The sequence below is a fragment of the Dendropsophus ebraccatus genome, chromosome 2, assembly GCF_027789765.1.
Source record: "Dendropsophus ebraccatus isolate aDenEbr1 chromosome 2, aDenEbr1.pat, whole genome shotgun sequence".
NCBI lineage: Eukaryota > Metazoa > Chordata > Amphibia > Anura > Hylidae > Dendropsophus > Dendropsophus ebraccatus.
The window spans coordinates 131,916,528-132,160,320 of NC_091455.1; the positions used below are offsets into that span (position 1 = coordinate 131,916,528).

Here is a 243,793-nt window from a genome sequence, read left to right on the forward strand (position 1 = left end):
TTTTATGATCTATATTTCAGAAAAAATTTTCTGATGATGTTAATACATGCATACATACAATGAATGGTGATCTTACATAATTCTAAGATACTTATGCTATCTACTAGCAATCATTAGAACAGGGTAGCCATAGGCAATGCATATTCCTCATTGATTCCCAGTACGCCTATCAGCATATACTGCTTTTTGGAGAATAGGATATACCTAACTATAAGATACAAAAATGAGAAGGGAGAATTTAGGGAGAAGGGAAATTTAAAGCGACTCTGTACCCACAACCCCCCCCCCCCCCCCCCCCCCAAACCGCTTGTACCTTCGGATAGCTGCTTTTAATCCAAGATCTGGAGATCTTTCGTCAGGTGATGCAGTTATTGTCCTAAAAAAAAACTTTTAAATTGGCAGCCTCATGCCTAACGGCTGGGGCTTAGATTGTGTATGCATTAGGCTTACACATCCTCTCTGTTCGCCCTCCCCGCCCTCCTCATCATTAGGAATGCTCCAGGCAGATTGTCTCCTATTCCTCAGCTGTGTGAATACTGAACATGGGCTGGATCGTTAAGGCACCTGTGCAATGTTCAGACAGGAGAAAATGTTCCAGTGGCATTCCTAATGGTGAAGAGGGTGGGCGGGAGGGACAGAGAGGGTGTGCCAGCCTAATGCATACACGATCTAGGCCACGGCCCTAGGGCAAAGGGCTGCAAGTTTAAAAGTTGTTTTTCATCAGAAGGTACAAGTGGTTTTGGCGGGGTGTCAGATTGTGGGTACAGAGAGTCTTTAAATTAGTTTCATGAAAACAATACTTTCCATGGTCCCTGATTATGCAGCAGATAAATAGCATGCAGCTTGTGTGAAATACATTTGGCTACACTCAATAAATACTATACAATTAAGACACTATTTAAAATTATGGGTGATTATACTGTTATTTGTGGAACTGCTATATTGGGATGTGTGGCCATGTCTTTTGTTTTTTGTATGACCTGTTATCTGTATGGTGCTGGAATTCCAGCACATGTTTGATAAATTGCAAGTAAAGAAAACAAGAAGTTGGTATATGTTTGCTTTATATTACTCCAGTGACCTGTGGGGAATGAAAGAATCACTGTCATGAAAAAAAAAAACTTTTGACCTATGATTATTGATCATCAGGTTTGAGACCCGCTGTAATCGGGAAATGTAGCCAAGAGAGACAGCAGCAATGCAATCCACTCCCCAACTGTATCTCTGTAATAGACAGTTCCGACAATGCAGATCTTTGAGTCTACATTGTCGAAATTAGTGTCCTCCTGAGATATGAAGTGTGCTGCTGCCATGCTCTTTCCCCGGCTATATCTCCTGAACACAGCAGGTCTTGTCATGAATGTGCCTGGGATGAACTCTGTGCGCCTCTCAGCTCGTGCTTCGCGGCTGAGATGGCACTGATATTCAGTGTTTTTGTATGTCTTGTGCAGTAACCTGAACCCTGTCTGAACACTGGTCTATTTCTAGCATGATGTTCAGCCCCACCCGTCTGCTGTGTGCTCTGGCTATTTAGGAGTTACATTGCTGCCAGTTCTGATCCACAGGTGATTTTGTTTGGAACCAGAAGCCTTGTCCAATAGGGGGCTGAAACTGTCTCCTGGTTCCCTATAAGTTTTTAGCTGAGGCTCATTCTAGTGCCGGATATTGAGCTTGTCTCTGCCTGCTTGTGGTTCTGCCATTATCTGTATTTTCTCTGATCCTTTTGCCATGCTTTCTGACCATCCTTGCTAGCTGCCTGCCCCTGACCATATTGCCTGACTTTGACCTTGCCTATTGGATTGTGATTTGTACTGTGCTGCCCGATTGTTGTGACCCGGACTGTCGACTCTTCTTTATTGTGTTGTTTGTCTTGTCTTGTCTTTGTGTCCCACCTAGCCAGTGCAGGGACCGCCTCCCAGTTGTTCGCTGCCATCTTAGGGCAGATTGCGGCAAGTAGGCAGGGACAGTGGGCTGGGTTCAGCTTACGGTCCAATGTCTGTGTCCGCCATCTTGTCTGTCTGAGCGAACAGTCCTAACAGGTCTCCGCAGTGAGGCCCGCTGTGATCAGGAAATGTAGTCAAGAGAGACAGCAGCAATGCAATCCACTCCCCAGCTGTATCTCTGTAATGGCCAGTTCCGACAATGCAAATCTTTGAGATTACATTGTCGAAATTAGTGTCCTCCTGAGATATGAAGTGTGCTGCTTCCATGCTCTTTCTCCGGCCATATCTCCTGAACACAGCAGGTCTCAACAATGAGGCCCGCTGTGATCGATAACTGTTGACTTTTGACAAAAGTTATTTTTCATAACAGGTACTCTTTAAGAGACCCCTGTAATGCATGGTGCAGAGCCATATTGGTAGGGAAGTGTTTGGTCAACTACTTTAGAGTTGGACATGGTTGGTACACCCCCATATATTTAAGTGATGTGCGACTGAATGCTGATTGATTCTAGGGCTGCACGAGCAAACTAATAGGCTCTATAAGCAAGCGCTGATCTAGCAGTTCAGCTCATGTTTACGCTGTAGGTCGGCTGGGATCATGTAATACATCTATTAGTTATGCAGCCATGGCACTAAAATTTAATTCAATACTTGAAATAGAAATATATACTTAGAACCCATTAATGACATGCTATTTTACACACTTCCAGCGATTAGTTTTTGTCATGTTTTACTACTATTACAAAAAAAAAAATTACTTTGTTTTCTGTAGTAGGACTTTTTGTTTTGCTGGGTACAGCAATTTTTCTTGGTGCCCTTGCAGGGTGCATAGTGTAATTTAAAGGGGTTGTCCAGCGAAAATCTTTTTCTTTCAAATCAACTGGTGTCAGAAAGTTATATAGATTTATAATTTACTTCAATAAAAAATCTCAAGTCTTCCCATACTTATTAGCTGCTGCATGTCATGCAGAAAATGTTGTTTTATTTTCAGTCTGACACAGTGCTCTTTGCTAACATCTCTGGCCGAAACAGGAACTGTCCAGAAAAGGAGAGGTTTTCTATAGAAGTAGAAGTAAATTACAAATCTATATAACCTTCTGATACCAGCTGATTTGAAAGAAAAAGATTTTCACTGGATAACCCCTTTAATCACTTTTTACATTAATTCAACATTATTTCAGGTGCAAAGTAACCAAAAACAGCAGAATGTTTGTTATTTTATGGTATTCATCATGTAGGATAAATAATATGATATTTTGATGGGCAAGACCTTTATGGAATGTTGATACCAATTATGTTTGTATTTTTTTTTTAACTTTTAGATGCTCAGTGTGTTTTATATTTTCAAATAAATTTAATACCCATTTTGCATTAGTTAATTGACTTCATACAGACCTGAGGATTCCTGTAGGATTTTGTAGATTGCAGATTTTGTTAATCAGAACACAATGACCCACTTGTCGGCATAGAGGGAATTAAATCAACAAATCAAGTGCGCAGGAGCTTCCTGAGGGTTACTTTAGTATAACTCCTGCAGTGAAGACTATTGCAAAGTACATGTGGAAGATGTGAATTACAAACAGATTGTGCTATAGCCAGTAAGAAGTTTAACTGGCTTGTTCATTTTGCTTATTCTCTCCTCTTTTTCTTGCTGGCTTGCTCTAACGTTTAGTTCATTATATATTCATATTAACCATTGTAAAAATATCCATAGATAAGTAACAAAGCAAAAGTGTTCTCATTCTATGATGAGGTTTACAAGGAGTGATATATTGTCCGAAAGCCATTGAAGAGATGTAGCCTATTTTAATATTTTGTATGATCTTTACAGTTTAGCTGACAAGAGGCATGTAGCATTCAGAAAATATCTTAATTAATATCATTACAGATAGTTTAAGGTTTACAAGGAAAATCTATAAAAGCATCACATGGACTCACCTCTACTCCAGAACGCCCTGGTTTTCTGTAGTGTGTGCACTGGTATGAGAAGGTCTGTCAATTTAAAAAAAAAAAAAAATGTTTACAAGCCTCTTTTGTCATCCTGCCAGCTCCCCTCCCATTTCTGGAAAGCGAGATAAAGTTCTCCCTCCCTGTTTTCTTTTCCTGCAGTTTCAGGAAATATATGAGAGAATGAGGTTGTTTTATTTCAGCTCTTCTCTATATAGACAAATACACTCGGAAAGCAAACAGTAATTACATTTAGAGTGTATTGTTTATGGTAATAGCTTAACGCTGTACATTTTTTAAGAGCACTTGTTATCCGTTTCTGATTTAAACTCTTAAGTTATTGGAAAGGCTCTCTTTCACCTCCCTGCACTCATCCAATATGCCAAAGATAAAGTTCAGTTCTGCAGTTGAACAGTCTTGTAAAAGCACACTTCCCAATCTTTTGCTGATTTACTCCATTTTCGGCTGGGGAATCTTGCTGCAGCTGCAGGAAAATTTGCTTTTTTTCCTTTTAAATTCAAGTTTTAAATATTTTTAAATATTTATGAAGATATTTATGGTCTTAAATTAGGCCCCCCCCCCACTTTTCTCCGGCAGGATTCACTAAGAGGCGCATGCCTCTTAGTGAATCCGGCCAGCCAGGCGCCTAAACCTGCGCCCGGTGTACCAAATCTACACCTGCTTCCAGCGAACAGGTGTAAATCATGATAAATGAAGTGCGGGAAGAGGTCACACCTCCTCCCCGCCTTGTCACGCCCCCACCCAAGCTCCCCCAGCCGCCCATCGGACGAGTGTGGCATACGCCAGGTGTACGCCAGGGAGAAGGGGAAAATCTGCACCTTCTCCCTGGCATGCGCCTCATGCGGACCATCATAAATGCCCCCCTAAGTCAACGTTTTTGTTTGTGTATAGTTATTTAGGCCTTGTGTGGTGAGAGATCTTTTTGGGCGTTTAATTTATATTATTTTTTTAATAATGGCAGAGTGCAAAAGAAAACAATATGACCATACATTTTATTGTTTACCCTAAAGAATATGTCATTAGAAAGTAACCCTTCAATCACCTACACCTTTTTTTTATTTGGATAAATTGGCTTTGAAGAAAATTTATAGGAAATATCTTTATTGACCAACTAGAAATTTCTAAGAAACCAGGATCAAGTAGTACTGAGATATTCACATGTAAAACACAGTTTTACGCTATCTTGTTCTACAACTTATACAGAAATTTTTTTCTACCCTGCCCTACTGTGAAGGTTGACCCGAGCAGAACACATTCTAATTCTATTGCTTGAATAAATTCAGTTTACCAGATTGGCCAGGAGTAGAGATGAGTAAATTTACAGTAATAACAATGCAAAGTGCCTCGTTATCCCTGCAATCTGCTCATCAGTCTGCTGTTGTCTATCTAGGAAAAGCTGGATCCAGTCCTGGGAAATACTTCTCCCAGCACCTGAGGAAGAGCACACGGAGCAGCAGTGCGAGAGATTTATCTGACAGATTTTTTAAGCCAAAGTCAGAAACAGGCTATAAACAGAGAACAGGTCATAAAGGAAAGACTGAGATTTCTCCTCTTCTCAAATCCATTCCTGGCTTTAGCTTTAAAAATATGTCAGATAAATCTCTCTGTGTAAAGGCAGCCTTAGGGCCCTATTCCACGGAGCGATAATCGGCCTGATTCGGACGATTATCGCTCCGTGGACTAGAGACAACGATCAGCCGATGATTGTTGTTATCGGCTGATCGTTGATATAGGTCCGAACCTATTTGTCGGGCGCCGACCGCGTACCGCTACGTGGAATAGCAGTGCGCGGCCGGCAACTGACAATATACATTACCTATTCATGGTGCAGGGCCCCTCTTCTCCTGCTTCTTCCCATGTCCCGCGCGCTCTTCCGGCGTCAGGGCGACCTGTGTCAGCTGTGAGGCCACTCAGCCAATCACAGGCCGCGGCGGTCCCGGTCAGTGATTGGCTGAGCAGCTTGTCAGATGACACAGGCCGCCCTGAAGCTGGAGGAGCGTGCGTGACTCGGGAGAAGCAGGAGAAGAGGAGCCCTGCACCATGAATAGGTATGTATACTAGTTAAGCAAGAGCTGCAAGGACATCGGTAACGATGTCCTTGCAGCCCTTGTTTAACGATAATCGGGGCCGTGGAATAGGCTCAGTAAATGAGCGCCGATCTAGCAGATCGGCGCTCGTTTATTGGGCCCCATCGGCCCGTGGAATACCACCCTTAGAAGGCAGCAGGCTGATGAGCAGATTGCAGAGATAATGAAGCACTTTGCATTGTTATTACTGTAAATTCGCTCATCTCTAGCCTGGAGCATAAAATAAATAACACTAGAATAGAATAAAATAACATACAACAGACAAGATTTTTAAAATTAAAACTAGATGTAAACTAGAAGACGACTAGATAAAACTAAATGTAGATAAAATTAGTAGAATTACCAGCAAAACATATGATACTGGTGGCCAATCCTACTCTAATAATATTGCATTTTAGGATGGAAGCGTTATAATGATCAAGAAGGCAAAGTTTTAGAATTTTTAGACATTTATATTACCTATATTAATTGAAATGTATACTTTTCCTTTTTTCTGTAGGTGCTGGAAATGCCAAGTGCAAAGTTGCAATTGTAATGGGTCAAACGAAAAATGGCTCCTCCTCCAGGTACTTATTAAAAGAAACCTGTTATTGAAGGAGTAGTCCAGGCACAGACTTTTTTCATTTTTTCAAAACAACTGGGGAGGAGGTGGGTGAGCATAACATGTATTAACAACCCCCTCCGGTTCCAGCGCTGGGATCCGCTGTCCGCCGCTCCTGTTCCCGGTCTCTTGATGCTCTTAGGTCTCAGAGGGGACCTGGGACGTGACATGTCAGGACAGTCAGCTGCCGTAGCAGGGTCCTGTCTCAGCCGCTGACTGGCTGAGCGGACCTGACACGTCACAACCCAGGTCCCCACTCAGACCTAGGAGCAAGCAAGGAGAGCAGAGGACAGCGGATCCCAGTGAGTGAGGTAAGTGCACGTTGTTATGTTCACCCACCTTCTCCCCAACTGTAAAAAAAAAAAAAAAAAAGTCTGTGCCCTAACTTCTCCCTTAGAGATGTTTTGCACAAGAAAAAGATTTTAATAGCATTCCAGAATTTCTCTTAAACTGCTACTTCATAAGATATGTTAGAAATGTCTAAGATCACCACCTGTTGGTAGAGTGGGATTTGTGTCTGTGCATTAAAGGGGTTATCCAGTATAAGAAAACTGTATTTTAACAAAACTATAACCCCAAGACACATAACCTGCTAATATAGTGTTACCTTTTAAGACCCAACCCTGCTGATTTTTTTTTTTTTGCTTGAAAAACTGGTGGATTGGTTTCACAGAGCATCTGACAAGCAATGGGTTGTGGTTGAAGGGGCTTTTTCCCCAATCCCCCTCAGGTCACTGCCCTTGGTTTTCCCTGTGAATCGTCCCCAGATGGCCTCTCCCCCCTACCCCCCCTCCCAACCCCACCAGATGTTTCCTACAAGTCTGGGGCAGGCTTCTCCTGCTTTACAGTCTCTCACACCGCCCAGGCTTTATTAGCCCCTTATTTGGGGATCCTGCCTTTCCACCAGCCTGTGAGCGGGCTACTTTTTTGGTCTGTTCGGCATCGAAGGGTGCCAAGATAGGCCAGGTTTTGGGGTCCACAGCTATGATCCAGCCAATGCAGGCGCTTCAAGATCTCTGCCCGGAGAGAAGATTGTCCTGGCTGGAACATGAACAATTGAAAACATATCTGGCCCACCATTTCCCGGGGGGTATTCGTATCTCTGAGCAGACTGATTTGTAATCTCTGCTCTTGCAATCATCGCCCCCGGAACGAGCCATCTCCCAGCTATATCGCCTCCTACTAGCTAAGGATGCGTACCAGACCTTGTCCTATGTTTCGGCCTGGGAAAGGGAACTCTGTGTCAGACTTGGTGAAAATATTTACTCTTACGCATAAATGGCCTCTGGCTTGCCATGCACAAGAGAAGAATTCAAATTTCAAACTTATATGTAAAAGACAATAAGTCATTAAAAGTTAAGAAAATTTGCAATTGGGTCTATTTACCTGTTTAGCTGTGCCTCTGTGCTAGGCAGGAGCAAGAAAGGGGTACGTATGGGGTAAGTTTGGCAGCTGAGAATACTCCTTTAAGGTATCTATACAACTTTATTTAATATTACTGAAGCATACTATATTTTTGATAGTCAACCAAGTACTTTAATGCAGGCTTCTGAGACATTACAAAACGTGGTGAATTACCTGTCATAAAAACATGACTATAATAAAATGATGCTATTAGTTTAAGGAGGCGATTTCCTAAAAAAGCCAGACAGTGTGGACTATGTTCATCATCTAGAATGTGTTATTGTACATGATACTGTAGCTTACATAATATTATTTTCTAGATACAAGCAGCACAGCATGATCCTTGTTCCCATGGACACAAAAGGTGTAGAGATTGTGAGAGCGCTGAAAGTATTTGGATATGAAGGTAACCTTTACCATGCAGCTGACACACACAACTTTTTGTTGCTATGCAGTTAGATGTGTCTGGCTTCTGCAGATTTCACTATGGAGCTTGTTTGACGTGCTCATACAAGAAGTGACTGCATGCAGCCAGGATTTCATCATTTACTTCTGTTACTATGCAGGGGTTTGGGAGGTCTGTAAATCTAAAATATTATTACTATGTTATATTGTTATACTAAATATATTATTGTAACAATATATTATTAAACTAATCGATAAAGAAGAAAATGGTGGTAAAAGGTGGTCATTGACATTGGTGGTCATGGCATCTCAGCAGCCTCTCTGAGCAGATAATTTACACAATTCAGGCTGCAGTTAATAGTTCCCATATTTTGTAGATGGAGCCTATAAGGCACTGGCAAGGATTTAAACTCCACACGTATCTTTGGGGTTATTAACAAACTATCAGAGTTACATTGTGTTTCTCAGAAGTGATCACTAGTTGCTGCTGTATTACTGTACAAAATATGTGCTGCTAAGACCCCCACCAATCAAAAAAACTGAGATCCCATGTCCCCCGAGTGAATGAAACAGCAGTACCCTCACTGTCAGTGCAACTTCTGCTCAACTATGTTTGGAAGTCCCATTGAGAGTGAATGGTCCCTTTGAGTGGTGGTCAAGCATGTATGCTCCTATTTCATTCAATGGGGAGAGACTTTCATTCCCACAATCCAAAACAGGAATCAAGTTGGCCTCTACTACCAACAACTGTGGCAGTCTTAGTTAATAACAGGTAGCTGATTGTGGACTGTGTGGAGCCCCTCAGAGCAGCTAGTTATCGCCTATCCAATGGAGTTGTCTCAGGAGATTACAAAGAAAATGACAGACAAATGTAGAAAGTAAAGGCTTTACGACCATCTAAAAACAACTTGATGATCCTGTTAGTACAGTTTGACATATTACTCAACAATTTAAAGGGAAATTAAGTTGATTCTGTAGCGACCAGACACCATCCCCAAACCCCCAGTATGAGTCGTCAGCTCTTCTAAATCTATGCTTGGTCCAGAGGTCTATTTGTTTCCTGGGGCAAATGTTTAGGTAAAAACTTCTCTTGTTAAGGCAGAGTGGCGCAGTACCCTGTCAAAGTGGCGGGACCTAGAGCATCTGCCTAGGGACTGAGAGAGGCACTGCAGGCCTAGGGCACAGATGCTGTAGGCCCCACCCCTTTGACACGCAACCAAACCACCTAAATAAAAGAAATTTTTACCAAACCCTGGACCAGGCATGGATTGAGAAGAGCTCACAAACTAAACCCTGGGTTTGGGGCGGTGTTCGGGCAATACAAATTTCCTTTTAATACTAGGGTCTTACATACTAACCTGCTGGTGTGGTCTTGTGGTGTCTGGTTCTCTGCTGGAGTTGCAAAAACAGTAACACTGTTACACATTAACCCTGGCCCGGCGCAAGATCTTCGTTCAGAAGAGCAAAAGTCCCTGCGTTATGAAGTAATGCATATGTATAAGGTGTGGGGCTGAGACAAGCAAAGGAATGGTATACTGAGATGCTGGGGAATACCCCAGTGCACCAAACTACCTAATTTATACATTTTTACTTTACAAACTTGCACTAAAACGATGCAACCGATATGAAAAGCTAACAAAGCCTTGGAATCAGGATCAAGAGCACTACAAGACCACACCAGCAGGTTGGTATGTTAGACCCTGGTGTTAGTGTCCCTTTAAGGTTTATGGGACTTTATCCATCTTCCCTTGATGTGGCCATGAGAGAAAAATTTATGAAAAAATTGAAGAGACAGATAATACAAATGGCAACCAAAAAAAAAAACAGAACAACTTCTATAAAGATTGGAGCTCAATTCCAAAGTCAAGGTACATCAGTGTTATATCATATATAATGGAAGGCGGCTGTGGAGGAAACCACTGTTGAGAGCAAATTATAAAGTAGCGAGACTGGAATTTGCATCTCACAAAGCATCTGGGAGAATTTCCTGTGGACAATACTGGTGTTTTTTTGGCTCATCACATCAGTTTTATGTTCACAAACACAAAAATGAAGCATAAAAAGAAAAGAACGCTGTCCCTACTGTGACACATGGAGGAAGCTCCAGTATGTTTTTTGGCTGCTTTGCTGCATCTGTGCAGGGTACAATAAAATCTCAAGACTGCCAAGGCATTCTGGAATGAAACGGGCTACCCAGTGTCAGAAAGCTTAGTCTTAGGGCCCTATTACACACACAAATATCTGACAGATTATTGAAGCCAAAGCCAGTATTGGATTTGAAAAGAGGAAAAATCTCAGTCTTTCCTTTATGACCTGTTTTCTGTTTATAGTCTCTTCCTGGCTTTGACTTCAGTGATCTGTCCGATAATCTGTCAGATATGTGTTTGTATAATAGGGACCTTTGTCTCAGGTCATTGGCCCTCCAACAGGATAATTACCCAAACCACACCGCTAAAACATTCAAGAATGGCTAAGAGCAAAGAATAAGAATATTGTGAAGTGGACTTCTCTGAGAAGAAATCTCTTTGACAGTTACAGAAATCATTTGCAGTGATTTCCTCAAAAACTTGTGCTACAAAATATTAAGTTAAGGGTACCATCATTTTTGTCCACACCAGTTTCATTTGTTATTATTATTATTTATTATTTATTATTATTATTATTATTATTATTATTATTATTATTATTATTATTATTATGATGATGATGTTGAACCACAATTCAAAAGCAATGTCTGAAATAAAACATACTATCCCTTTTGGCAGTTTAAGTTATTTCAGTGACCTTTTGTGTTTTTTTCTTTAACCCTTTTACGACCATGGGTCATTGATTAATCAATGCCCAGGTCGTTTTTTGACTTCAGCTTATAGGATCATAATGATCCGATAAGTTGAAGTCCCTATCTCTTTCCCCTCCCCTCTGTCCCCTGTCGCTGCTAGAAGCCTGTAACAGCACCAGGGGAGAGAGGGGAGGGAGTAGAGCTCTCGTCCACGTGCTCAAGCCAGTCTTACCTCCCCGCCGACCTCCGTAGTCGTGTCTGTGGCTTCCATCGGGACTCTGCAAGGAAGACTTTTCTGTCTGGAGTCCTATAGATGTTGCGGTCATGCTGACCACAGTATCTATACGGTTAACTGTCAGCACCGAAACATGGCTTGGGTGGTGACAGTTGCAGCGGGTCCCCAGCTATCACCGACAACCAGGACCCGCCATGGATGACACAGGCACAGCTTCTGTGTCTGTGTCATCCAGGGAACGATAATGCAGCCTCGGGCATAGGCTGTGAAATGGCAGGAGGGGGCTAATAAAAGGGTACCAACAATTTTGTCCACACATGTTTATATATTTGCGGTAATTTGTCACTGTAAACTCTTTATTTAGTTTGCATCATAAGTCCATGTCTACAGTTCCAGTCACTCTGATTCTCAGTTGCTGGAAATATAACATAAATTACTCTACATCCTTCATCATTTACACAATGAATTAAATGAACACTGTGACTTTACCACTTTATAATTCTGTTTTACAATGTATAAACAATTTATATTTGCAGATACCCCCCATGGAGGACACTTTGAAGTCCACTTAACAAATGTGAGAGTTCCTGTAACTAATCTGATTCTGGGTAAGTTGTTATTATACAGAATAGACTCCTTTTTTTGAAAATGCAGCCTCTTATTTCCACTTGTTGGTTGTTATTCTGGCATAGAACAGCATAGATGTCTTTATAGGAATTCAGTCTGAGAAGTCAGCCAAATCCTGGAGTCATTCTGGAAATTCCCTTTTATGAAAAAGAGAGGAAACTACAATCAGACGTTTAAGTAATTGGGCTAAAAACACCTGTTCTCGGCTTAGACTATCATGTAGCTGGTGGTGTAAGTTTAACTTCTGCCAAAATACACAGAGAACAGAAATGCTAGTGTATTTTCACATAAGCAATGTTCCATATGCCACATGTGTACATCACAATAGAAAGGTATTTAAATATACACTACAATAGTGCAATGTGCCTGTTGGGCTCAGTAGGCCAACACATCTTGCCTATACAAGTCTAGATCGGCTATTTTTTAACAGCCAAATCACAATTATAATTTCATCCAACAGAAAAAGTTATATTTGCCTAACATGGTCCAGACATTCTTGTGGCTTCATACCCTTATTTCCCATTCTCACCTATTGTCTCCACTAAATAACAATGCAATGCACTGAGGCGTGCCTGCAGTGTAGCAGTGTGTGCTGTGTTTGTGCATGTGGTGTGTATTGTAAGTAATGTATTGCTTTGTCTTGGTGAGAACTTTATACGGTTTTCATTAAGTCTTTCTTGTAAACAGGGTCACATATGCTTTTGTTTGCTGTTCCTTTCACTTTTATATTGGATGACACACAATAAAACCTTTCATAAGCTTTCAATGTGATTTCTTTAGAACCGATGATGACATTTAGAGGAATTACACTTTGTTTGAAGTAAACGTTCAGGCTTGCACGTAATTAAATGTTTGCATATATGAAGGGATCTTCACGACTGGGGACCGCCCTAAAGACTCAGAGCCCCATTCCTGGCTGAGGAGTGAATCATAGATCACTGTGATACGGCAGCATGTCAGTGTTTCCCATAGGTCAGACGCCATGAAAATAGTGACAGGTCATAAAACAAATTCTTTGGGTCTCATTTATATGTATTACAATTAATAGTTATTTAAGTAGAACATATAAATAAAAGAATAAGATTATCTAAAATTCAGGGTGAAATACATTTGGAAAGAGTAACATATTTGTATCCTTTTATGTTTTTTGTTTTTTTTAATGCTCGCTCAAGTCATCATATTTTATTTAGCTTTTTAAGATATGTTGATATGAAGATATGTTGTGGGAGGCTTGCAGTACCTAGTATATATATATATATATTTGATACTGCTGTAAATGTACCAACTGATAATAACCGCGTGCATTGTATTAAAACAAAATGTAATATAAGTAACAGAAATATTGCCAATAGACACTACAACTATAAAAAAAAATACCAAGCCACTATACAGCTTTGTTTATAAAAAATGAAAACCTATGACTCAAAATTAAAGGACAACTCAGGCCAAAAGTATTTTTTAATATGTTATTACTTATGGAAAGTTAGACAAATTCCTAATGTACATTAATTATGGGAAATGCAATTTCCCTTGATTTAGTAGATCATGGAGTGTTGAAATTCTCTCAAAATTCGTGACGTCACGAATCAAGTGTAATTCCTATGGAGTGTCCATCAGGGGGCACAGCATATGTAGAAGCCTATGGACTGTATTGAAGTCTATGGGAGATGTAATGTGCAATGTAATGTAAATTACACTTTATTGATAGACTATGTGTAGAGAATAAATGGAGGGCACCAAGCAGGGAGGGAGAGAGGTAGGTGCACCTATATACCTCCTCCCTCCCTCCCTGCTTGGTGCAGTGGGACAGATAGACACTGCTACTCCCCCCATCATCTGCTCTTAGTATGACTCAAAATCTCCAACTGCAAGGAGAAAAAAATGAAAACGCAAAAACGAAAATTAGCCCGGTGCAGAAAGGGTATAAGGGTTTTTCTCCATTTAAGGAAGTTATCCCCTATTCACAGCAGTTGAACATTGCCGAGTTCAGTGCTTTGGCAGTGTTTAGCAGTCTCATAGAGAGTGAACAAAGTAATGACTGCACGATTATTCTGTATGCAATATTGTCCCAGTTCTTGTGATAAGTGATATCTCTGCAATTAGACCCCTATGATCAGGCTGTTATTCATTATCCTGTGGATAGGGGATAACTTCCTTAGACGGGATTACCCCTATAATGGGTTTTATAGGTTTATGACATTTTTAATATTATAGTGCTCTGTTCTGTGTGATCTTTCTAAAGTACCTAATGTACAGGCAGCATAAAAATGTATACCATTATTTGTTTATTTTTTATTTGTATTTATTTATTTATATTGTATTTTTTTTTCCTTTTCAGGAGAGGGCAGAGGTTTTGAGATTGCCCAGGGTCGCCTTGGCCCTGGCCGTATACATCACTGCATGAGGACTATAGGGGCAGCTGAGAGTGCTCTTCAGCTTATGTGTGCCAGAGCTGCACAGAGAACGACATTTGGAAAAAAACTGTACCATCATGTAAGGAGAATGTCATTGTTGTAATTTTATCCAAAAGGTAGGGACAGCGCTCATCTAGATAAATGTATACATAAAACAACTCACCCGGTGTATGTGGGTATGGGAATTTATCCCTTCCCCCCTACACCAAAATCCAAGCAGACATAGATATACACAAAGGCCTCAAACTCTGTTCCCCCGGAACATCCACATGGAGAGCGCTCAGCAAAGCCCGAGAGGGAGGATCCACACCGGTATTAAATATATATAATGTACCAAAGAAAAAAGATGCAGCGCTCAGAGTAGACACCAAGACACAATGAAGTATCAATCAATCACCAAATTGGTGTAGGCAAACTCACTTCACCATGGGGGAGAGGCCAGCCGTCCGAGCCAAACCCCCTCCAGGACGCTTATCAGTATTGTGGATCAGAAGAATTGCATGGGCTCCCGATTCCAAAGATATAATTTATTCAGCAGAAATATGGGCAACGCGTTTCGGTGGATAGATTGCCACCTTTATCAAGCCAAAAGAACATAGCAGAACATACAACATTTATACAGTACATACACTTACATTCCCGATTGGTGTCCATGCGGATCTCGCGCCGGACCGGAAGTGACGAATCGCCAGCGCCTCCAGCCGGTGAGACCGGAAGTCGCCTTCGTTCCACCATTGCGTTCCACCGCCTCCGGAAGCATCTCCGGCTGCTGCCGAAGATGCAGGGTAAGTTGCGTTCCATTCATGCGTTCCACCGCCTCCGGGAATATCCCCGGCCGCGGCGAACGCAATATAAACATATTTTATAAAATAAAATTAAACAATATTGTACTATTATACATATGGTCTGTATTCCAATTTGATGGACTCTATATGTGTAAATTCACTTCACACTAGTGGAACGCAGGCGACTTCCGGTCTCACCGGCCGGAGGCGCTGGTGATTCGTCACTTCCGGTCCGGCGCGAGATCCGCATGGACACCAATCGGGAATGTAAGTGTATGTACTGTATAAATGTTGTATCTTCTGCTATGTTCTTTTGGCTTGATAAAGGTGGCAATCTATCCACCGAAACGCGTTGCCCATATTTCTGCTGAATAAATTATATCTTTGGAATCGGAAGCCCATGCAATTCTTCTGATCCACAATACTGATAAGCGTCCTGGAGGAGGTTTGGCTCGGACGGTTGGCCTCTCCCCCATGGTAAAGTGAGTTTGCCTACAACAATTTGGTGATTGATTGATACTTCATTGTGTCTTGGTGTCTACTCTGAGCGCTGCATCTTTTTTCTTTGGTACATTATATATTGTTGTAATTTTGTAAGTACACAGTCAAGTCTTCCATATCTGGGTCAGAAGTGTAGGACTCCAAAATGTCCTTTGTTTGTTAGAACTAACATAACTACTGTATGTCGTGGGGTAAATTCTATGCAATATGCAATACACCTATAGAAAACTCTTTCAGAGAGAAATGGCATTTTTAAATAACAGATAATGGTAAACAGATGGCATGACATGATAAACCATGTGGAGTTAGACGTCTTAAGCTTTAATTTCCTGTAAAAAGAATCATGTTTTCCTTCCAGTCATTTCCAGTCATATACTCATGTTGATCTTTGCAAAGTGGTTTACAGGATGGCCATTCACGTATATAAAGATTTGTGGTGTTTTTCTTTATTCAGGAAGTGGTTGCACACTGGATAGCAGAGAGTCGCATTGCAATTGAACAAGCCAGATTGCTCACTCTGAGAGCAGCGAAAGCCATAGACACAGTTGGAAGTGCAAGAGCTCGGAAGGAGGTACAGGATATATTTAACTCTGTAACCATGTGTCCCAGATATTGGTATTGTTACCATTCCATTGGACAAATTATGGCTGTTAATCTTTAGACCTCAAAAATTCTCATATCTTGAAACTTAAGGCAGTTAACTGTTTAATATATACACAAAAAACATCCTTACTTACAAATAAAAAATATACACTACCGTTCAAAAGTTTGGGGTCACCCAAACAATTTTGTGTTTACCATGAAAAGTCACACTTCTTCACCACCATACATTGTGAAATGAATAGAAAATAGAGTCAAGACATTGACAAGGTTAGAAATAATGATTTGTATTCGAAATAACATTGTTTTTACATCAAACTTTGCTTTCGTCAAAGAATCCTCCTTTTGCAGCAATTACAGCATTGCACACCTTTGGCATTCTAGCTATTAATCTGTTGAGGTAAGCTGGAGAAATTGCACCCCACGCTTCTAGAAGCAGCTCCCACAAGTTGGATTGGTTGGATGGGCACTTCTGGTGTACCATACGGTCAAGCTGCTCCCACAACAGCTCAATGGGGTTCAGATCTGGTGACTGCGCTGGCCACTCCATTACCGATAGAATACCAGCTGCCTGTTTCTGCTGTAAATAGTTATTGCACAATTTGGAGATGTGTTTAGGGTCATTGTCCTGTTGTAGGATGAAATTTACTCCAATCAAGTGCTGTCCACTGGGTATGGCGTGGCATTGCAAAATTGAGTGATAGCCTTCCTTATTTAGAATCCTTTTTACCCTGTACAAATTTCCCACCTTACCAGCACCAAAGCAACCCCAGACCATCACATTACCTCCACCATGCTTAACAGATGGCATCAGGCATTCTTCCAGCATCTTTTCATTTGTTCTGCGTCTCACAAACGTTCTTCTTTGTGATCCAAACACCTCAAACTTGGATTCATCCGTCCACAACACTTTTTTCCAGTCTTCCTCTGTCCAATGTCTGTGTTCTTTTGACCATCTTAATCTTTTTCTTTTATTTGCCAGTCTCAGATATGGCTTTTTCTTTGCCACTCTGCCCTGAAGCCCAAAATCCCGCAGCTGCCTCTTCACTGTAGATGTTGACACTGGTGTTTTGCGGGTACTATTTAATGAAGATGCCAGTTGGGGATCTGTGAGGCGTCTGTTTCTCAAACTAGAGACTCTAATGTGCTTATCTTCTTGCTTAGTTGTGCAACGCGGCCTCCCACTTCTTTTTCTACTCTGGTTAGAGCCTGTTTGTGCTGTCCTCTGAAGAGAGTAGTACACACCGTTGTAGGAAATCTTCAATTTCTTAGCAATTTCTCGCATGGAATAGCCGTCATTTCTAATACCAAGAATAGACTGTCGAGTTTCAGATGAAAGTTCTCTTTTTTCTGGCCATTTTGAGCGTTTAATTGACCCCACAATTATGCTCCAGAAACACAGTCTGCTCAAAGGAAGGTCAGTTTTGTAGCTTCTGTAATGAGCTAGACGGTTTTCAGATGTGTGAACATGATTGCACAAGGGTTTTCTAATCATCAATTAGCCTTCTGAGCCAATGAGCAAACACATGGTACCATTAGAACACTGGAGTGATAGTTGCTGGAAATGGGCCTCTATACACCTATGTAGATATTGCACCAAAAAACAGACATTTGCAGCCAGAATAGTCATTTACCACATTAGCAATGTATAGAGTGTATTTGTTTAAAGTTAGGACTAGTTTAAAGCTATCTTCATTGAAAAGTACAGTGCTTTTCCTTCAAAAATAAGGACATTTCAATGTGACCCCAAACCTTTGAATGGTTGTGTACATATACAGTATATATGTCATAACAGACCATGGAAACACCAAGGCATGCTAAACATCTTATTGTGTCTTTATATATTATAGTTTGTGGTGCATATAAAGTTGGTCTTTTGCCCCTTGTAGATTGCAATGATTAAAGTTGTGGCACCTAGAATGGCATGCCAAGTAGCTGATCGGGCGATTCAAGTATTTGGTGGCGCTGGGGTGTCTCAGGATTTTCCACTGGCTTTCATGTAAGTGCTTGTCTATCTTAAGGCTGGATTCACACGCTGTAACTGTGCGGCTGTATTTTTTATGCGGCTGTAAATGTGCGGGTGAAACTCCGGCCGTGGGAAAAAATAGACATGCGGCTCAAAACATACGGTCATTTACTTGGAAATCTGGTTCAACTAAAAATAACAAATAAAATGTTAAGAAAGTGATGGAAACACCTCTGGATGCATCTGGGAAAGCAGGGAACACAGTTTACATGAATCGCTATTACCGGGGTTTGCGATCCTCTGCACTATAGCCGATGTCTCTCATGGTTAATATATAGAATTAATAAAACACATTTTCTGTCTAATAAAGTCCCTTTTATTGTTCAATAATTAAATGTAAACGATTCCATCATTTTGCAATTAAATATACTGTTAAAATAAATATATATATAAATAAATGTATATTTATATATATATTTATTTTTTGACAGTATATTTAATTGCACAATGATGGATTCGTTAGAATTAAATTATTGACCAACGAAACTGAATTTATTTAAACGAAAATGTGTTTTCTTAATTAAATATTAATTAGTACAGGAAACTCCATAAGCCGGTAATTCATATGCCGGCAATAGAGCATTCTGTACTAATCATCACTTAACTTTAATGAAAACATCAAATGTTTCTTCTAATTATGTTATGACAATAGCATTATTAGAAGAAACATTTAGAATTATATGTGCGCTCAGCTGATTGGCTGATCGGCTGAGCGCACATATAATAAGCCGGTCCGCAGTACAGTGACTTCATTGTGCTGCGGACCAGCGAAGAGACAACATCGGGGAGAGTATAGAGCTCTCCCCACCCCCTCCCCAGCACTGCACCCCTCCCAGCAAGGAAGGGGGGTCACTTAACCCCTTCCTTGCTGGGATGGGTGCAGTCTGACATCAGTCTGGCCCCCAGGGGGTTAAGGGGGATGCAATACATCCTCCCTTAACCCCTTGGGGGCCAGACTGTAAGCAGCGATCTGTAAAGATGCTGCATACTGTAAGGAGCACAACACCGCTCACAATGATGGGTGTTGTGCTCCTGTTTGTGTGTTTTTTGTGTGTTTCTCCCTTTTTGTTTTTCAGATATCGGTATCCTGGGGATTACGTCGGATTCCATGGACTACGTCGATGACCAGCGTTTTTTTAATGTTTTTTTTTAATAAAATGGTCAATGAGGGGTGTGGGGGTGTTTTTATTTGAATAAAAAAATTTGTAAACTTGTGTCTTGTCTTTATTTCTTTACTTTATAGACTTAGTAGTGGAAGCCGTCTAATAGACGGAATCCATTACTAAGTCGGGGCCTAGTGTTAGCCGGTATAAAATGGCTAACACTAACCCCCTATTATTACCCCAGTACCCAATGCCACCAGGGGTACTGGGAAGAGCCGGGTGCCAGTGGTCCTGGAGCGTCAAAATTGGCGCTCCTGGACCGGGCGGCAGCAGGCTGGTAAGATTTAGGCTGGGGAGGGCCTAAACCAATGGCTCTTCCTACCCTGGTGTTACCAGGCTGCTGTCGTTTGGTTTTTAACCCGGCTGGTTATAAAAATAGGGGGGACCCTTTGGTTTTTTTTTTTAAATAAATAAATAATAAAAAAAAAACGCATAGGGTCCCCCCTATTTTTATAACCAGCCGGGTTAAAAACCAAACGACAGCAGCCTGGTAACACCAGGGTGGGAAGAGCCATTGGTTTAGGCCCTCCCCAGCCTAAATATTACCAGCCTGCTGCCGCCCGGTCCAGGAGCGCCAATTTTGACGCTCCAGGACCACTGGCACTTGGCTCTTCCCAGTACCCCTGGTGGCATTGGGTACTGGGGTAATAATAGGGGGTTAGTGTTAGCCATTTTATACCGGCTAACACTAGGCCCCGACTTAGTAATGGATTCCGTCTATTAGACGGCTTCCACTACTAAGTCTATAAAGTAAAGAAATAAAGACAAGACACAAGTTTACAAATTTTTTTATTCAAATAAAAACACCCCCACACCCCTCATTGACCATTTTATTAAAAAAAACATTAAAAAAACGCTGGTCATCGACGTAGTCCATGGAATCCGACGTAATCCCCAGGATACCGATATCTGAAAAACAAAAAGGGAGAAACACACAAAAACACACAAACAGGAGCACAACACCCATCATTGTGAGCGGTGTTGTGCACCTTACAGTATGCAGCATCTTTACAGATCGCTGCTTACAGTCTGGCCCCCAAGGGGTTAAGGGAGGATGTATTGCATCCCCCTTAACCCCCTGGGGGCCAGACTGATGTCAGACTGCACCCATCCCAGCAAGGAAGGGGTTAAGTGACCCCCCTTCCTTGCTGGGAGGGGTGCAGTGCTGGGGAGGGGGTGGGGAGAGCTCTATACTCACCCCGATGTTGTCTCTTCGCTGGTCCGCAGCACAATGAAGTCACTGTGCTGCGGACCCGCTAATTATATGTGCGCTCAGCCGATCAGCCAATCAGCTGAGCGCACATATAATTCTAAATGTTTCTTCTAATAATGCTATTGTCATAACATAATTAGAAGAAACATTTGATGTTTTCATTAAAGTTAAGTGATGATTAGTACAGAATGCTCTATTGCCGGCATATGAATTACCGGCTTATAGAGCTTCCTGTACTAATTAATATTTAATTAAAAAAACACATTTTCGTTGAAATAAATACAGTTTCGTTGGTCAATAATTTATTTCTAACGAATCCATCATTGTGCAATTCAATATACTGTCAAAAAATAAATATATAGATAAATATACATTTATTTATATATCTATTTTTTTTAACAGTATATTTAATTGCAAAATGATGGATTCGTTAGAAATAAATTATTGATCAACGAAAGTGTCTTGATTACAAAGAAAATGTGTTTTATTAATTTAATATATTAACTATTAGAGGCATCGGCATTCGGCATCATTGCCGGCTATTTTTGAAGTACTCCGTACGGACCGCATATTCAGCCGCAAACAATGGTCTTGTTCATTTTTTACGGGTCCGTTTACGATAGGGCCGTAGATTCATACATAGTGTGCACTGTGCAGCCGCATATCCTATACTTCCAAGCATACACACGAACCACCAAAAATACCGCCGCACAATTACAGCCGCAAATACAGCCGCACTCTTACAACGTGTGAATCGAGCCTAAAGGTGGAAATACTGCATACTTTGGTACATGTGTACTCAAAATATGAATGACATGTCTGTTTTATAAAGGAGCCTACCTGTAGAAAACTGTAACAGAAAGCGCTGCAGTTTATAAGCTAAGATATAACTATTGTTACAGTCCACAAGCCAGAGCTCATGCCAGTAATAACCTAAATATCTTCATCTAAAAGCAATAAATGCTTGTAATGTAATTAATTGTTTTGAAGCACTATGAATGACTGTATATTTTATAATTATTATTAATTATAAATATTTATAATATTTTTTGTAGTCAAATCACCGCCTACAACAATACTGTATTGTACCTGGCTGGAATCGTAGCCGTTATGTGTGCATAGTGTGAAGACTTCTGTACATTGTTTATTGAAATGTATACTCATGTAATGTTAAGCCATGGCCAGCTTCAGGTATCAGTGTGTCCTTAGGCAGCAGAGCCTTAGTTGGCACTTTTTCCCAAGCAACCCACGCAGCTGCGGTAAAACAGCAACTAACAAGTACCTGAAAAGTACCTACTGTTTTCGTACCAGGTCTACTGTTTATCCATGGTGCTGATGTATACCAAGATCAGTATTTCCAATATTATCAGCTTATATACGGGCATTGGCTGATCACTGGTCCATTTACATGGGCCAATTGTCCACAATCAGCCTTTCTAGGAACCATTTGCCCAATGGTCAACTCGTGTGAAAGGTCCCATATTATCTATGTACACTTTTGCAACCTTTTGCTTTGATGCAACTTAAGAAAATAATAAGTTTTGCAAATTGATTAAAACATATCCTACCTTTTTGTGACTATAGCTTTGGGTGCCTTCACACATACCGTATCGCAGCAGAAAATCCACTGCGGATCTGCAGCAGATTTAACAAAATGAATGAACACAGCATCAAATCCGCACTTACAAATCCACAGCGGATTTGACAGTGCGTATTTAATGCTGTGTTCATTCATTTAGTTAAATCTGCTGCGGATCCGCAGCGGATTTTTCTGCTGCGATACTGTAGGTGTGAAGGCACCCTTGATGTATGTGTTGGTTTCAGATTTTAATCAAGCTCTGTAGTCTAGTCCTGCAGTCTGTTCCCTACTTTTAATTAATTCAAGTAAACAGAGGCTACACAGGGTTTCTCTGTAGTCTTAAACCATGGAGGTACATAGGTGCACATAAGGCTTCGAATAATATTATAATTTTTTATTATATATATATATATATATATATATATATATATTATAATTATAATAATAATTATATATATATATATATATATATATATATATATAATATTATATATATTATAATAATAAAAGTATTATTATTATATAAGAGAAACAGATCGCTGCTGATTATTATTATTATTATTATTATTATTATTATTATTATTAAATAAGAGAAACAGATCGCTGATCTCAGGGAGACCAGCCAAATGCTAACACTGCCAGCTGCCGGTCAAAGAGCTTAATGCAGTGAAATTCTAGGTGCATTACTCCCTGGGAAACATGAATATGCAAAAGAAGAGCCCGTGGGGCCTTATTTAAGAGTTTCAAAACACAGGACTAGTCAGTTATCCCTCCGGGAAGGACCCAGCCAAGGGGTGACTACTGTATGGAAACCACCAAAACCACCATATTAAGTGGCCCTATAAGTCAATGTAATGACAAGGGAAAAAAACAAGACCAAGTATCATCCACTGACAGCTGCTTCAGGGTGTTGCCCCTCATCAGTGTGGAGCAGGATTCTGGTTAGGTGGACCTTGTAGGGAACAAAAGTACTGTAATTCTTCACACAGGATTTATGTTGTTCCTTTGTGAACAAAATAGATGAATTTGGAGAACTCTGTGTATTATCTACTCACTGTAATATATACTGTTATATTTCCTTTGCAGGTACTCAGCTGTCCGGACTCTCCGTATTGCTGATGGTCCTGATGAAGTTCATCTCTCAGCCATAGCAAGAATGGAATTGATGGAACAAGCAAAGTTGTTGTCAAAAATGTAAAATCATACCTATTGTTTCCAAGCATTAGTTAAAGAGAGTCTGTCACCAGTTCTGAGACATCAAAACTTCTGACAACTCTACTAAGAGTCGGGGAGGGAAGTGCAATGATACCTGTTTTTTCAGTCATGCAACTTGCATGACCAAGAAAACATGATTTAGTCTCCTGGCAGTGTCCACAGCAAGTGAAAAACAGACTTTTCTACTTATGTACCCTTATGTGCCTTGTCATTGGACACTAGTGTTGTGGATCATAAGAGAGAAGCAGGGCCAGGGAACTTAAAATAGAGAGCTCAGAGCACCTAACCCGGGCCAGGTGGTGGACAGAATATTAAACAGCATTTTATTTTTAAGAAGGCATTATTCCACTCCCCTCCCTGACCTCTGTATAAGACACCCATAGACATGTGTATGTCATGTCTATGAATGTGCAATCTATTTTACACTTTGGTTCAGAAACACCTTAAAATTAATTTGTTAGTTTTATACCATGCTCAAAGTTCAGGTGTCAAATAAGTGATAAGCCAAGCCACACCTTGGAAGCCTCCTCCCTCCCTTACCCCTCCCTGGCATGATAGATTGACATGCATAACCCAGTTCGGGAAGATGAGCCCTGTACATCAATGAGTCAAGGCAGGGAGGGGCTGACAGATTTTTTTTATGAGTGGATTCACATGTACAGGATCTGCAGCAGATTTGCTTTGAATCTGCAACTTCAAATCTGTGCCATCAAATCTGTTGCAGATACTGTACGTGTGAACACACCCTAAAAAGGATAGTCCAGCATAATGCATTCAACCGGATAGGCGATAAATGCTAGTTAAGTTGAAACTCAACTGCTGATGCCTTTACTGGTCACTACAACAGCCTGTTCTTCACATTCTCCAGTGGCAAGATGTCTAGAGATGTAGTCAAACAGGCATGTTGCTGTTTTTTAGGGTCTATAACTGTAATGGAAACAGGTGAACACAACAGAATACCCCTTACATAGAAAACCATAAACCAGAAATTAAATCCTATAATAATTTTGAGAATAACAAGAAGAAAAAAAAATCAGGATAATCCCAATAAGGATTTCAGAATAATCTCAACTTAATCTAGTTGTTTACAGTAAATATAATTGACTTTTGGAAGTTAGCTTGTATTGATCATTTTTTGATCACTAATCAGATTTATTTACTCTGATCTCAATATAAACGCTAAATAGAGATAAGGGAACCGGGTTTGAGTCGATCCAAACCCGAATGTTCGTTATTTGATTAGCTGGGGCTGCTGAACTTGGATAAAGCTCTAAGGTGGTCTGGAAAACATGGATACAGCCAATGACTATATCCATAATCTCCACTCAGCAGCCACCGCTAATCAAATGCCGAAATTCTGGGTTCGGATGGACTCGAGCATGCTCGAGGTTCGCTTATCTCTAACGCTAAACTAAAACAGATTGAAGATTAGAATTGCTACTGTTATAGTGTATTCCCAATCCACTACCATCATTCATGAAACAATTTCTATTCAATTGTTTTGGTCTAATTTAATGCTGAAATAAATACATGTTATTATGAACATTGTATTGAAATGTGCCTTTCTTTGTACTGTAATTGTGACGTTTTAGTTAATGAACTTTATTTTCTGTACCGCCCAAATTAAAAATTAATAAATGAGATTTGTAGAATGTAAAGAATTCTTTGAAGTGAAATGTGTTAATTGTTTTGTCCAAAAGTTTGTGACTTTTGCATTTGAACAGTACTGATAAATGCACAGGGCAAATCTGTACCTGTTTTTAAGATTTTGAGATTTAATTCAAAGGTGTGTGGTAAAAAAAAACCTGTGCCTAACGGCCGGGGCTTGGAGTGTGTATGCACTAGGCTGACACACCCTCTCTGTCCCTCCTCTCCGCCCTTCTCATCATTAGGAATGCTCCAGGCACATTGTCCCCTATTCATCAGCTGTGTGAGGACGGCACATGGGCTGGATCGTTAAGGTACCTGTGCAATGTTCACAAGGAGAAAATGTTCCAGTGGCATTCCTCATGATGAAGAGGGTGAGGAGGAGGGACGGAGGGGTGGTGCAAAGTTAGGGCACAGATACTCCCGTTGGGCACAGGGCTGCAAGTTTAAAAGTTGTTTTTTAGGACGATAACTGCATCACCTGCCGAACGGACTCCAGGACAGATCTTTGATTAAAAGCAGCTATCCGAAGGTACAAGTGGTTTGGTGGGGATAGATTTTGGGTACAGAGTCGCTTTAAAGGGTTTATCTCACAATGAAGTTATTCACTGTCCATAGGGTAGTGTATAACTAGCTGATCATTGTAAGTTTGACCTAATCAGATAGTTATCACCTACCTTATGGGGGTAGATGTGGCATGACATAATTTGGAAAACAAAATAGACAAATTCATTCATTCAAATATCAAATTCCCAGAATGGTCAGGTTTTTATTCACTAATATTTCTGATCAACAGACATAAATCATTAACCTGAAGAAATGTAATTTGTTAACCCAGTACTGGAGGCTCAAAATGGAAAAATCTCTACCAAAATCATCTTGTGAAATACACTATATCAGGAAATCTCTAGATCTTCACGATGCCTGTTATATATCTATCCACGTAGACTCTCAAAGATTTGTTAGGTTTGCAACCTTTCAAAGTGAGAACTTTGACATCTTTAAGTCCAAGCTAGAATTTTATTGGTCTAAGAATTTTTGCAAAAATTATGGCTGACATAAGCACATTTTTTTTCACAGTATGGGGATCCTAAATATGCCTTATTTAGAAATATTTCTAATGGTCAAAAATATAGAAGACGTTGTTAAGCTGTATCTGCAGATGTGATAGAACACCTTTTTCTTTCCTAGCTAGCATGGATGGTAAATATGGGCAAATCAGACCTAAGGTACCAAAGAACTCCCTGAGGACCGTGTTATATTTCTTTTTCCAGGGAAATACAAAGTATCACAATCCAAATATATGTCCAAATCTCAGTCACTGTCTTCTCTCTGTAGCAGTCATGGTAGTCAATAGAGCCCAGGCTTACTCCTGGACTATGCATTTTTCCCTCTCCTGCTAGGGCAGATAACAATGTTCCTCAAAACAGAGAATCCAGATCTTTTTTTTTTTTTTTTTTTTTTTTTTATTAACCTTTATTTGTAATTTTTTTAAATAGAAAAAAAAAAAATTCATGTTTAAAATCATGTAGGATCAAGAACAGTACTCTTGAATTATTCCAAACAGAGGGGTGTATCCAGGAAGATTACATTTATACCAAATTTCAAGAGGGGGTATCCCCGAGAATGCTTCTAGGTCATCTAATGATGCTTACACTGGACCCGCTAAAATTTAGCCCCTTGCAAAAGATACTGCTTCTCCCTTGTCCATGATTATTTTTCGCGTCTTATGCATCCAAAGCCTACCACTACAAAATGAATTAGTTCTTAACAATCTTTGATATTACCTACTAGCACTTCTCAAGAGGAGTGACTCAGGCCATTTATCTATTGTGCTAGCTGGAGCAGTGCACCCAGTGGCCCCCAACACCTTACAATCCCTAACCACATTCATCCAACAAATTAAGCGGTCAAGGTCTTATTTTTGTGGGTGCCCCTTCCACACTTCCACTGAAGTCCGACTTGGTACAGCGAATGTCCCTATATTAGGGACCTTATCCACTCCACCTGCCGAATCTTCAAACTGCCGAGCATTCCAACTCCCATACCCTCATGAACCACAAGGGCTGAGAGTCAGATGCCCCGAATCTTACACCCTTCTTTGGCAGCTGAGGACCCCTGCCAAGAGTTCCCACCATCAGCCAGATTATACCATTCATTCTGTGGGGCGCCCACCTCTATTTTCATTTTATTTCAATTGACCTGCTTAACCACAATTGCTCAACCCATTCACCCTAAGAGGCCACTGACCACAATGCCCCAACCAGCACCCTGCTTTCCATTATCTATTACTATATCTCCACCTAACCTACTTTTACTACTTAACCTTCATTTCACCATAAAACCCTAATTAATATTCATTACTTCTATGCATGGACAGGGATTGGCAGTCTCTCCGCCCCAATTTTACAATCTTGGGCACCCTCCAGCAATCCCGGAGTATACCCCCCCATTCACATCTCAATCTTTGTACAATTTGACCCTCTTCATCCCCCATATCCTCCTTTTCCACCTTCCCTTATCCTATCATAATAACCAATTCTAACCTTATTACCCACCCATCCCCTCCAACCCTAGACCTCCCCCCCCCCAGTTGCCCCTGGCGAGAAGAGAGAACTGACAAAGAAAAAAAAAAAGCGCACTTACACTGCCTATGTTGCTCCAATATTGTACCCACTTATTATTATACTCCTTCAACCTGGCGTAGTCTCTTTTATTCTTGTTTTTCCTTTCCTCACATCTCATTATATTTCTGACCACTTCTTTCCACTCTGCTATAGACTGAGCTTTTGGGGATATCCAATTCCTAATGACCACCAATCGTGCAGCAAAAAATATTTTATATATCACCCCCCTTTGCAATCTTGTTAAATGCAACCCTTTCATTTCCCCTAATAGTGCACACGTGTACTTATTTACTACTATTACTCCATATATTATATCCATGATGGCAAAAACCCTAATCCAAAACTCCTGAAGTACCTTACAGTCCCACCAATAATGCTCCAAATCTGCTCCTTGTGCTAAACACCTACCACATTTCCCTTTCTCTTTATTGCCCCATTTCAAAAAGTCTTTTGGACAATAATATAACCTGTGAAAAATAAAAAACTGTACCATTTTATGTTTTTTATCTGTGAGACACTCATTACTAAATTTGTATAACTCCTCCCAATATATGTGGTCCTTTGCTCTTATCACCTGTCCCCACTTAACTTGTGACCTAATTACTAGATTTTCCTGTTTCATCTGTCCTAAAATTCTATAAAGTTTCCCTATTTTACCTTTTACGTGTCCTTTTAATCTCCAATAACTGCGTGATCCAACAAGAATTTTCAACCACCAATCTCTCCTTATTTTCAATCCCCTGTATGGCCATTTTGATCTGTTGGTATCTCAGTCGACAAATGTCACTATCTACTAACTCCTTTATTTCCCCATACTCTTTTATCCTACCTTCCCTACAAAACTGGGACACTTTCACCAGGCGCCTTGAAGTCCAGTACCCCAAATCCTGAAGTTTTCCTACTTCTGGGAAATCACTATTCCGCAGCAGTGGAGTGTGTTCCATTGCCCCTGTAATCTTTGCTAAGTTTCTCACCTCCTTCCACACTCTCACTACTAACCCTCTCAAGCTGTTTTTTGAGTATGCAGTCTTTAATTCCCCCTCTAATACCTCAAAAATATCCTCTGTTACTCCCCTCTTTTCTGTGACCCACTTTTGCAGGGAATCCACCATCTTCCACTTTTTTAACCACGCCAAGTATGAAGCTAAGTAGTACCCAAACAAATAAGGTACATCCAACCCACCACCCTTCTCAGGAAGGGTCAGTATATCCAACTTTAACCTTACTCTTTTCCGATTCCAGATAAGCTCATTTAATACTCGTTCCACTTTTTTAAATATGTTTTTGTTAATCCAAACTGGAGAGTTGGAGAGGACATATAACAATTGGGGAAGCCAAATCATTTTAATTAACCCTATTTTATCTGACCTAGATAGCGGCATCCTATTCCATACCCGCGCTTGATCTTTCATTTTATTTAACTTAGGAATTATATTTAATTCGGCATATTTTGGGGGTTTAGAAGATATCTGTATACCTAAATACCTGAATGCTGTTCCTTCCTTTATCACCTGTACCTCTGTGCTGATCTCCAGACAAGGATCTAACTTCATCAAAGCCGACTTCTGCCAATTAATACACAGTCCAGAGAAAGCTCCAAATCGCTGTATCTCCCCCATTACCTCATTCAATCCAGTCTCTGTATGTGCCAAAAACAACAACAAGTCGTCAGCATACAGAGCAATTTTGTCACCTCTCCCCCGCTCCCCGAACCCCACAATTCTATCATTTGCTCTGATTTTCCTAGCCAAGGGTTTGATTGCCAAAGCAAAAAGAAGGGGGGAGAGGGGACAACCCTGTCTAGAGCCTCGTTCCAGTCTAAAATACTCTGAATAGTCTCCATTCACACTAATACGTGCCCTCGGTTTCAAATAAATTATTCTCAACCACTTCAAAAAACTTCCCCAAAACCACATTTTTCTAAGAGGGCCCACAAGTACCGCCACTCCACACTGTCGAACGCTTTCACCGCATCCAATGACAGTATGGAGTGGCGGGACTCCCCCCGGGCAGCCTGGATATTAGCATGAAGTCTCAAAATATTGTCCTGCGTTGTCCTTCCGGGAATAAACCCACTCTGATCTCTATCAATTAGGGAATCTATTACCTTACTTAACCTATTTGCAAGGACCCTTGACAAGATCTTTATGTCAGTGTTGATCAGAGAAATCGGCCTATACGAATCCGGGGACAACAGATCTTTCCCCTCTTTTGGAATCAATATAATGTTAGCATCATACATAGAGTCGGGGAGTTGGGCCCTCCCTTATGAATCTGTCAACACCAGTGACAGCTGATCTACCATTACATGCTCATACTGTCTATAGATTTCTATGGGAAGTCTATCAGGACCCGGAGCCTTCTCCGCCGCCATTGTTTTTATTACTTGTACTAATTCTTCCATGCTTATTGGGCTATCTAACTTCTCTGATCAGGCAGAAGCACAGGTAATTTCAAACAGTCCAGGTATTCCTCTAATTCCCTAAGTTCAAAATGCACTCTTGAGCTATACAAATCTTTATAGTATTCTTTAAATATATTAAGGATCTCATCAGACCCTCTAACAATCTCGCCATATGCATTCCTTAATTCAAAGACAGTTTTTTGAGAGTTGTTTCGTTTGATCATAGAGGCCAAAAATTTCCCAGGTTTCCCACCCTGCGTATAAGATTTTAATCCCCAAAATTGTATTTGATTTTGCGACTTCTCAAATAAATAGCTCTTTAGGTCCTCTAATTTTCTGCTCCAGAAAGTCCGGATCTTTAGCTGAGTAAAAAACTGTTATGGTAGAAGCAAAAAACTTTTTGAGTATCCTTGACATTGAGCAACCCCTAAGTGATTACCCCAGATGCCATTTGGGACTGGGGTTTGCACACCAACACATCTCGGACAGATTTTGACATTCCAGACAAAAGTCCTGTTTGCCTCCAGTGATCAGGTACAAACATTTTTCACTCTCACCCACCCCATCTTGTCTGCCACTTTTTCATCTCTTATTTCTGGAAATGAGTAGCGATACCAAATAGCTATACTTCAATTCAATAAGAGAGCTGCATAATGTCAGTTATACTTAACCTATCCAACATATATTTTTTTATTATACATGGGGATTTCCACAAGAATTCCAAGGGAGTGAAGGCATTAGTTAAATATTTTGGCTGAAACTGTACACCAGATAAGACAGATAGGAAATATATGGTGATGTTTTTTTCTTGTAGGCTTTGGTGTGAGATGTTACAGTATTCCAGAGCTTTGTTTATATAGTGAGGTTACATTTATTCTGTAATATCATTAACCCTTAGAGCACCGGGCCAATTAAAATTTTTGCATTTTCGTTTTTTCCTCCTTGTGCTTAAAAGGCCATAGCACTTGCATTTTTTCATCTAGAAACCCACACGAGCCCTTGTTTTTTGCGCCACTAATTGTACTTTGCAATGACAGGCTGAATTTTTTCATAAAGTACACTGCGAAACCAGAAAAAAATTCAATGTGTGGTGAAATTGAAAAAAAAAAACGCATTTCTTTCATTTTGGGGACTTTCGTTTTTACTCCGCTCGCCCTGGTGTAAAACTTACTTGTTATATATGTTTCTCAAGTTGTTACGATTACAACGATATGTAACATATATAACTTTTATTGTACAGTATCTGATGGCCTGTAAAAAATTCAAACCATTGTTAACAAATATATCTTCCTTAAAATCTCTCTATTCCCATGCTTATAGCGCTTTTATCCTTTTGGTCTATGGGGCTGTGTGCGTGTAATTTTTTGCACCATGATGGGTTCTTTCTATCGGTACCTTTATTACGCATATGCAAGTTTTTGATCACTTTTTATTACAATTTTTCTGGATTTGATGCAACCAAAAATGCACAAATTTGCACTTTGGGATTTTTTTGGCGCTTGCGCCATTTACCGTGTGAGATCAGGAATATGATAAATTAATAGTTTGGGCGAATACGCACGCGACGATCACAAACATGTTTATTTATTATTATTTATAACATGGGAAAAGGGGGGTGATTCAAACTTTTATTAGGGGCCATTTTTTTTATTAATGGAAACACTTTTCTTTTTTACTTTTACACTTATACTAGAAGCCCCCCTGGGGGACTTCTAGTATAAGCACTCTGATCTCTCATTGAGATCTATCCTGTATACTAATATAGGATAGATCAATGAGATAGGCACTTTGATTGCTTCCGGCTGCTGCAGCGGGAAGCAATCGGGTGCCGGGCCGGGATCAGCGCCATTACGGCGCTGAGCCCGGCAGGAGTAGGATGTGTGGATCGCTCGTCCTGGAGGAGCGATCCACCCCACTAGACACTAGGGATTGCTGCATTCAAGTAATCGGATGCAGCTGTCAACTTTGACAGCTGCATCCGATTACTTTATTAGCGGGCACGGCGATCGGACCGTGCCCGCTAACAGCTGCGGTCCCGGGCCACATGCCGCACCCGGGACCGCGTCGGTACAGGTATGGCCAGGGTTCCCTAAGGGTTAATGGCATATTCACTGAAAGTGTGATTCCTTTACAACCCTAACCAATCAGGATAAAAGGTATATTAGCCCCACTTCCTCTTTTTTTCATTGAAATCAATGGAAAGGTGGTCACACTTTTGCCCACCTGTTCCCAAGTATATTGGAGTTAAAGGGGTAGTGCGGCGCTAAGAAATTATTTACAAAATAACACACATTACAAAGTTATACAACTTTGTAATGTATGTTATGTATGTGAGTGGCCCCCTTCCCCGTGTTCCCCGAGCACAGTTATGATGCGGCAGAGGGGGGGCCGGCATGAGGGACAGCAGGAACGGGTTGGCTGGCCTCCCGAAAATTACATCACTGTCAGAAGACGGCGGACAGGGACGACACGAATCAGGTATGTATAATGCACTACACTTCCGGGTCCACGGGCGGGGAACACGGTAAGGGGGCCATTCACATACATAACATACATTACAAAGTTGTATAACTTTGTAATGTGTGTTATTTTGTGAATAATTTCTTAGCGCCGCACTACCCCTTTAACAAAAGAGGCGAGCAATCCCCAGCTAAGCATAGAGTTGTGATATAATGCTCATGTCAGCTTCGTGCCATATAGCTGTAATATCAGTCATATCTGTATGAAGATGAGATTATTGACAGTATTACTTTAAAGCACAGTCTCTCCTACCTGTAAAATGACATCTGCAAAGGTCACAGAGAATGTCTCCCATACAAATAAATAGGGTCAGCACCAGACTATTGTACCTACAGACAAATAGCTGTGAAGCATATCTCTAATTGCCGTTAAAGTGGTACTCCAGCATTTTATTTCTTTCAAATCAATTGGAGTTAGAAATCTATATAGATTTGTAATTTACTTCCAGTACTTAGCTGCTGTATGCTCTGCAGGAAGTGGTCTATTCTTTCCAGTCTGACACAGTGCTATCTGTTGCCACTTCTGTCCATGACAGGAACTGGTCAAAGCAGCAGAGGTTTTCTATAGGAATTTGCTACTGATCTGGACAGTTCCTGTCACAGACAGGTGGCAGCAGACAGCACTGTGTCAGACTGATAAGAAAACGCCACTTCCTGCAGGGCATACAGCATATAATACTGTATACTGGAAGACTTAAGTTTTTAAAAAGAAATAAATTAACAATCTGTATGACTTTCTGAAACTAGTTGATTTGAAAGTTAAAAAAAAATCACCCAAGCACCCCTGAAAATAGCTCAGGTAAGATAGCTGCCCTAATAATAATGTGCTAAAATAAAAATAATGTAAAATAAAGTGATATTTTCACTTTAAAAGGAGCCCCGCCCCGCCCTCTACAATATATGTATATACAGTGAGTCCAAGAAGTATTTGATCCCTTGCTGATTTTCTTTGTTTGCCCACTAATAAAGACATGATCATTCTATACTTTTAATGGTAGATGTATTCTTACATGGAGAGACAGAATATTAAAAAGAAAATCCAGAAAATACATCTAAGGAATATATATTAATTGATTTGTATTTCATGGAGTGAAATAAGTATTTGATCCCTTAGTATTCATTAGCAGTTCTGGCTTTTACAGACCAGTTAGACACTCCCAATCAACTTGTTACCTGACCTGAAGCCGCCTGTTCTCACTAATCACTTGTGTGAAAAACAACTGTCCACAGAATCAGACAGTTCACACAGATTTCAAGTCTCCAACATGGGTAAAACCAAAGAGCTGTCACAGGACCTCAGAGTCAGAATTGTTGACCTTCACAAAGCTGGAATGGGCTACAAAAAGATTAGTAAGGTGTTGGATGTGAAAGTAACAACTATTGGTGCAATTATCAGAAAGTTTAAAGAGTATAACATGACAATCAACAGACCTCGGCCCGGTGCTCCAAAGAAGATTTCGCCTGGTGGGGTGGCAATGATGCTGAGAACAGTCAGAAATCGTCCTGCAACCACTCGGCAGGAGTTAGCAAATGACCTGAAGGCAGCTCGGACCACAGTTTGCAAGGAAACAATTGGCAACACTTTGCGCAACAATGGATTCACATCCTGCAGTGCCCGAAAGGTGTCCCTGCTGAAGAGAGCACATGTGGCGGCGCGCCTCAAGTATGCCAATCATCATGTGAAAGATGAACCAAGTTATTGGGAGAAGGTTTTGTGGTCAGATGAGACCAAAATTGAACTTTTTGGCCTCAACTCCACCCGCCATGTGTGGAGGAAGAAAAATGCTGCCTATGACCCCAAGAACACTGTGCCCACCGTCAAGCATGGAGGTGGAAGCATAATGTTTTGGGGGTGTTTCTCTGCCAAGGGTACAGGGCTACCTCACAGCATCACTGGGAAGATGGATTGAGCCATGTACCGCACAATCCTGAGGGACAACCTCCTCCCCTCTGCCAGGGTTCTGAAAATGGGCCGTGGTTGGGTCTTCCAACATGATAACGACCCTAAACATACAGCAAAGGCAACAAAGGATTGGCTCAAGAAAAATCACATTAAGGTCATGGAGTGGCCCAGCCAGTCGCCAGACCTCAATCCGATCGAAAATCTATGGAGGGAGCAGAAGGTCAGAGTTGCCAAGCGACAGCCCACCAACCTTCAGGATTTAGAGAGAATCTGCAAAGAAGAGTGGGCCAAGATTCCCCCTGGTGTGTGTGCTAAACTTGTGGTGAACTACAACAAACGTCTCACCGCTGTGCTTGCAAACAAAGGCTTTGCCACTAAGTATTGAGTGTGTTTGGCAAGAGGGATCAAATACTTATTTTCCTCATTGAAATACAAATTAATTAAAATATATTCTTTAAAATTATATTCTGGATTTTTTTCTTGATATTCTGTCTCTCCATGTTAGAATATATCTACCATTAAAAGTGCTGAAGGATAGTGTCTTTATTAGTGGGCAAACAAAGAAAATCAGCAAGGGATCAAATACTTCTTGGACTCACTGTATATATATATATATATATATATATATATATATATATATATATATATATATATATATATATATATATATATATAGTGGTGCCTTGGACTACAAGCATAATTAGTTCCGGGAACGTGCTTGTAATCGAAATCCACTCTTAAACCAAAGGTGATTTTTCCTATAAGAAGTCATTGATATACAGATAATTGGTTCCACACCCCAAAAATAATGATATATTGTTCTGAATAATATGTAAAACAAATGAAAAACAATGAGAAACAGCAGAATATGTGATATTATAAGTTACTGTACAGTAATGGAGAGGATGGGAAACACAAGGGCAGACAGAGACTTCAGGCAGTATGAAGGAATGAGCAGGGCAGATGTAAGCACATACATGCAGCACTCTCTATCCAGGGAGAGAGGGGTTACAGATATGGAGAGATTACCTCCACAGTCCTGTCCCCTGATGTAAGCCCCAGCCTGAAGTGGATCTGCTATGATTTGGAAGGTGGGGGGGACTTCCTGGGTCAAAGTACAGTGCTGTAGACCAGTGCTTCTCAAACTATTTCTACTGGAGCCTCACCCAACAGACCAAGGCAATGCCTGGGCCTCACCAGACTGACCAAGAGGGTGCCTGGGCCTAACTATCTGTGGTAAAAGTCCATTCAAAAGCTGAAAATAATGCTAGGGCTAGCTTTCACCTGTCTCCCAAGCTCTAGATACTAATAAAGCAAGTACAAAATAAATTAATAATGTTGCTAAAATGGAGATTTTTGTTAACAGCAAAAGGACTAAGCAGATCATAGTTACTATTGTGAAAACTGGCTCCCCAGCTGGGCCTCACCAACAACTAGGGGGTGCCTCACTGGAGAGGACCGCCTCACAGTTTGAGAAGCACTGCTGTAGACCATGCTTTGCAGACCATGCCCCTCCTCCACTCGTGCTCCCACCCAGTACAGGGAGCTCTTAAACCAAAGCAATGCTCTTAAACCAAGTCACAATTTTGAAAACTGTGAGCTCTTAAACCAAAATGCTCTTAAACCAAGTTAAACGTAAACCAAGGTACCACTGTATGTGTATATATATATATATATATATATATATATATATATATATATATATACACTCACCGGCCACTTTATTAGGTACACCTGTCCAACTGCACGTTACCACTTAATTTCTAATCAGCCAATCACATGGCGGCAACTCAGTGCATTTAGGCATGTAGACATGGTCAAGACAATCTCCTGCAGTTCAAACCGAGCATGAGTATGGGGAAGAAAGGTAATTTGAGTGCCTTTGAACGTGGCATGGTTGTTGGTGCCAGAAGGGCTGGTCTGAGTATTTCAGAAACTGCTGATCTACTGGGATTTTCACGCACAACCATCTCTAGGGTTTACAGAGAATGGTCCGAAAAAGAAAAAACATCCAGTGAGCAGCAGTTCTGTGGGCGGAAATGCCTTGTTGATGCCAGAGGTCAGAGGAGAATGGGCAGACTGGTTCGAGCTGATAGAAAGGCAACAGTGACTCAAATAGCCAACCGTTACAACCAAGGTAGGCAGAAGAGCATCTCTGAACGCACAGTACGTCGAACTTTGAGGCAGATGGGCTACAGCAGCAGAAGACCACACCGGATGCCACTCCTTTCAGCTAAGAACAGGAAACTGAGGCTACAATTTGCACAAGCTCATCGAAATTGGACAGTAGAAGATTGGAAAAACGTTGCCTGGTCTGATGAGTCTCGATTTCTGCTGCGACATTCGGATGGTAGGGTCAGAATTTGGCATCAACAACATGAAAGCATGGATCCATCCTGCTTTGTATCAACGGTTCAGGCTGGTGGTGGTGGTGTCATGGTGTGCAAGGCCGTATTTACCACTAGGCACCAGTGGTCCGGTGCCGGGGGCAGCACCAGGGAGCAGGGGGACAGAAAAAACTATTTTTTTTTGTTTTTATTATTTGAGTGTTCATCCTCCCATTCAGACTTGCCAGTAAATCTGGTGTCTTTTCCAGTGGGGTGGGGGGTATGGTGGTATTGGTCAGGTCTGGTATCGTCAATAGGTGTGTGAAGATGGGGCGTTTTCAGGTTTAGTGCCTAGGGCAGCAGCAGCTGTTAATACAGCCCTGATGGTGTGGGGAATATTTTCTTGGCACTCTTTGGGCCCCTTGGTACCAATTGAGCATTGTTGCAACGCTACAGCGTACCTGAGTATTGTTGCTGACCATATCCATCCCTTTATGACCACAATGTACCCAACATCTGATGGCTACTTTCAGCAGGATAATGCGCCATGTCATAAAGCTAGAATCTTCTCAGACTGGTTTCTTGAATATGACAATGAGTTCACTGTACTTAAATGGCCTCCACAGTCACCAGATCTCACTCCAATAGAGCATCTTTGGGATGTGGTGGAACGGGAGATTCGCATCATGGATGTGCAGCCGACAAATCTGCGGCAACTGTGTGATGCCATCATGTCAATATGGACCAAAATCTCTGAGGAATGCTTCCAGCACCTTGTTGTATCTATGCCACGAAGAATTGAGGCAGTTCTGAAGGCAAAAGGGGGTCCAACCCGTTACTAGCATGGTGTACCTAATAAAGTGGCCGGTGAGTGTATATATATATATGTATAAATTAAAACATAAAAATAGAAAAATACATATCTGAATCCCTTTTCTAAATATTATAAAACAGACAATACATTGCCGTGAAGAATTGTTCATCTTATTCTTCCTTTAATTCTTATGTAAACACATTTAATTCTATGTAGAGTTCTTGGATAGCGAACCATATTTTTATATTTTAAATATCTCTGAATACTATTTATTGTTCAGTCTTCACATCTGCACATTAGTTGCAGTCTGTACCAGTTAAAAGGTACAATGGTTTCTTGAGGTGGTTACTGATAATAAACCCTCTGTGTAACCAGTGTCGGACTGGGGGGTACCTTGGACCCACCAGGGAATTTAATTCTAGGGGCCCACTCTACATATACCAGATATAACTAAACCTTTCACATTAGCAGCTACCTAGTCCACACACCTGCATGTATGGGTGTGGGGGTGCAATACTTTGCCTTGCCCTTGATGCTGCCCACACACACACAAGCATCACTGGGTTATATATATATATGATGTATATTTATGGTGGTGTCCATGTTGCTATAATATGCTATTATTGCTGTGGCCCTGTCACTTGATAAAACCTTTTGCCAAGCCTTGTAGATGTAGGTATAAACCTTGTGATGCATGTTTTTTCTTCAAGATTTAAGTACCCCTGTAATCCAGGGTTATGCACAAACATGCAGGAGTTCCACCAGCCACCGCTCCACCCTACTTGTGCTCATTGTGCAGGTGATAGATCTGTGTAGCAGGCAGATGTCCAGCTTTATGACTCTGCAATATGTGATGGACCCCCAACTCCCCCAAGTTGAACCAAAGAACGCAAAATAAAGGCACAACACATTGTAATCAGGTGTCAAAGGGGCCCAATTTTATTTAAAATCACATGACACTGAAAATGGCAGACCCCCGACTCACGAAGAGTCACCCTCCAGCACTCAGGCGAGGAAAAACCCTGTGTGGGGGAAACCTCGAGGGAGCCATGGCTGGAGAGTTGCCCCTCCTTTGGGCTTAGAGCGTAATACCATACTATAAATATAATAAACTGAATGAGAGAGAGATCTGGCTGCAATATCTGTCACCTTATCATTGGCTAGGTGGCTGTATCTCTTCTCCTTTACAGATCCAGGTCCCCTGCCAGAACCTCCAAATTTCATCAAGGGTGGGGGGCAGTAAAGTAGTCAAGCTCAAGGTCCTCTGGCGCATCCAAGATGGCACTGATCAGGGAGCGGTGCATTGTTTTATGGAACCTTCTTTATGACATAAGTGCTTGTCATCATAGTGCACGGTTGCCATGGTTACTGCAGGTAAACACATCTGAAGCATTACCCCATTAATGACCGGTTGTGCGCTTTACTGCAGAGGTCACTAAACACACTGACCAAACAAACAGCTTATGGTAAGGCCACATTAAGAACACTAAATATAAGGTTTGATGTGGCCCATAGCAACCAATCACAGCTCAGCTTTCATTTCTCAAATTACTCTGGTAAAATAAAAGCTAAACTGTGATTGGTTGCCATGCGTTATTTAGACAGTATAACTCTCCCATAGCAACCAATCAAAGCTCAGCTTTAATTTTATAAGAGCTTGTTAATATATGAAAGATGAGCTGTGATTGGTTGCTAGAGGCAAATCAGACTGTGTTTTGTGTCTGGCAGATTGATAAAGCTGCTCCATTGCTGTAAAATCTTATAATGATGATGATGACTGACAACACATGACATCAAGCTTCCCCATAATGCTTTGCAGTTAGCCATTCCTCTGTACCTCCCAACTTTTTGGAGGGACACTTGTGGTTCACAGACATTTCTGTATACAGTTTAGAAAACTACTGGTATACGGTTATATACGGTTGATTTGTTAACATAAAGGAGACTGCTGACAATCTGATTTCGATAAATAAAACTGTTGAAAATAATATAGAAGGAGGGGATCCCTACCTGAAAATCCTCCAGAGTAAAGACAGGCAGTATGGGTGGCATGTAAAACTAGTTTTCCCAGGCTGTCATAGGAAATTGGTGATCACCCGATTAGTTGATCAATGAAGAAACTGCATTGACTGTACAAAAGGGATTGTCAAGTTGTTTAAAAGTAAAATAGTCCACAGTATTAAAGGGGTACTCCAGCAAAAAAAAATATTTCAAATAAACTTCTATAAAAAAAAAATCTCCAGTCTTCCAGTACTTATTAGCTGCTGTATGTTCAGCAGGAAGTGGTCTATTTTTTCCAGTCTGACACAATAATATCTTCTGCCACCTCTATCAATGTCAGAAAATGTGCAAAGTAAGTTTCTGGCATGGACAGAGGTGGCAGCAGAGAGCTGGAAGTACTGGAATGCTTGAGGGTTTTCAATAGAAGTAAATTAAAAATCTATATAACTTTCTGACGCCAGTTGATTTGAAAGATTTTCTTTCAGCTTGATATCCCTTAACATGCTTAACATGCCACTTAAGTTTCTTGAAAGGAAAAGTTTCATGAAACTAACAAATCTCAGGTAGGCAGGGGGGTGCAGGAACATAATAAAGAAAGTATATTTACCCATCCCTGTGCCCCCGAAGCTCTTCCTTAATGTGCCCTCTCAGCCAATCACTGACTAGGGATGGACACCGCTGCAGTTATTGACTGGCTGAGCAGGCAATCCATCAGGCGAGTATGTGACATTGAGCTGGGGCCATGACATACACAAAATCTGTTAGAAAATGATTGAAAAACTTCCAGCAGCTGTGGGAGAGAGCACGGTCCCAGGGCACGGGGACTGGTGAGTATAGTTTTTTATTATCTTCCCACACTCCACCAAGCCAAGAGATAGGGCCCACCGGGGGATTCCCCTGTTCCCCTGTGGGCCAGTCCGAACCTGTGTGTAACACAAATCACATTCAGGCTCTGTCTCGCAGGCAATATTCTTCAGATTTACTTGGATTTACAAATCAACATAACACAACGGCTATTATTCCTAAAGCACAGGCAAAAACAGCCAGCCAAAATTAAATCAAGCTTATTTCTACAGAAACAGCACTTGTTTTTATACACAAGGCCCAGTACACAATTTCATTCCATTGATTCTCTTCCCACAGTTTTTTTTTTATCACATCGCTAGTGGTGAATAAAGATGACATCTTCAAATACAGTGTTGCCTTGGATTTTCCCCATAAGAAATCATTGAAAATGCAGACAAATGGTTCCACAGCCCCAAAATGATTTTTTTTTTTTAAATTCTGAATAACAGGTAAAACATGGATGAAAGCTGGATGTGTCATATTATAAGTTACTGTAGAGTACAGCCAATCAACATGTGGTGTATAATGTATAGTAACTGCATAAGAATGAAAAAACAGCAGCAGCTTGTAGATACAAAATGGAGGTGCAGATCCTCATTATACAGAATATATTCTTACCTAATGACTGTTGACCCCAGGCTTCTCTGTGGCAGCCATTTTGTGACAATGACATCATCAAGAGAGAGGCTGGTTTAAGCCCTGTTAGGCCAGCCTCTCTTTGTCAGATGACTCAGGTTGCTCAGATCTGATTGGCTGAACAAGATGTAAGTCATCTAACAGTTTTACAGAGTCAGTTAGACATCACAGGAGACAAAGTGAATCATGGTAAAGCTCAAACCAGGAAGTGAAAAAAAATGAATTTTTTTTTACCAGCACCAGGTCCTTTAAAGGGAACCTGTCACCCCCCGTGCGGGAGTGACAGGCTCCCGACCCCCCTGCAGCCCGGCGTGCGCGCTGAGAGATGAGTCCAACACTCATAGAGAATGACAGGAGAGTCCAGCGCTCCGTCATTCTCTATGAGCATTGGACTAATCTCTCAGCGCGTGCGCCGGGCTGCAGCGGCTGATATTTCCGTGACCCGACTGGATCCAGAAGCGGGACCCCGCGGGATCAGGTGAGTATAGGGGGCTGTAGCGGGGGGTCGGGAGCCTGTCACCCCGGCACGGGGGGTGACAGGTTCTCTTTAAGTGGAGTGGCAGTGCATGTACATGACCACATTATACAAAGGATCTCAGGACCCCTATACTTCAGCAGTCGGACCCCCTTTGATCACGTATTCTCTGGATGGGTGGTAAGTTGTAGTCTTGGGATAACCCATTTAAGTTTTTTTTATTTTGCAATGGCTCTGTCATTACAGTGCTGCAGAGATTCAAACTGTTTCCCTGCTCCTGGCATGATATTAATACATCATGCTGGGCGGAAAAACAGTTTGAATCAGGCATTCAACGTCTGTGTCGTCTGTGTTTCACGGACAGAACACAGGGTGTGCAAATGCAGCCTAAGTATATTTTTTTTGTCAAACCTTTGTAGGCATATAACCCAAATGAATGCTATAACGGGAGAATAGCATGCAAAGCTGCCCAATTAACTAACACACAGTTGGCTGCAACCTATCTCTAAAAACTTAATCTGAATTTTTGTAAAATATTGTTAGTAGAAATAATGAGTGAAATGACTCCTGTGGCCACATGGTGGGGCTGTTACAAAAAATTTAAATAAAGCATTCTTGCAGTATGACAATGCATTCACAACCTGTTATGGTTCACACCGTCACAGTATATATTAGTAATATGCAATTTATTAAAAGCACTTTCACAAAATTGAGTAATCCTTATTAAGGAAAATTATTTTTTATTATTACTAGGAAAACTACTCTTACCTGCTGTATACATCATAACAGATCTATTTACAAAGACAATCTGCTATTTAATTGGTTGTTTGTAGGGCCCAGAATTACTGTCTATTGACTATAACTAAGCATTGAGTAGAGAAAAGAAACAATCTTAGATGTGAAGATGATTGGGTAATGAAAAGTTTTTTTCTATGGACTAGCATATGAATATAGATGAGCGAACTGGGTTCGGGTTCGAATCGATCCGAACCCGAACATTCGGCATTTGATTAGCGGTGGCTGTTGAACTTGGATAAAGCTCTAAGGTTGTCTGGAAAACATGGATATAGTCATTGGCTGTATCCATGTTTTCCACATAGCCTGAGGGCTTTATCCAACTTCAGCAGCCACCGCTAATCAAATGCCGAGCGTTCGGGTTCGGATCGACTCAAGCATGCTCGAGGTTCGCTCATCTCTACATATGAACTATAATCTACGATATAACTAAAACAGTTCTATGTAAGTGAGTTTTAAAGACTACTACAGCATGATAATTAGAGTTAGGGACTTAAGGGGGTACTTTGAAGTCAGGTAAAAAAAAATAAACTTGCTGCAGAAGCATATAGCATTGCTTACCTGCCCCAGTTCTAAAACTACCAAAAATGCATTTGTTTTGGGGGTCTTAGGGCCCTATTACACAGGACGATTATTGTAGGGAAAATCGGTATATCATTCAAATTTAGATGATAATTGTTTTGTGTGAATGCAGGCAACAATCGAAAAATCGTATATGTCTCTTTGACTGCATCTTTGTTATAATTATTAATTGTGTGCTGTAATTCCATATTCATTCACCAATCGTTCGCTAATTGTTCTTTGTAATTCCCCATTGTACATTCATTTGCTGGAATCAGATTGCGTAAACCATCGTAGTACCTATTGTAACTAATAACTATCATTTTGTGTAATATGGTGAACAACTTCAGGTAGCTCTCATTTGCTATTGTTTATTGTTAATCATTAAAAATTGCTTTGTCTAATAGGACCCTAAGTTTTGTATTTTGTGGTTTTTAGTTCCTGGTTGAGCAGTTGCTCAGTACTACAGTTCCCAGAATACATTGCTTTCCCTCAGTCCTTCATCACAGTTTTTTTCACCCAGTGTACTCCTCTCCTCCAGAACTCCTACCTTTCCTGCTGTTGCAGAACATCTAATTTCATTAAAGACTATTGCACATTTGTGAGACTACAGCACCTGCTGCATCATGTATCATTTAGCATCAGACAGCATCTGCATTTTGTAGTTTTTCTTCTAGTTCTTCTATTTTCCATTTCCTGTCAATAAAGCATGCAAAACCACACTGACGCCAGTACTATTGTGGTGTCCTACCATGGGTGTTACTGTTATATACACTCTTCGTAAAAGTCTGTACTTATTGTACTTGTGTGGTGATGAAAGTAGTATTAGATTTTCACCACTAGATGTCGCTGTATTGTATTTGTGTATTTGGAAGCTGCACAGCTGAAGTGTATAAAAGGTTATAGTGTCTTTGTATGTCACATGTATCTGCAGACCAATGGGAATCTCTTCTTCTTCTCTCCTATCAGCTCTCTCCTTGCTTCTTCTATTGCACTCTTCACTCACTCACAGCAAATATTGATGCCCTGGAGGAAGAAAGTCACACAACTTTGGGACACTTTCCCTTTCTGTGGGTTGCGGTTCTGAGTCTGGGAGGGTCATTGCACTACTCTGGCCATTCGTGATCACACTAACCAAAGGGACCCCGGCAGGACACTGACCACAGGGGAAGGTACAAGCGGCCTTGTAAAATAAAAGCAGGCATGCCATCACACCTGTGTGCCTAACCGGCACTGGCGTCACAAAGTAACACCCCAAGGTCCGGCTGTATCTCGGCCAACCACCACTGGAGTGGTGTCACACTACACCACCTAGCAAGTGACCGACCAATCCCCCGACACAACATCTACCGGGGGCTTCACCACAATATATTGTATAGTAAGTAGAAATGAGCGAGTAGTGACATATTTGAAATTTCGAAGTTCGAAATCAATTAAACACTCAAAACACAATATAACCTCTATGTAAAGTGGGAAAAATACATGGCGGCGTTGAACTGGTTTATGTTACGCACAGAACGCCAAACAATAGTACCAAACTTTTTTTGGTGTTATACTTTCAGTATACAGCCATATACTCTATTTATGAAGTTTTCAGCAAGTAGATACACTGCAGCCTATTTCAACCTTGTCGAACCTTCCGCTTTTGATTCCTGATGCCTTCCTGGTTTGTGGGGAAGGAGGAGACAGCGCCAGGGAAGGTGGGAGGGGAATAAAATTTTTACTGTGTTTTTGGTCGAATACTCAATCAAAAACGAGTATTTCGAATAGTGTACTATTCGATCGAATACCTACTCGATTGAGCAGTACCTGCTCATCACTAATAATAAGTTCTGTATCTTGGGGTTATAGTTTTATTCAAATGCAATTTTCTGATACAGAATAACCTCTTTAGGCACTGTGGGGCCTGAGTGCAGAATAAAGAATGTCCCCAGCAACCGGGGTTAAGTATACATATGCTGTCAACTGCAGTATAACTGCAGTCTTAAATAAAATAGTGCTGTACATAGTGCATATGGCAGGGGTACTCAACAACTTTTAGTGAAGGTCCACTTACCGGGGTGAAGGTGAAGGTCCAAGCTGAACATCGGTAGTAAACATGTTTTGTTACTTTTCACAAACGTTCAACTATTTACGTACTGAATTGCTGCTTATTAGCGGGAAAACTGGCATTTTTTCTCTCTCACCAGCCCTTTTCTTATTAGGTACAAAGGGGGTGACTGCCCTGGTAGTATATAGCTCCCCTGTTGCTCCCCCAGTAGTGTATAGCCCCCCTGTTGCTCCCCCAGTAGTGTATAGCCCCCCTGTGCGCTCTCCCACAGTAGTATATAGCCCCCTGTTGCTCCCCCAGTAGTATATAGCCCCCCTGTGTGCTCACCCCCTGTAGTATATAGCCCCCTGTGCGCTGTCCCCTGTAATATGTAGCCAACCGTGAGCTCCCCCCAGTAGTATATAGCCCCCTGTGCGCTCTCCCCCAGTAGTATATAGCCCCCCTGTGTGCTCCCCCTCAGTAGTATATAGCCCCCCTGTGCTCTCCCCCTGTAGTATATAGCCCCCTGTGTGCTCTCCCCCTGTAGTATATAGCCCCCCTGTGCTCTCCCCCTGTAGTATATAGCCCCCTGTGTGCTCTCTTCCTGTAGTATATAGCCCCCTGTGAGCTCCCCCCTGTAGTATATAGCCCCCCTGTGCTCTCCCCCTGTAGTATATAGCCCCCTGTGAGGTCCCCGCAGTAGTATATAGCCCCCCTGTGCTCTCCCCCTGTAGTATATAGCCCCCTGGGAGCTCCCCCCAGTAGTATATAGCTCCCCTGTGAGCTCTTCATGTAGTATATAGCCCCCTGTGCTCTTCCCCTGTAGTATATAGCCCCCTGTGCTCTCCCCCAGTAGTATATAGCCCCCTGTGAGCTCCCCCCAGTAGTATATAGCCCCCTGTGAGCTTCCCCCAGGAGTATATAGCCCCTCCTGTGCGCTCTCCCCTTATAGATGGCCCCCAGACAAAAACAAACAAACAAACCACAACTGACCTAGCACCTCGTTCCCCGCTGTCTTCTTCTCTTCCTGTCGGTCCGGCCCCCGGCTGATACACGCTCTCTGGGGACGTCCCGGGGATTCCCCAGCAGAGTGCGCACCAGTGACCTCAGTGTACGCTGCCGGCCTGTACTTCCGGGAAGTTTAGGCCGGCGGCGTACACTGAGGTCTGTGGTGCGCGCTCTGCTGGGGAATCCCCGGGACGTCCCCAGAGAGCGCGTATCAGCTGGGGGCCGGACCGATACTGCCCCCAGCCCCACAGGCGTACTGCAACCAAAGGACAGTACGCCTATGGGGCGGGAGGCAGTGCGGAGGGGACCTTCTAACCGCCCTGGGACGGACCGGATCCAGGGCGGTTTGGAGGTCTGACCAGGGGTCCGGACAGCTGGCCTCCGCGGTCCGCCAGTTGAGGACCCCTGGCATATGGTATACTATTATTACCCTGCATTATATTTGCCATGTACTAGTTATAAAGCAGATATAAACAAAGCTTTACATTTAATCCATTATGTATATGTAAATGACACAGAGTAAGCCATATAATGGCAACCATATAGCTTTTATAATATCTACATCAAGACCAGACTGTAACAGATACATAGTGGGGCTGGGTATATTTCAGTCACTATTTGGTCAGTATTTTGCAACCTCAACCAGGAGTGGATTGCAAAAACAGAAAGGATCTGTTCATACAATGTTGAAATTGAGTGGATGGTAGCTATATCACGGTAAAGAACTGCCATTATTTCAATACAACAGCCATTGGTTTTTTTTTAAAAAAAGCAAATATTTGCCATTAAATGACGGCCATCCACTGAATTTCACCATTGTATGAACATAGCCTTTCTGTGTTTTCAATCCACTCCTGATTTTGGTTGCAATATGAGGACCACAATACTGACTGAAATATACTGTGTGTGAACCCAGCCTAAGGGAACAAATGCCATGTTTTTATGTTTCTTTTCCTTTCACACCAGTCATGTCAAACTCTGGCCTGTGGTGCCATTATTTTTGGCCCGCCAGGCAATTTAGAGTTTGACTGACATCTGGCTTTCCATGGCTACTATGTAAGAGACTATGGGGGAGGGCTGGCTACTATATGAGACTATGGGGGAGGCCTAGTTACTATATGAGACTACTGGGGAGGGCTGGCTACTATATAAGACTACTGGTGAGTGCTGGCTGCAATAAAAAAGAGACTATGGGGGAGGGCTAACAACTATATGAGACTACTGAGGAGGGCTGGCTACTATATAAGAGACTATGGGGGAGGCCTAGCTACTATATAAGAGACTATGGGGGAGGGATGGCTAGTATATAAGAGACTATGGGGGAGGACTGGCTACTATCTTAGACTATGGGGAGGACTGGCTACTTTATAAAGAGACTATGGGGAGGGCTGGCTACTATATAAGACTATGGGGAGGGCTGGCTACTATATAAGAGACTATGGGGGAGGACTGGCTACTATATTAGACTATGGGGAGGACTGGCTACTTTATAAAGAGACTATAGGGAGGGCAGGCTACTATATAAGACTATGGGGAGGGCTGGCTACTATATAAAAGGACTATGGGGGAGGGCTGGCTACTATAAAAGAGATTATGGGGGAGGACTGGCTACTATATAAGATTATGGGGAGGGCTGGCTACTATATTAGGAGACTATGGTGGAGAGCTGAGTTCTATATGAGGCTACTGGGGAGGTAGCTGTCTGCTATATAAGAGACTATGGTGAAGGGTTGGCTACTATATGAGACTACTGGGGAGGTCTGGCTACTATATAAGAGACTATGGAGGAGGGCTGGCTACTATATAAGAGACTATGGGGGAGGGCTGGCTACTATATAAAAGACTATGGGAGAGGGCTGGCTACTATATAAGAGACTATGGAGGAGGGCTGGCGACTATAAAAGAGACTATGGGGGAGGGCTGGCTACTATATAAAGAGACTATTGGGGAGGTCTTGCTACTATATAAGAGACTATGGGAGAGGGCTGGCTACTATATAAGAGACTATGGAGGAGGGCTGGCGACTATAAAAGAGACTATGGGGGAGGGCTGGCTACTATATAAAGAGACTATTGGGGAGGTCTTGCTACTATATAAGAGACTATGGGGGAGGGCTGGCTTCTATATGGGACCCTTGGGGGGCTAATAAATCACATAATACTAGAAGTTCCATGAATTGCTGCTTTACTTTTCCAATATAAATGATACAAAAAATCTTTTCATGTATTCCCCACAAGTGCATTGTTCAGACAATACGTTTTAGTCATGAGGCGGCACAGTCTCTCTTTATCGCTTAGCCGAGCTTCTCATGGGACATCCAGCCGACGGTAGCCACTGCCCCAATATCCTGCTGAGATGTCGCCGCTACTTCCAAGGTGAGACTTGGGTGAGTCTTGGGAGTGACAGTTCACTTACCAAATCACTGGCCGCGGGGCTGACCTGGATAGGAAAGGTATAGAAAGCATAGAAGAGTGTCAGCAGAAAAGAACACTTGGTTTATCTACCCTTTTAGGATTTCCTTTCTTAGATATGTTTATCCCAGGCATGTTTAGATTCAGTTATTGTTGCTCTACCAACCAAAAGTTGCTGGAAGCTTGTTGCAAGCATCTACTACTCTTTCAGTAAAGTAATCCAGTAAATTTAAAAAATATAAGTTATCAAAACTGCTGACATTCCCATAAACACATTGGGTAGGGGAGTGGAATGAACCCTCGGGTCTCAGTCGAACAGCTTGCATGACCAAGAAAAACTCTGTTCTATGCCCCAGCTTTCCCATTTGTAAGTTTCAAACCTGGTGTGTAGGTGCGAGTGCAGGAAGAATAGGCCAGAGTCCAATAGCTTAAACAGGATAACTGCTTACTTAAAGCGTAACTGTCATGTTTTTTTTATTGCAGAAATCAGTAGTATAAGCGATTTTAAGAAACTCTGTAATAGGTTTTATCAGCCAAAAAAGCCTCCTTCTGTACTCAAGAAGCAATCTCCCAGCCTCCCCCCTGACTTCTTATCTGTGCATTATCAGGCAAACACGTCTTCATTACAGAGAAGCCAGTGAAGACGGGTTCTGCTCTCTCCATTCTATCCTTATGGAGGGGGGAGGGGCTGAGAGAGATGAGGGAGCAGGAAGAGGTGACATGAAGGTCAGCTGTTTGTAGACTCTCTGGGCACCTAAACCGCAGGATTCTGGGATCAAAAAGGTCAGTGCTTATCTATGAACTTACTGAGAGAAGATTGCAGGGTGTTGTGCTTTGCAAGACTGCTCCGTGCTCAGTCACTCCTAACAGCCCCTCCCCTCTCCATAGCCACATAATGGAGACAGAAATCCTGCGAGGGGGGAGGCTGGGAGATTGCTTTTTCACTACAGAAGGAAACTCTTTTGGTTTATAAAACCTATTACAAAGTTTCTTAAAATATTTCTTTAAATCGCTTGTACTGTTGATATTTAATGTTTTCAGAAAAATGACCCTGAAATGACAGTTACGCTTTAACATCTTCAGTGCAATACAATAACATTGCTTTGGTGCCGGTGCAGGCAAGAGTAAGAAGTAGTTGACTTTGGAAGGAAGAGTAGAGTGGAGGAGAGGAGCATCTTAAAGGCCCTGTCCAATGTAGCTGTGTATTCTACTGGCATAGCGTAATAGAGAAAAGAAGAAGAGAAGATACTTGTACTCACATATAGATCCCTTGTTGAACTGACCGCCTTATGCCCTATATTTTCCAAAGATCCATCCTGCTAGGGTAGTACGAGGTCCCTGGTCCCCGTGCTGGGTTGAGCAGACTTTCCAGGGTTTTCCACAATAGCCGTGCATTGCAGTATGATACGTAGGCTTTAACTGCATCTTTGTCCTACTGGGGTCAGTATCTAGCCTCAAGTATACTGCCCTGTGTAGTGTAGATTGTATCCCTGGTGTGGATAAGGTTTGCCTTAGAGGACGTCCTTTCTCCTGAGGGGTCTAGCACTGTATGCTAGCAGTGGTTAACAGCATAAAATACCTAGAGTCCCTGTGTCTTGCTCTCTTCAACACTCCTGACTAGAGAACTCCCCCACTAGGAAATAACCTCCCTTTTTATAGGGGCAAATTAAACCTACTGGTGATTGGTGGGGCTTTGTAGTATAAGAGAGAAGAGGGAAAGCACCTGCACCTATGATAGGAGAAAATATAACATGTGATACAGTGTAACCCAATGCTTTCTTCCTACACCTAGTGGGAAAAACAAAAAATGGATTGTTTGTACAGCCCGACCACCTGATTTCTCGTGCACTGAAAAGGCACTGCAAACAAGTGGCAATCTCGCTAATAGGCGCTCGTCTGGTGCATGTGTAAAAGGACCCTTAGTGTAGTGTAGTATAAATGTGGCTGTGACATGTCACTAGCTCATACAACTGTACTGTACATTATAATTAACAGTAAAATACATTTAGTTTAATGGAGTAAAGCTGGTTGGGATTTATTATTCTCTTCCCGCTGCTGTCTTTACATTATATATGCTAAACTGATGCAGCTTGTCACAAAAATCAATCTTAGGCATTCTCCTGGGCTTGCGTGACAGACGATGCACTTGATTTATATTATTTCCTTTGGAAGCAAAAAGTTTATAATTCAATCTAATAGAAAAATGCCAAAAATGCCACTTATTTTGAAAATTAAGGTATAAATGCATAGCTTCCAACACTGAAAATGGGGAAATCAATAATTATCGAATATGTTATGATCCCAACATGTTAATGTGAATGAAGGTGATACCAAATAGAAAAGGGTAATAGTATGTTATGGGTGTCATTATATAAATACACACACAGAAAATATGTATTTGATACACTTCCGATTTTGCAAGTTTTCCCACCTACAAAGAATATGCAAAAAAGAGCCCGTGGAGCCTCATATAGGTGTTTTGAAACACAGGACTAGCAAGATATCCCTCCGGGAAGGGCTCAGACAGGAGGTTGGCTGCTTTAGGAAAACCACCATATTAAAGTCCGGCAAACATTTTTATTAAAGTATTGCATTGCCCCCAAAAGTTATACAAATCACCATTATACACTTATTACGGGAAATGCTTATAAAGTGCTTTTTTTCCCTGCACTTAATACTGCATCAAGGCTTCACTTCCTGGATAACATGGTGATGTCACGACCCGACTCCCAGAGCTGTGCGGGCTGTGGCTGCTGGAGAGGATGATAGCAGGAGGACACTGAGGGACACAGGACACTGGAGGGACACTGAGCATCCCTCTGCCATCTTCCTCTCCAGCAGCCGCAGCCCCCACAGTGTTGGCACTACTCTACATAATGGCCAACACACCAGAGCTTAGCGTGATGTTCCCACGTGTGGTTATACTCCTATATGGTGGTAATCAGCTGTCTTAATAAGCACTTGACAGTTCCCACAGTAGAAGAGCAAGGTAATAGCAGCACTCACCGATGTCTATTAAAATGATGCTTTATTTGGACAAACAGGCATAAACAGCAGGTGATTTCCAATAATCAATGAGCAATGGCCATTTCACGTCTAGAATGCTGAGCCTGAGAAGCGTTATATACATGAAACAGCCATTGCTCATAGATTATTGGAAATCACGTGCTGTGTATGCCTGTTTGCCCAAATAAAGCCTCATTTTATTCGACATCGGTAAGTACCACCATTATCTTGCTCTTCTAATGTGGGAACCATTTCTACTACCCTCTGCTCTGCCACCTGCATCCTTTCTCTTATATTCTTCATGTCATCTTTTAATTAACTTCACTTCAGCCATTTGTGACTGCATCACTTTCACCACTAAATCGGCTTTGGGTACCCCTGCTAGGATTTTCTGTAGTACTTTTGGACTGGTCAATTGGTGTTCTCCTTAATCTCTTCCTTGCACCCACCTTTACTTAACTCCTCCACAGCCCCCAACTGTTCCCTCCTCCTCTTCAATCGCTTCTTCGTCTCCACCTGCTGGATTCCCTAATCTCTCCGCTCTCTGCTCCTCCCTTCTCTCCTCCCCCAGGGCCAAGCTTCTTAAATGTTTATCCATCCTGCCACTGAGTACTCTCTTTTACCCTAGGGGGCTGTATGCTCCATCCTATACCCAATTTTCTCCTAACTGGGGGGGTCTTCCTTCCCTTCTTTCCCTTCATCTTGGCTCCGACATCTGACAACCCTGTCTCTCTACTGTTTGCTCTTCCGCAGTAGTATATTTTTATTAATTGATCACGGACGGCCTCCCCTCCAGGAGGTTTAATCAAGACAGTCTTATTAGTAACCAATGGTTTGAGCTAATTCCATCAGTTCTTATATTGCTTGCATAACAGATAATAAGTACAGATTCCAGCAGTTCTTAGGTTTTCCTTTACAATGAAGCGCTGCCAATACCTCATTATTAGCTGGAAATTTCTATGTAATTTGCCTTTACAATGGTAGGCTACAGAAAATTCAGTTACCAATTAGATGGTGCTAAAGCCCACTGTTATAGGGGGTTGGATTTAAGGCCCTATTACACAAAACAATTATCGGCCTTACTTGGCCAATTACTGACCGCTCAGACCGATAATCGTTTGATGTAATAGGACATGTTAGCAAGCCACGATTAGTCTACGATGTTGGCTGATCGTGGTCTTTCAATATGTTGAATGAGCACAATCATGTCAGCAAAAGTCTTGTCCTCTTCGCCCCGTGTAATAGGAGCAGTGGCAGCAGACTTCAAATGGCAGCCCGAACGATCTAAAGGTCATTCAGGCAGTCAATCCCGCTGCTCCGTGCGCCTTCCTGCATGCTGTATGTGCGTGTAATAGCACAGACAGTCATCGCTGAACTGACAGGTTGGCGCTTGCTCCCCCCTCATTATCATGCTGTGCAATGCAGCTTTAATTTAACACCATCTTATCAGTGACAAATATATTACGCTGATTCCAACAGTTCTTATATCATTAACTTTTGCAGAGGTAAGAAATAACCTCACGTATTCTTATTAACAACAAATAGTACTAATTCCAACCATTGATATAATGTATGCATTTACAGGAATAAACACTGCAATCTTAGTAACAAATGATTAGTACTGATTCCGACAGCTCTTGAACTGTTTGCTCATGCTGGAATAACAATAGCCACTATAGTCTTATTAGTAACAAATAGTTAGTACTGGTTGCGACAGTCCTTATACTGTTATGCTGTAGTAAGTAAAGTTAACAAACACCACTGTCTCATGAATGAAAGACGATTAGTCCTGATTCCAAGAGTTGGTATGCAATTGCTTTAGCAAAAATGGGCCATGAACAATGCAATATTATTAGTAACAACTGTATAGTTCTGGTAGCCCCAGTTCCTATAGAATTTTAGTCCTACTAGAGATGGAATGGACAACACTCTTTTCCAGGGCCTGAGTGTATTATTCCCACAAGATTTCCACTACTTTCCTTGGCTTCTGCGTGGTAATTGTGTCCTCCACAGTGTCTAGCTGAAAGTCTTTTATGCCTGTGTAAACACAGACTCCTCTTGTTGCCACACATATCTTTTCCTCCCCCTCAGACCAATACTGCAGTCACCAACACTGTCTGATTCCTTAACCCCAGTCTCTAGTGCTGTCTCACAATGAACTTCCAAATTTCCCTGGCATATCAGTTAGATAACCTCATAACCTCCATCACTCCTTGTACACAGCAGCCTCCAGCTCTCCTTCCCACTGCTCTGATTCCTCTCAGCACTGAGTCTCTCCTCTTGAATTCTCAGCGAAGCTGTCTCCTAGGGTCCACTCTCAGCATCTACCTCCTCCTCCACATCTTCAGGGCCCTGCACAGCATCGTACTACACATTCTCCACTGGGACCCGCTTGCCTGGGGACCTGAGCCAGTAGCCCATCCCAGTCTTGTGCAGGTTTTTTTTCCCCTTGTGTCCTTAGAGAGCTCATTGGTCATGGCGGAGAGGTTAGAGTGTAATTGATTGGGTGTGTGGACAGGTGTTTTTTTTATACAGGTAACAAGTAAGATCAAACAGGAGCAATTAATATGGCTAATAAGTTTAGAGTAGGAGAAGCTTCTTAAAAAAACACGTCTGTGAGAGCCAAGAATTCTTGCTGGTTGGTAGGTGATGAAATACGATACTTATTTCATGCAACAAAATGTGTGTGTGTACACAGTGTGTATGTGTGTAGACAGTGTGTATGTGTGTTCTGTTTAGGCATCAAGTAACAAATTACCTATTTTGTACAATGAACTAGTTACAAGTGGAGCAGAACCAAATTTATTATTAATGAGCAACAGTATAAATTTAGGTTCTTTTAAACTTAAGTTTTCTGCCGCATCAAAAAATGTATAAAGATGTGTACTGTAACCCATACATGTCAATTGTGAAGATGTACTGCAAAAGTGGCTGATTTTTGTCTCAGACAGATAAATAAATTTGGGTCAGTGGGTATAATCTTGTTGCATACTTTCTCAGTATATGTTTGAATATGTCCAAAAACTTCACCTTGTAGACATTAGTTTACATAAAGGAATTGTGGTAAGGAAGAAAGTTTGACTTGCCAAGGTGACTTGGATAAATAGAGACAGTAAAAATCTAAAATGGATAGTAGGAATATTTATTTTACAATAGTCAAAGCAGCATATTAAGAAAGTTGGAAATCCTCAAAGGAACACCTAGTTTATTTCCTTAGAGTATGACAAAAGCATTTAGTTGGAGCTCATGTAACGCACGGGAGCGTGAGGAAAGTCCAAAAGAAAAGAAGTTAACAACTTGGGGTGCGTTTACACAAAGAGATTTACCTGAGAGATTATTGAAGCCAAAGCCAGGAATGGATTTGAAAAGAGAAGAAATCTCAGTCTTTCTCTTATGACCTGTTCTCAGTTTATAGTCTGTTCCAGACTTTGGCTTCAAAAATCTGTCAGATAATCTGTCTGTGTAAACAAACCATTAGTCCATGAGTAAAATTTCCTTCTGGTGTGGAAATGTGCAAATGACATTTTACCTTTACCACATTGAAGAACTATTATAACCCTTCCTTCATGCTGCGTTTTTCCCACTGGCATACCCTATCCTATACTCATGATCCTCATCATATTATAATCATGCACTGCTATTCTAATACACATAATTTCTGATCACATGCTAACTATTAAAGGAGAAGTCCCACCAACTATGAAATCTGCAGGCAGGCGGGGGTGGGGGTGAAAATAACAAGTTAACTCACCTGTCCCCCATGCCTTGTAGCATTGCCGCCAGGTCCCATTCACCGCAGTTGGGGTCCTGCAGCTCTGCTAGCTGCAATGTCATGACCCCAGCTGAGTGATTGCTCGCTCACCCAATCAGTGACTGTGACGGGATACGGCCCTCAGTCACTGACTGGCTGTGAGGGCAATCGCTCAGTTGATGTATCTGGTTTCCTGCGGAATGCAGCACTACTAGGCAACGAGGAGACAGGTGAGTTAAAGGGGAACTCCAGGTACAGGTTAAAAAAATTAAACTTCTGCAGAAGCATAAAGCATTACTTACCTATCTACCTATCCAGTTTTGAAACTACCAAAAATCCATTTGATTGGGGGATGGGCGGGGAGGGGTGTTGTTCTGTATTGTGTTTCTGTACTTCCTGGTTGGGCAGTTCCCAGAATGCAGTTCTGGTTTCAAAGTGCACTGCTTTCCCTCAGCTGTTCATCAAAGTCCCAGAGAAGTTGCTGCACCTGCTTCTGGCTAGTAAGAGATGGTGAATCAGTCAGGGGATTGGGGGATCCAGCCACGCCTCCTGTGACATCACGCCCTGCCCCCTGTCTGCATCATCAGCCTGATCTCATGGAAGATTTGTCTCCTGAGGGGGGAGAGCAGTGGGAGCAGGAGACAATGTGAATTGGTACAGAGGCCATTTTTCTTCACTGCCTGGATTTTTATGAGCTATTGGTGTTGAAGAACCACACAGATATGGTAATATATTATATAGATAGATCTATATAACTTTTAATGTATTTTTAATAGAAAACAAATTTTCCTTATGTGGAGTTTCCCTTTAACCTGTTAGTTGTTTTCACACCCATCCCTGCCTGACTGCACATTTCAAAGTTGGTGAGACTTCTCCTTTAAAGATGTGGTAATAATAAAATTTAAGGGAGAATGTGCCACTTTTACCCTAAATCCTGTCCGCAGGATTTTTTGAAAGGTACATGCCGCTCAATAAATCCTGCAAGGTAAGAGTCTGGGGTACTCACCATACTATTCAAGTCTCTATATTAAAATCCATTATAATACATAAAATATGGAGGGCATGCTACCTTCCCCTAGACTTTTTCCCTTTTATATATACTCTCTTATTTGTTTGGAAGCAGAGTACCACCATTTGTCCTGTGTGTTACCTGGTGGATTGTGTGCACTAATGAAGAGCAACAAGGAAGTGGTGGTAATATTGTCTCTGTTGCAGCTGAACAAATCAGAAATCTACACCAGCTTGGAGATGACATATATTTTTTACTACAATTTAAGCCTGTGTGCAGACATACATTGTAATAAATCAGGTGTATAGAGAAATGCCATGCCCCCCTTGGTAAGTGAAGCACAGACCAGTGAAAAGGCGCAAAGGTTTTGGGCAACCTCCCTTTGTTTTGTTTATATTTTTAGGTAATAAAACACAATAAATATGAACACATTGGGGGACATTTCTTAAAGGTCGGCCCGAGGTGTACGCCAGAGAGAAGGAGCAGATTCGTTCCTTCTTCCTGGCTTACCCCTGCCGTATCTCCTGCTCAGGGGGGATTGGGGGGGGTGTTACGCGGCAAGGCAGGGAGGAGGCGTAAATTATTATACAAATATACACCTGCTGAAGGCAGGTGTAGATTTGGTATGCTGCACGCAGGATTGGGTGACCGGCCGGCCAGATTCACTAAGAGGTGTGCGCCTCTTAATGAATTCGGATAGGAAAAAGGGGGCAGGGGCCTAATTTAAGACCGCTTACTTGATAAATTTCCCTATAGGGAAGATATGAACATCGTTAGATCAGTAACAATGCCTGTTGATCCATTAAAACAGGGGTGGGGAACCTCCGGCCCGCGGGCCGCATCCGGCCCCTGACACCTCCAGATGCGGCCCGCGGCACCCCTGTGACATGCGCCGCTCTGGAGGAGAAGGAGCCGGCATTCACAGCTTCCTCCTGTGTCTGTGACAGTTACCAGACACAGGAGGACGCTGTGTATGCCGCCTCCTTCTCCTCCAGAGCGGCACACGTCTTCTGCGGTTTGCGGCTCTCCTATGATGTGCGCCGCGGTGGTGAGGCAGGAGCCGGCATACACAGCATCTTCCTGTGTCTGTGCCGTCTCCTTCCCCAACAGAGCGGCGCACGTCTTGTGACTCCTGCGGGCCGCGCGCGATGACGTCATTTCACCGCGCGCCGCCTGCAGGAGAAGACCGGCACAGAAGAGAGGAGGGAGAAGAGGACCTGGATAGCGTGGGAGCGGAGGAAAGGTGAGTGGGATGTTTATTTTTTTTTTATTTGGGGCAGGCACTGGGGATTAACTAGGCCACCAGGGACATGACTGGGGGGATGGGGGGTTAAGAAGGCCACCAGGGACCTGACTGGGGGGTTAAGAAGGCCACCAGGGACATGACTGAGGGGGTTAAGAAGGCCACCAGGGACATGACTGAGGGGGTTAAGAAGGCCACCAGGGACATGACTGGGGGGTTAACTAGGCCACCAGGGACATGACTGGGGGGTTAACTAGGCCACCAGGGACATGACTGGGGGGTTAACTAGGCCACCAGGGACATGACTGAGGGGTTAACTAGGCCACCAGGGACATGACTGAGGGGGTTAAGAAGGCCACCAGGGACATGACTGAGGGGCTTAACTAGGCTACCAGGGACATGACTGGGGGGTTAACTATGCTACCAGGGACATGACTGGGGGGTTAACTAGGCTACCAGGGACATGACGGGGGGCTGACTAGGCTACCAGGGACATGACTGGGGGGGTTATCTAGGCTACCAGGGACATGACTGAGGGGCTAAACTAGGCTACCACGGACATCACAGAGGGGCTTAACTAGGCTACCAGGGACATGACTGGGGGTATTAACTAGGCTAGCAGGGACATGACTGGGGGGATTAACTAGGCCTACCAGAGGCATCATTGGGTGTGGGGGGGGGGGGGTTAATTAGGCTACCAGGGACATGACTGGGGGGTTAACTCAGGCTACAGGGTATCACTAAGGATTCACATCAGGTACAAGGGGCATCACAGAGGGTTAACTACAATAGCAGGGGCATTAGGGGAACAATACTTTGCCTTGCCCCGGGTGCTGCAAACCCACGCTACCCTGCTGCGCACAGTATGCGGCCCTCGAATGATTTTATAAATGCCCGACCGGCCCTCGACATGGAAAAGGTTCCCCACCCCTGCATTAAAAAGACCCATGCCGACTGTATGTGCCGCTGTATAGGATTAAATACGAGATATCAGTACTGTCAAACATCTGCAATTAACTGACAACATGTAATTAATCTGTGAAGTCAATTTGATAAAAAAAAAAAAAAAACAGCATGTGACGCATTGCATCATTAAATGTAATAAATTCACCTGTGGACTTGGCAGCAATTAAGCTAATGGGGATTTGAGAAATAGGACATTCAGCAGATTGAATAGAATATTGATTGTTGTGGACAAGCGGATATTGCAATGATATTTGTTCTGCATATGTGTGTAAATAACAAGTCTACTATATCTACACATACTAAATAAAGCATGCGGTGGTTGTCCATAAAAGGTGACTAACAAGTTTAGTCCCTGCTAATTTCTCTTATGAACAACCTGAGGCTATGTTCACACTACGTAAGTTTCCGGCTGTAGCGCGTTTCGTGAATAAGCGGCCGGAGACTTACGTAGTTTGCGTATAATGGAAAGTATACGAAGTACGGCTGCACAGTTCACACTACGTACGGCTGCGAAAATATGCGTCCGGACATATACGCAGTGTGAATATAGCCACGTAGGTGCAAATTTGGTGCAGTGTTCAGTTATTTAGATCAAATCTGCTGCAGAACAACACCATCAAGTCCGCTGGAATGCAGTACGTGTCAACCTACCCTTATTTAATGTGTATTCTTAACGCATTTGAATACTAGCCACATATTGCTCAAAAGGGTATTTAAGGGTATTTAAATATTGACAATATAAATATAAAGTTACTGAATTTAATAGAATATGATTTTTTAACTGTAGAACAATGCATTTTCCTTTCTGTACAACATGAACAGATTCTAACACACTAGCTGAATGTAACCCTAGGCAACTAAGGATGAAAATCTTTGCTATTGATTGGAAAGGAAAATGCAACACTGAGGCCTGGAGGGTGAAGTAAAGTGTTTTCTTAGAAATATGGAGACTGAGGTAATGAAGGTCATTGAATCAGAACAGTTTGTTAACGGTCTACCGTGCAGATGGCTATAATCATGTAACTGCTATAGTATAAAGCTACTGTATAGTACATTTGGTAAATCCACTGATTTGAAACATATTTGAAGTGAACTTGTCACTAGTCCTGACCTCTACAAATGAGAGTATCAGTGTGGTACCATAATAGAGTTATTGTTGTCGATGTAATTAAAGTGATACTGTCATCCCCTTACTCTATGTGCTGTTTTCAGCACCATCCACAACCTCAGATGCTGCACATTCAGTATATACAGTATACCTGTATAACACTTGTCTGTGTCTTCTTTCTGCTCTAATATTGCTTTATTTTATCAGTGGACAGTGGTACCTAGGCGGGCTTCATGGTAGTTAGGCTACCTCCCACCCAGGAGCCTAACTATCACTATTCATGTAGGAGAGATGGAGCCCAACTGCTGTAAAGCCCGCCTAGGTGACACTGTCCACTGATAAAATTTTAGAGCAGAAAGAAGACACAGGTAATTGTTATATAGGTATATATTGACTGTGCAGTAACTAAGATTGTGGATGGCGTGGAGAACCTTACATAGAGTAAGGGGGTGACAGTATCATTTTAAGTTCACAAAGTGACAGACAAAGGAGCAGAAAAAAGAGATTATGTGGCTTCACATGATGTATCCTATGATCCTTTCCAACAATTTAGAATCATGTGACATTCCCAACACAGAGCCTTGGAGGACTAACCCTTCCAGACGTGACTACAAAGCCTTGGGTTTGACTACATGACTTAACTTAGCACTTCTCATAAGTCCCCAAACTTGATTGTAGAACTGCTGAAAAATGCCATTCACTATGGATACCTTCTAAATACAACTAGTAGCATCACCATCACTGCATATCACATCCCTATTTAATGAATTAGATCTATTCTCCCTGCCATCTTCTTTAGCCCAAGCCCAATATTATATCTAACTTCAAAAATCTATTTAAAAGGATTGAGCAGGGAGCAGAATATGGCTCCAGCCTTCTACTCTCTGGTGCTGACTTCTTGTCTTTCCACTACTCGGAAGTATACCTTGTGTGTTGCCCCACTATTAAGTGCCTTGGGCACCTGTCGTAAAGTTCTTTCTCCAGGTTAAGTACTGATGGAGGTAGTATTCTGTTTCAACACTAGATGTCAGTGTCCCTTATACATCTCTGTTCTTGTTTGCACAGTTGAAGTTAGCAATGGGTTAATGTTACTGTTGTACCATGTGTTCAGTGCTGACCTATAGAAGGTGCTTTCTCTTCTTCTGCCCATCCCTACTCTACACACACGCGACCCAGTGGAAGGAGTTAGCGCCGTGTGGAAGGAGGTCAGTTCAGTCTAGTCTGGTCTAGTTTAAGACACAAGTGTATACAGATGCAGCTAGAGACCACCAGTTTGTTTGCTACTTATACTCCATCTACTATGCAGTGCTAAACATTACAAAGGGAGGAGAATCTAGGAACCTCCTAGCCCACGCCGTGAACCAGTCTAAAAAATGCAGGGCTGTATCCTGAGACACAAGAGGAACTAGCCTGGATAGGACAAAGCTACCAAGGAAGGTCTACGTATCCTATCTCGCAGTGCAGGTAACTGGGGCACCCCTGGGGCCTTAGCTTCACTCAGATAACCACGGCTAAGGCTTGTATCAGCCTATTAGTACAGGTCACTCGACACTGTAGGGCACAAGGTGGTAAGACCAAACTCTATACACGTGTACAAGTAACTTCTCACTGTACAAGTAACTTCTCACTGTACAAGTATTCTCTCAAGTTCCGGCAGAGTACATTGCTACATTGGGTTAGGACTCCTTCGACAAACTCTTCTCCTCTTTTCTACTTTAAACTCTTCAAGCACTGCTGCAACTACCTCTCTACTCTACTTCTTTAAGCACCTCCTCAAGTACAGCCAAATGAAGTATTAAAAGTTTATAGAAAGATTTATCTATTCTGCCAAAGTGTATTGTATTACTAAGAGACTGCACAGTAAAGCTGTTATATTTTTAAAACTCAGTCATCCTTTCCCATGTACCAGCACCCATACACACTAACCGCACACCTTGGGTTATATTTCCCCTTTCTGTGGGTGGTAGTACCGATAGTCTGGGTGTTTCAACGACCACTTTTGGGAGTACAGCCAGCCACAACAATACCATCATACTTGTGTGCTGGACTAGCACTGGCGTCACGACAATACCATCTTTGGCTGAGCTGTAGAGCAAAACTGATAACATCCATCCATCAGTAGTGAACCACCACACTTGCAAGATGGAAGGAGGCGGAGTAAGGCAGATTATTGGCTGATTCGGCAGATTATCGTTTTGTGTAATTAAGACAGTGATCAACCGGTGACAACGACATCAGCTGATCATGTCTGTTGGTCCGGACCTAAAATCATCAGCCACCAACCAAGCATTGACATCTAGGGGGCCCCCACGACCTGCTCCGGTACCAAAGACCGCTGGACAGGGCTGCTTCCCCGCTCGCTGCTGCGATCTGAGCTGTAACTATGAGCGCTCATAGTTACTTGCAGCAGCAGCAGCACTGACAGGGCGGGAGCACACAGGGGTCTGTTTAAGTGGGGGAGCACACAGCGGGGGTCTATATAAACGGGGGAGCACACAGGGGGAGCACACAGGGAGTTTATATAAATGGGGGTAGGACACAGGGGCTCTATATAAATGGGTGAGCACACAGAGGGTCTATATAATGGGGGAGCACACGGAAGGGTTATATATATTTAGCTGAAGGAGTGCACGGGGGCAAAGACTACTGGGGCTTCTCAGAGGGGTCTAAATACAACTGGGGGATCACACAGGAGGTCTATATCCAAGTGGGGGAGCACACAGGGGGGTATATACTACAGGGGGAGCACACAGGGGGGCTATATACCACTGGGGGAGCACACTGGGGGCTATTAACAAGTGGGGGAGCACACAGGGCGTCTATGTAATAGTGGGAGGCACACAGGAGGTATATACAACTGGGGCAGCACACAGGGGGTCTATATACAACTGGGCACAGCACACAGCGGGTATGTACGACTGGGGGAAGCACATAGGGGGCCTATATACAACTGGGGGCAGCACAGAGGGGGCCTATATACAACTGGGGGCAGCACAGAGGGGGTCAATATACATCTGAGGCAGCACACAGGGGATATGTACGACTAGGGGCAGCACACAGGGGGTCTAAATACAACTGGGGCAGCACACAGGGGGTCTAAATACAGCTGGGGCAGCACACAGAGGTCTATATACAACTGGGGCAGCACACAGGGGACCTATATAGCATATTGGGGGAGCACACAGGGGTCTATATACTTCTGGGGGAGCACACAGGGGGTCTGTATATAACTGGGGCAGCACACAGGGGTCTATATACTGCTGGGGGCAGCACACAAGGGGTATATACTACTGGGGGCAGCACACAAGCGATATATACTACTGGCGGCAGTGCAAAAGGGGTATATACTACTGAGGACAGCACACAGTGTTCTATATTACATTGGGGCTGCACAGAGGTGCCTATGTACCTTACTACTATACTGGGGCACAGAGCATACCTAATTAAGTGGGGGCACAGGGACACCTTAAAACTGTGGGAGCACAGAGGGCCGTAACTACGATATAGGGGTACAGGGGAGCTAACTATTCTGTATGTTGGAACCTAAAATGTTTCTCTGGCAGATTCTGGAGATAAGATTCACAGCCGGGAGAAGACTTTAAAGTGGCGCAGGCTGGATGGAGAGAGAGAGAAAAAATAAAAGACGCTGATCAGAGAAGATGCCACCTGTGAGGCACTGGATGTAACTGCACTCTGTTATAGCTGTTATAGGGTTGTTGTGATAGGGGTCATGGTGTGGTGGTATTAGGTAATTAGGTATCATTAGTGATATCTTTCTGTTTTGTTCAGAGCAGTGTAATCACTGTATGGTGATAGGAGGGTTATAAGAGAACTACTGGGGGGGGGGGGCGTGTAGAGGAAGGGGGGCAGACATAACTTTGCTTGGGGCCCTCTGGTTGCTGGTACAACTTCACAGCCGGTGTCTGAAGTGACAGGCTGCTCAGCTAATCATTGGCTGGGATGGGACCACCCCGGCCAGTGGTTGGCTGAGCAACCTGTACTGGCAGCTGCGGGGAGCGGGGAGAAGCCAGGAAGACACCGGGGAGCATGGAGAGTAGGGAAGGTCCGAAACTGCCGAGGTTCGGGTTCGTATGAACTCGAACGCTCATCATCAGATTCCCGCTGTCTGCCCGCTCCGTGGAGCGGGTGGATACAGCGGGAGGACCGCCTGGAAAACTGGGATACAGCCTATGGCTATGGCTGTATCCCAGTTTTCTAGGCGGTCCTCCCGCTGTATCCACCCGCTCCATGGAGCGGGCAGACAGTGGGAATCATTACCGAGAGTTCGGGTTCGTACGAACCCGAACCGAACTCGATTCGGACCATCCCTAATGGAGAGGTACCATTTACAGTTTATTATTTACTAAATGCAGCAAGGGATGAACTTGCCGTGCCGTGTAATAGGCTCAGTAAACGAGTATCATTGTAATCATAATGACCTGCAAATTAAAGATAACATCTCAATTTTACTGAAAGGTGTACTGCATAAAAACATATTCCACCATAGTTATCTGCAGCTGCAAAACTACCATAATTCTCCAATTTGCTTAAATCTGTGGGGATTCTGTGGCAATGCAATAAGGGAAAATGTTTTTGGAGAACTGCACAGTCCTTATTCATAGAACTACAGAAGTGTAAAATTGCTTCCAGCATTTGAACCACCTATAAGAAAGGACAATTTTTTACTCACCGTAAATTTTCTTTCCTGTAGTCCGAAGCAGCAGCACGAATGGGGGGGGGGGAAGATTCTATCTTCCTGCAATGGTAGGACAGATGGTTCCAATAAAATTGATTAACAGACCTATAAGTAGCAGTCCTGACTCCCCCTCCTTGTGTAATTCTAACGACATATAAAAAAACCCCAATCCGTCTCGAGGAAATAAATTCGATAACGAAGATATGCTGCACAACTTATTTATTTATCATATCACACAGGGTGGGTAGTCCGTGCTGCTGCTTCGGACTACAGGAAAGAAAATTTACGGTGAGTAAAAAATTGTCCTTTCCCTTACGTCCTCAGCAGCAGCACAAATGGGGATATAGCAAGCTATACACAACATAGGGAGGGAGATCAAACAGAGGACATAAGCACTGCGGTACCAAAGGAAGGTTGGTCTGAGTCTCTGATGTCCAACCTGTAATGCTTTACAAAGGTATTAGATGAGGCCCAAGAGGCCGTTCTGCATATGTGATCTATAGGTACACAGTTCTTTTCAGCCCAAGTAGTTGACATGGCGCGAGTTGAATGTGCTTTTATGGCTTCAGGGACTTCCAGCCCCGCCTGTTGGTAGCATAGTGAGATAGTCTCTTTTATCCATCTGGATAAGGAGGCTCTGGATGACTTGCATCCCCTGTTTTTTCCTGCGAAAGATAAAAATAAGTGGTTAGATTTTCTAAACGGCTTGGTGCGTTCCACATAAATACTCAGTGCTCTTCCTACGTCTAGAGTATGAAGTCTAAGTTCTTCCCCAGAGGAAGGCTCAGGTAGAAAAACAGGTAGCTCAATCTGCTGATTGATGTTAGAGAATGAAGGGACCTTAGGAGTAAATGATGGTAATGTTCTCAGAACCACTTTATCCTGCAAGAACATTAAATAGGGTTCTGATACCGCCAATGCCTGAATCTCACTTATGCGCTTAGCTGATGTAATAGCCACCAAAAAGCATACCTTCAAAGAGATGAATTTTATTTCCGCTGAGGCTAAAGGTTCAAAAGGTGGGTTACATAGTTGCTCCAGCACAATACCCAAATCCCATCTGGGAAAGGGCTCAACTCTAGTTGGGCGTAACCTCTGAATGGCTCTGACGAACCTCTGGATGAGAGGGTCTTGGAAAAGTTTCCTTTCCAACAGTGCTGATAAGGCAGAGACGTGTACCTTCAGAGTCGCAGGTTTGAGACCCTTCTGGAACCCATCCTGTAGGAATTGGAGAATAACACCAATGGATGGATTAACAGCACTTTGTTTGTTTCTAATACACCACTCATCAAAGACTTTCTTTACCCTCAGGTAAGTCTTGTTGGTAGATGAGGCTCTGGAATGCAAAAGCGTCTGGATTACTGACTCAGAGAGTCCCCTCCCTGTCAGTAAGGGCCTGTCAAAATCCATGCCGTGAGCTGAAGACGTTCCAGGTCTAGGCACTGATTGCGTCCCTGAGTTAGGAGTTGAGGAATTTGAGGAAGCTTCCAGAATGTCCCTCTGGACATTATCCTCAAAAGAGAGAACCAAGTTCTCCTGGGCCAATATGGTGCGATCAGTATGACTGTCGCTTGATCCTGCCGTATCTTTTGTAAGACCTTTGGGATCATAGGCAGTGGAGGGAAGATGTATCCCAGACTGAAGTCCCACTTGAAGGATAGAGCATCTATCTTCCATGGCCTGTCTGTTGCAAACAGAGAACAGAAACGGGGAACCTTGGCGTTCTGTTTCGTGGCCATAAGATCCACTACTGGATGACCCCATGTTTGTGTGATCTGTTGAAAGATGGAGGGATGTAGAGACCATTCCCCTGGGAGAGGAAGGTCCCTGCTCAGTCTGTCTGCCAGGACATTGTGCACTCCCTTCAGATGGACTGCCGATAATTGGCATAGGGACTTCTCTGCCCATGCAAAGATCCTTTCCGCCTCTAGTAGGAGTGGAATGGATCTCGTGCCTCCTTGTCGATTTATATATGAGACTGAGGTGGTGTTGTCTGACAAAATCTTCACAGATTTCTTCTGAATCTGATGACTGAAGTGTGTCAGTGCTAGCCTGATGGCCCTCAGCTCTCTCAGATTGGAGGACATTAGCCTCTCCTCTGGAGACCAAACTCCCTTGGCCCATTGACCGATCATGTGGGCTCCCCAGCCTGAGCTCGAGGCATCGGTCGTTATCTGGACCCATTGAACTGGTCCGAAGGATTTCCCGTTCTTGGGTGAGATCCACCATAACAGGGATTCTCTGGTTTCCATGGATACTATCTTCTTTGAATCCAGAGATTCTATCCTTCTGTCCCAAGAGGAAAGGACCTCTTGCTGAAGGTGTCTTATGTGCCACTTTGCCCAGTCGATTGCATCTGCGGCTGCTGTCATGAGACCCAACACTCTCATCATCTGACGGAGTGACACTGGGAAGGGTTGTCTTAGGGATAATATCCCCTGTCTGAGCGAGTGAAGCCTTTCGGGAGGCAGAGATATTATCAAGGACCGTGTGTCCAATATGAACCCCAGAAATGACTTTGTCTGGGCTGGCCATAAATGGGATTTTTCCCAGTTCACTAGCCAACCTAATTCCTGAATATGATCTAGTGTTCTGTCGATGTCTACCTGCAGCTGATGTGCTGAAGGTGCCATTATTAACCAGTCGTCTAGATAGGGTATCAGGGTAACCCCTGATTCCCGAAGGCTGGCAACTGCAGCCGCGATGACTTTGGTGAAGACATATGGAGCGCATGTGATTCCAAAAGGTAACGCAGCAAATTGGAGATGCCGCCAATTCCCTCGGACAAATACCTGTATGCGCAGGTATTTCCTGTGTCCTGGGTAGATGGGCACATGGAGATAGGCATCCTTGAGATCTATTGTAGCTAGATAGTCTCCTTCCGCTATTAGAGGAAAGGCAGAACGGATGGTTTCCATCCTGAATTTTCTCTTTGTCAAAAACCTGTTCAGAAAACGTAGGTCGATGATCATTCTCCAACCTCCAGAACTCTTGGGCACAAGAAAGACTTGGGAATATATTCCCGATTTCTTCTCCAGCACAGGAACCTCTTCCAAGACCTTCTTTTGTAAAAAATCTAGAACCACGTTTTCTAGAGGAGTCTGCTTCTCTTGAGACATGATTGGAGAACTTAGAAACCTGTCTCTGGGTGCATTGTGCCATTCTAGACGATAACCGTCTCTTACAATAGAAACAACCCATGGGTCTCTTACGTACCTTTCCCAGGCTGAGAGAAATAGGGTCAGTCTGCCTCCGACTGGGGCTCTTCTGGCGTCAGAAGGTATTCTTTTTGTTCCCAGAGGATGAGCCTCTTCCTCTACCTCTCCTCTGATTGAAACCTCTCTGATTGGAGCGACCTCTTTTGGAGAAAGTATCCTCTTTCCTCTCCGAATTGGTCTTCCTGAAAAACGAGGAACGAAAGGACGAAACTTTCTTATTCGGATAAGACTGAGGCAAATATTTTCCTTTTCTGTCTGAGAGGCCCTCCATAAGAATGTCCAATTCAGGACCAAATAATCTGTTTGGTTTAAATTCCATGGCACATAAACTGTTTTTTGAATGGACGTCGGCAGTCCATGGCTTAATCCATAGGGCACGTCTTCCCGCTGTTGATAAGGACATGGCTCTGGCTGCCAATCTGAGTTGCTGGATGGCTGCATCACAAATAAATTCTGAGGCTAAGGCAACTGCCTTGAATGATTGCAGGATATCATCTCTAGATGTACCATGATCTATATCTTCCTCCATCTTGAGAAGCCAAGATCTCAGATTCTTCGCCACCGTATAAGCTGCAATGGAAGTTTTTGCTTGAGATGATGCCGATAAATACCCTCGTCTGAAGGCACTCTCTATTTTTCGATCCATGGGATCAGCAAAATTAGAGCCATCTGAACTGGGCACAACAGTTCTTTTAAACAGTCTGGACACTGCCATGTCTACTTTGGGGGGTTCACCCCACAACTTCTTCTGCTCACTTTCAATAGAGAACATGGTCTTAAATCTCTTATTTAAAAACGGCCCTTTTTCTGGAGTCTTCCACTCATGTGCCATTAGTCTTTTAATTACTTCAGATAACTTAAATGCTCTCACCTTCTTAAGCCCTCCATCATCGCCTGTGGATTCATCCTGTATATAATTCTCTGGATCCAGAGACTTGAATAATTTGTGCATTTTTTCCATAGGAAATAGATTAATATCCTGACCCACTTCACTGTCTGATGAAGACGAATGGACCTCATCCAGGACTTGCAACTCATCCATACAGATGGATTCCTGAGAGGGCGATGCTTCCGCTCTAGCGCTTCTCTGAGACTGAGGTTCTCTCTGTGCACTTGTTTCCTTGGGAAAGGAATCCTTAAATTCTGCCAGAGCTTAATGGAAGGAAACAGAATAAATTAGTATAACAGTTCTCCTACAGTGTGTAGAAGAACCTTAACTTCGCATGATAATTACCATCCTGCACAAATTGTTTCATCCAAGATATCATTTGTCTGCTGGAAAGAATTTCCTCCTCAGGACACTCATGAGCTTTGCAACTAGAGCAAATGGACAGTTCATATCCATCAGGCAGCGGAGTGTTACAGGTTCCACAAGTGAGATGTTTTCTCTTGGATGTAGCCTTACGTGGCACAGACACCCTGTCTCCTGATCCCTGAGACATCTGTGCAATGAAAAAATAAACACAGGCACTATATTTCTCTAATACATATAGGTAACACACCGCTGAGCCTACTACTGGTGGTAGGAAGCATCCTAAACTTACCCTGAAAAACCAGGAAGAAGCTTGCCAGCCCAAACCGAAGCCCACGGTGCCATGCTGCTGCTATCTCCAGTTAAATGGGACGGAAAGCAGCGTCCCGCGGCACGCTGTGATGACGTCATCGCACGTTCAGCGCGATGACGCATGCTTCGTACTGCCGTGAGCGGCGTGTATCACGTGCAGCGTGCGTCATCACGCGGCGACGCACGCATGCATCCATGACGGCGTCTAGCGAGGCGCGCGAGACCTCGCATCTCCCGGAAGTGACGTTCATACTGTCTCCTGATCTGAGACCCGGAAGTGCCACAAGAATAGACATTCGCAGCTCCAGGCATCTTACAGGAGTTCCGCAAAAGAACGCCGATAATAGAAGAAATATATAAAAAGGTATACAATCCTTACCATAATCTCAGTAACAAATATAATCAAATAAAAAACTTCCCCAATCCCTACGCGACCACGTAGGGGAGAAAGTTTAGAAAAGAAAAAATAGAGAATACATCACCGCATCCTCCACCTCTCTCTTCAACCACCTGTCCCACAGGAGGACAGAAAAAAACACAAGGAGGGGGAGTCAGGACTGCTACTTATAGGTCTGTTAATCAATTTTATTGGAACCATCTGTCCTACCATTGCAGGAAGATAGAATCTTCCCCCCCCCATTCGTGCTGCTGCTGAGGACGTAAGGGAAATATAATTTATGGTTTCAAGCATCCATGGTAAATTAAACTTCTTGAACCATGATTATAGTATACGGATTAATTGTCACAACAGGATGTTGGCTTATAGCTATTGATTTATAGAACAGTTGCTTGTTAAAGCACACAAATAACTGATGATATGTGGTCAGGGCTGGATTATAGCAAGTAGGGCAACTGCTCGGGGGTCTCAGTCGACCAGATTTAAAAAAATGATTTGAAGGACTATTATCATTTAAACACTTTACTAACTAGAATATTATGCATTAGCTTGACTGTAGTCATATCTTTCAACAGTCTACAGTACCGGGGTTCGGGTGACATCTAATATATTTCCAAAGGCACTTATCAACCATGATGAAAAAAAACAGACAAGACATTTGAAATATATTTAACAGTTACTTTGGTAACAGAAACAAACACAATAAACTAATAAGTCCAACACATGCTGAGAACCTTTCATAAATCTACTATTATATATCTTGATCTACTGGTTGACTACCTAGGCTATAAACATTGGGCACTGTTCACATGCTTTGTGTACAATAAACTACAGGCTGACTGACCACAACATTTAAGCTGACTTTATCTACACTAGACTAGGGTTTGACTACAGTCTTATGACAGAGAGATTATTTGCCAAATCAGGGTTGAGTTTTGCTAGGGTTTATAAAACTCCTTGAACTTGTACTGTGTGCCCTGACTTTGTAGTTAGCCCCTCTTTATGCCCACACAGTAGATAGCCAACCTCACAATCTAGTTTGGCCCCTTCACGCATTCACATTGTAGTTTGTCCATTCTGTATGCCCACACTATAGTTTGCAAAAAAGTCAGCGGAGCCACAGTTATGAGTGTCAAAAGATGGAACTAGCCAGATATCCCTCCAGGAAAGGATCTAGCATCTTCATCATCAAAACCACCATATTAAGTGACCCCTTTAGCAACTCAATTATGAGTCTGATGATATGACCAGGAAAATACCAAAGCCATCTATCCACAGACAGCTGTTTTGGAGGTGTTCCCCCTCATCAGTGAGTAGGATTCTGGCTTGTTGGGAGAAATGCCTGGTAGACCCATAAGCTAAGAAAGACCAGCCAAAGAAAATGTTGTGGATGGTACTCAATCCATACCAGACTGTTGTCTATCTGCTTCAAATTAGATATGCTTATATATATATATATATGCATATGCGTATGAAGAACCACTATGACGCCATGTCAAGGTAGAACTCGTTTATTATAAGCGTTACAGAATGTTATATAGCAGCAAGAAGTCAGAACAAAGAGGGCAGTTATATAGATAAGATGCCAGGCTATTATTTGCCATGGACAGGTTCCTTATTGGCATAGTGGGTTGTATTACATAGCTCATGGATTACCTAGTCATACACAGACCTTCTCCTTTAGGCGTTGTCCAGAATATGGTGGCCATCTTTAACAATAGAATGAACAGAATTGTCTTTATTTCCACAAAAAAAAACACTGTTAGCTGCTGGTTAAAGCACTCAGTACAGTGAAATTCCAGGTGCATTGCTCCCTGGGAAATATCAATATGCGGAAAAATCCACGGAGACACAGTTACAGTCTGAAAACACAGGACTAGCCAGATATCCCTCATGGGAAGGAACTAACAAAGAGATGGCTCCTGTACGGAGACCATCATAATCACTAACATAAGTGACCCCTTCAGTGATGAAGAGAGATGATCGAACATCGGAAAATCTTAGGTTTTATAGATTTCGAACCTTGTAGAACCTTCTGCATTTGATTCCGGATGCCTTCCCGGTCCGTGGGGAAGGAGGAGACAGCCTGCATACCGCCTGGAATTCCGGGATTCAGCCTATTACCTAGGCTGAATCACGGAATTCTAGGCAAGACCCGGGCTGTCTCCTCCTTCCCCAAGGCATTGGGAATCAAATGTGGAAGGTTCGACAAGGTTTAAGATCTATAGAAGATAAAAGATTTTCCGATGTTCAATCATCTCTACAGTCTATATCCAACTCGATTACAAGTCTGATGATATGACCAGGGAAATACCAAAGCTGTTTCGGCGTCTTGTCCCTCATCAGTGTGGAGCAGAGTTCTGGCTAGGTGACAGCAATGCCTAGTGGACCAATACAGCATCCTAGTGAAAACCTAGGATTTCACTGTATTGAGCGCTTTAATCAGCAGCCAACAGTGTTTTCTTTGGCTGGTCTCCCTGAGATCAGTGATCTGTTTGCCACACTGTAGTTTGTCCTCCTATGTGACCCCAAAATGTAGTTAGGCCCTTTTGGATTCCCTGCACTGTAGTTAGGCCACTTTTTGTCCCCACACTTTAATCATGGCCCTTCTGTGCCTTACAGTGTAGTAAGCCCTCTTTTGTGTCTTTACACTGTAGTTAGCTGCATTTGTGACCCCACATTGTAGTTGGATCCTTTATGTGCTGTCACAATGTAGCTTGCCCCCACACTATAGGTAGGTCCCTTTCCTGTGCTCCCACAGTGTAGTTAGTCCTCATTTATACTCCTTACAATAGTTAGAATTCTTTTAAAATGTAATTTATGTACAATCTTCTGATAGTATGTTTTTCACGAACTACTAACGTTTTAAATAATTTTTACTTTCTTGTAACATATTATATTGCACATTTGCCCCTCCCCATTTAATATGTAACAGCTGAGGATATGCAAGCGACCATTTTTCTCTTCATTTTGTTTGCTGTTGATGTCTTTTTATACCCGTTCTGTCTTTCTTTACCTTAAGCCCTGACTAACATCACAGAAGCCTAAAGCACCTTGGTATTGTGTGATCTGTGTTTAGTGTTTGCTAAAGATGAGTGAACCTCGAGCATGCTCAAGTCCATCCGAACAGGAACTTTCGGCATTTGATTAGCGGTGGCTGCTGAAGTTGGATAAAGCCCTAAGGCTATGTGGAAATCATGGATATAGTCATTGGCTGTATCCATGTTTTCCAGACAACCTTAGAGCTTTATCCAAGTTCAGCAGCCACTCCTAATCAAATGCCGAACGCTCGGGTTCTGATGGACTCGAGCCCGAACCCGGTTCGCTCATCTCTAGTGTTTGCCATTCCCACTAATAAAATAGCCTTAGGCGTTTTATCTAGAGCGCTGGAGGTAACTTACCACAAACTGACCTGCACCACCGTCTGCTTCCCAGCTCCACATATGCAAACTTCGAGATTCAATGGTCATGTTTTTATATGTTTATTTATATGATACTTGTTTATCTATGATCTGTTGGCTACTTCCATTGTGCTTGCTTTGCAGCATTAAATTTCAAACAAAAAATATGGTTTAAAAAAGATTAGAAATATCCTCTTAGCCTTACAAACATAATAATAGGATTAACCTATTATCTTACCTATACAGTAGATAAAAAAAAATATTTTGTATACATGAAAACAGCACAATTGTCATTTGGAGCCAACACTATGGGGGAGATTTATCAGAGAGTGTAAAATATACACTGGAGTAAATTGCTTACAGCAACCAATCACAGCTCCTATTTCATGTTACCAGAGCTAAAAGCTGAGCTGGGGTTGGTTGTTGTGGGCAGTTTACACCAGTGTCTATTTTACACCCTTTAATAAATCTCCCCTTTCCCGTTTTTAGTTTTTTTTACTGTGCACTTCAGAATATACAGTCAGTAATATCTTAAAGTAAGACTCCGAGGCTTCATGCCATGTAACAAGCAACTAATTTGCTTGTTCTGACCTGGAAAGATCTATTACAGCATATGACATCTAGTTCATTTAATACTTTCTTGTACTACTTGCACATTCGTATAACCCTGAGCTTCTGAGACAGGCTAATGTAATTGAAAGTACAGTAAATGTGAAGTATTACATCATTTCACTGTCTAAGTAATTTATTTTTATGTAGAAAAATACCTTAAATATGTGTGGAAGACTTAATAAGAAAATATTTGTTATTTTTTCTAGTGGACAAACCGCAGTCCATAAATGTAAAATAATGTGTAAAAATCCCATTTTTATATTCTGAATGATTTAACTATGAATGGCTGAGAAGGTATTGCCTTGTGTGAAGATGGAGACCAGGAAGTTATGGACTGAGAACTGCAGGAGTGGCAGTGAAGTGGGAGTGTGTCAGGCAAGTGACTACAGCTGTTTGTTATCCCAGCCTGAGCACTTTTGAAAAGAAAAATAATTATATATATATATATATATATATATATATATATATATATATATATATATACCAGACAAACCATTTAATGTGGTAGTAAAACTGGACTATAACTATACCTGAAAGTGATTTTTGGGTGGCAATTCTAAATAATAATGTTAAAGGTGAAAATTTTTTTTTTAAAAAATGTAAAAATGGGTATTGTGCAACGTGGTGAAACAATTTTCAATATAAGCAGTTCACAAACATTTCCTATAGGTGCTTCAGTACCAAAAACCACAGCTGTTGGTTGTGTTGGGGCAAACCTTTATTGCTCATAGTTTTACCATGTCTTGTTGCAATATCTTTGGTGCATTTGTGATGCAGCTTTGTGCCACAACATGTAAACCTTTAATGTCTAGGATGTGGCGCCTGTGGATGAGGAAAACGAGGAGATCCTCCCAGATGTGGTCCCATGGGTCTTGGCACAGGTGGACTTGTAACAGCAATACGTGGTGTTGGCATCATTGAACCATCTCTTCTTGGTGCTGTGTGGCTCGGTGAGGTTGCTCCGTTACCAGGATGTATACCTGTATGTCCTGCATTGGCCTGGCTCTCTAAGGAGAGAAAAGACACAATTATTAGTTTTTTAAAATCAATATTTTATTTAATATTTTTAATAAAATACATGACAAACTGGACATAAGCAGGGTAAGTATACAATCATAGTTAAATTTCCAAGAAAGTAAAAGACAGTCAGTGAGTAGAGGATGCAGAGCCAATTTGAAGTCTTTTAGACTCTAGGTGCCACAATACAATTGGCAAGATATCCAGTCTAAGAGTCCGACATGGTTGTAGTTGGAGTGGCAACTCAAGTTATCGCTATAACCAACATGTGATCATAGCCTATTTTTTAGCCACATTGTATTGATTGAAAGGGAAGGAGCTCCATGTGGCTTTTTTGGTGCAGTTTCTGCTGGAATGGTTTGGGATGCCCAGTTGCAGAACCCTTGAAATGCAAGTACAGTGGTAACTTCCAGGTTATGAAGGATATAGATTTTTCATACACTGTATATGGATGTAAACTGCTTTGTGCTCACACTGCAAGGCTCAGTGGTTTTTGGAGCACAGCATGTTTTTTGGCACTAAGCCTCTTTTGCAGAGCTTCTGAGGTACCAATACAGTGGAAATCCCAGAGAAGTGAGTACATTTTGGAAACTAAAACCCTTAGGGTGGCTTGGCTAAAATGATCACAGACTTGCTTTATTTGTTGTGTCATTACAAGGCTGCATCAATATTATTATGTATGACAAGGCCATGACCAGGACATGGACAAACAGTAAATGTGATTGCACTAAATATCCATGTTCTACTTTTCCCTCATTTTTGGCAGCACAAGGAGAAAATGTCATCATTAGCCATCCTGCATTGGAATTATGTATTTCTATCATAGCTGCCACATTGTTAGAATGGACCTCCACTGATTGAACATCAATGACATAGTCAGCCAACATGCTATTGTCTTTAGGTATTTCATTCAATACTTATATTCCCTTGGAATACTGAATCCAAATCTAAAGCCCCTATTACACGGGCGACGAAGAGGAGCAAATGAGTGCTGTCATCACTTGCTTGCTCCTCGTTCCTCGCTTGCTGCTGGCGCTATTACCTGCATCGGCAGCAAGCGGGTGAGTACAGGGGGGGCCACAGGGAGCCTTGGGGGGGCTGCCCGCTGATTGCTTGATTGTCTGGGCAACCCATGGAAGATAGCAGCGGTCTGCTGCCACCACTCCTATTCCACGGAGCAATGGCAGCATATTGCTGCTATATTAGTCGCTTGTCTTTCAACATGTTGAAAGACAAACACTGCAAAAATCAGCTGACATCGTTCATGTCGGCTGATCATTGTCTTCTATTAAAAAAGACGATTATCGGCCGTAAAACTGATATCGGCCGATAATCGTTTAGTGTAATAGGGCCTTAAATGTTGTGTTGTATAGTAGGCCAATCTAACACTTGGTGCCAACACCCCAACAATAAATAAACATTGCTTAATTTCTCTTTCATACCTGTTGTAGCATTTTGTAGCCTGAGCGCGTTTCTTGCACTTGGAGGAAGTAATTCCTCTAGATCTCTCATAACAGAATTAGCTTGTGTATTATTATTCCGCTTATTTTTTTCCTCTTCCCTTTGCTGGGAAAGAAATCAGGGTTAGATCTACATACAATTAGTAGATAACAGGACTACAGCTCAACTCCAGGACAATAGAAGATAAGATCTTTTCTTATTAACTCTATGGGAAAATCTATTTTATCTGAATTAGATACATGATTAGATACAGACCTTGTGTAATGGGCCGTAAAATAGAAACTACTTGATTAATTTCTCAATTGGAGTGAAGAAAAAAAAAATCTTTTTGCAGCTTTTTTTCCCTTTCCAAATTGTCTTCATTCTTTTTTTTTTTTGTTTAAATTAAATAAAGCTATTATATTTTGGTGATTTGTCATTCAATAAAATAAGACTTACCATCTGCATTTTCTTCTTCAAATCTATGTTTGCTTGCTGATAGGCTTTTGATACAGCATTGAGGTAATAAATTGCTAATCTGGAAAAAATATTATGTGCATAAATTAGGCGTATAGGGTGCCTACTGATTCTTTAACCTTGTATTTAATGCAGGAGTTATTTAAAAAGGATAAACAGAAATGGTTCTGTATTTTTGTAGTAGGTTAGTATAATAAAATTGCATAATAGTTTTACTCACAGCCCCCTAGGACCTTTGTTATTTAGGATAACAGTATGGTTGGAGTTATTTCTAAACAATTTACCCATTAGTCTGGAGGTTGTGGTTGAGCAAAAGGCCATCTTATTAACGGCTGCGGGTAAACAAACAAAGCAATAGGCAAATTCCTAATTGTACCCCCAATATCATAGTAGAATTAATAAGTATAACCCTATCAGTACAAAAATGTTTGATCTTTGTTAAGGTTATAAACAAGTAAGTACTTACATCATAAGAAGAATTGCTGGTATGATTAATCCAGGATTTGCTATAGAACTGAGAATTTTGGCAACAAAAGGTGGGAAGTCATTTTCCATTGTTTCTTGAATAACGTCAAACATTCTCTTCTTCCCACTAGGAGTAAGTAGTGTTATAGTATTATTTTGCATATACTCCATATTCAACGACCTTAAAGTGTCACCGTAAATATAACTTTCAAAAACTAAATCAGTAGATGTAACATAAAGCAAGTTTTTAATATATATTCATTATTATTATTATTTTTTTTATCATAGAAAACACAGCACTTCCTGTTTTCTGACAATTTTTTTTTTCCAAAAAAAACTGAAAACAGCCAGAAAACAGTAAGTCCTGTGTATCCCAGGCCATCTCACAGAGAGAAGGCAGTCATGTGATTGATGGACACACTGAGCCGTGACTCTCTGCACTGGCTGGAATTTCTGTGTTTAGTCTGTTTTTTTTTAACCAACAAAAGTCAGAAAATCTGCCTTCAGGAGACTTAAAGGGGAACTCTGGATAAGAAAAACTTGTTCGCTATTAAAAGTACAGTGTGTGTGTTTGCTGAGGCCAGGCTGATGATGCAGACAGGGGGCAGGGCGTGATGTCAAAGGAAGCTTGGCTGGATAACCCAATCTCCTGAGTGATTCACCATCTCTGACCGGCCAGAAGCAGGTGCAGTACTAATTTTACTGATTGTGATGCGTGGGGACTGTGATGATCAGCTGAGGGAAAGCATTGCATTCTGGGAAATGCTAAACCAGGAAGGACAGAAACACAATACAGAGCAGCCCCCCCCCAACAAATGGAGATAGACAGGTAAGTAATGCTATATGCTTCTGTAGAAGTTTCATTTTTTTAACCTCTACCTGGAGTTCCCCTTTAAGCTGCATTTCTGGTAAGTTCAGCTTTGCTTTACAGCATGATAACAACAAAAATAATGAATGTATATAGCAAACTTGCTTTATTTTACATCCACTGGAACAAGAATCTGAAAATGTGAACAAAATACAGTAAATGGATGTGTGAAAGTTGCCTAAGTGACCAGCAGTATGGTACACAAGTAACTGACTTGCTACTTTTGTAGGAGAAATAAGCTCTTAAAGTGTTACATTTGACATTTAGCACAGACATAAACATAAACCATTAAACAAAAAATGGTCAGCACATCCAATACCTCTATAAACACTATGTAGGTGATTGCTGCCATGGCTGAAATACAGACACAAAAACAGAAAAGTGCAACAAATGCTGCAAATGCCAAGACATATGGTAACACAGAGTTTTAGAATAGCACAACTACTATAGAAAATTTTAAAAAAGAATTAGGTAGCATACCATTTGATTAAACGGTGTGTACCATTCCACCACGTTAAGGTGAACCTCAGAAGGATGGACCTACACTATGGCTGCCTCCATTTGGCACTGCACCTATCTACTCCAAGGGTGATTTATTTATTAGCCCAAGAGAGGCCAAAATATAGTGTAGGTCCATCCCTCTGAGGTTCCCCTTAATTTGTTAGGATGGTACACACTGTGGGGGAGATTTATCAAACATGGTATAAAGTGAAACTGGCTCAGTTGCCCCTAGTTCGTGAGGAATGAAAGGTGGAACTTGATTGGTTGCTAGGGGCAACTGAGCCAGTTTCATTTTACACCATGTTTGATAAATCTCCCCCACAGTGTGTACCATCACCATCAGAACCATTGGCAATTTTACATATCTTTATTAGGCTATGTTCGCACTAAATAAAAAAAAAAAGTATCTGCTGATGTCCTTTATTACTGCATTTTAATTGACCTCAATATGCAAGTATTGTATTGTGCCCCAAAAGTTATACAAATCACCAATATACACTTATATAGTCCTTTTTTCCCTGCACTTACTACTGCATCAAGACTTCACTTCCTGGATAAAATGGTGATGTCACTTCCTGGATAAAATGGTGATGTCACGACCTGACTCCCAGAGCTGTGCGGGCTGTGGCTGCTGGAAAGGATGATGGCAGAGGGATGCTTAGTGTTCCTCCAGTGCCCTGTGTCCCTTAGTGTCCCCCTGCCATCATCCTCTCTAGGAGCCACAGCCCGCACAGCTGTGGTAGTCGGGTCGTGACATCACCATTTTATCCAGGAAGTGAAGCCTTGATGCAGTAGTAAGTGCAGGGAAAAAAACACTTCATGTGCATTTCCCGTAATAAGTGTATTTAGTGATTTGTATAACTTTTGAGGGGAAATACAATACTTTAATAAGAATTTTCACTGGATATTTACTTTAAATAATGGACGTTGTTTGAATGGACATTAAATTCATGCAGTCAATTATGCAATCAACAGATGTTATTTTTTAGTTGTTTACACACATTTTTTCCTTTCAAAGTCTTTAACATTAAATTAAATGGATTTTTCAATTAAAGACACACCTAAAGGGCAATCAGTCTACTTGAACTAAAATAATGTACCAACAGCCGTCATTGTATGATGAGCATCCAATATGTAAAATGACTGGCGTAATTTTGAACTCAAAGTGATAGACGTAATTTTAAAAACGATAAATAGAAAGGTAAAAACAGCATGTACCCCCAACTGAGCCCGGTTGGGAGTACTGAAGAAGCAAGCCAGCCATTATTAAATTGAGAAACAGATCGCTGATTTTAGGGAGACCAGCCAAACGACAACACTGCCGGCTGCTAGTGAAAGAGCTCAATGCAGTGAAGCCCTAGGTGCACTGCCCCCTGGGAAACATGAATATGCAAAAGAACAGACCGTGGAGCCTTAAATTGAAATAAAAACACATACCAAAGAAAAATATTAAATATGACACTGTCTTATAGTTGCCTATATTTCCCCCAAACTGTATTATTTTGTATTTGTATGTATCCACCAATTCACAAAGGTTGGCAAAAGGCTGACCCAGTGAATGTTTCTGGCTTCCCTATTGGCGCTGTGTGCTCACCCACAATACAGTCCCCTAGCAGACCTTCATCCCTCAGCTTATGCCCTCTGGAATGATAGGATGGTGCATATACAGTACCATGATATGTTGCGCATGTGCCGTGCTGCACAGCACTGAAAAAATAAATGGTAAAGTGTTTGAACACAAAGTAAGGATGGCTGCACTCGTATTAGTGATGTAGATAATGGAAGAGACACAGACTGTGAAGGCAGAGTTTATAGTGCGCAAAAAACTCACATGGGAGCTTATCAATAAAAAAAATATATATTTTAAATTCCACCTTGCTTTAATTCCTGTTACCCTCCTACTGTCTTAAGCAAAATGCCATTTTGAGTATTTTGAAGGGTGAAGGTGACTTATAGGAAAGGAGGTAACAGTTTTAAAGGCAGGGGGTTGTAACGCCTGGTGTCGTGGATCCACTGAACCACCACTAGCGATGGTAGTAACCGCACCAGGGAGCAGAGTCTAAGGGGCCGCTGGTTTTCACCAGAGCCCGCCGCAAGGCGGGACGGACTTGCTGCGGCGGGCGACCCCCAGGTTGCTACCCCTGGCTTGGTTGCTGGTGACAGCAGGCAAGGCGTGGCAGGAGCAGTAGGCAGATGATAGTGCAGGCAGAGGTCTGTAGGCGTAACCGCAGGTGGCAGGCAGTGCTCAGGAACAATGGGTAAGCAGCGGACAGGGACTAGGGAGCGGGACAGCGGACAGGGACTAGGAACAAGGACTGAGGTCAGGAACAACAGGGAGCTGGGCCAAACGGTATGGGAAGCATGTAGAGGCTCCAACATGAGGGACAGGGCATGCTGGGATTTATAGGGAGTGATTGGTGCAACTTCCAATTAGGGGCGGACTGGCCCTTCAAATCTGAGACAGCCGGCGCGCGCGCGACCTAGGTGGCGGGGACGCGCGCGCCAGCACAGATGGAGACAGGAGCGGGGTGAGGTAAGGCGCCCCCCGGGGCCGATCAGGTAGCAGCGCCGGGTCCCTGCACATGGACCCCGGCGGCTGCATGGGGCGGAGAGAGGTCGCGGCGGCGGCCCGGAGCATGGGCCGCCGCCGCGGCCGTGACAGTAGCCCCCCTTGGCCTCCCCCTCTTTCTTGCCTGCAGGAATCTCTTGATGAGATCTTGGTCCAGGATGTTAGTCTCGGGTTCCCAGGACCTCTCCTCAGGACCAAATCCTCTCCAGTCCACTAGGAAGAACCGTCTTCCTCTGACAGTTTTCATGGCCAGAATGTCTTTAACAATGTAGACGTCGTCTGAAACGGCTTGTGGTGCAGTGAACGAAGACTTATTGGAGAATTGGTTGAGGACCACTGGCTTTAAGAGGGAAACATGGAAGGCGTTCGGAATCCGCATAGTAAAGAGGTAGACAGAGTTTGTAGGTGACTGGGTTGATGCGTTTTAGCACAGAGAAAGGACCGAGGAATCGAGGACCCAACTTGTAGCTGGGAATCTTGAGTAGGACATATTTGGCCGAGAGCCAGACTTTGTCACCTGGGAGAAAATTTGTGGCAGGTCTTCTTCTCTTATCTGCCTGGTCCTTCATGCGGTCAGATGCCTTGAGCAAAGATTGTCGAGTCTGTTCCCAGATCGACTGCAGGTCAGACAACAATTCTTCCATGGCTGGGACCTCGGAGGATGAAGAGAGAGGCAGAGGAGGACGAGGGTGATGCCCATAGACCACATAGAAGGGTGACTTGCCTGTGGAACTCGAGTCCAAATGGTTGTAGGAGAACTCTGCCCATGGAAGCAGACTGGACCAGTTGTCCTGGCGAGCAGAGACGAAGTGTCGTAGATAATTGCCAAGGACTTGATTGACCCTTTCCACTTGCCCGTTGGTCTGGGGATGATAGGCTGATGAGAAGTCCAGCTTCACTTGGAGTTGAGAACAGAGAGCACGCCAGAATCTGGAGACGAATTGTGAGCCTCTGTCAGACACTATATGAAGAGGAAGACCATGTAGGCGGAAGATATGCTGAAAGAACAACTGGGCCAGGCGAGGAGCGGATGGTAGTCCACAAAGAGCCACGAAGTGGGACATTTTGGAGAATCGGTCTGTAACAACCCAAATGACAGTGTTACCCGCAGATGGAGGCAAGTCTGTGACAAAGTCCATGCCTATATGGCACCAGGGACGGTCTGGAACTGGCAAGGGCTGAAGTAGGCTGGCAGTTTTTATACGGGAGGACTTGTTCCTGGCACAGATGGTACAGGAAGCCAAAAAGGGAGTGATTGGTGCAACTTCCAATTAGGGGCGGACTGGCCCTTTAAATCTGAGACAGCCGACACGCGCGACCTAGGAGGCGGGGACGCGCGTGCCGGCAGGTACAGACGGAGACAGGAGCGGGGCGAGGTAAGGCGCCCCCCGGGGCCAAACAGGTAGCAGCGCCGGGTCCCTGCACATGGACCCCGGCGGCTGCATGGGGCTGAGAGAGGTCGCGGCGGCGACCCGGAGAACGGGACGCCGCCGCGCCCGTGACAGGGGTTAAAAACTTTCAAAGCTGCACTTTTCTGCAAATGCAAAAAGTTCTTGTTTGTTTGTTTGTTTTTATAAATACAAAACATATCGACCAAAGTAACATTTTCAGAAAAAGAAAACCTGTCTTCAAATTGGAAAAATAAATTTGTTCCAAATGAGGCTGCCAGTTAGGCAGTGTCATTATGGGGTTAATCTCATTAAAATGTTATTCTATTTTTTTTTTAAATATAAAACATGAACATCTTTGAATAACATAAGAAAAGCATTATTGTTTCTTTATACCATCATACCTGAAAGGTCCACAGTCAAATGAAGGTGGGAGAGACATGATTGTGTAGGCCACTGGCAGGAGACTCAAGAAAAGGATGAGCAGAAGAAGTCCCATGTAAAAGTTATTTGATTTAGATGCTTTAAATACACGTTCATGAGGAACATTACTACTCATAACTGCCCAACACTGGAAGTACATGGAAGTCAGCAACCTGAGGACATTAATTCCTATCAATCCAGGAGCGTAAAAAGAACCCATCCTGTAATAAACAAACAAAAAACATTGGTGTTAAAGTAACTAACAGGAAACGTACAGAATGCTACACAAATTACTGGTTTCATTTTGAGCCAAAGTAGAGGATCAGTTAAAGTTTGGTAAGGTACCACAGTACTTGGAACTTTTTGTTGATACATCTCGCACTATCCTTTACAAAATGTTTGAGAATGGCTTCAAGACACAGTTGTGAAGCTCAGGATTTACTTATAGACAAACCAAGCTTCTGGTGTCTCCACAACTAGTGGCAAGGCCAGTTCAGAACACAATAAACAAAAATTACACTGAATTAAACTGATTCGTGGATACTTGTTCAGCCAACAGTCTTCCCTGAACATTCCTTGTTTATTGGAGGAGATTGAGAAATCTCTTTAAGACACTTCAAGCAGAGGTTCATCCTTCAGATGGAGTTGTTGGATTTCTCCTTTACTCTTATTGTGAGACCCCAAAACCTTTATGGGCAGACTAAGGCCAATGTCACATAAACATCTACTATATCAGAGACACATTTACATAGTAATATTTGCATATACTATATCTCATTTTGTATTCAGAAACATCTGCAGAAATCTTCAGAAAGTGTTCCTTTTGTCAATGCAAATGTATCAAGGCACTTTTACATTGGTCGATTATTGCAAATAAGCAATAGAAATTATAGAAATTATTGGTCAATCTCTCTGTTATCAGCTAATCCTGTCATGTTGTCATGTGTAGCTAATGATTAATTGCAGCAAAGAGCAGCATTAATAGTCCAATGATCTAGCAACCCTCCCTGTTCAATACATGAACTATGTATGTTAGCACCAGGTATGGCAAGGGCCGTCAGACAGATATAGACAGACAGTGAGCCCTGGCTGTTCCCACCCTCTGTTGCTGCCTACTTGCCTCGGTCAGCCCTAGGTGGCTGAGGACAACCACGAAGGCGGTCCCTGCACTGATGTAAGTGAAACACAGAACACAGACAGACAAACAAACACAATAAAGCGTCGTGGATAGTCCGGGTCGGTAAAAGAGGGCAACAAAGGTGCAAATAACGGAGGCAGTAAGATGGTGAAGGGTCAGGCAATACAATCAAGGCAGGCAGTGAAACTGGGAAGTCAGGAAACAAGCAAAGGGTCTGAAAACAAGCAAAAGGTTAGAGTACTACAAGTCACAGCAAGCTAGCCTAGCAAAGAACGCTAATAGCCAGCACTGTCTGCTGGGCTTACACACTATTTACAGAGGATCAGGAACTCAGTCCAGCAGCTGATTGGACCGGCCCCTGATCCTCCACACAGCTCACCCGCACAGCAGCAAGTTAACCCTCAAGCTGCCAAGGCATAACAAGCAAGATGGGTGGAGCTGAACAAACCTGAAATAAACCTGTGTTCAAACAAGGTTCTAGAACTGCACCAACTCAGTGCCTTCTTGGCCGCACAGCCCGAACCGAGGAGCTCCAGCACACAGTCCTGACAATGTATCTACAAAGCTGGTACTGGTTTATAATGTGGAGTTGCAGAGAATTATAGTGGAAATGGGAAGGGATGATGCTGGAGTTAACCTAAAGGTGGGAAAGAATAATATTGAAGAATATTTTCTTCAACCCCAGGCCAAGTCAGGATACACAATGACTACAATACATTAGGCCCCGTTCCCACTGAGAAAAGGTAGCAGAATTCCGCGACGGAATTGTCCGCCGCGGAATGCCGTTAGCCTCTCGCTCATAATGGAAGTCTATGGGAGGCGCGCGCTCCTGCTCTGTATGCGCTGAAGAATGAACATGTTCATTCTTCAGCACGTACAGAGCAAAAGCGCGCGCCTCCCATAGACTCCCATTATGAGCGGAAAGCTAACGGCATTCCGCGGCGGACAATTCTGTTGCGGAATTCCGCTACCTTTGCTCAGTGGGAACGGGGCCTTAGGGAGAGACTAACAAATCTCTAAATCTCTTGAGGTCTGGAGAAAAATAACAAACAACTTGTGAAACTTAAACATTATACTTGAAGGATGACAACTAGAATTTCCCTCCCTCTCAGGAAGTTCTCAGTCACATATCAGTCGTCATTCAGTTTCCTCCAGATCATACTAAAAATAATGTAAAAAAAAAGAAAACAGCTTGTATGTTTCTAAAATTCCAGAAAACTAAAAACAATGGTGGCGACATTACTCCTGACTCTTTTTGGTGAAATCCACCATAGTGCATTTAAGGAACCAGGGTAGTTCAAAGTAGGAGGCGAACCTGTCCATTTTTTGGACAAACGGTGGAATCCGTCCATGCATAGATTGGAGTCTTGACACCAATCTTGACGCCATAGGACAGCGCCAGGTGCGCATTTCTCCACACCACACCTCAGCGACGTTGAAAAAGACCCTGGATAGGGTCAAAACGTCCACAGTCGCCATAACCCAAACATTGTTTCTCTAAAAAAAGTATTGTAATTTACCTGCCATTGCCTTTTTCACTCTGTAAGTAAACTTTTGAACACTTTTGCATATGAAAATGAGTGCTACTGATTCTTTGTATTATATTGGAGTCTATGGCACGGGCAGAAATGCGCGTGGCCGCCAGAGTCCGCGAGCAGTTTTGAGCTGCGGAATCCGTAATGCATTTTCCATTGGGACCTCGTAGTGTGCACGTACCCTTACTCAGCAGCCCATCTCTAAGAAGTGAAAAAAACTCAAGCAGATTTTCTAATCTGCAATTCTAATTTTTTAGGAGAATGGTGTTTTTAAGTTTTCAAGCATATAACACATGGACCTATTTGCTACAAGTTAAAATCAAAAGACAACTGTTTTTTATTCTCTGAACTGAAAGGGATCTGTGACCATCCAGTTAAAAGTTTGGAAGTTTTTTCCCTACTGGTTCTCCCCTATTGCATGAGCATCACATTGTTACCTTTAGTGCTGCTGTCAGGACAGGGAGGTACAGACAGGACAAGACAGTGGGCCCTAGGTCTTAACCCACCCACTGTCCCTATCTACTTGCCTCAGTCAGCCCTAGGCGGCCGCAGAAAAGTACAAAGGCGTTCCCTATGCTGTATATGTGGAACACAAAACAAGACAGGCAGACAAACACAATGTAGAATAGTGAACAAGCCAAGTCGGAACCAAACGGGCAACACAGTAAAAAATCAGCAAACAATTGGATAGTCTAAGGTCAGGCGGGAGGTCAGATAACAAGTCGAGCAGTAGAGGGAATTAGGAAGGGAATAGCAGGTATAGACACGGGGGAGCTGGGATCAAGGTATGAACCAAAATAGCCAGCAGAGAAGTGAGCAGCTAGCTGTTATTTAACCAGGATCAGAGGCTAGGTCCAGAAGCTGATTGGACCAGCGCTGATCCCAGTACCAAGTACAGCTGACATATTCAAATCCTGCAGAGCTCTGATTAACTCCTGCATTTCTGGATGTAAAAGCAATCGGATGTGTCAAAAAAAAACAGGCCCAGTTCACACCAGGCTACCACACATCATTAACAGCTGCTCTGTGATCTAGCATCTTTGTAAAAATGAAAAATATTTCACTCTCAGTGTCATAAGGGCGGGTCTGTGACACTGTCTGCACCTGCCCCACTCTTTGGCCACCGCTCTGTATTCAGGCCACCCCTGCCTCCTTCAGAATAATAGACGGGTGGCTCACATTAAAATCCAAAACAGCTGATCAACTGCAACTCTCATTCCAGCGCCTTCTGGTCCCTGCTCTTCACTGCTTGTTCCTGTTTCCAGGACAAGACATCCCTCCTCAGCCAGTGATTAGCTTATCTCATCAGAGAAGCAGGAACATGCATTGAAGAGCAGGGGACCAGACAGTGCCAAAATGGGAGCTGCAGGATACTGGGGTAGGTGAGTATCACTTTTTTTTTTATTTTACTACATATTATTAAAGAATAATTATGATACAGGAATGCTTCTTTAAAAAAAAAAATCTAAAATTATACAGTAAAATCAAAGGACTAGCAGTTCAGTGTTTCTGCATTTGAAATAACACATGAAAATGCACAAACAGGACATTTATAAAGGGTTCAGCTGAGGTTACCGCTTGAATTGAATAATTGAATGTGAGCATTAACAAGCACAAACATGATTTTAATGAGAATATTTTGTGTTTCTATTGTTTGAGCGAATAAGCAACGGTTCAGAAGTTCAGCTGAAGGAAATAAACTACTGTTTTTGTATACTGTACATAATAAGCAGTCATTAATACAGTATTTTTCAGCTTATTTTGTATATAAAATGATATGAGAAGAAGTATATGGTTTAGACTTGTCACTTTGTATCCTCAGGATTATTCTTTGGTTGCATCTTTCACATTGAGGCTACTTGTCTCAGCGACATAAAAAGGTTTGCAAAGCACATCTCTTTACACCAATTCCTCCTCAAGATTGTATAATTACATATAATGTACATAGTATGGTTGAAAAAAGATACAAGTCCATCAAGTTCAACCAAGGAGGGGATGGATGAAGTAAGGGGGAGAAATAATGTTTTTGCTGTGACCAGATCCTGGGGTAGACTGTTCCACAGATTCACTGTTCGGAGATTGAACCTTTTTTTCTCCAGGCAGTGCCTCTTTTGAGAGGTTTTACCTGGAACATCTTTTCCCCATATTTCTTGTAGGGGCCATTTATATATTTAAATTAATTAATCAATCAATCAATCAATCAATCAATCAATCATATCTCCCCTTAAACATTTCTCTTCAAATGCTCCATTCCCCTTATTAGTTTAGTTGCCCGTCTTTGTACCCTCTCCAGCTCTAAAACATCCTTTTTATGAATCGGTGCCCAGAGCTGAACCGCATACTCCAGATGAGGCGGCACCAAAGCTTTATAAAGCGGTAATATTATATCCCTGTCCCGAGAGTCCATGCCTGTTTTAATGCATGACAATATCCTGCTGGCCCTAGAAGCAGCTGACTGACATTGTGTGCTGTTCTGTAGTCTATTATCTACAAGTACACCCAGATCCTTCTGTACCAGTATCATTCCCCCAATACTTTATCATTTTAACATAATTAAATAACTGGGGCACCACAGGCCTCTGATTCTTCTGATCACAGACTTCCATGTAGGTGGACCTCCCATGATCAAGCACTGATTGCCTATCCTATGGTCTATGAATGGTGTCTATGGAGCCGGCGGAAAAGCGCGTGCCCGTGCGGGCGGACAGCTGACGGAATTCCGCGGACATTGTCCGCGATAATTCCGTAGTGTGAACCCGCCCTAATTCGCCCACAGTAACCAATGACAGCTCACCTTTCATTCTGCCAGAGCTCATTAACATATGGAAGCTAAACTGTAAAGTGTTGCCATATTTATACAGATGAATCAGGGCTTTTGCATTATAATTTGTAGACATGTTACAGGAGAAGTGGTCGAGGGGAGGTACATCTCACCTAGGTTACAGCTTAGTGTGAGATGGTAAATCTGGGAGAGATCGGTTGCTCAGCAGTGATATGCTGCTGAGTTGTTGTTTAATTTTCCGGTCCGGATTTACTGGAATGGCGGATAGGTTGGTAGTGGGATCTGCCATTCACTCCCCCTCGATCCAGTGTGGGTTTTGGGATCAGGTGAGCTCTGATCCTAATCAGCCTGAGAAGGCAAAAAGCTCTCACAGTGTACAGGTCCTTGCTCTCAGCCAGGAGTGAACAGCCTACATGCTGTGTTTGCTGGGAGCAAGGGATACCACTGCTGCTGGGGATTGTCCATACCCTGCGATACTGTTATCGAAGTGCCAGAGAGGTGATCTGTTATGTTAGTTAGCGCCCAGACGGGCAAGACCTTTTGTTTTGTTCTTAAAAAGCACGGTGTTGCTATATTTCTGTTGTGGACTGTTTATGCTACAAATAAACACCAAGCTGTTTTATAAGTCCAAGTGTGCTGCTGAACTGTGTCCAAACACACCATCCCCCGGGAAGATCCTTACAAATTTTATTGATCTATTTCTTCAAAACTAAAAGAAATGATGGATGCAATTAAAGATGTCATACAGATTTTAAATATATATCATTATTACATTACCAAATCATTCCTTGATTGAAGACCAGACCCAGCACATTACCACTGATATCAAATTCTGCATAGGAAGGCTGCAAGGGAAATGAGTGTAGGAGAAATTAATACCCTTAAAAACAGTCATTTCACATATTATGTTTTCTGATGGCAAACATGGAATTCAGTGCCATACGATCCTCTGCAGTTATTAACCTTTTCATGACCAAAGGTAACTGAGGCATAGATGTCCAGGTCACACTTAAGCAGCGTTCTTCCTTACCTTCTAAGAACCATAATGCTTTTATTTTTTCACCTACAGGGCTTGTTGGGGGCTACTTTTTTGCAGCATGATCTATAGTTTTTATTGGTATTATAGTGGTGTAAATAGAATTTTTTTATTTTCTGATATAATGCTTGGAGTGCCAATGCCAAGGTGTCAGGAATTAGACTCTAGCTCATTTGGTACAGCATTAATTTCTGATATATAATAAAAAATCAGCAATCCTGTTTTTTTTTTCTTTTTTTGTTTACACCGTTCAAATAACAATATTGTTATAGTTTAATAGATTGGACTATCCCACACACTATGATACTAAATATGTTTTTTTTCTCACATATTTGTATTTGTAAAATGGAAAAGGTGGTGATTTAAACTTTTATTGGGAGGAGGGTTTTTTTAACATTTTTAAAAACTTTTTTAAGTGCCCCTAGTTGACTTATATAGGCAATCATTAGATTGCTTATATTGATCAATCCTATGACATTGCATAGCATAGTATTATCATCACTCCTCTCATAGGGCGGGTTCACACTACGGAATTCCGTCAGCTGTCCGCCCGCACAACCGGGCGCCTTTCAGCCGGCCCCATAGACACCATTCTATGGGCCGGCGTATTCCGCTATACGCTGAAAGAAGTGTCATGTCACTTCTTTTAGCGGATCGCGGAATACGGCGGCCCATAGAATGGTGTATGGAGCCGGCGGAAAAGCGCGTGCCCGTGCGGGCGGACAGCTGACGGAGTTCCACGGACATTGTCCGCGAGAATTCCGTAGTGTGAACCCGCCCATAGGGTCTGCCTGAAGCAGATTATATTAAAAAATAACTAGTACAACAGGGCGGAGTTGAATTTAATCTACAATAAAATAAATATGATTTATTTAAACATGTGAAATAACTTACAAACCCAGCTTCCAGGTCCCAGCACCAACAGTAGTTCATGAATCTCACAAAACAGGCACGGAGGAAATCCCCTACTAGGATAGTGACATACGTCACCAAAATGTCAGATACTGTCAGTCTTACAAATTCCTAATTGGGATGCAAGCATTAAAAACAAATTTAAATAGTCATCATCTGATATGTTGACTGTTAGTTACAATAGTATAAAAACATAACAAGTGCTTAGTATCATAAAACTCTTATTTGGTACAAATGTAAATACAGTTCTTTCCTGCCTATAAGGCTACTTTTTAATCCAGGAAAATGTTCTCAAAGTCAGTGGTCATCTTATACACAGAGTGCTGAAAACCTCTGGAACCGGACTAGAGAATCTGCAGTCGCTGCATACAGTGTGTGTGTGTGTGTGTGTGGGGGGGGGCTCTAAGACAGGCTCATCCCCACCATGCAGTGACCACGTGAAGGGCAGAGCAAGCTGCAGGTGACTAGGGTAAGGAAAAAAGATATATGGTAGAGTGGCGCTGTGACCAGAAAAACACACCTCTTTCGCCTATTTCCTGCTGGTATTACTGTACCAACTTTTTTGCCCCTCAGTTCTTTCTGCTGTCTGATGTTTTTTATTATTTTTTTATTTGGTGTGTGTTGGAAATCTTATATGGCAAGTATATCCCAAACTCTATATTTTAACTGGAAAAGTTGGGGGTCGTCTTATAGGAAGGAAAGTAGGGTAATTCCCCTTTTGGTGTGATTCAGACAAAAATACAAATGCCAAATAATGATCAATTACTGTTTATATAGTTTGGTGTTGAATAAAGAGGAACTATTCTTTAAAGTCTGGCAACCATAGCTGGACTAAACAACTCTTGGTTATTTTTATGCCCTGACAATTACTTTTGACGGGAACTTGACACTAACTTTCTATTCCTCTTCTCCTCCAACCTTTCTTTCTCCTTCTTCTTTCTTAACTTTTTTCACTTGTTTTTTTTAATCTCTTACCCTGCTCTGAAAGTAAATGTTTCTGCTTGTCTGATAATATTACATGTGAACAACATGATACAGAAGACTTGTTAGTTTTCCTTATCAAACAAAACAAAAAAATGCAAACTATTATTTCTTAGAAAACCTAATTGGGTTTTGACTTCTAGTGACAAAGCAGATTAGCTGACTGTATGAGACATTATAGTCCATCAAGCACTGCAGACTCTTTATTGTTTACCAGAAACAGCATCATTTTGGTAGTGGCCGTGTCCCATAGTATAGCTCAATACTGCTCAGCCCCATCCAAGTAAATACTTGGAGTGCCAATGCCTAGGTGTCAGGAATCAGACTCTAGCTCATATGGTACAGTATTAATGGCCTGTCCTAAGCACATGCCATCAATATTGTCGTCTCAGATACCCCTTTAACTATATCAACAATGTTATTACTATAAATAGTGATGATGATAATAATAATAATAATAATAATAATAATAATAATAATAATAATGATGATTTTCTCACCCCAAAGGCTTGTCTCTATATACCAGAATGACAATTGCTGCCACCTAGTTTGTAAGTCTGAAAACATATTGTATAAAATCAGTAAGATGTAGGGATACTAAATCATTTAGTGTCATTATGTCTAATTTAAAATCTATTCAACTAAACATAATCCCCCTTAAACATAGACATAGGCTATGATTAAGAGCTTAGTACTTGAAATGTGTAAGCACACTTGTCTGTTATTATCTCTTTATGGCAGACAGTATTTCTAGTAGCAAGCTCTTAATCATAGGAATAAGCCTGATTAGGAGCCTATTCAAGACCTGTCTGCATAAGGAAATATGGATTTTTGGTTCCCCTATGCTAATATGCTGTGATGTACAGCTCAGTAATATCAGCTACAGGGTGCATAAAGTTTAAATGTCTGTCCTTTTACACTGTATGTTCTCATGCCTTATTAATAATAATAATAATAATAATAATAATAATAATAATAATAATAATGTTATTGTATATAACCTCAGGGCCTATTCCTGTGTATTAAGCTGCTCAATGTTTGGAAGATTTTGTTTTTTTAATTCTAGTCAGTCTAGTCTAGTCAGTCTCTGGTGTATTTATCAGTGTGATAAAAGATCCAGAGATTAGAAATGGTTAACATGAACAGCATATTATATCAGGATAAGATAGTATCTGTTCTTACAACTCCAACATTAGTTTCCCAGCAGGGACCCCGAGGGATGTCAGCGGGATGTAGTGGCGGTGGTGTCGTGTCAGTTCCATTTATGTTTGCACTTGAATTGTAGTAGTTATGTAAAGTCCATTTAGTAATATTCTTTATTGATTCCTCTTGAGCTAGCTGCCATAAAATGAAACAAAGGAGTTGTTTTAGACCCAGTCTGGTGCATGAATGCATATTAACAGCAGTTTTAGTAGTTGGGTATTTGGTTCTTACTTTCTCATTAACATCATCCATCAAAGCCAGCAAGAATGTGTATAGATTGCCAAGGAACAAAGCAAAAATTCTTCCTAGCTGCCACTTTAATGCCACTCGAGGATGGTAGTCTTCTAAGTTTGCAATTGTTTCAAAAAGTGGGGGGCAGAACATTCCGAGCAAAGACATCACTATCTCAACCTGCAGAATAATCATAGGAAACAAGCACATTTAAATACCAAGGTGACAAATCTTAAAGGAGAAACACCAGAGGACCTTTATAAAAAGGAAGTAATATTTCTGTATTTATCAATGTTCTAATATATACAGAATCGAAATTCATGTCTTGAATGGTATGAAAATTAAACAACTACCCAGATTGCTGAATGTTGTACCAACCTATTGTCCAAAACATTTTATTACCTCATTTCTTTCATACCAGCCAACATTCTGCATCTTGGAAAATGTCTGTGAGCGTTTAACAACAAAGTAGATAAGATAACCACTCCCGCACAAGCAGCATATTATCATTACATTGGCCAAGACCCGGAGGAATCTAGTAAGATGAATGTTTTCATCCTTATTGCTTTCCTCTTCATCTACAATAGATTCCTGAAAAAAGAAACCAGTACAGAAATCATTAGCTCTTGGAAAGAACTTCAACAATCATATACTGTGTGAACAAAGTGCATATATTACTATATGACTTTATAACCTTGTATCAAATGAAATTTGAAAGACAATGAGAGTTGTTGGGTCATACAGTTCAGACACGCTGTATACTATTAGTGTGCTGCGAGTCCAAGCCCTAGCTCTGTACAAAAGGGTTTTTGGAAGCATTTATGGGACTAGCTAGGATGCCATCTTCAGCAGCCCATGAGTGCACAACATCTACTCGCTCCCTTTTGAGAGTGTTGAAACACGTGTAAATGTGCTGCAGGATGTCATGCAGAATATGCCCAACCATATCTCTTATATGCAGGCTTAAGACGGCCCAACAGGATACTAGAGCGTACTTTTAATTGTAAAGTTTCCTCCAAAAACATATTCTTTCCTCTAATAATCACTGTAGGGTCCCTGTTTGTTCAGACATCAGCACTCAGCAGAACTCCAGGCAGAGACTACACTGATATGGTAGTCTTCGGCACTTACAGGAGGTTAAGGACCTGTAAAGATGTCCTGATATCTCCCAGGTCCTTAAAGCAAATGTACCATCAGGGCTGAAGGGCTGAAGCACTGGGGGTAGGCTGGCGGGCCTCCAGTGCTTCAGCCCTCTCTAATAGATTGGCGCCGTGCGCAGGAACCGGGCAGAAGTTCAAGGAGGGGACAGGCTTACCCACGACTGCGCCGTTCTGTTCATGTGCAACACTTAAAGCGAATGTACTTGATGGTACATTCACTTTAACCTTGGGGGCAGTGTATAAGAAAAAAGAGCATGAGGAGATGATGAAGAACAGAAGAGACTCCCTCTTTCAGGGTAATGTATTACAAGGGAGACAACTCTGTCTTGGGGCTGTGAATAGGGAAAGTGGTGTGCTAATGAGGTAAGGAACAGGGGGAGCTGCAACAGGAAGAGAAGGTGGAAAAAGGGAATCAGTGCTGCTATATGTGTGTGGGTGTGTGTTCGTATGTGTGAAAACTGGCAGGAAGATAGAGGACTGGCTTTTGGGGACAGGAGTGCTGCACTGTGATACTCGTTTACAGGTGGAGCAGTATCTATTGGTGCAGTGCGATATTTGGTTATACAGGTGGAGCAGTATGTCTTGGTTCAGTGTTGTATAGGGTTAGTACAAGTGGAGCAGTGTGTATTTATGCAGTGCTATTTTAGGTTACATAGGCAAAACAGTATTTATTGGCGTAGTGTAATGTTGGGTTATACAGGTGGAGTAGAGTGTGTTTGTTCAGTGTGGTGTTGGGTTTTACAGGTGGAACAGTATGTATTTGTGCAGTGTAAAGTTGGGTTTTACTGGTGGAGCAGTATGTATTAGTGTCATGTGATGTTGGGTTATACAGGTGGAGCAGTATGTATTTGTGCAGCGTGATTCTGGGTACACAGGCGAAGCAGTATATTTTGGTGTATTGTGCTTTAAAGATATACAGGTGAAGCAGTATGTATTTGTGCAGTGTTATGTTGGGTTATATAGCTTGATCAGTATGTGTTCATGCAATTTAATGTTGGGTATTGCAGGTAGAGCAGTATGTATTTTTACATTGTGATGTTGGATTGTACAGGTAGAGAAGATTTTTTTGCTTGCTGCACTGTGGTTTTGGTTTGTGACTGGTAGAAAAGTAGTTATTTCTGCCCTGCAGTGCGGTTTTATTACAGGAGGAGCAGGAGTGCTTATTACAGGAGTTCTTAAAGCGTAACTGTCATGTTTTTTTTTTTATTATTGCAGAAATCAGTAGTATAAGCGCTTTTAAGAAACTCTGTAATAGGTTTCATCAGCCAGAAAAGCCTCCTTCTGTACTCAAGAAGCAATCTCCCAGCCTCCCCCCCTGACTTCTTATCTGTGCATTATCAGGCAAACACGTCTTCATTACAGAGAAGCCAGTGAAGACGGGCTCTGCTCTCTCCATTGTAAGCCTATGAAGGGGGGAGGGGCTGAGGGAGATGAGGGAGCAGGAAGAGGTGACATGAAGGTCAGCTGTTTGTAGACTCTCTGGGCACCTAAAACACTAAATTCAGGTGTCAGAAAGGTCAGTGCTTATCTATGAACTTACTGAGAGAAGATTGCAGGGTGTTGTGCTGTGCAGGACTGCTCCGTGCTCAGTCACTCCTAACAGCCCCTCCCCTCTCCATAGCCACATAATGGACACAGAAATCCTGCTTCATTTGATGTGAGGGGGGAGGCTGGGAGATTGCTTTTTCAGTCTAGAAGAAAACTCTTTTAGTACATAAAACCTATTACAGAGTTTCTTAAAATCGCTTGTACTATAGATATTTATTGTTTTCAGAAAAATGACCCTGAAATGACAGTTACACTTTAAATAATTATCCAATTTTTATTTTATAACAGGGTAGTTTTAACACACCAGGTGGTCCTAGTGCAAAGGCATCATAAGTGAACTCTATTCCTGAACTCAGTTCATTGCTCTACGGTTAAAGTGGACCTGTCAGCAGGAAAACCAGGGTGTAAATAAGCACATGGCTAGATAATAAAGGGCTTCTCATCATGAATACGTAATGAGGTTAAACTGAAATGAGCTAGGTTCCAGTTTTTTAATGGATAACAGCAATCGTGGGGGTTGTGCGATGCAGGCAACACTTTTTTTTTTTTTCAAATATATATTTCTATGTCAATCTTTTCCAGCTGTTCATGAAACATATACTTAATGTAAAAAAATGTTCCAACATGTAAGTTTCTACCGTATAGTATTCTAAATCTCTCGTCCCTAATGCCTTTATTGCTTTCCTGTTCAAAGGTCTTTCAACTGAAAATGTGGAAACTGGCAATACAAATTGATTGTAACATTGAATTGTTGGTTTCATTTACATTAATGAAAAAAAGTGAATTATGTTCTGTATTGATGTCAAGTAATACTGCCCTTAAGCACCAAGATTAATAGACTTTAGATTTTACCTTGAAGCTGGTAGTTATGGAGGCAAATTTGTTATCTGCTGTCTCTGGGTTTCCTATTAAGTAATCCCAGCTAGTAAACATTTTGAAACTGAAATTGTAATTCCCATCGTCTCCATCACTTGTGCTTTCATTAGCGTTACTTGCCATCCTAGAAGAAAAAATAGCAAAGTATGACATGTAAAGGCCCTATTACACAGGCCGATATTGAGGAGGAAACAAGCGCAGACCTGACAGATTAGTGCTCGCTTCCTCCTTGTTCCCTGCTAAAGGTCTGTGCTAATACATGCATATACATCAAAAGGGGAAGAGCGGGGGGATGGGGGGGGGGGCATGGGGAGTTGTGGGGGGTTCATATTTTAAAATTATTTGGGTTTTTCCCTGGAATATTTCTGTTTAGTGCCTTGTGTTATTCTATTAACTTATTCATTATATTAATTCATTTATTAAATACATTTTTATTAAATGAAATAAGTAAGGACTGTGCATAACAAAAAACAACTTGTTCGGTAAAAGGCTTAGCGTATGAATATTAATAAATCCTTTCCATTATGCTGTTATTACTGGCTACACTTGCTACAATTAGACTGACAGTGATAAGAGTTACCTCATACTATTATTTGTAAACTAATATCTCAGATCCTGCAGCAGACTACTCTCCGAGTCTGTTAAAATATTCATAGACAAACAGAACAATTGGGTTTGTCAAAGAAAATGAATTTGCCACAGTTACAGGTTTAGGTTTGGCTTTAGTTCTGCAAAGGAATTTTCAAAATTTAATGAAAGCTGCAGGAGAAAGACACTGTGTGCTACAATAAGTCAACAGGCAACAAGTTATTGAGAGAGCAACAAAGCTTAGCTTTCAGCAAAATCAACTGTTGGTACACAGCTTCAATAACTAGCACTTGCATGGATTTCCTGTCTATTTACCACCCGCGCTCCAAACAATATACCCATTATTTAATTGGAGACTGGGTGCTAGAAAAAACTTACAGTATTCAGATTCTGAGGCCATTCTATGTAGAATATGTTGGGATCAATCAAATGACAGAAAATAATTATCATAACTGATTAATAAAAATGCTTTTTCAACATAGGCTCTGAAAAAGCAAAAGTACTCATACTTCTAGAAATGTGTGCCAACATTATATCTCCTGATATATTATTTCCATAATGAAAAAGCTTTTCCTTAAAGTGGTATTCCCATCTCAACTTATCTCAAGTTAAACTATAGGGCTTATTAAATTAAATGTATTTGCAAATGCATTCATTTAGCAAACTTGTTTTCTCCCCCGTTGTTAACAGCTTGTTGTCTAGGTTTTCAAACATCAGTGCGCGCCCGCATCAGAGCTTACCATAGTCCACAGTGAAGCAAGCGGCCGAAGCCGCTCGCTTCACTGTGTGAACTGACAGGTCTTTCTGCGTCCGGAATTCACTGAATTCCGTACTTTTACGTAGTGTGAACATAGCCCAAATATATATATATATACTATAGCGATATATATGCCAAGAAGGAAAAGAGCAGCATATTAGGAGGGGGCAAGTTTGTTAAAGCAATGTACAGTGGTGCCTTGGATTACGAGCATAATTTGTTCCAGGACTGCGCTTGTAATCCAAATCAATCTTAAAGGGACTCCGTACCCACAATCTGCCCTTCCGAAACTGCTTGTACCGTTAGATAGCTGCTTTTAATTCAAGATCTGTTCCGAGGTCCGTTCGGCAGGTAATGCAATAATTGTCCTAAAAAACAACTTTTAAACTTGCAGCCCTGTGTCAAATTGGCGTGGTCTAGAGTATCTGTGCATTAGGCTGGGGCAACCTCTCTGTCCTTCTTGCCCACCCTCTTCACCATTAGGACTGTTCGAGGCAGGTCTTCTCCTATTTATCAGCTTTCTGAACACTGCACATGTGCTGGATCGTTAAGGCATCTGTGCAATGTTCACACAAGTAAGGAATAGGAGAAGTTCTGCCCAGGGGCATTCCTAATGGTGAAAAGGGAGGGGGGGGGGATGGAGGGGTGGTGCAAGCCTAGGGCGCAGATGCTCAAGGCTGCAAGATTAAAAGTTGTTTTTTAGAACAATACCTGAATCACCTGCCGAACGGACCCCAGGACAGATCTTGGATTAAAAGCAGCTATCCGAAAGTACAAGTGGTTTGGGAAGGCAGATTATGATGTGCATGATGGTCATTTCTGTAACACACATCTATTTTAAATTTGGTTACGGAACACCATTCTTCCAAGCAGAATTTTTCCATCTCCGGGCTGCATACACTAGAACTTTGAAAGACAGAGCATTCCGCTTTGTCACCATAGCTCCCATCTAGAGACCCCAGCGCCATCTAAGCCTATGTAGAAAGATTGGGTTGCTCTGAAGCATCTCCAAATTGGCAGCTTAAATTAATATAAATTTGCATTACAGTGATGCATCATAGTTTCTCCGAATGAAAGCACTGGAGGTACACTTTAAGTATTTTCTTAAAGAAATGCCTTCTGCTCTAAACAGAATCATTTTATTCAGATACATATACACAATTTAAATTAAATTAAAACCCCTGGTGCACATTAGCCATTACTAATATTGCCTAAGAGAACACATTTGCCCTTTTACTTAAAATAACAGCTTATGAGTTGGGATAACAGAAAACAATTAAATGGCAGTCAAAAAAGAGCATTATAAATGGTTATAAATCATTCATATCTGAATGCCATTTACTTTGGCTATGGTGTTACTGTAAATAAAGTCTTTGGGGAATGATGTGAATATTAGAGGAGAAAATGCTGATTTATAATCATAGTTTATTGGTTCATAGCCTGATAATTGGTAGATGGCACTTAACATAAATGTAAAACACAATAAGTTTAGTAATTCATGTAACAATTAATCCCCAATAAGGCTCTGTTCAGACCTGCATTGGAGGTTCAGATTGCAACTTATTCAGTTAATGGGAGCCATGGGAGCGGTGTGTATGAAAAAGATGGTTTTCATTTTGGTCTGATCTGACTTCTGAATTACTTTTGTGGTCTAGTGTCTGAGTTTAGAGGTCTTGTTTTAGGTTTGGTATGGGTCTCATTATGGTGACCTCCACAGTATATGTACAGCGGATATGGGCTGAGGAGGTATGGAGCAGATGACACTTGCAATCAGTGACCAGAATTAAAGCTAGTTTAATTTTCTGTCATTTAAGCGTTAAATAGTTAGAAGTTGCATGCTGGTCGCTTCAAACCACAATTCCCGTCCCCATATTCCAACATAATTGTTTTCTGAAGACCTCCATGGCTGCCAAGATTGTACTTTTAACAGCCTAACATAGCTATAAGCAGGGTATATAAGGTGAACAGCAAAAGACCCTACACTATTAGGCTATGTTCACACTACGTAAATCTACGGCCGTAAATATCGCGGCAGAACTACAGCCGTAGATTTGCGGGGTGGAACATAGCATTATTTGCTATGGGATCCCGGCCGGAGTGTACACACATCGTATACGCTCCGGCCGGTTCCCATACGGCGCCGCAAACAACTGACAGGTCCATTATTTGCGGACGGAATTCAATGAATCCGGCCGCTTGCTTCACTTTGTGCTATGGGAATCTCTGATGCGGGCGCACGCTGATGCCACGGAGGAAAGATCATCCGGCCAGTACTTAAGTACCGGCCGTGATGATCCGGGCTGAGATCGGCCGTTCTGTGCCCCGGCCGGAGTCACAGAACGGCCGGTCTCATACGTAGTGTGAACATAGCCTTAACTATTATTAATTACTATTAACAAATGCCCCCTCATCTCAGTTGGTGAAGAAAATAAAAACTAAACTACAAAAAAAAAACACAAATGGAAATTGTCACCTAGAAACCCTCTTGAAATTGCTGACACAGTTATATTGCAATGTCCACAATAATTAAAAAAAAATGCCTTTCAATGCCAGCAAAAGGAGCATGTCTGGGGCATTAAAGTTACCATTGACTGCAATGCCTCTCATTGCTCCCTTTCCCTGCATGCAGTCACTGACAGTACAGCGGGAAAAGTCAGAGCTTTGGTGCTCACCGTCAATGACTGCACCTGTGTGCTAAGACACTGAAGCAGCTGCTGGAGCTGGCAGGCTCAGTGAAGGGAAAGAACTAGACCTTGGGCTTCCTTCACTGTCAGTGGCTGCTTAAAAAATGATCTAAATACATTATTGATTCAGTATGGTGATCTCCACTTTAGCACTCCTGTAGTAACTATGGGGAGAGAAGGGATTATGGTACACTTAGTCCACCACTGGCCATAGTGTGCACATGCGAAAAAAGCGAGAAAAGTCAGTAATATTGCTATTTTATTAATATATTAGGACCAGTAGCAATAATTAAACCTCTCACAATCATTATTAGGCCAGATAATAAGAGGGCAGAAGATGTACTGGATCAATGGCTTTTACTATCCACTCCTCTCCAAGACTTCTCATATATTCCCAAGGGCCAGACAGACAAATGGTATCAAGGCCAGAGGAACATAATGGCTGCAATATTGCCCATGATTCAGCCGCTGACAAATGATAAATTCAAGACCATACATACCAACAATAGCCATTCATATTTAATATGTTTATATAGAAAAAAATGAGTTAGCTAGAACTGGTATTAATTAGAGATGAGCAAGTAGTGAAATATTCGACTTTCGAGAATTCGAATAGGCAATGAGATTCGCCTATTTGAACGAATATTAGATCCCATTATAGTCTATGGAAAAAATTTTGGGGCACTTGGAAATCCAAATTCGAGCACTTGTAGGTCACCAAGTCTCCCATGAAACCTCCCTAAACGATTCGAACACCTCCGGAATGACACTGGGACATTAGGGGGAGCATGCCTGGGTGCACCCACCACCCCAAAATCACAGTATAATGCCAAAATATTTGCGAACGCTTTACGGCAATGTTTAGTTCGTATTTCTTGCGCAGCATTACATACATGATTCCAATGTGCGTCTGTAGAGCGTCATGTTATTTGCGCGTATCACGCAACATGCTGTACGAACGTTACTGGAACAGTATATATGACGTACCTTTTTGTGGGCTACTGGAACAATATGTATCACGTCCCTTTTACTGGGCTACTGGCACAATAGGTATCACTTGCCTTTTACTGGGCAACTGGCACAATAGGTATCACGTGCCTTTTACTGGGCTACTGGCACAATAGGTATAAGGTTAACGTGCCCTTAGTGGGCTAAACCAGAGACACTAAGTCATTTGTACACGCAGGGTACTGGAATGAATACAGCTGCTCATGCTGCTGCTGATGCTGCTGCTGTTATATCATCCATTTCTTAGCACTGAGAAGTGCTTTGGATGCAGACTTCAGAGATGACTTTTTTCTGGATATTAGCCCTGAAAAGGACTTTTGGGTTCAGTAGTAATCCTGTCTAACCAAAATGCTATTAAAACCTATCTCTCCCTGCTCAAACAACTCTCCCTGACTAGGTTGAAAGCGTATCTGCAGTCGAGAAGCGGAAGTCAAGTCTTAAATCTTCGAGGTCATGTGGTTCAGTCATCCAATTAGGGTAGGCGCCGTTTTCGCGCTGCGTGCGTACTCCCAGGGACCCTCACCACCTCCCTGCATGGTGATTGGATTAAAAAAGCGCCAAGTGTGATGGGAGGGCTTTCGAATGTTTCCCACGTATTCGACACACTACTCAATTGTATTCAAATCTTTCGTATACCGCAATTTTCGATCGAATACCTACTCGATCAAATCATATTTGCTCATCTCTAGTATTAATATGTTGTGATTGCTACTGTATGACAATAGGAGATGAAGAAAAATTTCATCAAATTCTATACCTCAGGGGCCTTCTCTAACCTTCCCTATTTTCATCATATTATTTTAGTAAAAGCGGTAAAAGGGGCATCTATTAATGCATTTCTTGCATAATTACATTGAAAAGAATAATGTATAGTTTGAACACCATATTTGCCAAATATCCCTTCTAGTGAAAAAAAAAGCTTGTCATGTTTGGTGGCATCTTGTTGCTTTGCAGTATTTTACATATTAGAAATGTGTTATGGCAATTGTTAGGTACTTTGGTCTTCTTTCTTTATTAGCAAAGTACTTATTAAAAAAATCTGTGGCAGGGTCATTCACTGATCATCTGCCAAAAACCTCCTTGCTAAACTAAACGTAGGAAAATTCCACAGCTCCTTGTAGTGGTAAGGAAAAACTTTATTGGTACATACAAAAAATAAAAACTGGTTAAAACCGCGCCGACGCGTTGCGGAGGCAACCCTCCTTAATCATGGCAATAAGTATACTACATAGTGAACCTTTATATAGTTTGTAGGATGTACCTGTTCCCACTAGCCCCTCCCCCTAAGGGGTAGGGGAGAAGAGAGAAACGCCCCCCTCGAAACATGGCCGAGGAGCTACATAGAATGCATGGCAAAAACATGTAATGTGAATAACAAATGAATAATAACTGTATAATAACAAAACATGTAAGTAACAACCAGGCAAATGAGGCAAAATAGCAGGACACAGTGGATACAGATGGATACATTTATGAACCTCAAAAGATGTAGAATAAATCCGTCTTGAGATTCATGCCCTGTGGGAAACGTGTGGCCAGATTAAGTATCCAATATGCTTCCCTTTTTCTGAGAAGCTTTACCCAATCCCCTCCCCTTGAAGGTTTATTCACTTTTTCTATAGCTATTATTTTAAGGGTACTTATATGCCACCCTACAAGACGTTAACAAATTTATGCATCTTATAACGGTCAAGAGACATTTTCTAACAGCTAATGAGGACATTGCACCTAACTCCCCTGGCTCCCCTCCCCCCCATGATCTGAATATGGTGGGCCGTAATGTTGTACCACTAAATCTATTATTTCATGAACAAATGTCTATTCAATCTTTATTAGACTTAGAAGGGGAAAAGTATTGTTCGTATCGATATGGTTACTAACACTGACAAGATACCAGTTCCGAACCCGGACTTTTATCCAGTCGACTCCAGAGCACCTTGCATGGATGCTTTTCAAACCAAGGTTGAGGAGGAGTTGACTGCACTTGCACATAGGTCCCGTTTCGAAACTGGTAAAGATAATCTGTCTAAGGGGGAGAGACGAGCTCTCAAGGATTTGATGTCTAACCCTTACCTTACCATACGCCAGTTGGACAAAGGAGGGTCGGTGGTTGTCCTGGACAGGGATCTATATGTCCGGGAGGTCTTCACAATTTTAGGTGACACCTCCACATATAGGTCACTCTTATCGGACCCCACATGTATAGTGAGAAAGAAACTACAGGACATCCTGGACACAGGGCAAAAGGGAGGTTTCCTGACACCCAAACAACTCAAACACATGATGCCCGTTTTACCTAGAGTCCCCATTTTCCATGCCCTACCTAAAACTCACAAAGGGGTCTTTCCCCCACCCCTTCGCCCGATTGTCTCGGGCATAGGCTCTTTATTAGAGCCTTTATGCACATGTTTAGACAGTCTGCTACAGCCCTTGGCTACACGTAGCATAGGGTTCATCCGTGATAGCAAAAGTCTTCTTGCCACGTTGGATAGACTGCCACCCATACAGGATGCCACATGGCTATCGTGTGATGTGGTGGCACTCTATCCATCACTGCCACATGACCTTTCCATCACTGCTTTATCATACCATCTGCATAAATACAGCAACTACAGTAATGATCTCTGTACATACATTCTTGAAGTCACACATTTTCTACTGTCTAATAACTTTTTTCAGTTCACAGATAAATTTTTCCTTCAGGTCAGGGGCTGCCCCATGGGGGCTGCTTTCTCCCCGTCGCTCGCAAACATTTACATGTCATATTGGGAGGAGGTCGTCCTGCACAATGTACATAATCTATACCGCGGATTCATCCTCTGGTACGGTAGGTACATTGACGACCTCCTCCTGATATGGGCGGGCGACGGTGAGAGAGCCAAGGATTTCGTTGAGTACATTAATGGCAACACATTGAATTTAAAATTTACGTTTCAATACAAAATCCATTCAATTTCCTTTTTGGATGTTTTGTTGTCCCTTGATCAGGGTAAGGTCACTAGCACATTATTTAGAAAACCCTCTGCGGGTAATGGAATACTACACGCGGACAGTAGTCACCCCAAACATGTGACCAGAAATCTCCCTATCGGAGAATTCATAAGAGCAATACGCAACTGCACGACTGAACAAGCGTACTTGGTTACTGCAACACAATTATCTCACAGATTGCGTAACAGGGGCTACAGTGTACATAATATCCAGAGAGCACGTAATATTGCTGAGAGTCACGACAGAGCATACCACCTTACAGACAGACGCAAACAAGTGGAGCATACATCAGATCACAAATATCCACTGAGTTTTTCTACACCCTTCAGCCCACAGTTTGAGTATATTGAAACCATCATTACAAAATATATACCCATCTTGTTCCAAGACAAACTGTGTGAACAAGCCCTTACAGGAGGAGTAAAAGGTGTAGCCAAGAAAGGTCAAACTTTAGGTAATATGTTGTCCCCATCGATACTTAAACCTGATCATTACTCTGACAATAGGGAAAATTGGCTTAAACTGACCGGCTTCTTCAAATGTGCTGCCCCCAGATGCCCGATGTGCACCTTTACTGCTAAAAATACCTTTTTTATGTCCTACACCACGGGGAGCTCCTTTAAAATCAAGACCTTCATCAATTGCGCCAGTACATATGTGGTGTACTTGGCGGAATGCTCCTCCTGCCATGTACAATATGTGGGGTATACTGTGAGGAAACTTAAGGTTCGCTTTGCTGAACATATGCGCGATATTCGCTCCACAACTCCCTTCCTTGGGAATAAATCCATGTCTGGTTTATCCAGACATTTTCACCAATGTCACGAGGGCGACACTAGTACCCTTAAAATAATAGCTATAGAAAAAGTGAATAAACCTTCAAGGGGAGGGGATTGGGTAAAGCTTCTCAGAAAAAGGGAAGCATATTGGATACTTAATCTGGCCACACGTTTCCCACAGGGCATGAATCTCAAGACGGATTTATTCTACATCTTTTGAGGTTCATAAATGTATCCATCTGTATCCACTGTGCCCTGCTATTTTGCCTCGTTTGCCTGGTTGTTACTTACATGTTTTGTTATTATACAGTTATTATTCATTTTTTATTCACATTACATGTTTTTGCCATGCATTCTATGTAGCTCCTCGGCCATGTTTCGAGGGGGGCGTTTCTCTCTTCTCCCCTACCCCTTAGGGGGAGGGGCTAGTGGGAACAGGTACATCCTACAAACTATATAAAGGTTCACTATGTAGTATACTTATTGCCATGATTAAGGAGGGTTGCCTCCGCAACGCGTCGGCGCGGTTTTAACCAGTTTTTATTTTTTGTATGTACCAATAAAGTTTTTCCTTACCACTACAAGGAGCTGTGGAATTTTCCTACGTTTAGTTTAGCAAGGAGGTTTTTGGCAGATGATCAGTGAATGACCCTGCCACAGATTTTTTTAATAAGTACTTTGCTAATAAAGAAAGAAGACCAAAGTACCTAACAATTGCCATAACACATTTCTAATATGTAAAATACTGCAAAGCAACAAGATGCCACCAAACATGACAAGCTTTTTTTTCACTAGAAGGGATATTTGGCAAATATGGTGTTCAAACTATACATTATTCTTTTCAATGTAATTATGCAAGAAATGCATTAATAGATGCCCCTTTTACCGCTTTTACTAAAATAATATGATGAAAATAGGGAAGGTTAGAGAAGGCCCCTGAGGTATAGAATTTGATGAAATTTTTCTTCATCTCCTATTGTCATACAGTAGCAATCACAACATATTAATACTAGAGATGAGCAAATACGATTTGATCGAGTAGGTATTCGATCGAAAATTGCGGTATACGAAAGATTTGAATACAATTGAGTAGTGTGTCGAATACGTGGGAAACATTCGAAAGCCCTCCCATCACACTTGGCGCTTTTTTAATCCAATCACCATGCAGGGAGGTGGTGAGGGTCCCTGGGAGTACGCACGCAGTGCGAAAACGGCGCCTACCCTAATTGGATGACTGAACCACATGACCTCGAAGATTTAAGACTTGACTTCCGCTTCTCGACTGCAGATACGCTTTCAACCTAGTCAGGGAGAGTTGTTTGAGCAGGGAGAGATAGGTTTTAATAGCATTTTGGTTAGGCAGGCTTACTACTGAACCCAAAAGTCCTTATTATTAAGTTATTATTCATTTGTTATTCACATTACATATTTTTGCCATGCATTCTATGTAGCTCCTCGGCCATGTTTCGAGGGGGGCGTTTCTCTCTTCTCCCCTACCCCTTAGGGGGAGGGGCTAGTGGGAACAGGTACATCCTACAAACTATATAAAGGTTCACTATGTAGTATACTTATTGCCATGATTAAGGAGGGTTGCCTCCGCAACGCGTCGGCGCGGTTTTAACCAGTTTTTATTTTTTGTATGTACCAATAAAGTTTTTCCTTACCACTACAAGGAGCTGTGGAATTTTCCTACGTTGGATTTGCACATACGGGATACGGCCCGCACCTTTATCCACGAGCTCCAGCCTTCCTGAGAACCGTGTTATGTATGCATCTCTGCTCGCGTGGGGTGAGCTGATTCCCAAGATTTTGTATTATATTGCTAAACTAAACACCTAGGACCAAGGAGGGTGGTACATGTTTTAAGGTGTGTTTACAGTTGATAACTACAGGTAGTAGTTCAAATGCAGTACATGAGTGATGAAGAGAACTCGCAAGTTTTTGTAATGCTTTTTAAAATTTGTTACAGTGATGCAACATTTTGGCCATGCAAATAGCCTTTGTCTGCTATATGATATCTTACTGATCATCTGCATTAAAAATTGTGCGATTACTATAAGACTGGTTTCACACAGCATTTTAGCATATTTACATGTCTACATCTTATCTAGGTCAGTGTCACACACCAAATGTTAGTAGAGGACCTATTCGATTTGGTAAGCCTTCACGCGGCTCAACTGATTGTGCAGTTGGGCCACGCAAACAATTACTGGATCATTTGTATGGCCCTTGAACTTCAACATTAGAGGCTAGACATCCCCTGGGCGATTAAGGGGCCATATATGGCTAATAATGATAATTTTATTGGCTGCACAAAAGATGCTTTAGGTCAATGAATGTACATTTTCTTGTGTATAAGCTGATGGTTGGCCCTTTTCCATGTGCCAGTTTTACACTACTGTTACTAATATATAATAAAACTTAAAAGGCTTTAAAGGGGTTATCCAGCGCTACAAAAACATGGCCACTTTTCTCCAGAGACAACCCCTCTCTTGTCTCCAGTTTGGATGGGGTTTTGTAATTCAGTTCCATTGAAGTGAATGGAGCTTAATTGCAAACCGCACCTGAACTGGAGACAAGAGTCGTGTTGTCTCTGAAAGAAAGAGGCCATGTTTTTGTAGCACTGGATAACACCTTTAGAGTACCTTAAAGTGAATCTATTGCCTTGATTTATTTTACTAATTTAGTTAGACATTGAAACATGTTCTTGATTTTTCTGTTTTCAATTTCTGATTGTAATTTTTTTTTATTTTATTTTAGTACATTATTTCAAAAAGAAACCATCTTGCAAGTTTTTATCAGCATTTAGTGATATGCTTTACAGCAAACCCTATTGACATAGAAACAATGAACATCTCCAGACCCTATTGTTTGTATGGAAACCATTTGTAAACATGCTATGTGACCTCTGTGACCTTTACAAATCGGGAGCCTTGAGTTTCTTTACGCTTATCTATCTTACAGTACATCACTTGAAGTCACTTTCCTGGAGTCTCTGTATTTTTTCCAGTCTGACAAGGTGCTCCCTGCTGCCACCTCTGTCCACCAGAGGAACTGTCCAGAGCAGTAGGAAACACCCATAGAAAATATCTCCTACTTTGGACATTTCCTGTTGGATATTCTAGAAACACAAGCCATACATGTGGTTCCAATGTTCTTTCAGACTGGTGTATGCATACTAATGTGACAAGATGTATTACTTACGTTCTGATAACTACCATCAGGCTGTATCCAAAGACACCAACCCCAACCAGGAAATAAGAAAGCGGTAGTCTGAACTTTAGCCAACCAATTGTACGTTGGTCATTGTAGAAACCATAGAACAAAACAGAATATTTGGCATAACCCTGTAACATAAAATGGGAAAACATGATCCCACAAAACCATTCTATTTCTGTGTCAGGTGTTTTCTGTAAATCAGTACTATTAAGGTTTTATATTCTACTAGCAATGATAAGTAAAGATTTATAATTCTGTACAATATTTCACATTGTAGTCTTCATTGTAGAATTCCTATGAACTGTTTTTATATTGATTTGTAAAGGAATGCTAGATAAAACACAAGAAAATCATTTACATTTACCAACATTTGAACATTTAAAGTTCTGTAAAAAAAATCCAAACAAACCATACTAACAGTACCCACCCAGGTCCCTGCTGCTGCCATTCCAACAGCTCCTGTCAGTGTTTAGTTCTACTGCTTTCTGGTTCCTGTAATGTACTATCTCCACTGGAAATGTCCTTGCAGCCAATCACTTTATGATATGGGTCACTGCTGTGCACAGTAATTGGTTAAATAAGGAGTTCAAGAAGGGAAGACAAATTACAGGCATTAGGATGCCGCAGAGAGTAGCAGGCACTGGGAGCATTCAGAATGGCAGCTGCCGGAGATTGGAGATGGTAAGTATGGTTTTAGTTTTCGCTTGACAGCACCTGAAATCAAAAATACATTTATTTGTACTGCCAGAATAACCATAGCATGTAATTTGTGCTGTTTTCCAGCGATCTGCACGATTTATGGGAAGATAGCACTATTTTTGTAACAATTCTGTCAACATTGCAGCAAAAATAGCAATAGCCTCCCACAAGTTGTGCAATTCGCAGGAAAATAGCACTATGTTTGCAGCGATCATCAATTTTGAAGTCCTGGATCAAATAATATATTGGATAAAAACAAAGGGAAGGTAGTGGTGAGGATTTAACAAGACGGGCATATCTGTACATGGGTCTTAAACGGATTTGTCACTTTATACTAAAATTATTCAGTTTACAGTATTAGCACATTTACTCTTTGCAATTACTGACAATAGCTTCCTATGTGCCTTGCAGAACTGATATCATGCCCCTCTCCCCCAGATTGCGCCATCCTGGTCTGTATGCTAAATGGTCATTCTGTACATAAGATGGCCATCATAGAGGAGCAAGTGACCATGCGCTTAATGTCCTCCACTGAGCCTGTTTATGCCTATGGAGAACACTGGTCAGGGTCACATGTTCCTCCAAGCCCGGCCATCTTATGAACAGAGTCACCATTGAACATAAAGAGCAGGACGACACAGTCTGGATGAGGGGTGTCTGATTTTACAAATACTGTACACTGAACATTTTTTTTCTTTAAAGTGGCCAACCCCAACCAAGTTCCCACACTTTTGTCCTACACTGAATTTATTGAGTGCATATGCCTCTCAACATATCTGGCATATCTAAAGCTTTCCACATGATTTACACCTATTTGCAGGCATAATTCTAGTAAGGTGAGCCCCCGAGGAGGCCACAACCTCACTGGGCCTTGCTGTGTTCCCTGTCTGTCCATCAGGCAAGAAGGTTAAAGACTGGCAAAAGTCACAACAAACCAGGTAGGTCTGTGACTTTTTGCTGAATTTAATAAATTCCCATCAAAACGTTCCAGAGTAATGTATTTACCTCAAAGTCCCAAAGGACAGAGAAATCCATGGCTGTTTTTTCTTCCTTTCTAGGCACTGTCTTTCGTGGCAAACTGCCATAAGGTAAACCCATTAAAATCTAGTAAAGAAAGATCAACCATGAAATACCATAAAGCTTGAGGTAATTTGAAGAACTAGAACAGTATAAGTGATTTCTAACCATATACTAAATTATCAGAGCGGGGTAAATATTTCTAAAACTGACATAGAGTACGGTAGTGAACCTCTAATATACTGCAGTATTCATCACTAGATTTTCATTGTAATGTGGGCACATTCGGGTGTCCCCGCACTTCAATTTGCCATAAACTTTCATGCAATCGACCACTATCAATAAACAACGATCGCTGTTGCAACCTGCAATAACGGCTGTTGTGTATTGATAAAATACAGTGGGTGAATGTGACCTTATAAAGCATCTAGAAAAGAGGATTTGTCTCACATGACCAAAAGTTTGTGGAAAGAATTGTCTAACAAGTCTATCAAGTTAAACCACTGTGAGCATGCACCACTGTGACTGCACATTTTTGCCTGCCTGGTCTAGTTTTAAGATTACTAAAGACATGTTTCATTAGGACTTACAGACATGATACTCCACAAACCAATTACCATAGAATATTTTTTTAAGAATTGACTAGTTTTCCAAATAAAAGAGAGGGTCAAATGTTTGCTCTTTGATTTTTAGGTGGTGTCTGGTTTATACAAAAAACAATAAGCCTGAGTTTGTATATATTTACATACATAAAAAAAAACCTGTAACAAAAGGCCCATACCTCTGGAATTACCACAAGTCCAAATATTAGACCAAAGAGCACCAAGTTTACTCCATACATCCACCTCAAGAAAATAAAGTAGGAAGCAACTGATGAACCAAAGTGACCTAACAAAAGGTAAAACAAAAAAAGCATATTAATTTTAAATGACAAGGATAGGATATACAAATAGGATAGGATATACAAAGGATAGGATGTGCAAATCATATACCAAATTTAGTCTTAGGTCACATTCCTGCTCCATTCTGTGCACTGACAGGTTTTCTGTGGCCGCTATTCAGTGAATAGCGACGGCAGAAAACTGACAGAGATCCTGGTTGGAGTGTATACAATGTGTATACACTCTGGCCGGGATTCCATATACGGCAGCACCACGTAAGTTCCGTAGTAATAACGGACGTTGTTGCAAATCTACAACAATGGCCATGATTATTATGAAAGTTACGTAGTGTGAACATAACCTTAAAATGGTAGTTCAGCAAAAAATTACATCTTTGACATCAACTGGTGTTAGAAAGTGCCAGAGATTTGTAATGTACTTATTAAAAATCTCAATACTTCCAGCTGCTGTATGTCCTGCAGGAAGTGGTATTCTTTCCAGTCTGGAGGGCAGGAGAGGTTTTCTATGGGGATTAGCTATTTCTCTGGCCAGTTCCTATCATGGACAGAGGTGGCAGCAGAGTGCATTGTGTCAGACTGGAAAAAATACACCACCTCCTGCAGGAATAATTGTACATATATTGCATAACCCTTGGGCCTTTAGGAGCTTCAGGTTGGGTCTAAAACTGCATAGCTATCCTTTTACAAAACCTCAAGAAATCTGCACCCCATCAGTTTAGCATTGCAGCTAAAGGTTGAGTAGACAACTGGGAGTCAAGGAGTTATTATTCACTTCAAAAAGGAGAGATACCGGAATAGTAATGTAACATAGGCTAGAGTGGGGTTTATAAAGTACAGGCAAGTCATCTGTCAGGACAAGAGAGGTAGGGACAAGACACAACAGTGAGCCCTGATGCTGAGCCCACCCACTGTCCCTACCTACTTGCCTCAAATGGCCCCAGGTAGCCGTGGACAACTACGAAGGCGGTCCCTGCACTAGTATAGGTGTTACACGAAACAAGACAGATAAACAAACTCAAAGGGAAGTCGACAAGCCAAAGGTCAACGCGGTACAAAGTCAGATAAAAATCAGATAGTCAGAGGTCAGACGGAAGGTCAGATAACAGGTCATACAAGCAGAGGGATTAGGAATGGGGATCGCAGGAGTAGACAGGGGGAGCTGGGATCAGGGTATGAACCTTAATAGCCAGCGCTGTGAACTGGCTCAGCTTTCTTTTAGGAGGATCAAGAGCCCGGTCCTGATCCCTATTGGACCGGCGCTCTGATCATTCAGGTTGCAGACAGGCAGGGAAACATGTCAATCAAACAGAGTTGCTCAGGTGCCGCAATCAAGGCAATCAAGGCTAACATTCCTGACAGTACCCCCGCTTTTATGAGGGGCCTCAGGACCCTTATTGAACGGACCCGGCTTAGACGGACTGCGTGTGTGATATTGTCGAACCAGACGTGGGGCATACATATCTTTACCAGAAACCCACGTACGCTCCTCAGGTCCAAAACCTTTCCAGTGGACCAGGTACTGTATGGAACCCTGTACCCAACAAGAATTAAGTATTTTCTCCACCTTATACTCCAACTCACCCTGGATGACTAGTGGAGCAGGAGGAGTTGATGGAGATACAGGGGGAATGTATTTTTTCATGAGTGCTTTGTGGAATACATTATGAATACGGAATGAAGCATGCAATTTCAATCTAAAAGTAACCAGGTTGATTACCTCAGCAATAGTATATGGACCAAAATACTTGGGTGCCAGTTTGCCAGACTGATGGCCAGGTATGCGTCTTTTATTAGCATGCTTTTGGACTAGTTCTTGGGCTTTGACCAAGCTCTGATGAGTTTGGGCCCAAACTGTGCACAGTTTCGAGAATATGTCTTCGACTGAGGGGTTAACTAATATGGCGGCGTGAGTAGAGGAATACCTAGGGTTAAAACCATAATTACAAAAGAACGGTGACATCTTAAGGGAGCGCTGCTCATGATTGTTCAATACGGATTCAGCTAGAGATACGAATTCCCTCCATTTGTCTTGGGCATCAGCCACAAAACACATCAGAAATTGTTTTAGAGACTGGTTTATTCTCTCCGTCTGCCCATTCGTCTGCGGGTGGAAGGCAGAGGAGAAGGACAAGGAGATACCAAACCACCCACAGAATTCTCTCCAGAACTTTGCCACAAACTGAACACCCCGGTCGGACACAATATATTCAGGAATACCATGCAAGCGCAAAATGTGATTAATAAACAGCGTAACCAGAGTATGAGCATTTGGTAGTTTGCAAAAAGGGATAAGATGGCACATCTTGGAAAATCTATCGACAACTACCCAAATTACAAATTTTCCCCTGTAAAGGGGCATGTCAGTAATAAAATTCATCAAGATATGTGTCCATGGTCTCGTAGGCACAGGTAGAGGATGTAATAACCCTTCAGGTGGCCTCTGAGGGACCTTGGACCTAGCACAGGTCTCACATGCATCAACGAAGGCCTTCACATCTCGGGCCCAGGAAGGCCACCAGTAGTGGCGCAAGAGCAAGTATTTGGTTCCAGCCACCCCTGGGTGCCCAGCTAATACAGAGCTGTGAATCTTCTCCAAGACTCGGAGACGAAGGTTAGGGGGCAAAAACAGTAGCGACTCTGGAGTGTTCCTGGGTGCTAGGGACTGAGACTCAGCGATTTGAGTCACCAGATCCGGCTGCAGAATGGCCACTACCACACCAGGGGACAAGATGGTATCAAGTTGGATCCTAGGCGTGGGCTCAATGTCAAATCTGCGGGACAGAGTGTCAGCCTTGACATTCTTGGAGCCAGGCGGTAGGTTATCTCAAGGCCCATCTGGCCTAGCGTGGTATGAGACGTTTGGCTTGGTCCAAATACATGAGATTTTTGGGAACAGTGAGAACCACTACTTATGTTTTGCTCCCTCAAGGAAGTGTCTCCATTCGTCAAAGGCAATTTTCATAGCCAACAACTCTCTATTACCTATGTCATAGTTGCACTATGCCTTGGAGAACTTCTTCGCGAAGAATGCAACAGGTCAGAGGTTGGTAAGAGCTGCAGATCCCTGAGATAGCACAGCCCCTACCCCCAGCTCGGATGCGTCCACTTGCACTATAAAAGGACACTCAAAGTCCGGCTGAATCAGCACCGGAGCCTCTGAAAAACACAGCTTGAGTCTGTCAAATGCCAAGTTAGCATCAGGGGTCCAATTAACAAGATCCGTTCACTTTTTGGTTAAACCGGTAAGGGTTTTAGCTATGAGCGAGGAGCCCTTAATAAATTTTCAATAGTAATTGGCAAAACCCAAGAACCTCTGCAGAGCCTTTAGGTTATTGGGTCGCTCCCAGTTCTCAATGGCTTGGACCTTAAGAGGATCCATACTAAACAAGTTTGATGTTATTTTATACCCCCAAAATGATATCTCCTGAATTCCAAATTGGCATTTAGACAGCTTGGCACACAACTGATTAGCTCTTAGAAGTTCCATGACAGTGCGGACATGCGAAATGTGAGACCAGTCAGGGGAAAAAATTAAGATGTCATCAAGGTACATAACCAAGAAACGACCATGGTACTCGCGGAATACATCATTCACAAAGTGTTGGAAGACTGCCGGGGCATAGTCCAAAGGGCATAACGAGGTATTCGAAATGCCATTCAGGAGTATTGAAGGCAGTCTTCCATTCATCACCTTCCTTAATCCTTATTAAATTGTATGCTCCCCACAAATCAATCTTGGAAAACCACTAAGCTCCCACAATTTGATTAAATAAATCAGGAATAAGGGGTAGAGGATGTTGGTTTTTTACAGTAATTTTATTCAATTTAAGATCAATTTAAGTCAATACAAGGCCAAAGCCCACCATCTTTTTTCCCCACAAAAAAGAATCCTGCCCTCAAAGGAGAGGAGAAGGGTCGAATGTGACCTTTACGTAGACTATCCTTTATGTACTCTCGCATGGCCTCCCTTTCTGGGCAGGATAAGTTAAATATGCGTCCCTTAGGATATTTGGCACCAGGTAAGAGATCAATGGAACAATCATAGGGTTGATGGGGAGGTAACCCCTCCACTGAACTCTCATCAAATACATCAGCATAATCACTCAAAAATTCTGGAATCTTCCCCTCCCCAGGGCAACATTCCACAAGTGACACAGCAATACAATAAGGACCACACATTTAGGCCCCCACCGAACCAGTTCCCTGCTGGACCAATCCAACACTGCTTCCAGCCAGGGCATCCCCAAAATCACATCAGAAGATGTGTCCAGCAGTAGCCAGCACATAAGGACGCGCCTCCATCAGGCACCCTCGCACAGAGGGTAGATTTCTCAGCATCTCTGAGACCTCACAGCAGACTCAGTGCACGCTCCACAGCTCATCACTCTGCAGGAGAAAAACTATATGTATCAAACTAACTACATCTGTTTACTAACACCATCTGAGAACTGAGATTGCTGGTTACTTATCTACTACAGCTCGTATTAATACTATACAGTTGATCATACTGTAAAGGCAGAAAACAACTAACACACAAGACCAGACACAAATCTGGATAAAGTGACCACAACTTATCCACCAGACGTATTTCTATACATACAACGGTGACCCCCTACAACAGACTTGGGAGCATCCACAATATTCATCTGTAAATTCAATTTTTCCTGGATCAGACTGAGACATGTATCAAGGCATATCCCATTGATACTCCAACACTCTTCCTACTCCCTGAGGAACTTGTCGCCATAGAACAAGGGAAACGCGTTGGATAAACGGAAGAAGGGATATCAGAACCACGACAAAAAAACATCTACACCTGCCTTTTATATGCTACACACTTTGTATATTACCGTATTACCAGACACAGTGACAACTGACATCTGTAACGGGAAAGACCTACACAACCCTAGCACAGGGTCAGTCCCTCCTGTTGTTTGGGGACGCCTAAACCAGGGGGTCCCACTTCAGCAATAGGCAGGGTTAAACCAGGGGTAACCTCAGGGGTGATTCTAGCCTCTCTGCTGCCCGAGGCGAACTATAGAATGACGCCCCCCCCCCCCGTCAATCCGCCCACATTATAATCCACTACTGCCCCCCCCCCCCCACTGCTGTCCCCAATAAACATAATGTTTGGTCCCTTTCTGCACAGAGGATGTCAGGAGAGGAGGGGGCTGACTTTATAGGAGAGGTCCCAGCAGCACAGAGGATGTCAGGAGAGGAGGGGGCTAATCCTATAGGAGAGGTCCCAGCAGCACAGAGGATGTCAGGAGAGGAGGGGGCTAATCCTATAGGAGAGGTCCCAGCAGCACAGAGGATGTCAGGAGATGAGGGTGCTAATCCTATAGGAGAGGTCCCAGCAGCACAGAGGATGTCAGGAGAGGAGGGTGCTAATCCTATAGGAGAAGTCCCAGCAGCACAGAGGATGTCAGGAGAGGAGGGTGCTGATCTTTTAGGAGAGGTCACAGCAGCACAGAGGATGTCAGGAGAGGAGGGTGCTGATCTTTTAGGAGATGGTCCCCCTCTTCCCCCCTTATAGATGGTCCCCCTCTTCCCCCCCTTATAGATGGTCCCCCTCTTCCCCCCCTTATAGATGGTCCCCCCCCCTTATAGATGGTCCCCCTCTCCCCCCTCCCTTATAGATGGTCCCCCTCTCCCCCCTCCCTTATAGATGGTCCCCCTCTTTCCCCTCCCTTATAGATGGTCCCCCTCTCCCCCCCCTTATAGATGGTCCCCCTCTTCCCTCTCTCCCCCCCTTATAGATGGTCCCCCTCTTCCCTCTCTCCCCCCCCTTATAGATGGTCCCCCTCTCCCCCCCCTTATAGATGGTCCCCCTCTTCCCTCTCTCCCCCCCTTATAGATGGTCCCCCCTCTCCCCCCCCTTATAGATGGTCCCCCTCTTCCCCCCCCTTATAGATGGTCCCCTCTCCCTTATAGATGGTCCCCCTCTCCCCCCCTCCCTTATAGATGCCCCCTTATAGATGGTCCCCCTCTTTCCCCCTCCCTTATAGATGCCCCCTTATAGATGGTCCCCCTCTTTCCCCCTCCCTTATAGATGGTCCCCCTCTTTCCCCCCTTATAGATGGTCCCCCTCTTCCCCCCCCTTATAGACAGTCCCCCTCCCGCCCCTCCCTTATAGATGGTCCCCCCCTTATAGATGGTCGCCCTCTTTCCCCCCTCCCTTATAGATGGCCCCCCCTTATAGATGGTCCCCCTCTTTCCCCCCTCCCTTATAGATGGTCCCCTTCCCCCCCCTATAGATGGTCCCCCTCTTCCCTCTCCCCCTCCCTTATAGATGGTCCCCCCTTATAGATGGTCCCCCTCTTCCCCCCCTACCTTATAGATGGTCCCCCTCTCCCCCCTCCCTTATAGATGGTCCCCCTCTTTCCCCTCCCTTATAGATGGTCCCCCTCTTCCGCCCCCCTTATAGATGGTCCCCCTCTTCCCTCTCTCCCCCCCCCTTATAGATGGTCCCCCTCTCCCCCCCCCCTTATAGATGGTCCCCCTCTTCCCTCTCTCCCCCCCTTATAGATGGTCCCCCTCTCCCCCCCCCCCTTATAGATGGTCCCCCTCTTCCCCCCCCTTATAGATGGTCCCCCCTCCCCCTCCCTTATAGATGGTCCCCTCTCCCTTATAGATGGTCCCCCTCCCCCCCTTATACATGGTCCCCCTCTCCCCCTCCCTTATAGATGCCCCCTTATAGATGGTCCCCCTCTTTCCCCCTCCCTTATAGATGGTCCCCCTCTTCCCCCCCCCTTATAGATGGTCCCCCTCTCCCCCCCCCTTATAGACAGTCCCCCTCCCGCCCCTCCCTTATAGATGGTCCCCCTCTTTCCCCCCTCCCTTATAGATGGTCCCCCCCTTATAGATGGTCCCCCTCTTTCCCCCCCCTATAGATGGTCCCCCTCTTCCCTCTCCCCCTACCTTATAGATGGTCCTCCCCCCCTACCTTATAGATCATCCCCCTCTTTCCCCCCTCCCTTATAGATGGTCCCCCTCTCCCCCCCCCCTGCACAGCAGATAAAACAAAAACAAAAAACAGCACACAACTCACCTGCCCTCCGTTCCCCCGTCGAGCCTCTCTGGTCTGGTCCCGGATGATGTGCGGCTGCCCGGGGTGTCCCGTCCTGTCCCCGGCAGCGCGCGCATCAGAGAGCTCCCCGTGTGCCTGTGGCTGTGACTTCCGGCGCACGGGGATCTCTCTGATGCGCGCGCTGCCGGAGACAGGATGGGACACCTCCGGCAGCCGCACATCAGCCGGGGGACTAAGGCTGCATTCCCACGTTCCGTGATCCTGACGGATCACGGACGTGGAATGCATTTACCGGAGTCCCCCCGCGCCCGGACAGCATCTGTAATGAGATGCTGTGAGCGGGGGAGACTGTATTCATAAGCGCCGCGCGGCTGATTCATTACAGCGCGGCGCTTATGAATACAGTCTCCCCTGCTCACAGCATCTCATTACAGATGCTGTCCGGGCGCGGGGGGACTCCGGTACATGGTACGATCAGTGGCGGATTATAATGTGGGCGGCCGCCCGAACCGCTCATATTATAATCTGCCACTGAATGCCGCCCCCATGAAGACAGCTGGTGGCGCCGCCTGAGGCAGACGACTCAGGTCGCCTCATGATTGCGGCGCCCCTGGGTAACCTATCTCGTACCTTTACCCCTTACCCCTTATACCTCTACCTATAATCATCTAATTATAAAACCTGTTTTTCATGTTTGTGTTTAATGTACATTAATAAATACATGCTATAAGACGTATTATAGCATTTTCACCACAGTCCCTCCACTTTGTTTATTTATTCCAGGAAGTTCAAGGGTAGAAATCGACTCAGGTATGCCTCTCAATTTAATATTGTGATCTCTCGTACGGTTATCCACAGCAGCTAATGTGTGTTTAATCACAGCCAGTTCCGACTACAATTGGTAATGGGAAGTTAAAAGCGAGTTGTGTTCGTTAACCCTTTAAGGACATGGCCCATTTTCGTTTTTACGTTTTCGGTTTTTCCTCCTTGTGTTTAAAAGGTCATAGCACTTGCATTTTTCCACCTAGAAACCCACATGACCCCTTATTTCTTGCGTCACTAATTGTACTTTGCAATTACAGGCTGAATTTTTGCATAAAGTACACTGCGAAACCAGAAAAAAATTCAAAGTGTGGTGAAATTGAAAAAAAAACCGCATTTCTTTTATTTGGGGGAAATGTGTTTTTACGCCATTCGCCCTGGGGTAAAACTGACTTGTTATGCATGTTCCTCAAGTCGTTACGATTAAAACGATATGTAACATGTATAACTTATATTGTATCTGATGGCCTGTAAAAAATTCAAACCGTTGTTAACCAATATACATTCCTTAAAATCGCTCCATTCCCAGGCTTATAGCGCTTTTATCCTTTGGTCTATGGGGCTGTGCGAGGTGTCATTTTTTGCGCCATGATGTGATCTTTCTATCGGTACCTTGATTGCGCATATACGACTTTTTGATCGCTTTTTATTACATTTTTTCTGGATTTGATGCGACCAAAAATGCGCAATTTTGCACTTTGGGATTTTTTTGCGCTGACGCTGTTTACCGTACGAGATCAGGAATGTGATTAATTAATAGTTCGGGCGATTACGCACGCGGCGATACCAAACATGTTTATTTATTTATTTATTTGTTTACTTTTATTTAAAACCTGGGGAAAGGGGGGTGATTCAGACTTTTATTAGGGGAGGGGGATTTTTACTATTAACAACACGTTTTTTTTTTTTTTTACACATATACTAGAAGCCCCCCTAGGGGACTTCTAGTATATACACTTTGATCTCTCATAGAGATCTCTGCAGCATAGATATGCTGCAGAGATCCATGAGATCGGCACTCGTTTGCTTTCGGCTGCTGCAGCCGGAAACAAACGAGTGCCGAGCCGAGGACGGCTCCATCTTGGACGCGTCCCCGGCCGGCATCAGTAACGGAGATCGCTCCTCCGGGACAAGGTCCCGGAGGAGCGATCTCCCCCACTAGACACCAGGGAAACGTTGCCTCCGGTAATCGGAGGCAGCTGTCAACTTTGACAGCTGCCTCCGATTAGCTAATTAGCGGGCACGGCGATCGGACCGTGCCCGCTAATAGCGGCGGTCCCGGGCTACACGCGGCACCCGGGATCGCGGCACTTCAAAGCGGGGCCGCCGCGCGGCCCCGCTTTGAAGTGCTAATGAGGACATAGGACGTACCGGTACGTCCTATGTCCTTAAGAGGTTAATGACTGAAGAAAGGGTGTCCTCCAGGCACTGAATCCTTTTTATAGCCGAGCATACCGATTCAGATATTGCTGAAGTAGCTCGATCTATGTCTGCTCGTATAGAGTCACGTAGAGCGAGCATCATCCGCTTCAATGAAGGCGTAGCAGACAGTTCTGGAGTAAGAAGTATGTCATCTAAAGGATCATGCTGTGTTGACTTACATGCCCCTGTGGCCGGTAATGATGAATGCACAGAAAGCTGTTGTTTAAAGTCCTGTGAGCTGGTATCCGGCATGGAGGCTGCAGAGACTCCAGAGTGAATGTTCGAAGTCTCTAAGAACAAGGTTGGTAGGCACATCTTGGTGGAGTCTGGCCGACGGCAAGGATGAGAGAAACCTCCGTTTAGCGGCTGCAGAAGCTCTCCTTGAAGTAGTCATCGGTATCGGGAGGGAGTTGGGAAGATGAGATAACTTCTTAGGGCAAAATGAGTCCTACTCCGCTGTTGTAATGCTGATTAATCCCCCGTTATGCAGGAGTTCCGGCGGCGTGCATCTGCTCTCTTCAGCGGCAAACCACGCCCCCCCTCACCATAGTGTTAAGCCGCTGCATTTGGTCCACTATGTTGGTCATAGCATTCATGGTGACCGAGGCAAAACCTGTCTGGCTATTCTGTCAGGTCAGGGGAGGTAGGGACAAGACACAACAGTGAGTTGTGATGCTGAGCCCACCCACTGTCCCAACCTACTTGCCTCAAACAGCCCTAGGTAGCCACGGACAACCACGAAGGCGGTCCCTGCACTAGTATAGGTGTTACAGGAAACAAGACAGATGAACAAACACAAAGGGAAGTCGACAAGCCAAAGTCCAAACCAAAGGGCAACGCGGTACAAAGTCAGATAAAAATCGGATAGTCAGAGGTCAGATGGAAGGTCAGATAACAGAGGGATTAGGAATGGGGATCACAGGAGTAGACAGGGGGAGCTGGAATCAGGGTATGAACCTTAATAGCCAGCGCTGTGAACTGGCTCAGCTTTCTTTTATGAGGATCAAGAGTAGGGATGGTCCGAACCTGCCGAGGTTCGGGTTCGTATGAACCCGAACGCTCGGCAGCAGATTACTGCTATGGCTATGGCTATGGCTGTATCCCAGTTTTCCAGGCGGTCCTCCCGCTGGATCCGCCCGCTCCACGAAGCAAGCAGACAGCGGGAATCATTTCCAAGGGTTCGGGTTCGTACAAACCCGAACCGAACTCGGTTCGGACCATCCCTAATCAAGAGCCTAGTCCGGATCCTCACTGGATCGGTGCTCTGATCCTCCAGGTTGCAGACAGGTAGGGAAACATGTCAATCAAACAGGTGCGGCAATCAAGGCTAGCAGAGTTCAGTGTAACTCTTGCATTGCCGGAAGCTGAAAAGCAAATTGGGAATATTGTTTAGTAAGGACCATTTATTTATTCAGCTAATACAATGATTGGCCTCCTTTTTGCACTACGACACCAAGGGCACATCTTCCACTGCTTTCATGCAGCACAGGACAATGCTCATGGGAACATGACAGAAACTGTAACTGGTGTAGGACCACAGGTATCAGTCATCCCTTAGGTGGTCTTCCCTACTTTAACAATCTGTGCTTCCTTTGTTCCTTTGGCTTTCCACATACTGAATGCAGGAAATTGGAAAACTTATTCTGTAGTAAAGAAGAGCACATGTGATGCGAAATGTGATGTCTTGTATATGTACCATATGCAGAATGTCACATACTTTCCACTTCTTTAATCTTCATTTCCCATGGTATGCAGGCTGTTTTGAAATTTTCAAAGTCCCTTTTAAATTTGATCCATTTCTGTAGAAAAACAAATGCAAAAAGTATTTTTTTTTTTAAATAATTTCAAATGTGTTAAAATAAATCAAATCCTGAGGTTGGTTTCATGTACACTTCAACACTATGAAGGTATGCTAACCTGGAGCATTTTTCTATCTGGAGTATTTGTTATGTGGATTCCAAATTTGTGCCAAAATCTGTATAAACTGAGCATGTATTGTTTAAAACACGACATGTCACTTATTAAAGCAGATGACTGAAGGGCAATCAATGTACAAACCAATGGCACGCTGTAAATCCACTGCAGAAATTACTGCACTGCAACCTTCTTCATTTGAGGCCTTCTTCACATGACCATAGATTTTTATCTGTATACTGTCAAAATTTATGGACAATATAGAACTAATTGATTTCTATGGGGCAATGTGCACAACAAATGATAGCAGAAGAGAGACCTATCTGACATGTTGAATTTCAACGTCTAATCCTTCTTTTCTCACTGGAGATAAATTGCTGGCAGAGGTTCATACATACTCCCATCTTCCCAATTAACACATATGTAGGCTCAGCCAGGCAATTCAGGCATGGTAATGGGGTGGCTCAAAGCAATAGCTATCGGCTGACAGTTATTGACGGTGTATGGGCAGCTTAAATCTCTTCATACTCTCAATTCTACTGCAGTATTCTTAACATTTTGTGAGCTTACTCCCTGAATATAAATGAAAATACACTGGCTACATAATTCATATATTTTCAGAATGTTGCTTACTGTGAGCACTGATCCATACCTTTTTTCTGTTTTGCAATTTCCATTACTCAAGGAATAACAATGAGCTATGAATACACTTAACAGAGCTCCAAAGCATATTCTATTGTGTGTGTATGCAATATAATTCAATGCTCTTAGCAAAATGTAATTTACCTCTCTCACAAAGCCAATCACATACAACTCATATATGATCGGATGCATTTAAATTATTTATAAAGCACACATTCTCTGACGGCTTAGATACATTGGGTTTTGTTGCTACTTGATAAAAAGAAAAAGACCCTGAAAGGCTTGGATAGCATCAGAACTTGTCATGCCTGAGTTTTACATTTATCATGTGAGCTCCACTTACTTCAATAGAACTTAGTTTCAAACCCCACTCAATCTGGAGACAAGAGGGGTGCAAAAGTGGCCAAGTTTTTGTAGCACTAGATAACTTCTTTAAAAATCACTGAGATTTGTAACATTATGAAATAATAAGATTAAAGGGGGGATTTGAATAATTGGCATGTCTATGGGCTGTGTTAAAGGGGCTTTACCACCACTTGGGGTCCTATTAGTCGAGCCACCATGGCGCCCTATCAATAATGTAAACGAGTGCTGATCTGCTAACTCTTACATGGCTTAATTATCGTTTAGCATGGGCTGCACAGATATCATTATCACCCTAAACTCTTCATACATTACCTCTCGGCCGACGACTAATGATTAAATAAACTATTCATACCTTATCTCTCCACGCTCCCGGTCTCCTCCTGCCTTCTGCTCTCTTCCCAGCACAGTGCGTTGCAACTTCTCTGATCACAGGCCGCTCAGCCAATCACTGGCCACGACGGTCCCAGACAGTGATTGGGAGTCATAACAATAAGTAGTGAGTGAGTGGGGAGATGAGTGAACCTTGGGCACACTCTGCATTTGATTACCAGTAGCTGATGAAGTTGGATGCAGCCCTAGAGAGCCTCTGAAAACATGGATACAGTCTCTAGCTGTATCCATGTTTTCCAGGTAGCCTTAGGGCTGCATCCAACTTCTTCAGCCACCGGTTTGTACGATTTTAAAGCATGCTCGAGATGCTTTAATCTCTAGTGGTGAGGGTAAATGGACCTTTAATAGCCTATTTATTATTAGTGCCTAGGTCAGTGTAACCTGAAAATCAATGAAAAATCTGGAACCCACAGACTTAGGAATCCAGATAGATCTGTACCTTCTTGAGGGGGTTATGGGTGAGGAACAGGAAGAGTAATTTGACTCCATGACTCTACATGACAGACATTGTGGCTTAGAGAATTCACAAAACATAACACATACCTTGAGCATCATGACTTTGTATGCATAGAATTTCTTTCCTTTTCCCTTTCCCAGTGCACCTTCAAATTTCTCCACAAATTTTTGGGCATCCCTAACAAGAGAAATACCATAAAAAGTGCTGTTGTTTTTTTCCTCAACATACCTTCCAACTGTTATTTCATTAAATGTAAGCATATTTCATGTACCTCGATTATATGTGGTAGTAGTCTACTGTTTAACATCAACTAAAAGAAGGCCAGCTCAACTACCATAATGTAATTGTAAAAATTCTAATCTTTTTTTAATTTAAATTAATTAAAATATTTTTTACAATGACATTATTAGAATAGATATACACAGATACAAGTTCATAGATAAACCACAAAAGCCACCAGGCTCAATGAATAATAGTGTTGGGACCACAGGCTCCAAAGATAATGGCAACAATCACAAAATAAGCGTAGCAGCAATGAAAGGGTAAAGTGTGTAGTGCAATATAAACACCATGTTTAGGGTGTTTTTCTTTTAAACGATAGGCGCTTAGATAAAGGGATAAGTTACTAAGAAAAGGCGTTAATATGACTGCAATTACTATCATAATTATGATTATCATATAACACTGATCACTGCGAATGACTAAGGGTATGTTCACACTAAGTTAATTCTGTGGAGAGTTCTGCCGCAGAATTACGCCTGCCTCAGTGTGTCATATCATCTCAATGGGAGAGTACACGCTCATCCGCAGCCGCTGCTCTCCGCTCAAAGTAGTGACATGTCATTTCTTTGAGTAGAGAGCAACGTCAGCGGATTAGCGCACGCCCTCTCATTCCCTCACAGTGGGAAACTGAGCACGGCAGGACACTGAGCTAGGCGGGATTCTCCGCTGCGGAATTCCGCTGTATTTTCTCAGTGTGTAACATGAGTGTGCAAATCTCCTCATGGCAGACAAACACTGCCGATGTTCGTGACTACAAAGGGACTAAACTATATGACCAGTGTCCAAAATAATTAATTTCTAAATTTGTACACAGGCCATATGATTTAGGCCCTTTGTATTGACAATCATCAGCAGTGTTTTTCTGCCATGAGTAGATTTGCACACTCGGAGACTTAAGACCTTATCAGACCGATTCGGCAAATTATGCCTCCATTTAAACGATAATCGTTCTGTGTAATTGCAGGCAACGATCGAAAAATCGTTCGTATGTCGTTGATCATTGATTTAGATCTGAACCTACAATTATCGTTAATCGTTCGTAAATCGTCCGCTGTAATACCACATTCGTTTGCTCAAGTTCCGCATTTGTTCACTAATCGTTCAGTCTAATTGCACATTGTTCATTGTTTTCCTAGAATCAGAAGCAGCGAACGATCATAGTAATGATTGCAATAGCGATCGTAGAAATGATCGTAACTAACGACTATCGCCCTGTGTAATATGGTGAACGATTTCAGGTTATACAGGTTATATAACGATATACAATCTCGTTTGCGATCCTTTATCGTTAGTCGTTAAGCGTTAAAAATCGCTCCATGTAACAGTACCCTAACCGCCCCCACTTTACATTAATTAGCCAAGATGTACCAATGTGTCTGCGCCAGAATACTGCTGCCAAAACATTTTTTCACCAGGTCCAAAAAGCGGGTGTGTGGCCATAGGTATGACACTGCGCACAAAAAATGTGCCAACTTTTGCCATCCATTAGGCAAACTAATAGTTGATCTAAACTTTGAGTAGACAGTCTTTGAGTAGTTAGATCTGCCAGATTCATCAAACAGCCTGCCACACATTGATAAACCAGGTGCATTTGAAGACTGCTTTCTCTAAGTTTGCACAGATAGGGTTCGTTCACACATACTGACTCGCAGCGAGTTTTGCAGGGAGATCCGCTATGAGTCAAGGTCCTGGCAGGTGTCTGTCAGTACATACTCGCAGCGGTCTGAAAGACAGCTGTCAGTATGTAATGCAGCCACCCCTTAACCCCTTCGACTGCGGCTCGGCTCCCCCACTGTCTGTATGTACTTTAGCTCTCTCCTTGCTGCACGGGGTCCCGGTGTCCTGCTCTCCCGCCCAGCCAATTAGTGGCTGCGGCTGGGCAACACACTGATTGGCTAGGTGGGAGAGCAGGATGCTGGGACCCTGTGCAGCAAGGAGAGAGGTAAAGTTAAGGGGGTTAAGGGGGCAGCTGCATTACATACTTATGTACTGACAGACACCTGCCAGGACCTTGACTCGTAGCGGATCTCGCTGCTACACTTGCAGCGAGATTTCCGCTGCGAGTCGGTACGTGTGAACGTACCCTTATAGTAAATCTAGGCCATTGGCTTTTTTCTATTTACATTTGTCATTTACATAATCCGCACCAAAACTGTCAGTTGCAGATCCTTAACAAGCTTGCACTAATATACACAATTTTGGAGCAGGTTGGCTACTGTGGAAATGCTGCAGTTTTCTTATATCAATACTTTTACTTTACCAATTTTTTTTTACAGTTACATAGATTCATAGATTATTTCAATCCCAAGACATTTTCTGCTCTGTGTGTCATTTACATGGCAGTATTCTTTCTAAGATCCTACAACTCCGGGTAATTGTGATAGCAGGATTACTTTACTATGTGCCTTTAATTAAACCAGTAATTGTGATCCGTATCTAGATAACACTACGACAGTTATTTGATGACACAGCTCTGGTTTCACAGATCTATCCAAATATTTTGATTCTCTGAACATCTATTGTTACCGTTTATTGGTACCGTCTGGGTGAGTTCACTGAAATCTACGGTACCATTACAATGGAGGAAATAAATAAAAATGTGTTAAGTGCATATTGTGCAAAAAACACAGTAATCACTGAACTCAAGGAGATCAGCAAAAAAATTCAAATGAAGTACTCATTCAAGAGTCTCCACTGATGCCCCCCCAAATTTTAATTATTATCTCTAGCCTGTTGCCACGGGATGGGGAGAGCAGCACGCCACCGTGATAGATAGCTCCTTAAGTCCCACTCGGTTACGAGTATTGGAACATAAACAGGGAAACGACAGGGTGGCCCCTTTTTGTCAACTCCTAACTCAAGGTGCGAGTATTGCAATCATGACAAGGGCTTGCAAAGGCAGGCATCCATCCATCCACAGAAAGCCGTTTCGGGGTATTTGCCCCTCGTCAGTGTGGAGCAGGATTCTGGCTGGTAACAAATCAACCAACAAAACACAGTAATCACTAAACTCAAGGAGATGAGAGAAAAATTTCCAATGAAGTACTCAATCAAGATTCTCCACTAATGCCCACAAAAATGTAAATATGCAAAACAAGAGTCTGTGGAGCCTCAGTTGCGAGTCTCAAAACACGGGATAGCCAGATATCTCTAGCCTGTTACCACGGGGTTCCTCCATGATGGGGAGAGCACCACACCACCCTGAAAGATAGCCACTTAAGTCCCACTCGGTTGCAAATATTGGAACATAAATAGGGAAACAACGGGGTGGCCCCTTTTTGTCAATGTCTAACTCAAGGTACGAGTATTGAGATCATGACAAGGGCTTGCAAAGGCAGGCTTCCATCCACAGACAGCCGTTTTGGGAGTATAACAACAGGGTGGCCCCTTTTAGTCAACTCGCAACCGAGGCTTTACGGACTTTAAGGTAAACATGTCAAAACCAGTGTCCAAGCTAAAGGATTCATGTTCAGAGACATGCCCGTTTTTGGGGTTTGTTAGGGAAATTCTATTTTGCTAGTTATAAATTTATATTTATATGCTGGAAATTGAACTCACAGTATTTTGTAATTTTTTCAAAAGTTTTCATGAGTAAAAGATTTAAATTTTTTCTCCCCAAAATCTTTGTTAACCCCTTGAAGACCAAGCCCAAAATGACCCAGTGGACAGCGCAAATTTTCATTTTTGCATTTTCGTTTTTTTCCCTCCTCCCCTTCTAAGAGCTCCAGCACTTTCAGTTTTCTATCTACAAGGCCATGCAAGGGCTTATTTTTTTCAGGAATAGTTGTACTTTGCAATGGCATCTTTAATTCTACCATAACATGTATGACAGAACCACCAAAATATTATTTATGAAAATATAAATTGGTGAAATTGGAAAAAATATTGCAATATTGTAACTTTTGGAGGGTTCCTGTGTCTACGTAACTATACGGTAAAAGCTACATGATACCATTATTCTATAAGTCAGTCCGAACACAACCATATGCAGGTTTACACAGATTCTCTGTTTTTAAAAAAAAAAATATATATATATATATACTAGAAAATGTACCCGGCGCTGCCCGGGTATAAAGTGTCAGTGTGTTAATTAGATTTGTTCTAAGGTGCCCAGAAGGCCAAGCTAAAAATATTGTTTAATCTAAGTTAATCAGTGGAATTAGTGTATACCTGTAGTGCATAGTTGGAAGGGGTTCTGTATACCCACAGTGTATAGTTTTTAGGGGTCTTGCATTTCTTTAGTGCATAGTTGGGGGGCTGTATACCTATAGTGTATAGTTGGGGGGTCCTGTATACCTGTAGTGTGTAGTTCGGGGGGGGGGGCTGTATACCTGTAGTGTATAAGTGAGGGAGGTCCTGTATACCTGCAGTGTATAGTTGGTGAAGGTCCTGTATACCTGTACTGTATAGTTCGGGGGTCCTGTATACCTGTAGTATATAGTTGATGCTGTATACCTGTAATGTATAGTTGGTGGAGGTCTTGTATACCTGTAGTTTATACTTTGAGGGTCCTGTATACCTGTTGTGTATAATTGGTGGAGGTCTTGTATACCTGTAGTATATAGTTCGGGGGTCCTGTATACCTGTAGTGTATAGTTTGAGGGTCCTGTATACCTGTAGTATGTAGTTGGTGGAGGTCCTGTATACCTGTAATGTAAAGTTTGGGGGTCCTGTATACCTGTAGTATAGAGTTGGTAAAGGTGCTGTATACTTGTAGTATAGAGTTGGTGAAGGTCCTGTATACCTGTAGTGTAAAGTTTGGGCTCCTATATACCTGTAGTATATAGTTGGTGGAGTTCCTGTAAACCTTTAGTGTATAGTTTGGGGTCCTATATACCTGTAGTATAGAGTTGGTGGGGGTGCTGTATACCTGTAGTATATAGTTGGTGGAGGTCCTGTATACCTGTAGTGTAAAGTTTGGGGGTCCTGTATACCTGTAGTATAGAGTTGGTGAAGGTGCTGTATACCTGTAGCATAGAGTTGGTGGAGGTCCTGTAGTGTATAGTTTTGAGGTCCTGTATACCTGTAGTGTATAGTTTGGGGTCCTATATACCTGTAGTTTTTAGTTGGTGGAGTTCCTGTATACCTGTAGTGTATAGTTTGGGGGTCCTGTATACCTGTAGTGTACAGTTTGGGGTCCTGTTTACCTGTAGTATATAGTTGGTGGAGGTCCTGTATACCTGAAGTATATAGTTGGTGGAGGTCCTGTATACCTGTAGTGGATAGTTTTGGGGTCCTGTATACCTGTAGTGTAAAGTTTGGGGTCCTGTATACCTTAAGTATATAGTTGGTGGAAGTCCCGTGCACCTGTAGTGTATAGTTTTGAGGTCCTGTATACCTGTAGTGTCCTGTATACCTGCAGGGTCGTATTTACCATTAGGCACCCATGGTCTGGTGCGTAGAGTAGCATCTTAGAGTAGCGTCTTCTCAAGGGGGGTATGGTGGTATTGGTTAGTTCTGGTATAGCGGTGTTATCCAGTCACAGTATGGCGGTATTGGTCAGGTCTGGTATGACAGTGTTATCCAGTCACAGTATGGTGGTATTGGTCAGGTCTAGTATGGCAGTGTTATCCAGTCACAGTATGGCGGTATTGGTCAGGTCTGGTATGGCAGTTTTATCCAGTCACAGTATCGCGGTATTGGTCAGGTCTGGTATGATAGTGTCATCCAGTCACAGTATGGCGGTATTGGTCAGGTATGGTATGACAGTGTTATCCAGTCACAGTATGGCGGTATTGGTCAGGTGTGGTATGACAGTGTTATCCAGCACAGTATGGTGGTATTGGTCAGGTCTGGTATGGCGGTGTTATCCAGTCACAGTATGGCGGTATTGGTCAGGTCTGGTATGGCAGTGTTATCCAGTCACAGTATGGCGGTATTGGTCAGGTCTGGTATGACAGTGTTATCCAGTCACAGTATAGCGGTATTAATCAGGCTTGCTGTGGCGGTGTTAAATGTGACCTCTGGAGCTATTACCTACCTATCCTGATGCTAATTGGTGAGTGAGGATGAGGCACCTTCAGGTTTAGTGCTTAGGGCAGCAGCAGCTGGTAATACTGTCCTGTATACATGTACTGTATAGATGGAGTAGGGGTCCTGTATACATCTATTGTATAGTTGGAGAGGGGGTCCTGTATACATGTACTGTATAGATGGAGTAGGGGGCCCTGTATACATGTACTGTATAGATGGAGTAGGGGGTCCTGTATACATGTACTGTATAGATGGAGTAGGGGGTCCTGTATACATGTACTGTATAGATGGAGTAGGGGGCCCTGTATACATGTACTGTATAGATGGAGTAGGGGGTCCTGTATACATGTACTGTATAGATGGAGTAGGGGGTCTACCAGTTATTTCTGTGGATGTTGTGAGGCAGCTTCCCTAGCAACCATTGCTCCCTGTGAAAATGAAAGCAGTAATCCTATTGGTTGCTAAGGATTCCAACTGCCGTTTACTGCTGGAGACATGCAGCTGATTATATCACCTGTGTGTGTAGTGTGGAGATTTTCCCATTCATCTCTATGGGGCGCGCCCCCCTCCCCCTCCCCTCCTGTACATCAGGCGGGGACGGGACCTTTGCAATAACCTTCCCGGGTACCCAATGTATCTATGTGCCAAATTTGGGGTCAAACGGTTCAGGCGTTTGGAAGTCTATACGGGACAGACAGACAGATTTTCATTTTTATTATATATATATATATATATATATATATATATATATATATATATAAATATATATATATAAAATCCTTTTTTTTTTTGCAATTAATTATTAATAAAATTGCCTGTGGCAGACTCAATGAGCAGAGCGCCGATCGGACCACACAGAGGAAGGTAAGAGACCTGAGGTGGTCCGATACAGCGATCGGTAAGTGACAGGAGCTGCAACTGTTCCTTACACGTTTAAGGGGTTAATGACAGTCTGCAGTGCGATTGGTGCAGCCTGTCATTAACGGTGAGGGCCTGGCTGCTTCTTAGCGCTTGTTAGGGTCACGGCGGCGTCCCATGCTCCGGACCGCCGCCGCACCCTCTCTCCTACATCTGCAGCAGCCGATGTCCGCAGGCAGGGACCCGGCGCTGCTGTTGCTTCGGCCCCGAGGGGCGCCTCACCTCACCACGCTCCTGTCCGTCGCTGTGCCGGCTGCGCCGGCTGTCTCAGATTTAAAGGGGCAGTGCGCTCCTAATTGGTCTGTTTGTCAATCACTCCCCTATAAGTTCCAGCCCTGCCCCCTTCCAGGTGTTGGAGCCTCTGCATGCTTCCCATAGCGTTTGGCCCAGCTCCCTGTTGTTCCTGACCTTAGTCCTTGTCCCTTGTTTCTGTCTTCAGTCCTTGTCCCTAGTCCTTGCCCGCTGCCTTCCCATTGTTCCTGAGTCCTGTCCGCCACCTGCGAGCACGTCTACTGTCCTCTGCCTGCACTATCTCCTGCCTACTGCTCCTGCCACACCTCACCTGCCGTCGCTAGCAACCAAGCCAGGGGTAGCGACCTGGGGGTCGCCTGCCGCAGCAAGTCCGTCCCGCCTTGCGGCGGGCTCTGGTGAAAACCAGCGGCCCCTTAGACTCCGCTCCCTGGTGAGGTTAGTGCCATCGCTGGTGACGGTCCAGTGGATCCACTACTCCAGGCGTTACAGCGCTGCAGTAGCTTATGACATACGGGTATGCAGTGTCCCAGAACATGCAGACTACTACTCCTATTATGGCCATTTCTCTTGCTGTGTCAATGCCTGTTCTGGTAAGTGTTTGCACTGCAACTGCTGCTGGTTTTCCCCTAGTATTCTCTGGTAATGTGCATTCTCATGTGTATTCTCATGTATTCCTGTATATTATTACAGTGTACAGTGGTATGCAAGGCTGTTGATCACGTGACCTGTAACCATGGTTCCTCCAATGGCCGACTAGCTCTGGCCAGGAGCAACCATGTGACCTCCCACTTCCTCCTAACAAGTTAGTCTTCCCCCTGCTTCCAAGCAAGGAGGATGTGTGTCGTCCCTCTCCTGCCTCAGAGGAGTTGGGCTTCTTCTCTGCAGCTCCCACTTCACCACTAGAAGTGTGGATCAGGTGCTCTGCTATATTCAAGTCTTCGGCTGTATCTGCCTGCTCAAGTGACCGGATTCTTCTCTCTCATCTGGGTGTCATTCCGTTATCTCTCCTCATCGCTGCAAGGATTCACAGCAAGTATTATTCTCAAGCTAATCCACCCAGCAACGCTATTCCTCTCATACTCCTACTCCCATCATCCGTCACGTATTCTCACAGCCTATGCAGCACCACTCCTGCTTTATTTGTCAAAGCCTGCTATATACCCGGTTGCATCCGGACAGAACTGTTGCTACTAGTTACCTTTTCTATAATAAAACCGCTGTTACTGAACCCTGGCATTGGTGTCCACTAACTGGTGCCCTGACTAAGTGCAGCGAAGAATCGCATGCCCATCATCACCCGCAGATTCCACAGACCGGCCCTACAGCTGTGCCGCCCTCAGGCCTATACCGTGACAAGTATAACCCCTGCAGCTGCCCCGGTCATTGCCCGCTCATAACACCAGCACTGCGGAAGTGGCCCCCAGGGGCCAGGGCATCGCATTTTTGGCGTCACGAACAGGATACAGACTGTGTTGTGCCAACTGTCAGTGTCCCCAGAACTGTACTGCTACCCCTTATCATCCTCAGAGACTCTGCTATTGCCGCGCTGCGGCCTGCTAAGGGGTCAAGTCAGCTTGTGACGCACTGTCTTCGCGCGCGCGCGCGCTCCACTCAAGCTCCGCCCCGGCCCTGCAGTATCCAAGCCTCTGTTGCAGGAGGGAAGGAGATTGTGCCCGGACCGCCGGAAGTGTTGGTGCTGACTTCCGCCCTATCCCTCTCCGGTCCCGGACACCCTGCCTATCGGTGCCTGCTGTTCCCGCAAGCTCTCCTCACCTCTGCTCTCTTCCAGACGCCTTACACCAGAACCCCTCATCATGTCCACCGGCCATCACAGTGACTCTGACGGGTCCGGCAGTCCGCCGATGGCCCGGCGAAGACTTCCCGCGGCTCCCGTTGCTATGGCTACCGCAGCGGTCCCGTTCTTCATTGGGCCCAACAATCTTCCCAGTTATAAAGGGGAACCCCACACGTTGGCTGATTTCAAGGAAAAAATTTCCCGCACCCTTGAACTTGTCTCACTCTCTCCCACTCAGCAGGTGCAGTTGCTGCTAGGACAACTTGAGGGTCCCGCTGCAGAGGAGGTGCGGTCGTGGCCAGCTACGGAGAAAGCTAATGTACAACAGATCCTGGCCCGGCTGAGTAAAGAATTTGAGGTACAGTCACCCACGGAGGTCCGCCTTAAGTTTTATGACCGACGACAAAGGCCAGGTGAGACCCTCAGAGACTATGCACTAGCCCTCCAATCTGCCTACCGGGCCCTGAGACAGGTTGATACCATAGCCCCCTCGGCTGTGGAGAGTATGATCACTGACCGCTTCATAGAGGGGGTGGACTCTAGACTCATCCAGAGCCAACTGCGTATGCTAGCTGCCCAAAACCCTACAATGCCTTTCCTGGACTTCAAGACTCTGGCTCTGAGGGTGGTTGGCATTGACAATCCCTGTGCCGGCTGTACTCCAGGTTCAGATTGCCCGGACCCGGTGGGATCTATACCCTCACCTCCAGTGCCCAATATGGTTCCGCCGGTTTCCGCTATACAAGCTGCCCAACAGTCTATCCCGGCTAGCTCACCAGCGATCCCTGCTCTCCTTACGCAAGTGGTTGACTCTCTCTGCCAAGCCCTAAGGGGGCTACAAGGGGCCTATCCAACACCTCCACCACCACAGGACCCCTGCCCTGAGTATGCAGTTCCCGATCGGCCTCCTCCACAGAGACTTAGATCCCCTGAGCGCCCCTATTGCCGCCACTGTAGGCGACATGGACACTACCGCTCCCAATGCTATCAGTTAAACGGGGCTACCCCTGGGTCCGAGGGCCAATACCCAGGAGGTCGAGATCCAGGCCCGCAGGAAGCATAGTGGTTCTCAAGGTTCCTCTCACAATGCCCGCATGTGACTCTCTGGGTGGACGGAGTCCCCCTGGAGGCTCTGGTAGATACAGGTTCCCAGGTTACCACTATCCCGAGGCATGTGTTTGAAGAACATTGGGATCTGAGAACCCTAGGTCCAGTTGAGAAATACCGTCTGAAACTTATTGCTAGTAATGGTCGTCCTATTGTGCAACTAGGTTACTGGGAACCCACTGTCTGCATAGGGAAGCAAGAGCTAGCACGTCAGGGTATCATTGTTACTGAGGCTCAGGGAGATAGTAGGACCGTGGTATTAGGCATGAATATTATCCGTCATGTATTCACTGAAGTGTTGGATGCCTTGAATGCCTCTATGTCTTGTGCTTCTCCTCAGTACAGGCAAGCCGTCCAGAAGACCATTAAAGTGCTCACCGCTCAGCGGAAGTTTGCCAATCCTCGAGGAGAAATCTGCCGTGTCCGCACTAGAGATGCTCGTCCGATCATCATCCCAGCTAACAGTGAGTTCCTCATCTGGTGCAGGGTCCGTCCGGGCCTTAACAATGCTGACTATGTGGCCCTTCTGGATGCTATTGAAATTGAGGGGCAACCTCTTGTCAGGGCCGCTAGAAGCCTGGTGACCGTCTCCAATGGTCAGGTCCCTGTCCGTCTGGTGAACCTTGGAGACTCCCCAGCTGACCTACCCAAGTTCACCACCGTGGCCATGCTATACCAACTCGATCCTGAGGACATCGTCTGTGAGGAGACCATTGCCTATCAGAGATCCATCCGTGGCACTCAAAGGGACTCAAACAGGGCTCTCGCCCCTTGGTGGGACGAGCTCCATATTGGCGATGCCAATACCCCACTTGAATACCTCCACGGCATCCTCAAGGTGGCCAAAAGGTATCACGAGGCCTTCAGCAAACACTCTCTCGATTTCGGAAAGACCAATCTGGTCCAGCATCGGATCAACACTGGGGACCATTTGCCTATCAAAGAGAAACATCGGCCAATCCCCCCTGCCAACTATCAGCAGGTCAAGAAACTGCTCAAGGAGATGAAAGACTCTAACGTTATCCAAGAAAGTCAGAGTCCGTGGGCTGCCCCTATTGTCCTTGTGAAAAAGAAAGACGGTAACATCCGGTTCTGCGTGGATTATAGGAAGATAAACACAATCACCCACAAGGATGCCTATCCTTTGCCCCGGATCGAAGAGTCTATTGCTGCTTTGGGGTCAGCCGCCTACTTCTCCACCTTGGACCTCACCAGTGGGTACTGGCAGGTGCCCATGGCACCCGAAGACCGTGAGAAGACGGCCTTCACCACCCCCATGGGGCTCTTTGAATTCACCAGCATGCCCTTCGGTCTGTGCAACGCCCCCGCTACCTTCCAGCGGTTGATGGAAAGGTGTCTCGGCCATCTCAACTTTCAGAGTGTCCTGCTCTACCTAGATGATGTGATTGTCTATTCACGTACCTACGAAGATCACGTCCATCATCTGGCTGAAGTGTTCCAGGTCCTAATCGATCACGGCCTGAAAATCAAGCCTTCCAAGTGCCACCTTCTCAAACCCCAAGTGAACTATCTGGGGCATGTTGTGAGTGCTGAGGGGATACAACCCGATCCAGAGAAGATCTCGGCTGTGGAACACTGGGATACCCCTAAGACAGTCAAGGAGGTGAGAAGTTTTCTGGGATTTGCCGGCTATTACCGCCGCTTCATTCCCCACTTTGCCCAAGTGGCCGAGCCCCTCAATGAGTTACTCCGGGGTTGCCCTCGAGAAAGCTACAACCGACGGCTCCCCGTCGAGTGGTCCGAACGGCAGGAGATTGCCTTTCAAACCCTGAAACGCCTGTTGACTACGCCTCCTATCCTGGCCTACCCGGACTATAACCTTCCTTTCCGGCTCTACACGGACGCCAGCTTCCAAGGCCTGGGAGCTGTGCTGTCCCAGGTTCAAGATGGCCAAGAGAGAGTTGTAGCTTATGCCAGCCGGAGTCTTCGGGGCGCTGAAAAGAACGACAACAATTATAGCTCCTTCAAGTTGGAGTTACTAGCCCTAGTGTGGGCCGTCACCGAAAAGTTCAAGGACTACCTGGCTGCCACCCCTGTTACCATCTATACGGATAACAACCCGTTGGCGCATCTCAACACTGCTCGGCTGGGCGCCCTGGAACAGCGGTGGGCTTCTCGACTGGCCAATTTCCAGTTTGAAATTAAGTACCGCAGTGGCAAGGCTAATGTCAATGCAGACCTCCTGTCCCGACTACCCAAGGGCGAAGAGGCCCCAGAGGACAGCGATTGGGAAGATGTAGAAATGCCTCCCTTCTACCAAAGGTTCGCTACCCAGAGTGCTATTGATGCAGCTAGGCCTGAAACGCCTTCGCCTCCACCTAGGGCCCCGCAAGACTTGGCCAGGTGGCAGACCATCCAGGAAGAGTCCCGCGTCCTGGGGGAGATCTATGACTACCTCTCTACTGGTCGGGTCCCCATGCGGATAAAGAGGCCCTATCCTGATGTCGAGCTAAGGCGACTCTGGAGGCAAAGAAAGAGGCTCTTCCTACAGAAGGGACTGATCCTGCGGAACTCTCTTGACCCGGTCTCCGGGGAGAGGTGCCACCAGATCCTCATTCCCCGACGAGACGCTAAGATGGTGCTAGATGCCTACCATGACCGGTCCGGTCATTTCGGGGTACACAAGACGGAGGCCACTATCCGACAGCGGTTCTACTGGATCGGGATGAGGGCTGACATCGAGAACTGGTGTGCCGAGTGCCCTGCCTGTAATATCTCCAAAGCTGGGGGAAGAGAAGTCAGGGCCCCTTTGCATCCAATCACCTCCCACCGGCCGAATCAGCTAGTCGCCCTGGACCATGTGAAGCTGGCCCCTACAAGATGCGGGTATACCTACGCCCTCACCATGGTCGACCATTACTCCAAGTGGGTAGTCGTGGTACCTGTCAGGGACTTGACCGCCAAGACCACCGCCCTTACTTTTTACAAGGAGTATGTAAAGCACTATGGGTGCCCAGAGTCTCTGCTGACGGACCGGGGACCGGCCTTCGAGTCGCAACTTTTCCAGGAGCTGTGTGCCTACCATGAATGTAAGAAGCTCCGTACCACGGCCTATCACCCTCAAGGGAATGGTCTGTGTGAAAAAGTTAACCAGGTCTTTATCAACATGCTCCGAACGGCTTCAGTGACGAAGAGAGTAGAGTGGCCCCACTTGTTGGATGAACTAGTGGAGATCTATAACAATACCACTCATTGTTCCACTGGCTACTCCCCGTTCTACCTGATGTTCGGCCGCCAAGGCCAACTTCCTCAGGACCGTGCTCTGGGAGTCCAAGCTCCTGACACCTTCAACCCCCTACCTGAAACTGACTGGGTTCGGGAGCATCAGAGGAGAATCCAGGATGCCCGGGAAATTGTTGACCGGAGGATGGGGGAAGCTCAGCAGCGCCAAGAGGATGCCTACAACCAAAGGGCGAATGCCACACCACTACAAGTGGGAGATAAAGTTTGGCTAAAGAAATATCATCGCTCTCACAAACTTGAAAGCCTTTGGGAGCCTGAGCCCTATGTCATCTCTTCTATCCCTTACCCAGAGACTGATGTGTATGAAGTAAAAAAACCAGGGCTAGCCCCGCAGACGGTGCACCGGAATAGGATAAAACGTTGCACTAAGGAGGACCTACAGGGCCTTACAGCACCGTGTCCGGTACCTGCATCCACACCTCCGGCTCCCCCAGCAGCTCCAGCTAAACCTCTCTCTCTGGAAGAAATGTTCCAAGTTGAACCGTTCCTCATGGCCATAGGCTATCCAGCGGTCCCTGTACACATTCCAGTGGCCCCTCCACTTCCAATTGTGCCTCCAACAACTCCAGCTCTACAACCAGACACTGGGCGTGATCTTCCACCTGTACCTGCACCAATCACTGTTGAAGAGGATCCTCCGCTGAGACGGTCTGAGCGCTCTACCAGAGGAATTCCTCCACTTCGCTACAGAGACCAGAGTCCTTAACTGTTTCACCATTCTAGTGTATGCAACGTTCAAGGTTCGTGCCTGGTTCTCCTGACCAAGTTCCCTGTACTAACCAGCCATGAGCTGATGGGACACTTACCATAACAAAAGGTTCTCTAGTGCCTGTCCCAGAGCCTTTTACATGGATGATGTCTAATTGCCTAAAAGAGACTCTACCTAACAGAGACACTTAACCCATTCCTTCCTAATGCACTTTCCTGTGATTGTGTGTTCCACACAGGGTATTATTGCACTTATTTCATTATTGCACTTATTGTACTATTGTATTCCAGTGTTATCGAAGTCTTTGTATTTCCTCCTCTGAGTAAGCACAAGGTTACATAGATTGCCTCAGAGTAGAGCGCCTCTTTTGTAAAACAGTATATTTTCCAGTGTCTGAGTCAGATAGCTCCTCCTCTGAGTAAGAGAAGTCAGTTTACATATACCTCAGAGAAAGTCCAGTTTATGTAGGAGTGTATTTTCTCATCCAGTCTCATTATTGTGTATTATTATCATATCTATAGCTGGAAAGATTTAGTTGAGCCAGTTTGTATTCAGATTTTTCTCAGATTTTCATTCAGATTTCTCTCAGGTTTCATTCAGATTCATGTGAGCCAGTTCTCCTCAAGACCTCGCAGTATTTGTTGTCCCTTGTGTTTCCCTTCCTTTTGTTTCCAGTATTTGTTTACCTCTGTCTTGTCCCAACGTAGTAGTTATCACACATAGTCTTACCTAATATTCACACTGGTCCACACATATTGCACCTTGGATACCCTTTCGTGTGTTTGGCCTATTGAGTAATTGTGTTGTATGATTGACCGGTATGTAAGGGGCCCCCATGTATGTTTGCTTTTATTATTTTGTTCTTTTCTCTTCCAGGTATCCAAGACACTACTCAGACACGCCAAGGTAGTACACAGGTCTTCACGTTCTCCTCCAGTAGGGTAACACATTTAACAGAAAACCTACTGTCTAACTGGCTGGAATATGGAGGGTCACCCGCCAGCAGTTAAGTTGTCCTGGCTTACACGTCAGATGGTTCACGCACTAGCTACCTGGTCGCCAGAGTACGTTAGGCACCCCTAGGTGAAGTCCTGCCACTAGGGTTTCTCATCTTCTCTCTCTTCTCACCTGTGCCTTGGGCGTGGGAAACACACACCTCATCACACTCACTCTCATCATTCATTCCTGTTGTTTGATTGTCCAGTCTATTCATGTTTGCTGCCTTCTAGATTCGCCGAGGTCGGCTCAAACTTGCTAGGGAGGTATGCAGTGTCCCAGAACATGCAGACTACTACTCCTATTATGGCCATTTCTCTTGCTGTGTCAATGCCTGTTCTGGTAAGTGTTTGCACTGCAACTGCTGCTGGTTTTCCCCTAGTATTCTCTGGTAATGTGCATTCTCATGTGTATTCTCATGTATTCCTGTATATTATTACAGTGTACAGTGGTATGCAAGGCTGTTGATCACGTGACCTGTAACCATGGTTCCTCCAATGGCCGACTAGCTCTGGCCAGGAGCAACCATGTGACCTCCCACTTCCTCCTAACAAGTTAGTCTTCCCCCTGCTTCCAAGCAAGGAGGATGTGTGTCGTCCCTCTCCTGCCTCAGAGGAGTTGGGCTTCTTCTCTGCAGCTCCCACTTCACCACTAGAAGTGTGGATCAGGTGCTCTGCTATATTCAAGTCTTCGGCTGTATCTGCCTGCTCAAGTGACCGGATTCTTCTCTCTCATCTGGGTGTCATTCCGTTATCTCTCCTCATCGCTGCAAGGATTCACAGCAAGTATTATTCTCAAGCTAATCCACCCAGCAACGCTATTCCTCTCATACTCCTACTCCCATCATCCGTCACGTATTCTCACAGCCTATGCAGCACCACTCCTGCTTTATTTGTCAAAGCCTGCTATATACCCGGTTGCATCCGGACAGAACTGTTGCTACTAGTTACCTTTTCTATAATAAAACCGCTGTTACTGAACCCTGGCATTGGTGTCCACTAACTGGTGCCCTGACTAAGTGCAGCGAAGAATCGCATGCCCATCATCACCCGCAGATTCCACAGACCGGCCCTACAGCTGTGCCGCCCTCAGGCCTATACCGTGACAAGTATAACCCCTGCAGCTGCCCCGGTCATTGCCCGCTCATAACACCAGCACTGCGGAAGTGGCCCCCAGGGGCCAGGGCATCGCAGGTACTTCATGGGTCCTCTGGTGACAGACATCCATGACGTACCTGTATGTCATGGGTCCTCTAGGGGTTAATAAAGCAGCAACATAGATGATATGACATTTTATCCTAATATATTTGTTCAGACAACAGTGCTTTGGTTGCTTTAGCACAGCACTTCTTAAACTGGGAGGCACACCTCACAGTCTGGTGAAGCATGAGGTACCTGTACCTGTCTGTGCCGACATTGGCACATAGCATGGACATCAGGATTATAATATAGACGGTCTAGACGGCCACCCAGAGCACCCAGTTTTTAATCTTCAGGGCTGCAATCTGCCAGACTATTGTGGGCCACTATTGTGACCATATTTGGGGGGATTAACTACTACAACCCCTGGTAAAAAGTATGGAATCACCAGTCTTGGATGAGCACTCATTCAGACATTTCATGCTGTAAAACAAACTCAGATCAAAAACATGATACAATATTAAGGTCATTCCAAAGTGCAACTTGTTGGCTTTCAGGAACACTCAAAGAAATGAAGAGAAAACATTGTGGAAGTTAGTGAATGATACTTTTATTGACCAAGCACAGGGAAATAAATATGGAATCACTCAATTCTGAGGAAAAAAGTGTGGAATCACTCAAATTGGAGGTAGAAAAAAAGGACACACCCAGTCTATTTCCTTTCCCTAAATGGACATCTGCCCCAGATTAGATGTGCCCGTTAGTCTGCAGTTAAAAACACCTGCAGTCATGACACCTTGGAGGGCTGCTGGACGAAGTGGAGTGGCGAGAACCATGGCTCCAACAAAAGAAATGTCCCTTGAAACAAAAGAGAGGATTGTGAAACTTCTTGAAGAAGGTAACCCTTCATGCATGGTTGCTAAAGATGTGGGCTGTTCACAGTCAGTTGTATCCAAGATATGGACTGGTTGTTAAAGCCAAGCGTACTGGTAGACCAAGAAAGACATCAAAGCGTCAAGACAAACAACTTAAGGCCATTTGTCTTGAAAACCGAAAAAGTACAACTAAACAGATGAAGCACAAATGGGAGGAAGCTGGAGTCAATGTATGTGACCAAACCTTAAGAAATCGCCTAAAGGAGATGGGATTTCTATACAGGAAAGCTAAACGAAAACCAGCATTGACACCTAAACATAAAAAAACAAGACTCCAATGGGCTAAGGAGAGGCAATCATGGACTGTGGATGACTGGATGAAAGTTGTCTTCAGTGATGAGTCAAGAATCTGCATTGGACAAGGTGATGATGCTGAAACTTTTGTTTGGTGCCGTTCCAGTGAGATTTATGAAGAGGCCTGCCTGAAGAAAACAACCAAATTTCCACAGTCCTTGATGATATGGGGCTGCATGTCAGGCAAAGGCACTGGGGAGATGACTGTGGTTAATTCTTCCATCAATGCACAAGTTTACATTGACATTTTGGACAGTTTTCTCATCCCTTCAATTGAACAGATGTTTGGAGATGATGAAATAATTTTCCAAGATGACAATGCATCGTGCCATAGGGCAAAAACAGTGAAGGCATTCCTTGAAGAAAGACACATTCAGTCGATGTCATGGCCTGCAAATAGTCCAGATCTCAACCCAATTGAAAACCTGTGGTGGAGATGCGCGCTCCGCTCCGGAGTGCGCTTCATAGCCGGAGAAACAACCAGGACGCATAGTTACGCCTTAGGTCGTCTGGGGACAGACTTCCATGGCGTAACTATACGCCCTGGGTCATCTAAGGGTTAATGGCAAATATTGTCTGTTATCTTATAACAACAGACATTACAGTGGTACCTTGGTTTAAGAGTATCTTGGATTGAGAGCGATTTGCAAGAAAAGCTCACAGTTTTTCAAAATTGTGACTTAGTTTAAGAGCATTGCTTTGGTTTAAGAGCTCCCTGTACTGGGTGGGAGGGGGAGTGCGGGAGGGGCATGGTCTGCATAGCGGGGTCTACAGCACTGTACTCTAACCCAGGAGGTCTTCCTCACTTACCAAATCATAGCAGATCCACTTCAGGCTGGGGCTTGGATCAGGGGACAGGACTGTGGAGGTAATCTCTCCATAGCTATAACCCCTCTCTCTACGGACAGAATGTTGCATTTATGCTTCCACATATCTCAGGCTCATTCCTTCATGCTCCCTGCAGTCTCTGTCAGCCCTTGTGTTTCCTATCCTCTTCATTCCTACTATAATGTGCCTGCACTCACACTCAGCTATTCACAGTGCTGGTATAATTTGCCTGCACTTACACTCAGCTATACACACTGCGGCTATTTTTTCAGGTTTATGCACTTACTATACCTTATACTCCATATGCTGATTGCTATACTGTACAGTAACTTATAATGTGACATATCCAACTTTCTAAATGTTTGTTTCATTTATTTTACCTCTTATTTACAATAAAAAAATCATTATTTTGGGGGCGTAGAACCATTTGTCTGCATTTTAATAATTTCTTATGGGAAAATTTGCTTTGGTTTAAGAGTGATTTGGATTACAAGCACGGTCCCAGAACGAATTATGCTCGTAATCCAAGGCACCACTGTATTTTATAATAATGGGCATTATTGTAAAATAACAATCGGCAAATAAAAACGTACGTCATTTCAGTGTGAGAACATAGCAATACACTACTGGTTACAATATAACACCTATTAAACAGCTTCTCAAAATGCCAAACAGTGAGTTGGAAAGTACAGTGTGTGAACATAGTTTTAGGTTATGTTTCCACAAAATCATTATCTAAAAAATAATTTGCGACTGTTGTTTATTAAAAGATGGCTGTCTGGCGTTGCGTGTCAGCTCTGCTACATCATCAGCTAGTATGGAATACATATTGGGGGGATGTGATGCAAAATCAGTGGAAAAAAAACAGTCCTGTTTTTACTGTGCAATAGTAATGACCGCAGTGGACAGGAAAGGAAGCTAAGGGGGCGAGTACGCAAGTGGACCAATTATGGAACTGCATGATGGGAAATTTAGTTTCCTATCTTGGTTAAACATCAACTTGTAGAAAAACTTGTAACTCAGGAATGGCAGCAGCTAGAAAGACAGGAGATGACTCAAAATACTCAGGGGGGCTTGGTGGGTAAGACCAGCTAGCATTTAATTTTTTTGCTCTTAGGTGGATAACCCCTTTAACACGTGGATTATAATTAATTTGCTATTATTTTTACGGCTATTGAATAGTACAATAAAAACATAGTGGGAGATTTATCAAAGGGTGTAAAATATATACTGGTGTAAACTACTGACAGCAACTACTCACACCTTTCAGTTCTGGTAACATGAAAGCTGAGCTGTGATTGGTACTGTGGACAGTTTACACCAGTGTATATTTTACACCCTTTGATTATCTGGGCCATAATGTTTTATTTCCAGTGCAGGCATAGGATTCAGAGACAACAAACATCTGTCTTTGTTTTCCAATAAACAGAATTTGCTATTTGTATAGTACCTTAAAATGGTAAGTTTTTTCTTCATGCGCCATGGCTTATTCCTAATAGTAGCAATCAACTTCTTTTTCTCCTCAACCTGTTCCATCAATTTTACCATCTCTTCTTCAGTAAATGATTCTTCATCATCAGAGGAAGCTGAAGATTGGGAATCGCTGTAAAATAAAGACAAAATAAAAGCTTATCTGTGTGATGATTGACATAAAAAGCAAGCTAGATTTCAATTGAATTCTGGTTATATGACAGACAGATGGTTTACCCTTGGCAAACTTAACCATTTCATGACCCAGCCCAAAATAGCGTAAATGACCGCGCCAATGTTCATTTTTGCATTTTAGTTTCTTCCTCCTCACCTTACACGAGCTATTGCACATTTATTTCACTATGTACAGGGCTACATAAGGGCTTGTTTTTTTTTAGGAACAAATGGTGCCTTTTAATCCACCATAAAATGTATGATGAAACCCCAAAAATATTATTTATGGGATGCAATTAGGAAAAAAAGGAATGTTGTAACTTTTGGGAGGGGGGGGGGTGTCTATGCAATACGATAGGGTAAAACTGACATGATATCTTTATTCTATAGGTCACTCCGAACACAATGATATGCATATTTAAATAGCTTTTCTAATGTTTTACTATTCTTTTTAATAACTTAACTTTTGTCTTTGCAAATAATTATAATTAAAATGGCTCTATTGTGACTCTTAGAAAAGTTATATTTTTTCACCTAGGGGCTGTATGGGATCTAATTTTTGCGCCATGATCTCACAATTTTTTTTTATATATATATATTGCAACAGAAAATCAGCAATCCTGGCGTTTTTTTTCCTCTTTTCCTTTAAACTATTCACTGTGTGGGAACAACAATGTTATATCTTAATGGATTGGACAAGACAAGATATATAATATGATAATTTATTTTATGTGTTTTATTGCTAAAATGGGAAAGGGGATGATATAAACCTTTACCATATTTAAAAAAATTTTTTAACACTTTTTAAGTCCCCCTAAGGAGCTATTACCTGCAATCATTAGATTGCATACAGTGATCAAAGCTATGCCATTGCATAGCTTAAGAGTGCTTTTACACAGAGAGATTTATCTGACAGATTTTGGAAGCCAAAGCCAGGAATGGATTTGAAAAGGTGATAGATCCCAGTCTTTCCTTTATGACCTGATCTCTGTTTATAGTCTGTACCTGGCTTTGGCTTCAAAGATCTGTCAGATAAATCTGTCTGTGTAAATGCACCATTAATCTTTGTTATCCTATCTTCTTATAGAGCCTGCCAGAAGACTAAATATCAGACTGGTTGGAGGTATGTTATGTACATCTGGCAGTCAGGCAATTTGATTGGGACACCCGCAGTCACGCTGTGGGGGTCTCGATCGGTAATTGAGACATATGCCACAGCGTTTAAGGGGTTAACAACAGGCAGCTGTGCAATCGTGGTGGCCTGCCATTGACGGTGAGGACCAGGCTGTAACTGAACCTCTATGAAGCAGGCTCAGGTCCTGAGCTGACGTCATAGAGCCCCTGCTATCCGTCACTAAGTAACGGAAATGCATGGCATAAATTCACGTCATCTGTTGTTAAGGGATTAAACTTCCTGGGTAGGGGAAGGCCTTCCGGCTGTGGGACACTATCACTAAATGATACTCACCAATTTTCTGTGATTCATACTGAACTTAAACATCTTGTACGTATGTTGTATGTTTTGTATTGTATTGTAGAATGCTTACTAATTGAGATTATATATATTTAGTGGTCCCTCAACATACAATATTAATTGGTTCCAGGAAAACCATTGTAGGTTAAAACCATGGTATGTTGAGACCAAAACATGTATTTTCCAAAAGGAAAATAAGCAGAAAACTAATATGAATACAGCAAGTCCTTACATACAGCAGTCAGAAAGAGCTACAAGAGACTCTAAATTACTTTCTATGTAGAGGACTGGAGCAGTTTCAGGGTCCTGTACAGATTACAGGGGGTTCCAGAAAAATAAAAATGAAGCCGCCCTCATCTGGTGCCAAAAGAAGCAACTCATCCTGGCCCAGGTAAAGAGCAGTACAGGACATGTAGTATCACACTGTACTGTAGAGAAGAGATACCAGACAGCCAACCAGTGCATGCACTTCACTAATACTGGGGTTTTACCAGTAAAATGGCCACTTTTGTTGGTCAATCAGCTGTTTTTTTTCTGCAGATGTGAACTGTCTGTAGCATTGTATGTTGTGGGATCACTTTATATATGAACGGTTCTCAAAGATTTATGTCATTTTGAAAAAAAGGTAGCAAAGTCAAAGAAAAAAAATCTGTAAAAACTGTGAGCACTTCACGCTGCACTCTCTGTCTGAAGAGGTCAGAGGTCAGTGTGACTAGAAACTGTCACAGCCAGCAGTGCTCAAATTTGTTCCCATGCTTTGAGTGGAGGAAAACAGCCTGTGAACACATAACCTAAAAAGCCGCTAACCCACCAATATAGGCTCAAACAGGAGCATACTGTAGCTAGGATTCATCACTCCAACCGCACTGTTCCCATAGCAGGCGTGTGGTCTGCCTCTATGGTAATGTCAAGGTAATGATCATAAGTGATATAAAACATTTGAACTCTTCATGTGAGACATTATATTCTTAAATAATCATATAATCATATTATCTTGTGGCTTTAACTGCTGTTTACACAAGATGAAACCTACATACAGAAGTTTCCTGTTTGTAAGAAGAAATATTGACAGCTTGCCAAAGACAACGCCCTAAGACCCTACTGCGCAGATGCAAGCAAAGCACCTTATATTCCCACATATCCTGATCCTGTGCATTTTATACCAATTATGTTCAAGTTTTTATATATAAATATCCAATCATTTTTATAATTGTGTACATGTGATTGTGTCTATATACTATGATTATATAAACGATATAACTTTCTAAAAATAAATAGAAACTTCATGGCTCGAAGGAGGAAGGAAATGAGTGACAAATCTGTTTTGGTGTCAACTGTTTATTTGCCAGCGCCCAGCCTATGATCTAATTTGGACAGGGACAGTTACTCGGGGTATCAGGGTGGATAAATGGCATCCATCCTTAAAGGGGTAGTGCAGCAGTAAAGAATTATTCACAGAATAACAAACATTACAAAGTTATACAACTTTGTAATGTATGTTATGTCTGTGAATGGCCCCCTTCCCTGTGTCCCACCACCCCCACCCGTGTACCCGGAAGTGTGGTGCGCTATACATTACCTGTCACGTGCCGACCCCGTCTCCGATCTTCAGTCAGTAAAGTCTTCATCGGCCGGCCGGCGAACAGTTCCAAATGCCGGCCGCCCTCTGCAGCGTCATCCGATGCTCAGCCGCGATTGGCTGAGCATAACTGTGCTCAGCCAATCGCGGCTGAGCAGCTGATGACACGGCGGAGGGGGGGCGGCGGCAGGGATTCGTCCGTCCGAAGATAACGTTTGGCACAAAATGGCGGACGGCCCTCGACACAGATCAGGTAATGTATAATGCACCACACACTTCGGGGTACACGGGCGGGGGTGGTGGGACACGGGGAAGGGGGCCATTCACAGACATAACATACATTACAAAGTTGTATAACTTTGTAATGTGTGTTATTCTGTGAATAATTCTTTACCGCCGCACTACCCCTTTAACAGTAGCTACACTACTGGGCTCACAACAAATCTGTATGTTCTTCCACCTGTCACACCTTTTAATATTCCATTGTCAGAGTGTTCTTCTTTATAGCCTCTTACTTTAAACCTTCTTTATACCTTCCGGGCCTGTTTTTTACAGAGCACATTATTAGAGAATACTCTCATTGAGTAATGCCCCAGGGAATGACCTTTATTGTATGTGGCTGATGAGATGAATCTTTACTTCATACATCTAAAAACAAGCACAATTTAAAGGAATACAGGTTTGTTTTGCAGACTAATAATTTAAATGGTAAAAATGAAGAATTGGTAAAGGAGCTTTAAGTGTTGATATTTGGGGACATTTTTTGTGTTCAATGGTGGATTCTATTTATAGTAAAAAGGAATGGCAATGGGCACTACATATGCCTTGTCATATACTAACCTCTTTATGAGGTTTTGGGTAAGACCAATGTTGCAATCAGACAGAAATATGTATATGTACAGTGTTTCCCCAAAAATAAGACATCCTCCTAAAATAAGACACCCTAACTAGCCTACCAACTAGCCTAAAATAAGGCATCCCCCAGAAAATGAGGTACCCCCAAAGTAAGGATGCCCCCTGTCGCTCCATCCCCCCTCCCCCTGTGCAACTCACCTAATCCCCTCGTGGACCTTCACAGCTGGCGCTGCACGCTCCTGGTCCAGCTGCTACTGCACTTCTGCTGCACCCCTACACTGAGGATGTTGGTGACTATGCTAGGGGGGTTCTGGGGGAGTTCAGGGGGAAGACCGATATCCAGCTGGGGGGAGGGAAAGACATCCCTCGAAAATAAGACATAGTGCCTCTTTGGGAGCAAAAATTAATATAAGGCACTGTTTTATTTTTGGGCAAACACGGTAATATGAGAAATCAACTATAGCATGGAGACAGCTCATCAAAAACGAATTATTTGTATGACAGATGTCAAGTAAAGACTTAATAAGTTCCTCTAGTATTTGCAGGACAATGAGATTAAAGTAAGGCTAACTGGTAGGTCTAGCTTTTTAAAAAAATCTTTTCTATACATCAAAATTTTGGTTGACATACATGGGCAAGTGTTTAATGATAAGAAGGACACTTCAGCAAACTTATATTAACCTAATAAAAAAAATTACGCTTACCCATTCCTGTGCCCCTGCAGTGCCACATCACTGATCTTGGACCCCCATTAGTCTCCTCTAGCTCCCACTCCTGAAATGTCACAACATGACTTAAGGACTGCCCACTTAGCCAGTCAATGACTGAAACAAAAGAACACCTCCACTCTGCCTAGGGATATCAGTGGGCGCAGGTCCAATTTAGACAATAATACTGGATATAAAAATTTATTAAAACATATATAAAACATTAACTAGTGACACAAAACATTTTAAAACCGATCCAGTTTCATCTGATGACACTTGAGAAAGAAACCAGATCGGTTTTGAAAAGCGTTGTTTCGCCAGTTAATGTTTTATATATGTTTTAATAAATTTTTATATCCAATATTATTGTCTACATTGCCCCTGCACCCACTGATATCCCTAGGCGGAGTGGAAGTGTTCTTTTGTTGCTATCATCCTATATGGACACACTTGGGGAGTGGCAGCGGTCCGGCTACGTGCGATTTTGAGTGTTGTGCCTGACTTGCTCAACACCATCAGGTAAGAGCCTTTATTCACCGCCCTGTCCTGTAGTGCTGTATGATTTATGCTATGGAGCGCTGTTTTATTTTCTCTTGCTAGTCAATGACTGAGGCAGGACACAGCTGCAGTCACTGACTGGCTGAGTGATTACTTTCCCCCGGGTCATGATGTAGCAGGAGAAAATTAAAGCGACTCTGTACCCACAATCTGACCTCCCCAAACCGCTTGTACCTTCCGATAGCTTTTAAACTTTTAAACTTGCAGTCCTGTGTCAAATTGGTGTGGTCTAGAGTACCCTTGCCCTAGAATTGTGACACCCCTCCATGCCTCCTCTCCACCCTCCTCATCATTAGGAATGCCCCTAGAACAATTTCTGCTATTCATCACCTGTGTGAACACTGCACAGGAGCTGGATCGTTAAGGCACCTGTGAAATGTTCAGACAGGTGGGAAATAGGAAAAAACTGCCCATGGGCATTCCTAGTAATGAAGAGGGTGGGGAGGAGGGACGGATGGGTGTCACAATTCTAGGGCATGGGTACTCTAAGCCACACCAATTTGACACAGGGCTGCAAGTTTAAAAGTTGTTTTTTGGGAAAATAATTGCATCACCTGCCAAACGGACCCCAGGACAGATCTTGGATTAAAAGCAGCTATCCGAAGGAACAAGGGTGGTCAGATTGTGGGTACAGAGTCGCTTTAAGTCCAACTGCTGTTAGAAAGATAGTGATGCGGCACTGCAGGGGCACAGGGACAGGTAAGTATACATTCTTTATCATGTTCCCCCCACCCCCTGCCTGCACTAGATTTTTTGTTGTGGCCAGAGTTTTCCTTTAAATACGCTTAGAATAGCAGAGTAAATTGATTATGATTCTGAATAACATAGCCTCAAGGAGGTCTCTATAATCACCTGAAAATTGCATTTTTTTTTACTATAAAGGGGTATCTGTTTTTAAATTGCTTTTAATTTACACCCTTTGGTGTTTGTAGATCCACGTCTGTAGATTACGCCCCTGATTACAGCCATTGTGTTGAAGAGAATGGGCAATGTGAGGATTACAGTCTGCTTCTACAATGCACATGGTGAATGTACACCACTACAAGCAGCAAGCTGCTGAAAGTAGTAAGTGTATCTACTATGTAATTTACTTAATTTTAATTCATAAATATATGTGTCTTCCTCAAATTTATAAAGGCACTGATGAAGTAGAAAAATTACTTTAAAGTAATAATATTTGTTACTAGAAAATGTACCCGGCGCTGCCCGGGTATAAAGTGTCAGTGTGTTAATTAGATTTGTTCTAAGGTGCCCAGGAGGCCAAGCTAAATGTATTGTTTCATCTGAGTTAATCAGTGGAATTAGTGTATACCTGTAGTGCATAGTTGGAGGGGTTCTGTATACTCACAATGTATAGTTTTTAGGGGTCTCGCATATCTGTAGTGCATAGTTGGGGGGGCTGTATAGCTATAGTGTATAGTTTGGGGGGAGTCCTGTATACCTGTAGTGTGTAGTTGGGGGGGCTGTATACCTGTAGTGTATAGTTGAGGGAGGTCCTGTATACCTGCAGTGTACAGTTGGTGAAGGTCCTGTATACCTGTACTGTATAGTTCGGGGGTCCTGTATACCTGTAGTATATAGTTGGTGCTGTATACCTGTAATGTATAGTTGGTGGAGGTCTTCTATACCTGTCATTTATAGTTTGAGGGTCCTGGATACCTGTAGTGTATAATTGGTGGAAGTCTTGTATACCTGTAGTATATAGTTCGGGGGTCCTATATACCTGTAGTGAATAGTTTCAGGGTCCTGTATAACTATAGTATAGAGTTGGTGAAGGTCCTGTATACCTGTAGTGTATAGTTTGGGGTCCTATATAGCTGTAGTATATAGCTGGTGGAGTTCCTGTATACCTGTAGTATATTTGGGGTCCTGTATACTTGTAGTATAGAGTTGGTGAAGGTGCTGTATACCTGTATTATAGAGTTGGTGAAGGTCCTGTATACCTGTAGTGTATAGTTTTGAGGTCCTGTATACCTGTAGTGTATAGTTTGAGGTCCTATATACCTGTAGTATATAGTTGGTAGAGTTCCTGTATACCTGTAGTGTATAGTTTTGGGGTCCTGTATACCTGTAGTGTATAGTTTGGGGTCCTGTATACCTGTAGTATATAGTTGGTGGAGGTCCTGTATACCTGAAGTATATAGTTGGTGGAGGTCCTGTATACCTGTAGTGTATAATTTTGGGGTCCTTTATACCTGTAGTGTAAAGTTTGGGGTCCTGTATACCTGTAGTATATAGTTTTGTGGAGGTCCCGTGCACCTGTAGTGTATAGTTTTGGGGTCCTGTATACCTGTAGTGTCCTGTATACCTGCAGGGTTGTATTTACCCGTATGGAAGTGTTATTCAGTCAAAGTGTGTTGGTATTGGTCATGTCTGGTATGGCGGTGTTATCCAGTCACAGTATGGCGGTATTGGTCAGGTCTGGTGTGGTGGTGTTATCCAGTCACGGTATGGTGGTATTGGTCAGGTCTGGTATAGCGGTGTTATCCAGTCAAAGTATGGCAGTATTGGTCAGGTCTGGTATGGCAGTGTTATCCAGTCACAGTATGGCGGTATTGGTCAGGTCTGGTATGACAGTGTTATCCAGCACAGTATGGCGGCATTGGTCAGGTCTGGTATGGCAGTGTTATCCAGTCACAGTATGGCGGTATTGGTCAGGTCTGGTATGACAGTATTATCCAGCACAGTATAGCAGTATTGGTCAGGTCTGGTGTGGCGGTGTTATCCATTCACAGTATGGCAGTATTGGTCAGGTCTGGTATGGCGGTGTTATCCAGCACAGTATGGCGGCATTGGTCAGGTCTGATATGACAGTGTTATCCAGTCACAGTATGGCGGTATTGGTCAGGTCTGGTATGACAGTGTTATCCAGCACAGTATGGCGGTATTGGTCAGGTCTGGTGTGGCAGTGTTACCCAGTCACAGTTTGGTATACCTGTAGTGCCCTGTATATACATGTACTGTATGGATGGAGTAGGGGGTCCTGTATATACATGTACTGTATAGTTGGAGTAGGGGGCCCTGTATATATATGTCCTGAATAGATGGAGTAGGGGGCCCTGTATATACATGTACTGTATAGATGGAGTAGGGGGTCCTGTATATACATGTACTGTATAGATGGAGTAGGGGGCCCTGTATATACATGTACTGTATAGATGGAGTAGGGGGTCCTGTATATACATGTACTGTATAGATGGAGTAGGGGGTCCTGTATATACATGTACTGTATAGATGGAGTAGGGGCTCCTGTATATACATGTACTGTATAGATGGAGTAGGGGCTCCTGTATATACATGTACTGTATAGATGGAGTAGGGGGTCCTGTATATACATGTACTGTATAGATGGAGTAGGGGGTCCTGTATATACATGTACTGTATGGATGGAGTAGGGGGTCCTGTATATACATGTACTGTATAGATGGAGTAGGGGGCCCTGTATATACATGTACTGTATAGATGGAGTAGGGGCTCCTGTATATACATGTACTGTATAGATGGAGTAGGGGCTCCTGTATATACATGTACTGTATAGATGGAGTAGGGGGTCCTGTATATACATGTACTGTATAGATGGAGTAGGGGGTCCTGTATATACATGTACTGTATGGATGGAGTAGGGGGTCCTGTATATACATGTACTGTATAGATGGAGTAGGGGGCCCTGTATATACATGTACTGTATAGATGGAGTAGGGGGTCTACCAGTTATTACTGTGGATGTTATGAGGCAGCTTCCCTAGCAACCATTGCTCCCTGTGAAAATGAAAGCAGTAATCCTATTGGTTGCTAAGGCTTCAACTGCCGTGTCTGCTGCAGCTAATTATATCACCTGTGTTTGCAGTGAGGAGATTTTCCCATTCATCTCTATGGGGCGCCTCTCTTTCCCCTCCCCCTCCCCTCCTGTACATCTGGCGGGGACGGGACCTTCGCAGTAACCTTCCCGGGCACCCAATGTATCTGTGTGCCAAATTTGGGGTCAAACGGTTCAGGCGTTTGGAAGTCTATAGAGGACAGACAGACAGACAGAAGGACAGACAGACAGACAGACTTTGATTTTTATGATATAGATATCTAGAAATGAGTGAACCTTGAAAATGGAAAAACTCTGCTGCAAGAACTCTACCTCTAGTGCAGTTATGGAATGGGTGTATAGCGAGTGCACTACTTGGCTGGCACCAAATGACCTAATTAGTATGTATAATTAGTAGGCTCTCTAGCAATACCCCTAAAATATTATTTTGGAGACAAATGTAAATCTCGAAGTATAATTAAATCACAAGTAAATATGTATATATAACACTTTATCTAAATCAAAATTAAAATTCATAAAAACAAATTAACATGTAACTACACGCTTACAAAAAAATCTCTGTATATAAATCTCATGCGGTTGCAAATGGTATAATACAGGATATAGACTTGATTATTTGTAGGTTAAAATACATATAATGCGGTTAAAATTAATATAGAACGGTTAAGTCCGCATGTAGTTGTTGCATACGGTGCGCTTAAAACCGCATGCGACTAGTGCAGGGCCCTTGCAAGTCGCCGTGCTTTATTACTACTATATTTGATCAAGTCAGTTATCACTGTTCTGTTTATCAGTTCAATATAAATTGCAACAGTTAGTGGCGCTTATTAGCGTTTTCACAGAAATATGTTAAAATAGATTCGGTGGAAATCCACCTCTCAGCGGTCTGAAGACTCTGATTCTATGAGGTGTGTGGCCGCAGACTGGTGGGAGCAGACAGAGGGTTATTTACTTGAAGATGTCATCAGGAGCTCTCCTCATGTTCAGTGTTCCTCGTGTCGTGTGCAGGGTCGGACTGGGCCACCAGGGAGCCGGGGAAACCCCCGGTGGGCCCCTCCCCCTTTCTCCCCCCTGGTGGGCCCCTGAACAGGAGGCTCCCTGTTCAGCAGAGCCAGGCCCAACATAAGCTTCTGCAGACTATGGCCCCTAGGACACTCCTGTCACCTCCTAACTATCCTGGCAGGGGCCCCACGTGTCCCCCCTGTGTCCTCCCGAACGGTCTCTGAGAAGAGAAGCCGCGGCACTTCCTGCATACAGAGTGTCTATGGGCTTACTCTGTGCAGGGGGCGTGTCTTAGGGCAGCAGGAAGGCTCTGTGTGCTGTTATCTGTATGGACCAAGAAACAGTACAGAGAGCAGGAAGTGCTGACACAGGACGGCTGGAGGCAGCACAGAGAGAGGTGAGAGGATGGGTAATGTCATCTAATGGCCTCCAGCCATCCTGCTGGCATCCAGAGTGCAGGTGCCTGTCCCCTCTACACTGTGCAAATACTCCTTCCCCACAGCACAATAGCCACCTCCTCCCTCCAGCCCTGTATATATCCCCCCTCCCTCCAGCCCTGTATATATGCCCTCTCTCCCTCCAGCCCTGTATATATCCCCCCTACCTCCAGCCCTGTATATATCCTCCCTACCCCCAGCCCTGTATATATCCCCCCTACCTCCAGCCCTGTATATATGCCCTCTCTCCCTCCAGCCCTGTATATATCCCCCCTACCTCCAGCCCTGTATATATCCTCCCTACCCCCAGCCCTGTATATATCCCCCCTACCTCCAGCCCTGTATATATCCCCCCTCTCCTCCAGCCCTGTATATATATCCCCCCTACCTCCAGCCCTGTACATATTCCCTCTCTGCCTCCAGCCCTGTACATATCCCCCTCCCTCCAGCCCTGTATATATCCCCCCTACCTCCAGCCCTGTATATATCCTCCCTCCTTTCAGCCCTGTATATATCCCCCTACCTCCAGCCTTGTATATATCCCCCTCCCTCCAGCCCTGTATATATCCCCCCTACCTCCAGCCCTGTATATATCCCCCCTCCCTCCAGCCCTCTATATCCCCCTGCCCTCCAGCCCTGTATATATGCCCTACCTCCAGCCCTGTATATATCCCCCATCCCACCAGCCCTGTATATATACCCCCTCCCTCCAGCCCTGTATATATCCCCCCTACCTCCAGCCCTGTATATATCCTCCCTCCTTTCAGCCCTGTATATATCCCCCTACCTCCAGCCTTGTATATATCCCCCTCCCTCCAGCCCTGTATATATCCCCCCTACCTCCAGCCCTGTATATATCCCCCCTCCCTCCAGCCCTCTATATCCCCCTGCCCTCCAGCCCTGTATATATGCCCTACCTCCAGCCCTGTATATATCCCCCATCCCACCAGCCCTGTATATATACCCCCTCCCTCCAGCCCTGTATATATCCTCCCTCCTTTCAGCCCTGTATATATCCCCCTACCTCCAGCCTAGTATATATCCCCCTCCCTCCAGCCCTGTATATATCCCCCCTACCTCCAGCCCTGTATATATCCCCCCTCCCTCCAGCCCTCTATATCCCCCTGCCCTCCAGCCCTGTATATATGCCCTACCTCCAGCCCTGTATATATCCCCCATCCCACCAGCCCTGTATATATACCCCCTCCCTCCAGCCCTGTATATATCCCCCCCTACCTCCAGCCCTGTATATATCCCCCCTCTCCTCCAACCCTGTATATATTCCCCCTCCCTCCAGCCCTGTATATATCCCCCCTACCTCCAGCCCTGTATATATCCCCCCTCCCTCCAGCCCTCTATATCCCCCTGCCCTCCAGCCCTGTATATATGCCCTACCTCCAGCCCTGTACATATCCCCCATCCCACCAGCCCTGTATATATCCCCCCTCCCTCCAGCCCTGTATATATCCCCCCTTACCTCCAGCCCTGTATATATCCCCCATCCCACCAGCCCTGTATATACCCCCCCTCCCTCCAGCCCTGTATTTATCCCCTCAGCCCTGTATATATCTACCCTCCCTCCAGCCTTGTATATATCCCTCTTCCCTCCAGCCCTGTATATATCCCCCCTCCCTCCAGCCCTGTATATATCCCCCCTCTCCTCCAGCCCTGTATATATCCCCTCTCCCTCCAGCCCTGTATATATCCCCCCTCTCCTCCAGCCCTGTATATATCCCCTCTCCCTCCAGCCCTGTATATATCCCCTCTCCCCCAGCCCTGTATATATCCCCCTCCCTCCAGCCCTGTATATATCCCTCCTCCCTCCAGCCCTGTATATATCCCTCCTCCCTCCAGCCCTGTATATATCCCTCCTCCCTCCAGCCCTGTATATATCCCACTCCCCAGCCCTGTATATATCCCCTCTCCCCCAGCCCTGTATATATCCCCTCTCCCCCAGCCCTGTATATATCCCCCTCCCTCCAGCCCTGTATATATCCCTCCCTCCAGCCCTGTATATATCCCACTCCCTCCAGCCCTGTATATATCCCCTCTCCCCCAGCCCTGTATATATCCCCTCTCCCCCAGCCCTGTATATATCCCCTCTCCCCCAGCCCTGTATATATCCCCTCTCCCCCCAGCCCTGTATATATCCCCTCTCCCCCAGCCCTGTATATATCTCCTCCTTCCAGCCCTGTATATATCCCCCTGTTATCGCTTATCTCATGGTGTATACTGTATATAGTGTTACCGCTTATCACTGGTCTCATGGTGTATACTGTACATATTGTTACTGGTTATCACTAATCCTATGCTATATATAGTGTTACCAGTTATCACTGATCTCATAGTATATACTGTGCTGATGGCTGGATCATTAGTCCGTCTGTTATGTTGTACGTAATGGGCTCAATACATTATAATGGAACCTATCAACTGCAATGGGTGCTGAGCCCGTCACTTGCAATATGACAGGTGAGCAATGATCCAGCCATTGTTGGGGGTCTCAGCACTGAAACCCTGGCTGATCAAACTTTTTACATGTCAGTCTGACAATGTTTTAATGACCACTCTATGCCTTTCATGGTGGACATTAGGCCTCACTCTCGCTTAAAGCCGCTGTACTAACGTAAAAGGTTTGTCACTGGTTAAATCCGTCTATGTAGGGTGGGCCCCTAGAGTCAGTTTCCCTGGTGGGCCCAAGGTACCCCAGTCCGACACTGGTCGTGTGCACGGGGTCTTGTTTAGAGTACTGTCTGGTTTGGAGCTTAATGCTCAGTGCTCGGTTGTCTCTCCTGACATCAGATGGGTGTTTACCCTTAAGAGCTGCTCCCGTGTTCTCTGTCAGCATAGGAGTATTTGTATGCATTCACTATGCTGTGAGCTAATAAATGGTGGGATCGGTGGTAGGTGGTTATGGCAGTATATTTCTGCAGTATATTCAATAGTAGTAGCAACTCTTTATACGCGTTTCAGAGCACTGCTCAGCTCTTTCCTCAGTAATGAGTTGCAAATGGAGTCTGTTCGTATATGCAGCATTTAAATATATGTTGAGGCCATGTTAATTGCAGGCCTGGGACTCTCCAGGTTCTCGCTAATAGGTGGACTGGATTTTACTTTCATGACTTTAATTGAAACATAATGTTGTTTACAGTCTAGGGCTGGGTTCACACTATGTATATTTCAGTCAGTATTGTGGTCCTCATATTGCAACCAAAACCAGGAGTGGATTGAAAACACAGAAAGGCTCCATTCACACAATGTTGAAATTGAGTGGATGGCCGCCATTTAATGGCAAATATTTGCTGTTGTCTTAAAACAACGGCTGTTATATTGAAATAATGGCAGTTATTTACGGTTATATGGCGGCCATCCACTCAATTTCAACATTGTGTGGACAGAGACTTTCTGTGTTTTTAATCCACTCCTGGTTTTGGTTGCAATATGAGGACCACAATACTGACTGAAATATACGTAGTGTGAACCCAGCATAGAAATGATCCTGCGTATCAATATTTAAATATAGCAATATACTTATCATGCAGTATGGATACATTACACATATCACTTTTATAGAACATTATTTTCTTACACGAAATATAGTAGGTCTATTTTACATGAGTCACATGTGAGAACGCATGTGCAACTTCTCCATGTGAACACCATTGGAGACTTGATGCGGTTTTACATCCAAATTAGTATATACGATACATGTATAGGTTTGGTTATTGTCACAATGCCTATACATCTGTAGACTTATATATATACAAATGTACATGTATATTACCAATAAATAAAAAATAGTATAGTGAAAAAAAAATAAAAAAAATAACTGAAAGTAAAATCAGGTAAAAAACTAAATGAAATGATATTACCAGCAATAAAAGTATATATTTATAATGTATTTGTTTAGTATCAATAATCCATTTGTGGTAAAGTATATAGTTAATATGGTTAAGTAAGCTCAATAAATGGAAATATATACCGTATGTATATCCCACCATATGTATCTGTTTGTGGCTGGAATTAAATGGTATGATGAGTTTGGCTGAGTGTACGTGGTCTTTTATTTCTAATGTAGTATCTGGTGGTTCACTAAAAAATGATGATCTGTCAAGTGAACGTGTTTTCTGAAGGGCTTTATCTAGAATCTCTTCTGGGTATTGTTTTGTCTGGAATTGTTTTTTGAGTATGGCAGCTTCTTCTTCAAATTTCTCTACTGCTGTGCAGTTCCGTCTTAATCTTCTAAATTGGCCGAACGGTATATTAAAGGGGTTGTCCGGCGATAAAAAATTATTCACAGAATAACACACATTACAAAGTTATACAACTTTGTAATGTATGTTATGTCTGTGAATGGCCCCCTTCCCCGTGTTTCCCCCCACCCACGCTAGACCCGGAAGTGTGGTGCATTATACTCACCGCATGTCGTGTCGTCCACGGTCTCCGATCGTCAGCAGTGACGTCTTCTTCGTGAGTCCGGCGGATCTTCCCGAGTGCCGGCCGCCCTCTGCAGCGTCATCCGAAGCTCAGCCGCGATTGGCTGAGCATAACTGTGCTCAGCCAATCGCGGCTGAGCGGCTGATGACGCGGCCACGTCATCAGCTGCTCAGCCGCGATTGGCTGAGCACAGTTATGCTCAGCCAATCGCGGCTGAGCTTCGGATGACGCTGCAGAGGGCGGCCAGCACTCGGGAAGATCCGCTGGCCTCCCGAAGAAGACGTCACTGCTGACGATCGGAGACCGTGGTCGGCACGTGACAGGTAATGTATAGCGCACCACACTTCCGGGTACACGGGTGGGGGTGGTGGGACACAGGGAAGGGGGCCATTCACAGACATAACATACATTACAAAGTTGTATAACTTTGTAATGTGCGTTATTCTGTGAATAATTTTTTTCGCCGGACAACCCCTTTAAGGAGCCACTGTGGGAGGTGACAGCTGTCAAATCTGATATAACCATTTTTGGCCGTGGGTTTGCGTATGTATTGCATGTCAGTGAAGAAGAGTTGGCTGTGATTTGTAGATCTAAAAATTCAATAGTTTGGTGACTGTATTGCGAAGTGAAGGTTAAATTAAATTGATTAGAGTTGATGGTTTCTATGAATGTTAAAAAATTGGCCTCTGTTCCTTTCCATACGATAATGATGTCATCAATATAACGTTTCCACAGCACCAGGTCTGCTCCTAGGTGGGGTATGATGTAAAGTTCCTCCCAGTATGCCATGAAAAGGTTGGCGTAATTCGGAGCAAACCGGGTGCCCATGGCCGTTCCGGATAGCTGTAAAAAATAATCAGTATCAAAATAAAAATAATTGTGAGTAAGTATGAATTTGATGCTCCTTATTATGAATTGAGTCTGTTCTTCTCTGAGTGAAATATCTTGTCCTAAAAAATGTTGTATGGCTGAGATTCCTTGGGAATGATGTTTGCAAGTATATAGGGAACTGACATCTAGCGTGGCTAACAGCCAATCCGATTGCCACTCATGGTTCTCTATTATTTCAATTATTTGTGTAGAATCTTTAATACCACCACACATACCAACTCGACTACCCTATCAAACACACAGAACCAATTATCCACCATCATCACCCAGAACACCACACAGGAGAGCACCTTCACCATACAGGAGACAATATTCACCACATCAGCCACACAACCCCACCCGACAGAACTGCAACACATACTATCCATACCATCACTCAACTCACCGATCACACAACCAAGATACACGTTACCACTCCCACACTCCTCACTATCAGACACAACCTTTCCACCCCACACACAAGAAATCGAAGTATCATTCTCCCAATTTGGAAATGGAACAGAAAACATATCAGAACCCAACGGGACAAACAAGCAAAAAAAGAGAACTAGAAGAGGACATAGAAACCAACCAAATACAGAGGAACAAAGTGGGCAAAACACACTAGAAGCATCTTCTATCATCAATCTTAGTGACAAAATACTATCTCCCGAACATATATCTCTACTAGACAAAGGTCTAAAATTCGCTCCAACCCAAAAAATTTACAAATTTAGTGTATATATTGGCATAGAAAAATACATCAGAAAATTATGCCTGAAAAAATACCATCTAAAAAATCCAATTGAAAGTAACATGGCCATTAATTCTACATATAGACACACAGAACTCAAACCCAAATCAAAATTTTTTCCTAGACAAGAAATCAGTAAAGAGATGTCAACTTTCCAATGCAACATAAAAAAGGAATTGAGGACACATAAATTTAAACGCCAACCAAATAACCTTATACAGAAAGAAATTAAAGCCATAAAAGACTTACAGCAAGATCTACAAATAACCATTAGACCAGCAGACAAAGGGGGGGGGGGATTGTTATACTAGACACTAACAAATACAAAGCAGAATGTAGACGTCAATTACAAGATAGAGCCACGTACACACTACTATCTTCAAACCCAACAGAAAAATACACCAATCAGTTACATAAACTTTATATGGAGGCCTACACATTAGGCATACTTAATAAATCAGAATATAACTTTATCACCAATACAGAATGTAGAATTCCAGTTTTTTATTGTATTCCAAAGGTCCATAAACATCCAACTATCCCCCCTGGACGCCTAATAATATTGGGGATTGGCTCACTGATGGCAAATCTCTCGCAGTATGTAGATCGCATATTACAACCGTACATTAAACAAACTCCCACCTATATTAAAGATTCTACACAAATAATTGAAATAAAAGAGAACCATGAGTGGCAATCGGATTGGCTGTTAGCCACGCTAGACGTCGGTTCCCTATATACTTGCAAACATCACTCCCAATGGAATCTCAGCCATACATTTTTTAGGACAAGATATTTCACTCAGAGAAGAACAGACTCAATTCATAATAAGGAGCATCGAATTCATACTTACTTACAATTATTTTTATTTTGATACTGATTATTTTTTACAGATATCCGGAACGGCCATGGGCACCAGGTTTGCTCCGAGTTACGCCAACCTTTTCATGGCGTACTGGGAGGAACTTTACATCATACCCCACCTAGGAGCAGACCTGGTGCTGTGGAAACGTTATATTGATGACATCATTATCGTATGGAAAGGAACAGAGGCCAATTTTTTAACATTCATAGAAACCATCAACTCTAATCAATTTAATTTAACCTTAACTTCGCAATACAGTCACCAAACTATCGAATTTTTAGATCTACAAATCACAGCCAACTCTTCTTCACTGACATGCAATATATACCGCAAACCCACGGCTAAAAACGGTTATATCAGATTTGACAGCTGCCACCTCCCACAGTGGCTCCTTAATATACCGTTCGGCCAATTTAGAAGATTAAGACGGAACTGCACAGCAGTAGAGAAATTTGAAGAAGAAGCTGCCATACTCAAAAAACAATTCCAGACAAAACAATACCCAGAAGAGATTCTAGATAAAGCCCTTCAGAAAACACGTTCACTTGACAGATCATCATTTTTTAGTGAACCACCAGATACTACATTAGAAATACAAGACCACGTACACTCAGCCAAACTCATCATACCATTTAATTCCAGCCACAAACAGATACATAAAATCATTCATAAACACTGGCACCACTTAAGGGATGATAAAACATAAGGTCCGTTACTCCCTCCCAAACCACCCATCATTTATTCCAAAGCACCGAATTTAGGTTCACAAGTTGCTGCAACCATATAGAAAAAACCTAATTCCATACAAAACACACTTAATCCAGACATAACAGGCTTCTTCAGATGTGGATTATGCAATAACTGTAAAATCAGTCAGTTTCCAAGACGCACCGATAAAGTAATATCTACCACCAACAGTTATGAATACAAAATCAAAGGGACGTTGTCTTGCAACTCAGAAAATGTCATTTACATTATCCAATGTCCATGCAATAAACAGTACAGGGAGAACTTCGAGATGCCTTAAAAAAAAGAATAGCTGAACATTTTTACAATATAAAAAGAGGATTCACTAAACACACACTATCTGCACATTATAATGAAAAACACAACAGAAAAATAAGAGGTACTACATTTACAGCGATCCAACAGGTAGAAACAGAATGGAGAGGAGGCAACTTTATCGCAAAAATGTCAAGGCAAGAATCGAGATGCATCTTTGATTTTCAAACAATGGAACCTCATGGTCTAAACGCAGAGTTGGAAGTTTTTGGTTTTCTGTGAAATTACCTCAATGTATTCATAACATATGGCCTCTGGTCCTGGATTTCCCCTGTACAGTGCCCGACTGTCTATCAGTGCCTGGACCGTCCCTCGGCGATATACAGGTGTATAGGCATGATTTCCTGTCTATAGGTCCAGACGACCGCTCAAACAGATATCTAATGTTTTCCATGGCTGATTATGTTATCATATATTATACACTATTGCTAGATATTTTGCAGGGATCAAATTATATATGACCCATGCACATTTAAATTTACCTATCAATCTGACCGCCATCCATATGGTCTCCTATACATCTTCAACTAAATCTTCATCAGAATGTATTTGTAGATATTCCCATCTTGGTTTTTCCTGTCGGACAGTACAGTGTCCGACTGTTATATCAGTGCCTGGACTGCCCCTTGGGAATCAACATATGGTGGGATATACATACGGTATATATTTCCATTTATTGAGCTTACTTAACCATATTAACTATACACTTTACCGCAAATGGATTATTGATACTAAACAGATACATTATAAATATGTACTTTTATTGCTGGTAATATCATTTCATTTAGTTTTTTACCTGATTTTACTTTCAGTTATTTTTATTTTTCACTATACTATTTTTTATTTATTGGTAATATACATGTAAATTTGTATATATATAAGTCTACAGATGTACAAGCATTGTGACATTAACCAAACCTATACATGTATCGTATATACAGTACTAATTTGGATGTAAAACCGCATCAAGTCTCCACCGGTGTTCACATGGAGAAGTTGCACATGCGTTCTCACATGTGACTCATGTAAAATAGACCTACTATATTTCGTGTAAGAAAATAATGTTCTATAAAAGTGATATGTGTAATCTATCCATACTGCATGATAAGTATATTGCTATATTTAAATATTGATACGCAGGATCATTTCTAGACTGTAAACAACATTATATTTCAATTGAAGTCATGAAAGTAAAATCCAGTCCACCTATTAGCGAGAACCTGGAGAGTCCCAGGCCTGCAATTAACATGGCCTCAACATATATTTAAATGCTGCATATACGAACAGACTCCATTTGCAACTCATTACTGAGGAAAGAGCTGAGCAGTGCTCTGAAACGCGTATAAAGAGTTGCTACTACTATTGAATATACTGCAGAAATATACTGCCATAACCACCTACCACCGGTCCCACCATTTATTAGCTCACAGCATAGTGAATGCATACAAATACTCTTATGCTGACAGAGAACACAGGAGCAGCTCTTAAGGGTAAACACCCATCTGATGTCAGGAGAGACAACCGAGCACTGAGCATTAAGCTCCAAACCGGACAGTACTCTAAACAAGACCCCGTGCACACGACACGAGGAACACTGAACATGAGGAGAGCTCCTGACGACATCTTCAAGTAAATAACCCTCTGTCTGCTCCCACCAGTCTGCGGCCGCAGACCTCATAGAATCAGAGTCTTCAGACCGCTGAGAGGTGGATTTCCACCGAATCTATTTTAACATATTTCAGTGAAAACGCTAATAAGCGCCACTAACTGTTGCAATTTATATTGAACTGATAAACAGAACAGTGATAACTGACTTGATCAAATATAGTAGTAATAAAGCACGGCGACTTGCAAGGGCCCTGCACTAGTCGCATGCGGTTTTAAGCGCACTGTATGCAACAACTACATGCGGACTTAACCGTACTATATTAATTTTAACCGCATTATATGTATTTTAACCTACAAATAATCAAGTCTATATCCTGTATTATACCATTTGCAACCGCATGAGATTTATATACAGAGATTTTTTTGTAAGCGTGTAGTTACATGTTCATTTGTTTTTATGAATTTTAAATTTGATTTAGATAAAGTGTTATATATACATATTTACTTGTGATTTAATTATACTTCGAGACTTAAATTTGTCTCCAAAATAATATTTTAGGGGTATTGCTAGAGAGCCTACTAATTATACGAACCTTGAAAATGCTCAGCTTCATCTGAACCCAAGCATGTGGCTTTTGATTACAGGTGGCTGAAGAGGTTCGATGCAGCCCTAGGGACTCCTGGAAAACATGGATACAGCCTATGACTATGTTTACACACAGTATTTCCATTAGTCTTTTAGTAAGCATTTTTTCACCAAAGCCAGGACTATGTTGAAAACACAGAATATGTAAATTTTCCCATAAAAATATCTTGCCCTGACTGTTCCACTCTTGATTTTGGCTACAGATAATGACCCAAAAAAACGGATAGAAATACTAACCAAAATACGTTGTGTGCAGATGTTTTGTATTGGCACATAATAAAGTGGGGCCCCAAGTGCTCAAATATTATACCACAACATAGTCACAGTTAAAGGGGTTGTCCAGGATAAAAAAAGACAACTGATAGTCACGATAGGCTATATTTTGTGTTGACAGCCAGCACCCTGTTGATCATCTGTTCGGTGCCCGCAGTACAGTAAGAACAAAACCAGAACCATTAGGCTCTGTTCCTTGTGTAGTGGTGCCATTGGTTACTACAGTAGCTGCTACTGGAAGCAGAGCCAGCTGGTTCTGGTTCCATTATCACTGTAGTGCAGGTGAAAAATGCTGATCGATAGGGGAATCATACTGTTTCTCAATAAAATCCACCAAGCAAAAAAACTATTTTACCCCTCTTCCACCTGTCACCACACAATGAGAATGCCTCAGACAGGTAGCAGAATGCAAAAAGATAGAAGACCATATTGTACAGGCAGACATATGCAAAAAAAAAACAACAACAAGAAAACAAGGTTACAAAAGAAACAGATATTCATTTCAGCTGGTGGATTCCCTGCACTTTTGGGCGCCAGATGTATTACAAAGCCAACACCTCACTCTATGATCTTTTTAACTTTAAACGCTCTTCCGTTCACTCTATGAAATTTGAACAGAATTTAAAGCAGAGTCCACAGCACGCACTCCGCTTGAGGTTCCACCTGTGCCATTCATTCAATAGGATGTCTTTCTCTGCGATCCACCCAAAGAATTTACATGTCCGCTCAACTGTAGTGTGAACGGCCCCTTAGACGTGGACGTAGTAGCTTGTGGCTATCATGTGTAATCACTTTAAGGGTATGTACACACCGTCAAAATGATGAAAGTGCTTATTTGACGGACTTCATTTAACAGCAAATAGCTGTTATTTGCTGTTAAATGATGCCTGTCCAATACAAAATAGCCATCATTTTGACGGTGTGTGAACATGGCCTAGTACATGGCCTAAAAAAGTAAACACAATATGTTTGGGATTTATCAAGACTGTATACCTGTACAGTTGTCTTGGTTAAATCTCCGTCCCTATGCTGGATTTATTAAGAGGTCCATGCCTCAGAAATCTCCACCTGCTCTGCAGCTGGCATGAACTATTTATACTAGCAGGCGTAAATCATGATAAATCAGGTGCCCTAGAACACCATGCCTCTTACCCCCTTGTTGCGCCCCCCTGTGCCTTTTTGCCAATGTAAGTCCTGCTTACCTGATGAGCAGAACTTACGTACTGACATTTTTGAGTAAACAACTTTGTGCAAAATTTGCTCCTTTTTGCTGATGTACGCCAGGTGTGGGATTAATAGAAAGAGATGAATGAAGAAGCCGGAAATTCATTTCGCGAGTTTCGCAAATTTTTGGTCAAACGCTTTAAAATTTGTGAACCAAATCTTAATGAATTTTAATAAAACAGCCAAAACTAACAGAACTCTGGTGGTTAGTGAACTTAGCCTTACACAAGTGCATAACAAACAGTATACATATATATTACATACACCATGCATATAACAGATAGTATACATATATCATACACATACACCATGCATATAACATACTGTATAAATATATCATACAAACACCATGTTCACATCACACACACTATATATAGAGTGTGCTTTATTCAGGAACAATAAAGTGATATTCAGTTGTTATGCAGTAGTTACTCTATGGTAATATTGGTTTATATATAGTATATATTGTTTTATTCAGGAACAATAAGGTGGTATATTTAGTCATCATGCAGTGATCATGGTGTGGTGTTATGATTAGTCTTTGCATAATGCATATTCTAAAAACAGTGTGAAGGCAACATTTAAAACCGGGTCCTGATATAGCAATTTTTCTTGATATCTATGCATATAAATAGTGTTTGTGTCAATCTTTTATGACATTAGCAACAATCCTGGAATGCCACCTTTTGAATTCACTGAATATGACTAAAGGTGGGTATCTTCTTTGTTGTGGATCTCTCAGGATACACTGGACCAGTGTATCCTGAGAGATCCACAACAAAGAAGCTGTCTATCGCCTCACCTTGTTTGGCGCGCCCCAGCACGGAGCTGCGGTATTCTCCCCTGTCTGCCTTCAGTAGAGTTGTGCCTAATTTGCACAACTCCCATAGGAGTGCATTTTATTTCACCTGAGAATAGCATTTACCCTGAGATATTACGCCAGGAGGCGCTCCTGTCTGTTTTCTTCTCTTTATTTAAAGGTGGGCATACATCTTCAAGAACTGCCTGCTGAACAATCAGCCATCAGTTACCTCTCCAGCCCTCTGTGAGCGATCCTGTGCTCTCTAAGAAGAGGGGTAAGCTGCCAATAGACAGATGTGGTGGCGACTAAAATCTGGGCAGTGATTTCCCACCACACCTGACCCTTATCTCAACCAGTGTCATCTGTCAGCGGTCATTCAAGCCCCATGCACCTTTTACTGACAGGAAAACATGAGTAGTGGGTACGGCTGACAAAAATACAAAGGCCCTATTACACCAGCAGATTATCTGACAGATTTTTTTGAGTCAAATCCAGGAATGGACTATAAACAGAGAACAGGTAACAAAGGAAAGACTGAGATTTCTTTTTAAATCCATTACTGGTTTAGGCTTAAAAAATCTGACAGATAATCTGTTGGTGTAATAGGGCCTTAAAGCAAATAAGGACCTTGTTGCCCTACATTATTTCCAATATTTCAGCGTTTGGGGCCTTCAATTTTGCCTTGAGCTACACTTTAAAACAAGACCTGCATCACAGACAAGGGCAGTCCTCATCCCAGGAAAAAAAAACGTACCCCAATACAGGATACCCCATACAATAAAACAGCTTAAAATTAGCATAATATAGTGTATCCACGCATCATAATTTTTTTCCAAACTAGGTGTCTACCACAGTATATACTCTGTCAGTAGGTTTATGCTGTCTTGCCCTATTGCATCATCAGATACATGACAGATTATCTGACAGATTTTTCCAGCCAAAGCCAGGAATGGATTTGAAAAAAGGAAAAATCTCAGGGCCACATGTATCATCCGGCGACTGGCTGTTTTTCGGCGGAAAGTGCCGATTTGCGTCTTTTTTTAAGCAAAAATGGCGGATTTGCGAATAAAATATTCGCAAATCGGCACTTTCCGCCGAGTACGCCAGGGGGCGGAAAGGGGGCGGAAAAGGGGCGGAGAGTGGGCGGAATGGAGGGCGCGGACTCAGAGTCCGCGCGATTTATCATCCGTTCCGCCAAAATGTACGCCGAAAACCTACTCCAGTCCTCAGCTGGCGTAGGTTTTCGGCGGTGCGCAACGTCGCGCACGGGATTTATGTAGAGGCAGTCCGCCTCTACATAAATCTCCGTAGCGCCGGAGCTGCGGGGGCATTTTTACGTCCGGCGTAAAAAACGCCGGACTTAATAAATGCCTCCCTCAGTCTTTCCTTTACGACCTTATCGCTGTTTATAGTCCATTCCTGGCTTTGGCTGAAAAAATCTGTTAGATAATCTGTTGGTGTAATAGGGCCAGAGTAGCATAAACTAGTGACAGAGAAGTTGAACAGAATGATGTATCACTTATATTGTTCTGTGCATCTGATTTGGAGATATCCTCCTGAATAGCAAGGACTCTGTAGACTGTACACAAGTCCTCTTCATTATGTGCATGTGCTCAATAGTTCTCAATATTCAGGTGCACCAGCTTCCTAGGCAAAGCTAAATAGCCAAAAAATTGTGTGAAGAAAACGTAAGGGCACATCAACACTGGACAAAACGGGTATGTCCTCAAAGATAAAGGGGTTGTTTTGAGAGCTGAAATTGTATTGCTTTTCCTCATTACTTGGTGGCTCACTTTCTCAACTATATTAAGTTTTGTCAGTGTGGGGCAGGACAGGAGTGACAATATGTGACTTGGGTAATACCATCATCAGAATCATAAGAAAATTATCTATTGTTTAAATCAAAGTTTATATTTATGTGAAGGAGTCCTCAGGGGACACACTGTTAGGTTTATGAGTATAGAAATCATAATGCCTTTTCATATCCATGTTTTATTCATAAACATACACACATGAGTTATTTCATAATTAAACATGTTCTGCTTATTCATACAGTAAAATGTCAGTTTTCTAGTAAAATTTTTACCGCAGCACATGAGATTCATAGCTCAATGTTTTAATATATATATTGTTATATTTTTTCTGATTTATCCTTAAACTGTTGTGTTTATTGAGGATTTTGTTAGCATTTATGCTTCATTTGTGACTATTATTGCTACAATAACATAGATATTTTAGCATTTGTTATGCTATATAAAACACTTCTCATTCCTCAAGGAAAAATACAAGTTATGGAGGAAATATGCTGTTATTTTCAGATCCTGCAGATTTAAGCTAATTGGCCTTTGCCATGAACTGATTAAATATTTGCAGGAAAAAGTTTCCGCAGCAGGGATAATGATACAAAAACAAGGAGCTACTGATTGTGAAGGAGGATATTTCTGTACAGTCTAATTTAAAATTATTTAGCATAGGGTTCATGGTAAGCCAAGGAGTATCAACTAAAACTCCAGTTAAAGGATTTGCATAGTTTACAAGAAGGGTAGAGAACCTTGGCTCTCCTGCTGTTGCAAAACTCCCATCATGCCTGGACAGCCAAAGCTTTAAGCCTTGTCTACATTAATATAAGGTTCTGTTTCCACATTCAGAACCCATTCCAAATGCAGTGGGAACCATGCCCCATTCCCTTATAGGCTATTGGGGTATAATTTGGGGCACAAATTCCACTGTATTTAGAACACATGCCGGATATGGAAACTCAACCTAACATAAGCAACACCCCTGACATCTGAGTATACATGATTTAATTAACCATATCCAGTTACTTAATTAGCAAGTCTTTTAAGAGAGAAGTCCAGCAAAAGTTTTTCTTATTAAAGTATTGTATTGCCCCCCCAAAAGTTATACAAATCACCAATATGCACTTATTACAGGAAATGCTTATAAAGGCTTCACTTCCTGGATAAAATGGTGATGTCACTTCCTGTATAAAATGGTGATGTCCCGACCCGACTCCCAGAGCTGTGCGGGCTGTGGCTGCTAGAGAGGATGATGGCAGGGGGACACTGAGGGACACAGGGCACTGGCGGGACACTGAGTATCCCTCTGCCATCATCCTCTCCCGCAGCCACAGCCCGCACAGCTCTGGGAGTCGGGTTGTGACATCATCATTTTATATAATAAAATTCAAATATTTTAATACAAATGACTTTAAATTTAATTTGACTGATCTATACAACCCACTTTCTAAAAGAGGAAACACTGAGAATTGTCTGATTGTCACAAGACAGTCATGTGGACACTCCGGTGTCAGCACTGGAAGCTGCTGCAGCAATTATCTGGGAAATAATGTATTACATTGCTTTCTGCTTTGACTAATAGTGGGTCTTCCAAGAGGTCAAATCCTCTCTATGTTTTCCACAATCTAGATAGAGCCTATATAAGAGGTTATTCTAATGCATATGCCAGTCTAACCATTATTTAGAACAACAACATAAGCAAAATCTGGAGCAAGCGACATTATTGGAATTGCTCTCTGCCCGGGAAGAGCTTAAAGATCTGTTGGATCAGAGATATCGTTTTCTCTGCGACCAACGGAAAAGGTTCTTTTATGAGCATTCCAATAAGTGTGGCCGACCCCTCGCCAGACATTTGCACCCCCGGCTATCACAAAACACAGTGTTTAATGTTCTTGGAGAGGGTGGAGTGTTAGAACACGACCCCTCGAGGATTCCCGAGGTGTTTCGGGCATATTATGAGCAACTTTACAATATAGGGGACACTTTAATGATTTGGCCGATGATGAATTGCAACAGAAAATGTCCTCTTATATTCGAGAGACGGCTCTCCCGACCGTTTCGGAGGAGGATCGTAGGTCGCTCGATGAGGGGTTTTCGGAGGAGGAGGTTAGGGAGGCTATTGAGTCCTCCCCATCTGGTAAGGCACCCGGACCAGATGCTCTTACCCCTCAGTTTATTAAGAAATTTTGCGGAATTTTGACACCATTTATGACGGGGGTATTTAATTGTGTTTCCGCAACCTCTCAGTTTGTGAATCAGACACTTATGGCCAATATAGTGGTAATTCCAAAACCTGGGAAAGATGAATCTTTGTGCTCCAGTTACCATTCCATATCGTTGATCAATGTTGACGTTAAAATCTTCTCAAAAATGCTAGCAAATTGTTTGGGTCCCCTTCTCCCCTCTATTATACATTGGGATCAGGTGGGGTTTATTAAGGGTCGAGAGGCGAGAGACAACATTGCAAAAACGGTATTGGCGATGGCTGCGGCACAGGAGACGGGAACTCCGCTATGTCTGCTGACTGTAGACGCGGAGAAGGCCTTCGACCGTGTGCACTGGGGTTTTCTTGGGGCGTCGCTCGAGCAGATCGGGTTGGGGCCTGTTTTTAGGGAGAGGGTGTTGGCGCTCTATTCTGGACCTTCGGCCCAGGTCCGGGTGAATGGATTCCTGTCTTGCCCCTTTTCAATTCAGAATGGGACGAGGCAGGGATGCCCTCTCTCCCCAATTTTATATGCTATTGTTATGGAACATCTGGCAGTTGCTCTCAGGGGTAACCCCAGTGTACACAGTCTAACAATAGGGTCATCCCAGGTTAAAAATGCATTGTATGCGGATGACCTACTGATATATGTTTCCCAACCACGGGTATCGATACTAAGTATTCTGAAGGAATTCTCCAGGTATGGACAGATGTCTAATTTTAAGGTTAACTTAGCCAAATCCGAAATATTGGATGTGTCTCTTCCAAACGGAGAAGGGGAGCATGACACTAGATGACACTAGATTTTATCACATATTGGGGGGGGGGGGAAACCACTACCTAGTATAGATACTTTACGAGCACAGGCGCCGGGGATGTCTATCTCCTGGTTCGCTTATAATCAATTATTTTCCTATGTTAACACTTTGAGATTTAAAAGTTCACTGAGGGCGAAACCCACTGCACTAGAAAAATTATTTTTACAAAAAGAAACTCCTACACATACACTTTCATTTTTGTACTCTGTTTTATTAGAATCAGTTACACAAGGTCGACCTCCCTATGTTGGGTCCTGGGAAAGGGCGCTACAGATTCCTATTGCGGAGGAGGAATGGGATAAAGCATTTAGCTTCTCCCACAGGATGTCCACTGCTTGTATTGCTCAGGAGAGGAACTATAAGTTGCTCTCAAGGTGGTATAAATGTCCTGCTTTATTACATTTAATTTACCCGGAGATACCTGAGGATTGTTGGCGCTGTGGAGCAGGAAGGGGGACAATCCTACATATTTGGTGGGATTGCCCATTAATCCGGTCATTCTGGAACAGGATTTTTGAGTGGGATAGGGTAACAGGAAGTGTCATAGAAAGGTCCCCTAAAGTAGCCTTGTTGTCTATTATCCCCGGGTCGTGGCTTTCTATAAAGAAAGGGTTGCTGCGGCACTTTTTAGTAGCCACTCGAACAGTCATTCCCAGAAGATGGAAAAAAAAAAGATCCACCTACAGTAGTGGAGTGGATTCATTAGGTTAATATAATTCAGAGGATGGAGGAATTAATAGCAGGAAAGGGGGGAGGCAGTAAGGACACCCAGGGGATATGGGACCCATGGAACCAAATGTTGGGGTCACAATATATGCAGACTCTGTTGGATTGAGAGAGGGGGGGGAGCTGTTTGTTTCTTTTTTTTTTGGGGGGGGGGGGGAGTGTGGGGAAGGAACAATATAATTTTGCCGAGAGGGGGGCGGGGTGATCACCTTTCGTGTTTAGATTACTATTGTCAGAGGTATATGGAATTGTTCTTTCCTTAATTGGTTTGTACTGTTTGTCCTTTTTTTTTTAATGAAATTTAATAAAGAGAGATTGAAAAGAAAACACATAGGGAGTGAGGTTAACAGGGTACTAGGGTTACACAGGATGACATGGCCCTGCGTACCTAACAATTATTTATGTGCATAGCTTTTAGCCATATAAAGTTGTATCCAACACTGAATGACTGATTGATATTGTACGACTTGACTTGGTTCTTGTCCTGACCGACAGTGTTGGTGTTTTTTAGGATAAATCTTATAAAAGTTAAATTATAAGCTACTTTCACTTCATTATCCTTGTCCAGTTTCAAGCAAGTGTAATACGGACACATTTTTGGATCCATATTAGATTTTCAAGTCTTGGCCTTATTGTGGGTCTAATGACCTGAGGTGGGATAGTTCAGGGGGGACCCGAAGGTGCTGGAGGAGGACCCTGAGGCAGCATGGTTCGGTAAGAATAGGATGTTTATATTCTTTACAAGGGTAACAACATATCAAAAATGTGGCTAGAGTACCCCTTTAAACATCCTGTCACTTTTCCCCAACTTATGGTTCTGTTATGGAAAATCAGCAGTTGAAAACCTGTGGACCAGTGGTCACTGTGCTCACATAAAAGGGATATATTTCACCATAAACTTTATGGCAATAAATATATAAACTACTGCAGCATCAATATAAAACTACTGCTAAATCAATAGGAGTCAATAAGCTTTTTAAAGTGAATAACTCACATATTTGAGAAGGTACATGCTGTTCAGTGCTGAAGCAGGAACTGTACACAACTAAACATAACAGATACATTTTAGGCCCACTTCACAAATAGTTTTTTTTGTGTTTTTTTCTTTATACATACAGTACATTTTAAACTTTTCACTTGTTTTTCATGACCTATAAATAGAAATGAAAGTGGAGCTATGATTTGTTGCAACTCGCCTGAGACAAAAATATGTCCCATTTTTGTCTAAGAAAGATTATTAAATCAGAGCCAATGGATCTAAAAACTTCAGGAATGCCACAAACAATAAAACATTGTATTGCATTTCATAGTTTACTATTGGCAATCGGCAAGTATCTGGCTGAGAGGCTTTCAGAAATGCTGGAAAAAATATCAGGAGAATGCCATACAAATGTTTTCCCTAAAACCGCTATGCACAAAACCATTTTAACATAGAACAAAAATATCTCCAAGTACATGAAGCACAATGTGGAAGCATAAATCTACTGTTTTTTACATAAATGAACAAATGATTAGTTACTTTTGCAGAGTTGTGCCGCAATGGTGGAACCTCACATTTGGGACAGCCATAAATACTGTTAAAGGCATATAAAGAAGCCTTAAAGCTATGTTTACACATACTATTTCTGTCAGTCTTTTGGTCAGTCTTTTTTCAATCAAAACCACGAGTGGGTTGAAAGCACAGAAACTGTGCAGATCTTTCCATTATAATTTTGCTCTGTCAGTTCCATTCCTGATTGTGGTTAAAAAATGATCACGACCATCAAAATAATGAACATGCTCACCCTTAGTTCACATAGTTTTATTTTCACTCGAAATTACGACTGTATTTTGATATTTGATATGTGTGTGAACATAGCCTGAAAGTGAATCTCTCACCCAGAAGCCTAAGCCCTTGCATCCAGTAAAAATGTCTGTCATTTCAGCAGTGTAAGAACATAGCCTTAATGCACACAAGCCGTTGTAATGTACAAAGGTGATAGCCAAATGGTAGGGGATAATGAAATTTCTAGTGATGCACAGATAGCCAATCCAAATACTAGGAAGAACAGATGGATTCTCACTACAAGATTGCTGCTAGATCCAAGTAATTTCTGTGAGGTACAGCAAGTTAGGAGCATTATGATCAATTTTGGAAATCTCAGGTAAAGAATAAAACAAAAACCCTTGAATATGCTTACTGTAGCTGGTTTTACAAAACTACTTCTGTATTGCATATGCATGTTAATAAACATTACAAATATATATCATACTGCACTATTATTTCTATGTCGGAAACTTATCAAATCTACATTAGGATACATCCACTTATAGCCATAGTAATCAGGTCTGTGGTCCAAAATATTCAGATTTAGGCTATGCTCCCACAATGTAAAAATAAGGGCAAATAACATCTGTTGTTGCAAAACAATGACCGTTATTAACTAACATGATCATTTTTAGAGGCATAATAATAAAATCAACTGCCGTTATTTGTTGTTATTTGTAAATGTCTTAAATCATACCTGTTATTTCAGATGACTTTACATGAGTAGCAGCCCTATATCTGGCCATAATATATTGTATACTTGGTATTTGTTTGGCTATGTTCCCACTAGCGAGCATAAGGCCAAAAAAACAGCTGTTGTTGCAAAACAATGTTCACTATTTCCCTTAATTTTTATCTTCAGCAAACTGGAATGCATTAAAATCAATGGAACAACAGCCATCCAATACACATAGGGGGAGATTTATCAGTGGGTATAAAATATACACCGGTGTTAACTGCCCACAGCAAACAATCACAGCTTCTCTATCATTTTACCAGAGCTGAAAGCTGAGCTGTGATTGGTTGCTGTGGGCAGTTTACACCGATGTATATTTTACACCCGTTGATAAATCTCGACTATAGTGTATTAAATAATGGATGTTGTTTGTGTGGATGTCAAATTAATGTTCAGGACAATTAATTGTGGACATAATTTTGCAAACAAATTTTTTCCACCGCCCCTTAGGCTATGTTCACACAACGTCAAAAATGGAGAAAAAACATCTCATTTCGCTATTTAAAAAAACGTCTGTTTTTGCAGCAATTTAACTGACTTCAATGCAATTGCATTGAAGTCAATGGGAAGACGGACGTCCTATGCACACAATGCATTGAAAAACGGACGTTTTTGCCGCAGACATCATAATAATGAACATGAACATTATTTTTTGGACGTTTTTTGCAAATAGTGAACGTTTTTTATTAGTTGTTCACACACAGTTCTTCTTTTGCCACCGTTCTTTCTCCGTTTTTACTAATAAATTCAATGTTTTTTTCAATTAAGCCACAACCAAAGGCCATTAGTAACCCCAAACTAAAATAATGTGCAAACACCCGTTATTGCACTAAGGGGATGCCAGGCTTCGAAAAACGTCCGTTATTTTAGACTTAAAATAACAGACGTCATTTTAAACAGAGCTGAAAAAAACGTTGTGTAAACATAGCCTAACACTGTCTTTACTACTAAATTCATTTGACCTTCAAAAAAGAACCACACCCAAAGGGGCCTGATGTAGAACAATGTTCCAATGGCTGTCATTGTAATGATGAGCACCAAAAACACAAAGCTGATTGGAACAAACAAGGTAAATCCCAGACGATTCCCATCATATGTCTGGATGCTGAGAGGTGTCAGTCACATACCCTGTGATTGGTAATACGTGCTGGAGTGTTTGGGGAGGAGACATCTCCTAGTTAATTGACGGTACATACAAAAGGCAGTGAGGGGAGCAGGCCAGTGATTGTATATTAGTGATTGTAAATTAGTGAGACATATAGGAGGATAGACATACAGTATCTCTACAAATTCAGAATTTTCCAGTGTTGTCAGCACTGGATGTGATGTGCTTTTAAACTCACCTTTCATCCATAGCACATATTTTATATTTTGTTCCCCCAAAAAATGATTTCTTACAGGGGGTCTTGTTGTTAAAGGGTGTTGTACTCAACATTGTGTGCCTGTGGGTTAGTAGTAGTGTAACCCCGGACCCCCCTCTGAGAGGGATGTGTGTCAGTCAGTCTAAACTATTCTTAGGACAACATCCACACCTTGTTTCATCCATGAATGATGGGTTAGGCGCCTCAGATATAATCAATAACGTATAGTGAGATTTAAAATGTAAAACCAGTTTTATAGAACATATTTTGCATACAGGGACCTTAGCAAACAGGTGAATATATATGACTACAGGTAACATTACAGTCTATTTAATTGCAACAACATGGAGATATGATAGATTTTAGGTTTAATGTCCATTCAATAGCATGTTAATAGATTGAGTAGTTTCTACAGCATACAACAATACCTGCCACACTTCTTCTTTTGATCTTCCTTCTGTAGTTCACCCTTTTTTCCCTTCTTCTCATCACTTTTATCGTCCTTTGTCCTTTTGTTACCATTAGCTCTGCCTCTGTTCCTGTAACCTGTTTTCTTACTCGCTCCACTTTCTTCATCTTCCTCGTCCTCGTCATCATCATCATCATCATTTCGTCTTGATCTAGCTCTGTTTCTAGTCTTTCTATTTCGTGCTGGTGACTCTTCATTACTACTATCATCGTCACTCTCATTTTTCCTCCGAGATTCTTTTTGGGGAGGTTTTCTGCCAGTCACCTTTCTTTTTGTGTTCTCTTCCTCTTCTTTATCTATAATGTAATGGAAAAGTTAGAAATGGTACAATAATTTCAATCAAATATAATTAGGGATGTTTGTTGTATCTGACTCAATCTATAAAGCTTAGTACATGTAAGTCCATAGAAGACTATACAATGAGTCATATGGCCTCTAGGTAATGTATTGCCTATCCTGCTGTGATTGTTATTTCCTTTTGATTTATTTATATTCTATATTGAGTAGAATTGACAACATTTTTAATAAACATTTATGGAAAAAAATTAGTCAGTGGGCCAAGGATTTATGTAATAAGGACCCGGAATTAATTTGGAGCCGTGCTTACTGCTGTGTGGAAATGCAGTCTACATATAAAAATCATGTTTCATTTCATTCCAGATATAAGATCATATTTCTTCCCACATAGGGCAATACAGAACAAAGTATTGGAGTATACTGACCACCATATAGTGTACCTATGTGGATGTTTGCAGTATGTAATATTGAAGATACAAAGGGGGTTGACAAAGGATCTGCATATGGAAAATAGTGGGTTCTAATTAAAAGGTTTTTTCTACAATGTTCTTTCAATGAGGGTGTCTGACCAAAGCCCTATCTAACTATCTAGAATCACTGCAGCACTCCATGATAATGTGATGTATCAAACAGTGATAATTTCATCAAAAAACCCTTGTCTTTTTGAAGCATGATACTTGGTTGGAGTATGAAACTATGTTGGAGTGCTGCAGTGATTCTTGCTATTTTGAAATAAGAGGACATGGATCAAGTTCCTGCTCTGCCTGCACCCACTTGCAATTCTTCAGCAATGTTGCTCTCTTATTCTATCTATCCATCTATCTATAATCTATCAATAGTTTTTGTCCTTATAAAAGTTATTAGATCTGACTCACTCCCTGATTTATCATATGAATATTTAAATTTATTACCAGGTTTAATTTATATTTCAATTATGCAAATGACAATTTAGAATACAGAATACATATATTGTATTTTTAAGCTTGATGATGAACTGAGTGGTCACTGGAGATATCATGAGACAGTAGGAAAATATTCATTACAATCATTTTAAAATGCCAGAAACGATGGAAAGGTTGTTACAGGAAGCTGTCTATCTCCTTTTAGTTAATGTCATGCAATTCAGTAGGCTTCTATAATAAAGTCTTTAAATTGCAGTAAAAACGCTCAGATTTATGAGCTTAAGAAAACTTCTGAAAGAAATCCATCTGACAGCAATTCCCTGAGCTATAACTCAGCTTTATACCATTATTTGCAGTTCTATACAGAATTTTTTTTCTCTTATACAGAAATCTGGTTAAATTACAAGTTGTTAGACATCTACTATAGAATGAACTTGGAAAATGGAATACTTTGGTCAAAGTCTAATTTTGACTAGGCTCTTCTAAATGCTTACTATTACCATACCTTAGAAATCTGTAAGTCTTAAGAAACCACCAAGAAGCACTTTATGTTTTTACTATTTTTATCAGTTTACAATGTAAATAAATGTTTAGTTTTCCAGTTTTATGCCAGTTAAACCCTCATGTGTTGCTTTAAGAAGTTGAGCTTATTTTGATTATACGCAAAACTTTGTTAGTTTCTTTTTCAAAGCTAAACATGATTGCTGGCAGTAATATTGTACATAATGTAAGATTGTGAGCCTTCAGAAATCTATAGGCACATACTGTACTACTATCATGGGCACAGTAGCGTTTTGTTTCTTTTTAAATCCATTACATAAAGGCTATGTTCACACAATGTTCAAAAAACATCTGCTTTTTCTTTTTAAAAAAGCGTCAGTTTCGCTAGTGATCCATTGTTTTGGCGAGTTTTTGCATGATTGCTGACAGTGACATTGCACATAATGTAAAACTGATCCTTCAGAAATCTATAGGCCCATACTGTATTTTTGTTTCTTTTTAAAGCCATGACATAATTAGTGACATGTTACATTGTATGCAGTATTACAGAAGTCATCTCCCCTACAACCACTGCTACTACCACGTGCAGTGGCAATTTAACGATTTTGTGTTTTGCATGTTTTTTTTTAACCAAAGCCAGGAACGGACTATGAACAGAGTACATGTAATAAAGGAAAGACAAAAATTTATCCTCTATTTAAATCCATTCCTGGCTTTGGCTTAAAAAAATCTGTCAGATAATCTGTTGGTGTAATAGGGCCCTTAGGCTATGTTCACACACTGTCAAAATGCCAGACATTTTTATTGGACGGTCGCCATTCAACGGTATATCAACAACACCCATAATTTTATTATAACGGCTGTTTTTCGCCATTAAATAATGGCCGTCCAATAAAAATGGCTGCCATTTTGTCATTGTGTGAACATAGCATGAAGGTAGGACAGCTTTCGATTTTCTGCATCTACCACTTTCTGATGTGAGCACCATTCTCTTATGTGAGGATATTTCTATTAATACAAACTCCTAATTGTTCATGTTGGATTACACCATGGGGTATTAGGTGAAATGTCAGAATTTTTCATCGGTAGGAGTTTCATTGCTTAGACCCTACTTATCTCTAAAATCAACAGTCAACAATACGTTTCTAGCCAGAACCATTAAACTCTGCTCATCGTTTCCGGTGTACAGATATGCAGAGGACGTCAGCAGAGTTTATTTTGACTTCCTCTGCATATCTGTACAACATAAGTGCTGCCCAGATAGCACATTCACGCAGTGCTGACTAGAAATGAATGGCCACCTGTGCGATTGGTGTGGGTCTCAGCAACGACACCTCCAAAAATCAAAACATCTGACATGTTGCTTCCTTGAATACTTACCATCAGTATCTGAATCAGATTCCAGATGTCCATCAATTTCAATGCCAGCTGTCAAAAAATATAAATAAGACATGTAAATATGTTGTCTCTCTGCTTGTAAGAGATTCTCAGTGTCTGTTATTTACATTTATAATTCTATGGATCTGTGATAATGTAATGTTTATTGGAATTCTACACTTTTATACCAGTCAGGTATAACACAGCATTAACCATCTAAATTTGTAATGTACAGTATACTTAAAGGGGTTATCCTGCAAAGAAAAATAAGCCAAAACTGATGCAATAAATGAAATGAAACACATTTCAAATCCCACATTTGCCTGCATTGTTTTGATAATCTGCTGCCTTTGTTTATGACCCACCTTGAGCAATGTTCCCACGTCTTATTAGGTGAAATAACTTACATTGTTATTAAGTTAATGGACATTATTTTTATGTGAAATGGAGAGAAGAGTGCAGCTGCACCTCACACCTATGGCTGATACTAAAGCCGCTAAGCTACTTTAAAAACAAACACCAGGAATTTGGTATACAATTTGATCAAACCATACTGCCCCGTGTACCCCGTGCAGGTATCCTGGTTCACACGGGTCCCTACGCTAACTCTGTACCGTGTCAGTCAGTGACTGCCTCCCCCGCAAGGCGTGCACATGCTTTGGCCAAATTATATACTAACTTCTGATGTTGGTTTTAAATGTAGCTGGATAAGCTTTCGTGTCAGCCATGGGTGCGATGTGCATCCATTTCTGTCTTTTTGGCTTGTGCATATTTTATGTATTCTGTCCCTTTTTTCATTATAAGACCCATGTGATCCAAATTAGCAGGAAGCACCTGTGTACATAAGGGGAGGATCTCCTAATATTCTCCCATTGTACCTGCAGAGGAATAGAGAGAGGTAAGAGCTTGTTCACACTTGTGTTGCTTGGCGTCCACTTTTTCCGCCGGTGGCGCCTGCGGGGTCTGGGGGGGCCCTTTAGGGTCTGGTCCTGTGACAATGGGGTTGCAGGGCCATTCCGTGGCCCCCCTTCACTGCTTGTGTACGCTTTGCGGGGATTGTGGTGCTGACCGGCACAGTGATGTTTTTTGGTTAGGGACTCATGTGTATCAGAAGACCTGCACGTGGTACATGAGGCAATATGGTTTGGCCAAATTATATACTAACTTCTGATGTTGGTTTTAAATGTAGCTGAATAAGCTTTCGTGTCAGCCATGGGTGCGATGTACAGCCATTTCTGTCTTTTTGGCTTGTGCATATTTTATGTGTTCTAACATTATTTTTATAATGGCACAAATAATGATCATGATCATTATTAACAGCTGTCATTATCAAAAAACTGCATTTTTTTTTTGCCTAAAAAAGACGTGAACATAGCCTAAGGGTATCTACTGAGGTGAGTCACTCATGCTCAGTTCATTAGCAATCTCCTAATTTTGTCAGTTTCCCTTCTCTGCACATGCAAGCAAGAGGGGTTGTGGGAAAGTGGGTGTTCTTTTGCACAGCAAAAGCAAGGTCACAGTTCAGAAAGGAAATCAGGAAGTGCTGAGATCCATGGGGGACAAGAATATAACAGTGATGTAAGTTATTTTGCCTAAAAACAAATGGGCACTGCTTTACACACACACACACACACACACACATATATATTTGGTACACACATGATTTTACCAAGTTTGCATTGTGGGATAACCCCTATATATGTAAGGAAAGACATCTTCTTAACAGTCCATATAGATGCACAATATACGTTGATTGTTATGTACAAATAACATCTATTAAGATTACTATGACAATGTGAATAGGTTAAGGCAGCTATAGTTATAGCACCAAAGGGCTCCAGTTGGAATTGAATGTTCACATAATAATACAGTTAATGTTTAGATTTAAAGGAGAAGTCCGACCAAATGTTAAAAAATTATATTCTCGTTATGTCTTGGGATCCTGTTCTGTCACTGCTCTGTGCCTACAATTCCCAGTATGCCGCGCCTGGCAGTCTGTCCCCCCTTGTCACGCCTACATTCAGTTTCCCCTCCTATAGAATGGCTCACAGGCAATTTCCCCGCCGCATATTTATTTTGCTAAATTTTACTTTTGATACATTGAAATAACGCATAGTATACAAGAATGTGAAACATTGTTATGTATATAACACTCCATCCACCCCCCCACCCGCCCAATCACTTGCCTGCAGTAATGCCTTTACACACACCCCCACCTCAATGCCTGCCACACCCCATTGTTCACCCATAGCAACGTCACTATACCCCCCCCCCGGTTGTCTGCCCGATCACTTGCCCACCCGCCTGCAACAACACCATCCCACCCCCCAGCTGCTTGATCACTGGCCTGCCTGCCCACAGCAACAGCCATGTCCATGTTGCTATGGGTAAGCAATGGGGCAGGCAGCCGGCCTGGGAGCGGTTGTTGCTGTGGGTGAGCAATGGGGTGGGCTGATGGCCGGGGGTTTGCTGTGGGCGGGTGAGCAATGGGGCAAGCGGCCAGGGGGGGAGAGATCGGGTGGTAGGGCAAATGGGGAGATTGCTGAGGATGGCTGAGGGTAGGGTGATGGTGTTGTTGTAGGCGGGCGGGCAAGTCATCGGGTGGCCCGCTGGATCCCACGCAATCTGAGGAGGGAGGTAGGAGGAGGGAGGGAGTGGATGGCCACAGTCAAGGAACCTGGGACAATTTTGGCTCTACGTCACAACCCAAGATGGCGCCTGTGAACAGAGCGGGTCATGACGTAACAAGAAATATGAAAACTGCAACACTTCCGGTGGGCACAGTGACCAAAGAAAAAGGGTAAGGCCATGGAATCGCCGAGAGTGTATTGATAGGTTACATAACTTTGGATGCACTGATGAGCTCTGAAAAAAATATATCACTTCTCCTTTAAGAAATATATTCGCAAAAAATTGCTGGACTCATATTAGTGCGTCCTCCAATGTACACCTCCAATGTACAGAAAATGAGATTACTAGACAGAATATTGGAAAGCAAATAAGGATGCTTTATATTATTAGTGCAATAAACCATAATAGGCAATACATGTACTACTGTACAGTATATGTAAACAATATACTGTGCAGAGAGAGAGATTTACAACACTATTTCAAGATGACATATACATAAAAACAGGGCTGAATACTTGTGCACTTACCATCCTCCATTATAATTGCCAAACGACTCTTCTTTTTCTTCCCCATTTTAGATGATTTGAGACGCCTTGTGAATAACACTGGGCAGCAGTCAGTTTCTCTACCCAACTGTACTTAATATAATAGGATTTCCTCAGTGTTTTGTTGGCAAAGCATATTACAACTTTCTCTTTCTAAGTCTGGTCCTTGCATTCAGCTACAGCCTGATATATCTACTGATCTCCTTCTCATTTTGACCTGTGCTGCACCTGGGCTATTGGATTACATGGCATATCACTTAATCATGAAGTAAAAGATGGGAGATCAGATGGAGGAAGTTTCTAATGGCGTCTGAATGCAGAATTCATGACTTTTTATCTGTGACTATATTCTTACTAAAATACTCCGGTATCCCTGCGTTAATAACTACAGATAAGGTTTGGGGGTCACATGAACAGATTTTACCGGTGCAGACCATATCATTTTAGAGATAGCTTGAGTAAATATTACGGTAATCTTTACATCCACTGTTATAAGTAATGTTAATAATAATATTTTGCCTGATTAACCTATTAAGTATCAGAAGACTGAGGAGATGCATTTCTACAAAAGCCTCATTGACCCTGTAGAAAATGAACAGTCTAATTGTTGATAAGAAAAACTGGTCTATAGGGAAGAAGAGGTCAGAGGAAAATACAGCACAAAGTAATTGATCGAAAGTATTGCAATAGGTTTAACTTCAGTTATATGCAAAATCACACACTGAGTTGTGCAGTTTAACGAGCGTAGCTCTGATCCATCAGTATAATAGGTGGAATAATGTCTAATTTCATATGATAAAGTAACAGAAAAACTAAGCTTTAGACACAAAGGCCTGCCCTGCATTCATGACTTTTTTCAGGTGACAACAATCTTAACATGTAGATGTATCAAAATATTTTATGGATTTATCAGCGGCAAAAAAAATATTTTATGGACCAAAAGCAAATATTGTGTTTTGGAAAATATTAGCATGCCAGGCCTGGATGGACAATAGTCTTGGTGACAACAATCTTGACATGTCAATGTATCAAAATGTTTTATTAACTTGCAGGGCCTGGATGGACAATAGTCAAAAGGTCTTACATTCAGCTAAGAATCTAAAGAGACTCTCTCTTATTGGGGAAATAATAATAATAACAATAATCATTTTATTTATATGTTGCAGATTCAGCAGCACTTTACAGTTCTGGAAGTACATTGACAAAATTAGACATTACAGAGATACACATGTAACCATCAAGTCAAGCATGAGGACTGAGGGCCCTGATCGCACAAGATTATAATCGATGAGAATTCAATTAATTAAATTTAAACCCAATTTTGTGTTTTCCCAAGGAAAAGTAGTATAATATGCCTCTCAGAGTACTTTTAACCAGGTCAGGTACGCATGTTAGAGCTGATGACTGTTCCAAATTATAAAATAGTAGAAAGTAATAGGAAAGGAAGAATTGGCCTTAATCATGTCATTATTTAAGATATCCATTGTTTAAAAAAAGGGAAAGTAATCTAGAAAGTGGTCGACAAAAGGCAGGTTAATGTTTTTATGCCTTGCATCATTACAACAGCCTGGTGCACTAAATCTGGTCGTTCAACCATACTGTATGGTCAAATAATTGTACTTGTAATTTTAATCCCCTCTGGCTGCTGCACAGTTAAGTAACGTTTCTGCAACCTCTGCCTGGGGCTGCAGCAACATAAATTAACGTGCAGAGGATGGCACAAGCACAGAACCCATGCTCGGATCCCAGCAGTTAATCCTATAGATTCTGCAGTCAGTGTGACTGCAGCATCTATAGGGAGAACAGAGGGAGAAATCACCCTCTGTTCACCATCAGAGTTCTGCAAAGAAATCACAGTGTTCCAATGGCAGCCATGGACACCGGAGGCCTCACTGAGGCCCCCGATATCCTGCTACAGAAGCTGTTGAGCCAATCAACAATAGAGAGAGGAAAGGGTGGGCAGAGAGTGTGGCAGTGCTCTTCGGGTTTTGTTATTACCTGAGAAGCACTGCCCATTCCCCTTTCTCCCTTGTCACTGTTACAAGCTTCCCTGACTTGTCAGCATCTTTAAATTCCAAACGGCTATAAGAGAACCCAATCAGTTCTATCATTGGAATAGAAATTCATATGATGATTCTATTGCAATGACAGAACTAGGGATCTTTATGAACCCATGGCTGAAGTGAGAAATTTGACATGGGCATTAAGGCAGCATTGACCCATGGCTGTGAGAGGGTTAAAAAATAATTTCATTTATGTTCCTTGCCATAATTTCCTGGAACATTTCATTAAAATTAAATATGATACTTCCTTGTAGTACTTGATTGATTTGGTAAAAAAGATAGCCGTCTAAAGTAGCTTGTGGGATCGTTTTGCCAGCTGATTTCAAGTGTTCTTTCTTGGAGTTGTAATTTGTATGGTACATTGTTTCAGAAGAAATGCATCCATTGTCTGGACATTGATATTTTACTTTTCCATTCCTACTTGACAATTTCTTTTGTGCATCATTCTTCACTTGAAAGGTTGCTGCTGCTGAAGGGGATACATTATTAATGAGGAGCAGTAAAACAAATTAATCATGTGTCAAGTATTTGTAAAGACTAAGAACCAACTAACTTTCATATAGTGGCTTCTCTGCCCCTAATGAAGCATATTCCAGAACTGGCTCATCATCATTTTCTATTATCAATATTCTTACAATAACAAGTCTTAAACAAACCAACTTGTATGAAAGGAAAGTGTAACCTAATGAGACAAAAACAAGCAACATGGGTTTTAATTATTGATTCCAGATTGTGTTGCCTCCTCTTGTATTTGTTTAACACAGGTCCATGAGAAGTAATCTGTTGTCTCCCTTTCACTATTCTATGAAGTGTCATTTTGATGTTCTCAATGCCTCTAATTTGGATTTCAAGTGAATTCTATTTAAAGCTTTAATTTGCTAAAATGAAAAAGTTTGCTTTAGTATAAGGCAGATAATTAGACATTTGACATCACTTAAGGTGCCATGAAACATTAGAAAAGAAGCTTGTAGAAGCAATATCCATTTTATAGTGATCCATGTAATTATACACCAGTGATCTATTTTAGCTAGCACTATACGTGCAATGAAAAAATATGCTGTAAAATTATTGAAAAACTTTAGGAAGTCAGTTTTAGAGTTTCAAAGATTAAAAACGGTTGTTAGATTTGTGGAATTAAAATTGAATTCCGTTCATTCTAACTATCACTGAGTATAGATTTACACAGCTAGAGGTTTGTTGTTTTTTTTAGAGAGCCTTTACAAAAAAAAGTCTTTACTATGAAACAAGTCAAGCATGATTTATTGCATTAAATTACATTTTTCTAGATTTTGATATCTTACTATGCTCAACATAGCACATACATTGATGAAGGCTAAGCTAAGGTATTGGGTGTCACTCATAACTATAAGGCCCTGTTAACACAGAGCAAGAGAGGCGGAATTCAGCAGCGGAATTATCCGCTGCGGAATGCCGCCAGCCTCCTTGTCAGTGCTGCATCTCTCAGTGCTGAAGAATGAACATGTTCATTCTTCAGCGCCTAGAGACGCTAAGCAATGCGGCACACGCGCCTTCCATAGAGTGTCATTATAACACGGAGGCTGGTGGCATTTCACAGAGGACAATTCCGCCACGGAATTCCGCCTCTTTTGCTCTGTGTTAAAGGGGCCTAACAAGAACGTATAGACTATGCCGCAAAAGGTTTTCCCAGTCAAAGGTCCTATATATAAGAAGGACATGGCTGAACTGGAGTGGATGCAGAGGAAGGCGACCAAGGTAATAGATGCATTGCAGTACCAAGACAGGTTATCAAACTTGCCGTTTAGTTTAAAAAAGATGTCTTAGGGGGCGATCTGATCACAACGTATAAATCTATGAATAGGCAGTACAGAGATCTTTCTAGTGATCTTTTTATACCTAGGTCTGTAACCATGACAAGAGGGCATCCTCTATGTCTAGAAGAAAGAAGGTTTCACTACCATCACCAAACAGTTATGCCTATTTGCAAAAAGGCGTAAAAAGTAGATTTCATTATGTAAAAAAAAGTCCACCAATGTGTTAAAATAATATACCCTTTTTTTTAAAAAAAAGCATGGTGTCAGGTTATTACGTACAATGTTCCACAAGCCCTTCTTACTGTCATTTTACCTAGAACTCTTACCTTACAACTTATTATATTGTAAACTCCTCCTAGGGTTTCTTCAGTTATTATGAAAATAAATTGTTTTCTTTGCTTTATCTGCTTGAACAGCTTCATGTAGATACTTAACTTTCATTCCCTCTGTAGAATCACTGCTGAAATCCATTATACAGGAGGCGAAGTCCAACCTTTACTGTAATGTTTATCATAGCATGAACAAAGCATGAAATTTAGTGACAAGGGAATAATGAGATTGTATTTATTCTATCTTTGTGGAAAATTCTTGCACTAAATGCAAAATGCCATGAACGATTTCCACTAGAGATTTTGTTAGTCTGTTAAAGGGGTTATTTGCTTTTGAAAATGATTTTTGTTACTCTAAGAACATCCAGGCTTGATTACATAGTAGAATGCATTGAGAAATTGCTTTAAAATATTAAAGTGATCAATGTAAATCAAAATTAATATCCCATGGAGATCTGGATTTTGGAATGATATTCAAAATCCAAGTGGAAGATCAAATAACAGGCTGATCCAACTTTAGTAGTAATGCCTCAAAACAAGGGAATGAGACTCAGTAGTGTGTGTGGCCTCCAAATGCCTGTATGACCTCCCTACGACACATAGGCATGCTCCTGATGAGATGGCAAATGTTCTTCAGAGGAATTTCCTCTCAGACCTTGATTAAAGTATCCATCAACTCCAGGACAGTCTGTGGTGCAACATTTTTTGGTGGATGGAACGAGACATGATGTTCCAGATGAGCTCACTTGGATTCAGGTCTGGGAAATGAGAAGGTCATTCCATAGTATTAAAGCCTTCAGGTATGCAGGAACGGCTGAAACACTTCAGCCACATGAGGCCTAGCATTGTCATGCATCAGAAGGAAAACAGGGCCCACTGCCCCTGCATATGGTTTCACAAGGGGTCTGAGGATCTCATCTCTGACTGGCAGTCAGGCTACCTCTGGTGACCACATGGAGGGCTGTGCGGCACTCCAAAGAAATGCCACCCCACACCATTACTAGCCCACTGCCTAACTGGTCATGCTGAAGGATGTTGCAGAAAACAAAACATTCCCCACAGTGTCTCCAGGCACGTAATGTCTGTCACATTTACTCAGTGTGAACCTGCTCTTATCTGTGAAGAGGACAGAGCGCCAATGTAAAATCTGCCAGTCTCTGCAGGCAGTTGGGCTATAAAAACAATACCGGATGTTAGGCCCTCATAAAGTCTTTTTCTGTTAGTTTAAACAGACACATGGATATTAGTGGACTGCTGGAGGCAGTGCTCCTCCTGTTCCTCCTTACACATAGGAGAAAATAGCAGTCCTACTGCTGGTTTGATACCCTCCTAGGTCCCTTCTTGCCCCAGCTCTCGTTGATGTGCCACCCTGCTGCACTACCTGACCACCTTCTGTGGTTTGTAGACACCACTTCATGCTACCTCTTGGGGTGAAATCACTGACAAAATGCAAAAGTGACCAAAACAGCAGCCAAAAAGGATGAGAACAGAGAAATTGTCTGAGGTCACCTCCCTGCTTATTGCCTATCAATTCTACCTGTTGTCTGTTCAATTTGCACAACAGCAGGAGAAATTGATTTCCAATCAGTGTTGCTTCATAACTGGACAGATTGATTTCACAGACGTTTGATTGACTTCCGTGCAGCTGCAGAAGTTTGATGCCACCCTAGGGAGTCCTAGAAAAATCTAAGTTCAATACCCTTGGGGCCAGCGTGCACGCTGTCATCCGGTTCTCTTCTATAAATGTACACATGGGCTGTTAAGGATTCACGGCATTTCTGGGCCCTGCGGTGTTTGATTGCTACTGGGGGTTTTGCATTTCTTGTCCTAGATAGAGTGAAACACTAACTTGAAAGGCCACCACTTTGTGAGAGCTATTTTGCGTAGCACGATTAGCTACAGCACCACCTATCAGAAACTTTTCAGACTAATTTTTTTTTATTAAATAAATGGTGAGCAAATCATCCAAATAGTGTATTGTCCAATGTTCTTCCTATTTGCTAACCCTATATTGAAATCACACTGCTGACATGTAAGGGCAAAATCCTCAAGATTGTACAGCAGTACGGATGATTACAAATGCCAGCATCATAGAGACTCAACCATTTATACTAAAATGCTGCCAGGTAATGGAAAATGTGCTGTTTTTCCGGGTGTTTCTGGTAACACTCTTTGTACTTTGTACAGTATATTTCACATCATGAAATCAATCTTGGCTTAATACATCCTCCATCCTTAAACTCTGAAATATTAATATTTATCTAAAATATTAACTAGGCGCTTGCACTTATTCTGATTGGTTTATGAATATTATATACTGTGTCCTTTTCAAACCATAAGTCAGCTTCTTAATGAAGTATAGTATCTTAAAGACAAAGCATTTTACTGTTTTCCTGCAATACTATCTAAATAGATACATTCAGGTTACAGCAATAGGCAGATAATCTCAATAAGTATGTTGTAGTTAGTATATTTCTTGGTGGATGGTAAACATGAGGGGATGCAGAAGATGTTCTAGCGCAGGGCTATCTGGGCACAGTAGTGCAAGTGTCATATGGCAGAGTGTTGGGCTAGCAGTACTTGACTACCCTTGCATACATACTTTTACCAATATAGTTGTTCCCTTCTTGCAGTGAGTAGGCAAATGACTTCTAGCACAGTTTCCTGGAACAACCGAAATTTACTGAAAGGTCTTTTATGCATAAAAAAAAAACAATACAACATACAGTTCCTTGTTCACAAGAGGGAGGTAGACTAATAGCCTGAGTTTCGGTTGGTCTGGTCACTTTCCCTCTAAATAAGTCTGCTAGTAGCAGGTAAACTGAAGACTGAGGCCAATGCACACGTCCGTGTCAGATTTTACTATCAGGAAATGCTGATTGTAAGAAGTGCTTCAAGAGCCTTCTGGAAATCATCAGTATTGTCCAATAAACTAATGTAAAAACTAAAAAAAAAAAAAAGTACAGCGCTGCTCTCCCTCAGATTCCTCTGTACTCGAGCTTCCTCTTTCCTCCAGTTTCCTCTCTCCTTCAGCATCCTCTCTCCTCCAGCTTCTATCTCCTTCAGCTTCCTCTCTCTTCTAGCTTCCCCCCTCTTTTCCTGCTTTGCAAGAGTTATTAAATCCTCGCCCTGTCAATCACAGCACCACATTTAAAGGGGTATTCTGGCGATCCCATAAAAAAAATAAAATGCATAAAAACCATAGGAAAATTGATAATTTTCACACTGGTCTATGCCTCTAATAGCCCCATTTTTAAACTTTCACAATTGATTCCACTTTTATCTCATTTGGCTGAGAAACTACATCATCAATCCTCCACCCATCGTTTGACAATTTTCACGTTTGTCTATGCCGCTCATAGCCCAATTTTTAAACTTTTACAATTGATTTCTCCTTTATCTCATTTGTCTGGGAAACTACATCTCCCAACATGCCAATTAACCCCTTAAGTACGGAGCCCAAAATGGCCTTAAGGACCAAGCCAAATTTCAGGAATATGACGTGTCACTTTTTTCATTAATAACTTCGGGATGCTTTTACCTATCCTGCTAGTTCTGTTTTCTCATGACATGTTATACTTCTGGTAAAATTGAGTTGATTCTTACAGCCTAACATAATGAAAAACCCCAAAACAATGTGAAAAATTGCATTTTTCTAACTTTGAAATTTTCTGCTTGCAAAGAAAATAGTTATGTCACATAAATTAGATATTAATTAGCAATATGTCGAATTTATGTTGGCAGCATTTATTAAACTTTCATTTTATTTTTTTAAGATAATAGAAAGCTTCAAAGTTTGGCAGCATTTTACCAAATTTTCAAAAGAATTTCAAAATCAGATTTTTTCAGCGATCAGTTCATGTTTGAAGTGTATTTGAGGAGATTGTATGTTATGAAGCACCCCATTTTAGAAACTGCACCCCCAAACTGTTTAAATTCAATTCCAGAAAGTTTTTTTTAACCCTTTAGGTGAGTCACAGAAATAAAAGCTAAGTGTGTGAGAAAATTGAAAATTTCCATTTTCTTGACAGAAATTATGTTGCTATCTAATATCTCTCATAATAGAAAACCTATTTCCAGAGAAATGCACTACAATTTTTATAGCCCCATATCTGCAGTTTATAGAAATATCCCATATGTGGCTCTATTGTGCTATTTGACTCAACCACAAGCCTCAGATATAAAGGAGCACCTAGTGACTTTTGAAGCCTCCATTACAATTGGCCAATAATATTCAAAGTATCACTTCTGGTTCGCAGAGGCTCTGGGGTGCCAAAACCTAACAAGCACCCCTAAAGGGACACCATTTAGGAAACTACACCCCTCGAGGAATGTATCAAAGGGTATAGTGAGCATATGAACCCCACTGGTGACAGACACAAATGTGGAACAATGTGGCGTGAAAATGAAAAATTAAATTTTTTCCACTAAAACATTGGTGTAACTTTGAATTTTTCATGTTCACAAGGGGTTAAAAGACAAAAATAAACCACTAATCATGTAGAGCAATTTCCCCCGATTATAGAAGTACCCCACATGTGGACACAAAGTGCAAAGCCGACGCACGGAAAGCCTCAAAAGGGAAAAAGCACAATTTGGATATTGGAAGCTGGATTTGGCCAGAATGGAGGACGAAGGCCATGTCGGGTTTGCAGAGCCCCCGTGATGCAAAAACAGTGGAAACACTCCACAAGTGACCCCATTATGGAAACTACACACCTCAAGGAATGTAATAAGGGATATATTGAGCATATGGACCCCACTGGTGACAGACACAATGTGCTGTGAAAATGCTAATTTTAATTTTTTTACACTAAAACTTGGTCTAGCCTTAAATTTTTCAGGTTCACAAGGGGTTAAAAGAAAAAAAACATAACATTTGTAGAGCAATTTCCACCAAGTACAAAAATACCCCACATGGGGACATAATGTACGATACTGGCGCAGTACACGCCTCCAAAAGGAAGGAGCGCCATTTTGCTTTTGGAAGCTGGATTTGGCCAGAAAGGAGGACGGAGGCCATGTCGGGTTTACAAAGTCCCCGTGCTGCCAAAACAGTGGAAACTCCTCACAAATGACCCCATTATGGACACTACAACCCTCAAGAAATGTAACAAGGGGTATAGAGAGCATATGAACCCCACTGGTGACAGACACAAATGTGGAACAATGTGCCGTGAAAATGAAACATTAAATTTTTTATATTAAAACGTTGGTGTAACTTTAAATTTTTTATGTTCACAAAGGGTTTAAAGAAAAACAAACCACTAATCATGTAGAGCAATTTCCCTCCATTACAAGAGAACCCCACATGTGGACACAAACTGCAAAGCCGGTGCACGGAAAGCACAAAAGGAAAAAGGGCAGTTTGGATTTTGGAAGCTGGATTTGGCCAGAAAGGGTAGGACAAAGGGTTCGCAGAGCCCCTGTGCTGCCAAAACGTTGTAAAACCCCCAAAAGTGACCCCAATGATCTCAGGAATCCTCAGCCAAGAACAACCTGTGGGCCATTTTTTAGTTTTTTTCTATAGAGGGGGTGAGCCAGGGGACACTGTATCACCACCGATCCAGAGCAGGAGGATCAAGGGCAGGAGAGGGGGGGGGGTTGGCAGGAGAGGGGAGAGGGTGGCAAGAGAGGGAGCCAGGAGAGGGTGGCAGGAGAGGTTAGTAGGGGAGGGGAGATGGTGGCAGGAGAGGAGAGACTGTGGCAGGAGAGAGTGGCAAGAGAGAGCAGAGGGTGGCAGGAGAGGGAAGAGGGTGGCAGAGGAGGGGAGAGAGTGGCAGGAGAGAAGAAATGATGGCAGGAGAAGGTGGCAGGAGAGGAATAAGGGTTCCAGGGGAGGGGAAAGGGTGGCAGGAGAGGGTGGCAGGAAAGAGGAGAGGGTGGCATAAAAGATGAGAGGGTGGAAGGAGAGATGAGAGGGTGGCAGGGGAGGGAAGAAGGTGGCAGGGGAGAGGAGAGGAGGGGAGAGGGTGGCAGAGGAGGGAAGGGGAGAGGAGGGGGGAAGAGGGTGGCTAGAGAGGGTGGCAGGAAAGACGACAGGGTGGAAGGAGAGGAGAGAGGGTGGCAGGAGAGAGGAGAGGGTGGCAGAATAGAGGAGAGGGTGGCAGGAGAGATGAGAGGGTGACCTGCCAACTGCCGTGATCTCCGTCACGGGGGAAAGTGGAGCTGCCCCCTATGTGAAACATAAAGACGGATGCTGTAAGAAACAGCAGCCATCTTCACCTGATCACCACCCGGTGCCCCCCGGCTCTCCCTTAAGGGGCCCACGTATCGGTACATCATGGGTCCTTAAAGAGTCACTGTCGTATTTTTTTTTTTTTTTTTTTGGCAGAAATCAATAGTCCAGGCGATTTTAAGAAACTTTGTAATTGGGTTTATTAGCCAAATCTGCCATTATCTGCATGTAAAAAGCCTTTTCCCAGGTCCCCCCTCCTTCCTCTTTTTCATCCACTCCAAAAAATCAGAAAATTTGGACTTGTTGCAGGAGTCGTACCCTGTCTGCTCTAGGGAGAGGGGAGGGGGGAGGAGGAAGGAGGGAGTTAGCCGGCAGCAGAAAGCAGATGACAGAGGATTACAGGCACGGAGCTGGGTGACAGCTGTAATCTGAGCTCAGACAGGTCACTGGTGATGGTCAGAAGAGATAACGGGTGAGGGATTTGTAGATTAGCTCTTTGTTGTCCTGTTTTGGTCTTTTCTTTAGCTCTCTCCATAGGAGAACAATGAAGACAGGGGGGAGAGCTTCAAACTGCTTTTTCATGATAAAAATGCATTTTTCGGATAATAAACCCAATTACAAAGTTTCTTAAAATCGCCTGGACTATTGATTTCTGCCAAAAAAAAATTTCACGACAGTGACAATTTAAGTGACAGAATTCGATGACGTACTGGTATGTACATCATGGGCTGTTAAGGAGTTAAACATAGAAAGTTCCAGTGGATATAAGATATTTTTATAATATGTAGTATAAGTGTACACTCATATTTGTAACCACGGCAAACCTTTATCTAAACACTAGAAAACGTACCCGGCGCTGCCCGGGTATAAAGTGTTAGTGTGTTAATTAGATTTGTTCTAAGGTGCCCAGGAGGCCAATCTAAAGGTATTGTTTCATCAGTGGAATTAGTGTATAAGTGTAGTGCATACTTGGAGGGGTTCTGTATACCTACAGTGTATAGTTTTTAGGGGTCCCGCATATCTGTAGTGCATAGTTGGGGGTTGGGGGGGCTGTATACCTATAGTGTATATTTGGGGGAGTCCTGTATACCGGTAGTGTGTAGTTGGGGGGCTGTATACCTGTAGTGTATAGTTGAGGGAGGTCCTGTATACCAGTAGTGTATAATTGGTGAAGGTCCTGTATACCTGTACTGTATAGTTCGCGGGTTCTGTATACCTGTAGTAAATAGTTGGTGCTGTATACCTGTAATGTATAGTTGGTGGAGGTTTTGTATACCAGTAGTTTATAGTTTGAGGGTCCTTGATTCCTGTAGTGTATAGTTGGTAGAGGTCTTGTATACCTGTAGTATATAGTTCAGGGGTCCTGTATACCTGTAGTGTATAGTTTGAGGGTCCTGTATACCTGTAGTATGTAGTTGGTGGAGGTCCTGTATACCTGTAATGTAGAGTTTGGGGGTCCTGTATACCTGTAGTATAGAGTTGGTAAAGGTGCTGTATACTTGTAGTATAGAGTTGGTGAAGGTCCTGTATACCTGTAGTGTAAAGTTTAGGCTCCTATTTACCTGTAGTATATAGTTGGTGGAGTTCCTGTATACCTGTAGTGTATACTTTTGGGGTCCTGTATACCTGTAGTATATAGTTTGGGGTCCTGTATACCTGTAGTATGGAGTTGGTGAAGGTCCTGTATACCCGTAGTGTATAGTTTGGGGTCCTGTATACCTGTAGTATATAGTTGGTGGAGGTCCGGTATAGCTGTAGTTTAAAGTTTTGGGTTCCTGTATACCTGTATTATAGAGTTGGTGAAGGGCCTGTATACCTGTAGTGTATAGTTTTGGGTTTCTGTAAACCTGTAGTGTATAGTTTTGGGGTCCTGTATACCTGTAGTGTATAGTTTGGGGTCCTGTATACCTGTATTATAGAGTTGGTGAAGGTCCTGTATACCTGTAGTGTATAGTTTTGGGTTTTTGTAAACCCGTAGTATATAGTTTGGGGTCCTGTATACCTGTAGTATATAGTTGGTGGAGGTATGGTATACCTGTAGTGTAAAGTTTGGGGGTCCTGTATACCTGTAGTATAGAGTTGGTGAAGGTGCTGTATACCTGTAGTATAGAGTTGGTGGAGGTCCTGTATACCTGTAGTGTATAGTTTTGGGGTCCTGTATACCTGTAGTGTAAAGTTTGGGGTCCTGTATACCTGTAGTATATAGTTGGTGGAGGTCCCGTGCACTTGTAGTGTATAGTTTTGGGGTCCTGTATACCTGTAGTGTCCTGTATACCTGCAGGGTCGTATTTACTATTAGGCACCCATGGTCTGGTGCCTAGGGTAGCACCTTGCAGAGGGGCAGTACCCTCCTGTTCAGAAAATCAGGTGTCTTTTTGAGGGGGGTATGGCCGGTATATCCAGTTACAGTATGGTGGTATTGGTCAGGTCTGGTATGGCAGTGTTATTCAGTCACAGTGTGTCGGTATTGGTCAGGTCTGGTATAGTAGTGTTATCCAGTCACAGTATGGCGGTATTGGTAAGGTCTGGTATAGCGGTGTTATCCAGTCACAGTATGGTGGTATTGGTCAGGTCTGGTGTGGCAGTGTTATCCAGTCACAGTATAGTGGTATTGGTCAGGTCTGGTATGGCAGTGTTATCCAGTCACAGTATGACGGTATTGGTCAGGTCTGGTATGGCAGTGTTATCCAGTCACAGTGTGGCGGTATTGTTCAGGCTTGGTGTGGTGGTGTTAAATGTGACGTCTGGAGCTATTACCTACCTATGCTGATGCTAATTGGTGAGTGAGGATGGGGCGTCTTCAGTTTCAGTGCTTAGGGCAGCAGCAGCTGGCAATACTGCCCTGTATACCTGTATAGATGGAGTAGGAGGTCCTGTATACAAGTACTGTATAGATAGAGTAGGGGGCCCTGTATACATGTACTGTATAGATGGAGTAGGAGGTCCTGTATACATGTACTGTATAGATGGAGTAGGGGGTCTACCAGTTATTTCTGTGGATCTGTTGTGAGGCAGCTGGCCCTAGCAACCATTCACATTCCATCTCCCTGTGAAAGTAGTAATCTTATTGGTTGCTAAGGCTCCCAACTGCCAACTGCTGGGCAGCTGCAGCCAATTATATCACCTGTGTGCAGTGTGGAGATTTTCCCATTCATCTCTATGGGGCGCCGCTCTTCCCCCTCCCCCTCCTCTCCTGTACATCTGGCGGGGATGGGACCTTCGCAATAACCTTCCGGGGCAGCCAATGTATCTGTGTGCCAAATTTGGGGTCAAACGGCTCAGGCGTTCGGAAGTCTATTTGGGACAGACAGACAAACAGACAGACTTTCATTTTTATTATATAGATAGCCACAGAAAAACTGGATATACAGCTGCATAAAATAAATGTTTTTATTTACCAACATAATTACAATTACATATAAACAAAAAGAAACTCCAAACTTGTAAACAGCCCACAAAGATAGTCAGGGATAAATACACAGTATAACCATTAAGAGCAGCAACTGCCAAATATATGCTAAATCACATATAGCAATCTATCCAATGTTGTCAGAAAATGTGTATATGTTAAATAACCAGCAAATACCATATGTGAAAACAATGGTTCCTCTATTGTATCTGCCTATATATTATTTCACATGCCACCTTTTGCACTGCTTTCATATCTTATGTATAAAGTAACTCACCCATCACTGAAAACTTGTGGACTTAACCCCAACGCAGGTTTTGCAGTGGTTTGCTTACTCAGAGGCTTTTAATCTGTAGATAGTTGTAAAGAAGAAATTCTGTTCAGGAGGCATAAAGTTTTACATACTGTATTTTGTAGGTACAATGACAATACATTAACTAACTCTCCTGTGGTAACATGGATTGATTTGGGAGCAAGAAAAAGCACACAAATACAATATGTAAGACTACTGTGAATACCTTGTAGAAAAAAAAAAATGAAGCTCAGTTTTACATTTCTTTTCTATAATTTTAAGAAAAAGTAGAATGTAACGCGTTGTGACACATTAAACAAGTTGTCTCTAGATGATATTCTCTGAAATGTGTTCTATGAGAATCTCTTTCTGCTATCAGTATTGATTGCTTTGAATTGGAAGGGTAGTTTGCCTTTCCTTAAAGCGTAACTGTCATTTTAGGGTCATTTTTCTGAAAACATTAAATATCAACAGTACAAGCGATTTTAAGAAACTCTGTAATAGGTTTTATGTACTAAAAGAGTTTCCTTCTGTACTGAAAAAGCAATCTCCCAGCCTCCCCCCTCACATCAGATGAAGCAGGATTTCTGTCTCCATTATGTGGCTATGGAGGGGGGAGGGGCTGTTAGGAGTGACTGAGCACGGAGGATTTCTGCACAGCACAACACCCTGCAATCTTCTCTCAGTAAGTTCATAGATAAGCACTGACCTTTCTGACCCCTGAATCCAGCGTTTTAGGTGCCCAGAGAGTCTACAAACAGCTGACCTTCATGTCACCTCTTCCCGCTCCCTCATCTCCCTCGGCCCCTCCCCCCTCCATAAGGATAGAATGGAGAGAGTAGAGCCCGTCTTCACTGGCTTCTCTGTAATGAAGACGTGTTTGCCTGATAATGCACAGATAAGAAGTCAGGGGGGGGAGGCTGGGAGATTGCTTCTTGAGTACAGAAGGAGGCATTTTTGGCTGATGAAACCTATTAAAGAGTTTCTTAAAATCGCTTATACTACTGATTTCTGCAATAAAAAAAAACATGACAGTTACGCTTTAAGTTGCCATCTAATTTCTCACAAAATCTTGAATATATTTTTTTCAGGCGGATGCGCGGGCAGGTAATGTACAAGCCTGGCAGCAGTTAAGTAGACGGTGGCTAACAGTACAGCTTATCGCAGCTGATATTGTATGTGTGAAGGCATCCCTAAAGAAAATTTTATTTTAGACCTATTTAGAGGAATAGTTGATGATCTAACAAAATCACTTTATTTCCCTGAATATTTGCACTTCTAATGTGGCATCTGCCCAAGTTTACAAAAAGCCTGCTCTGTGTTTCTGGCTCTGATTAGTGATGAGCCACAAAATGTGAGATATTCCAGTGCCCATTTGCAAAACTTTCTGTATGTCTTTGAGTTATTTAAGGTTTTGTGAAATGAATGAAGTTGTCCTGTGGAAATGGGACAGCAGGGAGATACTGAACCTTGTATATCTTCTTACATTGCTTAATTTCAATCACGCAATAGAAAATGTTGTTGTTTTCTTGTTTTTTTTTTTTCATTTGAATGCAGATATGCTTTTGTATTCACATGAGCTTTGAAAAGTCGATCTTCATGGATTTATGTGTTGTTTTTTTCCGAGACTGGATGAGAAAAAAAAGAATGTCTCTCTGCTAAAGTAACATTGTGAGCATTTCTCTAGCCTGTTGTTTTATAAACTTTAGCACATCTACTTCTAGTGAAACAAAAGCAGACTCTGCGCTCACTTTTTGGTACTAAGGGTGGGAAACATTTCTTCTTTTATCACTGCCAACAAAGAGTAACTTGTGCTGATCTTTAAAGCATATTTTGACACAGGGCTGCAAGATTAAAAGTTGTTTTTTAGGTCAATAACTGCATCACCTGCCGAACAGACCCAGGACAGATCTTGTATTAAATGCAGCTATCTGTAAGTCCAAGCAGTGTTGCGGGGCAGATTGTGGGTACAGAGTCGCTTTAAGAAGCCAAGACAGTATTATCATAAATCCTATGTTAAAGGGTCTTCATAAAAATATACTAAAGAACCTCACTGCAGAGATAGTCCAAGCAAAGAGACCCACCAAATATAGAATGTTTCATAAAATCTACTTTTACATTACTGAGAAGAGGCACACATGAAAAAGACACATATCATTACAAAAAGTCTAATCAAGCTACATATCCTAAGAGATCTTACCTAATATGCAATCAATTTTGTTAGTGTTTTCTCCAGTGAATCTAAACTAAACAAAATAAAAAATAAATAAATAAAACTAAATAAGTTAAATACTTCTGAACCGATACAGTGGTGTGCCATTTGGTGTGAAGCATCTAGAACTGACTGTTCACTAATTGCCCACAGTGAGCTTTTACAAACATGCCATATTTCCCACGCTGTGTTAGTTTGAGCTCCTGCTGTATATTAACCTGAGAAAACACAATGAGACATCACAGGGGCCTGACTATATCCAAATGTACTACATGCAACTGATTACAGATTTGATAATGGTTTCTGGCTTATATTTGTAATTGTATAACTAATTGCAGGAGGCTAAGTTTTCATTACATGTCTGCCACAATTATTTTATAAAAACATTTAGGACTACTACAAAAATCTGAATGAGGTTAAAAAAACCTTTTACATCTCTTATAACATTTCAGGCTGCGCTCACTAACATATTATATGTAATGGTAGTTTAACCAATGGCCTTTTAATCCATTTTCTAGAGGAAGACTGAATCCAAATTGGTCACATCAATAACATCTAAATATGTGCTCAACACATGCAAAAACACATAGGGGGACATGTATCATCCGGCGTACGGATGATTTTCGGCGGAAAGTGCCGATTTGCACATTATTTTACTCGCAAATGGACGATTTGCGAATAAAATACTCGCAAATCGGCACTTTCCGCCGAGTACGCCGGGGGGGGGGGGGGCGGTGAGGGGTTGTGAAGGGGGCGCGCGCGATTCCGCACGATTCACCATCCATTCCGCCAAAAGATATGCCGAAAAACCTACTCCAGTCCTCAGCTGGCGTAGGTTTTCGGCGGGGCGCACCAGAGCGCACGGGATTTATGTAGAGGCAGTCTGCCTCTACATAAATCCCTGTAGCGCCGGAGATGCGGGGACATTTATAAGTCCGGCGTAAAAAAACGCCGGACTTAATAAATGTCCCCCATAGCATTCATTTTATTAAAGGAGCTGTTCCATTATTCATCCCTTCTCAAGTTATACTCACATGTGCCCATCTCTAACAGCTGCCACAACAATACTCCCAGTTCCTCTATCCCCTGGTTGCTGTGACATCACATTACTATAGGAGGCAGGGAATGAGACAAGACACTGTTGCAGCCACTGATTTGCTGATGTCACAGAAACCAGGAGGCAGAGACCAGTGGTGGACCAGGAGTATCAGCACGGCAGCTAAGCCATCACATACCTCTGTAGACATAAAAATGTTATTCTTAAGTCAGAATACAGTATTTTTTTTATTGACGTAAATCAAAAGCTATGTAAATTGGGTATTTTACTGATTGTACTGATTCACAAACTAAAGATAAAATGTTAGTTTAGTCATTAATGCAAAAGAACACTGCAGAGACACCATCACATGTCTCGACGTCAGTGAACTAACCAGACCTTACTTCGGGAAGGAACAACCAAGCCAAGGAATGTCTCCAATCAAGGAAACCACCCAAGCAAGGTATCTATCCACAGACAGCTGTTTCGGGGAATTTGCCCCTCATGAGTGTGGAGTAGGATTCTGGCTAGTGTGAGCAAATCAGTTTTGCACTGCATAAAAACAAACCCATTAACCCTTTGAGGACCAGGCCCAAAATGACCCAGTGGACCGCGCAAATTTTGATCTTAGTGTTTCCGTTTTTCCCTCCTCCCCTTCTAAGAGCTCTAGCACTCTCAGTTTTCTATCTACAAGCCATGTAAGTGCTTGTTTATTACAGGAATAGTTGTACTGTGTAATAGCGTCATTCATTTTACCATAACATGTATGATGGAATTCCAAATATATTATTTATGAAGATATAAATAGGTGAAATCGTAAAAAAGAATGCAATATGGTAACGTTTGGGGGGTTCCTGTGTCTACATAATACACTATATGGTAACAGCGACATGATACTATTATTCTATAGGTCAGTCCGAACACAACCACATGCAGGTTACACAGATTCTCTAATGTTATATATATATTTTTTTTATGAAATCCTTTTTTTTGGGCAATTAAATATTAATAAAAAGGGCCTATTGTGACACTTATAACAGTTTTATTTTTTCACCTACGGGGCTGTATGGGGTGTCATTTTTTCCGCCATGATCTCTAGTTTTTATTAATACCATATTTGTGAAGATCGGATGTTTTGATCACTTTTTATTGATTTTTTTTTAATATATAATGTAACATAAAATCGGTAATCTGCGCACTTTTTTCCCTTTTTTCGTGTACGCCGTTCACCGATCACAATGACGCTTGTTATATCTTAATAGATCGCACAATTACGCATGCTACGGTATATTATATGTTTATCTATTTATTTATTTTTATATGTTTTATTTATATAATAGGATAGGGGGGGTTATTTCAACTTTTATTGGGGGAGGGGTTTTGGGGTAGTGTAATAGTGTTTTGAATTTTTTTTTTTACACATTTGAAGTCCCTTTGGGGGACTTTTACATACACTAGTTTAATTTCTACACTGACCATTGCTATGCCATAGGCATAGCATTGATCAGTGTTATCGGCGATCTGCTCATTGAGCCTGCCTGTGCAGGCTCAGTGCAGCAGATCGCCGATCGGACCGCACGGAGGCAGGTGAGAGACCGCGGCGTTTAAGGGGTTAATGACACGCGGCAGCATGATCGCTGCAGCGTGTCATTACCGGTGAGGTCCCAGCTGCTCACTGCAGCCGGCCCCCATCTCCTATCCGGAGCGCGCTTCATAGCGGGAGAAACACCCAGGACGTAGAGTTACGTCCAGGGTCGTCTGGGGACAGACTTCCATGACGTAACTCTACGTCCTGGGTCGTCTAGGGGTTAAAAGTTGCAAAATTGTATTTTTTTTTTCATTTTACCAAATAAATATTTTAACTGATAGCTCACACCAAAATATAATAAACAATGTATACTTTATTGAAAAATTCATATAACATTCATAAAAACACATATTTTAAAATTCCAAGGAAATGATATTAACAGATTTGCACAAATGACATAGGTGGGCCACAGAGATCAGTAGGACATGATTGGGCAGTAAGGGGAAGCTTAATAGAGTAAAACACCCAGACAGAGAACACAATTAGTAAGGTGCACAGTGCTGCAGGACCTAGTGTCCAACATAAGTCTAGCAGCAGAAATGGTATATACTTAAGTGCACAGTGCTATACATACGCTATATACAGAGTCTCTGAAATGTAGGCGGCTGAAGTAGTTGTAAATGTACAAAGTGATGTACGCCCCGTGATCAAGCTAATGCGAAACGTGCGTTGGGGAGGAGGAGGACCGCGTAGTCACCGGACTTGAGGTATACCGTGCACTTCTGCATATCACTTGTTTGGAAGCTGGTTAGGCATTGTCGCTATCACTTTGTACATTTACAACTACTTCAGCTGCCTACATTTCAGAGACTCTGTATATAGCGTATTTATAGCACTGTGCACTTTAGTATATACCATTTCTGCTGCTAGATTTATGTTGGACACTAGGTCCTGCAGCACTGTGCACCTTACTAATTGTGTTCTCTGTCTGGGTGTTTTACTCTATTAAGCTTCCCCTTACTGCCCAATCATGTTCTAGTGATCTCTGTGGCCCACCTATGTCATTTGTGCAAATCTGTTAATATAATTTCCTTGGAATTTTAAAATATGTATTTTTATGAATGTTATATGAATTTTTCAATAAAGTATACATTGTTTATTATATTTTGGTGTGAGCTATCAGTTTTGTAGGAAATTATTGTATTGGAGATAGTCTGGTATACATATTATGGTCTGTGTAGGAACAAATAAATATTTTTTCTAGTTTTGAGGTACACTAAGGCCTTATTCACACATCCCGTGATCGCGGATCCGTGGCCACGGAAATTTTAAGTCCTATTGAGTCCTATGAGTCTATTCAGATGATCAATGTGGTGAGTCCCTCCACTGTCTGTGCCAAATAGGACATCTCATTTCTCGCAGCAGAATCGCGGCTCAGATCCCTCAATAAACTTTATGGGATCTGTGTTTTTCACTGATTTCATGGATGCCACATCTGTGGAATCTGTGAAAAAGAGGGATTCCATGTCTCCCTCCAACTCTCGACAGCCCCCTGTTCCTTCTCCCGACTCCGCGGCACACGAGTGACGCCAGTTGTAAGCACAAACGCTGCTTCACTTCAGGGTTAAATGAACCTCCTGTGGTCCAGACTGTGCTCTGTTATGGGGGGATGGCGGGGTGTGGTAAACTTACCCCCCGGTCTTCTCCCTGTCTTCTTTCAATTAGTGGCTGAGCAGGGACACTGCTTCACACTGATTGGCTGAGATGACACTTGTGCATTCTCAACTCAGCCAATCAGTGGCTGCAGCGATGTCCCGGCTGCAGCCACTGATTTCCTGTTGACACTTTTGAAGAGCCAGAGCCCGGAACACTTCTAGCTCAGTGTACTAGGCTCTGGTAAAGAATAAAAATTTCTTTGCCATGCATCCTCACTTACCCCCTGGAGGCCACATTGTTCCATTTGGCACCCGAAGGGTTAAGCGTGGATGTGATGCATCCTCTCTTAACCCCTCGTGTGCCATACTGTAAGCAGCATCTGGCAAGATGCTGCATTCTGTAAGGTGCAGAACACTTGTTTTTTTGTTGTTGTTTTTCAGATATTGGTATCCAGAGGATTAATTCGGATTCAGTAAAAAATTATTAACACTAAACCCCAATTATTACCCCAGTACTCACCGCACCAGGGGTACTGGGAAGATCCAGGTACCAGTGATCCTGGAGCATTAAAATTGTCACTTCTGGACTGGGCAGTGGCAGGCTGGTGTTATTAGGCTGGGAAGGGCCAAAATAAATAGCCCTTCCAACCCTGGTACTACTAGACTAGTGCTGTTTATTTTTTTAACCTAGCTGTTTATGAAAATAGGGGGGAACCCTATGTGTTTTATGATAAATAATTTAGAAAAAAAACGTGTTCCCCCTATTTTCATAACCAGACAGGTTAAAAAAAAACAAACAGCAGCAGCCTAGTATTGCCAGGATGGGAAGGCCCACTTTTCTAGGCTTTCCCCAGCCTAATATTACCAGCCTGCTACCGGCCAGTCCAGGAAAATTTTTTTGACACTCCGCAACAACTGGTATTGCCTCTTCCCAGTACTCAGTACTTCTGGTGCGGTGGGTACTGGGATATTAATTGGGGGGGGGGGGTAAGTGTTAGCCATTACATATCGGCTTACACAAGGCCCCGACTTAGTAATCTATCAGACAGCTTCCACTACTAAGCCTGTAAAAAAAAAGAAAGAAAATATAACACAAGTGTTGTAGTCACTACTTACAGTCTAACACACAAGGGAACACCCTGGGTACTGTGGCATTCTTCTAAGGTCATTCGATCTACACTGCCCTATCAGAAGGAACGAACACAAGGATGGTGGGAGCAAGACTGGACACCCGACCAAGACGCTGAGAGGGGAGACAGGTGCTTCTAGCACCATTCCATGTATGTCCTATCCCATTCCTTGTTATTAACAAGCATTTGTACAGTACATCTGCAGTATCTATCTGCAGAACCACGTACTGATACTAACTTTAACTGTCATAGGCTGGCTTAGGAGACCTATGTCAATGCTTGTCTTCACCATTATCTTACAACTGTAGGTCTGTGGGTAGCTATGCTGGCTTAGGAGGCCTCTGTCAATGCTTGTATTCATCATTATCTTACACCTGCTGGTCATCTAATATAAAGACTATGGAGTCTGCAAAATGCGCCTGAGTTTGCATCAGCAGGGACACCAGAGACTCGGAGGAGTACACCTGGGCTGCGCAGACAGGTAAGCACAGGTTCTTTTTTGTGGCAAGTCGCCATTTTTTTTACGAACAAGGCTATTTTATCTATGCACGCATGCCTGCAGAAGAAGGTTGGCGACTCTTTGCAGCTCTCGCTCATCTGGTGCACCTAAGCACAGACATCTGGAGCTCAATCTATGGCCAGGGGTAATCAAAATCTGTGACTGCCCGCTGGATAGGATAAGGAACTTCTGGGCAGAAATAATTAACATTTTCAATAAATAGCAGCCGGTGTTGCAAACTGCAACAACTGCGGTTATTTATTGAAAAAATATGTTGTGTGAACATGGCCTTTAATTGCGTATTTCCAAAACTCTTCAAAGTACACCCCAAGAAATGCATGTATGGGTTGCGCCTTGCCCTTTGTTGAATCATTAACCTGGTGTTATTATGTATGCATGTCTTAAAAAAAAGAGCCAGAGGACCATATTTGGCAAGTTTTTTAAACACATTATTTGCGCCATTTTTTTGTTAAAAAGTTACAGTACAGTGGGAAAATCTTTACGTTGTAAAAGTTGCCACTTTCATTTCATACAATCAATGTAAAGCCTTCTTGAATCCATGCTTTTCTCTTCCATTCACCATCTGTTAGGATCAGGACAGAGAGACACAAGGACAGGTGAGTCCTGAAGCTGGCACCAGCCCTACCTGCTTGCCTCAGATGCTCTAATTAGCAAACGGACAACTGGACGGCAGTCCCTGATCTCACTACAGTGAATGCACAAAACAAAACAAGACAATACACAACACAATAAAGGGAAGGTCAAAAGTCTGAGTCAAAACCAGCCGAGCAACAAAGTACCAAATCGTGTCCAGAAGAATAGTCAAGTAGTCACAGCTGAAGTCAGGTAAGCAGAATATGAATGCAGGAACGCTAGATCAAGTAACACCAGGCAAGCCAGGGACTTTCATAGGCAAGGCAAAGTAGACTGGGGAGGATACTTATAGGCCCCAGACTCAAGATTACTGACAGCTGATTGGCAAAGTCAGCTGTCAAGCTACAATCAGTTCAACACACAAAACAGCTATGCTGATCAGCCAGGGGAGTAAAACCCTGGCCTCTGCTACAACACTGAGTAGCAGAGCAGAGTAGGTAAAAAACATGAGAAGCAATCCGGCTGCTATAGACGACGTCGTCGTGCCCCTAGCAACCGGCCTGAGCGGTTATGTATGCTTTGGCTGCACGCATCGGCGACGCCGGGAGCCGAATGCGCGGTCCAAGTCCTAACAGAACCCCCCCCCTGAGGAGGGGCCTCCAGACCCTCACTAGGACCCCCAGGCTTATCAGGGTATGACTGATGAAATTTTCTGATTAAATCAGAGGCATGGAGATCCCGAGCAGATACCCATGTGCGCTCCTCTGGACCATACCCCTTCCAGTGTACCAGATACTGAATGGTCCTGCGGATCTTTCTTGAGTCTAGAATTCTTTCTACCTCATACTCTAACTCACCCTGGACCACAACTGGAAGAGGAGGAGGACAAGTGACTGTAGGAGGAGTATATTTCTTGAGGAGGCTTTTATGGAATACTGGATGGACTCTTAATGACCGGGGTAGCTTTAACTTAAAGGAGACTGGATTGATAATTTCTTTAATGAGGAACGGATCAATATATCGGGAGCGAATTTGGCTGAAGGGACCCTGAGACGTAAATTCTTAGTAGACAACCACACTTTTTCTCCCACAAGATACTGGGGACCGGGACAGCGTTTGCAATTAGCATATTGAACTTGTTTTTGTTGGGATACAGTTAGAGTCGCAAGACTCTCTGCCCAAACTGTGCACAGTTTTTTGGTAAGTTCTGCAACGGAAGTGAAATGTGACTCCTGATTGGGGACTGCAGAAAACTGGGGATGATAACCATAAATACAATAGAAGGGTGTTTGCTGTGTGGAGGCGTTGACATGATTGTTCAAAGCAAATTCAGCCATTGGCAAATACTCAGACCAGGTACCTTGGTTATCAGAGACATAACATCTTAAATACTGCTCAAGAGATTGATTAGTACGTTCCGTGTGACCATTAGTTTCCGGGTGAAATGCTGAGGAAAATGACAAAGATATTTTCAAGAATTCACAAAAAGCCCTCCAAAACCTGGACACAAACTGCACCCCTCGGTCAGAGACAATGTTGGTAGGTACCCCATGTAACGGGAGGATGTGACGAACAAATAGTTTAGCAAGAGTTTTGGCAGTAGGCAGTTTCTTTAATGCAATTAAATGACACATTTTACTAAAGCGATCAACCACTACCCAGATCACAGTCTTCCCCTGTGAGGGGGGAAGATCAGTTATAAAGTCCATCGACAGATGGGACCACGGGTGACCTGGCAGTGGTAGTGGCTGGAGTAGGCCTTCAGGCAGAGACCTTGGGGTTTTGGCTCGGGCACATGTTTCACAGGATTTCACATATTCCCGAACGTCCCTCTGCCATGAAGGCCACCAGCATGTGCGAGACAACAGATAGCCAATCCCAGCTATGCCAGGATGACCGGCCAGTATAGATGCATGTATCTCTTTCAACACTGCTTACCTAAGGTGCATAGGAACAAACAGCTTATCTGGAGGTAAGTTAGCAGGCGCGTTATTTTGAGATCTCAAAATTTCCTTCTTTAAATCAATAGATATACTAGAAAGAACAATGCCTGGAGGTAGTATGTTTACAGGTTCTACCTCAGGCACACCACAAATGCCGAAGCTTCGGGACAAGGCATCAGCCTTTATATTCTTAGACCCCGGACGATACGTCACTATAAAATTGAAATGAGTAAAGAACAATGCCCAGCAAGATTGACGCGAATTTAGCCTCTTAGTATTGTCTAAGTATAACAAGTTTTTGTGATCAGTTAAAACCGTTATCTGATGTCTCGCTCCTTCCAGGAAATGCCTCCACTCCTCAAAGGCCTACTTGATAGCCAACAGTTCCCGGTTGCCAACATTGTAATTGGCCTCGGAAGTGGAGAATCTACGGGAGAAGTATGCGACAGGCCTCAGGTTGGTATAGGGTTCTCTCCCCTGAGAAAGCACCGCCCCTACACCGGACTCTGAGGCATCCACCTCCACCACAAACGGAACATCCAAGTCAGGATGTACCAAGACAGGGGCTGTAGAAAAACTTTTCTTCAATTGAGTAAAGGCCTGTTCGGCCTCCAGCAACCAAGAAGCTGGGTAGAATTGTCCTGGGGTCCCGCTTGCTCAAGTTCCCGTGGTCTAACCCTGCACCCTCGTGCCAATACCGTGACCATAGCATCTGACAGTGGCAGCCCGGGTACTGCTAACATCTACCTCCCCAGCGGGTTACTCCAAAAGCTTAACCTTTTCACCCCAAATTTAGCACATAGGTACATTGGGTGCCCTCCTGACCTTGCTAAACATGCACAGCAATTAGACCATGGTTCTCTGTTATTAGCCAATATCCCAGCCTGTCCTTTGTAGGCATCCAACCAGTTTGGGGAAGATTTATCAAGCTTTTTTATAGCAAGATTATCTTTGCTGCCCACAGCGCATTTATTGGCCTCCTGGGCACCCTTGGAAAAGACAGATAGATTTACACCTAAACTTATACTGTAAAAAAAAAAACATTTTATTTTATTATATTTCCTAGTCTTCAGAACTTTAAAATGACTATTTTATTAAATGTTTTTCTTTATAGTTTCCAACAATTTGCAACAATAATATCAGTCACCAGATGGCAGTAGAGAGTAACTACACAGTGCTCAGTTCAGCTGTATCTGTTATCTCCTTTTGTACTGATACTTAATCTAGTATAAGGTAAAGTATATCTTGTACAGGATCATAATGGGCTAAATTTCTCAAACTTGGATACAATGGCATAAACTTACTAAAACTGGAGCTTTTTCGATATTCCATTATTTACCTGACATTTATTATTTAAATTTTGCAAAGCATCCTCTTACTTTGTAATAGTTGCACTGTGCTTTTGTAATCTGAATTTAGTCATCAAAAGTATGTACTACACAATCAAGCTACATCCACACTTCATCCTTTAAATAAGTACTATAGGTTAAAAGACATTATTGTAAGCAGCAATTACATAGCCTATTTTGTCCTTAATAACCGAGCCATTTTTGTTTTTTCCTTCTTGCTTTTCCACATACAGGGCTGGTTGAAGTGTCATTTCTCGGCCAAGATTTCTAGTTTTTATTAGCATAATTTTTGTGTACTGTAGATGGATAACTTTTTATTTTTTTCTGACAGATGTTACAAAAAATCTACAATCCTTGCGTTTTTTTCCCATTTTTGTTTACGCCATTCACAGGCTTAAATAATATTTTTATATTTTACTAGATCAGACAATTACGCATGCTACAATATTAAATATGTTAATTTATAAATTTTTACATGTTTTATTAGTAAAATGGTAAAGGGGTGATTTACATTTTTATTGGAAGAGCGGCTTTGTCATATTTTTAAAAACTTTTTGGGGTGATAGGGAAGGGAAGCAGAAGGGTATGTAAAGCACATTACAAAAATATATTTAAAAAAAAAATCACAGAAGTTGTTCTTTGTGTGGCTAGCGTGTCCTTTGTGTGCTTATACTCGCTTTCTACCCTGTAATAGCTATCCTGACTGTGTCGTCTAGTACCAAGGCCGGCCTTAAGGTAGATAGCACCCTGTGTGAACCTTTTTTTGGCGCCCCCCACCCCCACCCCAGAGCCTCTGCTGAGACCCCCTTAAGGTGACATAAAGCTCCTATAGCCTCCCACTCCTCCAGACGACATCCAACACCCATCACCTAACCCTCTCAGCCATACACACAACTACTACTACCCCCTCCAGCCATACACCCAACTTCTACTTCCTCCTCCAGCCATACACACAACTACTAGTAACCCATCTGGCCATACACACAACTACTACCTCCCCCAGCCATACACACAACTACTACCTCCCCAGCCATACACATAACTACAACCTCCACCAGCCATACACACACACAAATACTACCCCCTCCAGCCATATACACAACTACTACTACCCCTTCCAGCCATATACACAACTACTACTAACCCATCCAGCCATACACACAACTACAACTCCCTCCAGCCATATAAACAACTACTACTACCCTCTACAGCCATAGACACAACTACTACTAACCCATGCAGCCATACACACAACTACTTTCTCCCCTGGTCATACACACAACTACTACCTCCCCCAGCCATTCACACAACTTCAACCTCCCCCAGCCATACACACAACTACAACCTCCCCCAGCCATTCACACAACTTCAACCTCCCCCAGCCATACACACAACTACAACCTCCCCCAGCCATACACACAACTTCAACCTCCCCCAGCCATACATACAACTACAACCTCCCCCAGCCATACACACAAGTACAACCTCCCCCAGCCATACACACAACTACAACCTCCCCCAGCCATACTTTCCAGACCCCTTACAGATGCCTCCCGTGTTATCTCCTCTGCCCCCTTATAGATGTCCCCCTTATGCTGCCTCCTTATAGATGTCCCCCTTATGCTGCCTCCTTATAGATTGCCCCCTCATGGATGGTCCCCTAATATAGATTCTCCTCTTATGCTACCCCCTAATAGATGGCCCCTTTAGGCTGCCCCCTCAGAGATGGTTACCCCATATAGATGTCCCCCTAATGCTACGCCCTAATGCATGGCCTCCTTATGCTGCCCCCTCTTACAAATGCCCCCTTATAAATGTCCCCCTTGCAGTTGACCCCTTCTCTTCAGATTAAAAAAACAAACAAAACACTACTCACCTAACACCTCGCTCCCCTGCCGTGGCTCTCGTCTTCTTCAGTATCGCCCCCATGGATGCGCGCTCCCAGGGGATGTCTCCAGCAGCGCACACACCAATGAGCTCAGTGTGCGCTGGGGCTGGTACTTCCGGTATAAAGAGCGTCTCCAACAAGAGCTCCCTGTGCCGGAAGTACAAGGCTGCCAGCTCACATTGAGGTCACTGGTGCTGGCTCTGCTGGGGAATCCCCAGGGAGCACGCACTAGCCATAGGCCTACTGTCTTATTAATCTCGTGACCGCAAGCAGCGTTTTGCTTGCGGTCACAAGATTTATAGGACTGTATGCCTATAGGGGAGGGGAGTCAGGAGCGCCCAGGAGGAACAACTACAGGAAGAGGGTGCTGGGCGGCCAGCTAGGGGAGTGCTTAGACAGAAAGGCAGCTGCAGAGCTGTCTCTCTGCCTGAGTGCCCCCCCCCCCCAGCTGACCGGGACTGAGGCGCCCTGTGCAAGCGCACAGGTCGCACACAGGGGAGTAGCTAATGTCTCTTGGGCCCTGGTGCAAGAGGTCAACTTGGGCCCCCCCTTCCTCGACCGAGCAATGCTATTGGTATATCAGACCAATATTACCAATAATACCACTATATAAGAAATATTATCACTATACTGAAACCAATATTGAGTCTTTTAGTTCCGCTCTGACGGCTGCAGCACCAACGGTCACTTCTGTCACAAACAGTGCTGTGCTCTTCCCGCGCTTCTACTGACAAGCCGTTAATCCCTCCTGGGGCGGACAGAACTGTGTGACGTAGCAGAAATTAGCAGTGCTGCGCTGACACACTGTACCAAAACTGCAGCTGTACAAATTGTAATCCACACAGGCAATAAATTGTAATCCACAGGGGTAATTGTAATCCACAGGACAATAAAATAGAGATGATCTGCTTCCCCACTTTTTCCTTTGCTATTGGGGTACTTATAGTTCGACAAATCAATGACAATTGTAATCCTGGGTAACAATAAACAAATCAACTCCCCGGCTTGTTTTCCACAGTCTCTAGGGTATTATTTGTAATCCACAAGGTAGCTGAGCTATAAGCAGTTGCTTCTGCGGTACCGCAGTAAAAACGCACTTCTTAAAGTGACAGTGTCCAATTTTTTTTTCAATGCACCACAATCTTCAGCAACACTTAAAAAAAATAATCCTTTAACCCCTTAGTGACCGTCATGCTGCCTTTTCACGGCGGCCACTAATGGGCTTTATTCCGATGCGTACGCCTTTTAACGGCGGGCGCATCGGAATAAATTACGACCTGGCGGCGGCTGCAGGACTGGGGATCAGCGGTCAGTGTGACCGCTGACACCCTCCTGTAACTGCCCGGAGCGGAGGATTCTCCGCTGCGGGCAGTTTAACCCGTTAAATGCCGCTGTCAAAGCATGACAGTGGCATCTAACGGGTTCCGGTGTGTACCGCCGCAAGTCCACTTACATGATTGGAGGTCCCACGGCGCCGTCCGGTCCCTCCAACGTCTCCATGATAACTCCGGGGGCCTAATGAAGGCACCCGGGCTTACCATGGATAAGCCATCCTGCTGACAGGGGTGGCTGTGCTACTGCCTGATAGCAGGATGGTCACATGATACAATACACTGTACTGCAGAAGCAGTACAGTGTATTGTATACTGTAATCTAAGTCTTACACTAGTGTACAGTAATGTACACTAGTGTAAAAAAGTAAAAAAAAAGTGCAACAAACACAATCCCCCCAGCCCCCCCCCCCTCCCCCATAATAAAAATGCATTACATTACCCATACATAGTTACATAGTTAATGACAAAGCATGACAGTGGCATCTAACGGGTTCCGGTGTGTACCAGACGGCGCCATAGGTCCACTTACATGATCGGAGGTCCCGCGGCGCCGTCCGGTCCCTCCATCTCCATGGTAACTCCAGGGGCCTAATGAAGGCACCCGGGCTTACCATGGATAAGCCATCCTGCTGACAGGGGTGGCTGTGCTACTGCCTGTCAGCAGGATGGTCACATGATACAATACACTGTACTGCAGAAGCAGTACAGTGTATTGTATACTGTAATCTAAGTCTTACACTAGTGTACAGTAATGTACACTAGTGTAAAAAAGTAAAAAAAAGTGCACCAAACACAATCCCCTTGTCCTTTGAGGGGGTTTTACCTGGAACATCTTTTCACCATATTTCTTGTAGAGGATATTTATACATTTAAATAAGTTAATCATATCTCCCCTTAAACGTCTCTTCTCCAGACTAAACAAATGTAATTCTTTTAATCTCTCCTCATAACTAAGATGCTCTATTCCCCTTATTAGTTTAGTTGCCCGTCTTTGTACCCTCTCCAGCTCTAGAACATCCTTTCTATGAATCGGGTTCCAAAACTGGACAGCATACTCCAGATGAGGCCGCACCAAAGCTTTATAAAGCGGTAATATTATATCCCTGTCCCAAGAGTCCATGGCTGCTTTAATGCATGACAATATCCTGCTGGCCTTAGAAGCAGCTGACTGACATTGTGTGCTGTTCTGTAGTTTATTATCTACAAGTACACCCAGATCCTTCTCCATCAGCGACTCTCCCAGAGAAACTCCCCCCAGGACATATGATGCATGCGGGTTATTTGTACCCAGGTGCATAACTTTACATTTATCCACATTGAACCTCATTTGCCAAGTGGACGCCCAAACACTCAGTGTGTCTAAGTCATCCTGTAACATCTGCACATCCTCCATAGACTGTACTGTACTACAAAGCTTGGTGTCATCTGCAAAGATAGAAACATTGCTGTTAATTCCATTCTCAATATCATTAATAAACAAGTTAAACAGAAGAGGGCCCAGTACTGACCCTTGGGGTACACCACTTATTACCGGGGACCATTCGGAGTAGGAATCATTGACCACCACTCTCTGGGTACGATTTTTAAGCCAGTTTTCAATCCAGTTACACATTAAATTTTCCAAACCGATAGACTTTAAAGGGAACCTGTCACCCCCCGTACCGGGGTGACAGGTTCCCGACCCCCCGTTAGAGACCCCTATACTTACCTCATCCCGCCGGGTCCCGCTTCTGGATTCGGTCGGGTCCCGGAGATCTCAGCTGCTGCAGCCCGGCGCGCGCGCTGAGAGATGAGTCCAACACCCATAGAGAATGACAGGAGAGTCCAGCGCTCCGTCATTCTCTATGAGCGTTGGACTCATCTCTCAGCGCGCGCGCCGGGCTGCAGCGGCTGAGATCTCCGGGACCCGACCGAATCCAGAAGCGGGACCCGGCGGGATGAGGTAAGTATAGGGGTCTCTAACGGGGGTCGGGAACCTGTCACCCCGGTACGGGGGGTGACAGGTTCCCTTTAACTTACCCATCAGACATCCATGAGGAACTGTGTCAAACGCTTTTGTAAAATCCAGGTACACGATATCCACAGCCGCGCAGCCATCCAGGCTTCTACTTACCTCTTCATAGAAACATATTAGGTTGGTTTGACAGCTTCTGTCCTTAGTAAAACCATGCTGGTTATCACTTATAATACTATTAGCCACTACATATTCCTGTATGTAGTCCCTTATAAGCCCCTCAAATAGTTTCCCCACAATGGACGTTAAGCTTACAGGTCTATAGTTACCTGGGGAGGTTCGAGAGCCCTTTTTGAAGATCGGCACTATATTTGCCTTACGCCAGTCCCTCGGCACAATACCAGTAAGCAAAGAATCACTGAATATTTCATACAAGGGTAGAGAAATTACAGAACTGAGTTCCCTAAGAACTCTGGGGTGTAATCCATCAGGCCCTGGAGATTTGAGTTTATTTAATTTATCTTGGACCATATCTATAGTAAACCAGTTCAGTACATTACATGTGTTAGAAGCACTGGCCCCACCCACCTCAGTACTGGTCCCACCCACCACAGCTCCGTCTTCTTCTTTTGTATATACAGAACTGAAGAAGCCATTAAGTAACTCAGCTTACTCCTGATCCCCAGTTATTAACTGCCCGTCACCATTATTTTGGGGGTCCTACATGCTCTGACCTTGTTTTTTTTTTGCATTAATATATTTGAAGAATCTTTTGGGGTTTCTTTTGCTATCTATGGCAACCTGCCTTTCATTGTGAATTTTTGCTGCTTTTATTACATTTTTACCGGTTTTGTTGACTTCTTTGTAATGTTGAAATGCTACAGCTGACCCCTCTGATTTATATTTTTTGAATGCCCCTTTTTTCTCATTTATAGCCCTTCTAACCTCGGTTGTAAGCCATGTGGGATTGGATTTTAACCGTTTATATTTGTTACCCATAGGAATATATTTGGCAGTACAGTTATTTAATGTGGATTTGAAGATTTCCCATTTATTAGCTGCATCAGTAAGTGATAGCAGCCGCCCCCAGTCTATGCCCTGAAGTTCTGCCCTTAACCCAGGAAAATTGGCCCTTTTAAAATTAAGGAGTTTTTGCCCTCCCAACATGTTTTTCTTTTCTACACTTTAAGCTAAAAGTCACTATATTGTGGTCACTATTACCCAGGCGTTCATGGACAGTGACATCCCCAACCAGCTCAGCGTTGTTAGAAATAACCAGATCCAACAAGGCATCACTTCTAGTTGGCTCCTCCACAAACTGGCCCAGAAAATTATCCTGCAGGAGGTTAAGAAATTCTCTCCCCTTTGTGGTTTTAGCTGAACCGTAACCCCAATCTATATCTGGGTAGTTGAGGTCCCCCATTACCACTACTGTCCCCTCTCGGGCAGCCCGCTCTATTTGTCTATTCAACTGACCATCTATCCCCTCAGTAATGTTGGGGGGTCTATAGATTACACCAAGAATAATTTTTTCACTCTTTACCTCCTTCTGTAGTTCTACCCACAATGCTTCCACATCATCACAGTCATCGCCCACTATTGCATCTTTTACACTCACTTTAATATCATTTCTGACATACAGACATACTTCTCCTCCCCTTCTGCCCACTCGGTCCCTTCTGAACAACGCAAATCCCTGAATATTGACAGCCCAGTCATGTGAGGAGTCCAGCCATGTCTCAGTCACACCAACCACATCAATGGACTCCTCCAGAACCAAGGCTTCTAGCTCCCCCATCTTGCTGGCTAGACTTCTGGCATTAGTAACCATACACTTTATATTACCATCGTGTTTAACCGCTTCATTATAAGAAATAGGATTTATTACTGTGCTGTGGCTACAATTATCCTCACTGTTCATACACAATAAAACATTACATAAAAGTGATCAAAAACACAAATCCTATACATATTTGGTATCGCAACGTCCGTAACGACCCAATCTATAAAACGATATCAATAATTATATCGCACGACACACGCTGTAAAAAAATAAATAAAAAAACAGTACCAGAATAGCTGTATTTTATCTATCTGCTTTAGAAAATACGCCATTAAAGAGATCAAAAAGCCATATACATATAAAACTTGGTATCAATAGAAACTACAGATCTTCCCGCAAAAAATAAGCCCAAAACCAGCTCTGTCGCGCAAAAGATAAGAACGCTATGGATCTTGCAATGTGGCAACAGTTTTTGTGGGTTTTGGTGCCGACACGCGTCCGCCATCTTGTGCCAAACGTCATCTTCGGCCGGCCGGCCCGAACACCTCCGATCTTCCCGAGTGCCGCATCATCAGCCGCTGAGCAGCGATTGGCCGAGCACAGTTATGCTCAGCCAATCGCGGCTGAGCAGCTGATGAAGCGTCCGGCACTCAGGAAGATCGGAGGTGTTCGGGCCGGCCGGCCGGCCGAAGATGACGTTTGGCACAAGATGGCGGACGCGTGTCGGCACGGATCAGGTATGTATAATGCACTACACTTCCGGGTACACGGGTGGGGGTGGTGGGACACGTGGAAGGGGGCCATTCACAGACATAACATACATTACAAAGTTGTATAACTTTGTAATGTGTGTTATTCTGTGAATAATTTTTTACCGCCGCACTACCCCTTTAAGGCTCAAATAGGCTTGGTCCCTAAGGGGTTAAATACACTTTTGGGGTTTCTTGCACAGTTTTATAGTTCGAATCCTGTTCGTAGGATGCCAAAAATGAATTGTCGTGACCAGGGGATGTTTGGTGGTATGTAGCTGGGCCTGATGATGGTGCTCCTGAGGCACTTGTCACGGTTGCCAGGAGTGGTATATGCCCACCCCTGTGTACACCAACAAAACACTTTAAATAAAAATGGATGTAGGTGTGCAGATACAGTAAATCAACAAAGTCAGTCTTGAAGTTGAACGAGAAAAAAACTATCTTTACTAAAATCCTTTGCTCGCAATACAGAGTAGACAGTCTCTTTCTTGCTAGAACCTAAAGGAGAACTCCAACAGCTAGCTCTCCCTTCCTGGGGCCTGACTTCCTAGATTGTCCAGCATTAGGTGGATCATGATAGCTGTGGACACAGTGGTTAGAGCCCCTCCAGTAGAGTAGTTACTAATTGAATAGAACCCAAGTCACAAGCTCAAAGTTATCAAGAATTTGAAGAGACTTTGCTAAAACTTCAAACTGTCAAAGGGACGTTGCCAGCCATCTCTCAAGCTATCATATTTTTGCACCTTGCTTACAATGAACAGTATAATGTGTACTGCACCTTTAAGAAACACTTCAGTAAAAGTTCCAATTTGTTGAAGTTTATCCTGATCTCTGTGGTTTCTCTGCACTGAACCACTCCAGCCCCTATGACAGGTGCCACAGCGGTACTGCAACACCTGCCCCTGCAAGTTACACCTAGCACCCTTGGGTTATCACATGTGTATGTAGGTTGGCACAGAAGGTTGATGTATTGTTGGATATTCTGTGGATGGTAAAAGTCATACTGCAGTTTGGGCACTAGATGTCACTGTCTGCTATGGCACTATTGTAACACACAGGTGAAGGGAACTGTAACGAAGGGTTAATGGTGGTTGAGTTGGCTTGTCGACCAATTCCTGTACAGATTCCTCAAAAGAGATATTTTCCTGTCTCCCCAGGTTTTTCTCCATTAATAGAAAACAAAAGACTACAAGTAGGGGGTGGAATGAACCATGTGTTCAGAACCAGTTTAGTCAGAGAAAGTACCAGTCAGTATCCTTTGTGTATCCTGCCAAAGTCCTGGGCCAGTGAGTGTCTTCCCGGGGTCTGGTCATCCGGCCAGAGTCCATTTTCTGGTTCCCCAAAAGTGTATCCTGATTTCTAGTGTTCCTGTATGCTAGCCATGTCAGGCTAGTACACCCATGGTGCAACAATTATTGAAATGGGATTCTACAACTTTTCCACACTGAGGGGCTATCCTATTCTCTCCAAGGCCTGAATCACTGAAAGCATCAGTCTCAAGCCAATGGATTGGAGAAGAGCAATTTACCCAGAAGTACCCCACTGCAACTTGCCAGGACCTAAAGGGAAACCCCAACAGCTGCCTCATCCTTAAAGGAGAAGTCCTGTGAAAATTTTATTAAAGTATTGTATTGCCCTTCAAAGTTATACAAATCACCAATATACACTTATTACGGGAAATGTACATTAAGTGTTTTTTCCCTGCACTACTGCATCAAGGCTTTATTTCCTGGATAAAATGGTGATGTCACGACCTGACTCCCAGAGCTGTGCGGGCTGTGGCTGCTGGAGAGGATGATGGCAGGGGGACACTGAGGGACACAGGGCACTGGAGGGCCATCATCCTCTCCAGCAGCCACAGCCTGCACAGCTCTGGGAGCCGGGTCGTGACATCACCATTTTATCCAGGAAGTGAAGCCTTGATGCAGTAGTAAGTGCAGGGAAAAAAGCACTGTATGTGCATTTCCCATAATAAGTGTATATTGGTGATTTGTATGACTAAAAAATGGATAACTAAATGTATAACTAAAAAGTGTTCGCCAAACTTCTTCTTTAACAGGGGCCTGTACTACTGGACATGTCACTCTGTGCCCTCGATCAGCAATAGACGGATGATCATAGCCATGAGTACAGATTGTGTCATTAAGTTTGTCACCACCGACTTCAAAGTGGTTAGAGCACCTCCAGCAGAGCACAGTACTATTTGGATAGGTCCCCTGCTTGGGCTCAAGTATACAACTTAAAACCAGTCACCCTTTACAAGAGACTTGGCCAAAAACCTGTAAAGTATTCTCAGTTTAACCGTTTGCAGCAGTGATTCAAATGTATTTTATGGTTAAAGACTTTGCATTTATTGTACTGCCCCTTTAAGTAAACAAGTAAAAATGTTATCCTGTTTAATTACTTTGGATTCGGTCACTTCCTTATCTTGCACACCACACCATAGGGACACCAGGACTACTCCTTTAAAGGGGGGGGGGGGACATCTTCTATCACTCTGAGCCCCATGACAAGTGCTGCAGTGGTAACATAACACAAGCCCTTGCTAATACCACCCTTAGGTCACCACATAACTATGGCACTGGATCTTGAGTCTGTTTGATTTTAATGTTGTATTACGTTTTTTTATTTACGTATATTTCACAGGTCACTTCTTTCGGTGCAGAACGGAGGCGCTTCAGAAATCCCATTAAAACAATGGGACAGGCTGAATTTCAAGTGGTGCCTGGGATGTGCGCTCCGCTTTAAATTCCACCATTTTATCTCAGTGTGAATGGGCCCTAATTCATGAAAAAAAGTTCACAGTCATCTGGTGCAGATGCAACTTCTCCTACACCAATCTTATGCATAAAATAAACAAGCAATAAACAAAGTAGATTCCAGAACTTCTGATGGTGTAAAAAAAAATGTTTTTGACATTTAAAGTTTTACATTATTCAGCAAAGGTCCAAGTTGTCTGCCCCTCTTGAGTCTGAAGGAACCATCTGTCAAACACACTGAATGACACCGTCCGTTCTGTGACCTGGCCGTGTCACAAAACGGCCGGTGTCAGTGAAGATCATCCCAGCCGGTACCGCAGTACCAGCTGGATGAACTTCATTTGTGCTGAATTGCACCCGCATCTCAAGTCACCATAGCACACAATGGAAACTGCGTCTGGAGCCACAATCTCCATTGTGTGAGCTGTCAGTGTTGTGCAGCTGATATTCAATGAATAGCGGCCGCAAAAAACTGACATGTCAGTTTTTCGTGCAACCGCTAGGAATCACATAGTATACACTCTGGCCGAGGTCCACGGACTGTAGTGCAACATAATTTTTCTATTAATCACGGCTGTTGTTGCAAATCTGCAACAATGGGTGTGATTAATAGTAAATTTATGTTGTGTGAACTTAGCCTTACTCTGTTTTGTATTGGTCCTTACACAGTCATTGCAATATACAATGTTGCTTCTCTCACACCTTGGAGGACTCCTGCTCCAGAATAACTTCAGGTTGATCAGGAATATGAGGTTTAAGGCTGCATTCCCATGTTCCGTGATCTTGACGGATCACGGACGTGGAATGCCAGTACTGGAGTCCCCCCGCGCCCGGACAGCATCTGTAATTAGATGCTGGGAGCGGGGGAGACTGTATTCATAAGCGCCGCGCTGTAATGAATCAGCGGCACGGTGCTAATTACAGATGCTGTCCGGGCGCGGGGGGACTCCGGTACATGTATTCCACGTCCGTGATCCATCAGGATCACGGAATGTGGGACTGCAGCCTTAGGGGCCTTTTTTAGACACTGACATGCTCTCTTGGTTTGACTATGTTTGAATTTTAACTCCAGTTGTGGTTCTGTTCAGGTTCTGATGCTGTCTTCTGGTTCTGACTAGAGATGAGTGAGCTTGCTGAAAGTTTGGGATTTGCTTGAACTCTAACAATCAGCATTTAAATCCTGCTGACTGGAGAAGGTAGATGGAGAGGACTGACTGGAAATGTTCACACACAGTATTTTTGCTCAGTATTTTGGTCCTCATATTGCAACCAAAACCAGGAGTGGATTGAAACACAGAAAGGCTACGTTCACACACTGTCAAAATTTAGTGGATGGCCGTCATTTAATGGCAAATAATAGGCGTTATTTTAAAACATCATCTGCTGTTATGAAATAAGGGCAATTATTTATTATAAAATGGCAACCATCCACTACATTTCAACAGTGTGTGAACAGAGCCTTTCTGTGTTTTCGATCCATTCCTGGTTTTGGTTGCAATATGAGAACCAAAATACTGAGCAAAAATACTGTGTGTGTGTGAACCCAACCTACGCCTGTGTGCTTAGCCAGCGTAGGAACTATCACCCAGTTAGGAGATGCCAGTTTTTGATCAAATGATCTATCCTATTGTTACCTAACTTGTCTAGCCATCTTTCATACACAGGTTACTTTGTGCAAACTCTTTGTTTACAATTTAATTTTCCATTTTAAGAGTAGTATTCATCAAATCAGTTGTTTAGATTGGAAATATACTAATAAGAGATTAAAACAAAAAGCTTCTGTTTTTTATTATATGACTGCAGAACTATTCCATACAAACACAAATTTTCTCTGTAGTTGACATCTACAGCTTTGGTACACAATGCAGAGAAAATCATGGATTTATTTTTAACAATTATAATGGAGGGAATCTAATTAATTAGCTGCAGGCAATGTATTGTATGATTTGATATCTTTTCAATCTTGTCAGCTAATTCTTCATGCATTAATAGAAATCATCATAAATTATATGATAGTAAAATATAAGACTTTTAAAAATAGCTTATTACACCCACCAAAAGCTTGGTAATTTTGTTAATACAATGCAATAACAAAAACACTTCAAGGGGTATTCAGATCTTGTAAAAATGGTCCCAGCTGAATTGAGGCAGTTACACTTTTTGCGTAACTCCCATTGACTTTAATGGAAGTTTTGCAAACAGTGTAACATTGCAAGCTACTCTCTCTATGTGTGCACATAGACTGTAGGACTACGCCCTTCACAACTGCCATTAAACTCAACGGGAGTTATGCAAATGACTGCAAATATCCTAATAAAACCATGTGTAGATATTTCAGCATTGTTGTGAATGTGGCTCTGGAATATATGTTACCATTCCTGGAAATCTTGCCTAGAGTCTTGCCTAGATTGTTTTGATACACACAGAATATGTCAGAAGTATTACCTTGCTTAACCCCTTCCCAAGTATGAGATTTTTGGCAAATTTGTAACTCCTCACGCCTCAAAAAAATTAAAACCCTGTACATATTTCTATATAATGAGCCATGTGAGGTTTTTTTTGTGGGACAAAAAGGGCCTTTTTATTGATATCCTTCATTTTAAAAGAAGTGAAGGGACTGTGGTAGAATTGCTATAAGGCGTCTTATAGAGTGTATTTATTATAAATTACAAACAGTGGTGGTATTACACACAAACAAAAAAGAAAGAACATATAACAAACAGTAATATGATGCATATAGGTCATATATTGTTCCTATATGACCCTGCCTATCTCTAGTTTGCAACCCCCTGGTTCAGGCATCCCTAAACGCCAGGAGGGACTCTCCTACACTGGGAGAGCGTGTGCGGGTATTTCCAATTAAACATTGGTTCTGTTTAGGGTGCTTTCACACCTACCAGATCCACAGCAGATCTCACTTCTGCAGATTCGAAGCGAGAACCGCTGCGGATCCGGTATCAATTCAGCCCTATGATAGCACATATTCGCAGCGGGATTAACATCCCGCTGTGAATATGTGCTTTAACTCCCTGGTGCCCGCAGCCCCGCCGCCGCATCCCCCATCCTCGGCGGCGGCACATCCCCCCATTCCGGCCACATCCCCCCATCAGCCCATCTCTGGCCCGCCGCCACGAGCATACATTACCTGCTCGGTGGCGCGGCTGCAGTGAGGCTTCCGGGACCAGCTGAGCGGGACCGGAGCCGGCAGCCTCACTGCAGCCGCACCGCCGAGCAGGTACTGTATGCTCTCGGCGGCGGGATGCGGGAAGCGGCGGGCTGGGAGTGGGCTGATGGGGGGGATGTGGCCGGGATGGGGGGATGTGCCGAGGATGCGACGTCGGGGCTGCGGGCACCAGGGAGTTAAAGCACATATTCACAGGGGGATGTCAATCCCGCTGCGAATATGTACTATCATAGGGGTGAATTGATACCGGATCCAAAACGGTTCTCGCTTCTAATCCGCAGAAGTGAGATCCGCTGTGGATCCGGTAGGTGTGAAGGCACCCTTAAAGTCAGAGAACGATAAGGTTAGGCGTACTGTATGTAGGTATTTCAAAATCCAACAAGAAAAAGAATTTTTGCCAGCTCACCTCTCTTGTGTATGTAGGTATGGCAGGAAGTAGTGTGAGGTGAAAACTGGGTCACATTTCTTGAATATAGATACAGCTTGGGAAAAATACGGGCGTGGGAAAAATAGACATGCGGCCGGATGCATACGAACCGTGAACATACGCCTGTAGTTATGCTTCCCTAGCTTGTTTCGAAGCGATCTGAGGCAGGTCATTTACTTGGAAATCTTCGCCCAGCCCCGTAAACCACACAGAACCTTTTGGATCGAAAAATCAAGTTTAATTTGGCTGAAATAAGTACTTTGTACGGGACCGCATGGAAATCCACGGCCGTGAGTTTCAACATTTCCGTCCTCAAACAATGGTCTTGTTCATTTTTCACAGCGCCGTATACGATCCGGCCGTAAGCTCATACGTAGTGTGCATTGTGCGGGTGTATATCGTATACTTTCAAGCGAACGCATCAACCTCAAAACTACGTGCGTATATTCGCGGTTCGCACTACGGCCGGAAACATACGCAGTGTGAACATAGCCTTAAAGTTAGAGGTGATTATTAATGGTATCCTATCTTCCAATCCCCAACGCATTTCCCTTGTACAGTCATGACAAGTTCCTCAGGGAATAGGAGGATTATTGCACTGGTTGTGGAATAATACCTCCGCCAGTTATGGCGTCTGGCCACATAGATTTACAGTATAGCCCAGTGCATTATAGCAGCAAAAATGGTTCTTGCAGTGCTTCTTAGTTATCGAGTTCCAAGTACGATGGATATGTTTCCATGATGTCCCTCTTGTTGGGGGGTAAGGGGTGGTACACTGTGGGAAAACAAGCTTCAGATGCCCCATGCTGTTATGCTGTTGTATGTTCTGGCCAGCTCAGGTTACGATGTGTGGATAGATGCTGTCCTCTGCACATGATGAGCTTCACAAAAGCGTTCTGAGGGGCCGAGGCTCCATGCTCCTTCTTATCAGTGCAATGGTTGGGGGCGGGCTAGATGATGCAGCAGTGCTCCAGAGCAGAATGTACCCCAACTAACAGCGTGGAACCAGCGCCAAGGAGGAAGGTAACACACATACCTTACTCCTCAGCATCCCCGATGCTATAGGGGGCTATCAGCAGGTTAGATTTGTCTAACCTACTGATAGTTCCCTGTTAAAATGTATTTGTCTGCTGCCCACAGGATAGGAAACGAGTAAGAGAACACAGGGGGTCCGACCTCCGTGACCTTTAGATCATCCCCTAGCTCCTTTGTTTTGACAAAAGATGCACGTGACCCTGTGGTTCCAATTATTTTTTATGGAACCACTGGAAAGACACAAGTACAGCATTCGTCTCTTTCCGGCAGCTCCATAGAGAATGAATAGGGCCTAATATGCAGAGATCTGTGATGTACTATGTGAACTGGCTGTTTTTTTTTAACAATTTTTTTATGGCTAAGTAGCCTTTTAAGTGAAACTGCACCAGAGAAAGCTAACCTTCACTCCCTACATGCATCAAAGCATCTTGTATGCCCATGACTCTGGCGTAAATAATAAGTCAGTGTACATAGTTGATATCGGTGGTTTCTTTAAAGAAATACTCCAACCAAGAAATATTTCCCAGATGTTTTATTATGCAATTAAATGTGTCAGCCTCTTACTTGTTCTCTTGCCTGCTGCTTTTATCTCTAAATATCACACTGGGACCACTGTAGAGCAAGTCTGAATCAGGCTTCGGTGACATACTTTCTGCTTGAGTCTATGGGGATTTATGTGAGGCTCACACAGGCAACAGAACTTTCCGTATGATGAACCTGCATGGACTGTTCCACAAAAGTTACATAAAGGACACATGCTCCTATAACACAGGTATGAAGAAGAAGACATATTAGCCCTCCTGGCTGTAAACACATATGGGGAGATTTATTAAACTGGTATAAAGTAGAATTGGCTCAGGTGCCCCTAGCAACTAATCAGAATATACTTTTCTCAGATTCTTTGAAAAATGAAAGGTGGAATCTGATTGGTTGCTAGGGGCAACTGAGACAATTCTACTTTACACCTGTCAGGACGGGGAGGTAGAGACAAGATGAGACAGTGAACCCTAAGGGTCAACCCACCCACTGTCCCTACCTACTTGCCTCAGTTGGCCCTAGGCGGCTGCGGACAACCACGAAGACGTACCCTATACTTAATAAGTGTAACACCGAACAAGACAGAGACAAACATAACAAAGGAGAGTCGACAAGCCAAGTCAGGACCAACCGGACAACGCAGTACAAAATCAGGGATCAAACGGTCAAAAAGGTCTAGCAGGAGGTCAGGTAACAAGCCAAGCAAACAGAGGAATTAGGAACAGGCATTGCAGGAGCAGTCATGGGGATCTGGGATCAGGGTAAGAACCTTAATTGCCAGCAGGGAATAACTGGCTCTGCTTTTATTTCTGAGGATCAAGAGCGCGGTCCGGATCCCTATTGGACCGGCGCTCTCATCCTCAAGGTTCCGGACAGGTAGAGGCATGTGTCAATCAAAAACACTGCTCAGCTGCAGCGATCAAGGCTAGCAGTGAGCAGTGCAACTCCTGCATTGCCAGGATGGTGAAAGACAAATGGGTGTGTCAGACAAAAGGTAAAATTAGGCCCAGTTCATACCAGGCTCACTGCCCATTCCTGATAACACCAGTTTGATACCCCCCTCCCCCATAGTGTAATTAGGATGCCCTCACACATCCTTTATGTGTGGTGTTTTTTAAGTCTCCATAAAATGGCAGAAAAGCTGCCAATGTGTTTTTCCATGCATTTGCATTTTTTTCTAGCATTTTTCTGGAGTTTTTGACTTTATGTGTGAATGATCCTTTTTAAAATATGGGCTTTTTTGTGTGTTGAATTTTTTTTTCCTCTGCCATCACATGACCTAGCTGCTGGGCCATAAACACTATTCCATTCCATAAACTTCCATTTACTTCCAGCTAACACCTGTCTGCTAACATTTTTGCAAAAGAAAAAAAAAGCCATAGTGTTTTTATTGGCGTTTTTTTCAAGATTTTGAACCAGTGTAAAGCCACTATACTGTCCCCTCAACAGAGAAAGCACTGTAGCTCCCTTTATGATGCTGTACTGAAGCACTGTGGGATGCAAAGCATAAAGGTACAGAAAGCAGAGTGAAATGTAAAATGTAATATGTACAGGCGAGCGAGCACTATAATGCTCGTTACTCAAGCTGAGTATTTTTTCAATACTCAAGTGCTTAACTTGAGTAACAACATCCATTAAAACAATGGGAGACTCTGCAGAGCAGGGGCACCTGGTTAATGTGAAAGTGACCATCTGGTCCTCCAGGGGGTTACGCTAACCCCTTGGTGGCCAGACTGCTATGCTTGTGGCGAGGGAAGCAGGGAAATCATACTTACTAATCAGCGACTGAGGCAGGACATACGATAGCATCATGCATTTCCACAACCTTAAAGCGAATGTACCATCAGGTACATTAAGGGTTGCTTCACATGTACCGGATCAGCAGCGGAGTTCACAATGCGAGTTTGCAGTGAAATATGCTGCGGATCCTGGTAGTGTAAAGTGATTGGGTCACCCCCCGCATTCCGCAGCCCGCAGCCCCCGCCCCGAAGCATACAGTACCTGCATGGCGCTGCAGTTGTGTGTGAGGCTCCCGGCTCCCCATCAGCCAATCAGTGCACAGCAGTACTGTTAGGAACCGGACAGCAGGACAAGACAAACAGTGAGCCCTAAGCTCAGCCCCGCCCACTGTCCTCTACCTATTTGCCACAATCCGCCCTAAAATGGCGGCAAGCAACTGGGCGGCAGTCCCTGCGCTGGCTAGGTGGGACACAAGGACAAGACAGACAGACAAAACACAATAAGGAATGGTCAACAGTCCGGGTCACAACAAACGGGCAGCAAAAGTACAAAATCACAATCCGAAGGCAAAGTCAATATACAGGCAGTATGGTCAGGGGCAGGCAGCAAACAAGAATGGTCAGAAAGACAAGGCAGGGTCAGAATCAACAGAGCAAGAATAGAAACACAGAACCAGGCAGAGACAAGCTCAATATCCGGCAATGAGAGCACAGACTGGGTTAGTTATATAGGAGGCCAGGATTCTGATCCAGAATGTAATTGGACCATCCCCCTGATCTCCAAGCACAGACACCTGAGAACAAGACAGATCCACTGGCAGGATGACCTGTCAGTCACAGCAGAACCCAAACACAGATTAACCATGACATGGCCAGACAGAATTCAGCAGGTGAAGTCGGGTGTGTCTCCCAACAAAGGTGAGCAAATAAACCAGTGTTCACACACTGCAAACAAAACACAGAAACAGGATACAAGAAAATCAGTGCCTTCTCGGCCGAACAGCACGAGCCGAGGGGCACATAATGCTCTGCAGAGATACCATCCTGACAGTACCCCCCCTTTTACGAGGGGTCTCAGGACCCTCACAGGACTCAACTTCACTTAGAAGATTGCCATCTGACTCCCATTCATCAGAAGAAGAGTCCATGGCATGGAGAACAGGCTTACTGACAGGACGAGCAGAAGAACATGATAAATTGGCATCAGATACAGGCAAATCAGTTACAGTAGAACTAGCAATGTTTATTTCGCCGGAGGGTACCTGTGCGCCCAAGTGACCTTCCTGGGAGTCACCTGGACGCCGATGATCTGGGTGCAGGTTTTCTTGCCGCTTGGGACGCTTGTGGCAGAAACTGATGAAGTGGCTACTGTCACCACAGTAATAACACAGACCGTTGTGTCTACGATGTTCTCGCCTGGTCCTGGCGTCCAATTGTCCCAGCTGCATGGGCTCGTCCTCATGTATATCAGGGATAACAACAGAGTGTTTGACAGAGCAGGGGACAGAGGTCTTAGAAGGGTCAGAGCCTACTTTCTCCCTATGTCTGTCACGGAGCCTACGGTCTATGCGAATAGCCAAATTCATGGCCTGCTTTAGGGTGGAAGGATCTGGGTGTCCTGTCCAGGCATCCTTAATGCCATCAGATAACCCCTGCTTAAATTTGCATCTAAGCGCAGGATCGTTCCATCCGGATGGAACGCACCACTGGCGGAACTCGGCACAATACTCCTCCACTGGTCGCTTGCCCTGTCTCAAAACTGTCAACTGCCTCTCAGCTGCTGCTGCCCTGTCAGGGTCATCATACAGTAATTCCAATGCGGAGAAAAACTGATCCACAGAAGATAACTCAGTGGCATCTGGAGGCAAAGAAAAGGCCCACTCCTGCGGAGGTCCTTGTAAGAGTGACATAACTATGCCCACTCTCTGGCTCTCATCCCCAGAGGACCGGGGACAAAGTCTGAAAAACAACTTACATCCCTCTCTGAAGATCCGAAAGGCCCTTCTCTCGCCCTTGAACCTATCAGGAAGCTGCACTGGAGGTTCTGGGGGAACAGCAGCAGATAGCATGGCATTTTGGCCCAGGAAAGACTCTACCTGCTGCACCCGTTGCGTAAGGTCCAGAACAAGCTGGTTGAGACTTTGCATTTGCTCAACCAGAGCTTTCATGGGGTCCATAGCAAGGTGGAGAGAGAGAAGAAAAAAAAAAAAAAAAAGTAAGGCCGGTTATTCTGTTAGGAACCGGACAGCAGGACAAGACAAACAGTGAGCCCTAAGCTCAGCCCCGCCCACTGTCCTCTACCTATTTGCCACAATCCGCCCTAAAATGGCGGCGAGCAACTGGGCGGCAGTCCCTGCGCTGGCTAGGTGGGACACAAGGACAAGACAGACAGACAAAACACAATAACGAATGGTCAACAGTCCGGGTCACAACAAACGGGCAGCAAAAGTACAAAATCACAATCCGAAGGCAAAGTCAATATACAGGCAGTATGGTCAGGGGCAGGCAGCAAACAAGAATGGTCAGAAAGACAAAGCAGGGTCATAATCAACAGAGCAAGAATAGAAACACAGAACCAGGCAGAGACAAGCTCAATATCCGGCAATGAGAGCACAGACTGGGTTAGTTATATAGGAGGCTAGGATTCTGATCCAGAATGTAATTGGACCATCCCCCTGATCTCCAAGCACAGACACCTGAGAACAAGACAGATCCACTGGCAGGATGACCTGTCAGTCACAGCAGAACCCAAACACAGATTAACCATGACATGGCCAGACAGGATTCAGCAGGTGAAGTCGGGTGTGTCTCCCAACAAAGGTGAGCAAATAAACCAGTGTTCACACACTGCAAACAAAACACAGAAACAGGATACAAGAAAATCAGTGCCTTCTCGGCCGAACAGCACGAGCCGAGGGGCGCATAATGCTCTGCAGAGATACCATCCTGACAAGTACTGATTGGCTGATGGGGATCGACGGGAGGCAGGAGCCTAACACACAGCTGAGCGCCGAGCAGGTAATGTATGCTTCGGGCCGTAGGCTGCAGGTGGCAGGATGAAAGCGGTTAAAGGGGCCGGGTCACATACTGGCAGCGGAATAAAAATTAGACTGTGGGTATGTGGCCCATTCACTTCACACTACCAGGATCCGGAGCGGAAGTATTACCCACGTATAGAATGGTACCGGCACGGGAAAGCCGGTGCTGCAGTCCCTATTTTGAACCGTGGTCCAGTTCCAGTGTACGGTGGCATTCTATTCACGGGTGCGGGGCTGGGGGTGAAGCACTGGAGACGGGCCAGGCCACCCCCCAGTCCTTGGTGTCTAGTGGAATGGATCTCCCCCATTCTTCTGCCCGAGCCAGGCCTCAGCATCGCACAGATGCTGATCTCGGCTTGGCAATACATTGCTCTAGGCTGCAGCAGCCCGAAGCAATGTATCCCTGATCTAATGGATCATTGCTGTGTATATACATGAGAGATCCTGCTGTGTATATACAAGTCCCCCAGGGGGACTTCTAGTTAAAGTAGAAAAAAAGTAAAAATGTTATTTATTAATAAAAAAAATTCCCCTCCCCTTATAAAAGTCCCAATCACCCCCCTTTTCCCATTTTAAAAATATAAATACATGAATAAACAAATAAATAAACATATTTGGTATAACTGCATGCACAATCGGCAGAACTAATACATTATCACATTCCTGATCTGGCATAGTAAACGGTGTAAGCGCAAAAAAATTCCAAAGTGCAAAATTGCGCATTTTTGGTCCCATCAAATCTAGAATAATTGTAAAAAAGTGTTCAGACTAGCACTCCAAGGCATATCATGAAATTAAAACATAACTTTTATTCTGAAATTGAAAAAAGTTCATAAAACCAAAGCGTTTTGCGCCGCAGTGCTTCATCATGGTAACCATGATGAAGTGCTGCAGCGTGAAACACGTTGGTTTTATGACTTTGTTTTAATGTCAAAATAAAAGTTATGTTTTAATTCCGTAATATGCATTGGAGTGCCAGTCCAAATACCTTTCTCTATCATTTCTACTGTTGGAACACAGCGACTGGCTAACGCTGGTACTTGTGCACCCTCCACCCTTCTTACTTCTCGGGAGCTGGCCCACACAGGTCCAAGATGACCTGATCCATCTCCCTTTCATTTTAAAGCCTTAGGCTATGTTCACACAACATACGAGACCGGCCGTTCCGTGACCCCGGCCGGGTCACGGAACGGCCGGTCTCTGGCCGTATCTCAGCCAGCCATCGGCAACAGCGGCCGTAGTTTTACATAGTCTGAACATAGCCTTACAGTGTATTCTGTTTCAGTAATATATTCCTAGATTCTTTTAGGCAAAGCTCTTTTAGAGATAAATTATTGAAGTTATTTTGCTGAATCTTATGTTTTTCTTTATTGAGACAAACATTTGTCATTTTAAAGAGGATAGGTTTTATTTAATTTGTGAATCGCAACACTTAATATACAGTACTTTAAACTGAAGCAGTTTTGTTATTCAGAAGATGTTTGTCTGACATTGATTTTTGTCTGACTGGAGCAGTATTGATGCTTTACAGACCTTGGGTTAATTCTCATGCAGCTATTCTACTGCATATGGCTCTAGTGGAAACAGTAATTAAAGTCTAGATATATAGATATTGCAAATAAAACAAATAAATGAATGAATTAGTTTAATATTTGTATAGAGAACTCAGTCCAGTATGTGTCAAGGTAACACAATTTGATGTAGAATTGTGTCAGTGTTGTATTAATATAAAGCTTTCACAAAATTTCACAGATCACTGAGTGTATCATCTTAACATGGATGTAATTCAGCCCAACGTTGGCCAGCATTTAAAGGTTATGTCATCTAAACAATTATCTGTTAAAACAATTAAAATAAATTAATTCAATGTGAACAGGTGACCAATATTTCACTAATAAGCCCCAAGGCACAAACCTGCATGTTTTCACAACAAATGTGGCTCTTATCAACATTACAATTGGTGGCACTTTAACCTCTAGGTGCGATGAGATATCTATTCACAATTGACAGAAGGGGCCACTATTTCAGGCTGATTCAGGCACCACTATTCAGGTAAAAAGTCACAGCATCGGGGTCTCTCGATTGTCAGGATGGTGCAGGATCCAGAGGCTGGAAAAAATGTTAGATCGTTCGGATTTGAATGATAATCGTTCAGTGTAATAGCAGGCAATGATTAAAAGACCAACGAGAAATCGCTAGTCGTTTGATAGAATTTGAACCTATTTTTATCATTGATCCTTCGTAAATCGTTCTCATAGAATAAGACGTCGTTCTGTCTTTCCTTTATGACCTGTTCTTTGTTTATAGTCTGTTCCTAGCTTTGGCTTAAAAAATCTGTCAGATAAATCTCTCTGTGTAAACGCACCCTAAAGCTGAGCACACCACTTGAAGTGAATAGTAGAGATGAGCGAACCTGCTGAGGTTCGGGGTCCCTTGCGTTTACATGATGGGTAAGGTGCAATAGGAGCATAGTCGCTTTTGATACATGTTATCATTGAGAGCTGGGGGCAGATAGGATTGTGTATATAGGATATCACTAATATACTATTGATGGTTACTTATTATTTGTTGTGATATATGCATTCCCCACTTGGATTAAATATATGCCCCCTTATTACTATTTATTATATTAATGTGCTCTGTTATCACATGAAAGTTGATGGATGTTATACAAGTAATATATAAATACCCACCACGTAAGTTACATGATCAAGTACTGGAGTGTTGTTTCCTTTAGTTTTTATGCATTTTACATGTTTTTGTTTTTGAATAAAATATATGATGTTTTTGGCTATGATCTGGGTGTTCTTTGGTATAATTCTTATAGATAGATCGCCTTAAGTAATGTATTTGGTGGACTAGATATATAAAATAGGCACAGTCCTATATAGTTGTACTGTTTGTGTTGTCCACCGGAACTGTTGTATATAACTAGAAGTGAATAGTAGAGATGAGCGAACCTGCTGAGGTTCGGGTTCGTATGAACCTGAACTCTCGGCTTCTTACTGCCGCTGTCTGCCCGCTCCGTGGAGAGGGTAGATACAGCCGGAGGACCGCCTGGAAAACTGGGATACAGCCATAGCCATAGGCTGTATCCCAGTTTTTCAGGCAGTTTCCCGGCTGTATCCACCCTCTCTATGGAGCGGGCAGACAGTGGGAATCAGAAGCCGAGAGTTCAGGTTCATACGAACCCGAACCTCGGCCGGTTCGCTCATCTCTAGTGAATAGCCCTCAAAAACTTGCACATGTGGATCTCTCACATGGCAGTCTCTGGGAAAAAGAGGTGTATTGCTGTGTCGGTTACTGTGTCTTATCTATTATTTTGTAACATTAGCTTAGTATTACAGACTACAAAATGCAGACCTAATACGGATTTAAGATACACTTGTGTGAAACAGGCCAAACTGCCTAATGCCTGAGTTTTAGAAATGTACAATATAACCAGCTTTCCATTTTCCTAGTGTCTAGCCAGTATTGGTTTAAGAACGCATGTACTGAAGCTGCATAAATGCCAAGTGATTAATTCATCTGCAGCAATTTACTAAAAGGTTCTCAATCAATTTCTTAGTACTCCAGTACTCTGTTCCAGCAGATTACAATGTCAATTAGACAAATTGTATTATTAGACTCTCTTCTTAATGAAGTAGAGGCTACATTTTCAAAACCATACTGTAATTTATTTTTATTCAAGATACTGTTCTTACCAAATATAACAATGTATTGGGTTTACTTTCTGAGTTCATTTTAATACACTTCTTATAATTAGGCTTACAAAAAACCTTATCATCAATAGTGGCACTAAATTTTTTAGGATTAAATATACATTTATATATATTTAATGTCCCACAATTAGTAGAACTGTCTAAATGCAAAGATTGCCTATACTGATCCCTACAATGCTACCGCCCTATGTCACTTCTTCTCTTTGCCTCAAAACTCCTGGAACTACATGTCTACCATGAACTATGCTCCCACTTTTCCTCCAACTTGCTTTTTGACTCCCTGCAATCCGGCTCCACATAAACTGCCTTAACCAAAGTGGCCAATGACCTGCTAACTGCCAAAACCTCACACCAATACTCTGTGCTCCTTCTCCTTGACCTATCTTCTGCCTTTTGACACAGTTGACCATTCTCTCCTCCTACAAATTCTTCCATCCCTTGGTGTCACTTTCTGAGCCCTCTCCTAAATCTCCTTCTACCTGTCCAACCGCACTTTTAGTGTCTCCTTCTCCCACACCACCTCCCCTCCTTGTCCCCTCACTATTGGTGTTCCCCAAGGCTCTGTACTCGGGCCTCTTCTCTTCATCTATACCTCTGGCCTGGGATATATCATAGAATCTCACGGCTTCAGGTACCACCTCTACGCCGATGACACTCAGATCTACCTCTTTGGTCCAGAAGTTAACTCTTTGCTGTCCAGGACTCCAGAGTGTCTATCGGCCATATCTTCCTTCTTCTCCTCCCCCTTTCTAAAGCTCAACATGGACAAAACAGAACTAATCTTTCCCCCATCTCACTCCACCCAGCCGTCTAATGTTTCAATCACTATCAATGGCTTCACTCTGTCCCCTGTCCCCCAAGTCTGCTGCCTTGAGGTCACCTTTAACTCTGCCCTGTCTTTTAAGCCACATATTCAGGCCCTGACCACCTCCTGCCGCCTTCACCTCAAAAACATTTCCAGAATCTGCTCTTTTCTCACCCCTGACTCCACAAAACTGCTGGTACATGCTCTCATTATCTTCCGCTTGGATTACTGTAACATCCTCCTCTCTAGCCTTCTATCTAACTCCCTTGCTCCTCTCCAGTCTATCCTTAACTCTGCTGCCCGACTAATCCACCTTTCCCCTCGCTTCACCTCTGCCTTTCCCCTCTGCCAATCCCTTCACTGGCTCCCCATTGCCCAACCTATTCACTTTAAATTGTTGACCATGACGTACAAGGCTATCCACAACCTGTCCCCTCCGTACATCTCTGACCCGATATCCCGCTACCATCCCTCACGCAACTTTAGATCCTCCAGTGACGATCTTCCAGCGCTCCCCCTTGTTTGTACCTCACATAACTGCCTCCAAGACTTTGCCCGAGCCTCCCCCATACTCTGGAACTCACTACCCCGACACATCCGACACATCTACCATCAATTACCAAAAAACACCATTAGAGCATACTTGCCTTTACTCAAAATTTAATAAAATCATATAAAGTAGAAATATCATACATAAAAAATGAGGGGAAAAATGATAACAGTGCATTGGTCCAGGGGACAAAAACAAATATGGGTCATAAGACTACTTGGAAAAATATATTGCATGCATGAGTGTTTTATAACGCTAAAGGGGCACAGGCTAACAACCAGTTAAAAAAACAAGTCCTACAAAAGTATCACACTTGACTGGCTGCATTTTACCTCCTGTCTCTCTCCCCGTACCTTATAGATTGTAAGCCCTCGCGGGCTGGTTCCTCTTCCCCCATGTACCAGTGTACCATTTGCCTTCATGTAATGTGTTTTTGATCTTGTAATGTTCTCATTTGTTACCCCCTATCTCTTGTATAGTGCTCTGGAATTAAGGGTGCACTATAATTGCGGGTATTGCGAGCTGTTCTCGAAAATCAACATTTCTTATCAAATAATAATTAAAGGGGAACTCTGGTTAACAAAGATTTAACTCTGTTCAATCCCCACCAATAATCTAAGCTTGTATGTAATAGGTTTCCATTACTTGAATTGGTCCGTTTGTCTGCAGCACATCCTCATACCCTGAGGGTACAAACACACTTGACGTCTGCGGATCCCGTCCCCGTTTACTTAATGGCAGTCAAAATAATAAATAATAATAATAAATTTAAATCACTTTTCTTTTTCCAATGTTCAAATAAAAAATTAAAATTCAAATCTAAAGCTGACACCTACATTTAAATGGTTAATTTTATCACCCCCTCCATGCTGGTCTAGTGGGTGGATCCGTTCAACTTACCCGGCCATGCCTCAGTCAAGCCTCGGCCAAGCCTTCAATTTTTACAAGGGGATAAAAGATGAAAAAAACACCAAACGTGTAGCGCAGTTTCTCCTGAGTACGGAAATACCCCACATGTGGACATAAAGTGCCAAGCGTGTGCAGCACGAGCCTCCAAAGGGAAAGAGCGCCAATTGGCCTTTGGAAGCTGAATTTCACTGGAATCGATTTGACGTGAAAGGGAAAATTTTAATTAATAAAAATAAAAATTCATATCGCTTTTCTTTTTCCAATTTTCAAATAAAAAATGTAAAGAAATTAAAATGAACATATTTGGTATCCCCTTATGCATAATCATCCAAACCATTAACCCTTTGAGGACCAGGCCCAAAATGACCCAGTGGACCGCGCAAATTTTGATCTTAGTGCTTTCGTTTTTCCCTCCTCCCCTTCTAAGAGCTCTAGCACTCTCAGTTTTCTATCTACAAGCCATGTAAGTGCTTGTTTTTTACAGGAATAGTTGTACTTTGTAATGGCGTCTTTCATTTTACCATAACATGTATGACGGAATCCCAAATATATCATTTATGAAGATATAAATAGGTGAAATCGTAAATAAGAATGCAATATGGTAACGTTTGGGGGGTTCCTGTGTCTACGTAATGCACTATATGGTAACAGCGACATGATACTATTATTCTATAGGTCAGTCCGAACACAACCATATGCAGGTTACACAGATTCTCTAATGTTATATATGTATTTTTTTTATGAAATCCTTTTTTTTGGCAATTAAATATTAATAAAATGGGCCTATTGTGACGCTTATAACGGTTTTATTTTTTCACCTACGGGGCTGTATGGGGTGTCATTTTTTCCGCTATGATCTCCAGTTTTTATTAATACCATATTTGTGAAGATCGGACGTTTTGATCACTTTTATTGATTTTTTTAATATATAATGTAACATAAAATCGGTAATCTGCGCACTTTTTCCCCTCTTTTCGTGTACGCCGTTTACCGGTCGCAATGACGCTTGTTATATTTTAATAGATCGGACAATTACGCACGCTACGGTATATTATATGTTTATCTATTTATTCATTTTTATATGTTTTATTTATATAATGGGAAAGGGGGGTGATTTAGACTTTTATTGGGGGAGGGGTTTTGGGGTTGTGTGTTAGTGTTTTGAACTTTTTTTTTTTTACACTTTTGAAGTCCCTTTGGGGGACTTTTACATACAGTACTTTGATTTCTACACTGACCATTGCTATGCCACAGGCATAGCATTGATCAGTGTTATCGGCGATCTGCTCATTGAGCCTGCCTGTGCAGGCTCAGTGTAGCAGATCGCCGATCGGACCGCACGGAGGCAGGTGAGAGACCTCCGGCAGTCCGTTTTAATGATCGGGACCCCCGCAGTCACACTGCGGGGGTCCCGATCGGTAAGTGACAGGGGACTCCCCCTGTCACTTACATTTAAACGCCGCGGTCGCGCCGCGATCGCGGCGTTTAAGGGGTTAATGACACGCGGCAGCGCGATCGCTGCAGCGTGTCTTTACCGGTGAGGTCCCGGCTGCTGATTGCAGCCGGCCCCCACCTGCTATGAAGCGCGCTCCGCTCCGGAGCGTGCTTCATAGCGGGAAAAACACCCAGGACGTAAGGTTACGTCATGGGTCGTCTGGGGACAGACTTCCATGACGTAACCCTACGTCCAGGGTCGTCTAGGGGTTAAATTGACTTCAATGCAAATTATTACGTTATATAAAGAATGTCTGTTATTTTAATTGAAAATATAGCCTAAACAAAAATAGTATCAAATATGCTGATTTTTGGTCATGGTTTTGGTGATTCAAAGCATTGAAATGTTAGTTTTAAAGGGAACCAATCACACTAAAATTGGCCATAAAGCTAAGGAAACGTGCTGGTACATCAGCCAGCACGCTTCCTAACCATCCTTCTGTACTCTCTGGCCCATGTACATACAGCCCGCAAAGTTAGTTTAATAGTCTCCCGCACTCTATGCAAATTACCATGCAAGTAGTCATGGTGGGCGGGTGGCTGGTCAAGTAGTCACGGTGGGCGGGGGCTTCTTCAAGTAGTCACTGGGTCCTGGGCCAGTTCCGGCGCTGTAATCACGCCCCTCCGGGCGTGTTGGAAAGCGCCGCCTGGTGACGTCACTCGGGGGGGGGGGGGCGGCATTGCACGTCGGCCACACCAACGCCTTTACTATGCTGCGCATGCGCAGTACAGTGGGTGAAGCCGCTGCTGTACTACGCCGCACAGGAGCAGTACAGCAGCGTCTTCTCCAGCTGCACTGCGCATGACTTGAGATTTTTTTTATAGAAGCAAATTACAAATCTATCTAACTTTCTTACATCAGTTGATTTGAAAGAAAAAGATTTTCGCTGGACAACCCCTTTAAATCTAGTAAAGCATAAAAATAATTTGGGTATCTCTGTAATCATACTGACCTGCAGAATAAAGGTAACATATCAGTTGTACTGCAAAGTTAAAGGAGAAGACCAGCAAAAAATTTTTATTAAAATATTGTATTTCCCCCAAAAATTATACAAATCCCCAATATACACTTATTACAGGAAATGCACATAAAGTGCTTTTTTCCCTGCACTTACTTACAGCTCTGGGAGTTGGGTCGTGACATCACCATTTTAACCAGGAAGTGAAGCCTTGATGCAGTGGTAAGTGCAGGGAAAAAGCACTTTATAAGCATTTCCTGTAATAAGTGTATATTGGGATTTGTATAACTTTTGGGGGGCAATACAATACTTTAATAAAATTTTTTACTGTACTTTAACCTCTTAAGGACGGAGCCAATTTTCGTTTTTGCGTTTTCCTTTTTTCCTCCTTGTGTTTAAAAGGCCATAGCACTTGCATTTTTCCACCAAGAAACCCACATGAGCCCTTATTTTTTGCGTCACTAATTGTACTTTGCAATAACGGGCTGAATTTTTGCATAAAGTACACTGCAAAACCAGGAAAAAATTCAATGTGTGGTGAAATTGAACAAAAAAAAACCATTTCTTTTATTTGGGGATTATTTGTTTTTACGCCATTCGCCCTGGGGTAAAACTGACTTGTTATGCATGTTCCTCAAGCCGTTACGATTACAACGATATGTAACATGTATAACTTTTCTTTTATCTGATGGCTTGTAAAAAATTCAAACCATTGGTAACAAATATATGTTCCTTAAAATCGCTCCATTCCCATACTTATAACGCTTTTATCCTTTGGTTTATGGGGCTGTGTGAGGTGTAATTTTTTGCGCCATGATGTTTACTTTCTATCGGTACCTTGATTGCGTATATACGACTTTTTGATCACTTTTTATAACTGCATCAGATTACCTGATTAGTGGGCACGTGGATCGGACCGTGCCCGCTAGTAGCTGCGGTCCTGGGCTACACGCGGCACCCGGGATTGCGGCAGTTCAGAGCGGGGTCGCCGCGCGGCCCCGCTCTGAACACCTCTTGTGGACCCATGATGTACGGATACGTCATGCGTCCTTAAGAGGTTAATGGTGTGAAAACAAAATCCTACAAAAGTTGCAAAACTGCAACCCCCCTCCCCAATTTCAGACCACAAATAACTATATTCTGTATATTTTATGGTACAATGAAGGATCATGGCTCTTAGAAATTGAGAAGTTACCAATGTAGCAAACATCGCTGACAGAAAAAGGATTTCTCATTAAAGCTTTGTTCCTGCCTAGAGTTTTGTCTTTTAGGACGACCATCATTTTGAGGCCAAATAACAGCTGTTATTTTATAATGACGGCTGTAAATGTACTAATAACAGCAGTTCTTATAAAATAATGGCTGTTTTTTTAGCCTCAAAAAGATGGCTTTAAACAGTGGTTAAAAGGGTTGTCCAGCGCTACAAAAACATGGCCACTTTCCCCCTACTGTTGTCTCCAGTTTGGGTGGGGTTTTGAATCTCCGTTCCATTGAAGTAAATGGAGCTTAATTTCAAACTGCACCTGAACTGGAGGCAACAGTAGGGGGAAAAGTGGCCATGTTTTTGTAGCGTTGGATAACCCCTTTAAATGTTCCAAAATAGGTGGTGTGGGAACATAGCCTAAAGGAATTATCCCACAAAGTGGAAAAAAAAGACCTGAATACAAACCAGTATTCTAACACTATACATTCAAAAAAAGAATTCTTCAATGTAATTTTCACACTTTTAACTTGTCTCTCTGCATCTCTGGTCTTTTCTCTTTTACAGACTGGCATAAGACAGACAGCATAAGCATTTCCCAGGAAGCCGCTGTATTTCCCAGGAATGCATTCCAATTTGGCCTTTGGTAACTACCTAGTTACCTAGCTCGAATTACTTCTTGAGCAGCTGTGCCGCCGGAATTGCGATGTCATGGTACATCTGCGTCCCAGTGCCACCATTCTGTGCCATGATGTCAGCTGCAGTGGGCGTCTCTTCTACAATATGCCAACCTCATTTTCAGATGCTTGTGTGCCATCAGTGGCGGATTATAATGTGGGCGGTTTGGGCGGCCGCCCGGTGCCCGAGGCTCCGGGGGGCCCATGCCGCGCCGCCCACATTATAATCCGCCCACGCAGCTGCGGCCCGGCCCGCCACTGCACTCTTGCCACAAGGGTCCCCGGGTGCCTCCGGCTGATGTGCGACTGCCGGGGGTGTCTCTTCCTAACCCCGGCAGCGCGCGCATCACACAGCTCCCTGTACGCCTGGTGCCCTGACTTCCGGTATTGGGAGTGCACGTTAGAGACGCTCTGTATCGGAAGTCAGGGCCCAGGCGGCACAGTGAGCTGTGTGATGCGCGCGCTGCCGGGGATAGGACGAGACACCCCCGGCAGCCGGAGTCAGCCGGGGACAGACCAGGATCGACGGGGGAACGGATGTCAGGTGAGTTGTGTTTTTTTTTAATTTACTGACTGCTGTGCAAGGGGGGGGCATCTATAAAGAGGGAAAGAGGGGGACCATCTATAGAGGGGGCAAGAGGGGGACCATCTATAGAGGGGGCAAGAGGGGGACCATCTATAAAGAGGGGGACCATCTATAAAGGGGGGAAAGAGGGGGACCATCTATAAAGAGGGAAAGAGGGGGGCCATCTATAGAAGGGCAAGAGGGGGACCATCTATAAAGAGGGAAAGAGGGGGACCATCTATAGAGGAGGGAAGAGGGGGGCCATCTATAGAGGGAAAGAGGGGGACAATCTATAGAGGGGGAAAGAGAGGGACCATCTATAGAGGGCAAGAGGGGGACCATCTATAGAGGGAAAGAGGGGGACCATCTATAGAGGGGGAAAGAGGGGGACCATCTACAGAGGGAAAGAGGGGGACCATCTATAGAGGGGGAAAGAGGGGGACCATCTATAGAGGGAAAGAGGGGGACCATCTATAGAGGGAAAGAGGGGGACCATCTATAGAGGGAAAGAGGGGGACCATCTATAGAGGGGGAAAGAGGGGGACCATCTATAGAGGGAAAGAGGAGGACCATCTATAGAGGGGGAAAGAGGGCGACCATCTATAGAGGGAAATAGGGGGACCATCTATAGAGGGGGAAAGAGGGGGACCATCTATAAAGGGGAAAATAAGGGGACCATCTATAGAGGGGGACCATCTATAAAGAGGGAAAGAGGGGGACCATCTATAGAGGGGGACCATCTATAAAGAGGGAAAGAGGGGGGCCATCTATAAAGGGGAAAAGAGGGGGACCATCTATAAAGAGGGAAAGAGGGGGCCATCTATAAAGGGGAAAAGAGGGGGACCATCTATAAAGAGGGAAAGAGGGGGACCATCTATAAAGGGGAAAAGAGGGGGACCATCTATAAAGAGGGAAAGAGGGGGACCATCTATAAAGGGGAAAAGAGGGGGACTATCTATAGAGGGGGAAAGAGGGGGACCATCTATAGAGGGGGAAAGAGGGGGACCATCTATAAGGGGGGAAAATAGGGACCATCTCCTATAGGATTAGCACCCTCCTCTCCTGACATCCTCTGTGCTGCTGTGATCTCCCCTATAAGATCAGCCCCCTCCTCTCCTGACTTCCTCTGTGCTGCTGTGACCTCCCCTATAGATCAGCACCCTCCTCTCCTGACACCCTCTGTGCTGCTGTGACCTCCCCTATAGATCAGCACCCTCCTCTCCTGACATCCTCTGTGCTGCTGTGACCTCCTCTATAGATCAGCACCCTCCTCTCCTGACATCCTCTGTGCTGCTGGGACCTCCCCTATAAGATCAGCAGCCTCCTCTCCTGAAATCTTCTGTGCTGCTGGGAACTCCCCTATAAGACCAGCAGCCTCCTCTACTGACACCCTCTGTGCTGCTGTGACCTCGCCTATAAGATCAGCACCCTCCTCTCCTGACATCCTCTGTGCTGCTGTGACCCTGTGACCTCCTCTATAAGATCAGCCTCCTCCTCTCCTGACATCCTCTGTGCTGCTGTGACCTGGGGGGGGGCAACATCAGGGGACCGGGTGAGTTGGCAATATGTTTGTTGGGGGCTGCGGAAGTGGGGTGGACAATCCTTACTGGGGGTAGCAGCAAGGGACCAAACATTATGTTTATTGGGGTCAGCAGGGAGGGGAGGCAGGCAGTGTTTATTGGGGACAGAGTGTGGGGGGGGGCAGTAGCGGATCATATTGTGGGGGGATTGACTGGGGGGGGCCCAGGTTGGGTGGACAGCCCGGGGCCCAGGGTACATTTAATCCGCCACTGTGTGCCATACTCTCACTTATGGCAAGAGTACACCACCCAAGCGTCTGAAGATGAGGCCGACATATTGTGGAAGAGACACCCACTGCAGCTGGTGCCATGGCACAGAATGGCAGCGCTGGAACACTGCTGTGACGTCACACTTCCGGCGGCAATGCTACTCAGGAAGGAAGATGAGCTGAAGTACCCCTTTAATTATGTAACCTGAATTCAGTTTATACTGTATTATTCTGTCAGGCTGTGAAACATAAGCAATAGCTCTGTATCATGATGTGTTTACAGGCTCAGTGTACCCTATACATCATTTAAAGTCTTGTTTACTGTTCTCTGTAACTTCAATTAATCCTATTTTCTTTGAAAAACTTCTGTCATAGAGAACATTTTCTTGATCGGTGCAGATTATTCCTTTGCTACATACAAAATGACAGGGAAAATGTATTGATGGAATTTATAAATAAAAAAAACTTAACAAAAAAAAAACATCTGGTTTCCACCACACCAATTTTGATTGCTTTTTATAAAAAAATTTCTGATATATAATTTATTAAAATCAGCATTCCTGGTGTTTTTTTTCCCGTTTACGCTGTTCACCTTAGGAACAATAATGTTATATTTTGATAGATCGGACAATTCCGCATGTTACGATATGTAATATGTTTATTTATTTATTCATTTTAAACTTTTATTGGGAGTGGGTTTATAAGGGTTTTTAATACTTTTAAAAACTTTTTTTATTCCTTTTTTTTTACACTTTTTATCACTGTTAAACATGCAATCAATAGATTGCATGTACTGTTCTATGCTATACCATAGCATAGCATAGATCAGTGTTATTGGCAATCTATGTATAGAGCCTGCCTGTGGTACTTTAACAACTGTGTGTGGTACTGGGGAATAAAACTAAGCTGTCTATTGATGGATATGTCTTCTACCTGTGGCAGCACAGATCCCCTCCACACACACTGACAAGAATAAGGCTGATCAGAGCTGCAGCAGCATATAAGAACCGGCCTTCATACAAACTGAATGCTGTGGGTGGTCAGTGACATTTCACCAATCAATTACAAAGATTGCAGACATTGGACTGCTGTGGTTGGTCCCCGTCCGCTAGCAATGGTGTCAGGGTCATAAAGAAATTAACCACTTACAAATAAACAACTAAATCTTAAAGGACAACTCAGGTGAAAAGCTTTTTCCCAGTAACTGAAACACATTACAAAGTTATATAACTTTGTAATATGCCTCAATCACCTATCGCCCCCCCCCTTCCCTGTCTTTTCCCCCCTCAACCCCCGGAAGTGAAGTAAACTCTTACCTAATGACTGTTGACCCCAGGCTGCTCTGTGACAGCCATTTTTTGACAATGACATCATCAAGAGGGAAACTGGAAACTGTTAGGCCAGCCTCTCTTTGTCAGATGACTCAGCTCTGATTGGCTGAGCAAGCTGTAAGCCATCTAACAGTTATACAGAGTCAGTTAGACATCACAGGAGACAAAGTGCATCATGGGAAAGCCCAAACCAGATAGTGAAGAAACAATGAAGACACCAGTTGGAGCTTCAGTTCAGTTTTTTCATCAGCGTCGGAGTTGTCCTTTAAATATACATTTCTAGTTACTTGGCAAGATTCCAGATCGGTTCAACAATCA

At 42.9% G+C, this 243,793-nt stretch overlaps 3 protein-coding genes across 19 annotated transcripts in view; 1 reads left to right on the plus strand and 2 right to left on the minus strand.

Annotated features, from left to right (window-relative positions):
* ACKR4 (atypical chemokine receptor 4) overlaps positions 1-3,959 on the minus strand; it is an 8,859-nt gene extending 4,900 nt beyond the window's left edge. The window contains exon 1 of one of the 2 annotated variants that reach the window (XM_069960291.1): positions 3,882-3,959. The gene's annotated coding sequence lies outside the window, so the exon portion shown is untranslated. The remainder of the gene's footprint in view (positions 1-3,881) is intronic. The other variant, XM_069960292.1, reaches the window with a different exon arrangement.
* ACAD11 (acyl-CoA dehydrogenase family member 11) overlaps positions 1-25,194 on the plus strand; it is a 97,594-nt gene extending 72,400 nt beyond the window's left edge. The window contains exons 14-20 of the mRNA XM_069958350.1: positions 6,498-6,564; positions 8,324-8,409; positions 11,959-12,030; positions 14,388-14,542; positions 16,204-16,320; positions 18,239-18,348; positions 23,417-25,194. Of these exons, the coding sequence (XP_069814451.1) occupies positions 6,498-6,564; positions 8,324-8,409; positions 11,959-12,030; positions 14,388-14,542; positions 16,204-16,320; positions 18,239-18,348; positions 23,417-23,528 (719 nt within the window). The 3' untranslated portion in view covers positions 23,529-25,194. The remainder of the gene's footprint in view (positions 1-6,497; positions 6,565-8,323; positions 8,410-11,958; positions 12,031-14,387; positions 14,543-16,203; positions 16,321-18,238; positions 18,349-23,416) is intronic.
* Positions 25,195-74,229: 49,035 nt separating this feature from the next.
* Positions 74,230-243,566, minus strand: LOC138784662 (transmembrane channel-like protein 2). Of its 16 annotated transcripts, none has more exons than XM_069960298.1 (22): positions 243,461-243,566; positions 199,298-199,338; positions 197,083-197,155; positions 179,861-179,908; positions 176,740-177,076; positions 143,698-143,850; positions 123,842-123,932; positions 121,704-121,785; positions 110,593-110,699; positions 109,800-109,898; positions 108,081-108,223; positions 96,046-96,193; positions 92,888-93,076; positions 92,486-92,665; positions 92,234-92,389; positions 90,053-90,181; positions 88,900-88,967; positions 82,649-82,888; positions 76,920-77,045; positions 76,436-76,514; positions 75,979-76,102; positions 74,230-74,526 (listed from the first exon to the last, which is right to left on the minus strand). In XM_069960298.1, the coding sequence occupies exons 3-22, from the start codon at positions 197,084-197,086 to the stop codon at positions 74,321-74,323; spliced, it is 2,709 nt and encodes a 902-aa protein (XP_069816399.1). In that variant the 5' UTR covers positions 197,087-197,155; positions 199,298-199,338; positions 243,461-243,566; the 3' UTR covers positions 74,230-74,320. The 16 variants fall into 16 exon arrangements, with proteins under 16 accessions (XP_069816399.1, XP_069816394.1, XP_069816397.1 ...); XM_069960293.1 differs by having other exon boundaries at positions 199,298-199,343; XM_069960296.1 differs by lacking the exon at positions 243,461-243,566 and adding an exon at positions 231,388-231,510.
* Between the last annotated feature and the right edge of the window lie 227 nt (positions 243,567-243,793).

What these genes read in the sequence shown, in the direction of transcription:
- LOC138784662 (XM_069960300.1), bottom strand. An exon ending in GAAGATTAAAGAAGTGGAAA is followed by an intron (nt 110,700 to 121,703) that starts GTATGTGACATT and finishes ACCTTTTGTTAG; the next exon opens with GTCACTTTGGTTCATCAGTT. An exon ending in CTGTCCTTTGGGACTTTGAG is followed by an intron (nt 108,224 to 109,799) that starts GTAAATACATTA and finishes TTTATGTTACAG; the next exon opens with GGTTATGCCAAATATTCTGT.